The sequence below is a fragment of the Microtus pennsylvanicus genome, chromosome 1, assembly GCF_037038515.1.
Source record: "Microtus pennsylvanicus isolate mMicPen1 chromosome 1, mMicPen1.hap1, whole genome shotgun sequence".
In the NCBI taxonomy this organism is placed as follows: Eukaryota; Metazoa; Chordata; class Mammalia; order Rodentia; family Cricetidae; genus Microtus; species Microtus pennsylvanicus.
In genome coordinates, this window is record NC_134579.1 from 93,572,862 (window position 1) to 93,856,543 (window position 283,682).

Genomic DNA, 283,682 nt, shown 5'->3' on the forward strand with positions numbered 1-283,682 from the left:
ACCTGTGCGCGCTCCCCAAAAGTGCTCCCCAAAGAGGAAGCCAGAGCATCTGAGCTTTGGCGGCCCCTCCCCCCACCCCCATGGCAGAGGGAAGCAGACAGATCTTCCACAAGGGTGAAGAGCCCTCAGGCCTGCTTGCCAGTCTGTCTCAGAAGACACCAAAAGACAACAGCTTCACAAGCCCCGCCCTGTGTCCCCTCCCCAGCAGGTGAGGGGCAGGAAGGAGGGCTGGTTCCTGTGGCACCAGAATAGTTCCACAGTAGTGTGAGTACCCACTGGGACCCAGTGCTGATGGGCCTGGGGGCTTGAGGGCAGGAGTCTCCCCAGCCTGGCTCCATTGTTCTCGCTGTGTGACCTTCAGCAGCTTCCTCAGCATCTCTGAGCTGCACTTGGGTGCTCACATTGGAGCACAAAAGGTAGACTCACAAACTTGGTTCTTCCTCATGTAAGCAGAGACTGCTTGTTTGTTTCCTGGCCACTCAGACCCAAATAATCACACAAAGACTGTATTAATTACAACACAGCTTAGCCAACAGCTTAGGCATATTCCTGGCTAACTCTTACATCTTAAACGAACCCTGACTAGTACAGATACTAAGCACATAGTAGGTGCCTAGAACACAGTTAATTCGCAGTATGCAGTAGGTTCTGTGTGCTTGGCAAGCCCCCACCCCCAGAAGGACATGGTTTCCCCTCAGGGAGGCAGGTCAGTGGGGCAGAGGCGCCGTGCCTCTTCAACTGCCTGGGGTCAGGGAGGTCAGCGGCTAAGTGGCTCTGAAGATGAGCAGGGCTAATCCTTCTGAGATGGGCGTGTGGCTTAAGAAGATCGGAGTAAAAACACAGACCCACAAACTCCACCTCGGATTAGAGGTAAGAGTCTCCCGGAGGCGGGGCTGTGGAGACCTCAGAGCTGACCCGGCCCCCACCACAGGACACAGGATTGCTTCATCTCTGCTACCCAGATGGCCCAAACTCCTGTTCTATTGAACATGACAAGAAGGGGCTGGAAGACCAAGTGTGTCAGTGCACACCTGTGATTCCAACCCCCAAGAGATGGAGACAGGGGGATTAGGTCATCCTCAACTACTTAGTGAGGCTGGCCTGGTCGAAATGAGACCCTTTCTCAAAAATGAAACAAACAAAAAAAAAAAAAGCAACAAAACAAAACAAAAGAATAAGGCTCCAGAACCTGTGAGGTCACTTCAAGGACTTCCGGGAGAAATGGCCACGCAAGGCTCCTCAGGCACTGTGGAAAGCAGGCTGTACGGCCATGCGTCACCAGGGGAGATGGACCGATACAGCTTATCTCTTCCTTCGGAAGCCGTGCGCCCCCCCCCCCCCGCCCCATGAGTCTCTTTATCTGTCCCTTGGAAACATGAACCTATCTGATTCACTGACAAAGCTTGTTTTTTTCTTTGAAATAGGGGTATAATTACATATTCCCCTTTTCTTTCTTCCTCCCAGCCCTTCCTGCTGTGCACATCTCCCCTGCTCTCTCTCAAATTCCTGTCTTTAATTTCTTAAATTGTTGTGATATGGATGTGTGTGTGGGTGTGAGTTCACTACAAATAATGTTACTTGTATACTTGTATATGATTTCAGGGCTTATCACTTGGTATTGGATAACTAATTTGGGGGTTCTTCCCAGGGGAAGACTATTCTTCCAGATCCCGTGTATATAATTTTTGTTTTCAGTGCCGGGGAAGGAATCCAGGGCCTCATGTGCCCTAGACAAGAGCCCCTCACTGGGGGATTCTAGGCAGGGGCTCTACCACTGAGCCACACCCCAGCCCCTCACTGGGGGATTCTAGGCAGGGGCTCTACCACTGAGCCACACCCCAGCCCCTCACTGGGGGATTCTAGGCAGGGGCTCTACCACTGAGCCACACCCCAGCCCCTCACTGGGGGATTCTAGGCAGGGGCTCTACCACTGAGCCACACCTCAGCCCCCACTGGGAGATTCTAGGCAGGGGCTCTACCACTGAGCCACACCCCAGCCCCTCACTGGGGGATTCTAGGCAGGGTCTCTACCACTGAGCCACGCCCACTGTGTCTTACTGAGGAATCTTAGTAAGCACTTCACAAAGGCGCCTCCAGCCTTTAACCTTCTTACAAATTGTGATATAACACACGTACCATCCAGTCTCTGACCTTGACCATCAAGTGCCCGTCAGACAACAGTGTGTGCGGCACAGCTGTCACAACCACTCACTTCCAGATGTTTTCTATTTTCCAAACTGTAACCCTGTCCCTATTAAACACTGACTCTTCCTCTCTCCCCAGCCCCGGGACCCAACGGTCGATTTTCTACACACATGAATTGGAGGATTCCAGGGCTCTCGGATGAGTGGGATCGTTTGTTTTGTGTCTGTATTATTTCACGTAGCAATGTGTCCCAAAGACTCTATTACTTGACGAAATGTGTCAGAATTTTCAAGGTCATCCTCAGCTACTAATGAGGATATAGTCCATCCTGGATTATATGAGACCCTGTCTCAAAAAACAAACGGCAGCAAAACCAAAACAAAAAAGAGTTGTGTGAGTCGTGTGAAGTCACTTCAAGGCCTTCTGAGGAAGATGGCCACCCCACTGGCTCCTCAGCCCCTGGAAAGCAGGCTGGCTGTAGTGGCACACACCTTTAATCTCAGCACTCTGGAGGCAGAGGCAGGTGGATCTCCGTAAATGGGAGGCCAGCCTGCTCTACATACCCAGTTCCAGGCCAGCCAAAGCTACATAGTGAGATTTGTCTCAACCTCTCCCCCCAAAATAAGTGGGTGGGGGCTGGACAGACAGATCAGGGATTAAAAGCACCAACTGCTCTTCCAGAGGACCTGGGTGTGATTCCCAGGACAAGGCAGCTCACACCTGTGTGTAACTCCAGTTCCAGGGAATCCAATATCCTCTTCTGGTCTCTTCAGGCACCAGGCACTTGTGTGGTACATAAGCATGCATGCAGATAAAACATAAAGAAAAAGAAAGATCAAAATACCCCAAACTAAAAATAAAATATTTTTTCTTCTTTCCTTCCTTCCTTCCTTTCTTTATTTTTTTCGAGACAGGGTTTCTCTGTAGCTTTGGGCTTATCCTGGAACTAGCTCTTGTAGACCAGGCTGGCCTTGAACTCAAAGAGCTCTGTCTGCCTCTGCCTCCTGAATTCTGTTTTTTGTTTTTGGTTTTGTTTTTTTTTTTGGTTTTTTGAGACAGGGTTTCTCTGTGGTTTTGGAGGCTGTCCTGGAACTAGCTCTTGTAGACCAGGCTGGTCTGGAACTCATAGAGATCCGCCTGCCTCTGCCTCCCAAGTGCTGGGATTAAAGGCGTGCGCCACCACCGCCCGGCCTACCTCCTGAATTCTGGCATGCATCATCACCGCAGGTCAGAATTTTCTTCTTTTTAATAGCTGAAGAGCATTTTTTGCATCGTGTATATGTACACATTTTTGTTTGTTTTTATGTGTATGTATGTGTGCTTTTTGAGTTTATGTGTATGTATGTGTGCTTCTGTGAGTTTATGTTCCCTTATGTATCCCAGAAGTATGGAGCAGTGGGGACCTTATAGACAGTTGTAAGCTGCCCTGTTGGTACTAGGACCTGAACCTGTGTCCTCTGTAAGAGCAGCCAGTGCTCTTAACTACTGAGCTACCCTCTAGGCCCCTTGCTTTGTTTTTGAAACATGGTCTCATGTATTGCATACTGGCCGAGAGCTCACTCTGTAGCCAAGAATCACCTTCAACTCTGGACCCTCCTGCCTCCACCTCCCCAGTGCTGGATGAGAGGCCGACACCACTCCGACACACAGAACCTCAAGCCTTGCTCTTAAACTGTGTGCAAAGCTGCATGTTATGCTTGTCCCCCTACAGGGCCCCTGCAGGAACCTCCCAGGCCTGCAGAGCAGGTGCTGGCCCCATTCCTGGGAGACTGATGTTCTAGAAAAAAATTCAGCATCGGGTGTGGGGTGGAGCCTCTTGTGTGCACTGTGGGGGGTTATGCAGTTGAGTGCCAAGGAAGAGGCTGGAGCTGTAGGCTGAGGGGGCAGCCATGGTCTGGGAAGGTGGCATGGTCTGCAAATGCTTGCCTTACAAGCACGAAGACTTCAAAACAAAATGAAAGAAATTGCCAGTGGTGGTGGATGTCTGTGCATTTGAGGCCAGCCTGGTTTAAAGAGTGAGTTCCAGGACAGCCAAGGCTACACAAAAAGACCCCATCTTGAAAAACCAAAACCAAAACCAAACAAGCATGAAGTCTTGAGATTGATCCCTAGAACCCATGTAAAAGAGCTGCACACTGTGGCGTGTGCTTGCGGACCAGAGGCTCTCAGAGGATCCCTGGACAGCCTATTGGGTGAGCTTAAGGCCAGGGATTAAAGGCATGAGCCACAACTGCTGAGGGACCCAGTCCTAGAAGAGCGGCTGACACACAAACAGAAACACATGCATGCATCTACATCTACACACAAGATACACAGAGATAGGCGCAGACAGGTGGCTGGAGAGATGGTTCTTCCGGAGATCCAGAGTTCAATTCCCAGCAACCACATGAGGACTCACAGCCATCTATAATGGGATCTGATGACCTCTTCTGGAAAAGAGCACCGGATATATAAAATAAAAATGTATCTTAAAAGTTTTTGATTGGGGGCTGGAGAGATGGCTCAGCAGTTAAGGGCATTGCCTGCTCTTCCAAAGGTCCTGAGTTCAGTTCCCAGCAACCACATGGTGGCTGACAACCATCTGTAATGAGGTCTGGTGCCCTCTTCTGGCCTGAAGGCATACATGTAGACAATAATATTGTATATATAATAAATTTAAAAAAAAACTTAAAAAAAGTTTTTGATTGTTAAAAAAGATACACATACACACACACACACACACACACACACACACACAGAGAGAGAGAGAGAGAGAGAGAGAGAGAGAGAGAGAGAGAGAGAGAGAGAGAGAGAGAGAGAGAGTTGCAGCCAAAGCAGCTCTGGATAGTTTGTGCAGGGTTCCTGAATTCTTTGCTGGCATAGACACTGGAGACTTCCACATGATCCACAGAGCTGTAGGGCTCAGTGGTAGAAAACTTCTTTGCTTGGATAAAGCTGTGGGTTTTATCCCCAGCACCGCCCAAAAGAGAAAAATAACAACAAGCAAGTAACCAACCAAAGAGAGAAGCCGGTGGACAAAAAGAGAAAGAGAACAGAGGCGGAAAGCCCAGTTTGGGGGTGTGCATCTCTCGTTCGGCACTCGGTGGGAGGAGAGAAGCAACACCCGCAGGTTGTCCTGGCTTGTACATGTGTTCAGAGACACTTAAGGACACGCACGTACACTTGCACAGAAGTACATAAGTGTAATTTTTAAAAACAGGTGACGGGCATGGTAGCCCATCTTGAATCCCAGCACTTGGGAGGCAGGAGGAGGTTGAAGGTGGGTCTCTGTAAGTTCAAGGCCAGCCTGTTCTACAGAGTGAGTTCTAGAGTAGCCAGAGAGACTCTGCCTCAAAACAGCAACAGCAACAATAAAACCAGAAAGATGAGAAATGGTACCCAGCATGGCATTCAGCAGCTTGCCAGCCCCTGGATGCCTCTGGAGGAACATGGTCACTATTTATGTGACCCTATCTAGATGTGATCCAGCTTCCTCCCACTCTGGGCCTCTCTCGGGGAAGGGTGGGTACAGTAGTCTGTCGCCTGTGGAGAATTCAGTGGCAAGAGCACAGCCCATCCTGGATTCTCCTTCCCTTGTGGGGAGCTCTGGTCGGGACTTTGGGGGCTATCACCTTATCGTAAAGCATTTACCCATCATGCTGCTGGGTATATGGGTGCCGGCCCAGAACAGCATCACTGCTAGGCCATCCCTGGGGTGTGGCAGGCCAAAGAGAACGGGCTGGCCCTGCAGGCACTATCCAACTGTCAAAATCTCTTAAACTCCAGCTGTCAAGTGTCAGTGGGAGGCTGAGGCCCTGATGCAGCTGTTAAGACCAGGTGAGCCTAGGACAGGCAGAAAAGAGGCTGGGCTTTAGCCTCTGTATCCTTTCTCCGCCCAAGAGAGCCACAGGTTCATTACTAGCTAGCCTTATGTCAAAGGCAGTATCTCTGGGATGTTTCTTAGGTAAGGTCTCACTACGTAGTCAAGGTTGACCTTGAACTTCTAATCTTCCTGCCTCAACTTCCCAAGTGCAGGAATCATGGGGGTACGCCACTGTGAATGGTTTATGAGGTGCTGTGCACCTAATCCAGGACTTGTGCATGCTAGGTAAGCAATTGATCAATTAAGCCCTTCTGGAGTCTCTCTCTCTCTGTAATGGAGGGTCAAGGCACCAGGGGACAGACACAGGAATCGATCCCAGAAGAAGCCTGGTACTGTGACCCTTCACCCTTTCTATCACCCTTACCAATCACCTAGGCGACCCTTCTCCATCTCAGCTTTATGAAGTTGCTGGGAGCCTCTGCTGTGGTTGCCATGGAGATGGGGCAAGTGGCCAGCAGGTGTCACCAAAGCCTGCAGAATCTAGAGGAGCCACAAAGATGGTGGGGGGCACCGGGGTCCCTCTCCTCAGGCTTCTTCTAGCTGTGTGCTAAGAGGGATCAACCCAAGCTGCTAAAACTGCATGTCTTGGGGACAGCAACCTGCCATCAGGAACACAGCCCAGGACGGCAGAGAGAAACGTCCCTTCTGTAGCCATGGAGTGCTAACACCCACAGGGTTCAAGATAGCATGATTTGATGGAGCCAGTTTCCCTTGTGAAAGTGTGCCTAGGGATGGCCTGGAACAGGCGCAACACACAGACTGCTCTTGGCTTTTTTCTTTTTCTTTTTGTTTCTCTGTGTGGTTGTCCTGAAACTTACTCTGTAGACCAGACTGGCCTCGAACTCAAAGCTGCCTGCCTCTGCTTCCCAGGTGTTGGGATTAAAGATGTGTGTCACCACCACCTGCCTCAGGGGCTGCTCTTGTTTTTCAGGTCAGAAGCCACTTCACTGGGGTAGCCAGACACAGAGAGGCTTCATCTTGTAGCCACCACCCATCACACAGAGACAGACCCCTACCTTTATTCTGGGCCACACAGCCTCCTGACATGGCCCTGAACTCAGCTCTGTGTCTACGACACACATATTTTTGGTACTTAGTCACCATGGCCCTGAGGGAGGCCAGAAGGCCCAGCCCACACTGGGTTCTCTCTCTCTCTCTCTCTCTCTCTCTCTCTCTCTCTCTCTCTCTCTCTCTCTCTCTCTCCTTATTCATCTTCCTGAGAAGTCAGTGGGTTCCTGGCCTGGGGACTCAGTGCAAAGTCTTTCTCAGCCCCCCAGGAATGATTTCGCCCTACCCCCCAGTTGGCAGAGCACCTCCCTAGCATTCGCAAAGCCATGGGTTCCATCCCCAGCACTGCACACACGAGTGCGAGGCCACACTGCTCTTAAGTGAACTTTCAGCCGTGCCATAACCTCCTGTGCTATAGGAAGCAAAGCGAAGAGGCCACAGTAAGTGGTACGTGGATTACAAGGGCAGCTTTGACTCTGTCCCTGAACCTTCCAGGGGCAAGTACTTCTGCTACGGTCCCTGGGGCTCCATCTGGAGCAGGGAGGACTCTAAGCACAGAGCCTTGGAAAGAAGCCTGCCTCAGCCACAGAGAAGGTTAGACACTTTTATACTTGTCGTATAAATAGGCCTATGATCCTAGTACTTAGGAGGTTGAGGCAGGAGAATGAGAAGTTTGAGGCTATCCTAAGCTACAGGAGATCTTGTCTCAGAAAACCAAACCAAACCACTGTACCTCTTCTGGTTAAGAACTCAATACCTGGGGCTGGAGAGATGTCTCAGCGATTAAGAGCACTGGTTGTTCTTCCAGAGAACCTAGGTTCAGTTCCCAACGGCCACATAGCAGTTCACAACTGTCTGCAACTCCAGTTCCTGGGGACCCAACACCCCCACACAGATATCCATGCAAGCAAAACACCAATGCACATAAAATAAAAATAAGTCAGTCGGGCGGTGGTGGCACATGCCTTTAATCCCAGCACTTGGGAGGCAGAGACAGGTAAATCTCTGTGAGTTTGAGGCCAGCCTGGTCTACAGAGCGAGTTCTAGGACAGCCAGGGCTACACAGAGAAACAGTGTCTTGAAAAAGATAAAATAAAAACCCAGCAGCCTCCTTTTCTCTCTGTTGTCATCACACCAAGAGTGAGGGGCCCACAGTGAAGCTGAGGTCCAGGCAAGGCCCAGGAAAGCCAGGTGGCTCTCACCTCACCCCTGTGAGGCCGCAGTGTTGAGGTTTCCTGGTGTCTCTCCATTCAATTGGGGAGTGACTTGCAGATCAGGATAGGGGCAGAAAGAACATCCACACATCCATCCATGCATTTGCCCATCTGTCTACCCATCTATCCATTCCCCTGCCTATATATCTATCTATCATCAGTCCATCCATCCATCATCTGTCCATCCATCCATCATCTGTCCATCCATCCATCCATCCATTCACTCACCCATCCATCCACCAAACCACCCATCCATCTGTCCTCTTACCCACCTATCTCACTCCCCATCCGTCCATTTTCACGCTCCTGGAATTCATGTATCCTCTCTCTCCCCCATCTACTGATCCATCAGCCATCCCTCCATCACAGTGAAGGCTTCCTTCCAGCCAGGCCCTAGAAGGCAAAGAAGGGCACAGTCAGCTGAGTATGGTAGGTCATATCTGTCACTCCAGCAGCTGTGAGGCTGAGGCAGGAGAATTGCCACAAAGTTAAGGCCAGCCTGAACTATAAAGGGAGACTCTATCTCGGCAAGATGGATCAGTAAGTAAGAGGGACTTGTTGCCAAGCTTGACAGCCTGCGTTTCATACCCAGGATCCGCAGGGTGGAGGGAGGCTCAAATGTGCAAGAGCACGCATAAATGTACCATAATAATAAATAAAATATAATAAAAATTAACCTCCCCACGCTTGGCCGTGGTGGTGCACGCCTTTAATCCCAGCACTTGGGAGGCAGAGGCAGGTGGATCTCTGTGAGTTCGAGGCCAGCCTGGTCTATAAGAGCTAGTTCCAGGAGAGACTCCAAAGCTACAGAGAAACCCTGTCTCGAAAAAACAAAAAAACAACAAAAAAAAACCAACAAAACAAAACAAAAACCTCCCCCCCAGAATGAAAAAGCAGTGCCAGAAAAAAAAAAAACCACAAAAACCTCTCTCCCTCGTCTGCCCTGTGCATTCCCAGCCTGCACACCCTCTCCCGCACCCCTTTCTTCTCCCTCGCCTGCCCTGCACACTTCCAGCCTTCACACCCTCTCCCGCACCCCTTTCTTGGCTGAGGAAATGAAGTTAGGTCCAAACAAATACTGCATCCACCGAGGTCCCCAAAGGGGACGCGTTCTGAAGAGCTGCAGGCTGAAACTCAAGGTCAGGCCAGCTCTGAGAGCAGCCTGATGTCCCAGAAACAAGGAATGCTGTGGAGGAAGGGGCACTCCTGAGGGGCTTTGGGCATTGGTAATTGAGTGTCTCAAACTCACTCTGTAGACCAGGCTGGCCTCAAACTCACAGAGATCTGCCTGCCTCTGCCTCCTGAGTGCTGGGGTTAAAGCTGGGATTAAATGTGCACCACAAGCCTGACTTTTTCTTTGAGACAGGGTCGCACGTAGCCTAGGCTGGCCTCCAACTTACTAGCTGAGGATGACCTTGAATTTCTGATCTCCAGTCTCCACCTCCTGAGTGTTGCGGCTACAGGTGTGGAGGGGTCACCTTACCTGGTTCGTGTGGTGACTCCTCGTGTGCGCTCTACCAGCGGAGCCACATCCCTAGGCCTGGACAGATCACTTTTGGGGGCTCCTGGAAGACTCTTTTCCAAGCCTGGGTTTGTGGTTGTTTACTCTGCCTCTGTGTTGGCGTTGGGCCTCCCCCTAAGTACCGTGTTATGTTTATATCTCAAGGATGATCAGTCTTCATAGTATGGCTCCATCTGGAGACCCCTGGCCAAGGATGCTGACAAAGATTCTTGCAAACCAAGCGTTCCTGGGAAGTTCCAGGTGGACATGGTGTTCTCCAGGACACCATCTGTTTTCTGGCTATGTCCTCTTTCAGGGAGGAGAAAGTCTCTTTAAGACTCAGGAAGTGGGGCCTGGAGAGGTGGCTCAGCGGTTAAAAGCACTGGCTGCTCTTCTAGGTCCTGGTTCGATTCCCAACACCCACATGGCAGCCCACAACTGTCTGTAATTCCAGTTCCAAGGGATTTCACACCAATGCACATAAAATAAAGTTAAATAAATTATTGAAAGTAAAAAAAAGATTCAGGCAGTGGGGGCTGGGTGGGAAGATGGCTTTGCAATTAGAGGGCTCATTGCTCTTCCAGGGCACTGATCAGGCCCAGCACCTACCCCAGGGGGTTCACAACCATCTGTAACTCCAGCGTCAGGGATCCAATGCCCTCTTCTGGCTTCCCTGGGCATCTACAGTTTTAAGTGTACAAATTCCCTCCTCCACAAATGTACACACACATAAAAATGATAAAACTAAGTCTTAGGCCTGGTTTGGTAGCACACACCTTTAGTCCTAGCCCTCCTGAGTCAGAAGCAGAGGCAGGAGGATCTCTGTGAGTTACAGGCCAGCCAAGTGCTACATAGTGAGATCCCATCTTAAAAACAAGAAGAAGAGGGCTGGAGAGATGGCTCAGTGGTTAAGAGCTCTGCCTGCTCTTCCAAAGGTCCTGAGTTCAATTCCCAGCAACCACATGGTGGCTCACAACCATTTGTAATGAGGTCTGGTGCCCTCTTCTGGCCTGCAGACATACACACAGAATATTGTACACACAATAAATAAATAAATATATAAAAAAAAACAAGAAGAAGAAATCGTAGGCTGGAGATGGCTCACATCTTTAATCCCAGCACTCAGGAGGCAGAGGCACGCTGATCTTGAACTCTAAGATAAATAAATAAATAAATAGGATGAAGTGTGATAGTCTATTCCAGAAACCCAGCACTCAAGAGGCTGAAGCAGGAAGCGCGAGGAGGATCAGATTCTGTCTCCAGAAGAAAAGAAAGAAAAACAAATAAATCCACTGGGTAAGAGGAGGCAGGCCGGCTTTGCCTTCGGATAGCTAAGGCAACGCTGCTTAAAGCAAGCCTCAGGCCAGTCCTGCTTTGGCCCCAGGCTCTGTCCGAAATGCCAGGGTGGGGGTGGGGGTAGCTGAGCCAGGGTTTGGGGTCACAGGTGTTGGGAGGGGGTGCTCAGAAAGAAGCTGCTTGCCCACAGCCCCTCTCCCAGCTTCCTCCAGGACCCTCCAGTGGCTCCTCTTTCTGAGGGCTTAGACCAGCTCTAGCCGGTGGGAGTGGATCCTCCCAGTTGGGACTAAGGAAAAGGTAAAAGGTAAAAGGTAGTCTTATCTCAACCCACACCTCAGCTCCTGCCTCCCAAGGCTTAGGATCAAAGAAAGGCCTTTGAACAGCAGGGCCAAGGCTGACTGAGTTCTAACCCTCCTGAGTACTGTTCATTTGTTTGTTTGTTTGTTATGAGACCTCTTACCTTGATCAAAGTCTGAAATTCCAGAAATATGTTACATGGCTTTTTTTTTTTTTTTTGGTTTTTTAGACAGAATCTCACTGTGTAACTCCAGCTGGCCTAAAACTCCCTTTGTAGACCATGCTGCCTATAACTCACAGAGATCCGCCTGCCTCTGCCTGCTGCCCGCTGCCTTCCATCTCTACATTTAAAGTGCTTACCATGTAGCTCCTCTTCCCTGCCTAGGCCGTGGGTTTTCTTTTCTTTTTTTCTCCTTCTTCCTCCTCTTTCTCTTTCTCTCCTTCCTCCTTCATTTGGTTGTTCAAGACAGGGTTTCTCTATACTGTCCTGGCTATCCTGGAACTCACTCTGTAGATCAGTCTGGCCTTGAACTCCCGAGTGCTGAGTTGAAGGTGTGTGCCACCGCTGTAATGATTGTTGTGTGTCTTTAAGAGACAAGCCAAGCCCACTCCCTCAGCCACCCAGCCATGGATTTTCTTCCAGCCGTCCATACAAGATGTATGTTACTCTCCCCTTAGCCAATCAGTAACTACCTTAGTTCCGAAACTTGGGCTGGCATAGCAAAGAAGGACCCTGAACTTTCCCGTTCTCTACCTCTCCAGTGTTGGGGCCATGGACACTCACTTTATAGCAGAAAGACAGTGTCTTAGTGTAGGCAGATTTTTCTGTCCCAACAGCTGGCTCCTAAATCACAACATGGAGACTTCCTATTAATTATGGAAGCTTGGCTGATAGCTTAGGCTTGTTCCTTGCTAGTTTTTTTTCTCTTTTTTTCCTTTCTTTCTTTTTTTAATTAATTAATTAATTATTTATTATGTATACAATTTTCTGTCTGTGTGTATGCCTACAGACCAGAAGAGGGCACCAGGCCTCATTACAGATGGTTGTGAGCCACCATGTGGTTGCTGGGAATTGAACTCAGAACCTTTGGAAGAACAGGCAATGCTCTTAACCACTGAGCCATCTCTCCAGCCCTCTTTCTTTCCTCTTTCTTCCTTTCTTCCTTCCTTCCTTTCTTTCTTTCTTTCTTTCTTTCTTTCTTTCTTTCTTTCTTTCTTTCTTTCTTTCTTTTTGTGACAGAGTTTCTCTGTAGCTTTGGAGCCTATCCTGAAACTTACTTTGTAGACCAGGCTGGCCTTGAACTCACAGAGATCCGCCTATCTCTGCCTCCTGAGTGCTGGGATTAAAGTTGTGCGCTAGCTAGTTCTAACTAGTTCTTATAACTTAAATTAACCCATATATGTGTGTATGTGTGTGTATTTTTTTTAATGTGACTCGGTTACGTTTACTCTGTACTCCTCATCCTGCTTCCTCTCCATCTGGCTGGTGACTCCTCCTCATTTCAGAAGCTCTTCCTGTCCAAAAGTCCCACCTATACCTCCTGCCTAGCTATTGGCTTTTTATGAAACTAATCACAGTGACATATCTTTACAGTGTTAAGGAATATTCCACGATTTCTTAGTTAGGGTTTCTATTGATGTGAACAGACAACACGACCATGGCAACACTTATACAGGAAAACATTTAATTGGGGCAGGGTTACAGTTCAGAGGTTTAGTCCATTATCGTCATGGTGGGAAGCATGGAAGACATGGTGCTGGAGAAGGAGCTGAGAGATCTACATCTCGATCCACAGGCAACAGGAAGTGAACTGTGTCCCACACTGGGTGTAACTTGAGCATATGAGACCTCAAAGCCCACCTCCACAGTGACACACTTCCTCCAACAAGGCCACACCTCCTAATTGTGCCACTCCATATGGGCCAAGCATTCAAACACATGAGTCTATGGGGGCCATATATTCAAACCACCACAGAGTGTCGAGAATTTTGCGGTCATATTCTCAGAACTAAGGTACATCCCAGGATTAGGGGAAGCTAGGCTCCAGGAAAGCTCAGGCTTATGTGAAATCCCTTTGTTAGGCAGCAACCCACACACTCTTTTCCGGGGAGGACTGCAGAGGACACTCATGAGCCCAGGTCCACACAGGCATGGATGGAGCAATATGATCTTCCACACCACACACACACACACACACACACACACACAGAGGCATGGATGAAGCAATATGATCTTCCACACCACACACACACACACGCATGGATGAAGCAATATGATCTTCCACACCACACACACATACACACACACACACACACACACACAGAGGCATGGATGAAGCAATATGATCTTCCACACCACACACACACACACACAGGCATGGATGAAGCAATATGATCTTCCACACCCCACACACACACACACACACACACACACAGAACCCATTTTTCAGATGAGAAGACCGAGTGAAGAGTCCACAGGGTGCTTGACCAAGGTCTTGGGTAAGAGACTCAGGTGGGATTCTTACCATTTCTCCTTCCTTGGTTAACAATGATCCATTTGGGCCCCACGCCCTCCTGCCAGCGCTGACCCCTCAGGGGGCCCCACAGCTACAGCTGATCAGGGGTGCTGTGGGCTGCCATTTAGTACCCTGAGGAAGAGTGGCTGTTGACTGGAGAGAGGCGGCAGCATCTGTGAATAATTCCTTCACATTAACAAAAATGCAAATGAGATGGAAGTTTGAAGGAATACTGATCAAGCCAGCCAGCTGTGGAGGGGAAAGCATACATTATCCAAGCTAGGCTTCTATGGCAAGAGGCTGGGGACCCCTGGCTCAGCACGCAGGGCTGTGATGATGCCCTGAGCCACTGCTGTCTGTGATGGTGGACAGTTGGTTCTCCTACCTGGCTTCAATATGGCCACCTTCTCAGATCCCGCATCCGAATTGTGAGCCAGGCAGGCCCTGTCCCTTCAGCTAGCAATGCCCTTCTGAGTCTGCCTGACATGTCCATCCATATGTGAAGCCCCTACCACGAGCCCGTCACGTCTTCCATTAAATGAATGCTCACTGAAATCTGCTGAGCTTTTCCGTGGGAATGAGTGACAACAGCCACTGGCGGGGCTAGGTGATGTCTCCTCCAAATCCCTATGTTCACATCCTAAACCCCACAGGGAATCGTTCGTGAATTCCCATGCGTGGCTGTGGCAAAACACCTGATAACTTGCGGGAAAGGAGATTTGTTTGCGTTCTTGGGTTCAGAGGAATTCAATTCGGCACGGTGGATCCTTCAAGAACCAACAGGAGTTTGTTAGGCAGAGGAGACACAGGAACTGGAACGACAGGCCCCCGATGGCTCACAGGTTAAATATTAGGCCTGAGGCAAGATAGCTAGGCCCAGGGCCCTTGCACTCAGAGATAAAATGTTTGCTAGTCAGGAAGCTGCCTCACCAGACACCATGTCTGGTGTCCCCTCGAACTTGGGCTGGCCATGTGAGGCACGGGGACTCAGTTTCCCCGCGCCATGGAAAGGCACTATTTCCCTACTCCAGTCAGTCTCGCGAGAGGGCCGTGTTGATTGGAGACTGGAGTGCAGCAATTTCTTCCCAGTGAAAAACTTCTATCCCAGAGGGGAGGCTCCTTGGGACTCAGGAAGTAAGCGGCAAACTCCGTTCAGGGAGTCTGAAATTTACCAGATGCACAAGGCCCCTCCCTCCCCGAGGTTACACAAGAGGATGGGCCGCGGCAAAGGCAGAGTTTAGACTAGCAGAGACACCGGGCAGTTCGGGGGGGGGGGACTGGGGCAGTCTGTAGTAGAGAGCTCTTGCCTTCAGCGTCCCGGAGCTGCCACCTGCCTGGGACTGACTTTTAGTGATGCAGCTGCCTTCGAGTTCTCCGTGCTCCTGTAAGTGACCCCAGGACACTCACTGGGTTGCTAAGTTGGACTCTGATAGCACCGTTGCTTCGGTTCCCTGTCTGGGATTTCTAACTGGAGGGAATGGAGCACTTACCCCCACGTCACTCAGATTCTCTGTTATGGTTTGAGTCTGAAATGCGTCCCCAGCTGCCAGCCCCCACCCCCAGGCTCATGGGTTCAGACACTTGGTCCTCAGTTGTGGGCATTGGTTTTGGGAAATTGGCCTAGCTGGTGGCAGTTCACTGGGGGTGAGGGTGGGGGGTGGGGTTGGCAGTTACATTTGCCCCCATTCCAGTGGGCTCTCTATTTCTTAGCGAGTGCCATTTGCTTCCAGCATACACGGCCATGACTGCCCCACCCTCCTAACTACTGCGGACTGTACTTATCACTTAATTTAGCCAGGTATTTTGCCATAACCATGAGAAAAATAGCTAATATGGTCTCTCCTTCTGCATCCTGAGCTGGAGGTCCTTCTCTTATCTTTCCTTCTTACTCGCCCTTATATCTATTTTTAAGGTTTTATTTTTACACTTGGGAAGCAGAGGCAGGAGGATCTCTGTGAGTTCCAGGCCAGCAATGGCTGGCTATACAGTGAGAAGGAAAAAAAAATATTTTTGGTTTTTTGAGACAGGATTTCTCTTTGTATCCTTGGCTGTCCTGAAACTCGCTCTGTAGATCAGCTGACTTCGGACTCAGAGATCCACCTGCCTCTTCCTCCCAAGTGGAGGATTAAAGGCATGTTCTGCCACTACTCGGCTAGAAACATACTTTTATTATTTAAAACATTGTGTGTTCACGTGTGTATGTGCTTGTGGGTGCATGGGTGAAGTAACTGAGGAGAGGAGCTGGAGAGAGTGATGGTTGTAAGCCGAGATGCAGGTTCTTAGAATCAAATTCCGGTCCTCGAGAAGAGCACCGTGAACTTTGAACCTCCGAGACATCTCTGTTTCTCCTTCTTCCTTCTTGTCTGCTTTTTTCTCCTTTTCTTTTTGAGACAGGCTCTTTCTGTGTAGCCCTGGCTAGCCTGGAACTTGTTATGTAGACCAGATTGACTTAACTGGCAAAGATCTGCCTGCCTTTGTCCCGAGTGCTGGGATTCCTGAGCCACCAGGTAGTGACAAGCCTCTGCTTGCTTCTGTGTACTCTGGAGAGAAGCCCTTTGCTTTGGGGGCTGGCTCACCTCTATGGGCTGCCTGACCCCTCCTTGCTGTTTGCGCTTCCCCAGAGCCAGGCAGTCTTCCTGGTGGCTTCTACATGTGAAAGCCGCCGTGGAGGCCGAGCCTGACTGTCCCTTCTGCCTTGCTTTGGAAGTCACACCGTGTTGTTGGTTATGAGGCGTGCGAGGGATTTTTGAGGGCACATTGTCATTGACGAAAGGGACGTTGTGTGACTGTCATAGGAAAATAGCGGGTCACAACAGCTGCTTGGGAAGGCGGGCCTCATTGCCACGGGAAGACACTCAAAATTCTTGTTTATTCATATTTGTATTTGTATGTGTAAGTGTGAGTGTGTGTCTCTGCACCCACCACAGGCTGGCAGGAGTTGGCGGAGGTCAAAAAAGGGCATTGGAGCACCAGGGCCCCTGTGAAGGGTGGGAGAATAAAGACAAGAGGATGAGGAAGAGGAGAATAGAGAGAAAATGGGAAAGATGAAGAAGGAGGGAGTAGAAAGGACAGGAGGAGGGAGAATGGGGGAAAGGGGAGGAAACTGGTGGGTGGGGGGAGTCCCTGCATTCTGGGTTTGTGACCCAGACACATCCTGAGACAGATCTGGCCTCCTGGACATGACCACACGGTGACCCTCTTGCCTCAGAGGTCTTTGGGTCAATCCCTGCCTTAGGCAGACTTGCTGGCAATATGGCTTTGGGGAGCTCTCCACCCCTTCCTTGCTGTAAATCTGAAATTGACCATGTCCTAAACATATAGAGGACACACACACACACACACACACACACACACACACACACACACACACGTCTATGGGAGAGAAGGGGCTGCTGGGAAGGGAAACTGACCCAGACGGACAGCAGCCAGGGGGGTGTGGTCTAGATCCAGTCACCCTAAGGTGTGTGGGCTTGGTGATTGTTTGTAAGAGTCAGATTTTGTTTTGTTTTGTTTATCAAGACAGGGTTTCTCTGTGTAGCCTTGGCTTTCCTGGAACTCACTGGGAAGACCAGGCTGGCCTCAAACTCAGAAATCTCTCTGCCTGTGCCTCCCGTGTTCTGGGATTAAAGGCGTGTGCCATCATCACTTTGTTGTCTTTTGGCAGAACCTCAGGTGTGACAGACAAGTGCTCTGCCACTGAGCTACATATACTGACCCCCTTCCCACTTTTTATTTGGAGACCCGTCTCGTGTATCCCAGGCTGGACCCAAACTCACTAAGTAGCTTAGGCTGGCTTTGAACTCTTGATCCTCCTGCCCACACGTTTCAGGAGTTGGGAATATGGGCCTACACTGCACTATGCTCAACTTCTGTCACTCATTTAAAAAAATAATTTATTTTAAAATTTTATTTGTAATTATGTGTGTGCATGAGTTACTGCCAAGTGAGTCAGTGCTTACAGAGGCCAGAAGAGGGCGTCAGGTCCCTTGCAGTGAGCATTACAGGCAGTCATGGGCCACACCAGTGTGGTTGCTAGGAACTGGACTCTAAACCACTAAACTATCTCTCCAGCCTTTGTTTTAAAAAATATTTATTTATTTATTTATTAAGTATACAACATTCTGCTTCCATGTATGCCCGCACGCCAGAGGAGGGTGCCAGATCTCATTACAGATGGTTGTTAGCCACCATGTGGTTGCTGGGAATTGAACTCAGGACCTCTGGAAGAGCAGCCAGTGCTCTTAACCACTGAGCCACCTCTCTAGCCCCTCTCTCCAGCCTTTAAACGATTTTAAAATTACATTTATTTGCTTATCCCATGTGAGGTTGCTCATGCCTCAGCTGTGTGAAGAGCTCAGTGGACAATTTTCGGGAATGGGTTCTCTCTCTTTCTCCAACCACGTGGGTCCTGGAGAGTGAGCTCAAAGTCAGGCTTGGTGGCAGTCACCTTTGCACGCTGGGCCACCGTGCCAGCCCCTGGTGACTTTTATTTAAGACAGTGTAAATTAGGCATGGTGACACACAATTTGTAATCCTAGCATTGAGGAGGCAGAGGTAGGAGGATTGCCATTTTTACAGGTCAGCCTGGGCTACATGGTGAGACCCTGTTTCAGAAAGGAATGGTTGGGCAGGGTGGCTCAAACCTGTAATCTCTGCACTGGAGAGGGTGAGGCAGGAGGATAGAGAATGTGAAGTCAGCCAAGGATACTGCTTAGGGAAATCTTATATCAAAAACTGAGAAAGAGGAGTGGGCAAGATGGCTTAGGGGTTAGGAGCACTGGCTGCTCTTCCAGGGGCTCTGACACGCTCACACAGTCATATGTGCAGGCGAAACGCCAGTGCACATAAAATACAAAGAAAACTGTTAACCCCTGCCTCATCATAAGGTGAAAATCAAAGACTCACGCCCGAGGCTGTCCTCCGACCTCCACATTCACACGCACAGGAGAGCACACTTACACAGGAATCACACGCACAGGAAAGCAAACATATCTGGGGCTGGAGAGATGGCTCAATGGTTAGAGACACCGACTGCTCTTCCAGAGGACCCAGGTTTGGTTCTCAGCACCCATTAGTTACTCCAATTCTAGGGGCTCTGACACCCACCTCTGAACTCCATGGCATCAGTCATGCGTGTGGTACACAGGTGTATACAGCCAGGCAAATGTTCTTCCACATAAAATACAAGGAAAAAAATATGTTCTGTTTTTCGAGACAGGGTTTCTCTGTGTAACCCTGGGTATCCTGGAACTTTCTCTGTGGGCACTGACCTCAAACTGCCTCTTCCTCCTGAGTGCCCGCCATTGCCACCAAGCTAAGTTTAAATTAAATTTTTAAAAATAATTATGTCTGGCCGGGCGATGGTCGCGCACGCCTTTAATCCCAGCACTCAGGAGGCAGAGGCAGGTGGATCTCTGTGAGTTCGGGACCAGCCTGGTCTACAGAGCTAGTTCTAGGACAGGCTCCAAAGCCACAGAGAAACCCTGTCTCGAAAAACCAAAAATAATAATAATAATAATAATTATGTCTGAAATTCATTCATTTGGGTACAAATAAAAATTTTAAATCATCTACTCCCCAAAGCTAAATACCTATTTGTTGACTCATTGATTGACTGAGACACAGGGTCTCACTATATAAACCAGACTGGCCTCAAACTCATAGAGATCCAATTGCTTCTGCCTTCCAAGAGCTGGGATTGAAGATGTGTGCTACTATGCCTGACCCAATTTCCAGTATTTTCTTTTATGTTAGTTCAGAGCTTGTCATTCCCTCTCCGGAAATCCTCCTTTCTCTCTCCCCATTTGTTACTGAAGCAAGTGTTTTATTCTGCTTACTTTAACAGTATGTATACACCCAAGTCTCTCTGTGTGGATGTGGACAACTGCAGGCACTCCCTGAAGCAAGAAGATCCCCTGCAGCTGGAATTTCAAGGATTCATAAGCTGCCTGAGGTAGGTGCTAGGAACTGAACTCAGGTTCTCTGCAAGAGCTGTATGTGTTCTCCGGACAGCCCGACTGTCCTGGAACTCACTCGGTAGACCAGGCTAGCTGTGAACTCATAGAGATCCACCTGCCTCTACCTCCAGTGTGCTGGGATTAAAGGAGTGCACCACCACTCCCCAGCTTTTTCTGTTTCTGTTTTTGTTTTGAGACAGATGCTCACTATGTAGACCAGTCTAGACTGGCTTCAAACTCATGGTTCTCTTGCCTCTGTCTCTCAAATAGAAAGTTGCACTGTAGATCGGCTACTCTTTGTTATTCAGTAACAGTCGCACAGGACAGACTAAGACATCATGCAGGAGCAGGTGACCAAATGAACAAAATGTAGTTCATTTGCACAGCAGAGTATTACCTACACTTAAAGGACATTCTGAGAGACGCTTCAATACGGGTGAGCCTGGGAACATCACACTGAGTGAAGTGAGCCAGTCGGGGAAGAACATAGGGGAAGAACATAGGTGGCCATCGACATGGCTCGGTGGGTGAAGGTGCTTTCCGCAGGGATAACCCCAGGACTCACCCAGTAGGAGAGAACTGATTCCCCAAAGTTGTCCTCTGAGCTCTTATACACGTATATGTACACACACACACACACACACACACACACACACGGTCTCAACAAAATAAACCAAAACTAAACTAGAGCAGTAAGTGGGTGACGAGGTTGGAGAAGGGACTGGGGAGCTGTATGTGATGGGGACAGACGTTCAGCTGGGGAGGAGAAAAGGGTTCTGCGGCTGGATACTTGTCAAGGCTTTACGGTACTGCGTATGCAGTTAGCATGTAGGCCTGCAGAGATGACTCAGTGGGTAAGAGCGCTTGGAGCTTTTGCAAAGACCTGGGTTCAGTTCCCAGCACCCATGTCCCTCTGTAAGTCCAGCTCTGGGGGAACCAGTGCCCTCTTCTGGCCTGCTTGAGTACTGCATCATATGCACAGATACATACCCATACACACTGTGGGGTGCACAAAATTAAAACAAAAATAAAATATTTAAAAAATGGTTACAATGGCAGTCCAGTGACATGTCTCCACTGTAGCACCACGAGGTGGTGGCTTACCAGGAAGGATCTTAACCTGTGTCCATTTTGGAGAGGAGAGCTATAGCGTCTGCCTCACTTCCCTTCTTCCCAGCATTGTGTTCGGTCTACTCCACCTATCCAAATTCTGCCCTATCAGGCCAAGCAGTTTCTTTATTAATTAACCAATGAAAGCAACAGATAGACAGATGACCCTCCTCCATCACTCCACCTTTAGTATTTGCCAGGAAGCCTGACAGAGTTTGATACTAAGTGCCCACATGGTAGAAGGTGAGAACCGACTCCTGCAAGCTGTCCTCTGGCCTCCGTATTTGCACTGTGGAATGGGTGTGCTCTGTACACACACACACACACACACACACACACACACACACACACACTACGTAATTAAATGAACAAAAAATAAAACTAGTTAATCTGGGAGTAGTGGTACAAATCTTTAATCCCAGAATTTGAGAGGCAGAGGCAAGAATTCAAGACCAGCCTGGTCTATATAGTGAGACCCTGTCTCAACAACCCCCCCTTTCCAACAAAAACAAACCCAAACAAACAAGCAAACAATGTGGTTAAAACAGGCCCTAGTGTGAAGACCAGTTTGAATGCCCAGATGCACGTGTGGCAGCTACCAGTAATGCCAGCATTCCCAAGGCAGACGATTCCTGGGCAAGCCAGGGAGCTGAACTAGTCAGAATCACTCAGCTCCAGGCCCAGTGAGCGAGCCTGCCTTGATAGATCAAGTAGAGAGAGAGCAACAAAGACACTTGACGCCAACTTTGGGTCACCACACAAGTACACATCTTTGCATGCGTGTGCGCACACAGAGAAGGCTAAAATGGTAATTTTCTTTGTTTCCCGAGACAGTCTCCCCAGGCAGCTCAGGTTTGTCTTGACTTTGAGCCTCTTGTGTGCCCATGCCCTGGGAAGCTCCCATTCCCATATAAGGTCATTTTGAAGTATTGTTGCTCTAAAGGTGAAGTTAACTTTTCCCAGGTGGAACCCTGGCAATGGGTCAAAGTAACTATCCCAGGAGCCGGGGGGATGGCTCAGTGGGGTAAGAGGACTTGCTGAGCAAGCAAGAGGGCTTGACACTTGGACACTTGTAACCTTTGTTCTAGGGGCTGGGGGTGGGTGGGTGTGGACACCGGAGGATTGCTGGGGCTTCCAAGCAGCCAGTCTAGCTCTCTGTTCAGTAGGAGACCCTGTCTCAAGGGAAGAGGGTGGAGGGCAATAGAGCCAGTAGCTCCAGATACCCTGCACATACGCCCACCCCCATGCCCCACCGCTACACACAAGCACCGATTGAACCAAGGAATTTACTGGCCTGAAGTATTGGGGTTACTCAAAGGAGTGTGGGTGACCCTCAAACAGCCCGGTGGATTGTTACTACTCATGTAACCTTGGGAAGGGGTCTGTGACTGCTGTAAGAACTTTAATTTGGCTTTACTTGATGTGCCCGAGAGCCCATGACTTTCCTCTATGATAGGCTGTTTGCAATTTTGAGGAGATTGTTTCCACACACAGGAATTAGAGGTGGGGGTGTTCTTCAGTCTGTAACAGAGCCCCTGAAAAGAGGGCACTGTACCAGGGGAACAGAGTCTGGCAAGGGGTATCCTGAAGGAGAATCAAGGTTCCCAGCAAAAAATAATCAAGAAGGCAGATCTTTTTGGCCAGAGCAGTTCTCAAAGTTTCTTGGGAGATAACGTACCTCGGCTGCTGAACCTGGGCACGCACAGGTGTTGGTGGGGTGCCCCTGCCTCCTCTCTGGGGCGCAAACACAGAGGTGCCCTGCCCTGAAGCTCTGAAGGGTGGGCGCCTGTCAGGTTTAATCTTGGTGAGTTTGTTTTTGACTCTCGGTCGATGGGAAGGGATTGAAGTGGGAGTGGGCGCCGGCGCGGAGAGGAGAGAGCGGCTTTCAAAGCTGTAGCCATGGGAAATGTTTTTCTTTCCTGCTTGAAAGAAAATGCATGCCAACGAAAGATAAAAGGAAAAAGGCAGCGTGTGTGTGTGTGTGTGTGTGTATGCGTGCGCACGCGAGTGTAGAGAGAGATATGAGCATGGGGGGAGAGAGATACTGGCTCAGATTTGATCAGGGTCAACCCACCTCTCTCTTTCTCTCCTGTCCTTACTTAGACTGCCCCCACTTCCCTGGGTTTTAGGGCCCTGCTTGATGAGGTGCCTCTGCCTGGTAAGGACGCCAGACAGCAGCATGTAACCGACAGAGAGGCTGTGGGGTCTGGGAATGGGTGAGAAATCCTAAGGTCTAAAGGGAGAGGGAAGATGTGATTCTCCAGGTGTGTGGACTTCCAAATCTGTACTGGGGTCCGTGAATGTGCACAGGAGGAGCACCCACCTTTCTACCACACCCATCCCTACTCACCAGAGACTCTTCTTGATTTTTGTGGTTTAAAAAAAATGTATACTTAAAAAAACATTATCTATTGTGTATATACTGAGCATGTCTGCAAGTCTATTCTCTTTCTGCCACCTGGGTTCCTCCAGGGATTGCCCTCAGATTGTCAGCCCTGGGCAAGTGCCTTTATCTGCTAAGCCATTTTGCTGGCCTCCTTGATTGATTTTTGAGAGAGGGAGAGAGTCTTTATGTAGGTAGGCCTCTTTTAGTCAGGCAGTGGAGGATGACCTTGAACTCCTGTTCCCCTAACTTCCACTCTCGGATTCTGGCGTTATAACTAGGCACCGTTATAAGTAACTGGAAAAGAAAACGAAAACTAGAATTTTATTTATTTTCCTTCTTATGGAACGAGGTCTCACTACGGTGCCTTGGCTGGCCTGTGTAGATTCACGGAAAACCACCGGCTTCCGGCTTCAGAGGCCCCTGTGGCTGGCTTTGGGTGTAGCCTACAGGTAGACTTGTGGGAGTGATTGGTCACAGCGCTACAAGGGAAAAAAAAAGTCCTACTTTCGTAGGACCCCGAACTCCCAGCCCAAGCAACTTCCTAGCTGAGCGGGTGTGACCTCCGGCATCTCCTCCATGAATTCTTTTAAGACAAACTTAGACCACAGAGTTCTGAGTCTGCAGTGGCTTCCCTGGGCAACGTAGAAGCTGGGAGGGCTCAGCCACAGAGGGTGGGACAGCCCCAATTTGGAAGCGACCAGCCCAGATTTGGAGGCACCACGTGGGTTAGGGAGGCGGGAGGCCAGGAGCTGCCTCTGGGCGCCAGGCATGCTGTGGAATTTGCGCCACAGCTCCCTAGCATGCTCGGGCCTGCCAGCCAGCCCCGCAGAGGCCCAAACAAAGCTGGGAGCCAGGAGAAAGGGGGAGGGGAGGGAACTTCTGAGATCAGGCAGCCCCCTCCTGGGGCACCGAGTCCCCACCTAGGTGCTGCGCCCCTCCCCAAACACACGTGCTGCCAAGCCCTCCATTAGTCACCCCGGCACTCACACACATAAATCCGATTAGTCACACCCCGCACAGACTCGCTGCGGAACACACCCGGTCACACCCAGACAAAGACCCGAGGTCCCCAAAGAGGCCTAGTTTGTCCATCGCGGTTTGTTCCCCATTCCCCAGGGACTAGCATGGCGTTTTGCGGGAGAGAGCACCGCAGTCTGGGGTTCACAGGCGTTTTCGCAGCAGCCAACTCCCCCTTACGAGGCATAGCACCCCTTAAATAACCACAGTACCCCTTAAGCTCCTTCGAAGCTCCCCTTGGGGCATACATGCCACAATAAACACCCACCAGTATCCTTGGCCACCCCCTCTCCCGTCTCTCTGGGGGTGCGTGGGTTGACACTGGGCCCCCTCCCCCACGCCAGTCCTGGGACAGGTCTAGCAGGAAAACATTCCCCCCCCAAGGTCACCGCAGCTCTAAAGCGGGCAGCCGGGGAGCTGATTTATTTGCAGTAACGCTATCTCTCTGATTCCGGAGTGGGGGGGGGGGGGGAGAGAAAGAAAAAGAAAAACGCTTGCGGTGGAGTTTAACCTTGGATGAAACTGGCGACGCTTTTTTTTTTTCCGAAGCGCTTCGTTGGGGCCTTGCTTAGACTGCTTGGCCCGGAATGTGGATCTGCAGCCTCTGGAGCCTCTGGCTGCTAGGCTACCACCCGGTCAGTTCTCATATTTCTCTGCGTCCAGCCCAAATCCCTCGGCCCCCCTAAGAGTGCTTTTGAGATATCGTAGGGAACCCAAGAGTTCCGTGAGTGAGAGCAAGGTTTCCACGTCCCTGCACCCCGCATCTGACAACACTGATATGTAGGGGGGGTTAAATGCTCGCCCCCACTGTTGCTGTTCCCACCCTAGGCCCCATGCACTCAAGGAGACCAGCATAATGGTCTGCTGCCTGTCCCTTTGCAAAGAAAATTCTTGTGGCATTAGACGTTATTAACCAACCGCAAATGCATTCACCTTGGTAGTTCCTCCCTTAGGGGTAACCGTCACTGTATGGCCGCCACCACCAGATGACCAATGCCTGCTTTCCGGGTGGTTCAGTCTGGGTATCAAAGGCGGGTGGTGGATTTGGGAAAAACCAGACCCGAAGGAGATGCTTCGGGGTGTCCTTGGCAACGTGTCAAGGGAAGTCTAGGAGGTCCTGCCTCCAAATACCATGCCTGTAGCCACCTCGGTCGGTTCTTGGATGCTCCCCTCCCCCCCAAAATAAATCCTGTGTAAAGGCCTGGTATTAATATGGAGCCCAGAGCCCCCCCTTGACATAAATGACCACCCCACCCGCCCAGACTCATCGAACTTTCCTACATGAAGTGCCCGGGCCCAGACACCCCTACCCCAGATCGTGATCTGTGAGGCCCGACACTCGCGGTGCTGGCACCGAGTGGGTGAGGCAGCTCTTGGCGAATGGGGAAGCTCCTGGCTTGATTCCCTGCGTGGTCTCGGGGTCCCCAGGCCGTGACCAAGGAGAGAAGAGTGCCTGGCCCTGCCTCGGGGAGGAGGGCCAGCGCGCAGATTTATGACCCTACCCGGTCCCCGCGCACCAAAAGCGTCTTGAGCCAGACAGTGGAATGTAAGACCCGACCCGGGCCAGAGGAGGAGGCCAGGGTCGGAGGCGGGGCTGAGAGGAGCAGAAATCCGAAGTGGCCGGGTGCCACCGCCCCGGGGTTACCGGTTGCGCGCTGGGGTCTGGGTGGCGTGCGAGGCTCTGGCACCACGTCTTTGGTCTTGCTGGCGGGCCTGGGTTGCCCTTGGCTGGAAGAACCTCTTCAGGATACCCAGCTGCTGATGGGCCAGCCGCAGCGAGAGATTGCGAGCGTGGCTGGGCCCGGCGCGGCCTCTCCGGGTTTTAGCGGCGCCCGGGCCGGGAGCTCTTGGGTAGCCGGATTTAGGATCTACTGGAAACACCCGCCTTAGACTACTGTGGCATCTCCGCGGGAGGCACAACACAGATTTCTCTTGGGGTCCCCTTAAGTCTCCAGTGGAGTTACACTCCTTGGGAAGCGCTGGATCGGGGCAACGAATAGAAGGTGGTTTGGGGGTCCTCTCTGAGAAAGGGAAACTAGCTTTTTCTTTTTCCTTCTTCCCCTTATGGAGGAGGATGGGTGGAAACCTGTCCACATCGATAGCAACACCGGAATTGTGGAAGATGAGGGGTCAACCTTTCGTGGGGCAGAAGTGAGGGAAGCGCGGGGTTCCCTGGAGCTGGACAAAGGCGCACCGCAGGGGAGGCAGCCGCGCTCAAGGTTGGCCTGTCCTCTGGTTTTACAACAAAGAGCTTTCAGTTTGGTCCGTGGGGATTCGTTGAGAGCGTCCAGACCAAAATCTGGAAGAACACACTGAAATCCTCAGGAGTGGCCGGGGACAACCATGCCGGACCAGACAGGCCAGCCCGGGTCTGTTGTCCGGGAACTGTGCCCTGGGACTGTGTGGAGGTCCCCACCCCCAACTGATTTTCCATTCAGTCAAGTACAACACACACACACACACACACACACTGCGTCAACGCAGTTTTTCTGGCCACGGATCCTGCCGGGTAAACAAGCGGGAGAGATGGGGGGGATGGGGTGCGGAAGATGGCGCCTGGACCCGTGGTCCGTGCGGTTGTCACCAGCTCCGTTTTAGGACGCGTATACCAGGCTTTTGTAGTTGAGTGTGGCTCAGTCCGGCCTGGAGGTCATTTCCCCAGACCCGGAGGCTCTCTGGAGTGGTGCTGGCGGTGCAACCTCTGCTTTTCTGGAAGTCCCCACGCCCCAACATGGCTCCCGGCCGTTGTTAAATGTGGGGGGACACGGGCGCGTAGACCAGAGCTCTCCGCAGACTAGTACTTGGCTGCGTGGAGAGATGCGGGAGGGACTCAGCCTGTGTTCCCCTGCCCAGGGGCTGGGAATCCGGCGCCACCGGTTCCCCAGGTCCTACGCACCGGTGGCCCGAGGGCCGAGTGGCAGGTCGAGAGGGGACCCCGGGCGCCGCACATTCCAGAGGGGAGAGGGCCACGTTCCACACCAGCCAAGGCCCTAATGAAACTCTGGGTCGGTAAGCCATGCCGACAGGGCGCACACTTGAAAAATGCAAACGCCATCGGCAAATCGGAATAATTTTTTATTAGCAGCTAAATGATTTATGGCACAATACCCCGCCGTCACAATTACGGCGTCTTGGAGCATCCAGGGGTGAAAACATTAAACATTTATAAAAATAGGCCTTTGTTTTTTTCCAACCCCGCAAGCCTTCTGCTCAATCCCCCACCCCATCTCTCTCAAAATACGTATTTTTTCTTGAGCTGTATTAAAATAAGGAAAACATTCTGGATCCCGGGAGGGATGAGGGGGTTGGGGGAGATCAGGGCCTGCGTTCTGAATATCGGAGGGCGATGGGGGTGGGGGAACGCGTTGGGATTGAGGCGTGGGAGGGTTTAACTGGGAACCCACAAAGGCCTCTGGATAAAGCTCAAGGGCACTAGACGCCCCCCACCCCCTCAGCCCGTTCCTCTCTTGTTTCTACAGCCAGCGCAGTTTAACGGCATTTATTTTATTTCTTACCATCAACCTCCCCTCCCCTAAGGCACACAGACACAATACCTCCTTTCTCTAACCCCCCTTTCTCCGTCTTTGCTCCTGGCCGTCCCCGGGCTGCACCGGGCGCCTCCGGTCGCCCCTGGCTGCCACTGAGACCCGTACGCCCAGCTCCAAGCGTGCGGACACCGCCGCTAAGTTCCCCTTGGCTCGGGCTATTTTCGTTCTTTTCTCTCCTTCTCACTCCTCCCTCCTCCCCCCCACCGGGCTCCAGCTTCCCAAAGAGGGCAGCCTAGAAACCAGCGCAGGAAGCTCCAGGAAGGGCAACTTGAAACTGCCCTCAAGAGGCCGAATTTTTTTTCCCTTCAAATTTATCCTGGAATTAAATTAGACACCCCCAGTTCTCTCTCGAATCTTCCCCCTTCTTTTTTTTCTTTCTAAAAGTGGAGAAAAGAAAATAGAACGGATGAGCGCTAACTAGCTCATTAAAAAAAAACCCTCAGAAAAATTGCCTTAAAAATGGATTTTCTTAAAAAAAAAATAGCAGCGCGAAAACGCTGAGTCCGCAGAGCAGGGCGAAAGAGCGGGCTCCTTTTGTTTTAATTAAAATCCTATAACCACGGTTGCTCTCGAGGCAGGATCTGCAAGCTCTCTGCCTTCCCGAGCTTCTTTTCCAGGGTAGGTAATGCCTAGCTGGGCTCGGGCTCCTGGGGGCTTGCGGAGAGGGTGCGGGGACCCCGCCACCCCAACTTAGTTCCTTGGGCGAGGACCACATTCCCTGCGCCCCCAGCCAGGTAGATCTGCCGTACGCAGTTCCCGGCCACTCAGCCCCTAAAGTTTTTTTTTTTTTTTTTTGCTGAAGGAGCAAAATTAAAAGTACAAAGTCTGGGGGATTGGGCCCCCCCTCCCTCTCTGGCCGCCGTAGCCAGCCAAGCACTTTTGGGCTTGGCTTGCTTCCTCTGAGCTCAACAGATTTTTTTTCTCCCTTTCCCGGTCTCGCCCTCCCTGGAGGGGGCGCGGCGGATGGAAGGCGAGAGAGGCCCCCAGCCAAGAGGTTTTTAATATTACACCTTAATAGGTTTCAGAAGGCCCCGTGGAGAAATGCTAATAGGGCTGAAATGTCAGAACCGAGAGGGATTCAGCTCGCGCTCCGCCGATCTAATCCTTTTTTCTGCTCTGGTTTTTCTTGGGGGATGGAGTGGAGGAGGAAGGAGGGGCGCCCACGCCAAAAGGGGCTTTGGGGAGGGGCGCGCGCTGCGCACTCGGCCGCAGAGCCCCACAGCCCGGGTTTCTATAGGAACCCTTTTTATAAGATGCAACTCACCGCTGCCGGCCGCCGCGGCCTGTCCAAAATATTAAATAGTAAAGCCTTCTGCCACCGCGTTTCAGGGAGGGGACCCGCAGGCTGGGGAACAGGAAAAAAAAGGAAAAAAAAAAGGCCTTGTCGCCTGGCCACCCCACCCGACCGCGACTGCTGGGGGGGGGGGGGACAAGGAATGAATCGCTGCTTTATTTTAAAAGAAAAAGGAGAAAAAAAGCAGGCCTTGTTATTTCCGCGTCTGAACTGCGCGCTTTGGAGTGGCACCCTGGAGAGAGAGCACCGGGCGCGGGCGCAAAGAGCAGCCCGTCAGCTCCCGGCCTATCCCGGCTAGCTTGTCACCTCCTCCCGCTGGAGGAAGCTGACAGGAGGCCTTGCAGAGCCCGGGATTGCGGCGACAACCATCTTCCTCTATTTTGATCACTCAGCCCAGACGCAGGAGGAGGGGCTGGGATGGGGGGGGGGGAGAAAAGGGAGAAGAAGGAGAAGGGGGGGCTGCTGGAGCTGGTGAGGGGGAGGGCTGCCTAGAAACGGCTCGGAAAAATTCTCACCACCAGTTTTGATCATTCAGCCCCGCCGTGGGGAGCCTGGAAACTGCTGGAGCCCCGAGGTCCGTAATTGGTTTTATAGGAATGGCTGAGGGCCAAGGTGTTTACATGCGCGTGATGGGCGGCGCGCGGGGCCAATGCGCTGCGGCCGGGGGCTGGCCCGAAGGGGGGGCGGGCACCCGGGAACAATGCGTGTTTCTTCGCCTGCTAGGCTCCCCTCCCCCAACCCCCTCACCCCCCCCCCCCAGCTTTTTTTTTTTTTTTTTTTTTTTTTAGATCCAGCGAGAGGAACTTGAAAGGGGGGTTGTGTAATGTACCTTTTCCAATCCCGGGCTGTATATGGAGATTTGGGATTCTTTAAACCGGCGCTACCTGGATTTTATTAAAAAGCGGGGAGCTCGGCGGGAGGAAAGCTGGCTTTTCCGGGGGCTGCGGGAGCAGGGCCGCGGGAGGGCGGAGGAGTTGGCGCGCCGCGCGCCCGGCCCGGGGAGCGGTTTTCTACCAAAAAAAGGAAAGGCGGGCAAAAAGTGTGAGGCGGCTGCGGGTGGCGGAGGGGAGCGGCGGCCGAGGGATGGCGGGCAGTACGGGCGCCTAGCCGCGCCGGGAACCGCGGCGGTCGCCGGAGTCGCCGTCGGAGCCTGGAGCCCGGAGCCCCGCCGCGCCAGGTACGCTCCGGGTCCCGATGCTCCCCAAACTTGTGCAGCGCACCCCTCAGACCCGCTGGGCATGCGTTCCCCGAAACTGTTGGGGTCCCCAGAAGGGACGCAGAGGGCAGGGACCTGGGGGAGAGGGCGCGCCGCTGCGCCCTGGGCTCCCACCCGAGCTCCCAGCCTGCAGCGCCGCCGAGGGCGGCGGTTCCCTACTTCGTTCCCGGCAGGCGGCGGGCTAGCCGGGGGACGCCGAGACGGTTTCGATTATAGGCTGTTTTTAATTAAAAGCCGGAATTCAGCCATTTTAGCTGCATTTAAGAGGAGAAAAGTAGAGGAGGACGCAGAGGAGCTCCGCAGATGGCCACGCCAGCTTCTCGACCATCGTAAAGGCTGCTCCATAGGGCTTCACCCCGACTTCCTTAAAGTGGGGCGCCTGGGCAGTGCCGTTTTCAAAACGTTGCCTTTAAAGAATATTATCTTTAAGTACATGCGGGAAACTCCTCGCGTCTTTTGAGACACGTATTCCGGACTGTGGCGGCCGTAGATTTTTTCAAAAGTAAACGCGGACCTGGTAACCAGAGCCTGATGAGAGCAAGGGAGGGGGGTGTTTGTAACCAAAGCCACGTTAAAATAGGCGTCCTTAGCAAAGTTGGGGGAAGAGGACTTTGGGGTCTGGCGCAGGGCGGCCACCCGGGAGCCCGTGGCTTTGGCTTAGTCCTCCGCTACTAAAGCGCCCCGGGCCTCCCGGAATCAGGATCTGGAGCTGCCAGGGGCTGGCGGATGGTCTGCGAGGAAGGGATGGCCTCTCCGAGACCTCCTTCTGCCCCCCACGGGAAAACGACAGATCTTTTAAACAAACAGCTTAAACTGGAATTAGAGGGGCTTCTACGCGATGCTGGGGAGGCGCCCCTGTGCTGGCCCGCGCTCTTATGGTTTTTTCCTTTGTAGGTTATTTTGGGGGGTGTGTGGGTCGCAAAGCTAGAGTAGAAGCGAGATCCTAGGAGCCCCTTTCTTCCCTGATGACCCCCAAATCCACACCAGGCCACGTCCTCCCAGCCTTGTGATTCCTAGGCCCAGGCGTTGGAAAATGAAACCAAATCTTGTTTTGGAGGAGGCTTTTTCCAGTCCGCGGACAAGAATGCCACGTCCTGGGGACTCGGATTCTGCGACTCCCAGTGGCCCAACGGGGGCAGCAGGAGGGGGCGGTGATCTTCCTTTAAAAATAAGCCCGCTTTTGTATCTGACCTTGGTAAACAGCAACAAAAAGCCTCGAAATCAAACACTCTTTATTATTATTTTTGGCGGCTCACAAAACTCAGGGGAAAAAAAGGAGACGAGGTCCCCAAAAAGGTTAAATATTAAACTTTGAGGATCAGATAGTGGCATGGCGTTATGGACACATTTCGACCAACTCTAAAGAGTTTGCAGTTTTAAACCCCCGGAGCATGTGACGCCTGGAAAATAAAGCACTCTTCGGGTTTGGATTTAGCTGAACGGGCGCGGTCGGCTGAGTGGCCTTTCCCAGTTTCGGGAGGACTTAGCAGGCAAGAGTCCGGGTTGGGACGCAGCTCGCCAGGGCAGTTTTCCCGAGCCAGATCCCTGGGAACCCCGAGCTGGTAGAGGAAGGACCATAGGTTGTGGCTTTTCGCGGAGAGGGGGCGGCTACTCCTGATTTTATTTCTGACCATCAGCTTGGTTCGCTACTCTCCGACCCTGACGGGCGAGGCGACTTTCTGAAACTTGTTTTCTTTTTTTTCTCCCCCCCCCCTTTTTCCCCTTTCCTCCTCTTCTGTGTCTTCCGCGGCTCATCTTATTCCCTCGCCAAGACGCCGTGTGCGCCTCCTCGCGCATCTCCGCTCGGCCGCCCGGAGGGGACTCACCGCGGGCCGTTCGTGCGCCCCGGGCCGCTGGCCCGTGGTTGAGCGCAAGCCCCGCTGGCCGCCGCCATGCACGCCGCGGAGCGCCCGCCACCCGAGGACACTAGGACTACATCGAGGCCGAACTTTTAAGTCCAACTGAAGGAGGCCGGCTGGCCGGGTGGGGAGGCTGACCGCGGCACTCCCGCGGAGGATGGATGGCCGAGATTTCGGGCCCCAGCGGTCCGTCCACGGCCCCCCGCCGCCGCTGCTGTCCGGCCTGGCCATGGACAGCCACCGCGTGGGCGCGGCCACCGCCGGACGCTTGCCCTCCTCGGCCTTGCCAGGTCCCCTGCCGCCCGGGAAATACATGGCCGGTCTCAACCTGCACCCGCACCCGGGTAAGTGTTGCTCACTGCGCTGGCACCCACCCTCTGCCTTGAGGGGGATCCTGGGGAGGGGAGCCCTGGGCAGACCTCCGCGACTGGAGCTTAGAGTCTCTGTCCTGTTTCACCAGGGTGTGTTGGAGGCTCAGCTCCCAGCGCTGAGGTCGGTCCCGAGGCTCTGGGAAGACAGTCTCGGTTTCTGTCCCTGGTGTACTGATAGTCTCAGTCTTCCCGAGGCTCAAGTGTCTGCAGAGTCACAGCCGCCTTGGGGGAATCCCAGTCCAAGAGCTCTTGAGGAAGTGGAGTTTGCAAGATAAATAAATAATAAAAATTAAAAAATAAAAATAAACGTAGGCGACAAAACAACGTGTCAACTCCGCACCTCGGGAGACGCCCGGTCCCCGGTCCTTTTCTTGGCGACCTTCCTCCTCGTTGCATGGGTGGGTCTTGGGTTCGGTCCCCTCGTGGAGCCGCGTCCCGGGCAGTCCCACAACTCGAAGGATAGGGTGGGGGAAATAAAGAATGACCTCAGTTTTAGGAGCCTGATCTATGGTGAACTCTTAAGATCCTGGGGACCCTGGTTATTTGGAAGAAATGAGTGTACCAGGTCTGTGCAAACCAGCCGCCAGTCCGGCTGAGCACGGGCTGCACTGGGTACCCTGCGGTGGCGCACGGGAAGTTGTGGCTGAGAAGGCCCAGTCCCTCACCGGTTTCCTCGGGCTACTCGGGGAGGAGCAAAGGGCCAGGCAGGGCCGAGGCAAGCCTTAGCCACCGTGCGCTGGGAGAGAGGGAGCCTGGGATCAGCAGACCTGCCTGGTGGCGGCTCCGTGAGCGGATCCCTCCCCGGTCGCTCCTTGCTTCTGCGCCTGGCTTAAGAACCCACCAACTCTTCCTTTAAAAGCACTACCTTGTCGATTTCCCAGCGATCCCGCTCTTCTCGTCCTTGAAACAAGTCTTGGAACAGAAACCCTTGGGGCCCAGAGCCACCACTTAAGTTTCTCCCCCTGCCCGCCAGGGTGACCGAGGCTCGCCGATTTAGCCTCTGCCTTTGATTTTTCTCCTGGAACTTTTCTAGAATCGGAGTCCCGGACTCAGCGGGACAAAGGGCCTTTGTGAAGTGCCTGGCGGGGGAGGGGCGAGCGGAGATCCCTGTCGGCGGGGGCGCGGGGACCCTGGTCAACTCCCCCGGTGCGCGTGTGCCCCTTGAGAGCTGGAGGTGCGTCCGCACGGGGGGGGGGGGTTGGTGGTGACAAGACCAGATTCGTACAAGAATGGTGCCCTGTGACCTAAGTGGGGCATCAGAGACTATTCCCAAGGCACGATTTGGGGATGGCCTTGGGATACAAAGGCCATTTGGGCCAACTCCTCTTGAACCTCTGAGAGGGACCATTGGAGATTTCATGGATGTGTGAATTTGCGTGCTTTTTGGGGTCCCTGGGTTAGTTGTTCTGGCTGGAGGTGGTGGCAGGGGCTCCTCTTGTGGCCTGGGAATCTGACCTCAGGGTGTTCCTGGCTGGCTGAGTCTCAGCTTGTCGCCTGCTCCAGGACTGCCTGGGATCTGGCCCAGACCTGGCTGAGAGCAGCGCGCCGGCCACTCCTTGCCGCCGTTCTAAGTGCTCTGCCCTTTTTCAACCCTGGTAGCATAGCACAGTTACACTGCCTCCGATGCCTAACTCGCGATCTGGTGGATGGGGTGACAGACTAGAAAGTCCAGCTGGAAGACCCCTTGGAATCCTGTGTCGTGTCCTTCTCTGCTTGCAGCTGTGTGACTTACGCACAGGGTGGCTTGAGGGCGTGGAGGAAATGGAGGGAAAGCCACTGCAGTCCCCCTGAGGCCTCGCTTACCAGAGAGTGAAGAGTGGGGGCCCTCGAAGCTCTCTATGACTTCCCGCTGGCCCCATTTGTCCCCAGCTCCAGATGGGGCAGAGAGACCGGACCCCAGGTCAACGCCCAGAGCTGAAGCCATTCTTAATCCCATTAACTACGACATGGGACTGCACCCCATTCAACCCTAGGGCTGGTGGGGATAGAGGCGGAAGACACCCTCCCCCACTCCGCTTTCTTTGAGGGGTGCAGGTGCAAGATCTTTTCGCAGGGCACCACCCTGTGCTTTTTCTGGCTGCTAGCTCCTTGGATCTTACCAGCTTTCTCCAGCCATCTTTATTTGTTTACTTTTGTATAAAAAGCCAGAGAAGCTGAGCTGTTTGCCAGGGTCACACAGCCTGGGGGGAGAAGGGGGTGTTTGTTAGCATTGGTCTGGTCCCCTGGGGAATGTGTGTACGTGCCCATGGCTGCTAGGGTGCAGAAGCACCTATGAAGTCCACCAAGCAGGGGGAACTTGTCTGGTAACCTTGCGGGAGGAGGGCTGTTGAGTGAGGGTCCGCTGGAGGAAGAGTGGTCTGCTCTGGTACGGGTTTGGCTAAGGGCTCTCTAGTCCCTTTCTCGGGTGAAATAAAACAAAAAACAAAACCAAAAAACAAATGAGGTGCCAGCTATGGAGGCTCACACCCAAATCTCAGCACTCAACAGAGGCAAAGACAGAAGGAGCAGGAGTTGGGGCCAGCCTAGACACTGTATCTTAAACACACACACACACACACACACACACACACACACACACACACGTACGCACACATACGCACACGTCGGTTTGCATCGAAGGCTTCTTCCTTCGTTCTTTGCTCTAAGTCCTGCTGTTGAACTACAGTGTTCACAGCCTGTCAGTGAGATGGACCAGTGGGCTGGACTCTTATGTGCTGGATTTGGGATCCTTGAATCTTTCATGTTAGAATCCTGTTAGCAAGATCTCACACCTGGCTACTTATTTTCTCTGAACCCACACCCTGGACTGAATGAGGGGTGGGACTCAGGTCTGGACACAGGAGGCACTGCACTTTGACCTGGCCTTTCGACAATAGGCCATGGGCTCCCACTCTGGAACCCATCCCGTTAGCCTACTGGGCTTGATTTAGAAACATTAAGCAGTTAGGACTGACTGGGGAGACAAGGAATCCAGAAGATAAGGGTTCTTTCTTCCTTCCTTCCTTCCTTCCTTCCTTCCTTCCTTCCTTCCTTCCTTCCTTTCTCCTTGAACCCTTCTTTCTTTGGTCAGAGACAGCAATGGAGAAGGCTCTGAACCCAAGGGCCTCTTGGGTTCCCTGGTGTTTGGAGTGGTCACCTCCTATTCTTTTTGATTTTTTGTTTTTCTTTTTATATTTTAAGTGTGTGTGTGTGTGTGTGTGTGTGTGTGTGTGTGTGTGTGTGTACAAACCCCACTGCAGAGACAATTGGCTGGAGTTGATTCTCTCCTACCCTGTGGGGCCTAGGATGGACTCAGGTGTGGCCACGGGCCTCTTTACCCTGAGTCATCTTGTCGGCACCTTTGGTACTTCGGCAACCCAAGCCTTGATTTTCTTTCTTCCCCACTTGTTCATTTGCTTAGCAAATGATTTCCAAGCTCACCAGGACACTGAACTGGGGCCTGGAACTGAGGCAGGGAACCAAACAGACAGGAAGGTTTGCTCTTCCTTGAGGCTCACTTTCTAGTGTGGGAGCCAGGCAATAAACACACAGATCAGGGGAGGAAATCATTGTAAATGGGGACACAGGCCATGTAGGAAATAAAACGCCCTGGGTCTGGTCTGGCCCTTGGGGTGAAGGGCCGGGTCAGAGGGCTTGACCTCAGCCATCCCTAGAGTGAACTCCTTTGTGTGTCTGAAGAGCAGAAGGGTTGACAGAATGCAGGGGAGCCTGCTGAGAGCCCTGGGATCAGTCTGCCCAGTGAGAGGTAGACTGTGGGGCGGGGCAGATCTTACCCGCTCCCTGAAGACCAGCAATGAAGTCTTGGAATTTTAAACAGCCATTTTACAAAACTGGCCTGGACTCTTAAAAAAAAAAAAGTCAGTGGTATGCAAGGCGAAGGTGGGCAGAGAGCCTGGACTGCTTAAGACAACGGAAACACATCGCCATGGCTACAGGGAAGAAACGGCTCCAAAGATCATGGAGGCAGTTGGTGAACCTGGAATATGGGCTGTGCATAGCTGACGGTGATGGGTCCACACTGCGTTCCCGGACACCCGTCGCTGCCTGGCTAAGTGCCGTTTTTTACTCTTCAGGAATGAGGAAGCTGAAGTATTTAGGAGCAGGGGATGCCATGTCTGCCTCTGTCTGGCCAATAGCTTGGGCAGGTGGAAAAAAAAGAATATTTTGAATTTAGGTGTCCAGGCATGTTTGTGGGGGACAGCAGGCCATGTCAGATAACAAACAAAGATTGGAACCCACGAAGGTCACAGTAGTTATGGTAACTACGTCAAACTTCTCTGAACTTGAAATTCTTCCACAGTAAGCATGTTAAGGGCGAAGGGGAGGGCTTCTCAAAATGGCATAATGGATAAAAGGGTTGGATCCCTGGGATCCTTGTGGTTGAAAGAGAGAACGGATTCTGGGGAACTTGTCCTTGAAACTCCAGACAGACAGACAGACACACACACACTCATGGAGAAAGAGAGATCGAGACCGAGAACACTGAGTTTTGGTTAGAAGTGTTCATAGAGAATGGAAGAAAGTTTGGGGGACACGGTGGGGCGAGGCACTCCCCCTTCTCTATTTTTTTTTTTTAAACAAAGTCTTACTGTGTAGCCCTGGCTGGCCTGGACTTCACTGTGTAAACCTGGCTGGGATTAAAGGTGTGTGCCTCTGTGCCTGTCTTCTTTCTTTTCAGTTTCTCGAGACCGGGTTTCTCTGTGTAGCTCTAGCTGTCATGGTCTAACTCCAGGCCGTCCTCGAACTCACAAAGATCTGCCTGCCTCTGCCTCCAGAGTGCTGGGATTAGAGGTGTGTGCACCAACAACCTTTTTTTTTAAGACAGAGTTTTATGTAGCTGGGGCCGTTCTGGAGTTTACGATCCTCCTGTCTAAAACTCTGGAGTGCTGGGATTTAAGGAGTCTATATGGTAATTGCCTGGGGGTGGTGTTGCTATGCTTTTTTTTTTTTTTAAGTTGGAGTCTATTGAAGCCCACGTGGGCCCTCCAATTCACTACATAATTGAGAAAGACCTTGAAGTCAAGATTGTGCCTCTGCCTACAAAGGGTACCATGTGATTGGGTTGTGGATGGTTTTGACTCCTTTTGGTGGACCAGCTGTTGTCCAACCTGATTTTGCTTCCGCCTCATGGTGTAGCGTGCAGTCTAGATTTTAGGCCATCTCTACAAGTATTCCAGTGTCTACTAACCATACATGAAACCCTGGAGTCGTTTGTTCTCAAGATCTGCATTGGTGACATATACTTTTGGTTCTTGTTTTGTTTTTTTGGTTTTTGGGATTTTTTGTTTTTTTTGAAACAGGGTTTTTCTGTGTAGCAGTTCTGGCTGTCCTGGAACTCGCTTTGTAGACCAGGCTGGCCTCAGACTCACTGAGATCCACCTGCCTCTGCCTCCCGAGTGCTGGGGTTACAGGCATGCACCACCACTGCCCAGCATGGTATATACTTTGTAATCCTGGCCTTCCTTGGGTGGAGATAGGTTGAGGCATACTTGGGATTTGTGAGACCACTGTTTTAAAAACAAAAACAAAACAACAAAAATAGAACAAAACAGAACAAAAACAAAAGAAAAGCTAACATTTGGTGTTAAGTTTTCCCCAGGGTCCTTTAATCTGTTTGTTTTTGTATTGCTGGCAATGAAACCCAGTGCCATAGGCACACACTACTGAGTCAGACCCTCAGCCCAGGAAGGCCAGAGGTGCTTAGCATGCCTGTAGCGGAGAGAGGCCTGGCATCTACCTTTGATGGAAATGAAAGCCTTCATGTAGTGAGATCCTGTCTCAAGATAAAAGGAGGACTGTGGAGATGCTGCTCAGTGGTAGAGCCCCTGCCTAGAATCCCCCAGTGAGGGGCTGGGGTGTGGCTCAGTGGAACAACCCACCTAGAATCACCCAGTGAGGCTTTAAGGGTGTGGCTCAGAGGCTTGCGTACCCTTCCTAACAGTTTTGCACACTTCTTAGCAGGTAGCTGAGGTTCTGATCCTACAGTCTTTTGATAAGAAACTGCTTCATCTGGAGGCTGGCGTTTCTAGGGCTGAGGGTTTGTTTGTTTGTTTTTATGACAGCTAATTCCGTGTGTGTATTCACACAAGTGTGTGTTCAAAAGGACGAATTGCCTGAGTCAGTTCTCTCCTTTTACCTTTTGGGTCCAGACCACTGAACTTGGGTCCTCGGCTTTGGAGGCCAGTTGTCCTGTGAGCCCTCACACCAGCCTAGGCCTGAGATTGAAGGTTTTGTGCCCGCCATGGTCTCTGAGTCTCGATTTTCCCATCTGCACAGTGGACCAGATAATACCAAAAGCTTCCTTGCCTGGTCAAGTCCGATGGAGCAAGCTCAGCCCAGGAGCTTGACCCAGGCTCAGCCCTCTGCAGAAGTTACTGAGAAAGTGATTGCTGCAATTACGGCCATCATTAGCGGTGACTCACAGATTCCTCAGGCTCATCCACACCTCTCTCTGGGCTTTGGAATTCCCTTCTAACTATCTCCTGCTGGAGCACAGTCCTTAGCCACGTGGGGCCAACCTAGGTTTTTTTTATTATATTTTGGGTCTGGTGATAGACCCCAGGGCTTTGCAGCTACAACTGAGTAGGTTTCCTAGGCCCTCGCTGTTTACTTCATTCTTTTTTGTTTGTTTCTTCGAGACAGGGTTTCTCTGTAGTTTTGGAGCCTGTCCTGGAACTAGCTCTTGTAGACCAGGCTGGCCTCCAACTCACAGAGATCTGCTTGTCTCTGTGTCCCTAGTGATGGGGTGAAAGGCATGCACCACCACCTCCTGGCTCTTATTTAATACCCCCCCTTTTTTTTTGTATAATAGCAGACTAAAATACTTCTATTTTGTGTGGCTTGAGCTGGCTTTGAACTCCTGATCCTCCTCTTGCCTCCACGTCTTAAGTGCTAGGGTCACAAGTATGTGATGTCATACTCATATCCAGTCTTAAAATGCTTTCATATTAAGTTCTGGTTTATTTGACTTTTTTTTTAAAAAATTATTTATTTATATATTATGTATACAATATTCTGTTTGTATGCCTGAAGGTCAGAAGAGGGCGCCAGACCTCTTTACAGATGGTTGTGAGCCACTATGTGGTTGCTGGGAATTGAACTCAGGACCTTTGGAAGAGCAGGCAATGCTCTTAACCACTGAGCCATCTCTCCAGCCCCCTTATTTGACTTTTTAAAGGGTCTGCCTGGGTAGCCCAACTGGGCCTGGAATTCACTATTGCTCAGGTTTGTCCTAGAAATCACAGAGGTTTGTCTTGAAATTGGGATCTTTCTTATTCAGCATTGCCACGCCCAGTGGAATATGCCTTTAATCCCTGCATTTGGGAAACACAAGGGATCTCTGTGGAGTTGTAGGCTAGCCTGGACTACATAGTGAGAGAGTTCCAGGCCAGCTAGGGCTATATAATGAGATCCTGCCTCAAAAAATTAAAGACAACACCCACCAAGGCAGGGCTGAGCATAGAGCTCAGTTAAGGCTTACCTAGCATGCATGAAGCCCTGGGTTTATCAGTCACGTTAACTGCTTGTGGTGCTCGGGTAGTGTGCCTACCCGTGAGGGGGGGGAAATGGAGGACAGGATAGTTCAAGGTCATCTTCCTCCTTTGAGTGCGTGGCGAGGTGGGGGCCAACCCTGCCTCAAAGGAATAAACCAAACTGTGTAGCGGTGCTTAATTTTAATCCCAGCACTCGGAGGCAGAGGTAGGCGGATCTCTGAATTCAATTCGAGGCCAGCCTAGTAGACAGAGTGAGTTCCAAAACAGTATAGCTGGTACTACACAGAGAAACCCTGTCACAAAAAAAAAAAAACCAAAAAGAAAAAAAGGGGGGGAGTATTAAACAAACAAATAAATCAATAAATAAAAAGAGGAGGCTGAGATGGCCCGGCAGTGAAGAATGCTTGTTGCTCTCGCAGGGGATCCGAGTTCGATTCCTAGCGCCTACACAGCAGCTCAACCGCCTTTAACTCCAGTTCCACAGGATCTGATGCTGTCTTTTGACCTCTGTGGGCACCATATGAGTGTGGCACATCTATATACAAGGAAAACACCCACACGTGAAAAAAATGAAATAAAATGGAGTATGATCATAGGATATTCCGAGAGATGTGTTTGAGGGTTAAATGATCCAAGTAAAGCGTTAAGCGCTGTTCCTGATAGAATGCTGACCTAGTCAATGTTTATTGTTATGGTAATTATGGTTTAGCCCCCTTCCCTGATTCCACCCCAACCCCGATCTATATGGAATACAGTTTTTATTACTATGGCTTTATAAATTTTGGTCCTAGAGTCAGTGATGTCATAAAATTAACATTTTCCTGGAGTTACCTCTTTTTTGTAAGAACCCCTCTTTGCCTTCCAGTCTCTGGACACAGTTCCTATTTGCCATTATCTTCTGCCCAAGTAGCCATTGTCTTTTCTTGAAGGCTCCAGGGTTCCAGTCTTGGATTATTCCATCTCCCTTCTCCTGTTGCCCGTTTCCCTTGTTTTCAGGGTCTTCCTGTTTCCCCGTGCTCCTTCCTCGTTCTTCTGAGGCCAGGTGTGCCTGGAAAATGCCTTTATTCTACCCTGACATGTTAGCGGCTAGTGATTTTACTAAATTCCAGTGCCCCCCCCTTTTAAGGGGTGCTGGGTGGTCAAGCCGGTACAATGTTTCGTTATTATTTGTTTAGCTTGTGAACAACTCTAGGTACTTTTTAGCCATTGACTGTTTCATTCATGTACATAATGAATTTTAGTCATCTGACCCCCAGTACCTAATCTCATCCACTTGTGCATTTTTTGAAGCTCCTCTTCCCAAATCTTCCTCCTGGTTGCATGCTTTTTTTCCTTTTTTTTTTCTTCTTTTTTTTCTTTTGTGCATGACCAGTCAGTTTAATTAGTGTTTCTTTCTTGAACCTGGGTGGCAGCTTACTTATAGGAGCATCTTAACCACACCACTAAAGAAAACAACACACCACCCCCCAGTAACCATTAACTGCCCACAGACCCTCAGAGCCTCACACCACACCCACCCCCCACTCCCCCACCCCGCTTAAACGTGGGCCACTCACGTTGACTCTTGATCTCTACACGCCAGGTGCCCCTCCTTCTCTAAATACCTTGATATCTTTTAGCGCCTCCCAGTAGTGACCGACTTGGCTGTGGAGACCCCAGGGATGGCTTGGCCTCTTCCTAAGTGTGTGGGTTGGACATTTTGCCTAACTGGCCCACCGTTTTCTCTCTGCTGAAATGGCTGGTAATAGTCATTTTTCCTGACTGCGTGGAGGCTAAATGTGTTCAGGCGCAGAAGCACCTAGAGCGTCGCCTGGCTCAGAGAAAGCCCGAGCTGCGACTAGGGATTTTCTTCCCATCCAGCTGTCTGGAGATACCAAGCACAAGGGACTGCTGTGGCCTCCTTTTGTGTTTGCTGCACTCAGTGCCCGGCTGCCTGTCAGTCTTAGAGTTCAGTTCTCCCCGTCCTAAATTGTTTCTGAGTTTCTGTTTTTATTCATATTCGATCATTTCCTGCCCACTCTTCTCTCTCCGTGCTAGGACTGAGATATCTTGAGGCCCCTGCTCCGGTAAAAGCATTTTGTTTCTTTCCTTTTCTTTTTCTTTTCCTGGCTAGCCTGGAGCTCATGTTATAGACCAGGTTGGCCTCAAACTCACAGAGATCCATCTGGGTCTGCCTCCTGAGTGCTGGGATTGATTACAGGTGTGTGCCTCCGGTCCAGTTTTATCTTTTAATTTTTTTTTTGTATTATGATTCTGTTCTCTCTCTCTCTCTCTCTCTCTCTCTCTCTCTCTCTCTCTCTCTCTCTCTCTCTCTGTGGTTCAGAGGACGACTTTGGGGAGTAGCTTCCTCCCCCTCCTCCATTTGGTCCCTGGATGTAGCTGTCAGGTCTGGCTGCAATCGTTTTCACCCACTGAGCCATCCATTTTATCAGCCCATGCCTGCTCTCCTTTTTGTGTTAGGTTATTTCAAGACAGCACGTGGACCAGGCTGGCCTTGAACTCAGAGATCTCACTGCCTCTGCCTCCCGAGTGCTGGGATTAACCGCCACCTGGTTTTCTTTTCTATTTTTTGACTTTCCATTTCTCAGTCTTTTAAGGTGTCTTTAATGGGATTTTCTAACCCATTAAACATATACATATATAAGTGTATATATATATGTAAAATATATGTCATTCACGTGTAGAATATATGTGTGTATATATACATATACATACACAAACATACATGCAATATATATGTATTTCCCCTCTCAGGTAGCCCAGGCTGGCCTCAATTTGCTATGTGGATGAGGGCAGTCTTCAGCTTCTACTCTTCCTGCCTCCATCTCCAGAGAGCGCTGGGATTATAGGTGTATACTACCACAGCCAGTTCCGGGACTAGAACTTGGGTCTTCCTGGATGTTGGCAAGCACTCTACTCAGCCCTATTGTGGTTGCTGCTGTTATTTTTATTACAGCATCCCCTTCTCTCATGGCTGTTACTTCTCGTGACTTGGATGGTAGTGACTAGATTTTGGTGCGGTTTCTTTTTCTTGACTTTTCTCTGTATCCCTGTAGGGTCATTTGTTCTCTCTTGTCTTCTGGTTGGAGATGAGTACTTACCTGTCTCCCTGCATTTTAAGAAAAAAGGCGGTGGTAGCGCACGCCGTTAATCCCAGCACTCAGGAGGCAGAGGCGTGCTAAAATTCTGTTGAGTTCGAGGCCAGCCTGGTCTACAGGACAGCTGGCTAGGGCTGTTACACAGAGAGACCCTGTCTCGAAAAACAAAACAAACAAAAAAACAAAAATTAAGACAGAAAGGAAGGAGTACTGACCAATCCGATGCTTGGGAGGTAAAAGCAGGAGGGTCAGGAAAGACTTCAGTGTTAGCCTTAGGTCTGTATGGAGTTTGAGGGCAGCCTGGATTGTTTGGGAATGTGTCTGAAAATAAGGACAGGTAAGAGCCCTGAGTTCGGATCCCAACACCCACCCAAAAGCTGGATCAGGCTGTTCACGTCTTCCCGTAGTTGGGTAGTTGGAGTGCTTTGGGGCGTGGAGACAGGCAGATTGCTGGGGCTTGGTGGCCTCCAGCCTGACTCCAGGTTCAGTGAGGGAGCTGGAGGGTGAGAGGAAGCCACCCAACCCATGCTCTCTCTGTAAAAAGATATTCTTTTCCCCTGATTGTTGTTTGGAGGCAGCTGTTGCTGTGTGGCTGCCCTTGAGGTCTGCCCCTCTGCCTTGGCCTTCTTCCGCAAGTACCGGGGGCCAGGCATTTCTGGTGCCGGCTTTTGCTGCTTTTCTTTTTGGCCTTGTATGATTCACAAATGAGGAGAGTATTCTTGCTGCTTAGGCGCCTGGGTTTCCACGTGGGCTCTTCCTCTGCCTAAACCCAACCCTGGGCATTCCTGTCTTCTTAAAAGTTAATTTGCTAATTTAAACTAACCATTGTTATTTGCGATAAGGTCTCCCAGACACTTGGGTCGCACCTACAGGTGAGGCTGGCCTCGGGGGAGGGGGTGGAGAGGGCCGGGCTCACAGAAGTAGAACTCCTTTCTCCCCAGTGAATTCCAGCCTTTTATAGTTTCCTCTTTGTCAGCAAGGGCTTGTGGGAGACTTTAAATTCCTCCGTGGTGAAAACAGCTCCTCAGGTGTGGCAGACAGCCAAAGGCCTTTACCGGACTTTCCATATGCCCTGTGTTCTATCACCAGCACTACAATCAAACTAAATCAAACCAAACCCCGCCCAAATCAGCTGTGGTCTTGAGCCCCTCCCTGCCCCAAATTGGCAGGACCAGAAATATTCTAATTTGATTGTCTTGTCTGTTTGTTTGAGACAGGATCTCTATCAGCTCCTACTGGCCTCCATTCCTTGTAATCCTCCTGCCTCAGCTGTCTAAGTGCTGGGATCTGGGGCATGATCCCTTATATCTTACTAGTTTTTTGTTTTGTTTTGGTTCTCTGGATGGAGCCCAGGGCTTCACACACCCAAAATCAGCAGTCTGCCGCTGTGTTACAGCCTGGTTCAGTTTATTTGTTTATTTGTATGTGTTTATCCAGAGGCAGGGTGTTAAGTGGCCCAGGTTGACTTGGGCTTTTCCTGTATAGCTGTGTAGGATGGTTTTCTTGCTTCCTGGGGTGCTGGGGTTATGTGTGTCACAAAGCCTGGTTTATGGGTGCTGTAGATCAGGACTTAGTGCAGGCTAGAGTTATACCCACTAGCCTTTTGCGTGTGTGTTTGTGTGTGTGTGTGTGTGTGTGAGAGAGAGAGAGAGAGAGAGAGAGAGAGAGAGAGAGAGAGAGAGAGAGAGAGAGAGGAGAGAGAGAGAGAAACAGTGGGCGATTGAGAAGTGCATGCTTGTGTGTGCGTGGGTATGGGTGTATGTGTCTGCATATATGTTAGTGTGTGAAAGTGAGCCATTGAGAAGTGTGTGCATGTGTGTGGGAGGGTGTGGGTGTCCATACGTGTATATGTATAGACACATATATGAAAGTGGGCAAACAAGAAGTTGGTGTGTGAGCGCGCACGTGAAAGAGTGGGCAAGCAGGAAGTGCAGGTAGAAGTCAGTGGACACCTTGGGCCTGGGTATATTTGGTTGTCTCATCATGTGGGTCCCAGGGATCGAACTCAGATCATCAGGCTTGGCGGCAACCCCCTTACCTACTGAGACATCGTTGTGCTGAGGCTTCTGTTTGGTGTGACGCCTCACTTTGCCCAAGCAGTCCCTTGGAAGTCCAGCCATCCCTAACTCTGTCACTCCTGAGGCTGGAGTGGTCCTTAGGGGATGCATTCTTTCCACGAGGAAGTCCCTCTGTAATTACCTGCTTGCTGATTGTGACCAGTCTGAAGCCTTCAGGGCCCAGGCTGAGTGGACTATTTGCATGTCATTGGTTAAGCTGGTCTTGACCTCTCTCTGGGAGCCTTTGATACTCTTTTTATTTAAATCTTAGGCATCTACTTTTCAGGGCAACACATCCGGTGGTAGGTGAGACAAAGCCCGTGCACCCCGGGGAGAGTGCCCGATTTCTAGTTGTTGAGGGGCTTGGATTTGTTGGGGGGCGGCTGGAGGTTGCAGTTCTAGAGCTTGAGCGTAGGGGCAGGTAGGGTGGGGAGGCTGGGACGGGCTTTAATCTCTCTGGTCCCAGCCCCTAGTCCCTCCTCCTAGGGGTGGGGCTGACTTTTTAAGGCTAGCTTTTGCCTCAGCCCAGGGAGGCCAGAGGAGGTAGCAGCAGCCGCAGGTCCGCTGTGCCCCGAAAGCTCAGGGAATGCCTACACACCTGCCGCCCCAGCTCTTGCTGTCACCTGGTAAGTGTCAGAATGCCAGGGAGTGGAGAGTTCCAGTGTCTTTGCCTTCTTAACGCCCTTGATTATTTTACAGGGTATGGGAAGGCTCAGAGAGGTTGGATTGCCTGCCTGGGGTCACACAGCGGGCACATGAAGCATTCAGAAGCCGGGCTTTAGCTGTCGCTGGGATGCTGGGGGCGAGTGGGGGTAGGGGATGTTAAGAGGGATTTTTCTCACTAGAGTCATCTTTTTAAAAGAAGCATTGCTTTGGGGTTGGAGAGATGGCTTAGTGGTTAAGAGCAGCGACTGTTCTTCGGAGGAACAGGGTTCTATTCCCAGCACCCACATGGCCGCTCACAACTGTGTCACTCCAGTTCCAAGGGATCTGGCACCCTCACACAGGCAAACATGCAGGCAAAACAGCAACGAGTCTTGAGAAACATGACTTTTTATTTATTTGTCTGGCTGTGTGCCAGCGACATGTGCCAGGGTGCACACGTGGAGGTCAGAGGACCGTTTGCGGGCATCACCTCTCTCCTTCCGCAGTGTGGGTCCCAGGGATGGAACTCAGTCATCAGACTTGCCAGCAGGCCTTTTATCCACTGAGCCACCTCACCAGCTGGACCAGTTGGTGTGTGTGTGTGCGCGCGTGCGTGCATGTGTGTGTGTGTGTTACCTGCTATGGCTTGAGTATGGAGGATAGCTTTTGGGAGTTGGTTCTCTTCGTTGTTGGATCACCCATGGCTTGAACTCTGGTCACACGGCTTGCTCGGTGAGCACTTTTTTTTTTTTTAAGATTTATTTATTTATTATGCATACAACGTGCTGTTGGCATGTATGCCCACATGCCAGAAAGAGGGCACCAGATCTCATTACAGATGGTTGTGAGCCACCATGTGGTTGCTGGGAATTGAACTCGGGTCCTCTGGAATAGTAGCCACTGCTCTTAACCTCTGAGCCATCTCTCCGGACCTCGGTGAGAACTTTTACCCTCCGAATTATTTCACCCGTTCCGGACTCAACTTTTATTTATTTATTTGCCTTGCTTTTTTTTTTTTGTAAATTATATCCGTGACAGAGCTCATGGGAATTAGTCAAGGTATAAAATATCCTAGGCTTCTGAAAGCTCTGGTTAGTCATTGGCCTCTCGCGCCCCTTTCTACCCCTCCCTTTGTGCTCATTCCTGTTCCCATTGGCCCCCCACGGGAAACAGTGAGTCCACAGCTCTTACTCTGCCCCTCCCTCATCTCACCTCTAGCTGCACAGTTCAGTGCGCCTGCGCGCGTACTGCACAGCTGTCTTTGTCCCCCGACTTCTTCCTTTCGCCCTCCCCCAGCTCCTGGGACCTACCCTTCAGCTTCCTCTTTTAGTGACTCGGCGCCTCTGGGTTCCGTGTCACCAGGTCCCTTATGCAGTGTTTGCTCTTTTGCTTGAGCAGGTGTCACGCCCCCCCCTTTTAAAGGCAGAATAATACTCCACTGCACAGCCGTGCCACAGATTTGTTTACCCACTCGCCCACTGAAGAACTCTTGGGCTATTTCTGTCTGCGACTATTTGAGAACATTACTGCATTGCTTCTGGTGTACAGATAACTTCAAATTCCTCCCAGGACTCAGCATTACAGGCCTGAGCCTTCACACCTGGCTTACATTTTTTTTTTTTAAATTTCCCCTTTAAGACAGCGTCTCTAACCGAGGTTGGCCTTGAGCTGGCCAAGTAGCCAAAGATGACCCTGTGCGCTCCAAATCCTGTCCCCACCTTCCTCCAAGTGCTGGGATCAGAGGCAAGCACCACCTTGTCTACTTTTTTTTTGCTTTTGAGCCAGGGTCTAGCTGTGCAGCCTAGCTGCCTTATGATATTTGGGTTACAGGTGAGCGGAGCATCTATACACACAGCTTGAATACTGTGACTTTAGGTGCCCAAGCCTGCGGCCCAGTGGACGGGAAGGAATGGAGCCACCATGGCTGACTTCCCTGCTGCCTTTGGAAGCAGCGTGGGGCAGGGCCTGTAAGCAGGGAAGAGAGGCATGTGGACAGCCTGATTACCCCATAAGCTGGAGCTGTTTGGGAAAGGGGAGGGGAGGGGTGGGCCTTATTCTCTGTCTGTGTCATTATATGAATCCGGATTCCCAGCTGCTGTGCAGAGACCTTAGGTGCTGAGTCCCAGGTGTATTAGCCTTGGAAAGCCCTTTCTTCCTCTGATGAATGGCTTCCAGGGTGCCAGTGCATACCTGAGACCCAGAGACAAAGGTAGCACCGATATGAATATGGACTGTGGACTTCTTTCCTTTCTTCTTTTCCCTCCCTCCCTCCCTCCCCTCTTCGCTCCTTCCTTCCTTCCTTCCTTCCTTCCTTCCTTCCTTCCTTCCTTCCTTTCGTGGTTTTTCGAGACACAGATTTATCCGTGTCCTGGAATTTACTCTTGTAGACCATGCTAGTATCGAACTCAAGACATCCACCTGGCTCTGCCTCCCGAGTGCTGGGATCACGTTGGTTTTTCTTACATAGTCATACCCCTGATAAACTCTTGTTAAGAGTAGACACAGTAAGAAACAAGCAATGATGACCTACTGCACAGGAGAACAATCAGGGTTGGAATGGGGCTCCTTTGGGTAGGTGCTTGGCTAACATGCAGGAAGCTCTGGGCTTTCCCAGCAATGCTGCAATCAGGCATGGTGGTGCAGCCCTGAAATCCCAGCACTCAGGAGGTGGAGGCAGGGTGATCAGGAGTTCAGGGTCCTCTTCAGCTACCTAGCAAAATTAGGATCAGCCTGGGCTAAATGAGACCCTGTCTCAAAAATAAAAATGGGGCTGGAGAGTTGGCTCAGCAGACGAGAGCATTTCTGGCTTTTGCAGAGGACTAGAGTTTGATTCCGGCAGCCACAATGGATAATTCAGAACCACCTGTAGCTCTGAGGGTGCCTTCGCTTGTGTGCACACACCCGCATGCACATGTACGTGCATAGTTAAGACAGTGAGTATTTAAGAGGGCAAATATAATAAGCACACTCAGAAAAAAAAGATTTCATCTTTATTTACCGCGTGTGGTCGTCTGGGTGCAGAGGCCTGCCATCATGTCCTCGTGAAGGTCAGAGGCCAGCTTGGGGAAGTTGTCCTCCCCCACCACCATCTGGGTGCTGGGGATTGAACTCAGGTTGTGAGCTTGTTGGCAATTCTTTTACTTGCTGAGCCATCAGGCTGGCCCACGAGTACACTTTAATACAAGTAGTGTGACTGTGGTTTCTCCTAAAATATCTAATATCTCTCTCTCTGTGTCTCTGTCTCTCTCTCTCTTTCTGTCTTTCTTTCTTTCAAGATGGACTTACTTTATATCCCAAGCTGGCTTAAAAACTGAGGTCAGACTGCTGGCGTCACAGGTGAACCTTGCCGTGTAATCTTATGTTGCAGCCACCCCTCCCCCCTTTTCTGAGCTGGTTTCATGGAGCCCAGGCTGGCATAGAACTGTGCTAGCTATGGAATCACTGATGACCTAGAACTTGGGGTGCTCCTGCCTCCACCTTTGAAGGGCTGGGATTCCAGGTGTGGCCTCTTCACCCTCATCCTTCTTTGGGGAATGATGCGAGACATTTTATTTGACAAATTGAAGCATCTGGAATAATGTAGCACTAAGTTTGGACACTGGAGGGGGGAGCAGGCGGTGAATGAGTTAACGGCAGCAGGTAAGGCGACTTGGATGCATTTGAAAGATTGCTGCTTCGCTTACGGGTAGAATAGACGAGAAGGATGCAAGATTTCATCAGGCTGTTCCGAATGGCATGGGGTTTAAAACTTTCCCGTTTGTTTACTTCTGGGATTTCTTTTCATCTAACACTACTGGATTATGGTTAAATCATAAATAGGGTCAACTTCAGGCTTCTGGTGATTTTAGCCAGAGCGCAGGCAGGATGCTACTGGCTCTCCAAGAGGATTGTATCCCGGCCTTTACAGACAGTACCCCTTACATCTATGGAGGTCACGGGCGGTGTGATAAGGAACTACGGTGTGTGGAATTCCCCTTCAACCCGTCGGTCCAGGCAAGCCGCTGCGGCTTTACTTTCCTGGCTTTCTCCTTTGTAACCTAATGCGTGTGACTAACTCCTTCCGGGATGAGCATGGGTTACAGGAGCTAGTGAGGTATGCGCTTGGCACACGGCCTGGTGTGTAGGAAAACGACTTGGGAAAGTTGGGAGTTTTATGAATGCCATTAAATCTTTGTACAGGAAGCAGAGATACACAAGCAGGCACTCGGCCTGGCTGTGAGTAGGTGGCCCCTTGTTAACCCCGACTTCTGAAGATGTGTTTCTTTCTTGAAGTGCTGGGGATGGAACCCAGGACTTCATGTGTAGTATTCAGACACTCTACAAATTCACTATAGCCCATCTGTCTTTGATTTTTAAAAAATTTACCTGTGTGTGCACACACACACACAGGTTTTTCAAGACAAGGTTTCTCTGTGTAGCCTTGGCTGTGTCTGCGCAAGCTGGCTGTCATTCCTCAGGAAGTTGTTCATTTCCTTTGAAGCAGGGTCTCTCAACGGCCTGGGGTAGGCTAGGCTGCTTGACTGAGCCCTAGGGGTCTGCCTGTCTTTACTTCCTTAGCCTTGGGATGACACAGGTGTGTCATCACCTCTGACTGTGTGGGTGTGGCTTTTCAAGGGGGGGGGGTGTCTCTGTGTAGCCCTGGCTGTCCTGGAACTTTCTCTGTAGAACAGGCTGGCTTTAAATTCACAGAGATCCGTCTGCCTCTGCCTCCTGAGTGCAGGGATAAAGGCGTGCACCACCATTGTAGCAGAGAGTGCTTGGAATTTTGATACCACTTTGAATATTCTGATCTTGGAAGCTAAGCAGCTTTGGGCCTGATTAGTGCTTGGATGGGCTAAGAACTTGGATCTTTTGGTAGAAATGACATTCACATGCGTGAGGATCTGGACTGATATCCAGCACCCTTGTGAAACCACAGAAGAGGCATCACCTGTCTAGAATCCAGGTGCTGGGGAGTCTGAGATAGGAGGCTCCCTCAGGCTCACTGGCCAGCCAGTCTAACCAAGTCAGAGCCCTAAGTCCAGGGACAAACCTTGTCACAAAAAAATAAGATGCAGAGTGATTGAGGAGGACGTCTGAGGTCAGCTTCAGGATCTGCATGCACAGGTACACACATGAACACGTGGGTGTACACACACACACACACATGTACAATTCAAAGATAGCGTGTCAATAACTTACAGTCGCTCACTTCTCATCTGAGGAAGGATAAATTGTGTGTGGGTAGGGCAAGTGGACCCCCTCAGACCCTGACCTTGAAGGAGTCAATTAGCCAGTCATTTGTGACAACAGCTGGTACTACACGGCACCCCCGTGGCAGACAGCACTCAAATCCTGTCACAGACAGAAGCTTCTTGAATCTTTCCATGCATCAGCCTTGGAGGGAGAAGGTGGTGATGCATTATGTGTTTCACACAGCCCGGGGCGATTTAGAGATTGGCCGGAATGACAGCCCCGGGTTGGGAGTGGTGGCGCCTGACTGTGGACTGTGGTCCTGGCGCTCACTCGGGAAGGCTAAGGTAGGAGGACCCCCTGACCGCTGGAGGCTAGCGTGGCCTGCATAGTGAGGGCTAGAGCGGCTTGGGCTACGGTGAAATCTTGTTTCAGAAAAAAAAGAAAAAGCGGGCCATGGAGATGGCTCAGTGCGTAAGAGTGCTTACTGTGCAAGCCTGGGGACCTGAGTTCAAATCCCAGCCCCCACACTAGCAGCTGGGAAGACATGTGCATATGTTGAATGGACACAAATTTGTATACATGTGTGCACACACGCGCACACAGAGTGAGCCTAGGAGCTAGAACATGACTTCTGCTCATCCTCAGAGTCCCGCTTTGTCCCAGTTCTTCCCCGGGGAGACTGACTGTCCACAGCCAACTCCTTCAGTTTTTAGCCGGGAGAAACCTTCAGCTCAGAACATTGCTGAATTAAATCTAAATTAATTGAGATTTAATAAAACAAAACCATAGAGTTCTTCAGTCTCCATAGCTGCGTTTCAGATGCTCAGGCCTGACACGTGGTCAGTGGCTGCCACATCTCCAACAGCACAGCATCTGCTGGGCCCTGGTCCTCTCTATGTCGCTGCCATAATTTATCTACCTAGTCCTGTACCTCGTAGACCCTGCTGTGCTCTGGCTTTGTTGAGGATGTCAGGGAGGTGATGAGGCTGGTGGGCCTCGTGGAACTGTTCTGCAGGAGACATCTTAAGTACTGTGAGTGGAACCCAGTACCTTGATCATGCTAGGTGGGTGGGTGCTCTACCACTGACCTACACCCCTCACTGGGGGATTCTAGGCAGGGGCTCCACCACTGAGCCACACCCCAGCCCCTCACTGGGGGATTCTAGGCAGGGGCTCTACCACTGAGCCACACCCCAGTTTCTCACTGGGGGATTCTAGGTAGGTGCTCTACCACTGAGCCACACCCCAGCCCCTCACTGGGGGATTCTGGCAGGTGCTCTACCACTGAGCCACACCCCAGCCCCTCACTGGGGGATTCTGGCAGGTGCTCTACCACTGAGCCACACCCCAGCCCCTCACTGGGGGATTCCAGGCAGGGGCTCTACCACTGAGTCACACCCCAGCCCCTCACTGGGGGATTCTAGCCAGGGGCTCCACCACTGAGCCACACCCTAGCCCCTAATCCTGACCAGCCTTGACTTATTCTAGTCCACAGTGGTTTCGAACTTTCCATCCTCTTGCCTCTCCTGAGGCTCTAATGACTGTCCTGTGCCATCTCTCCTGACTTTGTGCCAACTTTAAGATTGCCGCTCCATGCAATGGCTTACCTGGTCACTGGAATCCCCCCAGATGCCCCTCCCCCCCAGCCTGGGAGGCAGTAGTTGGGGTACTTTGAAGCCCTGATGGTGACAGGAACCGTTGGTGGCATCCGGGCCCCAACGCTTCTCTGGGTGCTGCTTACTGGGTTTCACAAGCCCAGGCAGGGGCAGGCCCGGGCCCTGCGCTTCCGCACAGCCTGGGCAGGAAGAACTGGTGGCTGATGTAAGCCTTTGCGCAAACCCCTGGCTACTGGCTTCCGGACCTTTCTACCCGCCATCTGCCACATCAAGGAGGAAGCCTAGGGCTTGGCAGGGCCCCGAGACCCTACTTCTCTCTGGGCTCGGGCAACATGAATGTGCTGACCGGCCACGAGGGCCCTTGGCCCACAGGAGTTGGCGCTGGACTCTGGGCTGCAGGAGTTGGTGCTGGATGCTGGAGAGGGACTGGGCTGCAGTGACGGTGGCTGGACATAGACCATGGTAACAGGCATGTGGTCAGAGGGTGTATGCCATCTCTAGCTACTACTGTCCTTACTGGCGGGGGGTGGGGGGAATCAGTGAGGAAGCCTGGCCTTTCGCTTACTCACTTTGTCCGTGTTTACCCCAAAGGGGATGGGGTGTATTTAGAAATTCTCTCTCCTTTGAGAGGCAGTCATTGGGCTTTAGGGATATGGGGCTTGCATGGGAGGGCTGTTGGGGACATGGGTGGAGACTACAAGTTCCCTGTGGCTTAGACCGGGGCCCCTGGCGTCTGAGTCGTACATCCTGTCTGTGTCCAGTGTAATGTTACTTGCTGTGCTGTCTGCAAACAGTGCCCACCTCTCAGGGACTAGAGAAGGCCTTCGTGTGTTTATACAGAACCCTCTGCTGGGGACCGGCCAAGGATAGGAACCTGGGGCTTGGTAAGGGTGCTGGGCCTAGTTATATGTTCAGGGCTCACTGCCTGTCTCGCAGGGTATACTGGGGAGAGCTTGAAGTCGCCCACAAAACATCTGGCCTATTTACTATTACTGTTCCTGAAACTACCATTATATAATTCTTGTTAAATGCATGCCTCCCACCCAATTTTTGTTTTTTAAATAGTATTATTATTATTTTTTTTCTAGTGCTGAAGATTGAGCCTAGGTCCTCATGCATACTAGCACTAGCTAGTACATGACATCCCATCCCCAGACTGAGGATGGGTGCTTCAGACAGAGTCTCCTCCTGTAGGCAGACTACCTGGTCTTGAATTGTGAATTCAGATGACAGACGTAACTATCAGGACAGGCTCCATCATTTTAAGACCTTTTTTTTTTAAAAAATTTTTCGAGACAGGGTTTCTCCATAGCTTTTAGTTCCTGTCCTGGAACTAGCTCTTGTAGACCAGGTGGCCTCGAACTCACAGAGATCCGCCTGCCTTTGCCTCCTGAGTGCTGGGATTAAAGGCGTGCGCCACCACCGCCCAGCGAACTTTTCATTTTTTGAGGCGAGGACTGACTCTGACTGTGTAGCCTAGGTTAGCTTAGAATCTGCCATCCTTCTGCCTCAGCTCACAAGTGCTGGTGTTATAGGTGCATGCCACCATTCCTGATGTTCACTGTTTGCCTTGCTCCTTGCGATGGTCCTCTCAGGGTGGGCTGTGAGATGTCCTGCTGGGTGTGCAGGCAGTCGCTGCTCCTTGGCTATGCCAAGGCTTTTCCTCCTTGGCCTCAGTTAGTGGGCATGTGCAGTCCCTAGACACTCAGGCTCTTGCACATCCTGGATGACTGTGGGGTCCTTGGGGATGTTGGTGTCCTGTGCTGAGGTCAGAACATGAGCTCCTTCTCCAGTGGCCATCGTCTTCCTTATTCCGTGGGTCCCCTGGGTGGTCCTTGGGGCCCCCTACTCCCATTCTCAACTGGGCTCAGGCTTGCATCAGCAGCCAGAGTGGTAAAACTTCTCTGGGGGATGGAGGGGTGCTGAACCTGAGGGAAACCTAGCTATCTTCCTTGGTTGCTATAGTGGTTGGGCCCATAGGTTGTGGTCCAGGCTGACCAAGGGGTGCAATGCCTTTTGATTTCTGGCAGTGAAGGGTTCATGGAGTAGGGGACCTTGGGATGGCAGTCCAGGTGTCACAACCTGTTTTTCTGGCTGCCTGACAGGGACCCCCCCCCCCTTTTCTCTGCAGGCGAGGCCTTCTTGGGCAGCTTTGTGGCCAGCGGGATGGGGCCTTCGACCCCTTCTCAGGGAAGCCCGGTATCCCTGCCCTCTGACCTCTCCTTCCGCTCCCCCACCCCCAGCAACCTACCCATGGTGCAGCTGTGGGCTGCCCACGCCCATGAAGGTAAGGAGTGGGCCAGATGGGAGGGGCTGAGGGCTGCTGGGCCACTGTCTCAACCATGATGACAATTTTACGCCCCCAACACCATTCTCAACAACTTTCTTCCCATGGCCTCCCCGTTTCCCCTTTAGTGCTCTGTGCTCAGTCTTGTTACCACAGGGCCTTTGCACAGCCATTTATACCTCTGCTTGCAGCTCTCACCCCGCCCATTGGCTCCTCCTTCAGCCATTGGCTCCTCTCCCTGCTGTCCTGTAAAAGAGGACAAAAGGTTTACCTGTGCAATTATTCCCAGGTGGTGTGCGCTCTGAGGGCAGTAACTGTGTTTATTCAATGAGAATCCCCCCACACTTACCCCCATCTCACACCCCAACTATTGTGGGGAGCCATAGACCTGGGTACTCTGGGCTCCTTTTTGGGGGGCAGAGCTAGGGATTAAACCAATATAAGGCCCCATGCATGGGAGGTGTGTCTCCTCCACCTCTGGCTCTGGTAGATTTGGGGTATTGGTTGGTTGAGATTGGGGTCCTCTTATGTCTTATGGACCTTGAGGGCTCCCCTAGAGTCTGGGGTGCTGTAGTTGTGGGAGACCCCTGTTGTCTGCTTTAGGCTTCCTGGGCCATTCCCTACCTCCTGGGGTTGGAGGCATAATGGATGCCCAGCAGCCTGGGGTTGTGGGCTATAGCCGGAAGTGTCCCTGTTAGGTGTCACAGCATGGTCTTTCCTGTATGGAGGTCACTAAGGCCTCTTAGGACGGGCACCCGAATCCAGGAATGAGTCTATACACCATGCACGGGGAGGGCTGTGTCCCCTCTGCTGGGTGTTTGCTGTGGTCTGGGATGATGGTGGCTTGTGTGGGCTGGTGTTCTGAGCCCCTCCCACCGAGCTCTGCCCGGGTGAGTGGTGAGCAGGGGCCTGGACAAGCAAAGGGCGCCTCTCCTGTGTCACCTCATTCCTCGTTCCTCAGTCCTTCCCGGCATGCTGATAGCTACAGCAAACACACGCCACTGACGTGATCTGATCCTGGGGCTGCATTCTTGGGCCCCCTCCATCCTCTGCAGCAGCCTGGGAAGGGACTGCGGTGCCCATCTTGATGCATGAGAGTGGAGGGACCTGCTGCGTGCAGCTGAGCATTTGTTCATGTTTACCTGTAGTGCTGTGGACTGGCGTCTGTTCTGTTTTGCGTTTTGCGTTGTGGATTGCCTTGTCTTGTTCTGTTTTGTTTTCAAGACAAAGTCTTGCTTGCTACATAGCGCTGACAGGCCTAGAATTCACTAGAATGACCTTGAATCTGCAGCAATTCTCCTGCCTCTGCTTTTCAAGTACTGGGACTACCTGTGTGAAGCCATCACTCTGGACACCCCCATTTATTTGTTTGTTTGTTTTGAGACAAGAGGTCTTACTTACTGTGTTGCCCAGGCTGGCCTTGAACTTGCAGAGATTCACCTGCCTCTGCCTCCAGAGTACTAGGATCAGAGGTGTGCACCACCATCACGTCTGGCCTTATTTCTTACTTTGTGGCAGGTTCTCGCTAAGTTGCCCCAGACTAACCTTGAGTTTCCCTCAGTCTCTCAAGTAGCCAGGATTACTGGCCTGTATCTGCAGAGCACTGCCTGTTTGTGATTCTTTGGTGGGAGGGAGGCAGGTGCTGGAGAATCAAATTCAGGACTTTGTGAATGTCAGGCCAGCGTCCAGAGCACTGTCCCTATCCCCATCAGTGTTGTTTTGTTGTTGTTGTCTTTGCATTTTTTTCTTCCTCAAGACAAGGTCTCTCTGTACAGCCCTGGCTGCCCTGGCACTCTGCTGCCCCTACACTGCTTTGTAGACCAGGTTGGCCTTGAACTCACAGAGATCTGCCTGCTTCTGCTGGGATTAAAGGCGTATGTCACCACCCCCTGGCTACCTGGTGGTCTTCAATTTAATGTATTAGGTGATGTGGAGAAAAAACATTAGCCCAAAAGGCTGGGGACATGCCTTGCTTCTCTGTCCTCAGACAGACCACAGTTTAGGGTCAGGGACACTGCCTCTTGTGCTCTCCAGTCCCAGGCAGGCGGAAGAAAAGCTTTGCCTGGCTCCTCAGTGCCCACCTTTCTGGCTCCTCGTGCCTGCCCTACTTTCATTCTTTGCGGGCCCTTAGTTGTCCCTGTTCATCACCTGTAGCCACCACCCTTTTTGAAGTCACACCACTTTTGCCGTGGGCTTCACCGTGGGAGCCCTTTCAGGAGGCTTGAAGGGTCCTCCTTGCAAGAGTGGGCAGCCAGACCTGCCTGGCTTCTGCGTTCAGAGAAGTCAAGTAATCAAATGTGAGGCACACAGCAGAGGCGGGAGGCCCCTGAAATCCACTCATCCAGGGTCCACACTTGACTGAGGTTGTCTGGGTGTGGGGTCCAGGGCCTTCAGTTCAAAGCTGGGTTTAGCTGCAGTTTGATCTCTTAGATAGTGGTCCATTGTGAGTCTGTTTTTTGTTGTTGTTTTGTTTTGTTTTGCTTTGCTTTGCTTTTAATCTGTAAAATGAGATAAGAGTGTTGCTTTTGAGGTTTAAATGAGAATAATGGCTCTTCTTGTTTGGTTCCCTCCTGAGTTTGGTTCTGGGGTATTTGAACTTGTATCCAAGCCCTGGATTTCCTGGGCCTCAAGGAAGACTTGAGGTGGCAGGGCTTGGAGGGGGACAGTGGCCACTGTGGGAACTGGTGTTAACCGCTCAGCCTCTTGTACGAGGGGGCTGCTGGGTCACAGTGTTTTTTTTTCCCCAGGAAAAGAAAATACTAGAAGGAAGTTCCCTGTGGGGGAAGGGTGACGGACTAGTTTAGACCTCTCTGTCTTCTCTCCTTAGGCTTCTCCCACCTGCCCAGTGGATTGTACCCATCCTACCTCCACCTGAACCACCTGGAGCCCCCCAGCAGCGGGAGCCCCCTCCTCAGCCAGCTGGGTCAGTCCAGCATCTTCGATACCCAGAAAGGTCAGGAACAGAGCAGGGTGGGGCTGTTGCCTGGCAGGGAGGATCTGGCAGAGTGATTTCCTGGGGGTTCCTCTGGGAATCCTCTGTAGGATTCCAGGTATCTTTCATTGTCTCTTTCTTGGGGGGGGGGTGTCCCTAGATGGAACCCAGGGCCTTGCAGGTGCTTGGAAAAGATTCTACCGCTGAACTGCAACCCCTCCTCCAGTCCCCCAGTCTCTTCACCAGTATTTCCTTTTCTTTTATTGAGACAAGGTTTCTCTGTATAGCCCTGGCTGTCCTGGAACTCACCTTGTGGACCAGGCTGGCCTTGAACTCACTGAGATTCCCCTGTCTGGGCCTCCCAAGTGCTGGGAATAAAGGCATGTGCCACCATACCTGACCTTCACCTATATTTTCTTTTTCCTCCCTCCCCCTCCTTCCTTTCCCCCTCTCTTCTTCCCTCCCGCCAGCCCTCTGGGTGTAGATCAGAGGGCAACTCTTGGCAAGCTCTCCTTCTGCCACATTGGTGGGAGATGTTACATGCTAAGCCGTTTTACAGTCTTTCCTTCATTCCTTCCTTTCCCTCCCAGTCTTCTCTTCTCTCTCTCCACTCCCTGCCTCCTTTCTTTCTCTTTGCTCACAGCTGGTAGTCCATAGTGGCCTAGACTCTGCTACATAGCTGAGGATGCCCTTAAACTTAGCGGCCACCTGCTTTTACCAGGATTACAGGCGCAGACCTCAAGACGCCCTTTTGAGACACGGTCCCAAAGTCCCCTTGCCCGTCACTGTGTTACACAAAGCCCTTCAAGACAGGGCTTCTCTGTGTAACAGTCCTGGCTGTCCTGAAACTTTTTGTATTTGAGGGCTGGCCTTAAACTCACAGAGATCCACCTGCCTCTGCCTCCCAAGTGCTGGGATTAAGGCAAGTGCCACCACTGCCCCGTTTGCCCACAGCCTCCTGATAAGCTCTGGACAGTTCTGAAAGCAACCTTGGGCTCCTCTCCCTTTAGAAATGAGGAAACAGGCCCGGGAGGATGAGATGGCTAAAGCCAGGTTTCTGCTCATCTTCCAGGCATGCCTGGCCCTTCCCTCTGAAAGACCACGTCCCCTACACGTTGTCTCTCAGGGGTGCCATGCTCCCTTGGTTGAGGGGAAGGAATCTTGGGGCTTGGAGTGGGCGAGGATCCTGACTCACTGTGTCTGTTTTTCCCTAGATGGCTTCTACCTGTCTGCGCCTGGGACCTTACACTCTCACCCATCCTCCTCCAGAACTCCCGGTGGCCACTCCTCGGGTGGCCCAGCCAAAGGCGCCTCCCGGGAAGGTGCAGGGAAGGACCGCTCAGGCCGCGGTGGAGACCCCCCTCCGTTGTTCGGCAAGAAAGACCCTCGGGCACGGGAGGAGGTGACCGTGCCTCGTGGGGTGGTGGACTTGACCCAGGAGGCCCGAGCCGAGGGCCGCCAGGACCGTGGGCCCTCACGCCTGGCTGAGCGCCTGTCACCCTTTTTGGCAGAGGCCAAAGCCAAGGGCTCTTTGCAGCCGTCCGCCCTGAGCCTCTGCAATGGAGCGGTGGACGCGGGGCTGGTGGCCGAATTGAGCCGTGGAGGTGCCAAGGAGGTAGCCAGGCAGGAGGAGAATGCCCGGCTGCTGCGGCGGGCTGAAGCTCTGCTGCCCACGGCCAGACCCTGTGGGTCTCCACTGCCACCGCCACCGCCATTGCCCCCCAAGGGTCCCCCTGCACCCCCTTCCTCGACACCTGCTGGTGTCTATACCGTGTTCCGTGAACCAGGCCGTGAGCACCGTGTGGTGGCACCCACCTTTGTGCCTTCTGTGGAGGCCTTTGATGAGCGTGTGGGACCCATCCAGATAGCATCCCAGGCTCGCGATGCCAGGGCCAGAGAGCGCGAGCCAGGCCGTCCTGGGGTCCTGCAGGGTCCCCCTGGATCTCCACGACTGGAGCGACCAGAGGTCCTGCGGGAGAAGAGTTCTGTCATCCGCTCCCTCAAGCGTCCACCTCCATCCGAGGGACCTCCAGCCCGCTCCTCCCGGTCCTCCCCGGATGCCCGCACCTACCTGCCCCCCAAGGACCTACTCAAGCCTGAGGCTGATCCGAGACCTTGTGAGCGTGCACCCAGAGGCTCCAGCTCCTCTGCTGCCCACCAGGCTGCCAAGTTCTTTGGCCTGGAACCATCCCGACCCCCTGTGCCGGAACACAAGTGGAAACCCTTTGAGCTGGGCAACTTTGCCACCACGCAGATGGCTGTCCTGGCTGCCCAGCACCACCATGCCAGCCGAGTCGAAGAGGAAGCAGCCGTCGCCACAGCATCCAAAAAGGCCTACCTGGACCCTGGGGGTGCAATGCCCCGTGCCTCGGCCACTTGCGGCAGGCCTGGTGCTGACCTCCACCCGGCAGCCCACGGACCCGGAGAGGCCTCTGCCATGCAGAGCCTCATCAAATACAGTGGTAGTTTTGCTCGGGAGGCCGTGGCTGTGCGCCCTGGTGGCGGTGGGAAGAAGAGCCCTTTCGGAGGCCTGGGTACCATGAAACCTGAACCTACACCCACATCTGCGGGTCCCCCCAGAGCCCAGGCCCGACTTACACACCCTGGGGTTCCTACAGCTGGAGGGGGCCGGCAGCTGAAACGGGACCCCGAGAGACCTGAGAGCGCCAAGACCTTTGGGCGGGAGGGCTCCGCCCAGGGGGAGGCTGAAGTGAGACACCCGCCTGTGGGCATTGCCGTGGCTGTGGCACGACAGAAGGACAATGGGGGCAGTAGCCGCCTGGGGCCTGGGCTGGCAGACCAGGAGCGCTCACTGTCCCTGAACAATGTCAAAGGTAGGTGCTGGGTTCCGTTTCTGTTTTAGCAGTATTGGGGGGTGCTCTGCCACTGAGTTGTGTCCTGCCCCTTCTGTTATCTTTAGGGGGGCAGTCTGGTAGAGACTCTAGCTCACTTTGTTGTCAAGAGTGATCTTGAACTTTTGATCCGCTGGCCTCCACTCCCTGAGTCCTGGGCCATCGGCATGGGTACCGTGACACTGGTCACGCAGGGCTGTGATGGTCCACTCCCTGAGTGCTGGGCCATCGGCATGGGCATCATGACATTGGTTCATGCTGGGCTGTGATGGACCCCGGGGGCTCACTGCACGCTATGCGAGCGTTCTAGCAATTGATTCACTGCCCCAGCCCCCATTTCTCATTAAGTTACTCAGACTTGTGTTTGATCTGTAGCCTAGACGGGCTTTGGGTTTATAGTAGTTGGGATTGGGATTACTCTGTGGGTACAGGTGCCGTGCGCCAATGTGGAGGTCACAGGGACAACTTGGATGCTCTTTTTTACCTTCTGCTGTGAGACAGGCTCTCTCGTTTACCTGTATTGTGTATGTGTGTACATGCATGTTGTGAGACAGGCTCTCTCGTTTACCTATATCGTGTATGTGTGTACATGCATGTTGTGAGACAGGCTCTCTTGTTTACCTGTGTATTGTGTATGTGTGTACATGCATGTTGTGAGACAGGCTCTCTCGTTTACCTATATTGTGTATGTGTGTACATGCATGTTGTGAGACAGGCTCTCTCGTTTACCTGTATTGTGTATGTGTGTACATGCATGTTGTGAGACAGGCTCTCTCGTTTACCTATATTGTGTGTATGTGTGTACATGCATGTTGTGAGACAGGCTCTCTCGTTTACCTATATTGTGTATGTGTGTACATGCATGTTGAGTGCACCACAACGCACATATGGAGGCCAGAGGACAAGTTGTCAGAAATAGTTGGTCTTCCTTGTGGGTTCTGGTGCTGGAACTCGGGTCTTCAGGCTTGGCAGCAGGTGACTTTACCCACTGAGTCACCTCGCCGGCCCGAGACAGTTTCTCTTGTGGGGCTGCGGAATCAGGCTAGCTGGTCCCAGATCTGCCACAGCTTCTCTTCTCCATTTCCCATCTGGCGAGAGGGGCTCTAGGATCATAGCCCTGAGCTATCACACTCAGCTTTCCATGCTTCTGGGGGATCCAAACTCACGTCCTCACACTTGTACTGAGTCATCTCCCTAGTCCCTAAATCTTGGTTCTGTCTGCCTCACTGTCTCACCTGGTTTTCTGTCCCCCCCCTCCCTTTTTAATAAAAGAGAGACAGTGTAGCCCTGACTAGGCTGGCTTTGAACTCATGGAGGTTCATCTGTCACTGCCTGTGGAGTTCTGGCATTTAAGGCATGCCGCCGCACTCCTGGCTGGTGTCTTACTCTTTCCCCCCAGGTCCCCCTTCTTTACACCACCACCGCTCCCTCCCAGTATTGCTTGCCCATCGTGGCTGCCATTGAAACTGTGATTGCCTTCCCCATTATCCGTGTAGACGTGTAGAATGCGGGAGAGGAGAACGAAGAAAAAGACCATTATGTTTTCCCAGCACCTCAAACACTTTCCTGACTTTGCCTGAATTCATTTTCCCGTGCAATTTGTGTCCACCCGCAGAGTGGCTAGTGCGGCACAGTCCTGGTGCTGTGCGTTGTTCCCGCATCACAGTGAGGGTTGTTTCTCCTGAGGTGGCGGACTCTTTACAAGTAGCATTTTTTTTTTTACGGCCTTTAATATTCCGTGGAGAGCACGTGCCAGCAGGTACCATAGTTAGGTTTCCGGTCCCCGGTGGGCATTTTACGTTTTCGCCTGCTCTCTTTTGTCTCGAGAGTGCTGTGTGGAATATTTCTGCACGTAGTGCCTCTGTGCTGTTTTGAGTCCCTTTGTTCTGTCCTAGAGATTCCTAGGAATAGACTAACCTCAAGCCCCCCATTCTGAGTCCTCCAGTGGGGTAGAGCCGGGCGTTGCCTCGTTCAGTACCTCTGGTGTCCAGTCAGCGTGGGGCTTGTAGCATAGCTGGTGCTGGGCAATCAGGTCAATGAGTGAGTGTTTCTCAAGTCGAGTGGCTTCCCGACAGACCCCAGTGAGTCTTTTTAGTGAAGTAACGTGCATGTGTGTGTGTGTGTGTGTGTGTGTGTGTGTGTGTGTGTGTGTGAGAGAGAGAGAGAGAGAGAGATCGTGTGTGAGAGATCATGTGTGCGTGTGAGAGAGATTGTGTGTGTGAGTGAGCGAGATTGTGTGTGTGAGAGAGATCGTGTGTGTGTGTGAGAGAGATCGTGTGTGTGTGTGAGTGAGTGAGATTGTGTGTGTGAGAGAGATCGTGTGTGCGTGTGTGTGAGAGAGATCGTGTGTGTGTGTGAGTGAGACATGAGACAGATCTTGTGTGTGTGTGTGAGAGAGAGAGATCGCGTGTGTGTGTGTTAGTGAGAGATCGTGTGTGTGTGTGTGTGTGTGAGAGAGAGAGAGAGAGAGAGAGAGAGAGATATCGATCATGTGTGTGCTGGTGCCCACAGATGTGAGAAGGTGTCATCATACCGCTTATACCTGATGAGTCATCCTGCCAAACCCCTGATTGTGTGTGTGCGCGCATGTCCGTGCATGTGTGCGCGAATGTGTGTGAACATGTGCTTGATGGAGATCAGAGAATAACGTCCTCAAATTGATTCTTTCCTTCCAGCCTGGGTTCAGGGGATCAAATTCAGGTCACCAGGCCTGTGCAACAAGCAATTTTGTCCCCTGGATCGTCTCCCGTAGTTTTTTTTTTTTCTGCCACTTCTATTTTCTTATTTATTTATTTGTGTGAGTTTGTGTTTGGTTTCGTGTGAGTATGTGGGCGTGTGTGTGCAATGTTGCACATTTTAAGGTCAGAGTACAATCTTGGGTGTGACTGTGTACTTCCAGGTGGGCTCTGAGCTCTGACGGACTCTCTAGTCTCCCTTCTGTCTCGCTGTAGGAGCTCTGGCATAAGGTCATCCGTTTTGGGTGTCCGAACCTCTGTCCTTGCACTCGCACGGTGAGCACTGTATCTGTTGACCCATCTCTCTGCCCCTCCTTCTTTTTTGTCTTTGAGACAAGGTCTTGTTAATAGTCGAGGCCAAGGCCAAACTAGCATCCCACCTGTAACCCCCTGCCTCAGCCTCCCTCACAGGTGTATATGTAAGGCCAAACTAGCATCCCACCTGTAATCCTCCTGCCTCAGCCTCCCTCACAAACTAGCATACCACCTGTAACCCCCTGCCTCAGCCTCCCTCACAGGTGTTAGCCACCACACTGGGCTCATTTCATCTGTAGTGAGAGGTTGGATCTTTTTCTGGGATTTAGCATATTGGTTTGTATTTGAGTCCTCATGTATTCCGGAGAGCCGTCTTCAGTGTGTGTTTTGAACTCTGCACTCTGTCAGCTAAAGGCAGAGCCTGCTGCTGTCCTAAGGGCCTGTGGTTCAGGCCTCAAAGGTACACAAGTGAGGCCTTGGTAGGCCGAGTGAAGGCCGGGAAAAGTTCATGTCCAGCTGGTCCGCCCTGGTGTGACATCTCAAGGCCGGCATTGTCTCTTGTTCCTAGCTTCTTCTCTTGGACCACAGTCCAGGGCCACCCATGACAAGGGCCAGCTTCCAGTCTAGACGCCCAAAGCTGTCCTGAGACCTGGTGTACATATTGCCTGTCATCCCGTGGGTTCTTCCCCTGCCTTGCCTGCCTCCTGTTGCCTTCTGGGTTCCTTAGAATTCGTAAGTCGCTCGCTTTATGGCTTCTCCCTGGGCTAAGTTCAGCCCTACTTCCCAGACAGTCCAGCAAGGCCCAGGGTTCTGTGCTACTCATTTGTATGCCCCTGTGATTCAGGTTTCAGGGCCTCGGCGCTGGGGTCCTGGGCCTGGGTCTTTCTCCCACCACTATTTTTATTTTTAGAGATGGGGTTTCACTGTGTGGCTGTGATGAGGAACTCATTATATAGCCCAGGATGGCCTTGAACTCACAGAGACCCTCCTGCGCCACCACACTCAGCTGCAGGCAGTATCTTTCCATCACTCAGTGCTCAACTGGTCCTTGCTGTCTTCCTGTGTGTGCCTAGTGAGTCCCCGAATGTCCCTGTGTCTCTGGAGACCATCTGAACCTTTGGACTTGGAATCCGATGTGGTCCTTGTCTGCCGTCTGTGTACTCTTCTAGCATAGAGGTCTCAGTGGTGCTTAGGGGATGTCTGCTGACTTGACTGAATGGCCGTCTTGCTCCCTCTTGCTCTGGGCAGAGACACCTAGCCAAGGAAGGCGGTCCTCTGATAATGGGGGGGGGGGGCATTGCAGCAGCACCTGCTTATTTTGGGATAGGCGATAGCAGACAAGTCTTCTTCCCTTCTGTGACATGGTAGGGTACTCCTTGTGTGTAGGGTGGCTTATGACTTACTGTCCGAAAAACCTGTGACTACAAGGGTCTTATGTGTGTGTGTGTAGGAAGAGGATGTGGCTGGAATTTGGACTGGAGAAGTTGTCTCTGCTTTCTTTAACTGCTGGGAATGAAAACCACTGTCTCATGAATACTACCTACTTACTAACTCAGCCACACACCCCCATGGACTCTAGGCAGGTGCTCTACCACTGAGTCACACCCCAGCCCCTCACTGGGGGATTCTAAGCAGGTGCTCTACCACTGAGCCACATCCCAGCCCCTCACTGGGGGAGTCTAGGCAGGGGCTCCACCGCTGAGCCACACCCCAGTCCCTCACTGGGGGATTCTAGGCAGGTGTTCTGTTGAGATCTCCTTTTCTGTTCCCTCTCTTGCTTACCCCCTTTGACTCCTCTTGGCCTCCACCATTTCTTTGCAGGGTCCTGCTCCAGGGTGTTCACAGGTGCCTTTCCTTCTGCATAGCTCACTCTTCTCCCAGAAATCTGTTCTTCCTGGCATCTGCTGTTTGTAGACTGCATTTCCCTCTGTGGGATTATTTTGTAGAGAAGAAGTGGACAGCCGTGGGTGGCACTGTTGGAACCGAAGCAGTTGCAATGCATACATCCGGGTGCAGGTCATGGGACAGTGACCCAGCCACAGGTAGAACAGCCGCGCTGCGCTAGGTTCAGCGAGAGAGATGAGAAGTGAGGGACGTGCTGGCGGAGAGGAAGGGGGCAGGATGGCTTGTTCCTTCCTAGACGAGATGTCAATTGAAGTTGAGGTTACATTGAGTAATTCAGTGGAGGGAACAGAGTGTCCCTAAGATGGGGGAGGGCTGCATTTGATTGACATGCAGAGACAGAGACTGGCAGCATGCGGGGTGGGGGTGGGGGGTTGGGGGCGATGACGACACCTGGACCCCATGGTGTTGGCCCAGGGCAGGGGCTTGGCTCTGTGGGGTGACTGGACAGAGTGAACTGTGAACCGTAGGTAGCTACAGAGTCACATGGGTAGGGGTGGAGTACCTCAGAGCATGGGGTCAGGTGTGACGGTCATGTCACATTTCTTTGGGAGCCAGCCAGTTTGCAGAGAGTGGCCTGGAGCTCTGCCTAGTGGCCTTGGGCATAGAGGCTGCTGTGTTGGTGTCTAGTGGCAGGTGACACTTGGGACAGGAAGTAACCCAGGGCAATTCAGTCACTGTGTACAGAAGACTCGTGGCCCCGAGCCTAGGCTACACTCCAGGCACCTCCTCTTTCTGGGGCCCTAGCGGCAAACACCATACCACAGCTGGTCTCAGACACAGAGACCAGTGGCACGTGCCCTTCCCAGATGGCTGAGCCCTTGGGAGCGTGTGAACCTGGTTGACGTGGCGTCTCCCCTGGGACAAGGAAGCATGAGCTCAGGCTCTGATTTCCAGGCACAGCTGTGGAACTCTGGGTGGCTTCTCTGAGCTCTGTGATGCCTCAAACCTGCCGTTCCCTTCCTAGCTACAGTTTCTCCATGGTTCCTGGGCACAGCCGCTTCTAGTTCTGCCATTGGGCTGTGTGTGTGTGTGTGTGTGTGTGTGTGTGTGTGTGTGTGTCTGTCTGTCAGTCTTGTCAGTTGGCCAAAGGTGTCTTCCTCATTTGCATGCACCTTAAAAAAAAATAAGATTTCTCTTAAGGGCTAGGATTAAAGGTGTGAGCCAGCGTTGCCTGGCTGGTGCTCAGTTTTTAAATATGGGCTCTAGGGATTCGAACTCAGGTCTTCATTTTCGCAGCAACCGCCTCACCAGCCCAGCCATCTCCCCAGCACCTGGCTGGTCCTGTCACTCTTGCTGTTACTCTGCTCGGCGGGGGAGGGGCCGCTCTAGTTATTTCTCCAGCGGTCCTGGTCGCAGTGATGGGATACCCAACGTTTACTTAAAGGAAGGAAGGAGGCAGGCGTTGATTTTGGCTCGCAGTGTGAGCATGCAGTCCATTATGGTGGGGCAGGCGTGGTGGCGGGAGCATGAGGCATATGTTCACGTTGATCGCAGCCAGGAAGCAGAGAGAGCTGAGGGCTGGGGCTCAGCTCGCTTTACCTGTGGATGTATGCACACGTGTCTGCGTGCACGTGTGTGTTCAGGTGCATGTGCTGTGTGCTCATGTGGAGACCAGAAGAGGGTGTCCTCCATCCCTTTCCACTGTCTTTGAAGCAGGGTCTCTCTCTCTCTCTCTCTCTCTCTCTCTCTCTCTCTCTCCCTCTCCCTCTCCCTCTCCCCCTCCCTCCCTCCCTCCCTCCCTCCCTCCCTCCCTCCCTCCCTCTTTCCCCATCTTGGCTCACCTGACAGCCAGACAGCCTCAGTAATCCTCCAGTCTCTAGTCCCTTGGAGCTGTGGTTACAGGTGTGTGCGAGACACCTGGGTGGTTTCGAGACAGGGTTTCTCTGTAGCTTTGGAGCCTGTCTTGGAACTAGCTCTTGTAGACCAGGCTGGCCTTGAGCTCACAGAGATCTGCCTGCCTCTGCCTCCTCAGTGCTGGGATTAAAGGTGCACGCCACCACCGCCTAGAACACTTTTCTTAAAAAAAAATTTTTTTTTTACATTTATTTATCTATTTTGTGTGTATGAACACACATGTCAAGGTCAGAGGACTGCTTTCAGGAATCTGTTTTCTTCTTCAGCTGTGTAAGTCCCGAAGATGGAGCTCAGACTGTCAGGCTGGCCTGTGTTTCCCACTGAGCCGTCCCCTGGCCAGCCTGAGTCCGCAACCCAGAGCATTGTTCTTCTGACTTCTCGTGAAACCTCTTAGGAAGCCCCTCCCAGACATGCCCAGGCCTTTGCCTGCTGGACGATTCTCGATCCTGGCACATTGACCGTATTAACCATCACAGGAGGGCTCTGGTTCGTGCTAGTGAGAGAACTCCTTGGCCTCAGAGGCAAGGAGTACCCTGGCTGGGTCTCCCTCCCTGTCTGCAGGTGGCATTGCTCCAGCTTCCTGCTTCCCTTCCCTGCCCTTCTTTACCCGCCCATCCAGTCACTTTGTCCTGGTGACAGCAAAGAGCTTGGTGAATGTTTCTGTGGACCGTGGCTCTGGAGAAAAGGGTCCTTCGGGTGGCCAGGGGACACCTCCCTCCTCTGTCCCACCTCTGTCCTCTTACCACTGAAAATTGATCAGGCTGTTCTAGCGTTGGACTTGGGTATTCTAGGCAGCCCTGAGGTTCACTTGCTGGCTCTACTCCATCTGCCTCTAGGGACTGGCCTGTCCAGTGCTAAGCTGTTCGGCTGTCTGTAACGTGACTGGTCCTTGGATGTCTGAGCTCTCATAGCTGTACTCTGCCCAGCCGCTGTTCTGTGCTCTGGATGGCTGCATCCCCATCTTTCTGGGGAAACCAGAGGGTGTGTGGTCTCTTCAGGACCCTGAGGCTTTAGGGGTGCAGGAATGTAGCTGAGGTGTAGGAGCTGAGTTCTGCAGCTCAGGTGGACCCTTGGCCTATGGGGACGAGTTGCACATGGCCTACTCTATACTCTAGATCAGACCCCGTGTTGGGAGTCTGTGTCACCTGAGACATTGCTGGACTGGGCCAGGGATGGCTACTTGGATTGTGTCATCACGTGACCAGTTTTATTTGTTGATTTACCTAGACAGAGGCTCGTGTAGCCCAGATTGCCTTCAAGGATAGCCTTGAACTTAAAATCCTCTTCTTCTGTGTAAATCATACCTGATAGCCCCCCATGGGGCGGGGATAGAACCCAGGGCTGCTAGGCAGCAGTTTGCCGGCTGAGCCATATTCCAGCCTCTTCTCCTTGAAACCACTTGTTTATTGTGTGTGCGTGTGCATGTGTATACGTGCATATGAGTGTGTATACGTGTGTGTGTGTGTGTGTGTGTGTGTGGGCGTGTGTGGACGTGTGTGGGCATGGGCATGTCACCCCAGGTGTGTCAAGGTCAGAAGGCAGTATGTGGGAGCTGGTTCCCCTACTTTCACCATGTGGGTTCTGGGGATTGAACTCAGATCATCAAACTTGGCAACACACTCCTTTTACCTGTTGGCCACCCCATCTTTCTTCTTCTTCTTCTTCTTCTTCTTCTTCTTCTTCTTCTTCTTCTTCTTCTTCTTCTTCTTCTTCTTCTTCTTCTTCTTCCTCCTCCTCCTCCTCCTCCTCCTCCTCCTCCTCCTCCTCCTCCTCCTCCTCCTCTTCCATCATTGCTTTTTCAAGACAAGGTTTCATTTTAGGCTGGCCTTTAAACTCTCAGAGATCCGCCCACCTCTGTTTCCCTAGGGCTGGGATTAAAGACGTGCACCACCACTGCCCTTTAAATACATATATCTGGGTGGAGAGGTGGGTTAAGAGGGCTTTCTGTTGTGCAGGACTCAAATTCAGTTCCCAGCTTGCAACCATGTGAAACTCCAGACATCCTCATCTGATCTCCTGGAGCACCAGGCAGGCATGGACGTAGTACATGTACATACATACAGGCAAACACTTGTATGCATAAAATAAAAATGAAAAAGAGATTTGTTTTGTGTGTTCATATGTATGTATAGGCATGGACATACCAACATGCTGCTGTGCACACGTGGAAGTCGGAGGGGTCAGTCTGTAGAAGTCCGTTCTCTCTACTTTGTGGATTTAGGGGATTGAACTCTGGTCTTCAGGCTTGGCAGGAAGTAGTAACTTGATCCACTGAGCCTTCTTTCCACCTTTTTTAAGAAATAGGATCTTAGCCAGATGGTGGTGGTGCACGCCTTTAATCCCAGCACTCGGGAGGCGGGCAGATTTCTGAGTTAAGAGGCCAGGATGGTCTACAGAGCTAGTTCCAGGACAGGTTCCAAAGCTACAGAGAAACCCTGTCTCAAACAGTAAACAAACAAGCCAACAAAAAGAAATAGGATCTTACTCTGAAACTCCTGGAACTTGATATGTAACCCAGGCTGGCTTTGTACTCACATCAGTCCTCCTGCCTCAACCCAGTGTTGGGATCACAGGTGTGTGCTGCCATGCCCAGTTGTTTTATTTTATTTTATTTTTTTAATTTTCATGCCTTTGTATTTGGAGACAGGGCTTCTCTGTGTAGCCCTGGCTGTCCTGGAACTTGTTCTGCAGACCAGGCTGATCTACCTGTCTCTCTGCCTCTTGAGTCCTGGGATCAAAGGAGACTGCTACCATGCTGGGTTTGTTAGATTTTATTGTGTTTCAACTTGTATCTGCTGGTGTTATTCCCACCACAGCTGTCATATGAGTAACAAGCAGGCTCCTGGGGTGCGAGGGACAGGATGGGAAGTTCCTGGGCCAGAGACTCCTTAGTGGGGTCCCGGATCATAAGGATCTGTGTTGCTGGAAGGTTCTGTTGCATGTACAAGGGGAGGCAGCGGTGGGGAAAGATACAATGAGAATCTGGAGGCTGCTGGTGGGGGACTCACTGTTACCTTGGGCCCCCAGGGCATGGCCGCACTGATGATGACTGTGATCGAGCCAGACACCGGGAGGACCGGCTGCTAGGGACTCGGTTGGACCGGGACCAGGAGAAGTTGCTCCGGTGAGGGCTTGGGGGACCTGAGGGTGGGGTCAGGGTGATAAGAGACCTCTAAGTCTCACCATGGTCCTTGAGAGCCAGGCCACCATGGGCAGAGCCTTGGCTGTCCCCAGGCTCATCCTGTCTGCTCCTTGGGCTGTGTCCCCCCTCCCCCCATTCCTGGGCCACCAGCTATTCCCACACCTCTGTTCCCCTTTGCAGAGAAAGCAAGGAGCTGGCTGATCTGGCCCGACTACACCCCACCAGCTGTGCTCCTAACGGTCTGAACCCCAACCTCATGGTGACTGGGGGCCCGACGCTGGCAGGCTCAGGACGCTGGTCTGCTGACCCCGCAGCGCACTTGGCCGCGCACCCTTGGCTGCCTCGCTCGGGAAGCACATCCATGTGGCTTGCTGGACACCCTTACGGTGAGTGTCGCTTCATGGGGGTTTTTCTTCTCGGGGTTCTTTGGGATTCTCAGTGGAGATCAGGGACCGTGGGGCTGTTGTGGGTTTGGAACCTTCTGACATTGATGTGAACTTGGATTTCTTCCCCCAGGCCTCGGACCCCCCTCTCTACACCAGGGCATGGCCCCCGCCTTCCCACCCGGCTTAGGGGGCTCCTTGTCATCGGCTTACCAGTTCGTCAGGGATCCCCAGTCTGGCCAGCTAGTGGTTATCCCTAGCGATCACCTGCCTCATTTTGGTAAGTGACTCCTATGTCACAGCCAGGTGCTGCCCTCTCATGGGGCTGGGACCGCTCTGCATCTGGGGTGGGGACAAGGGGGCCCAAGAAAGCTGACCTCAGTCCTGTCCAGAGACAGATCCTGGCAACTCCGTGAGATTCAGTTAGGGTCTGTGGGGCCTGGGTGTCCCTGTCCCTTCTGGGGCCCACTCTGCAGACCATGGATTGGGGTCCCCATGGTGGCTTTGGTATCATCCTGCAGGTTGGCTTGCTCCAACCGTGACCTTCGAGGACTTTCTATCTACTTGGGGATTTGGTTGAGGGATGGGCATCTATCTGTACATGGGGAACAGTATTCCAGGCCAAGGAAGCAGCAGGAGCCACGGCTCTGGTGTTGCCTGGCTGTCTGCACTGGACCTCATCATCTCCCTCTAGAAATGGGATGAGAGCCCACACAGGACCTGGGACCGTAGGTGCAGCCCCCCCATTGTCTGTCTTCACAGCTGAGCTGATGGAGCGAGCGGCAGTGCCTCCTCTCTGGCCTGCCCTGTACCCGCCAGGCCGCAGCCCCTTGCATCACGCCCAGCAGCTGCAGCTCTTCTCCCAGCAGCACTTTCTGCGGCAGCAAGAGCTGCTGTACCTGCAACAACAGGCTGCCCAGGCCCTGGAGCTTCAGCGGAGTGCACAGCTGGTGGTGAGTCCTGGCTGGCCCCCGCGGTGAGAGAAGAGAGTGGCGGTCAGGGAGGGCTGCCTGGAGGAGGCAGCATCCGACTGAACAGAGGAACAAAGGGAAGGTTGGGCAGGAAAGCTAAGGTGTGGTGGATGGCACCTGCTAGGGACAGGACCCAGTGAGCAGTGGAAAAAAACATGACAGAGGTGAGCTGTGGATCGGAGGCGTTGCAACTGGATACCCAAGGGATCTTAGAGGGATCCCTCCTGCCTCTTTGTCTCCAGGCAGGAGCTGCTCTGGAGTAATCAGTTGGGTAGTCGCACTGAGATTTTTCAAGCTCTGTGTTCTCCAGCTAGGGACTTACCCTCTCTGGTCTTGAAGTTTCTGCTTCCGGGCAACGAGAGTCCTAGTAATGGCTAGTTACTTAGCTCTTAGGTAGCGGGCGGCTGCGGGAGTGTGTCTGGGGTACGGCCAGGCCCCTGTGAGTTCTGGCTGTTGGAGAGCTAGGTTTTCCTTTTGCTGTCAGTGCCTCAGTGCTGCTTGGCTAAGGCAGCTCAGTGCTGCACCCTGTGCGAGCCCAGCGCGGGGTGCTGGGGTCTGGGTGCTTGGGGCTCTCACGGCAGCTGTGAGGGGCCCAACTGGGCCAGAGTCCTGGTGTCAAGGGTTTTAGGCTGTGGACCCTCCTTGTAACAGCCAAGGCTCTGTGCCCTGCCCTCTAGCCCACTGGGTTCCATAGAATGCCCTGTTTATTATACGTGAGACACAGTGGAAGGTCTATGGTACTGCCTTGGGACAGGGAGGCCTGGGTGGCCTGGATCTTGTCTGATAGTCTCTGGAGCTGGAGTCTGCAGGGACAGGGCTGGTGATGACAGCTCCTGCCGTGTTGACCCTACCCCTTGTCGCATTCCCCAGCAGGAGCGATTGAAAGCCCAGGAGCATCGAACTGAGATGGAGGAGAAGGTGAACAAGAGGAGCCTGGAGACCACGGGCAAGACCGGCCTGAGTGCTGCTGGTCCAGGGCTGCTGCCTCGCAAGCCCAGTGCCGGCTCCACAGGCACCCACGGCAAGGCTGTGAGCCCACCCCCTTCTCCCCGAGCCTCCCCCGTGACCTCTTTGAAGGCCAAGGTTATCCAGAAGGTCGAGGATGTGTCTAAGCCACCGGCCTACACCTACCCTGCCACACCTAGCTCGCACCCCAGCAGCCCACCGCCCGCCTCCCCACCACCTACCCCTGGCCTCACCCGCAAGGAAGAGGCTCCCGAGAACGTGGTGGAGAAGAAAGACCTGGAGGTGGAGAAGGAGGCGCCTAGCCCCTTCCAGGCCCTTTTCACAGGTGGGTGCGAAAGCAGGACAGGGGCCGCCTGGCCGTGGACACCGAGTTTGAGTGTTCACTGGAGGCCTGGTTCAGTCCCTCATTCTTGTCTATTCACTGTGCATTCGTTCATTCACCGGCTCGTTTATTCATTCATTCGCTCATTCATGCACTTAATCTCTGGCTGAGCACTCTGTATATCCCACTGTCCAACTCTGGAATGAGAATGTAGCTGAGATTTCTTCTCGGTCCCTTGTTAGCGTAGAGGTGGGGGGACGGTGGGACGGGGGACACGGCCCTCATAGCCTCCATGCAGGAGGGATGCTCAGAGCACAGACTGCCCTTGTTAATCCTGCGTGCAGTCCCTGCTGAGACTCCCTGGGAACATGCAGAGGTTCCCATCTGGGCAACCTCTTTGACCCCACACACATGCGGTCCCAGTGTCCTGTGTCCATCAGTGCTGGCCGCAGGTGGCTCTGGGCTCTGAGGTATGTGTCCCCTTTTCTGGGGCAGTGCAGATCGTGAGCTTGTACCTGGGAGGATTTGGGTTTTGATTAGAATCCTGTCTTAGTACCGTGTTGGTTTGGGCAGGCGGTTGGCCCTCTCTAGAGCCCTTTGGTGTAAGGAGTAAGCGTAGTCCTAGCCTCGAGCATTCTCTCTGGTAAACTGTTGTGGTGTGGGGGGTTCCTGTTGGGCATTGCCCAGGCCTGAGGTCAGGCCTGATGCAGCCACAATCATCCCACTCCCTCCTCCCTACCTCTTAGGATAAAACTGTTACCGTGAAGGGTTTTGCTCTGTTGTGTTTCAACAGAGTGTCTCAATGTATAGCTGAGGATGTCTCTGAACTCACAGAGGTCTGTGGACTTCTGCCTCCCAAATTCTGAGATTAAAGGCTTGTGCCACCACACCTAGCTGCTATGAGATTTTTGAATGCATGCTTTATCGGGGTGGTACACAGTCCAGGCTGAGAGACAGATCTTCATAGACCTTGTGTAAACCTTTGATTCTGGTTCAGTCCCTATTCACCTTTACGACTGTAAGGCTGAGGACAAGATGGTGGCTGCCTTACATGTAGAAGGTTTGTGGGTTGTTTCAGGCTCAGCAGGGGCAGGTGTTCCCCACCGTGCAGGCGCAGTTGGTTCTAGGTTGTGTCTTCTGTCGCAGGTTGTGAGGCTAGGTCAAGAGTCCTAGGGAGCCCCTTCTCTGACTTCTTCTGTCCTTGGCAGATATCCCCCCCAGGTACCCGTTCCAAACCCTGCCACCACACTACGGGAGACCCTACCCTTTCCTGCTGCAGCCCACCGCGGCTGCTGACGCCGATGGCCTCGCCCCGGACGTGCCACTCCCGGCTGATGGGCCTGAGCGCCTGGCACTGTCTCCAGAAGACAAACCCATCTGCCTATCACCTTCCAAGATCCCAGAGCCACCCCGGGACAGCCCAGAGGAGCAGCCGCTGGTTGACCGTGAGGTGAAGGCTGAGGTTGAGGATGTCGAAGAGGGCCCCACGGAGCTGCCTCCCATCGAGTCACCGTTGGCTCTGCCTGTCCCAGAGACCATGGTGGCTGTGAGCCCTGCTGGTGGTTGCGGAGGTGGCCTGCTGGAGGCCCAGGCGTTGAGCACAGCGGGTCAGGGCTGTCGGGAGCCTTCTGAAGCCTCGGACTTTGCACAAGTGGCCGAACCACAGCTAGAACTGCCAGATAGGACGGAGCCCCGCATGGCTGCCCTGGAGCTGGGGACACAGTTGACACCTGAGCCACTGGTGGAGACTAAGGAGGAGCCAGTGGAGGTGCCCCTGGACGTGCCAATGGAAGGGCCCATGGCAGAGGCAGAACCTGAGGACAGCCTGCCCCAGGCGTCCCTGACTGAGCCTCAGCCTAGCCTGGAGCTCTCTGACTGTGACTTGCCCGTCCCAGAGGGCCAGTGTCTGAACCTAGAAGCCCAGGAGACTGCACCTGCCCCGGGCAGCACTTGCTATCTAGAGGAGAGCTGCTCTGAATCACTCCCACCAGGCCTGGAGGACCCGCTGGCTGGCATGAATGCGCTGGCAGCTGCAGCCGAGCTGCCTCAGGCCAGGCCTCTCCCCTCTCTGGGTGCTGGGGTCCCAGCTGGGGAGAAGGTGGACGCTGCCCCCAACCTAGGCCTGGAGCACAGCTTCCTGCAGGGTATCACCCTGCTGAGTGAGATAGCCGAGCTGGAGCTGGACCGCAGGGGCCAGGAGGGCACAGGTAAGCTCTGGGTTGAAGGTGTCTGGGATTCTTCTGAATATTGGTAAAAGCCAGTGATGGTGGTCTGTGCCTGTAATCTCAGCATTCCTGAACCTGAGGCGGGTCTCTCTCTGTGGTTCCAGGCTAGCCTGGGCTACGGAGTAGATTTTATAAGTTTAGGTTGTTTCTTTTCTTAAAAACTTCCAAGGCTCCCAGAGTATGTCTTACTCACATTCTGTTTGTTTTTGCTTTTGCTTTTAATTTTAAAACCAGGCTTGGTGGCACAGGCTATCATCCCAGTTACACGGGTGGCTGAGGCAGGAGAATTGTGAATTTAAGGCCAGCTTGGGCTAGATCGAATACAAGGCCAGCCTAGGCAATTAATTGAGACCCTGATCTCATGATAAAAAGCAAAAAGAGGGCTAAGGATTAGCTCAGTGGTAGAGCCCCTGCCTAGAATCCCCCAGTGAGGGGCTGGGGTGTGGCTCAGTGGTAGAGCCCCTGCCTAGAATCCCCCAGTGAGAAACTGGGGTGTGGCTCAGTGGTAGAGCCTCTGCCTAGAATCCCCCAGTGAGGGGCTGGGGTGTGGCTCAGTGGTAGAGCCCCTGCCTAGAATCCCCCAGTGAGGGGCTGGGGTGTGGCTCAGTGGTAGAGCCCCTGCCTAGAATCCCCCAGTGAGGGGCTGGGGTGTGGCTCAGTGGTAAAGCCCCTGCCTAGAATCCCCCAGTGAGGAGCTGGGGTGTGGCTCAGTGGTTGAGTCTCCAGTGTTAAAGTGAATGTGGGAGGAGTGAGAAAACATAGCTGTATGATGGACTTAAGCCTCCAGTTCTGTCTCCTTCCCCTGGTATTGTATGAATACGTGCAGGAGTTTTTTAGATGTTAGATTGGCTTGGAGAGAGGTTGGGTCAGGGTAGTGGGTGCATTGGTGGGTAAAGGCACCTACCACCAAGCCTTGATGGTCTTGAGCCCAGACCTACATAATAGAGATAATAGATTCCCAAAAGTCCTCTGAGCTCCACATGTGCTGCAGTATGGACGTGTGCATGGACACACATGCGCACACACAAGTAAATCAGTGCAATGAAATAAAGGGAATGTAGCGCGCTTGGTAGAGGGCTTGCTCAGCATGCATGACGTAGCGGACGTTCCATCCTCAGTACCTCTTAAACCAGGCATGTACTCCGGACACGAGAAGAGACGGAGGCAGGAGGATTCAGACTTTAAGGTCATCTTCAGCTACATACTGAATTTGAAGCTTGGCTACTGTGTTAGACCCTGTCTCTGTCCCTCTCCCCCCTCCCCCCAAAAAGGGGACAGATTTTATTTGCTCCTGGAACCAGAGTTTGAGCAACGATGAAGTAGCATTAGATACAGCTGAATCTGGGTACTGAAATCATCTTGAGATTTTTTTTTTCCCTGTGCATCCCCAGATTGGTTCTTCCCTTTTCTGCCTCTCTCTTCTTCCCTGTTCTACTTTTCTCTCCGCTGACCTCATTTTGCCGGGCTCCCTGCTCTCACTGGTGCCTCCAGTAATTCCTCCGTGCCTGTGGGCCTGCCCGGCTACCCAGAACCCTAGTAAGAACTCAGACTCCGCCCCATGGGCCCACTGGAGTTCATGCCTTTTGCAGTACGGGATCCGCAGCTGGGACCTGGGGAGCTGGCTCAAGGGTAAAGCATTTGTCACATAAGTGCCAGGATCTGAGTTCAAATCCCAGAACCCATAGAAACCCGGCCACAGAGGTATGCATTCCTGTTGCTACAACAAAATTGGAGGTAGAGGTTAGGGTTCTTGAGTTCATTGACCTGTGACGTTATACACACAAGAACAAAAAACCCTTTCTCAAACAAGGAAGGAGGCAAGGATTGACACTCCACTTGGTCTCTGAACCTCTCGTGTACTGTGGAAATGCATGGAGTGCACTCCCATGTGAATTCACTCACACACACACACCGGAAAAAACACATAATAAAAAAAAAATAGTTGTACGTGGCGATATACACACCTTTAATCCCGGCGCTCAAGTGGCAGAGTCCTACCTAGGCCAGCCTGGTCTACGTAGTGAGTTCCAGGTCAGCTAAAGTTGTATGTCTCACAACAAAACCAAAATAGAAAGGTTTGTAATTATATATAAATAAAAATTTGGGAAAAAATGAAATAAAAACCGAAACCACTGCTTTTCCCTGAGAGGGGAGAGAGTTTTGTGCCGAATGGGATGTTCGCAGCAGCAGGCCTGGCGGTTCAGGAGAGCACTGCTGCCATCTAGTGGGGAAATGCAGAGCGACTTCGCTGATCCAGCCAACATGACAGCCCACGTCCAGCCTGCTTTGGGAACCGGACTTTGAGACCTGGTTACTATATAAGTGCTGGGATCATTCACGCTCACTCTTTTGGCCTTCAGACGTGGGTGATTGTGTGATTTTTCTCAAGCATGCTTGAATGGTACATCAAAATTGGTTAGATTTAAGATCCAAGAGAAAATGTCAGTTTGACAAGGGATTCCGTGAGTAGGGTGCTTGCTGCTAAGTGAGGACCTGAGTTCAAGTCCCTAGAACCGAGGATGGAAAGAGAACCAGTTTCTGAAAGTGTCCTTTGACCTTCTCATACCTACTGTGTAGATGTAGAACATTCTCTTTTCCTCCATCTCTCTCTCTGTCTCTCTGTCTCTGTCTCTCTCTCTCTCTTTCACACACACACACAGTAAAATAAAACAAAATTAAAATAGCCAGGCATGGTGATGCAGATCTAATTCTAACACTTGGGAGGCTAAGGCAGGAGGATTGGAGTTTGAGACAGGCTAGCCGCAACCAGACATGGTCTCCTGTAGCTCAGGCTGCCCTCAAACTCCTTCTGTAACCAAGGAGGACCTTGAACTCCTGAACCCATCACTACTACTGCCTAGGTCCTGGGATTATTGTGCGGCAGTACGCCTATTTACGTCGTGCTGGGGATCTAGGAAGAACTGCATCGACCTCGTCAACACCCCCAGCCCTCCATTGTGTTTTAATATTTATACAGGAGGCTGGGTGTGTTAGGAATGTTAGAACATGACAACACAGTCCTGGAACTCCGGCACACTGTGTCACATCCTTGCCCAGAGGAGACTGTGTGTGTGTGTGGGGGGGGTCTTTACATCTTTCTGCTTGATTTGTGTTTAAATACATTCTTTTCTGTGCATTTCTGATGTACACACACACGTGTGTTAGCGTTGATGTGGACATGCCGCGGCATGTGTGTGGAGGTCTGAGAACAGCCTCTGGTGTCCGTGTCCCTTTATACCTGTTTGCGACAGGATGTGCTGGGCTAGCTGGTTCTCTGAGTTTCTGAGGATTTTCCTCTGTTAACTCCTGTCTCGCTGGAGCTATAGGTATGTCTTCCTGTGCTGGGCTGTACATGCATTCTGAGCGTTTGAGCTCAGTGCTTCACAGTTGCCCAGTAAGCCATTTCCCCGATCCAGTTTGTAGTTTCTGTCTCTGTCTCTGTCTCTCTCTCTCTGTCTCTCTCTCTTTCTCTCTCTCTCTCTCTCCTCTCTCTCTTGTTTGTTTTTTGAGTCAGGGTTTCACTGTGTACTCTTTCTTGGCTGGCCTGGAACTCACTATGAAGACCAGGTTGGCCCCAAACGTCTAGAGACCCACCTGCTCCTGCCTCCCAAATGCTGAGATTAAAGGTGTGCGCCCATCCCCGTCCTTTTAAAAATGTATATATACTATTTTTAAGTGTGTATGTGTGCACGTGAGTGCAGGCGCAGGGGGCTTGGGTCCTCTGGAGCTGGAGTTACAGGTGGCTGTGAGCTGTGGAGCATGGGTGGTGGGAACTGAACTCAGCCCCTGAGCAGGAGCAGCAGACCTCTTACCTGATCAGCTTTGCCGTTTTTGAGTATGCTTCCCCCCCCTTTTTTTTTGTTTTTTGTTTTTTTTTTTTTTGGAAGGCGGGAAGTCCTTTTGCCCAGGCAGTCAAATGCTGGGGTAACAGGTGTGAACCTGCTTCCCCGGACCTGTTTTCTGATGTGGGGAACAGCACATTCGCCAGTGAGAAAATTAAGTGGAAACGTGAGATGGGTACCAGTCATCCTGGGAAGGAGCCTCTGCCGGCCTGTGGTCACACCGCAGGGACAAAGCCGTTCCATGCCCCAGGTCCAAGCGTCCTCCTGTGTTTGACAGTGCCCTGCATCCCAGTACGGCTTCAGTTCAGTAGATCTCAGTGCTCCGTGGCCGTGTGGCCACAGTTGAACCAGAGCTGACTGCAGTTTCTGGGAGTTTGGTCTGGCTTCAGGATGGCTGGCCGGGTGGTCCAGGTCCCAGTACTGACTCACTTGTCCCTCTCCCTTCCCTAGGTGCAGAGCCAAACCTGGCTGTGCGACCCTCGCTGGAGAGCCTGCTGGCGGCCAGCAGCCACATGCTGAAGGAAGTGCTAGAGAGCCCCTTCTCGGACCCCCTCAAGAACTTGCGGCTTCCACGCGAATTGAGCTCCAACAAGAAATACAGCTGGATGCAAAAGAAGGAAGAAAGGGTGAGGCCTGACGACCTCCATTTCTCCTGCGGCCCGGGAGGCTGAGGCTGGTGGGCGGGAGTCCTGCTGGCCATCCTTCATCGTGTGGGCCATTTCCCCTCTCGTGGCCTCTGTATTCTTGCACTGTGTCAGGCATGTCCCTTGGGCTCACTGTGATGTGTTGGAATGGAAGCAGACTGGCAGTGAGGCCCATGCCCTTTGTTGCCTGTGTGGTTTTGGGTAGCTGCCATCCGCTGCAAGTCCATAACACACTTGTCCTCACTAAACCATGTCTTAGGGTGTAGTTGCTTAGGTGTGGCTACCACCTGGCCAAGTTGGCATGAGAGGGTCCTGAACATAGAGAAGAGGCGGGTCCCCAGGAAGTAGGGAATGGGGATGGAATCACCTGGCTTGACCATTTATGTCTGTAACCCCAGCAGTTGCTAGGCTGAGACAGGAGGATTGCTGAGAGGTCCAGGCCAGGCTACTTAGTGGGTTTGGGCCCAGCACCATGTAAAACTACTTGATAGTGCTTGCTTGTGACCTCAATACTCAGGAAGTAGAGGCAGGAAGATGAAAAGGCCAAGATTATGTGCTGAGTTTGAGGCCAGCCTCAACCCCATGAAACACTGTTTCTAAAATCCAACCAAAAATGGGCACAGCAGTGGGATTCAAGTCAGTCATCGACACGGGGTGGGACATCAGGAAACATCAGCGTCCTCATTTGTCTCCCTCCAGATGTTTGCTATGAAGTCATCCCTGGAAGACATGGATGCCCTGGAGCTGGACTTCCGGATGCGCCTGGCAGAGGTCCAGCGGCGGTACAAAGAGAAACAGCGTGAGCTGGTCAAGCTCCAGCGCCGCCGGGATTCAGGGTGAGTGTCTCCCCAGCTTGTACCCCATCCTGGACATCTGGTTGGTAGGTCGATTGTGGTAGCCGTCAGGTGTGTGCGTGGACCCAAGTGCCCCACTCCGCGCCCCGCCAACCCCAGGTTCCCAGCCGAGCCTGTGAATTCTTTTTAAGGGACAGGCACGAGGATGCCCATAGGAGCATGGCACGCAGAGGCCCTGGCAGGCCACGGAAACGGACCCACACCCCGAGCGCCCTGTCGCCCCCCTGCAAGAGAGGGAAGAGCCACAGCGGTAGCGGAAAGTAAGGCTGGCCCCTCGGTGGATCGGGGACTGACTGGTACCCAGCTCGGAGGGAGGAGCAGGGCCCCCCTCTAAGGCGCCCACCACTGAGCGCCAGGGGACCTGGTAGTGTCTGGTGCTCTGATCCCTAAACGGCAGCTCCCAGGGAGCCCGGAGCGCTGCCCAGTCTAGGAGGGTGAGCCAAGAGAACGAAAAGAAAGATCGTCAGTGGCTTACTTAACTCTAACCTAAACACTTGACCCCGCCTTCCTGCCCCACTCACTTCACCACCACCAGGGACTAACTCTTGCTTCTTTCCGTGACTCCTTCCGATGGAAGTATCACTTCAACTCCAGCCTTCTAGGACAGGTTGGATACATCCCTGTCTGCTGGGATCCTGCAGGATACCAGGGTTGCTTTCTGGGGACAAGGTCCTCTTGGGTGGCACTGCAGCCAGCTGAGTTTGGCTTGAATGCTGGTTTGGGTGAGGGCTCTTTCTCTCCAGGGCCAGGTTTCCCGTGTACCTGTAAATGGGCCACATGAGGTCCACTGAGGAAAGAGGTTGCGCAGTTTCCTGTATTGGTACACAAGGGCGCGGGTACTAGGTTGGCGAGGGCTTTGAGCGGCCACAGGCGAGGCGGTAGTGTGTGTGTGTGTTCATGGTCTTGTCATGAGAAAATGGCCCCCACCTTGCCACATCTTGCATTTAACCTTGGATGTTCCCAACTGGGGAAAGAACAGAGATGAACATATGTCTTTCACCAGCCACAGGAGAAGATAGAAGAGAGGCTATGGGGCCACCAGCGAGGCAGGCCTAGTGATCAGGAGTGTCGCCATTATGCTAAACTTTCTGCTGTGTCCCAGCCCCACCGCTCCTGTGACATTGGGCCCAGTGTCAGTTTTCTGAGCCTCCAGTCTCTCTTTCCTCAGATATTTAAAAAGCAGTCAAGTCACAAGGGCACTGGGGATAATAACAGTGAGACGGGAGGAGTAACGGTCTGGTCTAGCATGCGGGAGGGATAACGGTCTAGCATGCACAAAGCACTGGGTTCAGCCCCCATGCACAAGGTATGGTGGCCCATGCCTGTCACCCCAGTGTGAGAATCAGGCAGGTTCATGAATCAAGAGACATGTCTGTGTCCCTGCTCTCCAGAAAAGGAGGTGCCGTACAGGGGTTCCCTCCATCCCAGCCTTTGATAGAATCTCCCCTCCACCATGGTAGATTTCCGCAGTATTTTCTGACCTTTGCTGTTGGTACAATTTTGGTAAAGATATGCCTTACTGATTCTTGTGTGTGTGTGTGTGTGTGTGTCTGTCTGTCTGTCTGCCTATTGAAACTGCATAAGAGAGGCTGGTGGAGGATGCTGACATGGAGTTTTTTCCCCTTCTCTCTTTGTGCTTCCTTCCCTAACAATCATCTGTCTTCCCACACTGCTCGTTCTGGTGTCTGTCACTGTTTCTTTCTACATCTCGAGCCCAACCCTTTAGGGCCACCTGGGTGGACGACCCCCTCCCTGTGAGTATGGCCTGGCTGAGGTGCTGACCCCCATGGCGTGCTTGACTTTCAGGCTGAGCAGCAAGTCCCTCCTGACATCAGAGGACTACGATCTGGGAGCCGGGATAAGGAAGAGACACAAGGGATCCGAGGAGGACCAAGATGCTCTCATTGGCATGGCGAAAGCCCGGGGCAGGAACCAGAGCTGGGATGATCACGAATCTTCCTCTGACTTTATGAGTCAGGTTAGTAAACTCAGTCTTGCAGACTCACTGGGACACAATCCTCAACCTGGGGGGCTGGAGGTCATACTGGAGACAGTGAACCTTTTCTGTGGAGGTCTGTTGGTCCCAACTGCTGTAGAGAAACTGCTAAGAGCTAAATTCCTCACTGTGGGGAGAAAAGGAAGGCCCAGGAGACATCAGGGACCGGGCAAAGTAACAGGAGGCAGAGGTAGGGCCAAAAGCAAGGTCGGTTTGTGTGCACTGAGACGCTGCTTAATCAAGCGGGAGGATAGATCGCAAGTGCGTAACCAAATAGCGGTTACTCCGTTGTTTAGCAGTGTAATTGTTTAATGAACACCTTGGTGTTGTGCATGGGCTTGGTGCCATTGTGATTCAGTCTGAGTTCTCCAGGGGTAATTTCTCATTTCCCCAGCGCTTTGGGGCTGCGGAGATGGCTCAGTGGGTAAGGCCTCTGATGTCCCAGTATGATGAGTGGAGTTAGGATCCCTAGAACCTTTGCACGGCTGGGGTGGGCATGGTGGTTGATCTGTAACTCCCAACCTTGGGAGGATCCTGGGGCAAGCTGGCTGTTGAGACTAGCCAGAACAGCCGACTCTGGATTAAAATAAGTTAAAAAGCTATCAGGGCATGGTGGTGTGTACAGAGACAGGCATAGCAAGTTCAGGAGTCCAGCCTGGTCTACATAGCAAGTTTAGGCCAACCAGGGCTTTATAGTGAGACCCTGTCTCAGAAGAAAATCAAAATAAATAAAAGTTTACCCCTTTAATCCCAGCCCTTGGGAGGGAGAACCAGGCAGATCTCAGTGAGTTGGAGTCCAGCCTGGTCTTCAGAGCTAGTTCCAAGACAGTAAGGCTGCACAAGGAAACCCTGTCTTGAAAAAATGAGACCAGCAAAAACAACAACAAAAACCCCCAAAATAAAATTATAAAATTAAAGCGTGAAAAGATGGCCACTTTTTGTATGCCAGGATCTCTTTTCCTCTCATGTGAGAGATAATTTGTTAATTTTCTTAACAACCGACCTTCCAGACTCCCCCCTCCCCCGCCGCTTCCTGCCAGAGATACCTGCTGTCACGTACACAGCCAGCGCCCTGAAATGGCAGAGCACCGATGCCTTTGAAACTGCACATTTCGTTTCTACAGATGACTACCGTTGGCGATAGACGCGCAAGGAGACGTTCAGGCTGAGAAAGCTCTGATCAGTCTCCCTGGTCCAGCATCCAAGGCACACTCGAGCCGTTGTCTTGGCAGCTCTGACCCATTTAGTCGGGCGGGCTGGTGTAGACTGAGCAGCAGCCTCCGGCAGCTGCTGTGGGAGGCGGAGACGTAGAGCAGACCTGCCATGCTCTGGGCTCAGTTTCTCGTCTTGGCTCTCGTCGGCTCAGCTAGCTACCTTCTCCCGCCCATCTGTAGCCTTGCGTTCTCAAAGTTCTTCTATGTGGAAAGCCATTGCCAGCTAGGATTGTTACCATGGTAACAGCTTTTAATAAGTGATTACTAGGCCAGGCATCTTAATTTTTTTTTTTTTTTTTGGTTTTTCGAGACAGGGTTTCTCTGTAGCTTTGAAGCATGTTATGGAACTAGCTCTTGTAGACCAGGCTGGCTTCAAACTCAGAGATTCACCTGCCTCTGCCTCCTGAGTGCTGGGATTAAAGGCGTGCGCCACCACCGCCCAGCTAATTTTTTTTTTAATTTTATGTATGTGGGTGTTTTGCTTGCATGTATGTCTGTGCACAATACGCACATGCGTTCACTGTCCATGGAGACCGGAAGAGGGCGCTGGATCTCCTGGAACTAGAGTCACAGATGGTTGTGAGCTACCTTGTGTGTGCTGGGAATCAAACTTGGATCTTCTGGAAGAGCAACCAGGGTGCTTAACCAGAGAGATCTCTCTCCAACCCCAGGGATGGGCATTTTTAATGAGTGCTTTATTTATTTTTAGAAAGATTTCTGTTGTTTTGAAATGTATATCAGTGTGTGGGTGTGGGTATGTGTGCACATTAATGTAGATAGATGCCCACAGCATCCAGAAGACAGAGAGGTATCATAGCCCCTGGAGCTGGAGTTACAGGGGTTGTGTGTGAGGAACTGAACTTAGGTCCTTTGCAAGAATATTACAGGATCTTAGCCACTGAGCCTTCTCTCTAATTCCCCACTTTATTTATGTGTGTGTGCACACGCACATGCACTTGTGTGTGCGCGTGTGCACGCGGGGGTCATATGTGTCAGGTGTGTATGGAGGCAGGAGTCTATTTTCTCTAGGGAATTGAACTCAGGTCAAGAGTTGGCATCAGTACCTTTACCCGCTGAGCCGTCTCACTGGCCTGAATAAATGTTTTGTGTACCTTACCCTGGTTATCTTTCTAGTAGCCTCGTGATAGACACAGACGGCCCCATTTTAGATGCAAGGTCTGAGGACTAGCTCAGTGATTTGCCACGAGTCAAGAGGACACGGGACAGGAGTTAGCCCAGTCTCATAAGCATTGTGACCAGAGACTCGCTGTCCTGTTTGGCTGTATGTCTTACTCTGTGACCCAACCTTCCTTCCCCAGCTAAAGATTAAGAAGAAAAAGATGGCGAGCGACCAGGAGCAATTGGCAAGCAAGCTAGACAGAGCCCTCTCCCTCACAAAGCAAGACAAACTGAAGTCACCCTTCAAGTTTTCCGACAGTCCCGGGGGAAAACCGAAAGCTAGTGGGGGCTGTGGCAGGTTCTTGACGCCATATGACAGCCTGCTGGGCAAGGACAGGAAAGCGCTGGCCAAAGGCCTTGGCTTGTCTCTGAAACCCTCCAGAGAAGGTAAACACAAAAGGGCTGCCAAAGCCAGGAAGATGGAGGGGGGCTTCAAGGCCAGAGGCCAGCCCAAGTCTGTCCATTCTCCATTTGCCTCGGAAGTGAGCAGCCACTCCTACAGTAAGTATCACCAGCAGCGCCCTGCGGCCAGCGGTCAGCGCTGATCTTACCTGCTCCTTAACCTTTCTCGCCCTCCTCTGAGGGACTCGGGGGCTCCCAAAGCTTTACACTGTGCCTAAAGCCAGATGAGTGCCCCCCAAAGCAGAAATGCCAGTCAGTCAATGCCAGTGGTGTTGGATAGGCCGTTGTGATTGGTGGGTGTGAGTGGATGTCGGTGGCCAGCCTGCCACTGGCTCGCCTTGCATCATAGAGTTTGTAGCCACTCAGCCTAGAGTGGCCTGGAGAGTGACTTCGTTTCACTGCTCCATTGCCTGCAGGAAGCTCATCATGTGTTCTAGATGCAAGTGCGGCCATGGGTGGTGGCGTTAGTGGGTCATGGGAGGATTGGGAGAAGAGTGTGGGCCTAAGTGGGAAGAGACAAACTGGGGCGAACCAGGTTCTGTTTGAGCCTCTTGCCCCTGACAACCCACTGCCATGCCTGGACGTTGTTTTCACTGTGGCCTTGTCCATGGCAATAGCCACGTGTGACTAAGGAGCCAAGGAAATTGAGCAGCCTGTGGGACCGAGGGACGGACGGAGGTTTTGTTGCGTTTAAGTAGAGACTGGTCTTGTGGTTTGTCAGAGCAAGGCTGCTCTCCTTGGCGTCTTGTGGGCCTCGGCCCTCTGCCTGCCAAGGGAATGGTGCTCTCTCATTCAGTGTGGGTGAGTACCCGATGCCCAAGACAGGCAGGTACTAAAGATGCTGGTGCTTCACAAGGCAGGAGGGGCTTCCTTCCAGTCCTTTGTCACAGAGGTTTGCTCTGGCTGTCTTCAGGGCTTGCTTGTCTTCTGCCAGGTTCCCTGTGACTTTGCTAGACTTTGCTTCCTGGGATATGTGTGTGAGTTTGAGTGTTAACTGAAAAAAAATGACCTGTATATTTCTTCCCCCCATTTTTGCTGGTAGTGTTTGGAAATTGGCCTACAGTCTGATGCTTGCCAGACGGGATCACTAACTACCCCAGCCCTAATCCCCATCTCACTGTACCTCCACCCCTGTCTCCCTCTGCCCTTCCTCTCAGTGCGAGGTCTCTTTATGCAGCCTTTGCTGCTCTTTACCATGCGTGTGTCCCAAGCTGACTTAATTTTCAGTCCTTCCACTTCTACCACCCGAGGGCTGGGATTGCAGACGCGTGCCATCATGCCCAGCTTGCTTACTGAGTCTGTCTGTCTGTCTTTCTTCCTTCCTTTCTTCCTTCCTTTCTTCTTTCCCTCCCTCCCTCCTTCTTCCTCCTCCTCCTCCTCCTCCCTTCTTCTTCTTCTTCTTCTTCTTCTTCTTCTTCTTCTTCTTCTTCTTCTTCTTCTTCTTCTTCTTCTTCTCTCTCTCTCTCTCTCTCTCTCTCTCTCTCTCTCTCTCTCTCTCTCTCTCCAGGCAGTGGTGGTGCACGCCTTTAATCCCAACAGTTGGGAGGCAGAAGCAGGCAGATCTGAGATTGAGACCAGCCTGGTCTACAGAGCTAGTTTCAGGACAGCCAGGGTTATACAGAGACCCTGTCTCAAAAAAACAAAACAAAATTTTATTATGTGTGTGTGCTCATGGATACATGTGTATGTGGCCTTGGAGGTCAGAAATAACATTGGAGTCCCTAGATCGGGAGTTCCAGGCAGTTGTGAGCCAACTTGTGGGTGCGGGAATAGAACCTGGGTCCTTTGGAAGAGTAGTGAGTGCCCTTAACCACTGAGCCATCTCTCCAGCTCAGTGTTTTCTTTTCTGCTTCCTCCCTCCCTCCCTCTTTTTTTTGCGGGGGGAGACAGTGTCTCTCATATGTAGCTTTTGTGGGCCTAGAATTCACTGTGTAGACCAGGCTGGCCTTGAACTCACAGCGCTCTCTCTGCCTCTGCCTTCTGAGTGCTGGGATTAAGGCATAGACTTTAAACGCACAGCATTCACGAGCTTTGTCTGGAGTTCTGGCTTTGTCACGGTCTTCCTGGGGTGTGAGCGGCCTTGAGTCCCCGTGCAGGGAGGTGGACGCTGTGCCTGCCGCAGGGTTAAGTTGCTGAGCCATGTGAATCATGTGCATTTTTGTTTGTCTTTGACCCGTGGGTGCCCAGGACTGATGCTCCATTGGGCATGAGGCCTGCCCGCCCCCTCGGCCTTCTGCACCAGGAACATGTCCGGTGGTGTTAGCAGAAGTGCCCCTCACAGCCAAAGGGTGTGATCACTTAGGTCCCAGCTCACAAACAGGCACAAGGAGAGGAGACTGAGGAAGACTTGTGGTGGAAGTGGAAGAGAGTGGTGGCTTCTTGCTTTTCCAGTTGGGGTTGGAGGACGGGAATGTCACATGCATTCTTACGGGAGGCTCAGCATCTGTGGCTTTGGAAGGACCAAGTTAGAACATGAGCGGGGCTGATGGTGCAGCGGGTAGCGGTGTTTACCAACTGGTGGTCTGGTGGAGTTTGTCACCCCCCACCAGACTTAGTGGGCCACCCTAAAGTTGGGGTCCTGGTTGTGGTGAAAGTGGGTCTTATCAGTCCAGTGCCTTCAGGGGCAGACACCCGTGCCCCTGCGTGTTTTCTCTTGGACTTGAAGATGTTAGGTACTGCCAAGCTGGAGCTGCGTTTCCGTGTTCATCTTGTTCTGCGGAGGTTTTTAGCAGATCAAGGGATTACTGTCTTGGCTGTGGGGCCCTTTCTTCTTGTCTTGCTCAACAGCCCAGCAGCAGTGTAAAATAGCTCAAGATGTTGTGTGTTTGGGTTGAAGTTGGAAGGGACCAAAGAGCCTTCCCAACTCTGTCAACACAACCATGTGTTTAGACCAGAGACTTAGAGAAAGCCATCGGCGGAAGCCGGTCAGCTGGCCTTCTGATGGAAAAGAGGGATGGGGTGACGGAGAGATCATTTCATTGTCGTCAGTGCCCTCACCTATGGCCCATTTTAGTTTGCTGTTGCTGTAAAGTCGAACAAGGATCTGGGGAGAGATACATAGGATTGGTCCTTGTCAGCCACCGGGCTGTGTCCCATGTGTAGGGTGGACAGGAACTGCATGCCTCTGGCCAGTAGAAATTGTAAGGTCCTTCCTCAGGATTTTGCTCGCCTGTCATTGCCCCCAGCCCTCCTCCTACCTAATGGTTGGAGAAGTGGACGGTACCCAAGGTGGGTGATGGCAGCAGAGGAAAGGGCCCGGACTGCCCCTCAGTGGGCAATCCAGGCTGTTCACGACAGATCAGAGGAGAGCTGGGATGTCACACATGCCCAGGCCTGTGGGTAGTTGGCGCTTGGTCCTAGCAATTTCAGTTTTCTGGGCCACCGACAGGAATAAAAAGACAACCTGAGCTCCTCCTTGTGCCCACAACTTACCTGTTCTCAAAGAGATTTTTAAGGGCTAGGAAGATGCTCGGAGGCTGAAGCACTTGTTGCTCAAGCGAGAGAATCCAGCAGCCCCCAGCACCCACATAAAAGACAAGTGTGGTGGCGCACGCTTGTGATACCAGCGCTGGGCCACCCGGGGCTCTCCAGCCAGCCAGCCTGGTCTACCTGGCAAGTCCCAGGTCCCATTGAGAGACTCCTGTCTTGAAAAAAACAAGGTGGGGGCAGTGAGATGGGTAAAAGGCACTTGCTACCAAGCCTGGCTCCCTGAGTTCAATCCTTGGGACCCATAGGTAGGAGAGGACTGACTCTCATAAGCTGTCCTCAGACTGTCTCGTGTGTTCCTTGGCATGCTCATGTTCCCACACATAAACACATGCACATGAAAGAAATTAAACCGTAAGTTTTGTTTGTTGTTTGTTTTTGGTGGCAGGAGTTGAGGATCCAAGGTCAAGGTTGACCCCTGGTTCCCGTCCTCATGCATACACACACATATGTACTCCACACACATGCACACACAACACACACAGCACATACATCCACACAAAATAAATAAAACCTACTTTAACTACAGATACGGACTCAGACGAAGATGAAGACTTCTTGAAGAATGAGTGGTCTTCCCAAGGCCCCTCCAGCTCCAAACTGACCTCATCCCTCCTGTGTGGCATGGTGGCCAAGAACAGCAAGCCGGCCACTGGCCCCAAGCTGACCAAGAGGAGCCTGGCGGGCCCCCGGACTTTGAAACCCAAGGCGGCCAGCAGCAGGAAGCAGCCCTTCTGTTTGCTGCTCCGAGAGGCCCGCTCCTCCTTCAGCGACTCTTCCGAGGAGGATTCCTTTGATCAAGGTTACTAGCGCCAAACACAAAATAACCTTCCATGTTTTTAGAGCGAACGTGAGTGGGAGAGAGCGAGCAAGCGAGCGTGCGAGAGTGTGTGCAGCACAGCAGGGATGGCTGTAGCCGTCTAGGTTTTTGGCAGCGTAGTCTGCCCTATCCGCCTATATATTTTTGTGTTCGCTTTTTATTTTTACTTAAGCTTGTGATAACACCCCTGGCCAGCCCTTAGGGAGGAGCTCTTACACGGACTCGTTTTAAGTCTCCCGGAATTTCTCACCCTCCTCCCTCTGCACCCCACTGGCCCTTCCCCAAGGGTCTCCCCTCCCCCAATCCCAAAGCCTAACTTTGTCCTCTCAAGACCCCCAGGCCGGCCTGGGCTTTCTCTTGGCATGAGCCTGGCGGAGGCTTGCCCAGGGAGCATTTTGTAAAAACGGACTTCTCGTGTGGGCGTGTGACTTGCTGTTTGTACCGCGATTTTGGTAATACCAAGCTTTATTAAACATACCGAGTTCATTTTTAACTAAACTGTGTGCCTCGTTTCTCTTGCTATGTCCTTAACGAGACGTTAGGTTGCCGTTTCCCCTCCATCCCTTCCTCCCTCCCCTCCTCTCTTCTGCTCCTCCTCCCCACTCCAGAAGCCATAGACATGGGGGGACTGCTCTTCTGTTACTCCCTGGTATCTTTGGCATCCATTCCATTTTTCAGGTGTACAGTCAAGTGTTTCATCTATCTGTTTTTGTTTTTTTTGTTTTTTTTTTCTTTTAAAGCTGCTTGTCTGTGTTTTATTTTTTCTGGAAGCTTCTGCTACTACCCACCAGTGGTTAAAGAAAAAAAAACCAAGATCTTACCAGTACTTGTCTGCTAACACATATTTCTGTTTTGAAGGGCATGTGGGCAGTACAGGACCAAGGCCTTTTGGCCTTCTCATTGATTTTTGGGGTTTTGGGTTTTTTTGTTTTTGTTTTGTTTTTCTTGTTCAATTTTGAAAGCGTTGGCTCGGTTGCCACGTTGAGGGTCAGAGATGGTCTTCCTTGGGGTTGCTGAGCTGAGGTCTGACCTCAGCTCAGTCTGGGGGTCCACCACCAGAGAACATTCTGGCTCCCACTTTCCAACTTCAGAGTTGCAGCCTGCGGTTAGAAATCCGAGAGCCCTCAGGCCCTTCAATCAGAAAATGTCCCTGCGAGGGAAGAAAGCGAGACTGCCCATCACCCCCTGGCTAGGGTCTGCTTCAGGGTAAATTCCCTTGAGAGCTAGAGTTTGGAAATCCCCTGACGGGTAACAACACGCTACCTGTTCCCTGAGCACGGCCCCAGATGTGGGGAGGAAGGTCATAGGAGAGTCACCCCTGGGGCCAGGACCCTGCCCCTTTCTTCCAGTCTTCCCTCAGTTCCCGGTCAACCTCCTCTCCTCCCACACCTGCCTTCCCAATTGGCAGAGATGGATTTTGGGTTAACTGAATGATGGCACCAAAGGAGCCTGGTGCTCTTTGGGCCATTCCTGTCATATCTAAGCCAAGACAACCTGGGCTACAAAGACAGGTCACCTGTCTCCTGTCAGAGCCCCCCTCACCCTGGCCTTCTGCAGATGAGATTGGTTGGCCCCTTCTCCCCTACCCATGACTTGGGGTGGGTACCTCAGGGTCCCAGCCCCAAAGTTTTTGAGCTCCTCCTGCTCCACCACAGCCCACACAGAAGCAGGCATCCCCAGTCCTCCTAGACAGCATCAAGGGACCCGAGCCCAGGCAGGATTTGGAGGGGTGAGGGCTCCCCAGATTGCCCCTACCATGCAAGGCAAACCCAGCTGGTGAGGTCTGCCCAGAAAGGACTGTTTGGGTACTAGGGCCTCCCTGCCCCTTCGGTACTAAACACTTAATTGGCGTGGCTTTTCTCGTATGTCTGCTTTTCTCCTCCCAGCAGCTTGACCATCCCTCCAACCCTTGACCCCTACCCATGATGCTTTGAGTGTCTGTTTCGGTCTCTCGCATTTGCTCTCACGCTGCACTTGGACGCAAAGCGAAGGCTGGGAGTAGGGCAGACGGCGTAGCGGGTTACTGAGTTTGAGTCCGAGCCTGGCTCGTTGCTCCGTAGGTAGGCAAAAAACGTTTTCCTTTTCTCTTCTCTGTTTATCCCCCCTCCTCGGGGTCTGCCCCCACCGGGTCTGGCAGCAGCACATCGCTTTGGCCTTGATCAGGTTTTGGGAAGTCAAGAACCCAACCCCTTCCCCTCCTGAGCCAGGATAGTAAAAAAAAATTACATATATTGACGTTAAAGTTTTTGCTTTTCCTCCTTCGTTCCCTTGAGAATTTTTGTTGGGATTTCTCTCCCCCTCTGCCCTAGCAAGCTCTGTGGATCCAGTATAGACAGGTCCAGAAGTTCTTGACACCCTTTGTCCCTTCAAGGTCTCTCAGCTTTCCCTGTCCTCATAGATGCTGACCCAGTCAGACTAGACACTGCCTGAGTCTTGACAGGCACCCCACTTGTGAGGCCCACAGGAGACCTCAGGATAATCCAGTTTCCCTCTTGGGAAAAAAAAAAGCACCCATTCTGGGTCTCTGCCTTCTGGAATGTTCTACAGCATCAGAATGCTGAGACCAACCTGCTCCTGTCTTTCTGGGATCTGACTGTGGCTCCCAGAAACCCCAGAGCAGAGACTCAAACTCGCCTCCCCGATGGTGATGCCTACTGCCTGAGATTCCTGGGAAGAATGTTCTGGACTTCCAGTCTCCACAGCTGAGTAGCCAGGACAGAGGGGAAGTTTTTAGAAAAGGGGAAATTCCCAGTTCCCATCCCAGCCATCCCCATCCCTTGCCCACCCTACCCAAATTGGCCAACTCTCCAGGGAGGCCTGATGTGGGGGTTACCCAGGCGCTGCCGAAAAAGTCTGCCTACACTTTAGCCTGCTTTGCCGCTGGCCCACTGGGGCGGAGACAGAACCATGTGACGTCGCAATGTGATTGATCGCAAGTGCGCACTGCCTGCCTGCCCCTGCCTGCCCCGCTGGCATCCCCAGCCTGCTTCATCCATCACTCTGGGAACACCTCCCACCTCACACCCTCTTAACCAACTTCCCTCGCTTGCTCTCTCTCTTTCTCTGCTTCCCTCTATCCAGCCCCTATGCAGACCCTCCTTTAGCAATTCCCACCTCCCCTCCCAAGCAGGCTGGCCTGGCAGAAACTAGGATTCTCTGCCATAGACAAGGTTAGGTAGGCCTCTACCCTCTGGCAGTCCTGGTACCATCTGCAGCCACTAGTTCATCTAACAAAGCGGTGGTGTGGACCTTAGCAGGAAGAGCAGTGTTTGACGACTGTGTCCAACCCTCCCATCTAGGGTGTGTGTCTTGATATGTGGGCCCCAGCACACAAGCCCTTGAGGCATTCACACCTGTTGCCACCTGCTCCTTGGTGCCATTTCCCTTGGAAGGTCATAAGCCAGTCTGTACCTTAGGGAGTCCTCACTTTGGGGTGGAGAATGTGGTTGCCCGTCTGGAGTAGCTCTGATGGTTGCACTGTTTTCCGTCAGCCCCACTGCCAGCCTAGCGGGGGATGCCAGCCCTTGAGCCAGCAGGGCCAGTTGCTGGGTGAAGTTGTCCTGTTACCCAGCAGAGACGTGGGTAAGACCTGGACTGGACATCTTTAGCCTGCACTGCTGCCTGAGGGCCTGGCCTTGGGGGGGGGGGGCTCACCTCCCTATTTCCGCGTGGGCTGGTTTGCCTGCCCCCAAGCAATCAAAGTCCAGATCCTGACACTGTTTCTTTTTCTTTTTAAAACTGGCTCTCACTGTGTTGCCCAGGGTGGCCTTGAACTCACAATTCTGCCTCAGCCTCAGTGTTTGGACCACAGGCATGTGCCACCACACCAGGCCATGTCACACGGGATCCTGTGTGGACCCTCTTAACCAGGCTGGTGGGCTGGAGGGTCACCTCAGGCTCAGAGAGGCTCCCTAGCGTGGGGGTGCTAGATTCTAGCTTTGTTTAGGGACTAAGCTACGAGGGTCCCCTAGACTCCAGGAAGGAGAGAGAAAATTCTGGTTTCTGCCAACAGCCCTCCCCACCTCTCCCAACCTCTTCCTGTCCAAAAATGCTATAGGCCCCTTGTCTAGATTCCCCCAGCTGAGCCCAGCCCTCTCTCTGCTTCTCCCTTTCTCTACCTCTCTGTTCTTTCCTCTTTCCTTCCTCAGCCTCCATGTCTATGTCGGGGCGTGTGTGCGCGTGTGTGAACCATGACGAGCGCTGTCTCCTGTTTTTGTCTGTCTGTGTGTCTGTCCCCCGCCCACAGCACAGGTGCATGTTGGTGCTGCCCTCCCAGAAGCCCATCCCGACACCCAGAGCCTCCCCTCTCCCTTCTCCAGGCTGCCCAGGCTACTCCTGTGTGGCCCTGGGCCATGGGTGGGACTGTGGGCTGGTTCTGGACCCTCCCCCAGCGACCCTTGGTGAGGACAGAGACTGGAGCCAGGGTGGGCGGTGGGAGGAGGTGGGGGCAGCTCGCACCCAGGTCAGGACCTTGATTTGTTCCTTGTTTTCTGCACACCAGATGACAGCTCAGAAGAGGATGAGGATGAGGAGCTGGAGGAGGAGGAAGAAGACGAAGAGGAAACCCTTGGTAGCTATAGGCTGGGTGCCGGGGAACATGCCCTGTCGCCGGGCCTGGAGGAGAGTGGACTGGGCCTGCTGGCTCGCTTTGCGGCCAGCGCCCTCCCCAGCCCTATTGTGGGGCCACCCCTGTCTGTGGTGCAGCTGGAAGCCGAGCAGAAGGCCCGCAAGAAGGAGGAACGGCAGAGCTTAATGGGTGAGTGTCGCTGGCTGTGAGACGGGTTCTGTGGACCCATCACAAAGACAGAGAGACTGAGGCTCAGTGGGGGGGGGGCGGAGGGCCTTACCCGAACAGAATGGGGCTGCTACCCTCTCGGGCTTTCACCTTCTAGGAGGGGTTACCATGGTCAAAGGAACAGCTTTCTTCACCCCCGTGCTGTCCTTAAAGATGCTGGTATCTTGAGGGTCTCCAGGAGCTCAGGGGAGGCCACTCTAGGCTAGCAACCTCTAGGGAGAGAAAGTGACAGGGGTACAGGTCACTGGAGAAGTTCTGTGAGTCCAGCAAGCAAGGGTGGGGGTGGCCTTGATGGCCTCCTGAAGCTAGGAACTGGAGGAGTCAGGGTTGGCAGACTGCTTTAGTGGGTTGAGGGCATGACATGAATTGGGGCCGGAAGCTCAGTCTGACCCCACCTCACTTTTGTTACATCCCTGAGTCTAGTCCCTGTATCCCTGAAGTGTCCCCAGCATAGTTAAACCAGATAGGATGGTGCACATCCTAATCCCAGCACGTGGGAGGCAGGAGAATGGTCAGGAATTCAACATAGCAAGTTGGAGGCCAGCCTAGAGTATATGAGTCCCTGTCTCGAGTGGGGGCCGTGGAGTAGGCGTGAGTCCGTGTCCCTGTCTCGAGTGGGGACCGTGGAGTAGGCGTGAGTCCAAGTCCCTGTCTCGAGTGGGGACCGTGGAGTAGGCGTGAGTCCAAGTCCCTGTCTCGAGTGGGGGCCCTGGAGTAGGTGTGAGTCCCAGTCCCTGTCTCGAGTGGGGGCCCTGGAGTAGGTGTGAGTCCCAGTCCCTGTCTCGAGTGGGGGCCGTGGAGTAGGCGTGAGTCCAAGTCCCTGTCTCGAGTGGGGACCGTGGAGTAGGCGTGAGTCCCAGTCCCTGTCTCGAGTGGGGACCGTGGAGTAGGCGTGAGTCCAAGTCCCTGTCTCGAGTGGGGACCGTGGAGTAGGCGTGAGTCCAAGTCCCTGTCTCGAGTGGGGGCCGTGGAGTAGGCGTGAGTCCCAGTCCCTGTCTCGAGTGGGGACCGTGGAGTAGGCGTGAGTCCCAGTCCCTGTCTCGAGTGGGGACCGTGGAGTAGGCGTGAGTCCGTGTCCCTGTCTCGAGTGGGGACCGTGGAGTAGGCGTGAGGCCTTTCTGGAAGAGGCAAAGAAGCTCCCTGGGGGTTTTCCCAAGTCATCCCCAATTCTCCTGCCCACAGCACCTTTCTTCGCCCCTAAAACTCCCCACCTATTGCCCTGCCTTTCTGAGACTTTCACCTCTGCTGTACCTGTCTTGTTCTCCAAGTATTAGGGATTTCAGCATATACTTCAATCCATTCTCATTTGTTTCAGTAGATGATTGTTTATTCTTCAGCAGTTGTACACGCATCAAAACAGTGTATCTTGGTCACATCTACCACCACTCCATTAATTAAAGCATTTTTTAGAGTTTTACTTTTATCTACTTTGCTTGTATGTGTCTGGGTGCCTGCGTGGCACAGCAGACAGTCCTGAGGTCAGGTCCTGGGAATTGAACTCAGGTCGTCAGGCTTGGTGGCAGGCACCTTTTTCTGTTGAGTCATCTTCTTGGCCTCTAGTTGTTTGTTCAGGCTTCTTCAACCCCTCCTCCATTTTTCTGGCATGTGGTTTGCTCAGGTCTTGCCTCTGGGTATCAATCCTTCTGGAAATTGTACCAAAGTATCCTGAGCCTAAATCTTCCGTTTCTTCAGCTTGGGGCCTTCAGGCGTTTTAATAGATAATCTGTGGAGGTCACCTGGTGCTGACGTGACAGACAGCGGAGCTCACCTCTCCTCCCATTCCATTTGTGGTGTCCTACATCCAGCCTCAGAAGGAAACGTTCATGTTAGAGCAGCTATACGCAGGCCATTCTCTATCCAGCCAGCCGTGCACGGTGCTGAGCCACCAGCAAAGATAGCGCAAGATACTTTAGTCTTGTAGAGTCCCCTGTTGGGTCACATCATCACTGGAAAATAGTAACAAAGGTTTCCCTCAGGGCAGCTGACTCCTGAATGACTTCGGAGGCACAGGTTTCTCAATACTTACTCAGTTATACATCCAGGCTGTTACTAGACCGCTTCTTATCACGGACGCTAACGTGAATAAAGAATAAGACTCCTCTGAAGGAGCAGCGAGCACTCTTAACTTCTGGACCCTCTCTCCAGCCCCTGTTACATGTATATGGGTCTTTCACCCATGTGTATGTTGGTTCACACTTAGGGAAGAAGAAAGCATCAGCTTCCACGGAGATAGATGGAGTCACAGATTGTGAGCCAGCACGTGGGAGCTGAGAACCAAACCCAGGTCCTCTGGAAGAGCAGCCAGTGCTCTTAAGCACCCAGCCATCTCTCCAGCCACTGCCCCCTCCCCATACTTTTAATGCCATAGAGTCTGTAGTAATTTATCTTCTTTTAGTGCTGATACACCCCTTGATCAGCCTGCATAGAACTTACCTGTTGCACGAATTCCCCCCTTCTTCCGTTCTTTTTTACGTTTGTTTTGTGTATGTATGTGTATGGACCTGCCGTGGTGCTTGTGTGAAGCTCAGAAGACAGCTTTTGGGAACTGGTTCTCTCCACAGTGTGGATTCCAGGGGCTCGGGTTCAGCTCATCAGGCCTGAGGTCAGGTTTCCTTACTTGCTGATACATGGCACCAGCCCGGGTTCATTGATTTCTGTTCTTTGCTTCCTGCTTTTTCCTTTGGGCAGGTCAGTCATCTGCAGCCAGTTCCTGTTTTGCAGGGTAGACACTTGGGTGGTCGATTTGAGACCTTGCTCTTTTCCAGTAGAAACATTGTTCAAAGCTATAAAACCTCCCGGAAAACACAGATTCTCACACAGGCTGATGCTTCGGGGTTTCTCAGTAGTCAGGGATCATTCTAAATTTCTCTTGGGATTTCTACTCTGATCCAGTGATGACTCAGAAAGTCATCTCCAGACATTTGAGGGTCGCTGCTTGGCCTTCTTGTGGATCTCTGCTTGGATTCCATTCTAGTTGGAAAGCCCATTCTATCATTTCAACAGAAAGAAAATGAATCTGAAGCTCTGTGGTGCTCCCAGGAAGTAAGCACATACTACGTACTGATAGTCTGTTAACTGTTAGTCATGCGGTGGGATTCTGTGCAGTTCAGATGTGCTCTCTCCATCGTTCTGCTAGAGATTGGTGCTAACATCTGCAACTAGAATGTGCAGAATTTGCTTTTGCCTCTTTTAATTCTGTCAGGTTTTGCTTTACACATTTTTAGCACTGTTACTTAGTGCATACATAGTCTTGATTATTTTGTTACCTTCTTGATCATCATTGTTACCAAGTATTCCTTTCTCCCTCCAGGAAGATGTCTTGTTCTAAAATACACTCTTATTTGATATTACGTAGTCATTCTGGTGTTCTTTTTTTTTTGAAGGTTTATTTATGTATATGAGTGTTCTAGTTGCATGTATGCCTGCGTGCCACAATAGGGCACCAGATCTCATTATAGATGGTTGTGAGCCACCACGTGGTTGCTGGGAATTGAACTCAGGACTTCTGGAAGAGCAGCCACTGAACCAACTCTTAGCTGCTGAGCCATCTCTCCAGCCCCCTGGTGTTCTTTCTTTAATTTTTAAAAATGTATCATTGTGTAGGTGATGTATACACATGGCGTGTGTATCCCAGTGCATGTGATGGAATGGGAGAACCGAAGTTGTCTTCTGATCTTTGTCCTGTGTTGTGTGCACACCCGCCTCCCTTCCTCCATCCTTCCCTCCCTCCCTCCCTCCCTCCCTCCCTCCCTCCCTTCCTCCCTCCCTCCCTGCCTCACTCCCTCCCAACAAACAAATCCTCTCATTCTTTCTAAGCAGCTACTTCTTCCCATCCTGTGGATTCCCGTTTCTGACACTGCACAGCAATGAGGCCCTGTAATAAATACATAGCCTTGTGTGCTTGGCACCTTTCATTCACCACAGTGTTTTTGAAGTTTGTCTGCGTGGTAACAGTTGCTAGGACATCATCGATTTATAAGCCACATGGTTCATCTCTGTACCACATCCACTCCTTAGTTGATGCCTATTTGAGTGGTTTCCATTTTTAGGCTTTTATAGCTATTGCTGCTTTAAATGTCTGCATGCAGGTATTTTTTTTTCTCTCTTTGTTTTTTTGTTTTTGTAGGCGTGAGGAAATGTTTTAATTCTTCTATACTTGAATTGCTCAGTGATTTGGGAACTTTGTTTAGCCTTTTGAGGAACTAATAAACCTTTCTCTTTGTTTTTAAAGATTTTTTTTAACTATGTGTGTTTGTGTTTGCGTGTGTGTGTGTGTGTGTGTGTGTGAGAGAGAGAGAGAGAGAGAGAGAGAGAGAGAGAGAGAGAGAGAGAGAGAGAATGTGCACTTGAGTGCAGATGCACACAGAGGGCAGGAGCTGGTGGTTATGAGCCTCCCATATGGGTGCTGGGAACTGAACTTGCAATAGTAGTACATGCCTGTAACCTGAGTCATCTTTCCAGCTGTTTGTTTTAGTTATTATTATGTGCGTGTGTGTGTGTGTGTGTGTGTGTGTGTGTGTGTGTGTGTATGCACACCACTACATGCATGTGGAGGTCAGAGGACAACTTTATAGGTTCAGTTTTCTCCTACTTTTGCCTGTGTCCTGGGGATCAAGCTATGTTGGCTAAGCTTGTGCAACAAGGGCCTTAACCCGCCGAGCTATCTTACTGAGCTCGCTGAGCTGTCTTACTGACAAAAGACAATTTAAGAGGAAAAAAAGAGTTTATTTTAGCTCGCAATTATAGTTTACAGTCTTCAAAGCAGGATAGTCCAGGTGGCAGGGACATCACAGAGCTGAGCACATTTTCAGCCACAGTTAAGAGCAGGGAGAAAAACGAATACATGAGCTTTGTTGCTCAGCCTAGGGGATGACGCCACCCACAGTGGGCTGGATCTTCTTACCTCAGTTAATATAATAAAGACGATACCCATGGACATGCCCACAGGCCAACTTGATCCAGACAATCCCTCCTTAGGACTCTTCCCAGGTGACCAAAGCTGAGTTGACCTATAAGAACTTGTCTCGAGCAGGTCCCTATAGCTCTGGGGGTCAGTAAACCCTTATTTCCAGTTCTGCAGTTTCCAGTTGGCAGTTTCTTTGATGGTCTCATTTCTTTAGTGAAATTTCCATGCATTGAAAACTGATTTTGGGGCTGGGGATTTGCTCAGTTGGTAGACTGTTTAGCACGCACAAGTCTCTGAATGTCACCCACTCTTAAACTAGGCCTAATGGTGCACATTGCTCTAGAGAAGGAGGGAGATGGGTCAGAAGTTCAAGGTCATCCTAATACTAGGTTTGACTCAGAAGTAGGCTACTTGAGACAGAGGTGGAAAGGGAGGGATATGAATTGGGTTTTTTTTTTTTGCTCTTACTCTGTAGCCCAGGCTGGCCTGAAATTTGTGCTCTTCCTAACCCAGCCCTGGATGCTCAGGTTGCAGGCTTATGATGCCTGGCTGCCGTGGCGGCATCGGAGAGTTCGTTGGTCAGCCTGTGTTAGCTTTATCTTAGGGTCAGGTTCTTTGTGTCTTGTGGGTTTGTGTGTGAGCATTATGGAGGAGGAGTTGGTCAGAGAGAGAGCTTCTTTATTTTTTCTAAGTGAGTATTTCTTTCAGTAAATAGAAATTTAACAGGACTTACTTGGTCTTTCTAGTCTTTGTTCATGTTGTGTGTGTTTGTGTGTGTGAGTACATGCACACGCGTGTGTGCGTGTGGCATATGGAGGCTGGACGGTATCCTCCAGTTTCATTCCCCAGTTTTCTGAGGCAGCACCTCTCACTGCCTGGCACTCGCTCCCTAAGGAGGCTACCACACCTGGCTTTCTTACTTAGGCGCTGGGAATTGGACTCAAGTCCTTGGGCTCTCAAGACCGGACCCTCCCTGTGTCCTCCAGGGCAGTTTCTGCTGACCGGGCCGCTCTGAGTTTGTTCTGTGGGTAGTTGGCTGTAGGCTCGTTCTCAGGTGCTGCTAGGCGCAGTTTGGAATGGCCTCTCCTCTGCTAGTTCTTTAGTCTCTCTTTCCTGATGTCTGAGGTCAAGATTCATTTTGTTGGCATGCAATTATTCCACCACGCTTCCAGCTCACCCTGAATTCCTGAGTAGGGGGTGCAAGGCCGAGGTCTGACCCCTGTAGCTTTAGCTTTTCTCCCAAGAGCGCTTTCTCCAGTGTTTTCCACCAGGGACCGTGCACTGAGGATGACCTTGAACTCCTGCCTTTGCCTCCCAAGTGCTTGGGATTGTGGACTTGTGTCACCAGGCAGGTTTTATGCTGTGCTGGGGACAGCACCCAGGGCTTCGGGCTTGCTAGGCTAGCAACTCTTTTGTTGTTGTTTGTTTGTTTTTCTGTTGTTGAATACAGGGTTTCTCTGTGTAGCCCTGGTTGTCCTGGAACTCGCTCTTGTAGACCAGGCTGGCCTCGATCTCAGAGACCTGCCTGCCTCTACCTCCCAAGTACTGGGATTAAAGGCCATGCGCCACCATTGCCTAGCTATAGGCTAGAAACTCTTGACTGCTGTGCCACACTCCAGAGCCCCCAAAGCTCACAATGCCCCAGCTCTATGTCCTGAACGCTCGTCTTGTAGGGAAATGCACCCCTGCCTCCACCTCCCGCTGCTTCCCTGTGCATTTCATCAGGGAGAAGCTTATTAACAAGTTAATTAACAAGCTCTTTAAGCTTTGAAGGGACTTCTCAAGGGCCGCCTCCCACCCCATCCCTGCCACTGTGGCTGTCTTTGCGAGCTATGTGCCTCCCATGGAGGTCCCTGTAAGCAGACTGGGAGTTAGTAGGGCTCGGGGTGGGCCCTCAGCTCCTCTGCTGGAAGTTGCTGGTCTTCTAGGGGATTGTCAACCTGGGGATTGTCAACCCGGCAGGGTATCTGGTTTGTGGGATGATAGACATACCCTTTATTTTAGCCTTTGTTTCAAAGGGACGTGCCACCAACTGAGCCCCCGAATGCTGCTCCTAGGAGCTAGCTCTGTATTTGAGGTTTGGGGACAGGAGAAGACCCCAAGAGAACTCAGCTATTTTTAGGCCAGAGCTGGCTGAGATAGGCCACAGTGCGAATGGAGAAGCTAGAAGAATGGAGTCAGAGGGACTGTGAACAGAGAGGGAGCACCCTGGAGGATCGGGTGGGTCGCAGCGTAACTGTGTTTCCCAGTTCAAGGTCGTAATGCCCTGGGCTGAGGGAACGGTGTCTCAGAGAGCCAGGGCATAAGGAAGAGGGTCTCCATTGTGTAGGGAAATGTTGAGCCACCTGAAGATGGAGGACGGGACCGCTCAGGAGCCTACCAACAAAGAGTGGGCCTGACTGATTTAGGACCCCAAGAGCAGGAAGGGGCTCTGTCAGGAGGAGGAAGATGGGCCTCGAGCTTGGGACTTTCCCCACAGCCTCCTTGTGCAGCCCTTCATCAACCTGCCTGGTTTGGGGCTTTTCTGAGAGACAGTGTAGAGGCACCTGTGGGCCTAGGGCTTACATATCTTAGCAGTGCTCTTGGGGTTGTGGTTGGGAGCAGCAATGGGATAGGGGATAGGGGACTCGGGTGAGCCCTTGTCTTTCTCTGAGCCTCAGTTTACCTCCTGATAACAGGAGAGGATGCCACTGGTGGGGATGGACCTGTGGGGCCTAAATGAACGGGAAGACCCGTGGAGACCCTACCCACCAGCTCCCGCCTCCTCCTTTCCACGTCCAGGTACAGAGTTCGAGTACACAGACTCAGAGAGTGAAGTCAAGGTTCCCAAGCAGCCATCTGCTGGGCTGCTGAGGCCCAAGAAGGGAGTTGGGGAGCCAGGCCAGTCTATGGCTGCCCCTGTACCTGGTGCCCGGGCCTCCGGTCCCACCAGCCCAGACAAAAGCAAGCTGGCCTCAGAAAAGGGACGCAAAGCCCGGAAAATACGTGGCCCCAAGGAACCCGGCTTCGAGGCAGGGCCAGAGGCCAGTGATGATGACCTGTGGACTCGACGCCGGAGCGAGCGCATCTTCTTGCACGATGCCTCAGCTGCCGTCCAGGCGCCCAGCAACACGGCACCGACACCCAAGCCCAGCCGCTGTGGCAAGGGTGGTGCCCCAAGCCCACGCAAGGACACCGGCCGAGCCAAGGACAGGAAGGACCCCAGAAAGGTAAGGGGCTCAGCACAGGTCCCCTGGTCTACATCCTATGGCTTTGATGTCAGCAGACTGCCCTTGGAAGGGACAACCATGTTTGATGGTCAGGAAGAACCTTGTTTCCTCCTCTTGTTCACCCATCATCTAAGAGCACTATGTTAAAGATGTAAATTAATACTGGGAACCTGTGTTAACTGTAACAAAATAACTAACACAATCAATCTATAAAGAAGAGATTTCTGGGTTTGGTGACTCTTGTATATAACCCCAGCACTTGGATTATTTGGTTGGGGTGTGTGTGTGTGTGTGTGTGTGTGTGTGTGTGTGTGTGTGCGCGTGCGCGTGTGCGTGCGTGCGCCATGGCACATGTGTGGAGCCAAAGAACAACTTTCTGCAGTCTGTTCTCTCCTTTCACCCATTTGTGGGTTCTGACGATCAAAACCCTGGGCACCAGGCTTGCAGGAAAAGCCCGTTTGTCTACTGAGCCATCTCATCAGCTCTTGCTTAGATTTTTAGACAGGGTCTCTTCTAGCCCAGGCTGGCCTTGAACTTCTGGTCCTTCTGCCACTACCACATACATGTTGTAGTCTTGAGGTCTGAAGCACAGTTTCAGTGTGCTGGTCCCCTAAGCTGTTGCGTTTAACTCCAGGCCTTCAGCAGAGATTTACAATGTCAGCGTGTGGGTGCCACCTTCTGTGACGGTTTGCTGGACACCTAGGTTATTTCCAGTTCTTTATTTGGATGTCCCCGTTTGAACGGCATTGGTCAGTTCCCACTGCACCTGCAGGGCTGAGTACCTAGATCTCTATAATGAGATATCCAGGAGGAGGTCCTCCATTGCAGAGCCCTGGGAAGTTTCACACATCCACAGGTGGCTGGGCATCTGCTAAGCCGTGTGCCCTTCCAGGAATATGGCTGCTAGAACTCATTGGTAAGGTTTTATTGTTGTTCTTGTTGGGTTTGGATAGCATTTCAGTGAGTAATTAAATAAATCTGGTTCCTCCATGGCATTGGACAGCTCTCAGTAAAACAGAGCCTCTGTAAGATACCAGTGGTGCTCAGAGGGGACATGTCATGCAGGACTTTAGTGAATCTGTATTGAACAAAACTAAATGTAGAAAAAAAAACCTAAATGTAGAGTGTTTGCCTGTACCTCAGGTGGTATGTGTGTTATGCCACAGTTTTTAAGAAGGTTAAAGGCTGGAGGCACCTTTGTGAAGTGCTTCCTTAGGATTCCTCAGTAAGACACAGTGGGCGTGGCTCAGTGGCCGAGCCCCTGCCTAGAATCCCCCAGTGAGGGGCTGGGGTGTGGCTCAGTGGTAGAGCACCTACCTAGAATCCTCCAGTGAGGGGCTGGAGTTCTGACTCGGTGGTAGAGCCCCTGCCTAGAATCCCCCAGTGAGGGGCTGGGGTGTGGCTCAGTGGTAGAGCACCTGCCTAGAATCCCCAGTGAGACACTGGAGACATGGCTAAGACATGGTAAAGCCCTCTCCTAACATGCTGAAGGCTCTGAGTTTATGAATCATCCCCAGCAAAGAAAACAAAAAGTTCGTATGTGAATGTTTCTGTGTGGTTACCTGGTTGTGTGTGCTTTCTGGGAAGTTCTGTGAGGCCATACCGGCTGCCAGTAGGAGGATTGTTGCAGAAGCTCTCACATTTTAGCACTTTTTTTGTTTGTCTGTTGGTACAATAAATTATACGGTAATGATAAATTAATTGTGAGGCCTGGCAGGATGGCTCAGTGGGTAAAGGCAGTGGCTACCAAGCCTGAGCATTATACCTGAGTTCAACCCCTAGAACCTACGTTGTGGAAAGAGAGAAGTGATTCTGGCAGGTTGTCCTCTGCCCACCACATGCACACTTGGCACAGACATACACTCACATACACGCACACACATACAGTAAGTATAGAAAACGTAAGAAAGGAATAGTAGCGGGTGATGAGAACCGAGAACACTCGTATGGAGAGAGGAGTGTCTGCTCTGCCTCAGGTGTGGCATGATGAAGGTCCCATGGTTGTGGGAGGCACTCCTAGCAGGGACCCTGCAGGCATCAGGGCTGGCGGGGGAGAGGTCCGCACCACGTGAAGGATGAACTCAAGTCAGCACTGCTTGGGCAGGTCTGGGTCAGAACTCCCGGAGTCTGGCGTCTCTGTTTACTCTCCCACGTTTAAGCACGTCATTTCCATGTGACAGTTGTTACAGTAAAGCTTCCGGGATGGTGATGTCTAACCTCCCTTGCAAAGTAGCCAGGCACCTGTGACCTTTGCAGTGCAAAGGAGTCCGATTGACAGATAACACAGAGCTGGGATGAGAGTCTAGAGGAAGGATTTGCAATAAGCATAGGATGGATTCTCCTGATGGGGGATGCAGAGCGCCTGGGACCTCTTTCATAGGATGGCTCTCTTCACTGAGAGACAAAGCTCAGGGTCGGGGCCTAGGCTATTGGGGGTTCAGGAAGGCTGACTCCATAGCAGAGCAAAAGGTCACCAGGATGTTAGACAGCATCCACCCCAGCCTCCCGGGTGAAGACGGCAGACATTTTCTTTCTCTGAAGAAGAGAGGCCTGGACCTCCTAATGCATTTCAGGAGCTACGGCTCCCCCCCCCAGCAGCCCCCACCTCCTCACCTGAGCAGCCTGGCCCCTGCCCCCCTCACCTGAATAGCCTGGCCTCCCCCCTACCTCCTCACCTGAGCAGCCTGGCCTCCCCCCCCACCAGAGCAACCTGGCCTCCCCCCCACCTCCTCACCTGAGCAGCCTGGCCCCCCTCACCTGAGCAGCCTGGCCTCCGCCCCCCCCCCACACCTGAGCAGCCTGGCCTCCACCCCACCTCCTCACCTGAGCAGCCTGGCCTCCCCCCCCACCTCCTCACCTGAGCAGCCTGGCCCCCGTCCCCCCTCACCTGAGCAGCCTGACCTCCATGCCCTCTGACAAATTCTCCCTTTTGTTTTCCCCTCTAGAAGAAGAAAGGGAAAGAGGCTGGGTCAGCAGCCACGCTGCCACCAGCTCGGGTGCCCACCCTGCCCGACTCCAGGGCACCTCACACAGGGCCCCTGGCAACTGCTAGACGGAGCAAGGCCAAGGCCAAAGGGAAGGAGGCGAAGAAGGAGGTAAATTGAGGCTGGATCGGGGCTCAGTTCCAGGGTTGGGCCCGCAGTGTCCTCATCCATTGTTGTCGTTGTGTGTGTGTGTGTGTCCCCTCCCCCGTGCTGGGGGTGGTTGTGACAAGTCAGAATGTCCTCTGTGTGCTGGCTCAGTTCTCAATCAAGCCTCCTATTTTATTGGGAACCCAGGGGCACCCAAACTGCTAGCCTGAGACCTGGCCCTCGGCAGTGCTCCCCTCGGGGGGTCCTAAGGCTTTTCTCTGTTGACAGAGGGCCATAGCGTGCCTGCCTGTGCCATCACCATAGCCGAGCTTTCCCTCAGTTTCGCTGTACATGGCCAGAGCTCAGTTTCTCTTAAGGTAGAGGCCAAGGTGTCCACCGTGATAGCCTGAGGAGAGGGTACTGAGCACTGAGTACCAGGTACTGTGCTGAGTACACACGGCTTGGGCCACACTGCTCATATCCATTGCCTCCGCAAACTGACCCTGGCCCTGGCTTTCCGAGGAACGCTCCCAGAATGGCAGAATGACCCGTGGCTTGTGCAAACCTATCTGTGTGTGTGTTCTCCCCCAGAACCGAGGAAAAGGGGGTGCAGTGAGCAAACTGATGGAGTCCATGGCAGCAGAGGAGGACTTTGAACCAAACCAGGACTCAAGCTTCTCTGAGGATGAGCACTTGCCCCGAGGTGGGGCCACCGAGCGACCTTTGACCCCAGGTGAGTGTCCTGAGAGTCTGCAGTGGTGGTGGTGGGGTTACCTGGCAGTGTGGGGCGCTCAGCCCAGGCTGAAGCTCTGAGGCAGGGGGTGGGGGGGCTCAGCTCCAGCCAAGCCAGCCTGTGGTGTGGATAGTGAGGGGTGGGGTAGGCAGAGGAGACCCTTGCAGTGTCTGAGTGACACAGGTCTCCACAACTAAGGATGTATGTCTCACTGTAAACCTGGCTGTGCAGGAGACAGGGAGACAAGCCGGAAGCTGCTGGCAGCGAGCCTCAGCTACCTTTGGGACAACATGGTGGGGGGGGGGGCGGACGAGGGCAACAGAGGCAAGTTAGAGCATGATGGGGTTTAGGTGGGTGAGTGGACGGAATGTGGGGGGTGGGGTTTTGAGCAGATGTGTAAGGATTGATGCTGATGCTGGGGGGGTCTATGAGGTGGGTCCCAGGAGTATGAGCGGCCACACACTTGAGTGTGATGGCTACGGTTTGGAGGTGTTTCAAGGATGCCCTGAGGAGGGCACTTGGTCTGAGCTAGGAGGAGTGACGATGGATGTGAACTGTTGGGAGAGCTAGGCTATCCCTGTTGGGTATCGTGGTCATTCTGGTGATGGATCAGCCAGCCACATCCTCATAGCTGTGTCTAGGCGACAGCACTGACCCCAGCAGGCACACTGAGGGCGTGTGATGATGTGTGGTCCACGCTACAGCACTGTGCTGCTGGACAAGGACCAGAGTGGTACAGCCAGGGCCCATGTGGGTGACTGAGAACCAGGAGGTCTCCCCTGTCTCTGTGTAGAGCTAGCTGTCTCTTTTCTGCTGCCCAATGCTGGCATTCTCAAGCCCAGCTTAAAGGGTGTGTGATGTTCCTTCTGTCCGTGAGCATGGGTCTTGGGGCGTGGGATTTTCTTCCATTGTGAGACTCCAGAGCTGCCTGATTTTTATTTATTTATTTATTTGAACTCCACACAGGCTGAGCCACATCCTCAGCCCACTGGCTTTTGGGGGCCCCTTATTCTTGGATTCTAGGCAGGTTGACTATGGTGGAGCCACATTCCAGCCCCTCACTGGGGGATTCTAGGCAGGGGCTCTACCACTGAGTCACACCCCAGCCCCTCACTGGGGGATTCTAGGCAGGGGCTCTACCACTGAGTCACACCCCAGCCCCTCACTGGGGGATTCTAGGCAGGGGCTCTACCACTGAGCCACACCCCAGCCCCTCACTGGGGGATTCTAGGCAGGTGCTCTACCGCTGAGCTCTACCCTCAGCCTTCTTTCTAACTTTTCAAGGTGGAATTTCACTTAGTTGCCCCAGCTAGCCTGAGCTTACAGTGTAGCTCAGGCTGGCCGTGCATCTTCAGCCTTCCTGTCTCTTGTGCCATTGGGATGCCCCCAGTAGGGCTCTTTTTCATGTTTGCCACTGACAGGGGCCAGGTGCATAAGGGTGTATTGAGAAGAGAAAGGGAAGGGCTAAGACTCGAGGTGGACCATCTCTGTGGGGCCTCAGGTGGAGAAAAAGAACACCATTCTAGGAACATAGTGTTGAAGGAAGGAACCCTCAACATCTGTTAGGGTACTTCTCAGCCCGGAATCTCAAGAATATTGATCTATGAAATGAAAGGGTTTGCTGTTCCTGGCTTGGCATTTACCTGAGGCCTTCCTAGTTGTCTATAAAGTCTGGGAAGAGGGGCTGCCCATCCCTCACCCCGTGTGCACATGGAACCCAGTGTGGACAGTGGACAGCCATGTCCACACGTGTCCTACAGCTTTACCTGGACACCCCAGAGCCCTCGTTTCCTAGAAGGGGCCTGTGGAGTCATCCAGGAAGGCCTGGGGAAGTCTCCCCTAGACATGCGCTGATGCTCCCTGGCTTTGCCGCCCATCCCTCTGCAGCCCCCCGCTCCTGCATCATTGACAAGGACGAGCTGAAGGACGGCCTGCGCGTGCTGATCCCGATGGACGACAAGCTGCTGTACGCGGGCCACGTACAGACGGTGCATTCGCCGGACATGTGAGTGTCTTCTGTGGGGTATTCCGGCTCAGCTCCTATGCTCACATCTGGTTCTGCCGTGAGGCCACCTGGGCAGGCTGCTTTCTCCCCTCTCTGAGCTGGGAGAGCAGCAGTGTACGGGGTTCTGGGGAGTCACTGAGGCCAGTAGTTGGGAGTTGCATCAGAGTAGACCCCCAACTTCTGCTGGGGAGAGCTAGGCCTTTTGGGACCCAGCAGGAAGTGGGTAAGTGAGGTGTGTAGCTCTCCTTTGGAACTGGAGGTCTGATTGGGCATGACGTCCAGCCCCTGAATTATATCAACGAGAAAGTTGGGTACGGGAAGGGTGAGAACACAATCCATTTTTCATATAAGTTAATAAATACCCCCAGCCTATTCCTACAGACCAAATGGCCAAGCTGGTAGTGCTCTGCCTGGGGTAGCACAGCCTCTGGAAGGAAGTGGGTTCTCTGGCCACTGCCCCATTGTACTTTTGGCCCTGGCCTTGCAGATACCGCGTGGTGGTGGAAGGCGAGCGTGGGAACCGTCCCCACATCTACTGCCTGGAGCAGCTGCTGCAGGAGGCGGTGAGTGGGAGGGGGTGCGGTGGCTCCACGGCCCGGAGGGAGGGGGCTTTGCTTCTGGTCAACCTCTGACCCTCAGCCCTGTACTCTGCCAGATCATAGACGTGAGGCCGGCCTCTACACGCTTCTTGCCCCAGGGGACCAGGATCGCCGCCTACTGGAGCCAGCAATACCGCTGCCTCTATCCAGGCACGGTGGTCCGAGGTGAGACACCCAGCTCCTAATAAGTCATTATCAGTTCATCTGGTCGATGCAGCCAGCTTCCAGCTGACTTCATTGGAGAGGCAGTTGCTGGTTTGCATAACCGAACTCCAGGGAGGGCTTTCTGGTTATGGCTTGATCCGGGTCCTGTTCTGCTGAAGTAGGCAGGACTCAGGCTCTTGGAATCTGGCTACATACCAGCTTTCTTGGGAAGGTGTTACACCTTCATGAAGCCTGTCTCACCCTCCTGGTTTTCCTGGTCAGTGGGTGACTGGCTTGGCTCATAACATTTGTTGAGGCTTCTGCAGGGAGTCCATAGAGGTGGGCCCATTGTAATCCTGTTCTTGCCGCTAAGGAGTGAAGCTGGCTTTCCTTCTCCATGGACAGTGTATCACCAGGGATTTTCCATTGCTGGAAAACCTAGAGAAAATATCAGGGCGGAAGGACCTCTTGTTGACTTGCAGTCTAGGCGGGCTAGATTGACTCTGTTGATTCGGGTCTGTGTCAGGATAGAGTGGCACAATCACGTGACCAAGGCTGCTCACAGGCTACATGGGAAACAAGAGAGTGTGAGGAGACCAGTCGTCAGGTACAACCTTTAGAGAGCCTGTCTCCGGTGACCTTCTCCTCCGGTGAGGCTCTGCTGCTGAAGGTTCCCACCCTGTGTTAGCACCAGCATCTGGGTGTGAAGTATTCGGCATGTGGGAAAGCCGGGATGTTGTTAGCCCCACAGAGAGTGGATGGTGGGCAGATGGAAATACATAGGCTGAGGGCTGGGATGAGGACTTGGACTCAGAACGCTTGCTTCAACATCATGAAAATTAGAGTTCAGATCCCAGCCCCTGTGTAACAAGCTGCATTTCCTATACACATGTGGAGTGCCAGCTCTGTGAGGTGTGGAGACAGGAGGATCACCGAGCTCACAGAAAATGTGGGCCTGATTTCAGGGAGAGATTTTGCCTTAAAGGAATAGGTGGAAAGTGATAGAGAGAATAACTAATGCCCTCTGCTGACCTCTGATGCCCTCTGCTGACCTCTGCACGTGCATGCACACACACACTCTCTGTCGTTCACACAGTTCCCTGTATACAAACAAATTAATGAATACATATTCTAAAGCCAAAAGAATAAAACGGGTAAGGGACTGGAGAAATGGCCCAGTGGTTGAAGATGCTCGTTTCTCTTGCAAAAGACCCAAGTGGGGTTCCTAGCAACCCATATGGCAGCTCACAAATGTCTGTAACTCGAGTTTAGGGGAATCTGACGCCCCCTTCTGGCCTCCATGGCTACTGCATACACATGGTACACAAACACACGCAGGCACACACACATACACGTAAATAAAACTGAGTAACTCTTAATAAAGAAATAAATGGGCACACAAGAAGACAAAGGTGTGTCACACAGACAAGTGAAGCAGATGCTTACGTAGCTCTAGCCGTAGTCATTCCAAAACCAGGGTACCCGGGGATACTGGTGTTGGTTGGACCAGAAGGCCAATCACAGCACACCGCTTGGCTGCTTCGCATTTTACAAACCAGAAGACAGTATGCCATCAAACAGCAGGTGTTCAGGACAGTCTGGGCTACAGGTGCCCATCTGAAAGTCACTCATCAAACACCAGAAATCATGTCACTTATGGTAAACATTTATCAGGAGTGGCTTCTGAGATGTTCTGTCTTCAGTACCATGAAGGGCTGGGTTCTGCCAGGGCCCTTGGAGTTTTAGGCCCAAGTCTGGCCAGCATCCTAAGGCTCCCCTTGGTCTCATCTGCGTGACATTCTGTCTCATTCATGGTTCATCTTTTCATTTTAACAGATCTTTCGGTAGTAGTTTGCTTGTTTGGGGATGTGGCTTCACGTAGCCCAGGCTAGACTCAAACCCTCTATGTAGACAATGAAGACTTTGACCTTCTGATCTCTCCTGCGTCCAGCTCCCAAGTACTGGGTGTATATACCATCTCACCAAGGAGACGCAGTGCCAGGGATGGAACCAGAACTTGGTGTGTTTGTGGCAGGCACTGTGCCAGCTGAGCCCCAGCCTCTCGTAGTTCTTGGAGAAAGAGTTCGTAGATGATAGTTTATCTGGTCCTATGTGTTACCATCTCTGTAGTCTACTCTCAGTTAGAGACAGTTGAGCTGCGTATAAATTCCACACTGGAAATAATTTCCCCTTAATACTCTCCCCTTCCTTTCCCCTTTCTCTGTCTGTCTCTCTCCCTCCCTCTTCCCCTTTCTTCTTTTCTTTCTTTTTCGGTTTTTCAATACAGCGTTTCTCTGTGTATCTCTGATGCCCTGGAACTGGAACTTGATCTGTAGATCAGGCTGGCCTCGAACTCAGAGATCCACTTGTCTCTGCCTCCCGAGTTTCTCAGATTAAAGATGTGTGCCACCACACCTGGCTATGTGTGCTTTTTATATTGAGCTTCCAGTATTATTTGATGAGTTCAGCATGTTATAATTCCTAAATCTGGTGGCCGAGGAGATGGCTCACTGGATAAAGCAATTTCTCTGCGTGTGTGAGGAAGTAGAATTCAGATACCCAGCACCCACATAAATGCCAGGATAGCGGTCTCCCCATAATCCCTAACATGTGGGAGACAGACCTGGGATCCCCAGAGCCAGCCACTTCGCCAGATTAGCTGAATTAGTGAGATCTGGGTTCAGGTTCATTGAGAGAACTCACCTCAGTATGTGAAGTGGAGCGAGATGGAGGATGCCCGTTGTCAACTTCTGGCCTTTACATACATACACACGTGTGAACTTGCACCTACCCAAACACACACTTCATACACATGCAGTAAAAATAGTAATTCCTATATCATTATAGGAGGTTCGTTTTGCTGTTCTCTCTCTTTAGAACTGTTTAGTCTTCTCATCGTCTCTAGGTTTGCGATCTTGTGAGGATACCCACGTGTGCATGCAGTGCAGGCTTATACATGCCAAAGACATCCATGTGGAGGTCAGGGCACAGCTTGCAGGAGTCTGTTCTCTCCTACCACGCGGCTCCCGGGGATGCGACTCCTGTCTTCAGGCTTGGCAGCAAGCATGTTTACCCACCCAGCCTTCTTGCCAGGCTGGGCTTAGAACTTTTGATCCTCCTGCCTCAGGCTCTGGAGTGCTGGGGTTATGGGCATGTACCACTACTGCTGGCTTGACTTTTTCCGCTCCCTTGAGGGTTAATTTGCAAGCAAACCTTTGCTCTATCAGCATACGTGTTTTTGGAGACTCTCACAGAGGGTGATTTGTTCATTTGTTTGAGATTCCCTTGGCTCTTTCTCGCCTTCTGTGTACCCTCCTGGTCTGGGTTAGTTTTTTGTTTGTTTTGTTTTGGTTTGGGTTTTTCTTCTTCTTCTCATTAGAGATGGCCCTGGCATCTTTATTGATCCTTCATGAGGAGAGATTGAAGAGCCAGTCTGGAACTCTGCATGCTGTTGGGTGGGTGGAATCTTCTGCTCAGGGATTCCCCAATCCTAGCCTGTGTAGGTCCTTCCCCCTCAGCTGGCCAGTGCCACAAGGCCCATGTCTTTGGGGATGTGGGCTTAGCATTTGCATATCGCGAAGGGGCTGGTGACCGTGTATTCAGTGTGAGGATGTTCCCAGTACCCTTCAATCTAGGGCTGTGAGAGTCCATTCATGGGACTACTCCATTCTTGGCCTTGTTGGCCTCTACTCCTTCCAGCACAGTCAAGCCAAAGCCAAGCCATCCAGGCTAGGGGGCACAGGCCTGCCACCGCAGATACTTGGGAGGCTGAGGCAGGAGGATCCCAAGGTCGAGGTATCTTCCCCAGGCTACAGAGTGAACTCAGACACCAGACTGGGCAACTTAAGTGAGGTCCTGTCTCAACAAATAAAAGTAAAAAAAAAAAAAACAGGCTTTGTGGTTGAGTGATGACTTGCATGAGACCACAGTCAACTGTGACTACCCCTATGGAATCTTCTGGGATGTAGGTATATGCCCCACTTCCTGTCTTTGATATTCAGAGCTGATGTACTGGTAATGCTTTTACAAAATGGTTTTGGGAAGAGTCTTAGATATGAGCAAACCCAGGTATGGGTGCAGTCAGCTATCTCTTCCCCCAGCTGGCCTCTGTCCTTGACCTGTGTGGTTCTTAATGCCCACCCCTTCACAACTGTGTGTGTGTGTGTGTGTGTGTGTGTGTGTGTATATATATATATATATTCCATGGTCCGCTAAGGCGGTGCCTCTGAACTGGCCTGCAATCCCAGGAGCCTCCGTCCCTGACTGGCCTTTCCCTTCAGGGCTGCTGGACTTGGAAGATGACGGAGACCTGATCACTGTGGAGTTTGATGACGGAGACACAGGAAGGATTCCCCTCTCACACATCCGCCTCTTGCCACCTGACTACAAAATCCAGTGTGAGTGATGAACTTAGGCAGGGGGATGAGGGAGTGTCCCTAAAGTCCCGGCCCTTGCCTGGCTACTGTTGCCCAGGTTCGCTCCACATATCTTTGGGCTCAGTTTGGCATTTGGTTCTCTCTTTATTTACATTGCTGGGGATGAAACACAGGGTTTTGTATAAGCTAGGCAGGGGCTCTACCACTGAGTCACACCCCAGCCCCTCACTGGGGGATTCTAGGCAGGCGCTCTACCATTGAGCCACACCCCAGCCCCTCACTGGGGATCTGAAGTTCTGGATGCTGGTGGGTAGGCAGGAGTCCTCTGCTTGGGAATTTCCCCAGAGCTCTACCACTGAGCCACACCTCCAGGACTAGAGGATTCTAGGCCCTACTGCTGAACTCCCTAACATGGTTGGGTGCAGGTATCCCAGTGCATGTCAAAGAAACCTGATCAGTAATACCTGAGCCACTGTATGCTTTGTCCTGTAGGTGCTGAACCTTCCCCGGCACTCCTAGTGCCCAGTGCAAAACGGCGCAGCAGGAAGACCAGCAAAGACACTGGGGAAGGCAAAGAAGGGGCCACCACAGGGCCTCAGGAGGCCACAGGGGGAAAGGCCAGAGGGCGAGGACGGAAACCTGGCGCCAAAGCCAAAAGTGGTAAGTTGTCCCTGGCCTGGGAGGTACGGGGATGAGACCACTGTGGGAATCAGATTCTGGGGCTTGGGGCTTCCCGTGAATGACCAGTCTCTTGTCTTGTGAGAATTCCATGCCGCTGGGCAGTTTTACCTGGTTCGTATACTGATTAGAGAAGTTGGCTGGTGTTTGAAGGACCTGGTCCCTGCCCAGGGTTCCCTAAGGACTTTCTGACTAGGGTCCCTGCTCACCCAGCAGGAAGTCCTGCCTCTCTTCCATCATTCCCCACCTTTGACCTCTAGTTGTCTTCTCTATCAGACAGAGCTGCTGTGCTGGAGGAGGGGGCAGCTGCGGATGAGGTACCCAGTGCTCCCTTGGCCCTGGAGCCCATCAACACCCCAAGTTCCAAGAAGAGTCCCCCGGAACCAGTGGACAAGCGGGCCAGAGCCCCCAAAGCTCGCTCAGTCTCTGCACAACCCAGCCCCATGCCACCCACCTTCTCCAGCTGCTCAGCTCCCGAGCCCTTTGGGGAGCTACCAGCCCCTGCTGCAACCCCACTCATCAATATGCCTGTTACCATGCCTGCCACTCGCCCCAAACCCAAGAAGGCTCGGGCTGCTGAGGGGTCAGGCGCCAAAGGTCCCCGGAGGCCAGGGGAAGAGAATGAACTGCTTGTCAAACTGGACCATGAAGGGGTCATGTCCCCTAAAAGCAAGAAGGCCAAAGAGGCCCTGCTCCTGCGGGAAGATCCAGGGCCCGGGGGTTGGCCGGAGTCCACGGGGTTGCTCAGCCTGGGTAGCTACCCACCAGCTGTTGGCAACGGTGAACCCAAGGCCACCTGGCCCAAGGCTCTGGAGGGAGACCTCACTCAGGAGCCTGGGTCAGGGCTTCCATTAGAGGATCCTGGCAACTCCAATAGCCCGGACAAGACCCAGGCTGAACAAGATGGGGCTGAGGAGTCAGAGACCAGCAGCAGCAGCAGCAGTAGCAGCAGCAGCAGCAGCAGCAGTAGTAGTAGTAGCAGCAGCAGCAGCAGCAGCGGTTCCGAAACAGAAGGCGAAGAGGACACCGAGAAGAGCAGGGAAGATGGCCGGGGTGCAGGGGGTCGGACCTGCAGTGCCGCCAGCTCCAGGGCATCCTCTCCTGCCTCCTCGTCCTCTTCTTCCTCCTCTTCCTCTTCCTCCTCTTCCTCCTCTTCTTCCTCTTCCTCCTCCTCCTCCTCCTCCTCCTCCTCTTCCTCTTCTTCCTCCTCTTCTTCTTCCTCCTCTTCCTCCTCCTCCTCCTCTTCCACCACAGACGAGGATTCGTCCTGCAGCTCAGATGATGAAGCGGCCCCTGCACCTGCAGCTGGTCCCTCCACACAGCCAGCGCTTCCCACCAAGGTGTCCAAGCCACCTAGCAAGGCACGCTCCTCAGCTCACTCCCCGGGCAAGAAGGCAGCCCCCACCGCCCAGCCACCACCCCAGCCCCCGCCCCAGCCCCAGCAGACTCTGCAACCCAAGTCCCAGGCTGGGGCTGGGGCCAAGAGCCGACCCAAGAAGAGAGAAGGTGTGCACCTGCCCACCACCAAGGAGCTAGCCAAGCGGCAGCGTCTGCCATCTGTAGAGAACCGGCCGAAAATCGCTGCCTTCCTACCCGCCAGGCAGCTTTGGAAGTGGTTTGGCAAGCCCACCCAGGTAACTTCCTAGAAGGGAGCTGTAGATGGGGGTAGCCTTGAGTTACGTAAGAACACCCTGGGTTCCAAAATTCATTTAGCCCAGAATCCATGTCCTGTATTGTGTTCCTGCCCAGCCTGTTCCACAGCCTTCCCTTTGGGACTCCAGTGTGGACACTGCAGGGACCCACACAGGCCCTCCTGTGGTGCTCCAGCTGGAAAGGACGTTCCCAAGCTGTTTGGCAGCTAGCCTGCTTGTCATCGCTCCTGCCTCAGTGTCAACAGCTTATAAACCTCACGTTCAGAGAAGTGCAGGCTGGGTCTTAGCAACTTTGCCTGGCTTCAACCCTGTGTAGCCCCTGAACTATCCTGTGTGTGGTAGGCCAGGGGTCATGGGTCCCGCCTCTACTCTCACAGTCAGGGCTGGCCTTCCAGAAGCAGGTTCCAAGCACTCCCCATCCTCACCGTCTTATCATCCACCCACCTACGTGTACAAAAAGTACACATACATGTGTACACATGTGCCCACACCTACTTGTGCAGAGGCACCAAGTGCTCACACGGGTGTACATTCAGGCCCATAATGGTGCGTGTACGGGTGCTGTTATGTGCTGAATAGCAGAGTGCCAAACCCCACGCCACCCCCACCAACCACACACTGCACCCACTGGCGCGGCACCATGTCCGCTGTTGTGGAAATTGATCCCTGGCTAGGGGAAGTAAGCCACTAGGGGGTGGATCTGGAGTCTCTGTTGTTGCTGATTGTTTCCTGTCTTCCTGGTCAGCTGTGACGTGAACAGCTTACGTTCGCCACATCCTCTCCTTACCCTGTGTTCTGCTCGAGCACACAGGGTCAAACAGCCATGGACTAGATCCTCTGAGAACATGGGCCAGAAGTAACTCTTCTCTTTTTTTAAGTCTTTTTTTTCTTTCATTCTTTTAAAATCTGTCAGGTATTTGATCAGCAATGAGAAAAATAACTATCATAAATAGACCTTAGAGACAGGTGGTGGTAGCTCATGCCTTTAATCCTAGCATTCGGGGAGCAGAGGCAGGCAGATTTCTGTGAGTTCGAGGCCAGCCTATTCTACAGAGCTAGTTCCAGGACAGCCAGGACTACACAGAGAAACCCTGTCATGAAAAAAAAAACAGATAGATCATGGACACATGAACGCTGTGCATAGGAACACACAGGAATAAAGTCACGCGTGTCCACATGTACATACATGCAGTATATGTGGGGCAAGGTGGAGGTGTCGTTAGTAGCTGTACTAGATGCTTCCATGTGGGGTATGGTTAACAGCCCTCCTGATCAGCAGCCCACCCCGTACCTGTGGGTAGAAAGGACCCGAGCGCCAGTGTCGCTCAGCTTTCCCTCCCAGTAACAAAGTACCCTCTGTCTAGCCAAGGATGAACTTGAATTTCTGCCTCTGCCTTCTGAGTGCTGGGATTACAGGCATGTACAACCATGCCCGGGTTATGACATGCTGAGGATGGAACCCAGAGCTTCATGCATGCAGGGTGAACACTCTACTGACCGGGCGCCAGGACCAGTGCTAGGCACCGTTCACTCTGGTTCCTGGTGAAGTGCTGGGTGCCCTAGTGAAGAGGCGTATGTGGGGATAAACTTCTCACACCTTGACCAGGAAGCAAGGCGGAGGGAGAGTCCTAGGCCTTGAATTCTCTTGAGGACATACCTTAGTGACCTAGTAACCTTAATGACCTCAGTAACCTTGCTAGCCCCGCCTTGCTGTGCCTCTTAGTAGCTAGGCTCATGTGTGGGTTTCCCTACCCACAGACCCACCCTGGCTTTGCTCTTAGCGTCCAGGTGCCTAGATCAGGGTGCTCAGGGCTGTGTGAACTGTGTCCCCCTAGCAGGTTTAGGCGTTGGGAGTTAACAGTGACCTCCCTCAGGGTTTGAGGAGTCCCTGGCTTGTGTGGTGTTGGTTCCTAGGTTCAGTGAGGCTGGAGAGGTAGGGGTACAGTAATGTCAGATTGGGTCTGTTTGGGAAGGGGCACTTTCTTTGTCCCTCCCCTCTCCCATCCCTCCTGAGTTGTCAGTGGCAGATTGATGAATTCCAGGTTCAGCGAGATAATGTCTCAAAAAACAAAACAACGTGGAGCCACGGATGGCGGCGCACGCCTTTATCCCAGCACTCGGGAGGCAGAGGCAGGCGGATCTCCGTGGGTTCGAGACCAACCAGGGCTACATAGTGAGACCTTGTCTCAAAAAAAGAAAAGAAAGAAGAAAGAAAAAAGGAGGAAAAAGGTTCAGGGGCGGGAGAAACGGCCCAGGTGTCACTAGAGCAGTTGGTGTTCAGTCAGGAGGCCCAGAGTTGAAATCCCAGCACGTCCTCTGGCGGCTCCCAAACGCCTGTAACTTCACTTCCAGAGGATCTGAAACCTTCCTCTCACCTCTGTGGACATCTGCACGCACACACGTGCACATAAACAAAGCCAGCTTTTAAAAAAAAATAGATAAGATGGAGCAATAGAGAAAGACACCTGTGGCCGTCACACGTACACCTGCACGTACACCTGCATGCACACACGTAACTCCCTCTAAAGACGAGGAGGAGTAGGGGTGTAGTGGACAGCTTTTGTTGCTGTGAGAGAACACTTGAGATCATCCCGCTGTAAAGAAAGTTTGTGTGGCTCATTGTGTCCACCTGCTACCCGCTGGCTCCATTGCTTGGGTCTGCGCTACATCAGGGCATGTGGCTAACAAACCTGCTCACCTCTTGGCTGCCAGGAAACAGGAAAGAACCAGAGGCCTGATAGACCCTTTAAGGCTGTACCTCCTGTGACCTGCTTACTTCCCCTTAGGCGCCAGCTCTTAAAGGGTTCTGCTCCCTTAGTAGCACCACCAGCCGGTCATTAAGCCCTCAGTGTGTGAACTCGGGGTGAGGTTGGGACTTTCAGACTCAAGCTAAGGTGTCCCTTCCATGCAGACCCCCAGGATTGGTGGCAGGTGACTTAGGATGAGGGGATCCAGGCCTGCCCAGACAGGGCCTGGCTGGTGGGATGGCTGGGCACAGTGCTGGGCTCTGGTCCCTGACTAATCCGTCCATCCCACAGCGGCGAGGCATGAAGGGCAAGGCTCGCAAACTCTTCTACAAAGCCATCGTCCGAGGCAAGGAGATGATCCGCATCGGGGACTGCGCGGTCTTCCTCTCGGCCGGCCGCCCCAACCTGCCCTACATTGGCCGGATCCAGAGCATGTGGGAGTCTTGGGGCAATAACATGGTGGTCCGCGTCAAGTGGTTCTACCATCCGGAAGAGACCAGCCCGGGCAAACAGTTCCACGAGGGCCAGGTGAGCCTTTCCCTGCTGGTCTGTGAAGGCCGACCCGTGGAGTCTCATTTGTGTTGCTGTGCTAAAACACCCTGACAGAAAGCAGCTCAGGGGACGAAGCGTTTTCCTTTAGCTGGTGGCTTTATGCAACCATCCACCTATGTGGGAACAGCTGGTCCTATCACAGCCACAGCTGGGGCAGAGAGAATGGATGCCTTCATACCTAGTGCTCAGCTCGCTTCCTCTACTTCTGCAGTCCACGGTTCCCTGCAGGCTCTTCTCACCTCAACTAACAAAATCAAGATGGTCCCCAGCACATGTACCCACAACCCAACCCACCTAGACGTACCTTACTGAGACTCTTTCAGATAACACTAGATTGTGTCAAATTGACAGTTAAAAACTATTGCCGGGCGGTGGTGGCGCACACCTTTAATCCCAGCACTCTGGAAGCAGAGACAGGCAGATCTCTGTGAGTTCGAGGCCAGCCTGGTCTACAGAGTGAGTTCCAGGACTGACTCCTTAGCTACTGAGAAACCTTGTCTCAAAAAAGCCAATAAATAAATAAGTACATAGATACATACATACATACATACATACATACCATCACACAGTTTGAGGTTGGGCATCTGGGTGCTGAGAACAGTGGCCCCTACAGGTGGGGAGGTTGAGTTCAGGGGAGCTGGTGTAGTCTGCTGACCTGAAATCTCAGATGGTGGCAAAACAAAGCTCAGACTGCTGACCCCCATCCCCTCCTCTGTCCCCACAGCACTGGGACCAGAAGTCGGGGCACAGTCTCCCCGCAGCCCTGCGGGCCTCCAGCCAGAGAAAGGACTTCATGGAGGTAAGACGGCAGCAGTGGGCTGGTGCTGGGGTGCAGGCTCTGCCCCTTCAAGCCTCTCCCTCTGTGTCTGTGGCTCCGAGCTACTGGGGACCCCTTCTCTACCCCCCTACTCAGTGACTCTGCCTTTGGCTCGGTGCCTCCTAGTATCGTTTAGAGGCATATCTGTTCTTTCCTTCTGTTGCTTCTCTCATCTTTATTTCTTTTCTGTGTGTCTGTGAATGTAAATGTCCACATGGGGAGGCCCATGGTTGGCACTGGGAGTCTTCCCTGATCATCAAACCCAGATCTTACTGACCAGTTAGCTCCAGAGGTCTTGTCTCTGTCTTCCGAGGCTGAAATTACAGGTGGGCTACCACTCCCACCTGCTACGTATATGGACTCTGTGGGTTCTGAACTTGGGTCCTCATTACTTGCTTTGAGGATGAGGACCTTGACTCGAGTCAGCACAGACGGTCCTGTCCATTCTTATCTGTGGGCACCGTCTCCTCCTGCCGTCTCTTCATCTCTCTTGGTCTCTGTCTCTGTCATTGTCCCTTGGTCTCTCTCAATCTCTGCCTCTCTATCTTGTGGTCTCTATCTCTCCATCTTTTGCTCCGTCTCTTTTTATTTCCATTTTTCCATCTCTCTATAATGCTCTTCGGGTTTGCACCCTTAAAGCATCCCAGAGTCCCCCAGATCCAGGAGGGCTCCCTCCAGCCCCTAACACCTACACTGTGTCCCCACAGCGTGCCCTGTACCAGTCCTCCCATGTGGATGAGAATGACGTTCAGACAGTGTCCCACAAGTGCCTGGTGGTGGGCCTGGAGCAGTATGAACAGATGCTGAAGACCAAGAAATACCAGGACAGCGAGGGCCTGTACTACCTCGCGGGCACCTATGAGCCCACCACAGGCATGATCTTCTCCACGGACGGCGTGCCTGTGCTCTGCTGAGTGCCGCCTACCCAGCGGGGCCCACAGAGACCCCCCCTCCCCACCACTGCCATGGCGCGGGACCATGTGTGTTGTGTGCATGCCAGTGTGCTCGTGGGCGTGTGCATGTGGCCAGGTGGACGCCCCGGGCAAGTGCGAGTGTGTACATGTGTGTGCCCGTATGCATGCACGTGTGTGCACACATCTAGACCCTTTCTGGTCATCCCCTGGTGCCCTCGCGCTGAGACACCTCCTCCCCTTCTCTAGCTATCAGGGTCCGGCTCTGCTGTCCCGCCAGGGTCATCTCAGAGGGGATTTCCCTCCAGCACTTTGTATGCGCTTGGTGAGGCTGCCCTCCGAGCTCTGGGCCTGTGTAGACTTTCTGGTTCTGTGGATGGGGCGAGGGAGAGTTCCAAGGACCCAACCTGCTGCTTGGTATAGAGTTCAACCACACCCAGCACGGAGCCCATCGAAGGCCTTCTACCATGGGCCGGGGGGCCCCAACGCCAGCCAGCTTCACCAATCATACTGGGCATCTGGGCGCCTGCATGCCCGGCCTCCACCCTCTCAGGACATCCTGGACTTGGGGAACAAGGCAGGGGAGGGCAGCCCAGGAGCATCACCATACCTGGTGGGCCCCCCAGCCCAGACCCTTACACTACAGAAAACCCCAATGGTGCTGAAACCCGCGCCCACGCCCGGCATGGCCTGCCCGGCCCCCTCCACCAGGAGGATCCGAAAGGGTTACCTGTACAGTTTATTGTAGCCTGCCCCTGTATCATACACCTTTAAATGGAGTCAACTTTTTAATTATATATATAAAGATAAATATATATAAATATATATATATAAACTTTTTAAAACTGTGAAAAATAGCTATGAAATTATAAAAAAAAACACATTCTGACGTGCAGAATATTATTTTTTATTTCCTGTTAGATTGTGAGTGTCCAGCACCGGCTTCATGCCTCCCAACTCCCCTGCACCCTCACCCCTGCCATGTGTACTGTATGTGCCCCCAAATGGACGAGAGATGGAGACAGATGGAGGGGCCCCGAGCCCAGCCCCCAGCTCAGCCCGAAGCACTTAACCAGCCCCCTGTGCCTGCCAGACCCCAGTGGGGTCCCCGGAGGCTTTGAGCAGACAATCTTGAAGGAAGGAAAAGCCAGACTTCGGTTTTGTTTTGTTTTGTGGGGGGGTAATTACTGTTTCCTGATTTTTTTTAACGTTTCTTTTGGATTTTTGTTTGTTGGCAAATTCTGTGTGATCTTTTTCATAAAAAAAAAGAAAGAAAAGAAAAAAATTTAATTGGAAAAATACTATGGCTTGGAGTGGCTTATTTGGGAGCCTGGGATGGTGAGATGGGGTGGAGGATACAGGGTCCTTGACCTAGAGCAGGCGTCCAAAGACTAGAGCCACACGGCATTGCCTTTCAGTGACAGGGGCCCCACACGCCGTGGCAGAATTCAGGGTGCAGCCTTTAGCTGCTGAGCTAGGCACAGAGGTGAGCTTGGTCAAGTATTTTGGAAAGTTCTCGAAGCCAAAGTGGTCTCTTGTTTAGAATTCAAGAGCTAGAGGCTGGAGAGATGACCCAATCGTTACGAGAACTTGTCCTTGCAGGAGACCCAGGGTCAGTACCCAGCACCCACATGGAAGCTCAGAACCGTATGTAACTCAGTTCCAAGGATCTGACACCCTATTCTGACCAGACATTACTTGGTGCACAGACATGCATGCAGGCAAAAGCCTGAGTCCCATCCCGGAAAAACAACAGGCCTGATGATGACCTCAGGATCGCAGTGCTGGGGTCGGGGAGGGAGGATGGCCTGTGGGGTCAAGCCCACACCTGGATGGGTCAGGGTCACACACCTGTGTCTGGGCATGGTAACGGTTCTGGGGCCTGCGGAAGCTGAAGGACTGGACCCTGGCCAACTGTAAGTGTGAATCTGCATGAACAGCCGCAGCCCTCCTTCTGGGCTTTTCTACGTGAAAGCTGGGGAAGAGGACAGAGTGGGCGGGGTGGTGACAAGGGTTAAGGTTGAACTTGTTGCAGGGAAACTGAGCAGTGTGGTGGGCGAGAAGAATCAGACTCTCCTGCCATCTGGCGGCCTCCTGTGGTATCACCACCACCCTGGTCTAGAGTCATCAGGCTACCCAGCTAGGACCCCCCAAGGGTTGAACGTGTGGCCCTCCTCCGAGGCCCCATTTTCCAATCCCATTTCTTGGGGAACAGTAAAAGGATACTTCTGAGCCTGGGGCCATGGCCTACTGAGTCAGAGTGTTTGCTATACAGGCATGAGGACCAAGTTCAAATCCCCACAACTCCTTTCAGAAAAATCAGTACGGCCAGTCGGTGGTAGCAGGTGGATTCCAGGGGTTTGGGGCCAGCCCATCTAGCCTAAAACACGGAGAAGCAGGTGTGCTGAATGACCGTAGATGGTAAGGAAGACAGAGGGCATGCGGCAGTGGACACTGGATGTCTTCCTCTGATACACACACACACACACACACACACACACACACACACACACACACACACACACGGGGGTGGGGGAGATCAAGCTCCAGATCATCACCAGAGCTGGAGACTGCACCTGGAAGACTCCATTCCTTGAGCAACCCGTCTCCCGGCCCCAGATGGGTAACGCCAGCACCTAGCCACTCCCCTCATTGAGACTGAGCCGTTCTTCCTGTGTGCCAGATAAATCTGTTCCCCCATCCTCATGGGGCCAATGGTCATCACGGCCTGTGCAAGCCCCAGATGCTTAGCACTAGGCACAAGAGCAGGCTCCCAACCAGCTCTAAAAACACTTGGCTCAGGGCAGGTGGGGCTGCTTCACAGGCAAAGGCCTGCGCACTGTGGAGAAGACTTAATCCACCGGGACCCCATTTCAATCTCCCCACACTGCCCCAGTGGCTCAGTTCCCACCGCTCCCCCCACAGACACCTCACGAGGGACAGCAGTAGGCAGTCTCTACCATCTTTAATGGCCAGTGCGGTAGTCAGAGGACACACAGGTAGACGGGACACAGCAGGGGTTGGAACAGGGTGGTCACAGCTGGGGCCAGAGTGTGTGGAGAGGCAAGTATCCTGGCTCAGCAAAAGCTGCCTTCGGCTAGAAGCCCTGCCACCTGGCGACCCTACTCCCGAATTTGCTGTCACTTGCCAGGGTTTCTAGTGTCATGACTTGATTCTCAACTAACAGGGGCAGGGTGGCCTAGGTCAGGAGTGCATCCCGGCTGTCCCTGCATCATGGATAGGTTGAATGGAGCTGGGGAGGAAATGGAGAACTTCCCTGTTAAGCGTGACCTTTAGCCTGTGCACTAGGGGTGGGTGTGGGGGACGTCCTCCACCTCAGGTGGGAGCACCCAGGTCAGCGCTGTAGCTATGACTATGGGAGGCCTGTGTAGATCCAGGAATGAGGTTTCCAGATGTGCGTGTGTGTGCACGTGCGTGCGTATGTGCATCTGTGCGCATGAGTGTGTGTGTGTGTGTGTGTGTGTGTGTGTGTGTGTGTGTGTGTGCATGTGTCTAAGAAGGGGACAGAATGGAAATCCCTTCTGGATTTCTAATACTCATGAGAATGTGCCACCTACCCAATAAGTGAAAAACCACATTGACGACCATGGATCTTTGTAGCAGACCCTGCAGTGGGGTCGTAGGGAAGGGAGTCACTCAGACTTGTGGGCAGCCATTCTGGGTGGCTTTGAGTCTGAATGACCCCAACACGCTGACGTGACAGATGTCAGGCCTCTGGACATAGAGGGTGAAGAGCAGGTGTCTGAGCAAACACAGAACGTGGGGTAGGAAGCGCCCCGGGTGGTGAAGGCAAGTTCCAGTTGCAGTGGGCAACTGGAATGAAGTGGCAAGGTGGCATTAGTGGCTTAGGAGCGGCCAGGACCCCGCAGGCACTGAGGCAGGGGTGGGGAGGGTCCTCAGGCCTTGGGGTGGCTGGCCTGAGCAGCCCTCCCTGAGCAGTGGGCAGGGTCAGGTGGGCCTAGCTCAGGGGCCGACAGGGATGGAGTCGTTGGCGGTGGCTGTTTGGAAGCAGCTGCTGTGGGCATCACGGGTGAGGCTGTAGGTGCAGTAGGCCACAGCAGAGCCCAGGGTCAGCCCCGACATATAGGACACGGTCATGGTGTTTCCTGTGGGCGAGAGTAACCTGAGTGGGGGGCAAAGAATAGCCATGGGAGCTGAGGCCACGCTGTGCTAGCCAGTCGCTGTGGCCATGACGTCTCAGGTGTGCACTATGGTGACAACTGTCAGTGTCCAGGAGCCTGTGACGCCCTGGGTTAAACATTCCTCTCCTGGAAACCCGGTCTCCGTTTTGGGTCTTTTAGGAGTGATCTAACGGAGTGCCTCAGGCCTTGCCTACTTCTCTGCCCTTCTCTTTCCTTCCTCCCCTATTCTCCTCCCTTATTCCTCCTCCCCTCCTCCCCTTCCTCTCCCTTCCCCTCTACCTCTCTTTCTCTACCACTGAGCCACATCCCAGCCCCTCACTGAGGGATTCTAGACAGGGGCTCTACCACTGAGCCACACTCCAGCCCCTCACTGGGGGATTCTAGGCAGGTGCTCTACCACCGAGCCACACCCCAGCCCCTCACTGAGGGATTCTAGGCAGGTGCTCTACCACCGAGCCACACCCCAGCCCCTCACTGAGGGATTCTAGGCAGGTGCTCTACCACCGAGCCATGCCTCAGGGCCTTTGTACATAAGGTTCCCTCTGCTTGGATGTCATTCCTGGTGGCTTCCTGTACCTGTCTCCCTCACGTCTTCCTCCAAGATTCTGCTCAGAAGCTACCCCCTCAGTAAGTTCTTGCAAGATTGTTCTCTTTGCATCAGAGCTCCCAGTCCCTACATCTGCCCCCACTTCTCAAACTGACGTCACCGCTAGGGCTTAGCACCATGACACACACCACATCTGTTATCGCTATGTTTATTGACTGTCTCCATCTCAGGACTGTAACCCTGCAGATGTGAGCAGCATCCATCCCCACAGCCTAGGAGAGTGCCAGACAAACAGGCTCCCTGTGTCGCAGCAGAATTAGTGAATGAATGAATGCATGAATGAAATAAAGAAAATACTCACAGAGGTCCTTATACCTACAACTTCCTTAACCTTTGGGACCAAATATATTTTCTCACTCACCGGCTGTCCTTGGCTTCTCCAGGTCTCAGTTTCCTTGCTAGAAGGGCATCAGACTATCAAGAGGGAGCCCTGGGTGTCTCTGAGGTCAGTGAATCTTACCTGCCAGCTCCCGCTGCTTGGGGCTCACTTTCCCGGCTGCCAGGATCATGGGCACACTGCCAAAGTAGCCATTGCTGATGCCCATGAGCAGCGAGAAGACGCAGGGCCAGGCAGGGTGGCGGAGGGTGGGCATGCCACTGGGGTAGACACACAGGATGAACAGAGGGATGAAGACCACGCGGAGGCAAGAACAGGCAAGCAGATGGGTGCCCCGCCAGTCCACGGGTAAGGCTGCCAGGATCTGCAGAAAGCAGGGAGCGCGGGTCAGCCACCTGGCCAGGAGCCTGCCTCTCCCCCAGGACCTCAAACTGCATCCTGTCCCCGGCACCTGGGACTCCAGTGCACTCAGCAAGGCCCTCCAAATCACCTGAACCTCTTTTCCTCCAGGACTGGTGAAGGAGGACGAGAATATGCCAGCGAGTGCTCTACCGCTGAGCCACGCCCCCAGCGCCTCACCGCGGGGATTCTAGAGCACTTCTGAGGGGCTGGGGGCGTGGCTCCGTGGTAGACCGCTTGCCTGACAAGGGTAAGGCCCTGGGTTCCATCCTCCATAAGTCATAAAATACAGAAATGGCAAAACTGACGACAAAGACACATGGCTCATCTAAGCTGCAGGGTGGCTGGGGTCCCGCGCCAGCCCTGACCACCAATCCCGTCTACTTGTGTGACAGATGAACTGCCCAGCAGGCAGCTCATGCCCATGCCATCCTCAGAGGGATTCACTAGTGACCACGAGGCAGGGGCTACACCACACAGGACAGGGTCAGAGATGGTGACACGCCATGGCTTCCACCCTCCCCACCTGGAACTCACATGACCCTCAGCCTGGGGTTGCTTCCTTCCTGGGGTTCCCCAGAGCCACTCCGTGTCTCACCTTGCCCACGAAGTCCGACAAGTTGAACACGGCCATGACGAGGATGGGCAGCCACTCGCCCAGCACGCAGTGGCGGATCTCGGACTCCAGGCCAGGGAACAAGCACAGTGTAATGAAGTAGGTGACCGCAATGGACAGCATGTCGGCCCAGATGACCCGCGCCACAACATATCGGTGCAACAGCAGGGCTGGGGGAATCGAGGCGCATTAGAGGGCAATGATGTCTCTGCATTTGGAGGGGCAGCCACACATGCCACTGGGCCCCACGGTGCCTCACGCTTACCCCTGAAGGTGGGCCAGCTCCGTTTGACTCGCGGATGAGGCACATCAAAACGCATGTAGGCCCCACTGCTGCTATGGGTCACCTCATGGGCTGGGCTGTCCTTCGGGGACCTGCTGCTGGACAGGGATGGGGTTTGGTGCTCCTGGGTGGAAAGGAATGATGGGAGTCGTGAGCCAGGTACCCAGGGCAAATGGTGGAGCCACAGTCATTCAGTTAGCACCTACTGTGTGCACTACCTTATCGAGGGACAATGTTTACCTGTCCTGTGTCCCCTCACCCAGCCGGCACTTTGAGCCCTGAGGTGGGCGGGAACGGAGGTGGTATGCAGCATGCAACCACCAGAGGGCACTCTAGCTTATCAGAACTGTGGACTGGCTTAACCAGACCACAGATACTCAGGGAGTTGGTATTGAGGCCACCCTTGCAGCAGTGGTCTGTGCTGGGACGGAAGGGAGTTCATCCCAGGATTCCCTGCCTTCCATCTACCTGACTTCCTCGGACCCCACTTGCATGGCCCTGGAGTTCTCCCCCATTAGGTTCTGGGGATCTGCCACACACCCTGGGCTCTTCTCCCTGGCCACAGCTGAAAAACTGTCACCTCCCATTGTCCTAACAGGTGGACCACAGAAGCTGAAGAGAGCCTCAGGCCGCAGACGTGGAAGTCCACAGCTGAGGGAGGGCCACAGACGACCCGTGGTGCCATGAAAGGCTGAAAAGGCCACAGAATGGAATGAATGTTCCAGAGTACGGAAGCAAGCCTGCAGCCCGAGATCACGGGGCCACAAATGGGGTCACCGAGGAACTCTTCAGGCACCTGTGTGGGAGAAGGAGGCCACGCCAGGCCACGGCACTCACAAAGTGGATGTCTCCTGAGGCGACATCATGGTGCACCCGGTAGCCTGCCCGGATGGGGCGGCTGTCCCGAGGCCGTGTGGTGTAGTAGAGCACGAAGCGGCTGCGCCGCACCAGCAGGTGCAGCAGGAAGCAGAGCAGCTCCAGCCCCGCGGAGACCAGGAAGAAGATGATGGTGCTGGCTCGCTCATCCGGAAGCAGCAGTTTCGTGAGGATCCGGCTCAGAGAGATCATCACCCCTGCAGTACCTGGAGGGGAGGCAGTGGCCACTGAGTGTTCCAGACGCCTTCACTCATGCCACCCCCGCCAGTCTCTTGTCCCGTCCCTACCCCCATCCCATCCCATCGGCCACCAGTCTTTCCTCACTGTGCCTATCCACTCCATCCATCCATGCTCCAGTCCCAATCCACAGTACCCGATCCACCATCCTACACGGCCCCACCCGCTCACCCTGCCCAAGGCACCAACATCTCTCCAAGTACTCCCCTAACCATCGCAGCCCCTTACCCATCCCTGTCTCCCCACTCCCAGCCCAGCTGAATCTGATCTCACTAGCTGCACTTTGAGACTCACTGTGACTATCCAGCCAGCCTGCTTCAGCTCCCCTTCCCCCAGGACGGTTGCTGCTCCCACCAACCCCCTCCCAACCCTGTCATCTTACACCCCATGGGCAGTATCACTGAGTTCTGCTGGATGTCCTGCCCTGAGGTGAACACAAGGACCTGCTTTCCCAGGCTTGATGGAGTAAGGCCGCAGATAAGCCACGGAAACACACGTCAGTGGTGCAGGGTACATACTGTGGCAGATAAGCCACGAAAACACACGACAGTGGTGCAGGGTACATACCGTGGCAGATAAGCCACGAAAACACACATCAGTGGTACAGGGTGCATACCACGACAGATAAGCCACGGAAGCACACATCAGTGGTACAGGGTGCATACTGTGGCAGATAAGCCACGGAAGCACACATCAGTGGTACAGGGTGCATACTGTAGCAGATAAGCCACGGAAGCACACATCAGTGGTACAGGGTGTACACTATGGCAGAGGATGTGAGCAGAGGGGAAGGATCAGGGCAGCTTTCCCTGGGAGGGGCAGGTAAGTTAGGGGGTCTGCAGTACTGGAGAGCCAGGCACACAGACCAAGAGTGAGCACCCCAAGTGAGTAAGAGTCACTCATGAGGGGGCTGGAGAGATGGCTCAGAGGTTAAGAGCATTGCCTGCTCTTCCAAAGATCCTGAGTTCAATTCCCAGCAACCACATGGTGGCTCACAACCATCTGTAATGGGGTCTGGTGCCCTCTTCTGGCTTGCAGTCATACACACAGACAGAATATTGTATGCATAATAAATAAATAAATATTTTTTTTTAAAAAAAGAGTCGGGCTGGAGAGATGGCTCAGCGGTTAAGAGCATTGCCTGCTCTTCCAAAGGTCCTGAGTTCAATTCCCAGCAACCACATGGTGGCTCACAACCATCTGTAATGAGGTCTGGTGCCCTCTTCTGGCCTTCAGGCATACACGCAGAAAGAATATTGTATACATAATAAATAAATAAATAAGTTTTTAAAAAAAAAGAGTCACTCATGAGCATGTGAAATACTGAGGGGGCTCTCCTCCCCACAGCAGGGGCCAGCAGGAGTGTCAGGGTCATGAGCGTGTGTGAAATACCGAGGGGACCCCCTTCCTTCCCCAGAGCAAGGGCCAGCATGAGGAGGGTGTCAGGGTCATGAGCGTGTGTGAAATACCGAGGGGACCCCCTTCCCCAGAGCAGGGGCCAGCAGGAGGAGGGTGTCAGGGTCATGAGCGTGTGTGAAATACCGAGGGGACCCCCTTCCCCAGAGCAGGGGCCAGCAGGAGGAGGGTGTCAGGGTCATGAGCGTGTGTGAAATACCGAGGGGACCCCCTTCCCCAGAGCAAGGGCCAGCAGGAGGAGGGTGTCAGGGTCAAGGCAGGCAGCGCTGCTGCAGAGAGCAGGTGGAGTTTTGCTCAAGTTCAGCCACAGCCGCAGAGCAGTGTGGGCAGGACTAGTCACGTCCACCTTGAGCTGATGAAGGCGGGCAGGGCTCTGAGCAAGTTTTTCCTGAGGAACTCTTGGCTACTGCATTACGGTCCTGAGTCAGTACACCAACACCATTCTGATGGGCCAACCTCACAGATTCCATCACAAAAACTACTGGTTTGGGCTAGGAATGTGGCTCAGTTGGTAGGGGGCTTTTTAAAAATATACGACGCCTGGGTTTGCTCCCAACCCTGGGTAGTGAGTATGGTGGCACAAGCCTGGAATCCCAACACTTGACAGTTGGAAACAGGAGGATCAGAAGGTCAAGGTCATCCTCGGCCATGTAGTTTGAAGCCACCCTGGGCTACATGAGACCCTCTCTTAAAATAACAACAACAAAAAGAGTCTGCTGTCTTGCAAAACCATCTGTGTGCTGGCCACCTTCCAGAAGTCGGCTCTAGGTGGCGTGGTTTGATGCTTCAGGCAATGAATGGCAGAAGAAACCTACAGAAAGCTGCCAAAGAGGAGATGCGGAGAGCAGCCCCTGAGGATGATGGCTGGGTCCCGTTTCTGGCAGGATTGTGACTAACTACGGAACAGAAAATGGGACGGGACACACTCAGAGTCTGTCTGGAGGGCGTATCCAGAGGCCTTTTGAGGGCTGGGCACTGGGTGAATTTCAGGCTTGTGTATCAGAAAGGGGCATTTGGGATGTGGCTCGGCAGACAAAAGGGTTTAAGTAACAGAGTGATAAGCAAGGGTGGCTGCTGGCGGTGGATGGGGGCGGGGATCTGGGGAGGACTTGATCTTGAGTGTGTGCAGGCGCTCACGCAAACACACACACACACACATACACACACAGAGTTGCAAATTCCTAAAATTGAAACACTCCCTCCTAAAAAAAGGGGGGGAGGGAGGTTCAGAAGACTCAGGAACTACAGATCAGAAGTCTAGCTGAACCCCACCAGGTTCTCAGAGCCCCTCCTCAGGGTTATCCCAGCAGGAACAATCCCAGGGAGAGGAAAGTCTCCCACCAGCAGAGCTACCCACAAGCTGTGCAGGGAGCCCAGGGACACAGCTCTACCGAGTTCACACCGGGGCTGGGTCCTCTAGTGATGGAGCTGTCTTTGAGCCATCACACTCCTGGAAGTCAGCTCTAGTAAACTCACAGGTGCCACAAAGTGCCACAAAGCTAGACAGGGTAGAACCGTTTTTGTTTGGTTTGTTTTTTTTTGTATACCAATGGTGTCCTATCTGGAGTGAACAGACTTTTAATTACATCTCTCCGGGAAAAGCCACACAACGGCCACGCATGCTCACTGGAACTACGACTCTCATCCTCCAGAGGAACTCCACACGCCAGAACCCTGGCACACACAGGTGTGCCCACGTATCTCTCCCACCCAGTGGTCCATCCCTCGCCATGGACAGTCACCATTCCTGACCCACCTCGCTAACCAGGGCATGCCCGATAGGGTCCCCAGCCTGTGCCCCCTTGGAGGCCTCAGTACTCACTCTCTCCAGTCATCACCCCTTGTGTGTACCTCTTGGGCAGTAGTCCCGTGTAGCCATAGAAGCTAGATTGCTGCACTTAAGAGAGAGAGGAAGTGGTCAGATACCATTTGCCACTGGCTGACGCAGAGGCAGTGTGGCCCTCCTGTGCTGTGTTGGCACTGGAGGCCAGGTTAGCTCAGAGCGCCAGTGAGGTTTAACACAGCCATACGGCGCGTGGCCAGGAAAGGGTGTTGCTCTGAACTTGGTGCACACAGAGCAGCCCCTTCCCTCCCTCTGGGGTTCAAGGTCACTGACAAGTCCTGTCTGATAGGAGCAGAGATGACAGTGTCCCTTGCTCCATGAGGCAATGCAAACTCTCAGTCCTTTTCCCCAACAGCAGTGACGGTAGAGGTGATCGCTTGAGACGGGACTGTCAACCTAAATACCTGTGTGGCTGTATGGGACCCAGCTCCTGCCCCTTTTCTGATGGGGTTGGACCATGCAGCAAAAGCAAGGGCGAACTGAGCTTATGGATGTACCCTTGCAATGTCAACACTTGGGGGCTGGAGGCAGCAGGATTAGGAGTTCAAAGCCAACCTGGACTGCTTGAGACCCCGTCTCAATTAAAAAACAAACAAACAAAAACCAGAAGAGGGAGTGAGCTGGGGACGTAGCTTAGCTAGGACAGAGCTTGCTTAGCATCCATGATCCCCTGAGTCTTACGCCCTGCCCTGCATAGTCTGGGTATGGGGGTACATGCTCATAATCCTAGCATTAGGGAGGTGGCCATGGGAGGATCCGAAGTTCAAGAGAACCAGAGGATGGCATTCGAAGCCTGTGTCACATGAGAGCCACCTCGGTGCGCATGAGGGTGCATGTGTGCACTCTGGGTGTCCACAGACACATGGTCAGCATCTGGACTGACTCAGCCTTGTAGGGTGCATTACCTGTACAACAGGACCCCAGAGCTCTTGGGCTCAGCCCTCCTGGTGCACCCTGGCCCCACTCCCTACCTGTGCATCCAAAGGCTACGGTGCCCACGGCGGCCAGGTTGATGGCATAAGCCTGGTCGTGAGAGAAGAGCTGCAGCCACACATCGCATATGCTGATGAAGAGCAAGGGACCCAAGGCAAGGAGGTAGCCTGCAGAGAGCGGAGAAATTCGGAGGGGCGTGGTGAGCCTCACCCCATTTTCCAGAGAGCTGGGTCTCAGACACTGTGGCTAGAATATTAGGCAGGTAGAAGACTTCAGGAGAGTCTACGGGAAAATTCTGGGGGCTTCCTGGAGGAGTAGGCATTAGAGCTAAGCCTTGGAGCTAAAAACCACTGTGCAGAGGGATGGACAAAGGGGAGGGTTTATGTAGGGATCTGGGGCTGTAACTGGGCGGGTCACAAGAGCCTGTGGAGGTGCTTGCATTGTGCTGACCTTGACTTCCAATCACAGAGCCCACAGTGGTCCTAGAAAAACAACACGTTTCACAGACAAGGCTAGGAAGCTGGGTGGGCAGGTGTCGTAGGCTAGGCACTCTCAGGAGGAACGTGGAGCCTCTGGGAGGGGACAGCGCAGGGTGGCCTTGAATACCTGTGGTGATCCTAGTGTGCAGGTTCAGCCTCTCCACCACAACGTTGTTCAGAAGCACAGCCGCCAGCGCCACCAAGATATAGGTGAGGCTCATGTCGAACACAATGGAGGTCCCTGCACAGAAGAGCCAGGTGACTCAGAGGGACTTCCAACCTCTACACTCACCCCTGCAAGGGCTCTTCACTCTCCCCAGGGGGCTGACTGCTACCCTGAGGTCACTCAGCCATTGCCAGCGGAGCTGAGAGTCACCTACATGACAGTTGTCCCTTAGCCTGCGATGTTGATCCCTGGCTAATTCAGCCTCCACACGTAGGTCCAGAGCCCACCTTTACTCCCTGCAGAGGTTTAAATGTGAAATGTCCCCATGGACTCTCACACCGGAACACTTGGTCCCCAGCTAGTGATGCTGTTTGGGAAGGGTTGTGTAGGGAGTGAACCACCCAGGAGGGCCATGAGGTTTTGGGGGGGGGCACTTCCAGTTCACTCTATGCTTCCGGAGTGTGCCCAGCCAGCCTCTCAATCCCTCCACCGTGCTTTCCCTGCCTTCCCTCTCAGAGTGGACCACACTCAGAAAACCATGAATCAGAACAAGCCCCGTGCTCCCTTCAGCGGCTTTTGCCAGGCCTTTTACCATAGCAACAAGAAAAGTAACTACTCTGCTCCCCAGATTAGGCCATGCCACAGTTAGTCATCTACCCAGCACAGTACAAGTTCCCTACTGTGTCCCCGAAAACCACACCGGCCCATTCTCTCCATGCGGGGCCCCCACCGTGGGATTCCCAGAAGGCCCTGGACCAGGCAGAGGGTACTGAGCCACCTGTGAGGGCGGTGCGGACGGCAGAGGGACCCACCTGGGTACTTGTGGTGGAGATAGTCCACGTCGGTGATAAAGCTGTTGTATGGCAGCAGGAAGCCCACGCCAGCCAGCAGCATGGCAAAGTAGATGGCATGGTAGCGGTCATCTGGCACAGGTTCCTCTACAGCTGAGTGGGGAGACGCCACGAGAGACTAGTGAGCACACTCAGGCTGTGGCCATGGCAGCAGGGCTGGCGTCTACCACCACCACCACCACTGCCGACCACCATGGCCCCTGCCATCCACATCACTGTCTTCAAGGCCACATTAGCCACTGTCTTCACATTAGCCACAGTGATGCCTAATCTATTTATTTTTCGTTTGTTTGTTTATTTATTCATTTTTCAGTGTGTGTGTGTGTGCATGTGTATGCACGTGTCTTGCATGCGTGTGTGCGTGTATGCATGCGTGCGTTTATGTGCATGCATGCATGCATGTGTGTGTGTGCAGGCACACACATAGTGCAGGTGCCCATAGAAGCAAGAGAGTATCACATTTCCTAAAGTTACAAGCAGTTGCGAGCCACCTGGAGTTGGTGCTGGGAACTGAACTTGGGTCCTCTGGAAGAGCAGAAAGAACTCTCTTTTGGATTTTTGAGACAGGGTTTCTCCGTAGCTGATGGAGGAAGGTCATTGGTTAATTATAATAAAGAAACTGCTTGGCTCTCATAGGTTAAAACATAGGTGGGTGGAGTAAACAGAACAGAATGCTGGGAGGAAGAGGAAGTGAGCTCAGACTCGACAGCTCTGCTCTCTGGAGCAGATGCTATGCTCCCCTCTCCCAGGCACATGCGATGAAGCTCCGACCCAGGATGGACGTAGGCTAGAATCTCCCTGGTAAGCCACCTCGTGGGCTATACAGATTATTAGAAATGGGCTAGTCCAGGTGCGAGAGTTAGCCGAGAAGAGGCTAGATATAATGGGCCAAGCAGTGTTTAAAAGAATACAATTTGTGTGTTGTTATTTTGGGGCATAAGTTAGCCAGGTGGGGTTCCTGTCCTGGAACTAGCTCTTGTAGACCAGGCTGGCCTCGAACTCACAGAGATCCGCCTGCCTCTGCCTCCCGAGTGCTGGGATTAAAGGTGTGCGCCACCACCACCAGGCTTCAGAAAGAACTCTTAACCTCTGAGCCACCTCTCTAGCCTTTCAATGTTTTGTGTCTAGTGGCACATGTCTTTAATCCATGCACTCTGGAGGTAGAGGCAGGTGGATTGCAGATGTGCACTGTTGTGCCGGGTTTTATATGATTTCTGGGATTTGAACTCAGGTCTTCACACTTGCTCAGCAAGGGCTTTCCTCTGATTCCCCAGGCTCAGTGATAGCCAATTTCAATTGTCAAAGAGACAGGGCTCAGACTCACAATGGAAAAACAATCTCTGGCCGTGCCTGACAGAATGTCTAGACTGGGTTACATGAGGTGGTAGAACCCACTCTGAATGTGGGTAGCACCGATCCTGTGGGCTGGGGTCCTGGACTGAGTGGGAAGCGAAAGTGAGCTGAACGAAGCTCTGGTCTCCCTGCTCCCTGACTACAGACGCAGTGTGTCGAGCAGCTCATGACCCTGCTGCCATGCCTTCTCCACCATGACAACTGCATCTTCTATACTGTGAGCCACAACAAACTTTCCCCTCTCTTTAAATTCCACATCAGGTACTTTATCACAACAGGGAGACAAGTAACAACCCCAGCCACTCTGGCCACCATGGGTGCTGTCACTGTAACTGCTGTCCACCATCGTCACAGCCAATGCCCAGCCATCACAACCACCCTGGTCCCAGCCACGGGAAGAGCAAACCTGACCAGATAGTGGGGTGGCCTTCTGAAGACCTGTGATGGGGTCAGCCAGTGGCCATGCAGTGTGGGGCTGGCAGGAGTTAATGCTCTAGTGTTCAGGATGGGCATCTGTTTCCCCAGACAGGATGCTGGGATTCAGGAACCAGGGTGGACATGGCAGTGACACCCATCATTGTCCCTTTAACAACTACTGATAAAAACGCTCATTTCTGTCCCTGTTGATCTGGTAGGTTTCTTTCTTTCCTTTTCCTTTCTTCTTTCCCCAACCCTCAATAAGACCGCAGGCTGGCATCCAACTCACCAGGTAGCCAAGGATGACCTCGGACTTCTGATTCTCCTATCTCTACCTCCTGAGTGCTGGGATTACAGGCACACACCACCACACTTGATTTATCTGATACTAGGGATGGAATCCAGGGCCTCACACACACTAAGCAAGCACTCTGCCAACCGGGATGCGTACTACATACATGGATGGAATCATGACCTAGCTTTGACACCAAGACACCACGATTGTGTCACTTGAGGCACAAAGGCTTGTCACTCTTACCATGACTCAACAGCCAAGGATGGGGAATTGATTGATCCCCACCATCAAGGGATGGCAAGTCGATGCTGTCTATAGGAACAAGAAAGAACATGCCTGGCACCAGGTGTGGTGGCACACGCCTTTAATCCCAGCACTTGGGAGGAAGAAGCAGGCGGGTCTCTGTGAGTCTGAGGCCAACCTGGGCTACAAAGTGAGTTCTAGGACATCTAGAGTTGTTGCACAGAGAAACTATCTCAAACAAACAAATAAAAGAATATGCCTGGCATATGAGAGGACCTCTTGGCTTCTTGTGGCACTTCTGATTACAGCTAATGTGTTACAGCTAATGGGAGACCCCCAGAACCCAGTGCAAGCAAGGTCCCTAATGTCCCAAGCCTTCAGAAATAAAGGCTCAGCAGCTGCCAGGGCCAGAGTGGCAGGCAGGTGTCTGTCTCTGCTGCAGCAAAGGGAACCTAAATGGACCAGTGAAAGAGCACATCCTAAACATATGCCGTGGTCACGTGACCTCTGGAAGAGCAGTCAGGGCTCTTAAGCTCTGAGCCACCTCTCCAGCCCAGGTGGTTCTTCCTTTAAGATGAGTTGATGCTTCTCTGAGGGAGTGTGCTCTCACTCCTGGGAGTCTGAATGAGTGAGCCATCAATAAGTCTGGGTTTCCTGTGACTTGTTCCCATTTCCTGTCTCCTCATGTGACACCCCCTCAGGTTCCCACTACTGTGGTGCCTCTCCATGAGGCCCTCACAAGAACCAAATAGAAACTGGTGACAGGTTCTTGACTCTCCAGCCACTGAAGGCTTAAAAAGCCTCTATTCATTATAAAGTACCTGGCCTAAGGTATTTTGTTATATCAACAGAATGTGCACTTAGATAATGTCTTTGCCAGCCACACTTTAGTAAGCTGGTCTTTCTTTCTTTCTTTCTTCCTTCCTTCCTTCCTTCCTTCCTTCCTTCCTTCCTTCCTTTCTTTCCTTTTTTTCCCTTTGGTTTTCAAGACAATTTCTCTATGTAGCTTTGGAGCCTATCCTGGAACTCGCTCTTGTAGACCAGGTTGGTCTCAAACTAACAGAGACCCACCTGCCTCTGCCTCCAGGGTGTTGGGATTAAAGTTGTGTGCCAACACTGCCAGGCCCGGTTTCTTATAATAAATATCTATAATCTATACATGTGCACAGATCCATATCGTATCTATAACTATGCTTCCTCCTATCCATCATCCATCTATCCACACATCCTGCTATACATCCATCCATCCTTCATCCATCGATCCACCATCTAATCAGGCATGCATCCCCACATCCAGCAGCAAGCATATATTCATCCATCCGTCCATCCATGCATCCATTCATCCTCCATTCATGCATCCATCCATCTGTACATCCATCCATCCATCCTCCATTCATGCATGCATGCATGCATCCATCCATCTGTCCATACATCATCCATTCATCCATCCATCTGTCCTTACATCCTCCATTCATCCATCCATCCATCCATCTGTCCATACACACATACATCCTCCATTCATGCATGCATGCATCCATCCATCCATCTGTCCATACATCATCCATTCATCCATCCATCTGTCCATACATCCTCCATTCATCCATCCATCCATCTGTCCATACATCCTCCATTCACGCATCCATTCGATCCACTATCCATCCATTCATCCTCATCCAAACCACTCACTCATTCACACACCCTTTCCTCAGTGGTCCTTTTATTCATCCATCTAGTCATTATCTATCCACTCATCCATCTATCATTTACCTATTCACCTGTCTTTTCCGATGTCTATCATTTACTTATTTTTGGTTTCGAGACAGGGTTTCTCTGAGTACCAGCCCTAACTGTCCTGGAACTAGCTCTGTAGGCCAGGCTGGCCTCAAACTCACAGAGATCTGCCTGCTTCTGCCTCCCAAGGGCTGAGATTAAAGGTGTGCACCACCACCACCCAGATGTCTATTGTTCATTTGGTTTTATTAAGATGAAGTTTAATTATATAGACAGGCTGGTCCAGGATTGTAGCAATCCTATCTCAGCTTCCCAGATGCTAAGATTATAGTGTGAGCCACCATACCTGGCCTTCTGTCTGTCTGTCTGTCTGTCTATCTTCTATCATCCTTCTATCTCTCAATCATCTACCTGACTTCCCTCCCTCCCTCCCTCCCTCCCTCCCTTCCTCCCTATTGAGCATTTCCTGATTCTCTTTCTCTGACTGAACCCTAGTGGGTGACAGCCTCCAGCACCAAGGGCACCATAACTGCAGCCTTTACAGTTCAAATCAGCACCGATGCCTGAGCACTGCCCAGAGCGCCTATGCCCTGTCTGCCAGGGCCTTTCCCCCACCGTGTCTATTGTCACCCTGGGGGTGAGCACTGAATTTACTTCATTCCTCTCTGCACAGGAGCGGGTGTACTTCGTAACCCAACATGGGGCTCAGCCAGCAGAACTTCACCACACAGGGGCAAAGAGGCCAAGAATGCTTCCAAGCCAGGAGCAGAACTACTGCAAACAACTGCTCAAAATTCTACCTCCCAGGTGGCCCCCGAGTTCCCAGGATGGCGCTAAGGAACACTGACTTTCGCTGCACCGGGCACCGTCCCTCAAGCATGCACAAAGTCCCCAAGCAGGTGAGGGACGGTAGCAGGGCTGAACCTGAGCCCGTCCCACAGCAGACCTGCTCGGCCAGGCCAGCTGCACAGTAGATTGGGACAGTTCTTCAGTTTGGGGAGACAGGCTCAGGGATGTTTAGAGCTTTGTCCCAGATCACACGGTGGGACTGAGAAGCAGCTGTCTGAACTTCACATCCAAGCCTCATTCCCAGTGGCCAGAAACAGTTAACAAATGAAAAGGGACTCTACAGCCATGGCCTGTCACTATGGATGGCGAACAGCAGAGGTCACATGACAGTGCAGGGGGTGGGGCATGGGTGGTAACTGTTACCCTAGCCACCTAACTCATCCTGACTGAGTCTCTTAGTCTCCATGACAACCTGAGGCTCCTGCTGTCCCAAAGGTTGACTGGAGGCCATGCGGCCAGTCATGGCCCTGAGGCAGACAGTACCACTTACTTACCGGGGTCTGTGAAAGTGGGGACACCCCGGACTCTGACACTTGGATCCTGAGCCCCCTCTGCTGTTGTCTCTAGCTGGAAGTTGTCAAAGCTGAAGCTTGTCACCACACTCTGGCCAGATGTGGCTGCCACACAGGACTCCTTGAGGCGCTGGCTTCCGATGGAGCCCATGGCAGTTCAGGCTGTGAGGAAAGGAGGCGAGGCAGGAAAAGCGGTAAGGGAGGGGACACCATGTTCCCATACCTCATCATTAGGCCTCATACCTGGGGGCTGTCCATCCATTCACCCCACACCCACCTGTTTACTTGTTTGAATACATTCTGTCAGCTAGAGATGAAGTTCAGGTACGCACACATGCTATAGAAGAGCTCTACCACTGAGCCACACCCCAGCCCCTCACTGGGGGATTCTAGGCAGGGGCTCTACCACTGAGCCACACCCCAGTCCCTCACTGGGGGATTCTAGGCAGGGGCTCTACCAATGAGCCACACCCCAGCCCCTCACTGGGGGATTCTAGGCAGGGGCTCTACCACTGATCCACCCCAGCCCCTCACTGGGGGATTCTAGGCAGGTGCTCTACCACTGAGTCACACCCCAGCCCCTCACTGGGGGATTCTAGGCAGGGGCTCTACCACTGAGTCACACCCCAGGCTCTCACTGGGGGATTCTAGGCAGGGGCTCTACCACTGAACCACACCCCAGGCTCTCACTGGGGATTCTAGGCAGATCCTCTGTCACTAAGTTATATCTGCTTTGTTCTGAGACAGGGTTTTGCTCTGCAGCCCAGGATGGCCTACAACTTGTGATCCTCATGTTTCAGCCTCCCAGACCTGGGACTACAGGAATGCCCCACTACATCTGTCTTTATTTCTCCCATCCTTATAAAAATATATTTTAAAAACTGTCTTATTATTTTTAATCCTATGTGTATCTGTGTACATGAGGGCTGGCTCCTGAGGAACTCAAAGGGTTCAGATTCCCTTAGACCTGGAGTTATGAGCAACAGCAAGCCACGTGACTTGGGTGCTGGGAACCAAGCCTGGTTCCTCTGCCAGAACAGTCTGTGCTCCTGACTGCTGAGACATCTCTCCAGCCCAGTTTCTCCTTTGATGTTTCATCATAAAGGATACAAGCTCAGCAACGAGGTGATGTGACCTTGCCTGTTGCTATGGAAACCGGGTGGGAAGAGCAAAGGCTACAGCCCAGGAACCCAGTTTGGAGGTCTTTGTCCCAAGGGCAGTTAGGTGGCCTTCACGCAGGAGAAAACACTGGGCAAAGGAGACATACATATAAGGAGTGGAAAAATATATTGGCGTTGGAATGCCAGGACACAGTGAGCAATCAGAAACAACGGGTGCCATTAAGGAGACTGTTTGCCAGAGAGCTGAGACTCTCACTCATCCTTCCCCTCTGAGAGGAAGGTGCTGCTATGCATTTCTTAGCCAGTCAACGGGAGCGAGCGATGCAGGGTGAATAATGCCCACTCTACTCTCTTGGGCAGAAAGTAGTCCAGAATCCAACCCAGGTTTGTGTGATAATGTCTGGGGTACTGAACCACAGCTCCAGGTGCTCTACCACTGAGTCACACCCCAGCCCCTCACTGGGGGATTCTGGGAAGGTGCTCTCCCACTTAGCCAGAACTCCAGCCCCTCACTGAGAGGGTTTAGCAGGTGTTCTACCAGTAAGTCACACCCATTGTAGTTTTGCCTCAGTGTTTCTTGCTTCAGTTCAGATCTGCCTTATCTTTGGAGGAAAGGGAACCCATGGCTGGGAAGAGCCCCAATGCCCAGGTACCCCTGTGTGCATGGGTGTCTATCTTTTCTCCCTCTAACCTTTATCAGGTGAGTTTTAAAACACTGCTGAAGTGTGGTCTGAAGAGAAAACATACCCGCTCTTCCAAGAGCATGAGACGCACGGAGCGAGGGGCACACCGGGGCACTGGACCCAGACCATGGTCAGAGATAGCGCCTCACTGTCAGCAAGCACAAGTGAGAAAAGCCGCGGAAGAAGCCGAGGCCCCCACCCCTAAGAGACCCCACCTTTCAGAACTACATCAATTATTTCTGGACCTGTGCCACCAGCATGCCCTGTGCCATATCCACCTGTTTTCATTTCTTTGCCAGGTCATTTCTGCAGCTCTCCTGCCTCAGTCTACCCTTTTCCCAGAGCCCAAGGTGAGTTTTCCCCACCAGTTACCAAGTCTTCCTCCTGGATGTGACTTCTCTCCACTCTAGCTCTCAACAAAGTTGTGTTGGCGTCAGGGACCGAGACTCGCATCTCCTTGGGACCTCAGAGCCTGCCGCATACTTAAATCTCTGGGGCCCAAGGAGCTCTGCCCATATTGGTGGCTGATTCCGGAGTGATAGACAAGAGGCTGGGAACTTCTTCTGGGAGCTGGGAAGCCAGATGACCCTCCTCTCCAGGCAAAGGGCACCTCTCCTGCTACTTGGTCCTAGTAGCAACATCTGGACTTGGAAGAGACTTAGAAGGGCTTAGGACATAGCTGACCTGGGCTTGAACGACAGTGGTATTGGGTACAATCCTGGTCCCATCTGTCACTCGGCACACACCTGCCTGATCTCCAAAGGGGTGGGTTACGGAAGGCTTAGAATTACCGGATCAGACTCCAGCCCACCAAGGCCCCCCCCAGACAGGAGGTACTGGGCAAGGGGCCACTGTTGGAATGCCATTCAGTGTCCATGGATCCACCCACCCAGGATGGAACCTCAGTCCTAGAGGACACCTGAGATTCAAAACACCTGGCCCCTGCTTGGTAGGGGCTCCCATGATTCAGTCTCCCAGTCAAGTCGGACCAGCATAAAAGGATTCTGCCTGACTGAGGCCACACCATCCGGGAAGGCGGATGTGTTCGGCATCCTGCCAGGCTGCTTGCTCTGGCTCAGTCAGTGTGGCGGGCAGCTGCCACCCACACTGTCCCCATGGCTTTCATCTCTCTCCTCTCCCAGCCCCCCACATTTAGCATCCAGGGGCTTGGATCTTCCCTCCATCTATATTCGCTTTAATTAAAATTTAAGGGCATGCAGATAGACACGGGAAAGGAAGCTCCTGACTTGGGATCTCCTCTGTGCTTGTCACAAAAGCATCGGAGATGACACAGGTCATTTCTCTAGCCCTCAGACCATCCTTGGCACCAGTTCACCCACCTGGAGAGTGACAGAGTACTTCACAGAGAGTGAGTAGGTGGTTGGTGGGAAAAGCTTAGCTGCTCACACTTGGCGTTTTAATACTGATATAAGCTACCCCTGAGCACCGAGTGGGCCAAAGAAGGCTCCTAGCTCTCAGCAGTCTTGTAAAACTAGGCACACAGCGCCAGTCTGCAGAAGGGATGACCAAAAAGGAGAAATGCCAAACCCACAGCCAGACAGTTCTAACTGGTCCCTGACCTGGCTGACCACCAACCGTCCCCTCGCAGTTATTGTAGCGATTAAATAGGAAGCTGCTTGCCCCACACCTGAAGCCAGCAGAAGGGGCAGGGAACTAAATTTCACTTGGAAAGCCAACCTGCTCAACCTCATCGGGCCTTGAACTTCTGGCTCCAACCACAAGTCCTGCTTACTAAATGCCCTTGGATGCCCCTGTCCCGTGCCCACTCGTTGTTTAGCGAGACTCCCTGCGCATCCTAAGGCTCCACTCCCGGCTGCAGGATTGTGGGTTTTGAATCCCTCGAGGTAGCTCCTCTTTGAGAACCAGATGAGGACAGATGAATGTAACTTCAGTGCCACAGACCGATCAAGGCCTGGGATGCCCGCAGGGCTGAGGGGCAGCTTGGACCCACCTCCCTCCATGCTTTAGTTTTCTGCAAAGTCCCGATACTAGCAGACCCTGATGTTTCTTCAGCAGGCACCCCAGCAGAACCGAAGTTGGACTTGGGGTTCAAACGGCCCCCAGCAAAGGGGAGACCTCTACGGCAACTCGGAGGTCGTGACCCAGTGCCCAGGCCCCGCCTCTGCCATAACCTTTCCCATGAACTAGAAGTGGACTGGCTGTACTGAAAGGATAGATGGAAGGAAGTGGGTCCGGAAGCAACTTCAGGTGCAAGGACCCCTGGGGTGTGACCGAGAGAGGCTGCAGTGCCACGACCCGGCTCGGCCAAGGCCACCAGCGTTTGTCCCCTTCTAGAGCCTGCGTCCCGCGCTCGCTCCCAGCTGGGATGCAGGGGGTCTGGCACTGGGGGAAAGGACCCCTCTTCCCAGGACAAGGAGTGCGGCAGGGATCCCTCGCCTGGGAGAGCGGGAGGGGAGGCGGCGCGACTGGGGCCGCGCGCCGCAGACAAAGGCTCCGACAGGTCCCCGCCGGCGTCTCTCCGCCACCTCCGTGGCGACACTCACCTCGGCCGGCCTCAGGCTGGGATCCTCGGTGGCTGCCCGCCGCCCGCGCCCGGACCCTGCACGCTGCGCCCCGCTCCTCGAGGCTTGGGCCGGGCGCGGCGGGCGTCCTCCTGGTTGTCCCGGTCCGTGGGCCCGGGTCCGCGAGCGCGTGCTGGGGGGGGCGGCGCAGCAGCTGCAGCGAGCAAGCCCGGCCCGTGCCCCGCCCGTCCGCATGGCCCCGCCCACACAGCTCCGCCCACCATATGGCCCCGCCCAAGTCCCGCCTCCAGCAAATCTTTCTCCCACCCAGACGCTCCGCCCCATATCTCTGACCCCGCCCCATCACACTACTCCCACTCCACATGGCTCCACCCACGTCCCGCCTCCAGAGGAGCCTACCACCACCCAGATGCCCCTCCCTGTCTCCACGCCTGCGCTTCACCCACTGAATCTGGTCCTAACTCCCATTTTCGCTCCTATTCACTCCGCCCCTAACCCTACCCTTTCTTCCTATATTCCCCGCCCCATTTTCCTTTAATCATGCTCCACCCACTCTACATGGCTCCGCCCATAGCCCCGCCTCTCAACTGCCTCCACTTCTGCTCCCACTTCTCTCTGCTGTCTTCACTCTGGTTCCTGCGGTGCCCTTGGCCAGTCCCAACCCAGACCACTGATCCCGCCCCCTTCTTCTGCCTTCCCCCTCTGCGGGACTACTGAGCCCCACCTCTATTCTTTCCACACCCTTTCTTCTCTCCTCTCTCAGCCTGAGTCGACCATTCAACTTCATTTGCCTAGTCCCACCCCTTATTATTCCCACAGGCTCCACTCCCTCCTCTGGGCCCACTTTGTCATACCTACCTGATCCTGCCTTCAGGTTTTGTATATGACCTGTGTCCCTCCCGACCACCTGCTAGCCCCGCCCATCACTTCCCACAGCCCCGCCCCTCATGACCCTGCCCACAGCCTTCGCACGTGCCCTGCCCTCCCTTCCCCTTGCACGCCCCCCACCCCTTCCACCCCCCCATCCCCCCCACCCACCCCCCACCCTGCGCACACACACACAGCACATACCCATCCCTATCCTGCACCATGGCTCTCAGCGGAAGTGCTGCCCTCTACCCACTCACCTCCCCCACTTGGCTCCTCTACAACCCATATCTGACAGCCTAGCACACAGCGTGGGCTTGGTGTCCTTGCTGGCCTCTTCAGTCCTTTCAACCTTCCTGTCAGGCTGTCTTCTGGAGCTTAAGTTTACTATTTGTGACGCTGACCTGGGGCCTGCGCTGATTGCTGCAGAGGGATCTGTTGTGATCCCGGTCCCAGCCATGTGTCCCATGGGGGCCGATAAAAATGAGGCCAGGAAATTAGTGGGACCTGTCTGTGGGGATAAGGGGGCTTCAGGACCAAGGTACAGAGAGATGCCGTTCCTGGATGCTGGATGCCTCTCACTTAAATTTGGAAACCCGTTTGGTTCTGCTAGTGCCTGGGTTCTTTCTTATCATCTTGCCATCCTCCCTCAAAGAGTTCTGAGGAGTGCCCCCCACCCTTTTTTTTTTGGTAGCTTTTCCTTTTGGAGCCCAGGTTGGCCTGGAACTCAGGATCCCTGAGCCTCGGCGTCTTGAGTGCTGGGATGATAAGAGTGCATCACCACACCCGGCTCAACAGAGTGTCAGGTGTATATTCAGGAACAGTGTGTGTCCGCTGGCCTTCCTCTGCAGCTCTGCAAACCCCAGATGAAGATGGCCTATTGGAGGTTCTAGTGAATCACAATAATCTCGCTATGATCCCCAGCTTGCCACGGTCTAAAGCTTTGGTGGTATGGTCATAGCTCAACTATGGCACATGTCTCTTATCCCAGCACTTGGGAGGTGGTGACAGGAGGATTAGAAACCCAAGGGTCAGCCTGGGCTACACGAAACCCTACTCTACCCCCCAGTTAAAATAAAGCTTTGCAAGGGCCTCCTGGAGCCCAGGAAGCCACTTCTGTTGTCCTGGGTATGGGAGAGTTCCAAGCAGTGTTCCCTCCATGAAAAGAAACGGTAGGGATATTCAGGTATTGTGTTCCATCAAATTCCTGAGATGTGTCAAGACAGAGTGGTGGAGTGGGCTGCAGCACATGGGGAAGGAGACAAGCTGCTGTCCAGTGGCTAGCGAAGGCCACTCAGGGAAAACAGCATCTGAGTTGAGATACTTGAGTGATGGAAAGGACCCTAGGGGACTGTGTCGGCAAGGTCTGTAGCCAGGGTGCTTTAGGCAACAGTAGCAAGAACACAGTTGCAGAGTCTGGGAAAGCTAAGAGAGCAGTGAAGCCGGGTGTGGTGCAGTCTCAGCACGTGAAAGGCTGAAGCTGAGCCAAGCGCACCACGATACCAGGCCAGCCTGAGCTACAGAGATCTTGCCCTGATCCCTGAAGAACAGAGAGAGGGAGGGGAAATGAAGAAGGGAGAGTGAAAGAGAGTGAGAAAGGAAAAAGGAGGGGGAGGAGGGGTCAGGAACTGAAATCAGACAAGGCCAGGAGGCCATTGGAGCTTGCAGAGATATTTTATCAATGGAGGAGATGAGAACAGATTTCAGACTTTGACATCCTTATCTTCCTGAGAAGATGAAGCAGGAAGAACAAAAGTTAAGGTTAGCCTTGTTGTAGGGTGACCTGGAAGCCAGCCAGCCCGAGCAATTTAGAGAGAATCTGTCTTAAAATGAAAGGTAAGAAGAGAGCTGAGGGTGTGACTCAGTGGTGGAGCCCCTGCCTAGAATCCCCCAGTGAGGGGCTGGGGTGTGGCTCAGTGGTGGAGCCCCTGCCTAGAATCCTCCAATGAGGGGCTGGGGTGCGGCTCAGTGATAGGGACCCTGACTAGAATCCCCCAGTGAGGGGCTGGGGTGCGGCTCAGTGGTAGAGCTCCTACCTAGCATAAGGGGGCTGGGTACCATCCCCAGAAGTGCAAATTAAATAAGTAAATAAATAGTTCTCTTGCTGTTTCAAACATCAATTGAAATAATTCTTCTGGAAAGTACTTTGGCCTAAAAAGCATGCCTACCCTTTGGTTCAGAAAAGCTAACCCAAGGAATTAGTTCTAAATATAGAAAGGCTTTACATTCTAAGATGCTGGTGGCAATAGCGAGCCCTGCAGGTGGCCACGTAGTTGAAGGAGGTGCAGACGTCACATGCCTCCCAGCAGGAAACAATGTGAGTGTGAAATCAAACCCAAGGAAATCAGTAGACTCGTGTAAGCCCACAGAAAACTCTTAAGTCCCCAAGCTATGCACTTGGTTCGAAAGGATTTAGACTAATATGGGAAGCCAGCAGCGTGAGAGTGTTAAGTGACACAGAAAGAGGAAGTGGGGCAGGATCCAAAAGATAGCTTCCACTCTATGGATAAAAAACCAGAGAAGTCGGATAAGATGGCTTTCCGGGAAACGGTAAATGAGCAGAAACCTACCATCAGAAAAGAGGAGCCTGGGGCCTGGGGAGAGGATCCAGTCAGCAGAGGACATGCTGTGCACGCGTGAGGACCTGAGTTCAAGTCCCCAGAGCCCGCATATAAAGTGATGACATGTGCCTGAAATCCCAGTGCAGGGGAGGCAAAGACAAGAGACCTGGGGCTCATCTTCCAGCCTTTCTAGCCAAACCGGCTTGCTCCAGGGTCAGCGGGAGACTCTGTCTCCACAAATATGCTGGGGTCGACAAACAGGCTCAGCAACACACACACATACATACACACACACACACACACACACACACACACACACACACACACACCACAACAAGCAACTTACGTAGAACACAGTCTGGAGTTACACAGTGGGCATCAATGGCTTCATATAAAAATCCTATAAGAGCTTTTTAAAACAGTTTGTTTGGGGGCTGGAGAGATGGCTCAGCAGTTAGGAGCACTGGCTGCTCTTCCAGAGGTCCTGAATGACTCCAGTTCCAGGGCATTTGACTCTCACACCAATGAACATAGAATAATAATAATAATTTAAATAAATCTAAAAATAATTTATTTGTATTTTATTTACACTAGTATTTCCTGCATGTATGTCTGTGTGAGAATATCAGATCCCTTGGAACAGGAGTTATGGACTGTTGTGAGCTGCCACATAGGTGCTGGGAATCAAACATCCGTGCTCTTAACCACTGAGCCATCTCTCCAGCCACCCCCCCTATGAAAGTTTTAAAGGTGATGGAACCCAGTGTTATGTAAAAGCACAAGGAAAGAGAGACCCTTCAACCTGATGAAGATTACGCCAAGAAAACAACAGGCATTTCATCTTTAAATAGTAGCAAAAAATTCTAAACATAGCAACAAGAATTGAGGAAATTTTGGAAAACAGGAACAAGCTACATTGAAAGCGACAGGGTGGTCTCTCTAAAGAATTTTTTTTAAAATAAAATTATCCATGTGTTTTGTCTGCATACATGTAAGTACATGGGTGTCTACCTACTACTCAAGGAGGTCAGAAGAGGCCATTGGGTCCAGGTCCCCCGAAACTGGAATTACAGTTATGACTCGCTGTATGGGTGCTGGGGATTAATTTAGGGTCTTCTGCCAGAACAAGTGCTCTTAACTGCTGAGCTGTCTTCCCAGCCACAAGACTATTCTTTAGTTGCGTGTGTATGTGTGTGTGTGCGCGCACACACGTGCACTGAGAATAGAACTTGTGGCCTCACAAATGCTAGGCAAGTGCTCTCCCACTGAGCCACACTCCCAGTAATTCATCATTAACCTATGGGAACAGGGAAGTCATATGATTATTTGCTTTTTTTTTTTTTTTTTGGTTTTTCGAGACAGGGTTTCTCTGTGGTTTTGGAGCCTGTCCTGGAACTAGCTCTTGTAGACCAGGCTGGTCTCGAACTCACAGAGATCCGCCTGCCTCTGCCTCCCGAGTGCTGGGATTAAAGGCTTGCGCCACCACCGCCTGGCTTTATATGATTATTTGCATAGTTGCTAAAAAGAAAAGAAAAAAACTCTGATAAAATGTTATACGGCTGGTGATGTAATTAAGTTGGCTGGGTACTTGCTTAGCATATGTGAAGCCAGGGGTTTGATCCCCAGCACTTCATAAAAAGGGGCAGGATGGGGTGCACCTGCAGTTCTAACACTTGGGGGGTAGGAGCAGGAGGAACAGAGACTTAAAGTCATCCTTGGCTACTTAGTAACTGAGGCCAGCCTGAGCTACATGAGACCTTAGTCTTCTACTCAAAAAGGAAAAAAAAGTAAACGCACAGGTTCTATGCAAAACACAGCATAATTTAACAAGCCACCTTGGGTTCTGGTACCAGCAGGGTTTTATATAGACTCTCTTGCAGATACCGAGGGACAACTGTACATTTTATTCATAGTAGTAAGCTGGAGACAGGCCATGTGTTACAAACAGGAGATGGATAAAAGCCTGCAGCCCTCCCCCACGTGGCGCCCACTCACAATGGAACGTTAAGAATTCCTCGTGCCCTGCACCTGTGTGCGCCTCGGATGCGTTTCTGGAGCGAACAGACAGACACAAGGGAACACATCACGTGGCCCCATTTCTGTGAATTCCTAGAACAGACGAGAGGACTCTAAGGAAATCAGGTGCTAGCTACCCTCTGAGGGGGAGGTGGGGCTGGAGGGTGCGATGCGGGGAGGAGGAGGCGGTACTCTGTGTCCTGGGGACACAATGTGTCCTGCACATTGTGAGCATTTGTGCAGCAGAAGTGTTGGTCCTGCCTGGTGGCTGCGCCTGTCATCCTGGCACTCCAGAGGTGGAGGCAGGAGGATGAAAAGTTCAAGATCACCCTTGGTTGCATAGGACATTTGAGACCAGTCTGGGCTACCTGAAATTTGTCTAAACAAAACAAAAACAAACAGGGCTTGGAGAGATGACTCAGTAGATAGGAGCGCTTGCTGCCTGAGCGAGAAGATCTGAGTTTGGATCCCCAAGCCCCCATATAAACAGCCAGGCACTCCTGTAACCCAGCCCTGTGGAGGTGGTGACAGAGACAGGAGGATGACTGGGACCTTGCTGGCTGCCCACATAGCTTTTGGTTACGTGCAAGACTCTGTCTCAAGGGAGTAAGACAGAGATAGAGCAGAACACTGACGCCCTCCTATGGCACACAGGTGCACACACCTGCACTCACTTGTACATACAACACGCATACCTACGACACACACAAGTGTGATGGTGCACATCTATAACCCCAGCACTTAGGAGATGTAAGCAGGTTGTTCAGATGTTAAAAGCCGTGACCCATGGCCAGACCTTAGACTCAGCCTGGGTTCCACACACAGCATCTGGGTTCTCCATCCCTCCCTCCTTTCTTCTTTCCCTTCTTTCTTAATTTCTCCTTCCACCGTGTGGGTTCTAGGATTGAGCTCAGGGCACCAGGCTTGCCGGCAAGTGCATTTAACCACTTTCTTGGCTAATCATTTATTATGACAATTCTAAACAAAAATAAAAGCGAAGGGAGTTGCAATGGGTGTTCGATGGGTGTTCGCAGCCTGTTCCGTTTCTTTTCTCAGATATCAGCTGCCTTCCCATTCCACAGCCAGCCTCTGGCCCATCTTATGTTTAATAAATTTCAAGGGCTTATGTCTGTTATGCCTACACTTAAGGGGCCAAGACAGGAGGATTGCAAGTTCAAGGTTAGCCTTGGCTAAATGTTGAAACTGTCACAGAAAAAAAAAAACAAAAACGAGGAAGAAAGGAGAGAGAGAGGAGAGAGCATTCGCAGGTGTGAGGATGCTGTACCTGCAAGCTGTCTTTGACTTCGGCAAGTGTGCCCTCCCCACAACAAGAAAATGCAATTTTAAAAATTAAAGAGAGAAAGAGTCCGAGGGCACCCCCTACCGCCCCCAAAGCTCTTTCAGGTCTGTCCTTTGTCATGTGGTTTCTGTGGACATAAACCTAATTTATCCTCAACTTATTAGCTTAAAGCCATTAGGATCTTTCCCATCAACCCACAAGCAGGCAGAAGCCTGTGGAGGAGGCCTGCTCAGGAAGTGGGGAGAGAGAGGGGGAGGGAGGGCCATTGCGCTGGTCAGAGTGAGCCAGTGTGGGTGTGGCCTTCATATTGACACCTGCTCTTGTTCTCAGGGACATTGTGCCCAGGGAGCCCTTTCACAGACGACAAGAGGACAGCTGGTAAAAGGGGAAGCCAGGGCTCCACTTGGGGGATGGTGGGTGTTATAATCAGTCACAGTGACACATCCGTGTGACACACTAACCACACTTATCCTCACAGAGACCCAAGAACTTGGAATTTCTTCCCTCCCTTTTGGGGAACCAAGTCCAAGACATCAAAATCTGAGCTTGGGCAGAGCGTCCCCAGCAGATTGGCCTAGGGACCTGCATGAGCTGCTGTCTGGGACCTGCGAATCAACTCCCTCGTGGCTTGGCCTATACTCCAGCACCATGGACAGATCCCCGAGGCCTCCTGGGCAGAAACCAGAGCTTCATTGTGGCTCAGCAGTAAAATGCTGTCCTAGAATCCCCAAGGGAGCGGCTGGGCTCAATCATAGAGTGTTTGCTTAGTGTGTTAGAGGTTCAGTCCCCAACCCTGAAAAAGATAATAAAGACATAATGCTTGCGTGGTTTACATAATATCCAAGGTTCAGTGCTCAGTACTGGGGTTGGGGTGGAGGTATTAAAAATTAGTTTTTCCGGGGCTGGATCGACAGCAAAGTGGTGAGAAAAACACTGGCTACTCTTTCTAGAGGACCTGGACTCAACTCCCAGCATCCACATGGTAAGTAGCTCAACCAGCTGTAATTCAAATCCCAGGGCATCGTGAGCACCAGGTACATGCATGGTGCACAAACAAACACACAGTCAGAATACACGTGCACATAAAATAAAAAATAAATAAATAAATCCATTTTCCCATGAAATCCCCTCAGTCTTGATTTTTGAAGCACTTGTGTCATGGGCTATGAAGACTCCGCAATCCCACAGTGCTGGCTAAGCATGCATCAGGGCGTGTTAGCACACTCTTGCAATTTCAGCCACTGGGGAGGTGGAGGCAGGAGAATCAGGAATTTGAGGACAGTTTGGGCTATACAGTGAGTTCTGGGCTTGCCTTGTTTCAAAAAGATCAAGCAAATGAAAATGACAGGAAATAAAAATAAAACAAAGAAAAAGGAAGAAAAAGAACTTAAAATTAAAAAGGAAGGAAGGAAGCAACAGAGGCAGGAACTGTCCTGGGAGGGCAAGGATGTGCTGCCTGCCACACGTTGCCAGGCTCAGGGCAGGGAGGGGCGGGCAATGCATACTTTGCTGGGATCTGCATCTTGCCATTGCTAGCACAGAGGGCGGTCAGGTTCTTGGAGGACTCAAGTCACACAATGCAGCAGGGCAAATGTCCATCCCTTCCCAGCCCCCCAAACCTGTCCTTCCAAGTGCTCCCCAAACACCACTCCCGAGACTGCTAGGTCTGGCAATCAGATAGTGGTTCCCTTGCATCCGGCTCTTCCTGGGACTCCCAGGGCGGGCATCAAGGCTGCGGGTGCCGCTGGAGGCTGGCTCGGGATCCAGGAGCTGCCTGGCCCTGCTCCAAAGGCTTTCCAGCTGGAAATAACTCTTCATTATTGGCCACTGCGGGTGCGGATGTCAGGGTTTGGAGGGGATGGGGTAAAACACCTCAGGGGCACCTAGGCTTGTTGCCGCCACGGGGGTGCCGACTGCACCCCTTTCCGCTGGCTGTCTTCCTGTACTCCTGTGAACTCCGGCGCCTGCCATGGGCAGCTCCACCTCCCCCCAGCCTATCCCTTAAAGCCTCGCTTCCTGGTCCTATGATTTCCTCCCTTTTATCGTTCCTTTTTTCTTTCTTCTCCTCCCTCCCTTCCTCCCTCTTTCCTTCCTTCCTTGGTACATAGCCCAGACTGCTCTTGAATTTCTGATTCTCCTGCCTCCCCCTCAGTACTGGAATTCCAGGCATGCCCCACTGGGCCCAGCCTTGTAGTCTTTTATGCCTATGTTATCCACACAGATTTCCCCCTCCTGGAGAAGTCACCCACCCCCCCATAGAGCCTTCTCATTTTCACTTCCTTTGTGCTCCTTCATCTCTAAGTTCCAGCAGCGCTCCTCCTCCAGAAAGCCTCCTACGTCTTCCCTTTGCCCCTGGGATGAGGCCCAGAGAGGTGAAGACATTTACCCAAGGTCACACAGCAGAGGAAATAAGAAGAATGAGCAGAAAAAAGGCTTGAGGAAAGAGGGCGAAGTGAGATAACCCTGAAATGACCCCACCCCATGTGAAGGGAGGCAAGTGCACAGACTGCTGCAGGCTAAGCCACTTTCTAGAAGGCTCACAGTGTGTCCATTTCACAGGCAAGAAAACTGATGCCAGAGAGCTCCAACCAGACACCACGGGAGTGGCAGAGGCAAGACTGAGCCCAAGCCCGCCTAGGCTGCGCTGTTCTCTCCTAATTCATCACTCCCTTTCCGGGACTCCTAGCCCTGTTGGGGACCCCCGGGGAGGCGTCTTGCTTACCTGAGTCCTGCTGTGCCCCCTCCCTCCGAGGCTTCTCCTCGTGGCGGCAGGTCTCTGTGAGCCGCGCGCACTGCTTGGGAAAGCTCTTCTACTCTCTATTTACAAGAGCAGGCTTCTGAACGAATGAGCCAGGGAAAATGTTTGGCTTCCGTGGGTGGGAGCTGGGGCCATCTGTTCCCAGGCGCTGAGAAAACACCGTAACTACAGCCACAGTGCCCAGCAGAGCCTTGCAGAGCGGGGCCCTGGCAACCACGGGCGGTACATCCTAAGGCAGGGCTCTGCCCCTCTGTGGGCCTCAGTGTCTGGGTCTATAAAAAACAAAAAACCAGGGGACTCATGAGCTCTGAGACCCCAGGATACCGGCCCTGCTGCTTCCCTCTCGCTCCCTTCGCTCCCTTCTTACTTCCTCTTTGTACACCCACCCCCATGAAACCAAGTGCCCCAGGGTGGAGAAGGCCGCTGACGTGCGCAGCAGGGCTACCTAGGACCAGCTTTTTAGGCTTTTATGACTTAGTGCCCTCATTTGTCCCTGGGCTGAAAATAGAGAATCATTTTCCAATCCAAAAATTTATGATGTAGGAGGGTAAACGAGAGAGAGATAGTCCCTTCCATCAGGGGACACATCTGTCGAGGACAATGACTTTCCAGATGATGCTCTAAATGGTTCAACATCTCTGACAGCCAGGTGGAAGATTAGACTAGATAACTTGATATCCACATGGGTGGGGGGTATGTAGTTCAGTGGTAGAGCCCCTGCTTAGAATCCCCCAGTGAGGGGCTGGGGTGTGGCTCAGTGGTAGAGTACCTGCTTAGAATCCCCCAGTGAGGGGCTGGGGTGTGGCCCAGTGGTAGAGCACCTGCTTAGAATCCCCAGTGAGGGGCTGGGGTGTGGCTCAGTGGTAGAGCACCTGCTTAGAATCCCCAGTGAGGGGCTGGGGTGTGGCTCAGTGGTAGAGCTCCTGCCTAGAATCCCCAGTGAGGGGCTGGGGTGTGGCTCAGTGGTAGAGCACCTGCTTAGAATCCCCCAGTGAGGGGCTGGGGTGTGGCCCAGTGGTAGAGCCTCTGCCTAGAATCCCCCAGTGAGGGGCTGGGGTGTGGCTCAGTGGTAGAGCACCCACCTAGAATCAGCCAATGAACATCTGAGGTGGGGTCAGAGGAACCGGTAGAGGTTTTCTTTCTTTCTTTCTTTCTTTCTTTCTTTCTTTCTTTCTTTCTTTCTTTCTTTCTTTCTTTTTTCCTGCTATGGGCAAGACCAGGGGTTGATTCCTAGCACCACAGAGTAGGGAGGCAGAGAGACAGAGACAGAGACAGACAGACAGACAGACAGAATGACAGACGAGAAAGACAGGGAACTATCTGCCCTGCCCCTGGAGCCTTGAGCTCCTGAAAACTGTAGTACCAAGGGTGCGGTTCCTGAGGACACAGCCCTCCAAACCTCACTCTCCAGAGAGAGAAGGTGACAAGCACAGAAGGTGCTCTGCCCTCTCTTGTGACCTGGGACAAATGCTTTGGGCTCACCTGAGTCAGCTGTGTCACTGTAAGTCGGGATGAGAGTGGGAGCTATGCCACAGGAGTGATGGGGTCATAATAACTGACGTGCGACAATTATCGATCCAGAGCTAACACCACGCTGGGCCTGAGTCCTAGGTGGTCAGTAGCGTCCACAGATGTCCTGCGCACTGCGTGACTTGGTGCCAAACTGTGGTGTGGGGTGAGGGCACTTGTTTGGGAATGAGGCCTGTGCCCAGGGGGTAAGACCTGTGGAATGTGGGTGAGCCCTGTGTCCCGTGGGTGAGCCTGTGTCCCGTGGGTGAGCCTGTACCCGGTGGGTGAGCCTGTGTCCCGTGGGTGAGCCTGTGTCCCGTGGGTGAGCCTGTGTCCCATGGGTGAGCCTGTACCCGGTGGGTGAGCCTGTGTCCCGTGGGTGAGGCCTGTGTCCTGTGGGTGAGCCCTGTGCCCAGTGTAGCACTGGGTGAGTAAAACTTGGTAAGGCTGGATTCCGCCTCTTGAGGAACCTATGGTGGATGAGGACACCTTTCCTGGCCAATTCTATGTAGGAATGCTAGTTAGAGCTGTGACCACCATCTCTGGAGACCTGATTTCATTTTTTGGTAAAAATTTCAAGAGGACTGTTGAAATTCCAAGATAATGACAGATTAGTAACTAAATAAACTCATGAGAGTAACCCACGGCCTGACTCCTCACTGAGTGCTTTACCGCTGTCGGCATAGAAAAGGTTACTTCAGGGCGGAGGCACCGGGTCTGTTTCCAGCACCACAGTCAATGAAGTCACATGGTACGATTACCTTCGGGTCAGCTGTGGTGTGATATTACACCTCAGAAATTAACCAGTGCTTGGGTTGGCGAGAAGGCCCAGTGGGTAGGGGAGCTTGCTGCCAAGCCTGGCAAAATAAGTTCATTCCCTAGGACCCACATGAGAGACGAAAGACTTCTGCAAGTTGTACTCTGACTCCACATGTGTGCTGTAGCACACACAAGCACACACACCTGCACACACACATCTGCACACACACACCTGCACACACACACCTGTACATACACACCTGCACACACACACCTGCACACACACACCTGCACACACACACCTGCACACACACACCTGCACACACACACCTGCACACACACACCTGCACACACACACCTGCACACACACATACCTGCACATACACACACACACTGAACAGCCCACTGCTACCCCACACCACTGTAAACCTTCCCTACTGACCGACTGCTGCCATCATCCGTCATCCTTTGCGAGTGCCCCCCAGACACATCCCAGGTCCCTGTCCATTTGGCTGCTGCCTGGACAACTAGGCCCCTTGGCAGCTCCCTGCCCCTTCAGGACGGCAGGACAGCTCCCTTCCCAGCACCCCTCAGAACAAAGCCAAGCCAGAATCTCCAAACTTTCTCCTTTCCTTTTCTTTCCTTCCTTCCCTTCTTCCTTCCTTCCTTCCTTCCTTCCTTCCTTCCTTTCTTCCTTCTCTTCCTCCTCCTCCTTCTCTTCTTCCTCCTCCTCCTCCTTCTGTTTGTTTATTGAGACAGGATTTCTCTGTTTATCTCTGGCTATCCTGAAGACCAGGTTGGCCTTGAACTAACAGAGATCTGCCTGCCTCTGCCTCCCAGTGCTGGGATTCGGACTGGAAATTCAGCCAGCACACCCGGCCGAATCTCCAAATTCTTTTGTGGCTCCCATTTGCCCTCAGTACACCAAAGCTTCAAGTACCAGCAAGGCCCGCCACTGCCAACTTTGCTCTCTCTATCACCATCAGGACTACCATACAGACACACAGCACTGTTCCTGGGAGCCTGGCTTCCAGTGCCCTAATGTTTCAGCCTTCTTCAGGATGCTGAATCCCAAGCTAAGCAGCCCGAAGGCTCCTGCTTCTACTTTCCTGATACCAGACACATGGCCGCCGCTTATGTCCCTTAGGTTGAGAGTCAATAAGGGCATGTATTTCGGGGAACAAAATCAGAGCAGACTGGTAGGCGTGGAAAAGTGGGAGTGTTGGGTGGACCTGGGCTGACCAAGAGCTGTGGTTGGAGGCCAGGTCAGCCGTTCCCACTAGTCCTTCCAGGTTGTTAGGGAGAGGTGGACGGTCGCGTCCACTTCACAGTTTGCTGTATTACTATTGTTTAGAGACAGGGACTCAAGTAGCCTAGGCTAGCCTCCAACTTACTACATATGGAGATGACCTTGAACTCCTGATTCTCCTTTCTTTACTCTGCCTGTTGGGATTACATACACCACAGCAGTTTTATGTGGTGTTGGGGTTTGAGCGCAGAGCTTCGTGCATGCTAGGCAAGAACGCTAGCCTGCTGTTGCCTTTTAAGACTGGACTATGGAGTATGAGCCTTTCGTCTTTTGACACCCCCCCCCCCCGGTCTTGCTCAAGTAGGGCCGAGCTCCACCCTCTCTTCATTCTTGTTCTTGCTGTTTTGCTGGACCCTTTCCCTCAACTGGCAGGATAATTGGATGTTTGCAGTGGTAGAAATATGAGCCCTGAGCATGGCTGGCGGTAGAGACAGCCCCCAGACTGGGGAATCAGGGGGGGAGCATGGTTGGGTTGGCAGAAAGAGTTTATCTCGGCTGAATTCTCTAATCCTCTTCAAGGATTAAGAAAACTTGACGCGCTTCCCTTGATAATGTCCTTTAAAGATTTAATAGGCTTGAGACTTTCCAAGAGAAAACCCTGAATGAGGAATTTGAAGGACTTACTTAAGCTCCTGACTCCCTGTGTGACCTTGATCTGTGGTCCTACTGTAAAGTGCTCGATTGGTAGTGGACAGGTGGTCCAGGATGTGATGTGTTTAGAAAGCCTGGGGCAAATCATAGGCCAGCAGACAGGGGTTTGGGTTGGAGTGAACAGTAGAGAGCTTAACTAGAATCCCCCAGTGATGGGGCTGAGGTGTGGCTCAGTGGTAGAGCCCCTGCCTAGAATCCCCCAGGGAGGGGCTAGGGTGTGGCTCAGTGGTAGAGCCCCTGCCTAGAATCCCCCAGTGAGGGGGCTGATGTGTGGCTCAGTGGTAGAGCAGCTGCCTAGAATCCCCCAGTGAGGGGCTGGGGTGTGGCTCAGTGGTAGAGCACCTGCCTAGAGTCCCCCAGTGAGGGGCTGGGGCGTGGCTCAACAATGAATGTATTCATCCACTGGTGGGCCTAGGACTGAAAGAGCTGTTTGGCGATGGGGTCTGGGCATGAGGGGTGGGACACAGCCTTTGAAGGATAAATCTTCTTTCCCATCCAATGTTCCTTTTGGGGCATTCTCTGTCTCTCTGCCCCCTGTCTCTCTGTCTGTCTGCTTCCTGACTGCCATGAGGTAAGCAGGTCTCCTCCATCCTCCCTCTCTTTCATGCCGTCCTGTTTTTCCTCAGCCCAAAGCAAAGGAGCCTGCTAAGTGTCCTGGAAGCCAAAAAAATCCCTTCCCACTTGAAGTCGTTTCCTTGGGAATTTTGTCACAGTTGCCAACACAGGCAGAGGAGAGGCTGGACCTCAGAAGAGGCTGGAACCAGGGACAAGAGTCCCAGGGGACCTTCTCGGCCTCAGAGCACGCCCACCTTCTGGCTCAGCAGGAATCCTGTACCTCCCCATCAGGCTGGCTCTTCTCTTCCACAAGCTGGGAAGAGGAGGGCAGTGCGCTGGGGGCTGGGGAGCACTGAGTGTCTAGGTGGATTGGGGCTCCTGTACTTGGAGTGATGGAGGACTGTCCTGCAGCAGTCCTCAGTCCCTTTGCGCGTCAATCAACTGCTTCACTGGGGTCGCCTAGGATCATCTGAAAGCACCGATATTCACATTATGATTCCCAACAGCAGCAGGATCACAGACCTAAAAGAGCAAAGGAAATAACGTCAGGGCTGGGGGTCAGGGGGCCAGCACAGCATGAGGAGCTGTGGCAAAGAGTCGCAGCGTCAGGAAGGCTGAGAACCACTGCTCAAAAGTGTTCTCTTTAGAGGAAACAGAGTCTGAAGTTTGGGGAAACCAGAGTCCAGGGGTTTAGAGAGAAACGGAGACAAATCTATTCTCGTCCCTTTGATCCTTATCACTATTGTCAATTCCATGACAACAGGAGACAGCACTTTTATGCGGAGAGTAATTTTCGAAACAACGGTATTATTTTTTTCTATCTGCACAGTCCCGAGTGCTCCTTTTTTTAGGGTGTGGCAGGCACAGTGGGTCACTCTAGGGTTCTGATGCCTCCAGGTGGGTCACAGCTGTAGTCCTGGTCCCCTGCGGTAGTGGCTGGCCAGGCCACTTTGGCTTATGCTGCCTCCTGCCCAGTCCTCCCTCCTCTCCGTGGTCTTTCCTCTTGAAGGCCATTTGAGAGCACCTGAGAGCTTTACGGGAAAGCGGCGCCAGGACTCTCACTGTCACTCGAAAGGATCATCTTCAACTTGAGAGGCCACACACAGTGCCGCAGGCCCTTCATACACATGCTCGGTGTCACCTGCATACAGAAAAGCACACTCTGAGTTACACATAGGCACACTAACCTGTACAAATCACACACAGGTACAGGGACACACATACATGCAGTCACAATGACAGATATATACACATGTATATAGAGAAACATGTGTACACTGACACACCAATTCACACGCACAAGTTCACATACACATCAGTCACACACATGGGCAGGGATGCAGATTGACTCAAAGGTATATTTTCAATAAATGCACATCAACACAGCTTAAATCTCATACATACATTTTCACACATAATACATCACATGTAGAAACATGTAGGCATACAGTCTCGGTGTGGGAAGTCCTTCTGGATTTGTGTTACTTTTATTGGTTAATGAATAACAAAGCTACCTTGGCCTTTGATAATGCAGAATAGAGCTAGGTGGGGAAAACTAAACTGAATCCTGGGAGAAAGTAGGCGGAGTCAGTGAGAAGCCATGTAGCCTACCACAGGAGACAGACACCTCCAATAGAGCCCACCAAAACTTTTCGGGTGGGCCACGACCTCGTAGTGATGCACAGATTAATGCAGATGGGTTAGTTTAGGATGTAAGAGCTAGCTAGAAATACGCTTAAGCTATTGGCCAAATAGTATTGCGAATAATACAGTTTCTGTGTGGCTATTTTGGGTCTGAGCGACCGGAAACAAACAGCATAGCCTGCCACACATTTTTATACACACACACACACACAATCACAGAAGGAATATTTGTTGTTCACACAAAAGTAGTTTTTCCTCTCATACCTTATAGGCAAGGGTGTGTACAGGCCTGGGTTCTAGGGTTAGGGTTCAGGGGCATTGACCCCTTTCCCCCCAGAAGCTGTTTCTTAGCAAGCTACCTGCTGGCTTTCTGCCATCATGGGCCTTCTGTCTGCCTTGGCTTGTCACAGTCTCCTGACCTGTGGCCTCTAGGACCCAGGCTGTGTGAAAGCTCAGGCCCTATGAAGTGTGGGCTCCCTGCTGAGCCCTTCAGGGCTGCCACCATTCTGCTGAGCCTCTGATGGGAGAGATTTCTTTCCAGACATCTCATGTTTCATTACATCAGAGATTTGTAGCCTTTGTGTGTGGTTTTTCTGGCAAGTGGTTCCTTTTTAAAAAATGTTTATTTTTACTTCATGTACATTGGTATTTTGCCCACATTTGTGTCTTTGATGGTTGTCTGATGTTTTCTGTCCTGCCCGGTTCCCGCAGTCGTTAAGTCCCAAAGAAACCACACAGAGGTCTATATTAGCTATAAACTGATTAGCCTAGTAGCTCAGACTTCTTATTAACTTTTATAATTTATATTAACCCACTATTCTTATCTATGCTAGCCACGTGGCTTGGTACCTTATTCAGCAAGGCAGTCACATCTTGCTTCTTCTGTGGTGGGGTCCAACTGCAGAGGAATGGGTTTCCTTCTTCCCAGAATTCTCCTGTTCTCATTGACCCACCTCTACTTCCTGTCTGGTTGTCCCACCTATACTTCCTGCCTGGCTACTGGCCAATCAGCATTTATTTAAAATATAATTGACAGAATACAGACCATTGTCTCACACCATGTGATCCCTTGTGTGACTCCAGTTCCAGGAGCTCCTAGAACTGGAGTTACAGACAGTTATGAGCCACCATGTGGGTGCTGGAATTGAATCCATGTCCTCTGGAAGAGCAACCAGTGCCCTTAACCACTGAGCCAACTCTCCAGCCCCAGGAAAATCATCTTATCAGAGTCTCTCTCTCATTATTATTTTTATTTTTATTTTTTTTTGTTTTTTGTTTTTTGTTTTTCAAGACAGGGTTTCTTTGTGGCTTTGGAGCCTGTCCTGGAACTAGCTCTGTAGACCAGGCTGGTCTCGAACTCACAGAGATCCGCCTGCCTCTGCCTCCCGAGTGCTGGGATTAAAGGCGTGCGCCACCATCGCCCGGCTCATTATTATTTTTAAAAGATTTATTATTATTTGTGTGTGTGTGTGTGTGTGTGTGTGTGTGTGTGTGTGTGTGTTGCAGAGGCCAGAAGAGGGTATTGAATATTGGATGCCTTGGAGCTGGAATTATAAGTTGTTGTGAGGACTTTATATGGGTTCTGGGACTAGAGCTCAGGTCCTCAGAAAAAGCAACAAGCATTCTTAACAACTGAGCCATCTCTCTAGCCCCTCATCATCACTATTGTCATCATCGTCATCATCATTTCAAGACAGGGTCTTACTCTGTAGCCCAGGCTGGCCTCCTCCTAACTCAGTCTCCTAAGTGTTGCAATTACAAGTGTAAGCCATCACACCCAGCTCCTATTGGGTTCTCTAAGGGACTCCTGACCTAAAAAGAAGATTCCACAGTTTTGCCTCCCAGAAAGAGAAGGAATACTGATTGCACAAAAATAACTTCCCCTTTACAGCTTGAGGGGTGAGATGGTTCAGCCCAGGGACAGCTTGCTGAATAAACCTGGGTAGGCTAGCCACCTACGAAACGGGGAAAATTGTGTGTGTGCATGTGTGTGTGTGTGTGTGTGTGTGTGTGTGCAGATCAGAGGTCGACCTTCAGTATCATCCTCAGGAGCCATTTACCTTGATTTTATCGATAGTCTCTCCTAGGACCTGGGGCTTGCAAATTCAGCTCGACTGGCTGGCCAGCAAGCCCCATCACAGTCCAGTGTCCGTGCCCCAGTTCTGGGATTACAAGTGTATGCCGTGTGCTGTGAATCAAACTCATATCTTCATGCTTCTGTGACAAGGACATTAGAGACCAAGGCGTCTTCACAGCCGTGATGGTAATGATGATGATTTAACAATTTAATAAATGCATGCGATACATTCGGTCTTCTGTCCTACCCTTTCATCCTCCTCACGTTCCCAGTGAACCTTTTTTCCTTCCCACCTATCCTCCATCTTATTTTTATGTTTGTTTTTTTTTTGGTGATCCCCGAGTTTCATTGGGGTAGCCTATGTGAGCATGGGTGGGGTTATTTCCTAGAGCGTAGGCAACTTGTCAATGACTACACCACAGAGGAAAATGATCTCCCTTCCGGGCACCACTAACAGGGAAGAATAGCTGTCATGGGAGAGGCCTCAGGAACTCCTTCCCCACCCGTGCTGGGGCGTTGACTGGCTTTATCGTGTGTAAGTCTTGTGTCGGTAACCACAGCTGCTTGTGAGCTCATGAATGCAGCAGCCACCCAGAAGACATGCAGCCACGTGGTATCCAGAAGACACACAGCCACGTCATATCCAGAAGACACATGGCTATGTCATATCCAGATGTATGCGACCATGCCATATCCAGAAGACATGTGACCATGCCGTATCCAGAAGCTATGTCGTATCCAGAAAACGCATGGCCACATCGTGTCCAGATGACATGCGACCGAGTTTTGCAGCTCTCCTCCTGTTCTCTGGCTCTTATGCCCTTTTTTTCTCCCTGGGCTGCGATGCTCCTTGAGCCTTGTGGGGGTTGCTATGGATGCCCTGTTTAGGGCTAAGCTCTCAACAGTCTCTTATTCTCAGCACTTGGACGAGCTGTGGCTCTCTGAATTCACCTACATTGCTATACACAGTAGCGTCTCTGACCAAGGCTGAGAGTAGCACTTATCTATGGCTGTAAACATCCACTATTTAGAAGCCACTTTGACACCATGTCCCTTTAGTAAAACAGTACTTCCCTAGGGCATATGACCGCTCAAGCTGGAGTTCTTGACGGGGTTATACCAGACATGAATTTCCTCCTGTAGAGTAGGCCTCAGGTCCACTTGGAAAGGGGTTGGTTACCCCCATAACAGTTATGCCACTGTGGCACCGGTGGGCACATCTTTCCTGGCAGGTTGGTCTTGTAGTTCACAGGGGTCTCAGCTAGGTAAGACAAGATGGTTAGCACCCTCCAGCACTGTGAATGCCAGCAGGAAGGAAGCTTCTAGCTCAGTTCAAGAGTGATCTCTGTGTGTCTTACAACCGAGATGTGCCCCCTGGTATCTTTAAATGATCCCTGGCACATAAATATTCACTGACACACACTACTCTCCACAGTCCAGGGTGAACAGTTATGTTATTTGTGAACAATGACAAATTTGCCTCCTCATCTATAAAGTTGTTTTTTTTTAATTGTAGTAAAAGATAATACAACATAAAATTTGTCATTTTAACTGTGCGTGTGTGTGTGTGTGTGTGTGTGTGTGTGTGTGTGTGAGAGAGAGAGAGAGAGAGAGAGAGAGAGAGAGAGAGAGAGAGAGAGAGAGAGAGAAAGTAAATATATATAGTTTGGTGGTACCAAGCACATTCATGCTGTGGTGTGGTGCACACCATGGTGACAGAGCATGTCACCATTCCAGACAGAAACTCTGGGGACTAGTTCTTCTTTTCATTGCTGTAACAAAATACCCGACACAGCAGCTTAAGGAAAGAAGAATTCGCATTGGCTCACAGTCTTAGGGTGCATGGTCCATCAGGGCAGGTAAGGTGTGGCAGCAGGAGCATGGGGCAGGTGGTCACATGACATCCACAGTCAGGAAGCAGAGAGAGATGGACGCTGGTGCACAGCTCACCTTCTCCTTTTTAATTCATTCTAGGTGCCCTCTGTAGATGATGCCATCTACATCCAGGAGGGGATTCAAGGTGCATCTTCCCCATTCAGTTAGACATCTCTGGAAAGATCCAGAGGAGTTTGCTATACAAGCATGAGAACCTGAGTTCAGCACCTACAAATGCGGCTGCATGCAGCCTGAGTGTTGTGTATGGGGAGGGATATGGAGACAGGGAAATTGCTAGGGCCTGAGAGATGCCAGCTGTGTCCCGGGTTCAATAAAGAGACCCTACCTCAGGGAATAAGGCAGGAAGTAATAAAGCAGGACTCTCGGTGGGTGTCCTCCTTGGGCCCCTGAGAGTGACCACACCTCACACTCACGTGTGTGAGGGGAGGAGGGACGATGCTCGTGTTCAATGATGAGTTCAAGCATAAAGCTGAATGGCGACTGAAGAAGGCCAGAGGGCCATGCACGGAGTTCTGGGGACTTCTGGGTACATGTGCATCTCTTCCCTGGCCTCTTTCTTTCCCCCGTTTATTTTCAGCACCTCGGAGCATTTGGGTTGCTATTGAGAGGCTTCTCTCAGAGCTCTTTTGCAGCTGGCCCTCCCCCAGCTTATGCAAATCGCAAGCCCCCACACCGACTGCCACTGACAGAGATGGGGAATGCCACCGACCTCTTCAGGGTTTCACGGCCAACAGGAGAGGCGAAGGTGGGGCTGCCAGGCTGGGTGGAGCGTGCAGCTTCGCCTGTGGTGTCTCTGGCACATGGTCTTCATCTAGTCAGTCAGCACCTGCCCCTGTGCTGTGGGTTCACTCCTGAGACACAGGGGTTCCCAGAGCGCTTCTTTTGCTCTCTTGTTAAAGTCAGTGTTTATGTGGTGGTGGTGCATGCCTTTGAGCCCAGCACTTGGGAGGCAGAGGCAGGTCTCTGAGTTCAAGGCCAGACTGGTCTATAAAGCAAGTTTCAGTACAGCCAGGGCTACACAGAGAAACACTGTCTCAAATCCTGTTCCCCACCCCCAGGAAAAAATAACGAAGAGAGAGAAAAACAAAACATCAAATGGGACCAGACATCTGCCCATCTATTGATCTGGGACCAGACATTGCCACATCTGCCCATCTATTGATCGGCATCGGTGTCAGCTACTGTACGTATTGTTTCTCCCTAGTGGAGTTGACTTCTTCCTGTCAATTTCTGCTCCGACCTTGATCATCTTGGCTGTGAGCATGAAGTCATGGTGTCTCTCAGCCAATTCTGGACCAAGTTTATCAGAATTCTGGCAGCTTCTGCTTCTTCCATGCCTTAGAAACAGCCGCCATTTAACCACGGGTCTGACTAGGTTCCGCCATGTTGGAAGGAAGCTGGAGCAGCTGCATGGAGAGGGAGACATTTGTGTGCTGCAGAGCTATGCTGCCCAAATGGACCTTTTAAGAAATCATTGTGTAGCCAGGCAATGGCAGAGCACACGTTTAATCCCAGTACTGGGAAGGCAGGGGCAGGCGGATCTCTGTGGTTCAAGCCTGGTTTGGTCTACAGAGCAAGTTTTGAGATAGCCAGAGCTGCATAAAGAAACCCTGTCTTGGGCCAGGAGTGATGGCTTAGAGGTTAAGAGCACTGGCTGCTCTTTCAGAGGTCCTGAGTTCAATTCCCAGCACCCACATGGTGGCTCACAACCATCTGTAATGAGACCTGGTGCTCTCTTCTGGCCTGCAGACACACATGCAGACAGAACAGTGTATAATAATTAATAAATCTTTAAAAAAAATCCTGTCTCAAAACAAAACAAAACAAAAATAAAAAAGAAGGAAGAAATCATTGTGTGTGGTGTGGTGTGGTGTGGTGTGTGTGTGTGTGTGTGTGTGTGTAAGAGGCACATGGTGCCACAGTGAACTATGGCGGTCAGATGGCAGCACTGTGAACTGGTCCTCTTCTTCCATTTTTCTATGGGGATCAAGCTCCGGTTGACAGGCTTGAGCTTTACCCACGGAGCCATTTCACTGGCTCCCAAGATCATAATTATTTGTTTGACTTTGAGACAGGGACTCCTGTAGCCCAGGCTGGCCTTGAACTGGCTGTAACCCAGATCAGCCTTGAACTTTGGGTCCCCCTGTCTCCACATTCCATTTGATGGTTTACAGGTGTGTGCCACGATGTTGGGTCCCACATGCTGCCTTTAAATAAGGAACCACGGGTTTCCTGGCTGGGTGTGAGCCCTGGTTTTAGGGTCATGGCTAGTTGGGTTTAGATCTTGGTAGTGGGTCTGTGAGCAGAGTGGCCTTTGGGGTCTTGGGACGAGGTTGTATCTGATCAGGGAAGGTCCTTAGTAGGATGATTGGTGACCACCTAAGAAGACAGGATAACAGGGAAGCGGAGGTGGCTCAGCAGGTGAAGAGCTTGCCGTACGAGTGTGATGACCGTGTGAGTCCCCAGCACCTATATAAATACTGGGCGGGTGCAGCAATCTACCTGGAAACCCAGCAAACAGAAGGCAGAAACAGGATCCCTGGAATATTCTGGTACCCAGCGAGCTAAACTGGTGAGCTCTGGATCCAAGTGAGAGACCCTGCCTCAGTATGTAACGTGCAGAGTGATGGAAGAAGACGTCAGTTCGGGGCCTCCACATCCAGGCGCACCTGAACAACGGTGTGCATCCACACACGTGGGAATATGCAGCTACACCACATATCAGCCAAAAATAAAAAGACAGGACATGGATACACACGGATGCACAGGAGGTGCCCACGTGGATAAAACGTAGAGATTATTATTTTTTTTTTTTTTATTTTTTGGTTTTTCGAGACAGGGTTTCTCTGTGGCTTTGGAGGCTGTCCTGGAACTAGCTCTGTAGACCAGGCTGGTCTCGAACTCACAAAGATCCGCCTGCCTCTGCCTCCCGAGTGCTGGGATTAAAGGCGTGCGCCACCACCGCCCGGCACGTAGAGATTATTTTGAGGTAGTTGTTGGCCAAGGAATGGCTGGAGTCCCCAGAAGTGGGAAGGAGCAAGCAGGACAGAACACAGACCTCTGCACCTCTAGAACTCCTAGAAAGTGAGAGTAAAATAAAATAAAATAAAAAGTGAGAGTCAGCCTGGTCTACAAGAGCTAGTTCCAGGACAGGAACCAAAAAGCTACGGAGAAACCCTGTCTCGAAAAATCCAAAAAAAAAAAAAAAAAGTGAGAGTAAAGATCTGTTCAAATTTGATTCGTGGCTTCCTTCCTTCCTTCCTTTCCTGCCTTCCTTTTTCCTTCCTTTTTTATAATTTACTTATTTTTATCTGATGTGCATTGGTGTTTTACCTGCATGAATGTCTGTTGGAGGGGGTTGGATTCCCTGGAACTGGAGCTACAGACAGTTGTGAGCTGTCATGTGGGTGCTGGGAATTCAACCCGGGTCCTTTGGAAGAGCAGCCACTGTTCTTCACCGCTGAGCCATCTCTCCAGCTTTACCATGGCACTTTCTTATGGCAGCCCCAGGACACTGACTTACTGGTGACAGAGCCCCCATTTGTCACACTAGAGTAATGTGATAATTATTTCTTTTATTGCTGTGACAAAATACTCAACAAAAGCAACTCAAAGAAAGAAAGGCGTTATTTGGCTTACAGTTTGAGGATACACAGTCCATCATGGCTACAGGAGCAGGAGGCAACCTGATCACATGACATTCACAGTCAGGAAGCAGAAAGAGACATGCTGGTGCTCAACTCACTTTCTCCTTTTTTATTTAGTCAGGACCCCAGCCTAGGGAATGGTACTGCCCATATATAGGGTGTGTCTATCCACATCACCTTCAGGCAATGTCCTCACAGATATGCCCAGAGATGTATCTCCCTAGAAGTCAGTCAAATTGACAGATGAAGATGAACACCACAACCTAACACAGGTCCTGCATTCTTCAATACTAAAAAGTAGAATAAAACCTAGGGTTGGGGGCTGGAGAGATGGCTTAGAGGTTAAGAGCACTGGCTGCACTTCCAGAGGTCCCGAGTTCAATTCCCAGCAATACATGATGGCTCACAACCATCTAGAATGCGATCTGATGCCCTCTTCTAGTGTGTAAGCATGTATGCATACAATACACTATATATATATATATATATATTAGATAAAATAAAGCCTTTTAAAAAAATCTAGGGTTGGAGAGATGCCTCAGCTGGTAAAGTGCTTGATCAAAACATGAAGACCTGAGTTTAAAACCCAGCACCCACGTAGAAAAGCAGAATGGGGGTGTCTCATGCTTGTAATCCCAGCAGTCAGAGAGAAAGAGAGACAGACAGATAGATGCCTGGGGCTCACTGGAAAACCTAATCAGTGAGCTCCAGGTCCAATGAGAGACCATGTCTCAAAAAGACAAGATGGGAGGGTTGGGGAGGTGACACAGTAGGTAATGGTGCTTGCTCTACAGTCATGAGTTCCTGAATTTGAGCCTGCACACCATGTAAAAAGCTGGGCATTGCTGCGTGGGGGGAGGGGAGCAGAGATGAGCAGATTCTGAGAACTTGCTGACTGGCTAGCCTAGCCTTAATAATGAGCTTCTGGTTCAGCAAGAGATCCTATCTTGAGCCAATATGATGGCAGAAGGGATGGAAAAAGATATCTTGATGTCCTTCTCTGAGCTCTGCTCGTGTGCACTAGAGTGCGCCCACCCATACACTGGCATGCATGTAATGCACACACACGCGCTGAGAACCAAGTCGCCGTCCTCTGGAGAGCCTTATGCAAACTTCTCCTCCTTCAAACACGCAGGCACTCACTGTGCAGACCCCTGCCCCGTAGACCACCCCAGCCTACATAGGCAGGGAGCATTCTAGCACAGGGTGGAGCTGCCCAGGCAGGGAAACAAAGGGCAGCTTGGCCACCCAGCCTGGATACATATCTGCTGACGGGGAGAAGCGGGAGAGAAGGACTCAAGGGTGGGTTAAGACTCAGGCTGGCATCCAGACTGTTTATTTTTTATTATATTTTGGCCACTCAGGGCCAGGTCTAGGCCACAGGGCTGCAGCCTGCCTGCTGTGCCATCTGTGACAAGCTGTGGTCACAGCCAGTGCCTCCCAGGAGGGCCCTGTTAGGTGGTGCTTAAGCAAACGATAAATTAGAGAGGACAGTTTTCTATCGACCTGCCCTTGGCCTTGCAGGGAGGAAATTGTCTGATTCTGCTGCCTGCTGCGGGGAGGGAGGGAGGAAGGGCCAGGTCCTGGACCCAGAGGGTCATCTCCTAGGAGCCGTCGGCGGCATCCTGAGTACCTGTGAGGCCTCTGCGAAGCCTGCCAAGGTCATCATCACAGGGGTTGGCCTCTATGTCTCCACGTGATTTGATCAGGGTTCCAATCTGCGTGGTTGGAACTAAAGTCGTCTGGATTCCTTCCTCACGGGAGAGCTCTGACCTTGGAGCAGCATTCCCGGGACAGAGACGTCTTGGGATGGCCCCCAGACCCAAGCCACACGCTTTTCCTAAGGGATGTAAACAAATGTCTATTCACTCTGGATAGGACACCAACACAGACTAAGGAAATCATTCCACCCAAGGACAGCGTGTGAGCCAGTGAGTTTACTGGGGACCTCCCAGGAGCATAGGTGAGAGCTCCTACCCAGGAACCTGGGTGAAGGGCTCCCCACAGAGGCTTGGGTGAGGAGTCCCCACAGAGGTCTGGGTGAGGGGCTCCCCACAGGGGACTGGGTGAGGGGTTCCCCACAGAGGCCTGGTGAGGAGTCCCCACAGAAGCCTGGGTGAGGGGCTCCCCAGAGGCCTGGGTGAGGGGCTCCCTACAGGGGACTGGGTGAGGAGTCCCCACAAAGGTCAGGGTGAGGGGCTCCCCAGAGGCCTGGTTGAGGGGCCCCCCACAGAGGCCTGGGTGAGGGGTTCCCCACAGAGGCCTGGGTGAGGTGCTCCCACAAAGGCCTGGGTGAGGGGCCCCCCACAAGGTACTGGGTGAGGGGTTCCCCATAGAAGCCTGGGTGAGGTGTTTCCCATAGAAGCTTGAGTGAGGGGTTTCTTACGAGAACCTGCATACTGGGTCCTACACAGGAGTTGGGGTACTGGCTCTCTCCCGGGAGCCTGGGTGAACACATATTATGTACACACATGCACATGTTCACATTTACTGTAGACACACATGAGCATATGAACCACACAAACAGCCCACGCAGCACACGAGTCATACACCAAGCTCTCACGTGTATCCCCCAGGAGTCTGCTTGTGTTCTTTGATCCTTCTCAGGTTGGTTCTGCATGGCTTCCCACATCTCCATCCATGGCCTCAGGCATTCTAAGGGCATCTACACCCTACTGCTCAGCCCCCATCATTTCCAGGTCACAAACTTTTGGTTGGGGTTTTGGTGTCTTCTCTTTCTTTCTTTTTTTTTTTCCTTTCCTTTTCTTTATTTGAGACAGGGCCTCAAACTGACTTAAGTAGCCAAGGAACCTTGAGTTTTTGATCCCCCTCTACTTCCACTTCCGGAGTGCTGGGGTCTTAGGTGTGTGCCCCACACCTGACTTTAGGCCTTTTTGTCCAGTTTCTAGAAAGCAGATGGGGGGAGGGTGACTATAAAAATACTTTCAGCTGGGTGGTGGGGAGAAGCCCTGTCTCTGGGGAGTGGGGTTTTAAAAAAAGGCTTTCATTAATGATTCAGGGAGAATAGAAGCCGCTGTGGAGGCTCGTGTGGTTAGGAAATCAGTTTATGAATCTGCTTTTGACAGGAAAGTTAACCGGAAGACACATGCTGTGGTATTTATTAACTCATGGCGGCTCTACTGATGGCAGTTTTGGACAGAGTTTTTTAGCCCCACCCCTGCTTTTTTTTTCTTTTTTTTTTTTCTTTTCGAGACAGGGTTTCTCCATAGCTTTGGAGTCCTGGAACTAGCTCTTGTAGATGAGGCTGGCCTTGAACTCACAGAGATCTGCCTGCCTCTGCCTCCCAAGTGCTGGGATTAAAGGTGTGCGCCACCACCGCCCAGACATCCCATCCTTGTTGTTCAATAACCTCCAGTCCCTTTTTCTTTTTCCTCCCCTGACCCCAGATTTTGTGTTAGCCCAGGCTGGCCTTGAACTCACCACTTAGCTGAGGATGACCTTGACCTGATCCTCTTGCTCCCACCTCCCAAGAGCTGAAATTTGAACCCAGGACCTTATGCTACTAGACAAGCACTCTGCCACCTAAGCTAAATTCCCAGCTACAGTTCCCACTTTCAAGCAAACCAGTCCATTCACTGTGTTGAGCGGCCACCCCCTCTACCTGTCCTAAAACCCTTCCCTCACTTAGAAGAAAGCCTTGAATCCATTAGCATTTTTTGTCCCACCTGTCTACACTGCTGCCCACTGCCCTGGATGGCCTATGCTAAGGGTCTTGCTCTTCCAGAGCCACAGAATACACAAGCTTTGGTGGAGGCTTTGTCGCAATGTGCACCGCTCATCTGTTCTGTAGAATGCGCCAAGACTTCATTCTCCTTTTTTGAAGCTAAATTCTATTCCATCATGTAGATGAACCTTGTTTTCTGTTGATGCCCCGTGGCTGTTAAATGCTGTCGGAACACTTGTGCATCAGCCCAAGTTCAGTCCCGGTTCCTGTTCTCTCAGGAATACGCACAGGAACGGAATTGCCGGGTCTGATGTTCAGTGCACAGGGATCTCTACAGTGGCTGCACCGCGGGGTGGGCGTCATCACGAGGGTGGCAGGCTCTCTGCAGCCCCGCCAGCACTTACTGCTATCATACACTGTTGACTGTGGTCAGCACAGAGGCTGTGAAGAACTACCTACTAACCCTTTAAACCCCACCACCACCAAAAAAAAAAAATCTGGGTGTGGCCTGGAGAGATAGATGGCTTAGCAGATGGTTTGCCAAGCCACCCTGGTGGCCTGAGTTCCTATACAACGGCAGGAGACAATTGACTCTGTGGAGTTATCCTGACTTTTATGTGCGCTTGGTGGCATGAAGGTTCAAACACTTGTGAGCATGAATGCATAGATACAATATACACTCATAAACACACACACATATGTGTGCTAAAATAAACCCCTCCAAACACCTGGACACAGTGTATGTTCGATATTCCAGTGCTCAGGAGGTGGAGAAAGGTAGATTCTTGGGACTTGATGGTCAGCCTGTTTAGCCTAGTCAGCATGGCCTAGGGCCCAGAGACAGGTCCTGTACCAAATAAACAAACCCAAGGGTGCCCTCTGACCTCCATACACATACATACAGCCATGCACATGTAGCATCAACACTGTCTTAGGTTTATTATTGCTGTGATGAAAGACCATGACCAAAGCAAGATGGGGAGGAAAGGGTTTATTAGGCTTACACTTCCACACTGTAATCCATCACTGAAGGAAGTCAGGACAGAAGCTCACCCAAGGCAGGAGCCTGGCGGCAGGAGCTGATGCAGAGGCCATGGAGGAGTGTTGCTTACTGGCAGACTTCTTATGGCTTGCTCAGCACCCAGGACCACCTGCCCAGGGATGGCACTACCCACTAAGAAAATGCCTATTTTATAGGCTTGCCTATAGCCTAATTTTATAGAGGCATTTTCTTATCTGAAGGTCCCTCCTCCTAGGTGACTTTAGCTTGTGTCAAGTTGATAAAGAAACTTTGGAGCAAAGAGGCTGGGAATGGTGGCGCACAACTATAATCCCAGCACTCAGAGGGCAGTGAGAGGCAGGGGGATTGTCACAAGTTTGACGCCAGGCTGGTCTATATCAAATGTTCCAGGAAAGTCAGGGCTACGTGGTGAAAGCCTGTCTCAAGAAACCCACAGTGCAGTGTAGCCTTTAATCCCAGCACTGGTGAGGCAGAGTAGGAGGACCTCTGTGAGTTCAAAGCCAGCCTCGTCTACAGAGTGAGTTCCAGAACAGCCTGGACTACACGCAGAGAAATCACATCTTGAAAAAAACAAAACAAAATGAAAGAAAACAAATCCCCCCCCCCCCCCCCGCGCGCGCACATTGTAATTATTGATTAGCATGTAGACTCCAGTGTATCCCTATCTCCTCAGATACAGTGGGTTTCAGAGATGTGGGACTGTGTCAGTCTGTTTGGTGTCTTGGCACAAGTCTACTCAGCTGACAGAGACCGGGGAATCCAAAGTTCAAGGCCTAGTCTGGTATGGTGGCACACATCTTTAATTCCAGCACTCAGGAGGCAGAGGAGGCAGGATCTCTGTGTAAGTTCCAAGCCAGCCTGTCTGCAGAGCGAGTTCTAGTCAGGGTTACACAATGAGATCCTGTGTCAAAAACAAGAAAGAAAGAAAGAGAGAGAGAGGAGGGAGGAAGGGAGGGAGAAAGAAAGGGAAAAAGAGAGAAGAAAAAAGTTTAAGGCCTAAGCTACACGATGAGACCATTTCAGAAAAGACTTTTTAAGTTGGGTGGTGGTGGTGTATGCCTTTAATCCCAGCATTCAGGAGGCAGAGGCTAGCCTTGAACCAGCCTGGTCTACAAAGCAAGTTCCAGGGTTAAATAGAGGGACCTTGTCTTGGAAAACCAAAATTAAACCAAACCAAACAACAACAATATCAAAAAACCACCAACAACAAAAGTTTTTAAAGGTTGTTGGGCTCGGGGAGGTTTCTCAGTTGCTCAGCTGGTGTTTGTCTTGCAAGTGTGAGGACCTGGGTTTAGATCCCCAGATCCTAAGTAAAGGGGCACACAATGGATGCCTGCGCCTCTAGCGATGGGGGATGGGAGACAAGAGACAAGTGGGTGTCTGTAAGCTCTTAGGCCAGATAGCCTGGCCTGTGTGGGGAAGAGCCAGGCCAGTGAAACAAAAGGTGGGGAAAATGCCTAGGGACCAACCGAGTGGCTGCCCTCCGACCTCTGCGCCTAAGGACCCCCACGAGTGGCTGCCCTCTGACCTCTGCACCTAAGGACCCCCACGAGTGGCTGCCCTCTGACCTCTGCACCTAAGGACCCCCACGAGTGGCTGCCCTCTGACCTCTGCACCTAAGGACCCCCACGAGTGGCTGCCCTCTGACCTCTGCACCTAAGGACCCCCACGAGTGGCTGCCCTCTGACCTCTGTGCCTAAGGACCCCCACGAGTGGCTGCCCTCTGACCTCTGCGTCTAAGGACCCCCACAAGTGGCTGCCCTCCGACCTCTGCGCCTAAGGACCCCCACAAGTGGCTGCCCTCCGACCTCTGCACCTAAGGACCTACACGAGTGGCTGCCCTCCGACCTCTGCGCCTAAGGACCGACCGAGTGGCTGCCCTCCGACCTCTGCGCCTAAGGACCCCCACGAGTGGCTGCCCTCTGACCTCTGCGCCTAAGGACCCCCACGAGTGGCTGCCCTCTGACCTCTGCGCCTAAGGACCGACCGAGTGGCTGCCCTCCGACCTCTGCGCCTAAGGACCGACCGAGTGGCTGCCCTCCGACCTCTGTGCCTAAGGACCCCCACGAGTGGCTGCCCTCTGACCTCTGCGCCTAAGGACCTACACGAGTGGCTGCCCTCTGACCTCTGCACCTAAGGACCCCCACGAGTGGCTGCCCTCCGACCTCTGCACCTAAGGACCGACCGAGTGGCTGCCCTCCGACCTCTGCGCCTAAGGACCGACCGAGTGGCTGCCCTCCGACCTCTGCGCCTAAGGACCGACCGAGTGGCTGCCCTCTGCATCTAAGGACTGACACAAATGGTGCCCTCCGACCTCTATGTGTGCCGTGCCTGTGTGCACCCACAGAACGGGCATCAAGCAGCTCCAAGTTCAGACCCTAGGATTACACGACAAACAAGCAAGTCCACTCTTCCTTGCAAGTGGGACAGTATCACCTCCCATCCGTGGAACTCAGATCCCCAGAAGCTGAGCCCTGCTCTAAAGATGAAGGGAAGGGGTGGCCCCTTGAACTTGTCCAAGGCACAAGGCGAAGTGAAAACCAACAGAAGCAGTTGTTCCTAGAACTTAGAACACGGGCTTGTTCAAACAGATGGGCCTCACCCACGAGAAGTGGCATCCATCACGGTCCCCAGCCCTGCCCTGCTGAGGCCACTTCAGGCAAAAAGTGGCCACTTTGCTGGCCCCCAACTTTGCTGGCCACTGAGACACAGTTAATCTGCTGACGTAATTGAGGGCATAAATAATGCTACTGACAATAAGCGACCTGAAGGGAGGGGGGATGGACACGGCACAGGTCCCTTCCAGGAGCCATTTGTCAGCCTGGTCCTAGAGGTGTACAAATGACTCTGGGTCAGTGTGGGCGATGTCAACAGCCGAAGACAGCGCTGCAGCCACACGAAGGGGCAGGGTGAAGCCAGCAAGACGCTGGCTTCCTGTTGTTTTCACTATGGTCCCCATTCCAGAACAGCAGCCTCGGAGACCTGGCAGAGCCCCCTCCCACCACCACTCTGGCTTTTTCCCAGCCTCCTCCATTCTCTTGGGCAAGGGGCATCTGGGGTCCACTCAGCAACTGTCTTTCTCTCCTTGCTTAGGAAGGGCTCCTGCGATTCTACTTCTGTCACCAGTTGGGGACCAAATGTTGAGCCTGTTGGGACATTTCGTACCACAGTGTGGGGGAAAGCACAGCTACCTGTTTCCCTACCTCTCCCTGGAGGACAAAGTACCCCAGAAACACACCCTGGATAGCATCCAAGGTGAGTGTTGATGTAATGGAGACACATTTTCACCATGTCAGCAGCAGAAATAGTCTATGATGTATATGTGTTACCCCCCCACATATACATCATACACACCAAATTAGTATTAAAAACAAAAAACCAAAGGCAGAGCTGTCTTGTGCGATATTTGTCTTTGGGATTTCAGGCCAGCCCCCACTGAGGCTCCAGGGAGTCTGTTTAGCTTTAAGGATGCACCACCCTGGCCCTAATGAGCAATTCAGTAAGCCCCACAGACACAGGCGGTCGTGAGACTTGTGCCACCTAGTGGCTGTGAGAAGAGCAAGGCCAGTCCATTGTCCTTTGGGACCAGCCTGACTGGGGCACTAGAGTTCACAGGCTGTTTCCTGCAGTGCCTCTAGGGACTGTGGGTGACCTCTCGGCTTCAGGAATCAGCCACAATCAATGGGGAGGGCTACCTTCACAGAACCTCAAGGATGGGCTGTGATGAGCATACAGGTCCCCTAGCCTGGAATGTCTCTATTTCCAGATGTTAGCATTTTTTTAAAATATTTGTTTATTATGTATACAATATTCTGTGTGTCTGCCTGTAGGCCAGAAGGGCATCAGATCTCGTTTCAGACGGTTGTGAGCTGCCATGTTGTAGTAACAGGAGCGGCGGCGGGGCTGCGTCCCCAACACCCCAGCCGCCTGCCCGGCTGGCTTATGCCCTGAAATAATTACACAGACACTGTATTCTTTTAATCACTGCTTGGCCCTTAGCTCTAGCTCTTACTGGCTAATTCTGATATACCGATCAACCCATCTCTAATAATCTGTGAGCACCGGTCTTACCGGGAAGATTCTAGGTCGGAGCTTCATTGCGTGTGTCTGCCTGGGAGCAGGGCATGGCGTCTCTCTGAGGCGTCTGCTCCAGAGAGGAGAGCTGTCAAGTCTGACCTCACTTCCTCTTCCTCCCAGCGTTTTGTTCTGTTTACTCCTCCCACCTATCTCCTAACCAATGAGAGCCAAGCAGTTTCTTTTATTTTAACCAATGACCTTCCTCCATCACCATGTGGTTGCTGGAAATTGAACTCAGGATCTTTGGAGGAGCAGTCTGTGCTCTTAACTGCTAAGCCATCTCTCCAGCCCTTAGCATTTTTTTTTTATGACATAAGCATGTGCACATGCCTCGCCACTGTGTTGACGTCAGAGAACAATGCTCACGAGTGGGTTTTCTTTTCATGTGGGTCTGAACTTAGTTCATCAAGCACTTGCCCTTAATACTTAATGTTTTTATTTAATGTGTGTTTCGCCTGTATATCTGTGCACCGCTTGCATGCAGTGCCCAGGGAAGCCAAAAGAGGGCACTGAATCCTCTGGAACCAAAGTTATAGTGTGCTGCCATGTAGGGTGCTGGAAACTGAACCCCGGTCCTCGGCAAGATCAACAAATGTTCTAAAGCACCCCTCCACCTCACTTATCTTTTAAAAATCTGTGTATGTCCACGTGGCCACATGCCTGTGACTGCCACTCTACCATTCTTCCTGCAAAGGAGGACATGTGGATGAGCTCTGGGGCACAGGTGGGCTGCAAGGCCTTGCTGGAGCAGCCGCGAGTCCGTGCACGCAGGAAGTGAGTGTTCTAGTCCCAAGGCAACGGTGGCTGGAGAGCATCAATGGTACTGCAGGCTCTTCCTGGACAGCTACGGTGACCAGGGAAGTTTCTAGGGCCTTCTTTAGTACTGTTGTTTTGATGCAGCAAGAATTGAACCCAGGGTCTCATCCATGCTAAGTATGACCCTACCAGTGTTGGCATCTCAGGCATGTACCAAACCATCCAGCTCTGATATGCGGATTTGTCATCACTGTGGCTTGGATACGGAGACCCAGCCATACCATGTTAGAACCTCCAAGTTTTCCCTTAGGACATGTGAGAAATGGGTGTTTTCAAGTGTACCTCAGTACAGAATGAGAAAGAGGGTCAGGACAGTTCCCTTAGGCTTTAAAAAGGTTTATTTTTATTTTTTTCTTATAAGTTATTTTTATTTTTTTCTTATAAGTTTTCTTATAAGTTAAGGATGTCTTTGTCAGACATCAGAGAAGAGAGGATCATGTCTCTAAATCCAGAGCAGATGTCCCTTGTGCTTCTCAAAACCCACAGAATGCAAATGGTACCAGATGCCAAGGGGCAAGAACCGAAACAGAAAAATCCATGTGCTTGGCCATCAGTGCGCATTTCCAACAACTTCACCCACCCGGAGACTTCCCACACAGGCCACCACCGACCTGGGCCACCACGCGACAGGAACAAGTGATCTGGCCATTCCCGGCATGCAGAGGGCAGGCACTACAAAGACCAAGGGAGGGGACAGTAGGACCATGCATCTTGATGTCAACACCATGATGAAAAGTATGACCGAATCAGCTGGATGTGCTGGCTTGTGCCTGTAACCCCAGAACACGGGAGGCAGAGGCAGGGTGATCCTGAGTGAGCGCAGCCTGGGCAAAACTGTAAGAGCATCTCAAAGATGAAACAAAAAGAACCACGGAGTGGAGCTGAGCGAGGAATATATCTCTCATCTCAGCTGGGCTGTGACCAAAATATCTAGTCTTTCCCAAGCGGTCCACCTGCTGTCAAGTCTCGGCTCCAAGAGACTGTGAGAATGAAGTTACTAAGCCCGACTTGGCACCCGATGCAGCCTCGAAGCTCCAGGGCCCACAAGAGGGGCAGAATGGGGCAGCTTCAGGTGGAGGGGCGCTACCTGATTGGGCAGGGCATTTGTTGCAGGGGGATGGCAACCCTGGGCCTCTGCAATGCGTCGTTCGCTTGATGCCCAGTGCGTGCGTGTGTGGGGGTCTTCACACCACCAACCCCCAGGGAAGATAACTATACTTCCCCCCTTTATTCTAAGGAGCAGGACAGGCCAAGGCAGACGTCCACACACATCCTTAAACACAACACCGTGTTTCGTCTCCCACCTAGCTTTGTAGGCAGAGCAGAGCAGAACAAAAACCATGCACTTTACTCTGTGAGACATTTCAGTTTTAGTGTTTATTGGAGTCCATTGCTGGCCAGGCCCAGTGCTAGGGCTCCCCTCCCACACCTCACAACAGCCCTGTGAGGTAGGGTTCTTCTCGTACAGTCCAGTCCAAGGCCCCCGAGCTGCCCCTAGCTCTCATTTGTGTAGGGAGGACAAGGGGCTCCAACTTTTGCTTTGTTTTGGAAAATACAAAAGCTTTGGTCCCAATCCATACAAATCTTAAAAATTTGGGGGATTTTAAACTCTCATTCCCCAGTGTTTTTTTTTGTTTAAAGCCGTCATCCTTTGGTTTTTTTTTTTCTTTTTGGAGACAGGTTCTCATTCTGTAGGCCAGGCTTGCCCATACTGTATAGTTTAGGTTGGCTTCAAACTCACAGCATTTCTCCTGCCTCCTCTCCTGATTGTTGGGATTACAGGTGTGTACCACACCTGATTCCAAAATTTTCTCTTAACTTTGGAAAATTTAAAAATGGCCATTTGTGTGAGGCCTGGTGGTGAGCAATCACTTGGGTGTGTATTGTAGTTGACTCAGTCCCTCAATTGGCTCTGACAGGTGAGTCCTGACAGAGTGCCCACCTCGGAGAGCTGCTCTCGCCCCTGTCCACACCCCTCCTCAGGCCTGAGGGCCAAAAGGGAGAAATAAATCCCACGTTTCTGGAATACTAATTTCCAAGAAAAAAAATCTCAGCAGGTGGAGTTGGGCCCCAACCCACAGCGTTCAAGTCCAGAGTCAGCACGTAAGTCACACTTGATTCCAGACATCGCTCTTTGGTTCCAGGAAGCCCCAGCTCCAGCCCTGTGCGCTTGCTTCCCAGGCTCTTCTAGCCGGCACTCCCTGGTTGTGCTTGGTCCTGCAAAGACCTGTTTTATTGTCCTAGAGAAGCAACCCACTGTGGCAGGCCACAGGGCTGGGGTTCCACGCACAGCTTAAAGTTCAGCACCCCCAGTCCTAGCACTGCCAGCAGCCAGATCTAGTTGTGGACAGCCCTTGTGCCCCACCCATGTGATTAGCCACCCTGGGAACAGCAAGGGCAGGAGACACCAGCAGGTCTGTCTAGCCACTGCACTCTGCAGAAACACTACCAGACTTACCCAGGCTAAACTCAAGACCGCTACTACAGTTCCTCCTGTCTAGAAGCCTGACGAGGCTGGCAGAACCTGGTACTCCGACATCATCCTCTTCATTCCCTGCTTGCACCTAAAGCCACGTTCATGAAGAAGTAACAGCCCACACCTTCTTTAACTCATAACTTCGTAACTGCTACGGTCCGTTTAGAATGCAGATTCGAGACCTGAACTTTTCATTCCGTAGAGCTGAGAAAGGAGCTAGGCACAGTGGTACCTGTGATCCCAGCTCTCAGGAAGTTGAGGCGGGGGACCGCTCTAAATTTGAGGCCAGTGCTGGCTATATATTGAGTTCTAGGGCAGCCTTGGCTGTAATGTGAATCTGTACTTCCCCCAAAGCCACCAAAAAGTAAAAAGCAAACAGAAGCGAGGGCAGACCTGGAACCTGACATCACATTCCTGCACAGACCGAGAAAGAAAAGGCACATCACTGGGGTGGGGGACCGGGGGAGGACCCACTGTCTCCCTGGGGCCTCTCTACCTGTTGCTGCTAACTCTGGGGAGGGGAGACAGGGGAGCCCCTGGCAGACAGCACAGCTCCAGGCGCAGACTGATGCCTGGCGGCTGACGCAGCATCTTATACCCTTGTGCTTTTCTGGGCACGGGAGTAGCTACACTCTCCTTTAAAACAACAAACCAAGCCACAGTTAGCGGACGGGGACAGTAGGAGACAGAGCATTTAATGACACAAATGAGATTGCCTTCCTTGGCTCCAGGCTGCCCCGGCACATTGCCAGAAAAGGTGCAGAGCAGAAACTGCCTCTCCCTCAAGATCCCCATGGAGAACAAGACCCCACACAACAGTTCCCCATGGAGAAAGCTAGTTCCAGAATGATTCAATCTGGAAAGAGAATATAAACTGGAGGAAAATGGTCCAGGTGGGGCTGTCTCAGTGGGCGGCTGGGCCCTGCCCCTGCAGGATCACTGCACACAGAGCCGTCTTCATTCGGGCCCTGCCATGAGACCTGACCACTCTGCTTGCTATGGGGTGGCTCTCCTATGCTGGCTTGGCACATCACGCATGCAAAGCAAGGAGACGCCAGACTTCACCAGTTAATTTTGGCAAGAAAAAAAAAATTAAAAAAAAAAGAGTGAGAGAAAATAAAAAGCTAAAATTCATAAGCAGGATTAAAGTCACTGAAGTGAAAACAGTGTATTTTCTCGACAGTATGGATAAACTAGAACTACAATCTCTTCGCTTTAAAATCTCTGCCATCCTCTCCCTCAATTCAGGTCAAAGTTCATAGCAGCAATGCACAAGTCCTCTGCCAGGCCAGTGTCCTCTGCTCCTGGGCCAGAGTTCACAGGTCAGGATCAGTCAGTCCGGAGAATCATGGGAGGATGTTCGCTGTCTTCATCTAGGCGCAGGGCGCTGGCTTCATCCTCCAGGCAAGTGCCCCCCACGGCACCCAGGTCCTCTGTGTAGGCTGCAAAGAGATAAGTGTGCCATCCTCACAGAACCTGCCCAGTTACTGATGCTGTCTGTGCACCAATGACAGGCTGCGTCCTGGAGATGGCCTCAGTTATGGCTTTGGCCACACTAAGACCTTTCCAATCCAGTCAGAAAACTTAGGCCTCTAGAATCTCAGACAGAGCCAAATGACATCACCCACTTCCCAGCATGCACCACAGCACAACACAAGTCCTGCAGAGTAAACAGTGGTAACTTAATGAGTGACCAATGAGCCTTTAGAGGACTCTAGCTGGAGACAACACAGATCATGTGTTATGGCTGAAGGATGCTTCCAACATGGGAGATAGCACCTCTCTTGCTAGCAAACCCCTTGAGTTTAGGGATGGAGAGGGGCGTGCCTGAGCGAGCTCAGGTGTCAACACTAGTGGCCTCTGCCCATGATCCATAAAGGACATGCTAATTACAGAGGTGGAAGTTGGGTGGGCTCACACACAGACAGAGTCACTGGCCACGATGACTGCCTTTTCCCCCAAAATGAAGACTATAAGCTAACTTTCACAAGCCTTGGAAGGAAGCTCTGTCCCACAGCTCAGCAGGAAGAGGCAACTCCGGTGACAACACGGTACACAAGAATGTGGAAGCAGTTGCTCAGTTACCTTCTAAGTTGGTGTCCTGCCCTTTACCAAGCCTCGTTGGGGAGGAGGGCACATAGGCACCTTTGGCAGCTGCTGCGCCGTACGTCTGCGTTACTAAGGGGCAGTCGTGAGAGGCAGAGTCTACAATTTCACTGGTCGTCTCCATACTGCCATCGAGCCTACAGACAGCAAATGAACAGGGTCAGGCTCACTGTTCTAAGCCGAGTATGCTGGCTCCTCAAAAATCTCAGGTTGAAGCAGAAGGATTCCTCAAGTGTGAGGTCAGCCTTGTGTGCAGAGCAGGATTTGTCTCAAACAAGTTGTTCCCAGAGGGCAGATGGACACAGTATGCATAGCACATGCTGGGACCTGAGGAGCTAGTCAAGGAGGGAGTGCCACAGACGCCTGCTCCCACCGGACAGAACACATCCACCAACACCAAGAATCTGCCCCCTGGGATTTCCGCACAGTGACTTTAACACAGGAAGTCTGGTAAAGTCACACACATCTCAATCACCAACTGCAAATTTCCCACTTGCATCCTGAGGTGGGGTGGCAGGCTCCTGTGGGGCCACCTTACTGTAAACCCTGAGCCTCACCCTCAGCAAGGGCCTGGGGCCACCCAATCATCACACACAGACCATCAGTTTCAGGTGTCTTTCCTCCCTGGCCTTTGAACGGTCCTGTACCAGCAAGGGAAAGTAGAGGCTCTTAGCACCAGAAAAGTAAATTTCAATGGGGAGATGGTGCTGGTCAATGACACAGGCCAGCAGACTGGCCTTAGGGGGATGAAAGCACAGACCTACCGCAGTGCCCGCAGCTGCAGACTGCCATGCAGATCAGCCTCACCTGTGCTGACGCATCAGGGCACACTCGCCACCTTCCTGGGGGTCCAGGTTGTACATGTATAAATAGCCATCTGATGCTCCCACCAGCAACCGTGGGATCTTCTGAATTCTAAAGAAAAGCAGCCCATATTTTAGAAGGAAGACTTTTTTCCCTTTCACAAAAGGCGTCTCACTAAACCTACATCTCAGTCGGGCTAGGAAGAAACCCACCAGCGCACTGGATGAAGGCAGTACCTGGGCTCCTCAGAGTGAAGCTGGTAAGGCCAAGGGTGGCCTGGGTGTGAGCACACACTGAATCCCAAAGAGCAGGTGCTGGAGCAGGGTAGCTGTCAGTTTCTCTGGTCACTAAGAGAGGGTATTTTCTCTCTTTCCTGTGTATATACACGCACTCATCTATACACGCCCGTGGAAGCCAGACGAGGGTGTGAGATGTCTACTCTACCATACTGGGCTTTATCCCACTGAACTGGATGTAGGCAGCCAGCAAGTCCCAGTGACCCATTTGTCCCAGCCTGTAAGCTTTCAAATATGCGTGTGCTTATTCTAGCAAAGCACTAAACTGCAGCCTTTTAGCTATTCGAATCGGAAAACATGTCAATTTCCAGAGCCAGAGCTGTGCTATATCACTCATCTTACAGACGAGCGTCCCAACTCCTGGATGCTGCCATTCCACAGTGTCTACTTCCTATTGTCTGACTTAATGTTTCTCATCAACACAAATACCCTGCAAAATGCAAAATGAAGTTCTGTGGCGAGGATGCCAGAAGACACCAGGTCTCAGGCCTGGAGGTCTTCCCGCTCTAGGCAGTACTCGATGGAACCCAGGCCTGGACAGGTTGGACAGGGTCACACACACCTCTGCAACCTGGCAACAAGCACCGTGGCTCTGCTCCCTGGACCTGATGTGCAAGGGCAGAGGGTGGGGCCCAAGCTCAGTCTATACTCACGTGGTTAATGAGCAGATGTTTTTATGGCCACAGAATGGTAGGCGGACAGTGGCAAAGGCTCTGCCCTGGTTGAACATTTCTGTCACTTGTGAGGGCAGGTAGCTGGTAGATGCCATAAGCACCTTCCCGAAGTAGCCAGTCCAGGTGGTGGGCTCTTCTGGAGGTCTAGAAGGAAGCACCGTCACACAGGGGAGGCTGGAACCTCACTGAGAATGACAGCCCTACAGTCCTAGACCCACTGACCAACCCTCCACACTTCACAAAAGATCGGCTGTGCATAGCACAAGCACAGAGCATCCTGTTTTCCCCCTGCCAGGTTGCTATGACAGCATACCTCCAGGAGCATGCGCTGGAGCAGCAGCCCCCAAACCAGACTCATTCAAGTTCCCATCATATGTTTCTTTAGCATGTGCACTCGTGAAAGGAAGAGACAAGTCGCTACCACACACTTCTGTTGTAGGGACTTAAAGTTTAAGATGGAAGCACCCACCTCCTTGATGACCTGTGAGCAGGTCAGAGCTGTGACATTCACTCCAGGGGCTGGCTGATCCCAGATGCCCCAGTACAGAGGGTGTGGAGTGGGGACAAACAGCAACTCATGACAACCTTGAAACCCTGTTTCCTGGGATCATACCTTGGCACCCCAGCACAGAGGTCTCATGATGAAGCTGGGCTTGGTGATGCCGTGCCCACTCTATAGCCATACCACATCTGTACCCAGAAATGGTGCCACAGAGCAGAGTGGCTCTGTGCCATGCTTTCTAGAGAGTGTGCACAGTTTATTTTTTTTTCTGTTTTTTTTTTTTTTTTGGTTTTTCGAGACAGGGTTTCTCTGTAGCTTTGGTGCCCGTCCTGGAACTAGCTCTTGTAGACCAGGCTTGGCCTCGAACTCCCAGAGATCCGCCTGCCTCTGCCTCCCAAGTGCTGGGATTAAAGGCGTGCGCCACCACTGCCCAGCTGCACAGTTTATTTTTAAATTAATTCAAAATCTTATTGTGTGAGTGTGCAAATGCTCGAGTATGCTTGTGGAGCCAGAGGACAATGTCCATGAGTATATTTCTCTCTTCCCACCACCTGGTTCCCAGGGATGAGACTTGGGTTGTCAGGCTTGACACCTTTACCCACTGAGCCATCTTATCAACCCTTAAAATTAGAGCCCTGCTAGCACAGTGGCAGCATATCCCTGCAACAATGCGGAGACCCCGAGTTTGATTCCCAGTGTCTCCCACCCCCAACAAACCATGTTAGAAAAGCTTGCTTTTAGCTGAGCAGTGGTGGCACACACCATTAATCCCACACTCAGGAGGCAGAGGCAGGTAGATTGCTGAGTTCAAAGCTAGCCTGGTTCTACAGAGTGAGTTACAGAACAACCAGGGCTACATAGAGAAACCCACCTTGAAAAACCGAAGAAAGAAAAAGAGGGAAGAAAAAAAAATGTCTCTGTAACTCACTTTTCCCTTACGGCCTCAAGTTTGAAGATATGCACAGTTTCGGTGTTGCTGGATGCGGAGAGAAACATGCTGTCCATGCTGAAGGCCAGGGAGCAGATGCTCACACACCTGAGGAACAGGGAGGGTGAGATAGGGCTCAGCTGCGCCTGCCAACACAGAACACACTAGCAGCAGCTGGGGGTGAGGGAGCACAGCTGTGCCTTCTCAGGAACTTTAACTGTGGCCAACTGAGACAATCTTGTCAGAGGCACTCGGCCGTACAGAAGTCTTTCTGTTCTTGGCCACCTCCTCAGAAGACAGGGGGACTTTCTTGCGATAAAACCAGTAAGAACAATATTTTTGCTTTCTGAGATGAGTCTCACTGTGTAACCCTGGCTAGCCTGGAACTCAGTATGCAGATCAGTCTGCATACTTCAAGCTGGATGTGGTGGCTTACACCCTTAATCCCAGCACTTGGGAGGCAGAGGAAGGTGGATCTCTGAGTTTGAGACCTGCCTGGTCTACAGAGTGAGTTCCAGGACAGCCAGGGCTGTTGGGGATTGCAGACCACCAGACCTGAATTTCTTGTAAAACAACTTGTTTTCCTCTGCTCTGAGCACGAGACCCTGATGGCAGGGGAGTGGGTTCTGATGAGTCTGCAGCTGAAAGATCCAGAGAGCTGGGGCGTGGCCAGAGGCCTATATAAGTTTCCCCTGAGTACAATAAAGTGGACATTCTTGTATCAAGAATAACCTGTGTCCCCATGTCTGTCTGTACGCGTGTGTTTTTAAGTTTCTAGCCCAGTTCCCAGCTCGCGTACCATACCACAGTGCAGGTGCTACACAGAGAAACCCTGTCTTTTGGGGGGGGGGGCATTGCAATCATGCAATCATTCCCTCCCCTTTGTCCCTGGCATGTACTCGGATTAGACTACTTCCCTCTGCACTCCCACTTTTGAGGCAGGGCCTTACTATATAGTTCTAGTGTCCTTGAACTCAGTCTTCAGTCCTCCCAAGTGCTGGGATCCTTCAGTCTCTGCCTACCTGTTACTGGGACAGAAGATGCGAGCCACTACAGTCAGCTAAGAAAAATTCTTCAACAAACATCTTTAATTTATTTTTATTTCGATTCCAAATAGCCAAAACTGTGTGGCTGTGTGGAACCAGTTTTAGGTGTGGTGGTTTGAATAGGAATGGCCCTCAAAGATTCATGTGTTTGAATGCTTGACCCATAGGGACTGGTACAATTAGGGGGTGTCACCATGGAGGCAGGCTCTGAGGTATCACATGCTTAAGATATGCCTAGCGTGGCAGTTTCCTGCAGCCTGCAGATCAAGATGGAGAACTCTCAGCCCCTTCTCCAGCACCATGTCTGTTGGCACACTGCCATGTTTCCCACCATGACAATAATGGATTAAACTTCTGTGATGTGGAAGTGTCATATATCAATCTGTTGATTTCATTGGTTAAGCAATAAAGAAACTGCTTGGCCCTCATAGGTTAAAACATAGCTGGGAGGAGTAAACAGAACGGAAGGCTGGGAGAAAGAAGCTGAGTCAGAGAGTCGCCATGATTCTCCCACTCCAGGCAGACGCAGGTTAAGATCATTCCTGGTAAGCCAGCTCGTGGGCTACACAGATTATAAGAAATGGGCTAGTCCAGGTGTGAGAGTTAACCGAGAAAAGGCTAGATGTAATGGGCCAATCGGTGTTTAAAAGAATACAGTTTCCGTGTAATTATTTCGGGGCATAACCTAGAGCTAGCTATGTGGGCGGCCGGGTGACGGGGACGCAGCCCCGCCGCTCCTATTACTACACTTCTGAACTGTAAGCCAGCCTCACTTAAATGCTTTTCTTTGTAAGAGTCGCTGTGATCATGGGGTCTCTGCACAGCAACAGACACTGACTAGGACAGCGGATTAGGATGCAGCTGTAGTGGCTGACCGGGTAGGTCAGCCAGCAGTGCTGATGATGTTTTAGAGCATCCCCCCAGCAAGTACCTCCGAGGTCACTAACATTCCACAGCCTAAATACACACATTTCCTCTTAATCCTTCCAGTGTTTCCAATATCCCCATATTGATGGAGTGTATGCAGCAAGTGGCACATTCTGAGCTGTTGCCTGAGTGCTTGCCAATGGGTGAGGGATGCCAGGTCTACCCTAGGAGGACCAGGTCCCATGGCTAGACTCAGGTCCCACACAGATGGCATGTGGGGGACAATGAGGGTGCAGAGAGGCTCCTGGCAGACACTGGACACAGGAGAATCATCTAGGTGTGTATGAAGAAGACAAAGGCACAGTCCCGGAAGGACACTAGCATCTGGGCTGTGCCTCTTCTGAAGTGCTGCAGACAGAGCCATTACTGTACAGCCCAGGCTGGGGGAGACTGCTACATAGTCCTCCTCTGGTTCAGGCAGGCTCACAGATGTGAAGCCAAGCCGCTTTCACTGTGATGCTTTATCCTGCCCTTCCAAGACCAGTTCAGGAGGGCGCTGTGACTGAGCTGCTTGTCTTCAGAGACTGCAACCCACAGGGACGCTATGTAAGCATCCTGGAACCTGTGTACTCACCTCTTCACTCCTCTTCGGAACTCGAACAGCTTTTGTCCCTCTGGAATGGAAAATACCCTGATCACAGTCCCCTGGGTCAGAGAGAGGAAAAGGGGGGGAAGAAAACAGAATTTTTTTTTTTTTTAAATATTTATTTATTTATACAATGTTCTGTCTGTATGCCTGCAGGCCAGAAGAGGGCGCCAGACCTCATTCCAGATGGTTGTGAGCCACCATGTGGTTGCTGGGAATTGAACTCAGGACCTTTAGGAAGAGCAGGCAATGCTCTTAACCACTGAGCCATCTCTCCAGCCTGAAAACAGAATTTTAGCAGACCAAAAACATAACAAAAAAAACGCCCTTCCTGCTTTTTCACACAGCTCCACATGCGAACAAGCCGTACTGGCTATTTCCAGGAGCAGCTTGGCTTGGCGGAAGGGGGGTCTGGCCTCCTCTCTGAGCTCCAGGCCTGGGGTAGCACACCCTTGCTGTCACAGACCACATTACATCCTATCCTTGCTCACTGCTTAAAGTCAGTCTACCGATCCAGACACAAGCAGCCTTGAAGCCATTTGGAGTATACTAAAGCACCACGCCTCCACCCATATAGCCTTTATTGGAATACTTATGCTAATAATTAAACACACATACTTGGGATTTACATGACTTAAACACACCATTACCTCCAATATGCAAGAGACAACATCAATGTTTCAATACAGTGATGTTTAAAAATATTACAGCCATTGTAATTGTAAATGTTTTTTGTTGTTGTTTTGTATATGTGGATTTAAGACCGGGTTTCTCTGTTAATAGCCTTGGCTGTCCTGGAACTTGACTGGTAGACCAGGTGGCCTCAGAGATCTACCTGTTTGTGCCTCTGAGTGGGATTTGTGGCATTGCTGTTTTTGAGACAAGGTCCTACTATGTCTCTGGTTAGCTTGGGACTCATATGTAGGTCAGACTGGCTCTGAATCCAGAGACCTACCTGCTTCTTGAGTCACTACCACGTCCGATGCTTTCCTATTTTATGCCACAAACAAGCATTTGCTTTTTTTTTTAATTTGGTAATGTGTGTGTACTTTTGTGGGTGCATGCAGCATAGTGCTCATGAGCCAGATGACAGCCTGCAGGAGTCAGTTCTCTCCTATCATGCTTCAGAAATTGAACTCAGGTCCTATGTCAGCCTTCTCTACATATGTACATGCACCTGTGCATATATGAACATGTTCATAAACACCAACATACATACTTGTGGAAACATTTCACTGGCCCCTGCAGTATGTCAAACAGTGGCACACTGCTACAGTTTCAAGGTCCCCAGCCAGTGGCACTAATGTGTGGCGGTGGAAGCTTCAAGAGATAAGGCCGAGAGCAAGTTCATCTAATCTGTTAGCATGTCCTTAAAGGGAACATGGGGTGCCAGTTCCCCCTCTCTTCTCCTAGCTACCGTATGAGCAGCTTTTTTGGCCATGGGACAGGTTCAAAGTGACCGAGCTTACTCAACACTAACTAATCCATTTGTCTTCCATAGAGGTTGCTTCCCTTGGCCCATTCTCGCAGGGTGGAAGGCTAACATTGTGGATAATTTACACTGTGGTATGCATCACAGTGGGCTCTTTGTGTTTTTCTGTGCATTGGGCAATAGAAAAACCTGCTTGGAACTTGGACCACGTGACCAGAATGAGCAAGGTTTGTGGAGACTGTGGAACCAGGTTTCCCTCAGCCATACCTTCTCAGAAGCAGTGGCAAGCTTGGTCCCACTTGCGTCAAAAGCCAGGGCTGCTAAGGGACTGTCATGAGCCGGGATCATGTTTGCAGCTCTCTGTAAAAGGGAAACCAAGAAAACACGACTATTACACAAGAGCCTTGTCCCCAGGCTCCACTGGGTCATCAGGTGGGAACGGCTGTAAGAACACCATTCCTAGTATCAACCTGAGTAGCGGCAGCCCCATGTCAGGCAGGCTGTGGAAACACTGCTCAGACTGCAACGAGCACGCCTTGGAGCTCAGCACTGAGCGCTGGTGAGACACAGGCAGCTTAGCCAGATCCGCTCTGCCACCTAAGGAGAGCACCAGGGAAAGCCATGCTGCTGGGCCAAGGGTGCACTGCATGTCTTCCCAACAAAACACATCCATCAGAGCCTCACAAGGACCTCACCAAGTTAATGGTGTCGAAGACCTGCACCTCTCCGATGGTCGCACTCCCTGGGTATGCCAAGTAGCAATTGTCGTTGTTTATTGACAGTGCACACAAGCCTGTGGAAACACATGACAACTGAGTTTAGGATACTGTTTAGTGTCAGAGCGGAGTTCATAATTCTGAAAAAAACAAAACAAAACAATAAAAAGTAGCAGCTAAACCTTGTCTGCACACTCACAAGTTCTGCGTCCCAGGCCACACTGCCTGCCAGCGTCACTCAGAGATGAAATGACTTTGGTTAGGGATGACCAGCAGGCTGGGTTAATACAGATCCGACGACCACTGGGCTCACACATTCACAAGAGGGCCCCGCTGGGATGGAGGCTCAGTAGGACTGGACCAGGGGAAAGGCTGTTCAGTTCACACCTACCACATTTTATACTTGCCTCATGTGTGCGGACCAGAGAGGAAATTCCCACCTATGGCCATCTTTAGTACATTTGTTTATTGAGTGTGCATGCGTGTGTGCCAAGGTGTGTGAGTCAGAGCACAACTTAAAAGAGTTGTTCTCTCCTTCCACCACGTGTGTTCTAGAAGCGGCACTCAGGTGCTCAGACTTAGCAGTAAGTGCCCATTTACTTGCTGAGCCAACCCACTGGCCTGCAGTTATCTTTAAAAGGCCCCCCCAAAACAAGGACCTTCCTTTTTTTAAAAAATAAATTATAGGGGGCTAGAGATATGGCTCTGAGTTTAAGAGTACTGATCGCTTTTTCAGAGGATTCAGGTTCAATTCCTAGTACTCACAGGGCAGCTGTGACTCCAGCTGTGACTCCAGTTCCAGGGAACCCGATAACCTCACCAGACATACATGCAGGCAAAACACCAATACATATAAAATTAAAAAAAAATTCTACTTGTTTATTTTTGGTTTGTTTGTATGTGCGTGCGTGTGGCTGGTGATATGCATGCTACAGTGCAGGTGGAAGGTCAGAGGGCAAGCTGCAGGAGTTGGTTTTCTCCTCCCATTTCATGGATTCTAGGAATCAAACTGACGTGGTCAGGCCTGGCGACAAGTGCCTTTACCTGTCGAGCCATCTCACCAGCTCAGGATCTCCTGAGCAATGGCTTACCTGCAGGGTTTGGAGGTGTCTCTCGGATGGTATGAAGTACCTTCATGTCCCGGATGTTGTGTATATAGAGTGACTCCTCCAGACACACAATGAGCCTCTAGAAACAGTGAAAACAAAGACCACCAAGCATGAAGGAAGACTGGGGCATCATGTGCCAAGTTCCAACTGAGCTGACTCCTGGATCAAGATACTCTCCACTTCTAGGACACGATGTGGGCTGCGTACAGAGCTCAAGTGTGTGCCGATCAGGTTATAGGCCCATTCTCATCAGCTCCCATAACTACATATGACAAGAGTACTGCGGATTCTAACAAGGTGACTTAATTCAGTACTATGTGCTTGGGTGATGGGGGAGATCTGTAAAGGCAAACTGCTCAGAAATCTAGGGTGAGTGTTACAGACTATTCCTGTCCATGGTGTGCAAATGTATTATTGAGACTGCTATACTAAAGAACTGAACATTCAAGAGGAGGACTTCCAGGCAGACAGAACTCTGGGAGAAGAAAGGCGGAATCGCAAGACAGAGAGGAAACAGCATGTGCAGTACAGGGTAAAGGTAACTACATAAAGAATGTAGATTAAAAGATATGGGTTAATTTAAGTTATAAGAGCTAGTCAGAAACAAGCCTAAGCTATCGACTGAGCTTTCATAATTAATAAGAAATCTCTGTGTTTTGATTTGGGAGCTGGCTGGCAGTTGACAGGACAGATAAAAAACTCACAACAGGTGAGGGCTGAGGAGATAATAGCAGTTACTGTGTGAGTGTGAGGGACAGCCGTTCGGACCCCCTAGGGCCCACATAACGCCGGATGCGGCAGTGCCATTACGGCAAGATGGAAGGTGGAAATGGGAATTCCCTGGAAGATCATTAGCAGCCTGGTGTACACAGAGGCAAGCAAGACACCCTGCCTCAAATAAGGTAGAAGGCAAGTGTACAGACACACACACACACAAACCTAACAACATGGTGAGCCCAGTCAAGTACACAGGCCCATCATCTACCTACTGCAGAGACTGAGGCAGGAGCACGGCAAGTTTGAGGCCCCATTACAAAATAAGTAAAAAGGGGCTGGAGATGTAGCTTAGCAGTAAAAGTACTTGCCTCTCATGTGTGAGGTCCACCCTGAGTAGCACAAAAAACAAAAAAAAACAACAACAAAAACCTACAAACCCCCAAAACCTATGAATGAGGCATGGGTAAAATACAACTAAGAGCACGGGGATCATGAAAAGTATGAAACGTTACTGTGTGCACAGACTGATTATTTTGTTGTAAACTCTTAGCTCTTTTGTATGTGCATGTATGCATGTGTACTGTGTGTGCTAGTTCCTGAGGAGGCGGAAAAAGGGTGTGAGATCCCCCTGGAGCTAGAGTTACAGGTGGCTCTGAGCCACATGATGTGGGTGGTGGGACTGAACTCAGTCCTGATTTTAAAGAGAGGACACTGGAGCTTCTAGATGCTACTGCTGGGACTGATTTCTGTGAGGGACTTGGCACACACTTCACATCAGCTATATTGGAGAACGAATCTGCTATGCTTTAAACTTGAAAAGTATTATATCCCATAACTTCCCAGCTGAACTAACTGATGGATGGGGCCAACTCCCAGTTCAATCAGGTAACCAGGACGCACATGTCTGGTTAACTGCTTTAAAAACAATGCAGCCTCTGGAATCTGACTGCTGCTCCACACAGAAAACACTGGAGGCTCTTCTGCAGTGGCTACTGTATGCAAACTGTGGCCAAGACTCTCAGGAAACACACACAGCAAATGCTCCACACAAGGGGCTTGTTCTGTTGGTTTGGGGAAAAATATATATCACAGAAGGAAAAGATGGAAGATACTCTTTAAAAGTATCGTTTATAAAAGCAAAAGAAGGCACTGCATAAAAAGCTGATGCTATCCCTGGACCCGCATCCAGGGAGACAGTAACCGACAATAAGACTAGTGTCCTGAGGACAAATGGAGTGGGCTGGGGCAAAGCAGTGTCATGCTTAGGACTACTGGATCAAAGATGCTGAGAATGGAGCTAATGGTCTGCCTGAGCAAGTGTGTTCTGGAGTTGGAGGCAGAGGCAGATGGATCATTGTGAATTCAGGGCCAGTCTGGTCTACATAGCAAGTTACAGGACAGCCAGGGCTACATAGACACCCTGCCTCAAAAACCCAAAGAAAAGACATTCAGGAACCTAGAAATGATAATGATGAAGAGTCAAAAGCCCAACAGAGTGAGACATGGGAGGAACACACCTCCGCCCACTACAATGCTAGGGTTAGAGGTACCCATGGCCAGCCTGGGTTTTTATGCTGGGGATTCAGGCTCAGGTCATTGTACTTATGCAGCAAGACCTCTCTGAGACATTTTCCCAGCCCTACTCATATTGAGATAGGCTCTCATACTCCTGATCTTCCTGTCTCTATCTCTCAGAGTGCTCAGATTACAGGTGTACAGATTACACTTAAGCCGGTTTTACGCTGTGCTTGGGACGGTACCTAGGACTTGGGTTCTCTCCCAACTGAGCTGCTTACTAGTACGAGGTGCCACGCACCTGCCTGTTCAGCTTCACAGCCAGTATCGTGTTGGAGTAGCTGTAGTTGCATATTTCAGTTCCCTTCTTGAAGTGGCAAACTTTCAGTTTCCTGGGAGCTTTGAGGCTGACGATGGCTACCAAGCTGCTTGAAAACAATCTCTCCACGATGCACACATCTTCTGTGTCAGCTGGAATCAGAGAAGAAGAACACATACAGGGACAATACATCTCCCAGTCAACCACCCATCCACCCACAGACACAGGTGCATGTACTTCTAACAGGGACATGACACTGAATGCTGTAAGGGATACATGGGCTCCCATGTTCCCAAGACTCACAGGACAGCAGGGGGGATGGAAAGTCTCATCATCTAGAGCCATGGCTGCTGGCACTATAAATACAGCTCACACCCTATGTGCAAACTCAGATGCCAAAGCAGAATCATGAAAGCGTGTCTTTAAATACCCTCTGCTGCTGGCAGGACTTCAAAACACACTCATTACTTTTATTTGTTGGTTTATTTATATATTGTGGGTGTGCATGTCTGCTGTGACAAGTGTGGAGAGGTCAGAGGAAAATTTGTGGATGCCTGTTCTCCTGGGGTTCCAACCTAGGTTGTCAAGCTTGACAGCAAATGTCTTTATGCACTGAGGCATCTCACTGGCCCACCCTTACTCAAACAGGGCCAAGAAACATGACACTGCAAAGGGGGCGCAGGCTAACCACTGAACCACAGCTTGCAGACACAAGGGGAAAGAACCATGCTGTTGCTACATTCAGTGAGTTGAATTGATAAATGTAGCTCTGTTTGCAATTATTTAAGTTAAGGAGCATTTGTGTGTCTAGGTAAGCACATGGTTTCATCATGTCTGCCTGACCGGAAAGGCAATATGCATTAACACACTGGACGTAAGCTAGAACTGGACACACCCATTTTTTGCTAAAAGTGTGAGAACCAATGGAATATGAGTAAAATCAAAGCATGATCCTAAGCTCTTTACAGTTCAGTCATGGCACTTTTACCCATATGATACAAATCATATTTGCTTCTTTTCCAAAGCAGCAAGCTTTCATTTCAAGGATCAAAACACAGTGGCTGCCACCACTGCAGAACAAGCCAGAGGGATGGAACCAGGAGGTGCGTACTATGCTGCAGAAGACTCGCAGAGCGGCATCCTGCCCAGATGTGCCTGGCAACAAAGGGTACAGGTGACACTGCCGGCTCTTAGAGGAGGCAGAGATTTTATACACAACAAGCACCCAGAACACAGCCAACCAAGTTGGGCAGAGAGACCTGGGACCCAGAATGTCAGTATCTGTGGCACAAAGCAAGGATCCTCCTTCAAGAAACCCCATGGCATCTACCACGATAAACTTTCTAGGCAGGAAGAGCATCATGAGTGTGTAGCTCAGGGGATACCCGGAATGCACAAAGCCTGGGTAGATTTTCAGCAACACAAACTGGGCAAGGTGTATGTATACACCTGTAATCACATCACTTGGAACGTGGAAAAGTGATCGGTTCACAGCTGCCAGGTGTGGTAACACACACCTCTTGTCCTAGCACTCAAGATGCAGAGGCAGGTGGATCTCTTGTGACATATGTAAACATCCTGGTTTACATAGAGTTCTAGGCTAGCCAAAGTCACATAGTGAGACCCAATCTTAAAAAAGGCTAGAGCTGGAGAGGTGGCTCAGCAGTGAAGAGTTTCTGTATCAGGTCCCAGCACCCACATCTGACTCGCAACTGGCCTGGAACTCTACCTCCAGGGGATCTGATGCCCTCCTCTGACCTGAGGGCACCTGCACTCCTGTGCATACAAACACATCCTTAATTCAAGCACGAGAACCTCTCCCCAACGGCACCCATGAACAAAGCAGGGCATGGTGGTGTACTGGGGAGGCAGAGACATGAGGACCCGTGCAGCTCAATGGCTAGCTAGCCCAAAGAGTGTTAAAGTGTCAAGCTGGACTCTACATACCAGCCCTCCAACACACACACACACACACACACACACACACACACACACACACACACACACACACACAGATGTAGTGGCACTAGAAGCGAGAGGATCCCTGTAAATTTGAGGGCATACTGGTATACATAGTAAGTTCAATTGGCTCTTGCTGTCAGTGGTGATGAGGACTGGCTTCAATAGCCTCGAAGACGCAGAAAGGACCAGATTCGAGTTTTGGGAACTGTCACAGGAGCCCCTATGTGCTAACCCAAGCTGGCACTTCAGCAGACACAGGTCAAAGACCCAGGATCCTGCTACTTAATAATGCCAGGAGCAATAAAATCCAATAAGACTAAATTAAAACTGTGGGAAACTCCACCCCCTTCTCAGTGAAGAGGAGGGAGGATCCCAGCCAGGTCCAGAGGCCAGTAGGAGATCAGGTCATCTGGGGGACGGCCTGGTGTTCCCTGCTGTGAGCACCAAACTCTCTCTAGAGCAAGGGTCATTACTGGCTTTGAGGGCAGGGCAGAGGTGGAAGGTTTCCTAAGTGCAAGTGTAGCTTGCTAAAGCAGAGCCAGCAGCGGGCACAAGAAGGATCTGGGACATCACAGCCAGGAATTCAAACCCAGTCAACTGGAGGAAACCAGTGCTACAGAGGCAGACAAAACAACTTCTGTTCAGGCTGGGTGCGGGGCTCACACCTACAGTCGGCACCAGGAGGCCGAGGCAGAGGACTGTTGCAAGTCTGAAGCCAGTCATCATTACACAGTGAAACTCCGTTTAAAAGAGTAAAAAACAGATTCAAATGTAATGCCCATCAAAATTACAGCAAAATTCTTCAGACCCTGAAAGAACGGTACTCAACTTCATATGGAAAAGCAAAAAACCCAGGATAGCCAAAACAATCCTGTACAATAAAAGAACTTCTGGGGGCATCACAATCCTGGACTTCAAACTCTACTACAGAGCTACAGTACTGAAAACAGCCTGGTATTGGCATAAGAACAGACAGGAGGACCAATGGAACCGAATAGAAGACTCGGATATCAATCCACACATCTTCAAACACCTGATCTTTGATAAAGAAACAAAAAATATCAAATGGAAAAAAGAAAGCACATTTAACTAGTGGTGCTGGCATAACTGGATACCAACATGTAGAAGAATAAAAATAGACCCATATCTATTACCATGCACAAAACTCAAATCCAAATGGACCAAAGACCTCAACATAAAGACAGCCACACTGAACCTTATAGAAGAGAAAGTGGGAAATACACTTGAACGCATTTGCACAGGGAACCACTTCCTAAACCCCAGCAGGACAGACACTGAGAGAAACAATAAATGGGACCTCCTGAAACTGAAAAGCTTCTGTAAAGCAAAGGACACAGTCAACAAGACAAAATGACAGCCTACAGAATGGGAAAAGATCTTCACTGACCCCACATCAGATAGAGGTCTGATCTCCAAAATATACAAAGAACTCAAGAAATTGGACACTGAAAGATCACATAATCCAATAAAAAAAAATGAAGTACAGACCTAAACAGAGAACTCTCAACAGAGGAATCTAAAATGGCTGAAAGACACTTAAGGAAATGTTCAACATCCTTAGTCATCAAAGAAATGCAAATCAAAACAACTCTGAGATTCCATCTTACACCTGTAAGAATGGCCAAGATCAAAAACACTGATGACAACTTAAACTAGAGAGGTTTTGGGGAAAAGGGAACACTTCTGCATTGCTGGTGGGAATGCAAGCTGGTACAATCCCTGTGGATGTCAGTGTGGCGATTTCTCAGAAAATTAGGAAACAACCTTCCTCAAGACCCAGTAATACCACTTTGGGGTATATACCCAAAGGATGCTCAACTGTGCCACTAGGACATGTGCTCAACTATGTTCATAGCAGCTTTGTTGGTCATAGCCAGAACCTGGAAACAACCTAAATGCCCCTTGATCACAAGAATGGATAAGGAAAATGTGGTACATTTACACAATGGAGTACTACATAGCAGAAAAAAATAACGACATCTTGAATTTTGCTGGAAAATGGATAGAGTTAGAAAACATTTTGAGTGAAATAACCCAGACAAAGAAAGATAATTATCATATGTACTCACTCATAGGTAGTTTTTAAACATAAAGCAAAGAAAGCCAGCCTAAAAACCACAATCCCAGAGAACTTAACAATGAGGACTCTAAGAGAGACTTACATAGATATAATCTACATGGGAAGTACAAAGTAGAAAAAGACAAGATCTCCTGAGTAAATTGGGAGCATGGGGACCTTGGGGGAGGATTGTAGGTGGAAGGGGAGAGGCAGGGAGGGGAGCAGAGAAAAATGTAGAGCCCAATAAATATCAATAAAAAAAATACAAAAAAAGAAAAGAGTAAAATAGTCAGGCAGGATGGTGCATACATTTAATCCCAGCACTCAAGAGGCAGAGGCAGAGGCAGGCAGATCTCTGTGAATTAGAGGCCAGTCTGGTCTACAGAGTTTCAAGACAGGCAGGGCTACACAGACACAGAGAAAACTCTGGCTCGAAAAACCAAAAAGGAGCAACCAAACTCCCCCGTCCCTGAAACCAGAATTAGAAGCCAAGAGACGGGGAGGAGGGGGTGGGTTAAAGCACACCCTTATCCTAGCATAGGTACAGGCAGTGCAGAGGCAAGCGGATCTCTGAATTATAGGCCAGCCAGAGTGGGGGGGGAAAAGACATCTAGGAGGAGGAAGATTTCTCGGCTAGGCATGCAGGCACTTATCTTTAATCTCAGCACTTGGGAGGTATAGGCAGGTAGACCTCTGTGAATTCAAGCCCAGCCTGGTCTACAGAAGTCCGGGACAGCCAGCACTACAAAGAAACCCTGTTTCAACAACAACAAAAAGAAAAAAAAGAAAGAAAGATCTCAAACACCATTTTCAACAATGGAAATCACTGCACATCCCTGAGACAGAGTTCACCTGGATCCAAGTCTGTTAGATTGTGGATGTTTTCCCTGCAGAGGGACTAGCCATACCTTATATTTACTTAGTCCAATACCTTCTCTAAGATGCTGAACTAGTGGTTAGCCTCACAATAGGGTGGGACATAGGATCAACTTCCCAAATTATTGGCTTATATCATTAATTTGCTAAACAAACAAAACCAAAACAGAAACACCCCGTGTTGGGCTACCTTGGCTAAGGGTGGAGGGGGGGGGTCAGTGTTTATCTGTTGGCCCCACCTTTCTAACACCAGGAAGTTACCTACCAGCTTTATTCACCAGTGGCCAAGGCCAAGTTCCTCAGTCATCTGACTCCCTTATCTATTCTATGAGCGGGAACACCACCGCTAGCACACCAATGTGCACAACAGAGCTATTCACAACAGTAAAGAAATGCAAACAGCCCACGCCATGCATGAACGAGAGGATGCCTGCAGGACAAGTGGAGAGTATGCTACAAAGGAAGGCCCGATACATAGGGGAGCAGGGAAGAGCTGTAAAAACATTCCAAACGATCAGAGAACCAGCCACACTCAGTTGCATTATCTGCAAAGCCCAGACAGCAAATCTATAGATGCAGAAAGGAGATGAGTGGCTGAGCTGGGCTGGGCAGAGAGGGAATGGGGAGTGACTGCTAATGGACTTGAGCTTTAAGAGATGATAAAAACATTTGAATATTCCACGGTGGTAGGCTACTCAACTTAGGAAATGTACTAGGAGTTACCCAACTTTAAACTTTAAGCAGAAAGGTACAGAAACTATATCCCAAAGAGCTTGTTTTTGTTGTATTAAATCACACTAAAACCCACCTTAGGTAGCCTAGTGCAGCCTATGAACTTTGACTGGTACACTAAGACCTGAAGCAAGAGGTTACTGATAGAAGCGGTAGGGGACCTCTCATTACAAACCATGCCACCTAGGGAAAAACGGGCCATGGACACAAGACAGAACCCAAGTAGGCATTCCCTCCAGGTCTTTCCAGTTTTCCAACTCCAGGCAAAGGGCGTCAGTGTGTGTGGTGGAAGTCTTTCTAAAAATACTGAAGACTGTTAGGCAGTGGTGGTGTGTGCCTTCAATCCCAGAAAGAGGAGGATCTCTGAGTTCAAGGCTTCAGGCTTCAAAGCTACAGAGAAACCCTTTCTCTCTCTCCCCCCCCCTTCTCTCTCTCTCTCTCACACACACACACACACACCAAAAAACAAACAAACAAACAAAAACCAAAAAAAAAAAAACCAAAAAGGCAACTTTCTATCTATATCTTTTATCTGACTTCCATCAGGAAAAGGGGTGGACCCACAGCAAATGGCAGGGGAACCTGCCCCCCAGTCTCTGACTGATCAAGAAAAGCTGACTGTGTAGACATGTGCATGTGTATGAGTGTGGGCAGGCCAAACAAAAGATTGTTGAGAGATGTCTTTTTCTGCTGGCCTCCCACTGAACCTGGTGTTCTTAGGGTGGCAAGACTAGGTGGCCAGGATCCACCTGCCTGTCCTCCTTTCCCTAGCACCAGAGTAACAGGCACTGCCATACCTGCCTTTACACGGGTGCTGGGGATCTGAACATGCCTATGTAGCAGGTACTTTACCTGTTGGGCCCTCTCCCAGCCCATTGCTGTTTACTAAGCTTGGTGCTGACAGAACCAGCACACCAGCACACTTGGTATGGCCCTGTCCATTCGATTGAGGACAGCTCAACCTTGCTGAGAAGCAGTGGTTAGCAGGCTGGCCAAGGAGACCCACGGTGGCACACCAAAGCCAGAGTGCACCCAAGCGGATGCACAGAAAACTATGAATACAAAGCCGGACGATGGTGGCGCATGCCTTTAATCCCAGCACTTGGGAGGCAGAGGCAGGCGGATCTCTTTGAGTTTGAGACCAGCCTGGTCTACAGAGCTAGTTCCAGGACAGGCTCCAAAGCCACAGAGAAACCCTGTCTCGAAAAACCAAAACTTCAGTGAGCTCAAGTGGCAATGGCCCAGTTTCTAGGTGGCCTCAGGCACAATGCTGCCTACTTTCTTCCTTGAGGTTGGCTGTCTAGAAGCCTTGAAGTCTACCTGAAGAGAGGAATTATGTGGGCTAAGTGTTTTGCATCTGTGGCACAGTGGATAGCTGGCAATGATGGTGGCCCTCAATGGGAAGAACAGGACATTGAAGAACTGATGGGGCATATGTCCATACAGGCCTGTCTGTGCACGGGGCTCGCCCAGAGATGCCAGCCAAGAGCTGCTCCCCTAGCAGACCAAGGGAGAGAAGTGACTCCATTACTGTAAAATCTCATGGCCATCATTGGGAAAAGCATCCTTTCTCAGACCTGAGGACATAGACTATGGTCCATAAGGTATTCTGTCTAGGGAAGGCTCCCACAGCCACCAAGGTTCCAGACACCGCTGAGCTACAGATGGGCTCACTTCCTGGACTTTCAGAAGTGCACCTTTTGTGAGGGAGCTGTCCCCACTCACATGCTTCTGCCCCATGAGGCATCTGGAGAAGCTCACTTCTACACTCTGACATTTTACAAAGATCTTTTATGTATTTGACTTAATAGTGGACACTGCTATTATAGTGTTGTTGTTGCCTAGTACACAGAAGCCCTGGGTTCTACCCACACATCTGCATCAAAACCAGAGCAGTGATGCCTGACTTTAAATGCCAAGACTTGGGAGACAGACAGGAAGATCAGATGTTCAAGGTCAACCCAACAACACAGTGAGTTAGAGGCCAGCCTGGTTTACCCTCAGGGGTGAGGGGGAAAGAGACTGAGTTTGAAATAGTGGAACACAGGTATGGTAGCATACACCAGTAATCCTAGCACCCAGGAATCTAAAGCTGGAGGCTCAGGAATTCCAAGCCAGTCTGGGCTACCTAATAAGACCCTGTCTCAAATATGAAAATAAGTGAAAAGTCTGAAGTTACAACAGCACTGTCAGTAAAGATCCAACAATGCTGCTGGGCAAAGTTTTTACTTTTTGTTTGCTTTAAAGAAACAAGCAGTGGTTGGTCTTGTTCCCCTAGTTCCCAAGGACCCGCCTTGGCTCATTCTTTTGATAAACAGCAGGGGCTGATTGCAAAGATTTGATTTTATGATGGACCGCTAGGATTCACAAGTGTACAAGACCTCGAATTGGAGCCGTAAAGAAGTAAGATTCTTCCCTACTTGCAGAAGAGTACTAGATAACCTTGACACCCACTCAGAGGGAAACTGGTTTTCCCAGGAGTCATCTCTGTGAGAGAGGAGGGTGCAGCACTGCAGGGACAGAAGCCCCCATCAGTGTCTGGGTGGAAGAGTAACTAAATGGAGCTGGCCATATGGCTCAGCATGTAAAGGTGCTTGCTGCACCTGGAGACCAGAGTTCAAGCTTCACAGATCACACGAAGGTGGAAGGCCTGAACAGACACCAAGACACTCTTCTGACCTGCCACACACATGCTCGAGCACACAACCATAAAAAACACAAGCTAGAAAGCATGAACTGGAATGTTCTTTCCTGCTTCAGCATCTATTTTTAAGAATCAAAGTTCACCAAGGGGACACACAAGCAGGCACACTACCTTCCACACTTACGAGATATTATCAAGACATCACACTCTGTTCCCACCAAAAGCCAGTCAGGAAGTTGCGGCAGAGGCCGATGAGGACTAGGTACTGACAGTCGTCTCCCACACAGCCGCTGACGGTGACGCCACAATCGGACAGTGCAGGCAAGGCACTCTGCACTAGAGACTTGATCACAGCGTCAGCCATCGGTAAAGACCAAGGGATCCTTTCCCTGAGGAGGACGCCCGACATCAGTAATCACTGGGTGACATCTGCTTTAGTCACCATCTCTGAGGCAGAGGACACTGGGGGACCATGAGGAGGTGAACATGAGGGCAGATAAAGCAGCAGGACACAGGGAAGGAACCCTGGTGCCACTCTCTCCTAGAGGGTGATCACTTTTGAGACAGTAACAACCAAGGTGACACTGAAGCCAGACACACTGCATCCTGGAGTCAACGGCACCTTCAAGATGACACTGAGCAGGAACGGAGCCCTCTACTCTCCTAGTGGGCAGGACTCTGGAATTCTAAGAAGGAAGCTTCAGTGTCCCCCTCACCTTAGGCCAGGGCTAGGGCGCCACTAATTGTTCACTAGAGTTCCCAGCCTCATGCTTGTCACTTCTAGGCACCTGTCACTCCTCTTCAGCAACCAGAATAGTCTTAAAGTCTGAACGTCACTTCAAGGTAGAGAATAGGCAATTTAGGGCCAATCTTGACTTCATAGTAAGTTCGAGGCCACCCTGAACTACCTGAGACTGGTTTTTTTTTTTTTTTTTTTTTTTTTTTTTAGTTTTTTTTTTTTTTCGAGACAGGGTTTCTCTGTGGTTTTGGAGCCTGTCCTGGAACTAGCCCTTGTAGACCAGGCTGGTCTCGAACTCACAGAGATCCGCCTGCCTCTGCCTCCCAAGTGCTGGGATTAAAGGCGTGCGCCACCACCGCCCGGCTCTGAGACTGGTTTTAAACAAACGAGTCGGCAAAATTTGAGAGTAAGGGATAAAAATGATTGACACTGAGCTGTAATCTCAGGAGAGTTGAGGCTAGCCAATCTCAAAAAACAAAAGCAAAGCCGGGTTTAGTGGACACACCTTTAATCCAGGCACTAGGAGGCAGAGGCAGGAAGATCTGTGAGTTTGAGGCCAGTTTGATCAACAGAGTTCTTGGACAGTCAGTTCTAGGACACAGATTCTGTCTAAAAACAGACCAACCCTATGGCAAAACCAAAAAGGCATTCAACACCACAACCCAAAGGAAACATAAACTAAAAGCATGGCACAATACTGCATTATCAGAAGAGTTGAGCGAGGGGAAAGGCGTGCAGTGCAATCAAGCATGCGGAATTTCTCACATTGCTGGTGAATGAGGGCGAGACACCCGAGGGAGTGTGGCCATCTCTGGTCTGCTTTGTTGCTGCAGATGGAATCCAATTTGGGCTCAAATTCACTCTCTAGCTGAGCATGAGCTTGTACTCCTGATCACTCTGCCCCACTCAGGATCACAGGTACACCCACCCCACCTATATTAAATTAGTTAAAAAAAAAACCTACACATGCAGTTGCCAAAAAAAAACTGTACTCTGGGGCACTCACCTCCAAGAAATGAAAATTCACATCTGCACAGAAAGCCACCTATGGATGCGCACAGCTGCTTTACTTGTCATGGTCCAGATCTAGACTATCACTGTGTCTTTCCATGAGCTCACAGTTAAACTGTGAACTACTACTCAATCAACAACAACAAAAAAAGCATATTGTCACACTTGGGTTAACTTCTCAGGGTATTGTGCTAACCGGAAAGCCAATCACCAGGCTTTGGGGATGGCTCAGTGGGTAAAGCATCTGTCTCCAGTGTGAGGACCTCAGTTTGACTCCCCAGAATCTACGCAAAAGTATTGCTCTGCTGAGGACCTGGGTTAGATTACCAGCACTCACTGCACAGCTCAGAACCAGCAGTAACTTCAGTCCTGGGGATCAGATGCCCTGCCCTCATAAGCTTGCAGGCCAAACAAAAAGAAAAACTGTTACAAGGGCAACATCCAGCCCTCCCATCTTCAGCTGTGGTCACTGCTCCCACCCTCTTGCCTGTGGTGTCTGTGCAGCTAGCAGTCATGCCCCTGGATCTCCTAAAGGGACCCTAAATAAATTTGTTCTTCCTATTCAGTTGGATTTCAGGAAGCTCACTGTAGTGACCACAGAAACAACCTGATACAACTTTCAAACCTGACATGCCCAGCACTCAGGAAGACTCAAGAACTAGAAGATCAATGGCTGCCAGCGTCAGACAGTGGGCAGGAGGAAGCAAGAAGACAGGGTTATAAACATGAAGGGGTTTTGTTTTTTTATTAGTTAATTGTTATTTTGCCTTATTCTAGACAGGGTCTCACTCTGCACCTAGGCTGATAGAAAACAACCCTCCCAAACCTTGGGATTACAGACAGGCCACTGGGCCTGACTTCACCCTCAGGAGCTTCCCAGGGCAATGGATTTCAACCTGTGGGTCGAAACCATTTCACAGGGGTCATCACAAACCATAGGGAGACTCTGATATTTACATTATGATTCACAATAATAGCAAAATTATAACTATGAAGTAGCAATGAAAACAGCTGGGATCACCACAGGATGAGGGCGATACTAAAGGGCTACAGCATTAGGAAGGTTGAGAACCACACTGCTTTGGGGCAGGATGGTGGGAGATACAGGACTCTCCTCAGGGCTCAGACATCACAGAATTAAACACGTAAGCAGACACACGCCAAACTGGAGACATGTGAAAGACTGAGGAGTGATGCCCTAGCCACAGTCTCTGACAGAGGGGCTGCATCTTAGGAATTCAGGTTGCATGTCAATTTAAAGTGTTTCCCCTTAACAAGTGTGTGTGTGTGTGTGTGCGCGCGCGCGCGCGCGTAGGGAGGTGTTGTCCTGCAAGAAACTTAACAGGTAAAGGCGTTTGCTGCCAAGCCTTGGTCCCAATCCCTGGGACCTACATGGCATAGAGAACCAATGCCCGCAGGTTGTGCCCGACACTGTACCCCACTACACAACATTTGTTTGTTTTTCTTTTTTGAGACATGGTTTCACCATGCTATGTAGCCTTGGCTGACCTTAAACACAGGTATCTGACTGCCTCAGCCTCCTGAGTGCTGGGTTTAAAGGCATGAGCCACCACACATGGCCACAATTTTTTTAAGGCAGTAAAAAATATTTTTAAATGTTTATTGTGTATATCTGCCCTCAGAAAACAGAAAGAGCTGTTAGAGACCTTGGAACTGAGTTACAGGCAAACGTAAGCCTCCTGGTATAAGCACTGGGAACCAAAACCAGGCCCTTTGCAGGAACAGTAATTTTTTAAAAATTACTGAGCCAGCCAGGCGGTAGTGGTGCACGCCTTTAATCCCAGCACTCGGGAGGCAGAGGCAGGCGGATCTCTGTGAGTTCGAGGCCAGCCTGGTCTACAAGAGCTAGTTCCAGGACAGGAACCAAAAGCTACGGAGCAACCCTATCTCGGAAAAAAAAAAATTACTGAGCCACCTTTTCAGTGGGGCCTTCCTCCACCTTTTTAAATATACTTTTTTTCACAGTGGGTGAAAGTGCCTGCTGGCACACCTGAGTTTGACCTGGGACCCAAACAGTGGAAAGAGAAAGTAGACTCTTGTAAGTTGTCCCCTGATCTCCAGACTTGTGCGGTAATGCATGTGTGCATTTAAGGTCATACACACTAAATAAATAAAATATAATAAAAACCTGTCTTTAGTAGTGTATAGAGGCTGGGGACATAGCCAGTGGTAAAGCAGCAAGGAAGAGGATTTGCGTTCAGATCCCCAGACATTTTACTGATGTAAAAACCTGGGTGTTAGCTCATGCCTGTAATTACAGTATGCAGGTGGGGCAGAGACAGGAGGGTGCCTGGAACTCACTGATCAGTCAATCCAGCCCTGCTGACTGGCTCCAAGTTCAGTGACAGAGTCTGCCTCAAAAACAAACAAAAAATGCAAAGGATGAAAAAAAAAAAAACCACAAAACAAAAAAACAAAAAACAGTGTAGCCAGGCAGTAGTGGTACAAAACTTTAATCCCAGCACTCAGGAGGTGGATCTGAGTTCGAGGCCAGGATAGCACAGCTATCTTGAAAAACAAAGTATCTGAAAAAGACAACTTCTCACCTCTGACCTCCACACCCACACAAACAAAACACTCATACTTACAAATTATTATTTTTTAAAATGTACTTACTTTTATGTGTATGAGTGTTCTACCTGTACTTGCATGTCTGTGTACCACGTATGTGCCTAGTGTCTGCGAATGTCAGAAGAGGGCGTCAGATTCCCTGGACTTGCAGATGGCTGTGAACTACCTACCATGTGTGTTCCAGCAAGTGCTGGAGCACTAAGCTGTCTTCAGCCCCAGTGATGTGCTCTGCGGTCATCAACTTCCAATCCTGACCACACACAGCAGCCAGGCAGAACTTCTGTTTGTCAGAAGACTCAGCTTGGGGCCTTCCAATGACAACAAAAGAAAACCTATGGGGCGGAACAGCTCCTAGAACCCCTTTATGATAGTAACCTCAGGTAAAGGGTAGTAAGGAGGGTGTACGGTAAGATACCAGATCCTAAAAGCTGGGAAACCCTAAATGTACATTATATGCAAATATGCAGAGACCTAGGAGGACACCCAGAGGTCAGTCCTGAGGTGGGTAGGGTGGAAGAGGACTGGCCCAAGGCTATGTGGATTTGAACCGCCCAGTGCTGGGAGTAGAGGACTGCATTCCAATTCCAGTTCAACAAGTCTACTTTGTTTAACAAAGGGAAAATAAAGCAAGCACTTACTGCATTCATAGATCTGTTCCAGCTTATCCACAGAAGAAAGGGAGAAAAACTTATACCCGGACTTACTACCAACCGCGAGGGACCTGCAAAAAAGCCAAATCACAAGTAAGAGCTAAGGCATGGAGACAGCAGTCATGCATAAACCAGTACCTACCCTACCTCCAGTAAACCGGGTTTCTACCAGAAATCACCGTGTGTTCCGAGCTATCTCACAGGTCTGGATCAGATACGTGTTAGAGGATGCTACTGGCCAGAGGGTTGTCAAGCATAAGGCAGGGCCATGATGGTTAACAAGGTGCTGGGACCTGACACAATATGGTTATCATACACAGAACCCAAGCATGTCAGGTGACAGCTCGTGTTTGTGAGCAAGTATAAGCCGTGGTACACAGTGGAGTCAGAGTGGAGTCAGGGAATGACCTGAGGTGTTGGCCCTCCCCTCCCACCTTGTTAGAGACAGGGCTCTCATCACAGCTGCACACACCAGGCTAGCTGGCCTCCGATGGTCCAGGAATCCTTGGTTGCTCCCTACCCAACCTTAGGAAGACCGGACACACAGCTGGCTTGATGTGTGCTCTTCAGAGCTGAACTCCCCCTCATTTTAACAGCACGTGCTTTACCCTCTGAACTATCTATCTCCCCAGCCCAGTGGTCACACATCCCACATACACCTGTAGGAGGGTATCTGGCTATAGACTTTAAGTATATTTAGGTTTGTCTGTTACCCCTCAAAAAAAGCCTGGGGAAAGATGAAAAGTAGTAAAAAATAAATGAACAAAACTCAGAGCTCTAAGTTTAAGACCTAACCACAGAATAATCAGCTGTCAGCCAGTGACTGCAGACACACAACTGTTTTGGCGCTCGTGGGCCTTCAAGTTCAGTAAGTTGCACAGCATTCTCCACCCTTAAACCCAGGCTTGGTATCCATCCTCATTTTGGGACTGCCTCCAGCACCCACTGCACTGTGCCTGAGAGGTAGGGTGGGAATGACTCGCACTAAGGGAACTACTTAGACCCTGGGAGGGGAAGACTATTATCTTTGTTCTTTTCGATGGCTTATATTTGACAGGCCATGTTCACCAACTCCCAGCCTTGGCTAAAAGGCTTGGAGCACAGTGTCTTGGTGACACCAAATGAAGGGGGCTTCTGATCAGAAAATTCCATCTCTAGAATGCAACTGACCAAGGCAGCAAGAGCAAGCAGCACAGCCAGGCTTCACTGATGCAAAGGAGGATGGGGGAAAGGAGGGACTGAGGAGACACAGTTCAGACACTGGGGCTATTCCTGGTCTAAGTGCCTGGGCAGAGAGGAGGACTTTCACCCAATTTGTATTTGTACCCCAGGACAACACTTGGAGCTACTTTAACAACAAGCTCATCTACTGAACACTTGATGTTCCCAGCCCTCCCAGAGAAGTGGACACACTCCTAGAAGCTGGGGGTGGTAGGTAACATTTGCCTATAATTCCAGCATCTGGGAGGCAGAGGCTGAAAGATCAAAAAAGTTCAGGTCCTCCTTGGCTATAGACCAAAGGCAGCCTAGGCTGCATGAGGCCCTGCATCAAATCACCAAACTGGGGGGAGGGGGGAGGATGAGAAAGGCTCTATGAGCAGTGCTGAAATCTCAGTAGTATGAGCTTGTCTTATAACATAAAGGACCACAAACTTTCTCCATTAGGTGTTTGTCTTAATACTTCACTACACTAAGTTCTTTGAACCAAGTAATCAGGTCTAGGTATCTGTACACACTGTGAGCAGTAAAAGGTGGCCAAGGTGGTACACACTTTTAATCCCAGCACTCAGAGTCCAGCCTGAACTACACGGCAGATGCCAGACCAGCCATGTCTTAAATTTAGAAATAAATAAATAAATAAAAGAGAAACAAAACAGTTTTCCAGAAAGGTTAAAAATAAAATCTCAGCAGCTAAGAACGTCTGGAAAATTGGTGTTCAAGAAAATATCTTCCAGGGGGCTGGAGAGATGGCTCAGAGGTTAAGAGCATTGCCTGCTCTTCCAAAGGTCCTGAGTTCAATTCCCAGCAACCACATGGTGGCTCACAACCATCTGTAATGGGGCCTGGTGCCCTCTTCTGGTCTGCTAGCATACATACAAACAGAATATTGTATTCATAATAAATAAATAAATATTTGAAAAAAAAAAAGAAAATATCTTCCAGACAAACAAGAAAATTTTAATCTCTCTTACTTCAACTAATTCTGAATTTAAAATACAAACCACCCTGGTACTTGGGAGGAAGAAGCAGGAATATCAGCAGTTCAGAGCTAGCCTGGGCTTCGGTGAGTCCCTGCCTGACAGAAAAAATGAAAATACCCAAAATACCAAGGACAAAAAGAAAAAAACAAAAATCATTCTTAAATTATGTATTTTCCTGTATGTTTTAAAGATGTGTATTTATAGGAGTACATCTACGTGAATGCCTGCCACACGTGTGGGGCAGCTGCAGTGATGTTAACAGGCAGCTCTGAGCAGTGGTTGCTCAGGTCCTCTGGAAGAATAACAAGGGCTCCTAACTACTGAGCCACCTTTCCAGACCCCCAAAGAAAATGTTTGTGTTCTTAAGACAAAAGGACACATTCTTATCTCATTTGTTTGAAATGGAATCTAAGATATGGCTGGCCTGGGACTTTTAATCCTCCTGCCTCAGTCTTCCTATGTGCTGGGATAGACATGAACATGTCTGCTTTGGCAAATTCTTTTGGGTTCAGGGTTTTGTGTCTCCCCCATCAGATGGCCCGATCATGTGAAATACATACATACTTACACATATATATACATACATATATATGAATTCTATGTGAATGATATATGCCTGAATGTATGTATGTAAACTACATGTGTACAGGAACTCTGGGAGCCAGAAGAGGGTATTGGATCTCCTGGAACTGGAGTAACAAACAGGTGGTTGAGAGTCAGCATGTGGGTGCTAGGAACCAAAAATCTGGGTCCTCTGCAAGAGCACTAGGTGCTTTTAACTGCTTGAGCCATCTTTCCAGGCCCCTGACCATAATAATTCAAAGGAATTTTCTGGAGCTGTTAGCACGTGTGAGGCCTGGGTTCAATTGCCAGCATAACAAAATCAAAAGCCTACCCTAACAGACAGCTGTCAGTCTTCCTGCCGGGATTACCCCGTCAACACCACCCCTTTGCACTTCCTGTTCACTGGAAATCGCAGACACTTAGGGAGATCCTTGCCTATAAGTACTGGAAGTGGCTTGGGTTGGAGAAATGGCTCAGAGGTTAAGAGCACTGACTGTCTGACCAGAGGTCCTGAGTTTCCAGCACCCACATGGTAGCTTGTAATGAGATTTGGTGCCCTCTTCTGTTGTGCAGACAGAACACTGTATACATAATAAATAAATCTTTAGCAGGGCGGTGGTGGGGCACGCCTTTAACCCCAGCACTCTGGAGACAGAGGCAGGTGGATCTCTGTGAGTTCAAAGCCAGCCTGGTCTACAAAGCTAGTGCCAGGACAGGCTACAAAGCTACACAGAGAAACCCTGTCTCGAAGTGGTTATGTGGAGTCCAGAGAGGTTGGTTCTTAGTGGTGCTCCCCATGGGAAGTTTGTGTGTGTGTGTGTGTGTGTGTGTGTGTGTGTGTTTGGTTTATGGAGACAGGTTTTTCAGTGTAGTCCTAGCTGTACTGGAACTCACTTTGGACCAGCCTGGCCTTGAACTCACAGAGATCTGCAAAATCTTTTTGATGTTCTAGATAAACAAAACTGGTTAGACTATTAAATATCTGGGCTAGAATTTTGGTGCCTAAAGCCTTCTAACCGATGGTGGCCTTTCATTAAGAAGAAACAGAACGTAAAAACGTTACCAGGCTAAGAACATAATGACACTGGAACAGGCTCAGGTGCAGCAGAGTGCCTGCTGGGCCAACTGTGGGCCTTGGCTATCAAGTGTCTTACATGTCTCATTACAAACACCAACAATCTTTGGTAGGTTCTCTTAACAGAAAATGAGACATCAGAAGCCGGGTAGTGGTCGTGCACACCTGTAATCCCAGCACTCAGGAGGCAGAGGCAGGCAGATCTCTGAGTTTGAGCCCAGCCTGGTCTACACAAGCTAGTTCCAGGAGAGGCTCCAAAGCTACAGAGAAACACTGTCCCGAAAAAAAAATAAATAAAAATGTGACATTATAATCATGGAAGAGGCGTAACATGAGAGGTGAGATTTAGTGTTAGAAATAAATGTGCCTTTTAAAAAGTTAACACAGCCGGGCGGTGGTGGCGCACGCCTTTAATCCCAGCACTCGGGAGGCAGAGGCAGGCGGATCTCTGTGAGTTCGAGACCAGCTTGGACTACAGAGCTAGTTCCAGGACAGGCTCCAAAGCCACAGAGAAACCCTGTCTCGAAAAACCAAAAAAAAAAAAAAAAAAAAAAAAAAAATAAAAAGTTAACACAAGTCTAGGGATGTAGCTCAGTGGAAGAGCACTTGGCTGGCTATACAACAACCTGAGTTCAAGCCCTGGTTGTAAGCAATATTATGCTTATCAACAGAGAGGAATATAAACTGCAAGAAATGACAGACATTATACTTGAGAGAGGCAGGAGGACTGCCAGTTCAAGACCAACTGCGGCTGCATAAAGAGACTATCTCAAAAAATAGCCAGGGCGGGCGGTGGTGGTGCACGCCTTTAATCCCAGCACTCGGGAGGCAGAGGCAGGTGGATCTCTGTGAGTTCGAGACCAGCCTGGTCTACTAGAGCTAGTTCCAGGAGTGGCTCCAAAGCTACAGAGAAACCCTGTCCCGAAAAAAAAAAAAAACAAGCAAAAATAAATAAATAAAGCTGTAAAGGGTGCGGTGGTGCCCACCTCAAAACTCCCGCGGTGGGGAGGTAAGCAAAGGAGGAAGCTCTAAAGTTCAAGGCCACTCTGGCCTTGAGCTACAGAAGACCCAGCCCCACCAACAGAGCCTTGGCTAGAGATTGTTCAATGGTACTTTTTTCTTGCAAAGGACCTGATTCCCACCACCCACAACAGGCAACTCACATGCCTTAACTCCAGCATAAAGGATTTGTTTGACATGCCTTTGACCTCCTCAAGCATATACGTGCACTCCTTTCTCATCTTCCCCTTCCATGAGTCAAGCCTGTTGCAACATCTTTTTGCTGTTTTATGACGACATGATACCTCTATTACTGAATTTGAAGGCTTCCCCTTCACTGTGAGAGTGTGTAGCAGGTGCCCCTCAGCTTCCCAGTCAGTCCATAGGGGCCTTCCCCTGTCATTACCTTCCCCAGGAAAAGGTCACACTGATTATGTGGATGAGTGGGACAAGTCACCACTATAAACAGGAAGCAGAATGCCCCATGGCCACAGTGACCTGTCAGGTGCTATGCCTTACTTAGGACAATGACCAGGCCAAGTTCCTGGAGAACCCAGCCCATCCCCACCCCAGACCTGCACCAGAAAACCCCAAGGCCTTTCAGAGCATCCAAAGCAGATGTCTTTCCTTGGCCAGTTTTCTTAGGGTGCTAACAATGCTCCCAAAGAAGCCCCAGAACTGGGAACTAGGTTGCCCTTGAACACATCACACAGGTTCTGCGAATTGCTGCCCATCCACGCTCTGCAGCAATCTGCACTTCTCAACTGTCTGCTTCAAAAAGCAGGCAGAGGGGCAGGCAGTCAAGGCTAAGTGACCTTCGGAAACCATCTTTAGTTTACAGGCAAATGCACCGTCTTCCAGAATGGTACCTGGTGCCTGGAGGAAGCTTGGAGGAGAATGAATGCCTCTAGACCATGCCTAACATTGGGGTGGGGTGAAGGCTGTCCCTTTACTCTAGGCCTCTGGTAAAGGAGGCTTAGAATAGACACAGCCCCCTCTCTGACTTCCCAAAATCCATCGGAAAAACTTAGTCCTGATGGTCCCCCGGTGCTATTGACTGGAAGGGTTTTCCTCCCACCCAGACAGCACTGCTTAGTTACGAGGCTACAACAGGTCCCGATAGCTTTCGCGGTGCTGGCTTTGTGCTGTATTGCATACAAAACACAGTATTTAGCAATCTGAATATGTGTGTTTGTGAGGTTACACTTGAGTGTCGGTGTATATTTAATGAAGTACGGTCTCTCCCTGAACCCCAGAGTTTACTGACTGCTAATCTAACTAGTCAGGGATCTCCTCTCTCAACAAGAGTGTGGGGTTATAGATAGCTGCCTAGCTTTTCTGTGGGTACTGGGATCTCAACTCTAGTCCTCACAGTTGTGTGACAAGTGTTTTAGCCATTGAGTCATCTCTCCAGCGCCCTAGTGGCTTTAACTTGTACAGATCCACACTATACTTCTATACTCAGGGTCTTCAGAGGTAGAAAAGACACACTGTGGTAGAACAGAAAGAACACTAGGAGAGAACACGCAGCAGACAAGAGCCTATTCCTGCCCCATTCCACCATTAACCACTCCTAAGATCCAGAAAGGGCCAGACCTTTCTGAACTTCACCGTCTAGTCTGTGGTGGAACCAGGTGACCCACATCCTTCCAAATCTCTGGACATCTCCCTGATCTTGAGAATATCGAGAAAGTCCAATTGAGCACCTGTTGCTCCTTCATACAGGTGCCTGCCATTCAATTAACTTTTAATTGAAGAAAAACAAAAAACCTCAGTCTCTATCTTGCTAATGCTATTCTGTCAGCAGCAGCCAACTACTTAGTGTGATGCCAAGTGACCCATTCCTTCTCCTCTGACATCACTTCCTCTTACTCACTTCCCAAGATGGCTATTCTCCTTCCAGTCCCATAACTCATCCTTCCTTCCTCAGAAGCCTCATCTATTTACCACCTCCCAGGTATGCCAACGAGCCAGTCTTGAAGAACCACATTGGGACCTAAGGCAGATCAGTCTGGCAAAACAGGAGGTCGCATGAAGGTTCTCTTTTACTCCAGGAATAGCCCACCTTACCCCCACCTTCCACCCCCTTGGAGCACCCAGGCCCTCTAAGGACAAAGTCTCTCTAGTTCGAAGGTCTGGGTTTCTGCAGTTTGGTTGTCTGGAGGAGACAAAGTTACCTGTCAGAAAGAATGGCAGAGAAGTAAAAAGAAAAAGAGAAACCATGAGAGCGATAGAAGATGCAGAGAAATAGGGAGGTGAGCAATCAATGCCCAGGGCGGCCGAGAAACCCATTCCGGGTGACCGGCACAAACCGGCGTGCACAGTTCCTTCCCGACTCTGCAAAAGGCTAGGTCTGAGGACAGGTGGATGGGAACGCCTCGTGTTCCATCACCTCCCCCGGTCCAGGAGGCAGCAGCTCTCCGGCGGTCGCGCGGGCTCAGGCCCCCCATTAGACACCCCTCAACTCGATCCAAGCCCCGACCTCTGACCCGGCCCCGTGCCCAAGCCCGGCCTTACGTGTTATCCTGGTTGAAGTTGGCGAACAGCAGCTGGCCGGCGCCGGCCTCTCCGCTCTGGCTCGCCAGGTTCATGGCTGCGCGCGCGCGACGGGTTCGGACCCCCTTCGCGGGAGCGCGCGCGGCGCAACTCGGGCGGCCCGCGGGAGCGTGTTCCACTCAGGATCTGCGCCCGGTCCGGCTTGCGCCCTCGCTCGCCGCCACTCGCTGAGTGGGGACCAACCGCCGCCTCATCCCGTCCGCACTCTTGTTTATGCTCCAGAGCCGGGACGGGCTACGCGCTTGCGCGGCCCCGCCCACCCTCGCGACGCACGCAGGCGTACGGCGCAGACCCGCTGCGTAGGCCCCGCCTCTTCGCCGCAGGCTCCGGAGGGGGTTTCCGGTCACTAGCGCATGCTTGAAGAGGCGCCGGCGGGCGCGCCTGCGCGTGGCCCAGAGTGGGCTGGTCCTTGCGCTCTGCAAACGCGGGGTTACCTCGTTGGTCCTGGTGCGCTGATCATTGTTCTGGGGGCGCCTGTGCACATTGCCTTGGGCATAGAGCATCTCCGTTTTACAGATTTGAAAAGCGAGAACTGTAAATTATCAAATGTTAGATCTGAGACTGGAAACGATTTCTCCAAGGCGTGTGCCGTCAGGAGTCTACTTTAAATGTACTAATTCATGCAAACAGTTTACGGGAAGCATCTTCCCTCCCTCCTTCCCTCTTGCCCTTTCTCTCTCCTCTTTCCTTCGCGCCCTTCCCCCAAGAGGATGGGAACGCCCGTGTTGGCAAAGGTCCTGGAAAAGAGCGAAGCTTTTTTGTTCAGCATGAGTTTGGGTGAGAAGACAAGAAGGCAGAAAGAATGAACACGGCCCCGGCTTGGACTTTTGTTTATCTTGAGTCTACCTTGGTGGCACACGCCTTTAATCCCAGCACTCGGTAGGCATAGGCAGGCAGATCTCTGTGAGTTTGAGGCCAGCCTGGTCTACAGAGCTAGTTCCAGGACAGGCTCCAAAGCTACAGAGAAACCCTGTCTCTAAAGTAGAAACAAAAAGCATTCTTTTGTTTTGGCCTTTGGAGACCTTGGCTGGCCTGGAACTCAACCTTATAGACCAGGTTTACCTTCAACGTATAGAGATTCACCAGCCTCTGCCTCCTAAGTGCAGGAATTAAACGCACTACCTTGCCTGGCTGTTTGTTTTAGAAATTGAGAGTTTCCTATAGTACGTTCTGATCATAGTCAACCTTACTACCCAGATTGTAGATCTGGGTGGTGAGAGTCACCTAACTTGGTGTCTGCCTTCCTTTCTCTCTTTTTCTTCCTTCCTTTCTTTTTTGTTCTCTTTTTCTTTCCTTCCTTTTTTTTGGGGTGGGAGGGTGTTTCAAGACAGGGTTTCTCTGTAGCTTTGGAGCCTGTCCTGGAACTCATTCTGTAGACCATGCTGACCTCCAGCTCACAGAGATCCGCCTGAGTGCTGGGATCAAAGGCATGCGCCTCCACCGCCTGGCTTTCTTTTTTAAACCCATCAAGTTCATTTTGTGCTGCCTATATATTTGGCCTTCCACTGGAATGTGGTCACCCTATCAAGGACCATATCTTTTTTTTTAATTTATAAACTTTATTAGAAGCTTTGGTTTTCTGATCATCATTATCTTTGTGCTATTTTATGTCATATACTTTGGCTTTCGATGAATTGCTCTGTGTCTGTAAAGCTGAAAGCGTACATTAAGTCTCAGGCTACCCTAGAGTTAAGAGTCTTCATTATTCCTTCTTTGGTTGAGTTCCATTTTCTCTCTTTTAAAAATATTTTTTTCTTTTGTTTGTATGTGTATATGTCCATGTAAGTATATGTCACATATGTGTGTGGGTACCCCATGAAGGCAAGAAGGTATTAGGTCCCCTGGAACTGGGGTTACAGGCCTCTGTGAGCCTCCTGACAACAGTTCTGGGAAGAACAGCAAGTGCTCTTACCCACGAGCCATCTCTCTAGCCTGCAGGGTTCCTCTTCCTTATCTTGCCTTCATGGTGTTCATTTGTTCTTTAGATAGAAGGAACTAGCTAAGCATGTGCTGGAGATGAAATAGCTGAGCTCACAGGTGCCACCCCATGTCTGCTTTCCAAGGACCACATCCTTGAAGAAAACCAACTCCCCTGTTGCCAGCAGCTGTCAGTTGCCAATTGCTTTTCAGCTAGGGGTGGGGCTTCATGCCGATCTTTCCCGTGACCAGACTCTGACTTGATCTGTGTGTGTCATGTTTGTACATGGTGCTGCAACTGCTCCGAGTTCCCATGTGCTGGGTCCTGCTGTTTTCTTGTGGACGTCCTTCGTCCATCGCCCCTGGCTCCTTCAGTCTTTTTGACTTTTCTTCTACAATGGTCCCTGAGCCTTAGGAGGAGGGGTGTGGGATAAATGTCCCATTTAGGGCTGAGCATTCCAGCCCCCAGTCTCATTCTCTCCACGTCGGTCAGTGGTGTTAGTCAGCATCTTCAGCAGATAGTAACTTCTCTGAGGAGAGTTGAGATGCACTAGTCTATGGATTAACAGGAAGGCACTAGGCGATCGGTTGAATACCATGTTCATTTAGCAGAACGGTGGTGGTAGATCTTCCCCTAGGCCTTATGACTTGCCTGCCCGTGGGTTTGACCCTGATAATGGTTCTGGGTATGGGTTTTATTTTGTGGAGCAGCCCTTAAATCCAATCAGTATTATTGGCACAAGGAAATACTTTCTGAACAGGACCCCAGTAACCCAGGCATTAAGAACAACAATTAACCTCAGGAGACTAACAAAGTTCTTTATGGCAAAGGACATCGTTGTTTAACGGAAGAAGACTAAAATGGGGACAAATCTTTAGAAGCTATACATCTGTCAGAGGGTTACTATCTAGAATATGCAAAGAGCTGAAAAAAAACTAAACATCAAGAAAATAACCCATTAAAAATGGGACATGGAGTCGGGCAAGGTGATGTACACCTTTAATCCCAGCACTCAGGAAGCAGAGGTAGGCAGTTCTATGAGTTGGAGGTCAGCCTGGTCTACAGAGTAAATTCCAGGACAGCCAAGGCTACACAGAGGAACCCTGTCTTAAAAAAAAAAACAGCAACCCCTGGCCCTAATGGGGCATGGAACTAAACATAGAGTTCCTAAAAGAGGAAACAAAAACAGCTGGGAGACATTGTTTTAAAAGTTCAACATCCACTGGGCAGTGGTGGTGCTCACCTTTAATCCCAGTACTTGAGAGGCAGAGACAGGAGGATCTCTATGAGTTCAAACTACAGAGGGAGTTTCAGAACAGGCTCTAAAGCTACAAAGAGAAACCCTGTGTCAAAAAACCAAAATAAAGAGATAGTTCCAGAAGAAAAAAGAAAAAGGGAAAAAAAATTTCAACATCTTTAACCATCAGGGAAATACAAATTTAAAAAATTTGAGATTTCATCTTACTCCCAGTCAGAATGGCTAAGATTAAAAAACAAAAAACAGCCAGGCAGTGGTGGTGCACATCTTTAATCCCAGCACTCAGGAGGCAGAGACAGGTGCATCTCTGTGAGTTCAAGGCTAGCCTGGTCTACAGAGGGAGTTTCAGAACAGGCTCTAAAGCTACAACAAAGAAAAACCCTGTGTCGAAAAACCAAAATAAATAAACAACCAAACAACAAAAACGCTAGCATGGATGCAGGGAAAGGGGGATTCCTATTTGGGACTGGTGGGAATGCATTTGTACAACCTCTGTGGAAATCAGTGCGGATGCTCTCAAAGGGCTAGAAACAGATCAGCTACGTGATTCAGGAGGCAGAGGCAGGCAGATCTCTGTGAATTTGAGGCCAACCTGGTCTACAAGATCTAGTTCCAGGACAAGCACCAAAGCTACAAAGAGAAACCCTGTCTCGAAAAACCAAAACAAGGCCAGGCGGTGGTGGCACACGCCTTTAATCCCAGCACCCAGGAGGCAGAGGCAGGCGGATCTCTGTGAGTTTGAGGCCAGCCTGGTCTAGAAGAGCTAGTTCCAGGACAGGAACCAAAAAAAAAAAAAAAAAAAAAGCTACGGAGAAACCCTGTCTCAAAAAATCCAAAAAAAAAAAAAAAAAAAAAAAAAGAAAGAAAAAGAAAAACCAAAACGAAACAAAAGAAAGAAAAAAAAAGGAAAGAAAAATGATGAAATTCACAGGTAAAAATTAATGGAACTGGAAATATTTTTTTTGAGACAGGGTTTCTCTGTGTAACAACTCTGGCTGTCCTGAAACTGCCTGCTCCTGCCTCCCTGAGTGCTGGGACTAAAGGCGTGCGCCACCACCACCAGGCTGGAAATAAACATTCTAAGTCACCCAGACTCCAAAGACAAACATCACACATTTTTTTTCTCATTTATAGATGTTTTCTTTGATTCTTCTGACATGTGTGTTTCATTTGGAATACCCACGGAAATCAGGAAATTAGTAAGGGGCCGTGAGCGGGGACTTGGATAGGAGAGGAGATCAAGTGCAGTAGTATAAAGAGGTAAGGGGGATAATGGAGCAGGAAGGGTTAAATGGGGCAGGGAGGATTTCAGGGTAGAGGAGGGAACATGGGAGGGCTGAGTATTATAAAGATTTTAGAAAAAGCCGTCTGAGAACTCACAACTGTAGGAGCTCCCACACTGGACAGATACACACGGAGCTAAATGGTGTTACCCTCTAGCGGGGCAACAAAGACCCACTAGACTGCACAGACACACAGATAAAAAAAGTCCAGTGCGGGAATGAGCCACCGCTTTCAGAGTTGGGCAGTGAGGTCCAGAGGTCCCAACATGACAGGCTACTGCCAATGGTTGCCCTCCAGAACGTGATGGTAATAGTCCTCTTGGCTGAAGACACCATGTATTCTAGTCATAGACTATGAAGGAGTTAAGCTGTGGTACTGACCTGGAAGTTTCATCCCTACTGGCTATTGTGTGAAGTTCTTTGAACTCTTTTTAAGAGGAGTGGGGGGACCACCCAGATCCCAAATAAATCACACACTGAGGCTTCTTCTTAGTTAAGAATGCCCAGCCTTAGCTTTACTTATTTATGGCCAGCTTTTCTTTCTTTCTTTCTTTCTTTCTTTCTTTCTTTCTTTCTTTCTTTCTTTCTCTTTCTTTCCTTCCTTCCTTCCTTCCTTCCTTCCTTCCTTCCTTCCTTCCTTCTTTTTCCTTTTTGGTTTTTTTGAGACAGGGTTTCTCTGTAGCTTTGGAGCATGTCCTGGAACTAGCTCTTGTAGACCAGGCACAGACTATCAGAGATTGCCTTGCCTCTGTCTCCCGAGTGCCTCCCAAGTGCTGGAATTAAAGGCATGTGCCACCACCACCCAGCCTGGCTAGCTTTTCTTAATTTGTATTATTCTGACTACCTTTTGCCTCTGGGCTTTTATCTTTCTCTATTTCCGTATACCTTTCTTTCCTTCTTTCTCCGTGGTTTGCTGTGTAGCTGAGTGGCTGACCTCTCCCCCCTGATGTCCTCCTCTCCTTGTTCTCTTGCTCCTCATTCTCTCTCCTCCCAGAGTTCTCCTGCTATTTATCCTCTCTGCCTGCCAGCCCCACCTGTCCTTTCTCCTGCCTCACCATTTATCTCTTTATTAGGACCCTCAGGTGTTTTAGACAGGCACAGAAACACAGCTTCGCAGAGTTAAACAAATGCAGCCTATGCAAAAATCAGACCCCTGAAAATGCTCCCCAACAGGCTAGCTTTCATAGAGTTGGAAGGTCCTCTGCACAGTGCCCGAGCAGATAAACGGTCATCAGTCTTACCCTATGAGCCATGTGCACTGGCGCAGGAGCGCAGGAATGCCACGGAAGTAACCGAGATGGCCTCTCCAGTAAAAGGAATAAATTCCTCCATTAACTCAGCACCTGGAGATTATTTGAAGCATGCTTAACTGCTGTGCGGGGACTGACCTGACTGGTGTGGCTGGCCTCAAACTCAGACACCTGTCTGCTTCTGTCTCTGGAGTGTTGGGATTCAAGGCCTTTGCCGTCACACAGGGCTGCTGTCTGTTTTGTGAAAAGATTTCAGGACTGCCCGGTTGTCTCCACCGCACCGTGTAGATAAAACTGACCTGGAACTCCCCATTGTCTTGCCTCCACTGAACTGGGAATATAGGGGTGTACTACTGCACCCAGTTTTCTGAGTTTATGTGGTGCTGGGCATCAAACCCAGGACTTTGAGCAAGCTAGCAAGGGCAGGCGCTCCAGCTGAGCTCCCTCTCCAGGCCTCCAGACTTTTCCTTGATGATGCAATTGAAAAGTAAACTGTTTTGTTGCTTTTTAAGTTTCATGTTCGAAGTGGGTGGTGGGGGTGACAGACAGGCTTCATACATGTTAGGCAAGTGTTCCACCCACTAGACACCCCTTCTTTGTTGCTTTGTTTGTTTTTCGAAACTGAGTTTCTCAGTGTAACCCTGGCTGTCCAGGAACTCGCTCTGTAGATCAGGCTGGCCTTGAACTCACAGAGATCACCAGGCCTCTGTCACCCGAGTACAGGGATTAACCCAAGTTTTTAATGCCTATCTGCTCCTGTGATCTAGTGATGCTGGGCCAGGCAAGGGAGCCTTGCCAGGTCCACCCATGGGTTATCTCTGCTCCTGAGTGGGTGCGGCCTATTACAAGGGCATCGCTCTCTGGTCCTCTGCACTGCTGCTGACCCAGGAAGAACCTTCCTTGGCTTAATGTTCTCCACGCTTCAGTGCCTTCCACGGAAGTTAACGGAAGTTAACGGCTGGTTTCAGATAAAGTCAGTCCCTTGGGGCAAAACCATGGACTGCCTATCCTTAAAGCTGTCCCAGGGCAGAACCTAGGGACAAGCAGCTGGCTGGGGCTGAGATGGGCTTTTCTTTTTCTTTTTGTCTTTTCTAGACAGGGTTTCTTTGTGTAGCCCTGGAGGTCCTGGAACTCACTCTGTAGCCCAGGCTGGCCTCGAACTCACAGATCCACTGCTTCTGCTTCCCGAGTGCTGGGATTAAAGGCGTGCACCACCACGACCCAGCTTTTCTTGCATGCTTTACAACTGAGACGTCGGTGAGGCTGGGTGTGGCCACTGATCTTGGATTTGTTTTGTTTTGAATGTATCTATACTTTATTGCTTGACTTACGACGTCTGTGGGGGTCAGAAGACAGCTTTGGGGAGCCAGTTCTCTCCTGCCACTGTTCGTCAATGGGGGTATCAAGCTCAGATCCCCAGGCTTATAGGGCAAGCACTTTTATCCACTGAGCCCTATCTCTGGCCCTCCTGTTGTGGAATATTTGCTTAACTAAGTAAAGATACGTTGCATTTGCATTAATTAAATACAATTAACCTAGGTTCAGGATGGCGTGATTAGCAACTAGCTGACGGGAAGAAGCAGAGAGGAGCATAAGTGGGTTTGTTAGTTGGGGTAGTGTGGAAGGAGAGAGGCTTTCGGGAGGCCAGCTAAGAGAGAAAGCAAGTCGCTACTCTATCTCTCTGAACTCACAGGTTTTCACCCGAGACTTTGAATCTCGAGTTTTATTGGAACAGAAGAGACTTAGTTGAAGCCATTGTCTACGGGAACAGAATTCCCCTAGGCTAACTCCTTGGCAGCGAGGCTGTTAGTAGTTTAAACCCCAGCTACTCTGATGAAGGTAAAACAGTACCCTTTCCTCCCTTTCTCTTTTTGAGGCAGGGTCTCATACAACCCATGCTGGCTCTGAAATCCCCCTGTAGCTCATGATGATATTAAACTCCTTTTAAAAAATAGCATTTTATGTGTATGAGTGTTTTGCCTGCATATATGTATGCGCGCATGTGTGCAGTACCTGTGGAGGTCAGAAGAGGGCATTGGAAGAGCGGCCACGTGGGTGCTGGGAAGGAACATCCCCATCCTCTGCAAGAGCAACAAGGGCTCCTAACTTCTAAGTCAACTCTCAAGCTCTGTGACCTTGAACTCCTGATTCTATCTGTACCTCTAAAATGCTGGGGTTGCAGGCACAGGCATGTACACTGCGCCTCACCTTGATCTTGCTATTCCCAGTCAACTGACCTTGAAGTCTTCAGCCTCAGCCTCTGAAATTCTGGAATTAAAGATGAGTGCCACCTTGCTGTGCTTGGCCTTGAGTTTCTGACCTTCCTGCCTCCACCTCCTCTGTGCTGGGATTACAGGTGCGTGGCTCTCTGCCTGGTTTATTCCGCTCCGGGCAGTGAACTCGGGGCCTAGTGCATACCCGACCCGCCTTTAACAGAGAGCTACAACCTTATGTTTTTTTTTCTTTTTCTTTTTTTGGTTTTTCGAGACAGGGTTTCTCTGTGGTTTTGGAGCCTGTCCTGGAACTAGCTCTTGTAGACCAGGCTGGTCTTGAACTCACAGAGATCCGCCTGCCTCTGCCTCCCAAGTGCTGGGATTACAGGCGTGCGCCACCACCGCCCGGCAGAACCTTATGTTTCCCAGCAATATTTTTCTCACCTCTTGCCTGCTATTCTACTATACAGTACATGTCTATGTTTAAAATATCATTTCCCAGTGGATAAGTGTCTGTAATGCCCATTTTCCCACGGTTCAGACGTCACGCTTTCTCTCCACCAAGTCCCTAGGGAGCTAATTTGATCCTGTGGCTTTAAATACCATCTCAGTTCTTTATGACCCCAAAGTAGCAGGACATCATTATTCAGAAGGAAGCAGTAGCATGGGTGAGAGAGAGAGAGAGTCTTTTGGTCAAAAGTCACAGCCAGGAGACACGGCTTGCACCCCAGGACTAAGAACACAAGCTGCTCCATTCCAGTTCAGGCAGCGCACAGACACCTCTACCTCCAGCTCCATAGGGTCAGACGCCCTCTCCTGACCTCCCTGAGCAGCTGCACTCTGTGCACACAGCCGCACGTGCAGAAACACACTCCCCCTACCCTCCCTGCAGAGAGCCACATGAGTCAGCAGCCACCGAGATGCCTTGGGTTTCCACTTGTCTTCCTTCTGTCCATTCGAATCCCTCAAGCTGCAGAATGTTCCAGCCAACTGTTCACTTGACCAGAGTTCCACCTGGAGCTCTCCTACGTTGAAAAACCCAAACCTGACCTATCTCACCTGGTATAGGAGCTTGTCTCAGGAGCCTCGGGGCCTGAGTTTGGTTCCTTGAACCTGTGTTAAGGTGAAAGGAGAGAGCTGACTCTCCAGAGTTGTCCTCTGGCCTTCAAAGGTGTGCGGTGGCAATGCACACCCCTATCTCCTGCTCCCCCCCCCCACAGTCAGTGAGAACAGACTCCATCCAGCGTGCAAAAGCCCTGGGTTCCATCCCCACCATCGTATACACTGGGGCTGGCCATGCAGACCTGTTATTCCAGCACTAGGGAGGGGGAGGCAAGAGTCGTGAGTAGGGAGCTCAAAGCCAGCCGGGGCTATCTGAGAACCATCTTAATAAAAGAAAACCTAACTATTGCATGATATGATAATTAAGTTAATATAATACATTTTGGTGGATGTTCTAAGCCAGTGGCTCCCTAACACCGAAACCCTTTAACACAGTCCCTCATGTTGTGGTGACCCCCAACCATAAAATACTTGTTGCTACTTTATAACTGTAATTTTTAAAAGATTTATTTATTTATATTTTTGTGCTCTGGGGTTTTGCCTGTATGCATGTCTGTATGAGGGTATTGGATCCCCTGAACTTGGAATTACAGGCAGTTAAGAGCTGCCATGTGGGTTCTGGAAATAGAACCCATGTCCCCTGGAAGAGCAGCCATCTCTCCAGCCCCCCAAACTCAGTTTTTAAGTGGGTACTGTGGATCTGAACTCGGCTCCTCTGGCTTGCCCAGCAGGCACTTTATCTACTGAGCCATCTCTTCATTCCTTATAACTGCAATTTTGCTACTCTTTTGATTCATAATGTAAGTATCAGGCATGTGATCCCTGTGAAAGGGTCTCGCGACCCACAGGTTGAGAAACACTGCTCTGACTAAATTGTAGACCTTTTTCTATCCAGAAACATCATAGTGTTATTTTACTAGTGGCCACGAGAGGGCACCACGGTCTAGGAAATTGTTGCACTGTGGCTTCCCTCCTAAGCTAGGCTCAAGCTCCTCACTCTGCCCACCCGGGCAGAAGCTCCGAGGAGGGATGGGTGTTGGGTCTCACGGTGAGTTTCCAGAATTTTAAGTACCGAACATTTAATTAATTAATTATTTTTTTATTTAAATGCATATATATCTGTGTACCATGTATGTGCCTGGTGCTCTTGGAGGTCAGAAGAGAGTGTTGGATCCCATGGAACTGGAGATTTGGGTGTTTGACCTTCAAAACGTGGGTGCTGGGAAACAAACCCAGGTCCTCTCGAAGAGCAGCTAGGTAAGGCTGGAGGTAGATGCAGGAGGATTCCAAGTTTCATACCTGCTGGGGTTGCAAAGTGAATTCAAAGCCAGTCTGAGCAATGTGGTGAGACCCTGATTCAAAAGCCAAATAAATACTCCTTCTCCCTTTTTTAAATAAGAGAGGTAAGGGGAGGGAGGAGAAGAGAGGGGAACTACATGTATGCCTGGTTTAAGGTCTAATCCCAGAATTTGGGCAGCTCAGGCAGGAGGATTTCCAGTCCAGAGCTAGCCTAGGCTACGTAGCAACACCCTGTTTCAGAAAAAGAAAGATGGGCTGGGCCTGTAGCTTGTAGAAGGCTTGCCTAGCATTCCTGAAGCCAGGCAAAACTGGGTGATGGTGGGGCTGGAGAGATGGCTCAGAGGTTAAGAGCATTGCCTGCTCTTCCAAAGGTCCTGAGTTCAATTCCCAGCAACCACATGGATTCCCAGCAATCACAACCATCTGTAATGGGGTCTGGTGCCCTCTTCTGGCCTGCAGGCATACACACAGACAGAATACTGTATACATAATAAATAAGTATTTTTAAAAAACCTGGGTAATGGTGATGTACACACTTGCAACCCCAATATTTTAGAGGTGAAAATAGGAATATCAGGAGTTCAAGGTCATCCTCAGCCCCAGAGGGAATTAGAGGCCATCCTGGACTGCCTGAGACCCTCTCTCTCAAAACAAACAAACAAACAAACAAACAAACAAACAAACAACCAGGACTGGCTGAGGCAAAGGTACTTGCCACCAAGCCTGATGGCGAATACTGGCTCCAGGACCCACACCGTGGAAGAAGATAACAAGTGCCCACACACTCCTACTCCCCTGCCCCTGACAAATAACTAAACGTAATAAAAAGTTAAAACAGAACAACAACAAAAAATCCCACCTGGTTCCAGGCAGCAGCCGCCTAAAACTAAAAACCCAGATCCTAGCCCCTGCTACAAATGAGTCCACCCAAGTCCGATCCTGGAAAGTGCTTTTCCCATCTCAGCCCAGAGCCCCCAGACTCCAGGAAGCCCTAGGTTGACTCCAGGCGCAGGCCCATGTTGTTGGTCTTTGGTGCTGAGGGGGGATGGCGAGGGTGTAGAGGCTCAGTGCTGGCTTGACTGAGGCACAGAGGGAGGGGCAGCTTCAAGTTCCAAAGCTTTGTCAGCTTAGTGCTAGGCCTTGAAGAAGAAATGGAATTCTCTCAGGAAAGGACTGGGCAGTGGGAATTGCATGGGGGGGGGTGATAGGGAAGTCATTTGGTGTCATCTGGACTGTACCAACTAGACAGGGGGATGGCTGAAGGGGGGCGTGCAGGGACCAGCCCTAAGCTCTGGCTTTGCTGCAACCCTGTAGCAACGCAGGGCAGCATGAAAGGAATTAAGGGACCAGGTTAGCCCTCCCCTGCCTGAGACACTCTGCATGGGTGTCGGGCTTTATTATGTACTAATTTCTTCTGATTTGAAACATTCCCTCCCAGGAAGAAGGCAGACTCCTTAAGACACAGGAAGTAAACAATTCACAGATCTCAGGAAGTTCCTGAAGTTACAAGGCTTCACAGGACCCTAGACTAAGGTTACAGATGTAGCTATGGTGGGTTGGCTGGGAGAGGAAACTAAGCTGTCTGGAAGTTGTGCAGAGAGCTCTAGGGATGCAGCTTTTGTGAATCCTTGCCCACCATGCTGGGGTGGACTTTTCAGGCATTCAGATACCTTTGAGTAGTCCTGCTCTTCCAGGTCACTCCCCACCCACATTCTTGCCTGTAGCCCCAGGAAACGCCCTGTTCATGGAGTTGGATGTTGATAGAATCATTACTTTGTTCTGTCGTTGGCTTCCCACGTGGGGCAAATAGATATCTGTTCTTGCATCCCCCAGGAAAAGTTGAACACCAAGGCTCTGTCCACGGAAGCTTCTGGAGGGATCTCCTTTCACTCTCCTGTCCCCAGCACCCTCTCTTCAGACCTGATGTTTTGCAGAACCCCAAAGAAAGAAATGTTCAGCTCTGCTCGCTGGGAGAAGGAGCCTCAGAGCTCCCTGGGAGCAAGCCTCCCGCCTCCAGGGCAGCATGGCATGCCATGCTCTGGAGTGCCAGTGATGACAAGGGAGTGATGGACAGCTCCCTCCTACCCGGTGGGTCACGAGGACACCACTCTGTAGAAAGAGCATGTGAATCATGAATCTAAGCCAGGTTAGTGGCTACCCCTGGTGATCCCAGCACTTGGAGGTTAAGGCAGGAGGATCACCGTGCCAGGCTTTCTCTTTTAGGACACCAATCAGCTCTCAAATCATGACATGGAGACTTATTATTAGTTTTGAAAGCTCGGCCTGGCTTAGGCTCATTTTTGGCTAGCTCTTTTAACTTAAATTAACCCACTTCTCTTTATCTGCCTTTTGCCTCAGGTCTTATTTCCTTTCCTACTTCTGTGTATATTACTTTCACAGCTTCTCATGTCTGTCTGTGTGGCAGCTGCGTGGCTTCTGGCCCCAGGCGTCTCCCTCCTTCTCTCCTCCTCCTCCTCCTCCTCTTCCTCTTGTTCTTCTCATTCTTCTGGAGCCTGTATTTCTTCTCCTATTTATTTTCTCTGCCTGGCAAACCTCTCCTAGCCTTTCTCCTGCCTGGTTATTGGCTGTTCAGCTTTTTATTACACCAATCAGGTGTCTCAGGCAGGCAAATGAAACAGACGCTACTCATCTTTACATAATTAAACACACAGTCTTACATTGTTAAACAAATGCAGCGTAGACAAAGGTAAACACCTCTGCCTAGTTAAATTAATATTACACAACAGATATATACAGTGTGTTCAAGGTCAGTGTGGGCTACATGGGAGATCCTCTCCCCAAAAGAAAACAGTGGACCAGTGAGTAGACTCAGCAGGGTAAAGGAGCTTGCTGCTAAGCCCCACAACCACCTGAGTGTGATTTCAGGAATCCATCTGGTGGGGAGAGAGAGGAGGCTCTTGAACGTTGTCTTCTGGTCTCCACATCCATTCCATGGCACACATGCAAGTGTATTATAGCCACACAACAAATAAATAAACGTAAAAGAAAATTAAACAAAACAGAACACTCCAATACTGGCATGATTCCACTCCCAGGAAATCCTACAAGAGGCAAAGCTAGAGCTGGATGTGGTGTCCTTGATGAGTGGAGGCAGGGGGATCGCTGATGTTAGTTGGAGGGTGACTTGAAGGGATGTGTACAAGTTCTAGATCAGCCTTCACTCTGTGACACACTTTCAAACAGGCAAATTTTGTGTCCAGCATGGTTTGGCCCTAGAATCTGACTGGGGCAGTGAAGGAATGCAGAAGGAAGACAGGAAGACAGACAGACAGACAGACACACACACATGGAAAGCTGGCATGAGGTGGGCACCAAAACTGGAACAACCTGGAACCTCAAATGTGTACTATGTAGAGCCCAAGAGGAGGAGTGAGCTAGTATCGGTGGAAGTCTCAGCAGGAGAGTCGCAGGCTGCTCTCATCCTGCAAAGAAGCTGTAGCTGCTAGTTTTACACAATCAACATCAGTGCTCAGACCAGAGGAAGGTGTTGGCAGTTCCCATGGGTCTGAGGAATCTGTCCTTGTCAATAATACAAATTCACTTGGGATTTCATCCTCTCTTCACACATCCACTCACGACTTCATCCTCTCCTCACACATCCACTCAGGACTCCATCCTCTCCTCATCCACTCAGGACTCCATCCTCTCCTCATCCACTCAGGACTCCATCCTCTCCTCATCCACTCAGGACTCCATCCTCTCCTCACACATCCACTCAGGACTCCATCCTTTCCTCATCCACTCAGGACTCCACCCTCTCCTCATCCACTCAGGACTCCATCCTCTCCTCACACATCCACTCAGGACTCCATCCTCTCCTCATCCACTCAGGACTCCACCCTCTCCTCATCCACTCAGGACTCCATCCTCTCCTCATCCACTCAGGACTCCATCCTCTCCTCACACATCCACTCAGGACTCCATCCTCTCCTCATCCACTCAGGACTCCATCCTCTCCTCACACATCCACTCAGGACTCCATCCTCTCCTCACACATCCATTCAGGACTCCATCCTCTCCTCATCCACTCAGGACTCCATCCTCTCCTCACACATCCACTCAGGACTCCATCCTCTCCTCATCCACTCAGGACTCCATCCTCTCCTCATCCACTCAGGACTCCATCCTCTCCTCACATATCCACTCAGGACTCCATCCTCTCCTCATCCACTCAGGACTCCATCCTCTCCTCATCCACTCAGGACTCCATCCTCTCCTCACACATCCACTCAGGACTCCATCCTCTCCTCACACATCCATTCAGGACTCCATCCTCTCCTCATCCACTCAGGACTCCATCCTCTCCTCACACATCCACTCAGGACTCCATCCTCTCCTCATCCACTCAGGACTCCATCCTCTCCTCATCCACTCAGGACTCCATCCTCTCCTCATCCACTCAGGACTCCATCCTCTCCTCATCCACTCAGGACTCCATCCTCTCCTCACACATCCACTCAGGACTCCATCCTCTCCTCACACATCCACTCAGGACTCCATCCTCTCCTCATCCACTCAGGACTCCATCCTCTCCTCACACATCCACTCAGGACTCCATCCTCTCCTCACACATCCACTCAGGACTCCATCCTCTCCTCATCCACTCAGGACTCCATCCTCTCCTCATCCACTCAGGACTCCACCCTCTCCTCATCCACTCAGGACTCCATCCTCTCCTCATCCACTCAGGACTCCATCCTCTCCTCATCCACTCAGGACTCCATCCTCTCCTCACACTTTTTCTCACAGTTTCTTTGGCTTCCACAGTAATAACCAAAATTTCAGAATATTTTTAAGATTCATAGTAAAACATCAGCCATCTATTTCGCCTTTCTCAACCAGCTGCTTCCCGCTCTGAGTCTGTTTTCCTGTCATTCTCTAGTTGTCTCCCCACTTCCTCCTGTCTCCTTGACTGACTTTTCCCTCTGGCTACATCTCCTCCTCACTTGAACGCTCTACCTTCCTTCCAGGCTGTCTTCCCCCTCTGCCACTCAGTGTGCCAACTCCTACCCTGTCCTTCAGGTCTGTTTCTTACCTTGCTTTCTCTTTTCTTACCTGGCTAGCTTCCGCACAAGACTAGGCAGAGAAACCAACCTTCCTCCCTCCCTCCCTCCCTCCCTCCCTCCCTCTTTCTCATCTCTTACCACCCAGACCAGCACTGATCAAAAAGAAAAAAAAAAGCTCTTGATGGAACCCCAGCCAGGTTCCTGTGAGTCCTCTCCTCATCTTGGCTTCTGGAGCTCACTGGGACACCTAGCTCTTTGGCCGCATCCTGGGATGACCCATGCACTCTGAATGATCTCTCCCTGCCAGAGAGAGGTTAAGGCTGTGAAAGAATTGAGTTTGTTCCATCCCACAGGGATTGTAGCCACCAGCACTGATAAGCCTTTATAAAGCAAACCAATAGGGTTTCATGGGAACCAATGCCCCTCCTCCCTCAGTTTCCCTGCTGCTCCCACAGAGCCTCCTCCCAGCTCTTTCCCCACTGCTCACTTTTTTCTTTCCATTTCTTCTTTTAAAAGATTTTTTTTTTTAAGATTTGGTGTAGTCCACAAAGTAACCTTAAACTTACTGTAGCGCTGAGGCTGGCCTTGAACTTCTCATCCTGCCTCTGTTCCCCAAGTTCTGGGATCTCAGGAGTTCCGTATTCCTCATCTTTAGACTGTCCAGAGCGAGCTGGGCATCGTGGCACACACTTGTGATCCCGCCACTCTGGAAGCAGAGGGAAGAAGAGTTTAGGTACCAAGGTAGCCTGGGCTGTGTAGTAAGACCAGGTACATTGTAGAAAGACTGGGTCTCAGAAAACTAGGGCTGGAGGAGCAGGTCAGTGGTGGACAATTATTTTGGTTAAGGCCCTGATTCACTCTCAGCTCTGCAAAAATCAATCAATGAGAAAGGTAAGGGGCTAGGAAGATGCTTAGACCACAAAGTGCTTGGTGCATAAGCCTGAGGACCTGAGTTCTTGCATGTAAACAGAGAAAGCTGTGGTGGCCAACACTCCAGGAAGGCAGAGGCAGGAGGATACCTGGGACTTCATGGTCAGCCTGACTAGCTGAATTGCCAGACTCCACGACAGTGAGAATCCTGATTCAAAAACCGAGAAAGGGTGAGATGGTGCCGTGGGTAAGGCGCTTACCGTCAAGGCTAGTGATCTGAGTGTGAACCCTGGACCCTCACTGTGCAAAGAGGGAAGCAGCTCCCATGAGTTCTCTGACCTCCACACCTGGGCTCCGACTTGCTAGCCTCTCCCAAGAATACATAAACAAATAATAAAAACAAAACCACAGCGTTTGAATTCTAAGCATTGATTCTGACATTGATCTATGGCCCCTACAGGTGTGCACACACACATGCACATATATGCAATTGAATGTGCATGCATGCGCGTGCACATGCGCGTGCACACACATACACACACACATTCCTAGACTGCTCTGTGCAGCTCCAAATTGAGTTCTGTTCTCGCTGGACTTTGCCCAGTGCAGTAGTTGCCACTGATTAAAATCTGTCCTGACCACACCAGTTTTGTTTATCTTTGTTACTCCCTCCCCCTCCCCAGACCTGTCTGTGCCCCTCTGTGGTGACTCCTACCAGCTTTGACTCTCAGATCCACCTGTGACTCCCACAGGAAAGGAAGCATGCCCAGATGCAGGCCTTGCCCACTCAGAGAGTCTGAGGCAATGGAAGAGGAGTTGAGTCTGCAAGGGGTCAGCGGGAGTGAGACATATCTCTCCATTGCTGTCATCAGCTGCTGGGTTTGCCTTTTGATCAAATGACATCATTGTTTGCTGAAATGACACATGAACTAATGGCTATAGACAGGCAGACAAGTACTTGAGGGGTTCTTAGAACACCTGCCTAGAATCCCCCAGTGAGGGGCTGGGGGTGTAGCTTAGTGGTAGAGCACCTGCCTAGAATCCCCCAGTGAGGGGCTGGGGTGTGGCTCAGTGGTAGAGCCCCTGCCTAGAATCCCCCAGTGAGGGGCTGGGGTGTGGTTCAGTGGTAGAGCTCCTGCCTAGAATCCCCCAGTGAGGAGCTGGGGTGTGACCCAGTGGTAGAGTTCCTGCCTAGAATCCCCAGTGAGGGGCTGGGGTGTGGTTCAGTGGTAGAGCACCTGCCTAGAATCCTCAGTGAGGGGCTGGGATGTGGCTCAGTGGTAGAGCCCCTGCCTAGAATCCCCCAGTGAGGGGCTGGGGTGTGGTTCAGTGGTAGAGCTCCTGCCTAGAATCCCCAGTGAGGGGCTGGGCTGTGGCTCAATGGTAGAGTCCCTGCCTAGAATCCCCCAGTGAGGGGCTGGGGTGTGGCTCAGTGGTAGAGCATCTGCCTAGAATCCCCCAGTGAGGGGCTGGGGGGTGACCCAGTGGTATGCAGCATATTTGAAACCCTGCTTTCCATCTCCAGCACTGCTATAAATAAATAGATTAATTTTTTTTTTTGGCTTTTCGAGTCAGGGTTTCTTTGTGGTTTGGAAGCCTGTCCTGGAACTAGCTCTTGTAGACCAGGCTGTAGATTAAATATTTTTAAAAATAATAGAAAAGAAGCCGGGCGGTGGCGGCACACGCCTTTAATCCCAGCACTCGGGAGGCAGAGGCAGGCGGATCTCTGTGAGTTCGAGGCCAGCCTGGTCTACAAGAGCTAGTGCCAGGACAGGCTCCAAAGCTACAGAGAAACCCTGTCTCAAAAAAAAAAAACAATAATAGAAAAGGAGTCATATAAGGGGTCAATTTATTGGTTGAACCAAGGAACAACCAATTTGTTATTTTGTCTTTTTTTGTTTGTTTGTTTTGTTTTCCTTGAAGCTGAGGACAGAACCCAGGGCCTCGTGCTTGCTAGGCAAGCACTCTACCACTGAGCTAAATCCCCAATCTCGGAATAACCAATTTGTGAAAGCCTCAGCTGTAACATATATTGTTAGGCAAAGCCTGCTATTGGGCCGGGGCACAACTGTGTAGCACAGTCCTCACCGAGCATACAGGACACCTTGGGTTTCATGCACAAACCTTCCAACATTCCCTGTAAGGTGTAATCAGGAAGCCAGGCGTCATGAGGGTTGTGACACTGGAATCCCTTCCTTGGCCCTAAAGCCACCCGCACTGTCCACTGGACATCATTTCCTGCTAGCTGTTCTGGCTTAGGGAGGTGAAGCAGAGACGAATGGGTTTCCAGCACCTTGGCTTTCTAACCTTGCTCTGGAGGCCCTGTGTGTCCTTCGCATAGTCTCAGAAAGCCAGACTCTGCCATCCAGGGACTTCACGATACCCTCTGACTGGCTGCTTTTCTTCCTCATGGTGACTTTAAGTCACAATCCACGGGTTCTCAATGGGTAGGGCAGCCAGGAAGAGGTGTGTGACGGCCATCGATAACCTGATCCAGGATGAAAGAAAGGATGGGGACCAGGTACGGTGTCATCCACTTGTAATTCTGGCACTCAGTAGTGGCAAGACTGAAGTGGCAAGACAATTTGAAGTCAGTCCAGGCTACATAGGGAGACCCTGACTCAAAATCAAAATAGAAAGGCCACAGGGCAATTGCAAAGAGTTTGTTCATTGGCTCAGTAAGTAAACTTCAGTGTCTGTCTCTTACCTGGTTGTCTGTGTTTGTTTGGCAGTCTTGAGGGTGGAGCCCTCAGCCCCTCACTGGGGGATTCTAGGCAGAGTCTCTACCACTGAGACACACCCTAGACCCTCACTGGGGGATTCTAGGCAGGTGCTCTACCACTGAGCCACACCCCAGCCCCTCACTGGGGGATTCTAGGCAGGTGCTCTACCACTGAGCCACACCCCAGCCCCTCACTGGGGGATTCTAGGCAGGTATTGTTCTACTACTGAGCCACACCCCCAATTCCTCACTGGGGGATTCTAGGCAGGTGCTCTGCCCCTGAGCCACACCCCAGCCCCTCACTGGGGGAGTCTAGGCAGGGGCTCTACCATTGAGTCACACCCTAGCCCCTCACTGGGGATTCTAGGTAAGCTTTCTTTTCTTTTTTTTTAATATTTATTTATTTATTATGTATACAATATTCTGTCTGTGTGTATGACCGCAGGCCAGACCCTGTCACAGATGGTTGTGAGCCACCATGTGGTTGCTGGGAATTGAACTCAGGACCTTTGGAAGAGCAGGCAATGCTCTTAACCTCTGAGCCATCTTTCCAGCCCCCTCTAGGTAAGTTTTCTATCACTCAGCCATACCCCCAGACCCTCACTGGGGGATTCTAGGCAGGGGCTCTACCACTGAGCCACACCCCAGCCCCTCACTGGGCGATTCTAGGCAGGTGCTCTACCACTGAGCCACACCCCAGCCCCTCATTGGGCGATTCTAGGCAGAGCCTCTACCACTGAGCCAGAATTCCTTTTCCAGAGCTCCAGGCTCCCTGTGTCAGGAAGTGCTTGTGTAGCACGTGTAAGTCCTAGGTTCAATCTGCAACACTGCAAAAGTATGAAAAAGGAAAAGAAGGGCTGGGGGAGAGAAGAGACACCTGGGAGGGAGAGAGGAAGTAGAGTGATGTGGAACTCTGAGGATGTAGATTTGCTGGCCGAGAGTCCCTGTGATGTGTAGAGGGCATACCTGTGGTCCTCAGGTTTCTCTCCCTGCTGCTGACCACCCCACCAGTCACTGCCTCCCCCTCCTCCCTCAAACATAACCCAACCCCCACTCTGGAGCAAGAGTCAGGCCCTCTGTTGCCATAACAACCACATCCCAGCAGTAAAAATAGTAACTTATTTTTTATTCAACTTCTTTAGCTGATGGAGGGGAAAATATCCATTTCTAGACTTGCATTTTATTCCAGGGGTTTCCTACTGGGCTCCACAGAGCCCACTGCCAAGGCCTGCCTGAAGGTGGCAGAAGCATGGGTGGACAGACAGCCCAGGGCCAGGAGGAGGACACAACCTTCGTGAGCTCTGATTCCAGCCTCCTAGAAGCTGTGGCTGCCAGTGACCACTTGGGATCCAGCCTGGACTCTGTGGGGAGAAAGGTGATCAGGGAGGGTGAGGCCATGCTTAGCAGAAACCTTGTGAGTTGCCGCTGAGGGCTGGGAGACAGACGGGTGTTAATGCAACCGACCGAGACATGGGCCAGTGGTCAGCACAGGGCTGTGCAATGTGGGGCTTAACTCTCCCTGTGTCTGTTGGGGTTTATCTCTGGGAGGTCTGTAGAAATTACTAGTTTCTGGGAGCTGTGTTTGGCAGTGAACTCAGGGTGCAGAGAATGAGATTCAAATGCATATAGCCTGTCCCCGTGAGCTGGGTTCCTTAGGAATGTCCCTGGATTCCAGGATCCCCATTCATACAGTACTACTCTGGCCACATAATCCTGGCTCACTCCGATTGTGTGTGTGTGTGTGTGTGTGTGTGCGTGTGCGCCTGTGCTTGTCTACATGGAGGTCACAGGTCAATACTGCGTGTCCTTTAGTGCAATGGTTTTCAGCCTTCCTAATGCTGGAACCCCTCATGCTGTGTTGACCCCCAACCATACAATTATTCTCCTTACTACTTTATGCTTCGTATTTGCCACTTCATACCGTAATGTTGCCATTGTTATGAATTACAATGTAAAATCTGATATGCAGATGGTCTTAGGTGACCCCCATGAAAGGGTTGTTAAACCCCCAAACGAGTCATGACCCACACGTTGAGAACCCCTGCTCTATTGCTTTACATCTTTTCTCATTTATTTTTTCTTTTTAAAATTTATTTTATGCATACAAGCAGGTTGGCTGCATGTACGTATATGTACTGTGTGCACATCTGGTGTCTACAGAGACCAAAAGAGGGTTCCAGATCCCCTAGAATGGGAGTTAAGTGTGTTTGTAAACTACGATGTGGATGCTGAGAACCAACCTCAGCGCTCTGCAAGAACAGCGAGTGCTCTCCACCGCCGAGGCATCTCTAGCCCCTGCACCTTATTCTCTGAGACGAGGTTACTCATCAGATCTGGAGCTCACCAACTGGGCTAGGCTGGCTGACCAGAATGCTCCAGGGATCCTATTGTCTCTGTAACCCCAGATTATATGTGGGTGCTTGGGATCCACACTCAGGTCCTCATGGTCACATGGCAGGAACTTTACCCAATGAGTTGTCCTTTCAGCCCCTCTTTCTGGTTTTTTGTTTCTCCTCACTCCTCCTTCATGGTTGTTGTTGTCTTACTGTGCAGTTCTGGCTAAACTCTAATACAAGACCCTCTTGCTTCAGACTTCCCAATGCTGGAATTATAGGGTTTTTGTTTTTGTTTTTGTTTTTGTTTTGTTTTTGAGACAGGGTTTCTCTCTCTCTCTCTGTTCAACAACACCTAGCTGTCCTGGTACTAGCTCTTTTAGACAAGGCTAGTCTTGAACTTACAGAGATCTGCCTGCCTCTGCCTCTCAAGTGCTGGAATTAAAGGCCATAAATACATAGCCGAACGTGCCTTCCACTCATCTGTGCAAAGGCCTTCTAGCCATTCCTCTGCCTCATTTTTAAAATTTGTTTTTAAAGTTAACATAAAGAGGAATGAGTTTCATTGTGGCATTTTTATTAATTCTCTCTTTCTCTCTTTACTAGAAACTGAATTCAGGGTTTCACACATACTAGGTAGACCCTCTACAGATAAGCCATGCTTCCAGTCCCTCACTGGGAGATTCTAGGCAGGTGCTCTACCACTGAGCCACACCCCAGCCCCTCACTGGGGGATTCTAGGCAGGTGCTCTACCACTGAGCCACACCCCAGCCCCTCACTGGGGGATTCTAGGCAGGTGCTCTACCACTGAGCCACACCCAGCCCCTCACTGGGGGATTCTAGGCAGGTGCTGTACCACTGAGTTACACCCCAGTCTCTCATTGAGGATTCTAGGCAAGTGCTCTACTGGAGTAATATGCCCTGCTTTCTTTTGATTTCTTCTTCTTTGAGATAAGATCTTACTAAATTGTCCAGGCTAGCCTTGAACTTGAGCATCTCCTGCCTTTGTATCCCAAGTGACTATGTTAGACATCCTCTTGAACTTCTAAACTAACATCTGAGACTGGTCAACCTTATTTCCTAGGTGCCCCAGGGTCTCCCTTCCTTCTTTCTTTCTTTCTTTCCTTCCCTCCCTCCCTCCCTCCCTCCCTCCCTCCCTCCCTCCCTCCCTCCTTTTTTCCTTCCTTCCTTTGTTTTTGTTTTTCGAGACAGGGTTTCTCTGGAGCATTGGCGCCTGTCCTAGAACTAGCTCTTGTAGACCAGGTTGGCCTAGAACTCACAGAGATCTGCCTGCCTCTGCCTCCCGAGTGCTGGGATTAAAGGCGTGTGCCACCACCGCCCGGCTCCCAGGGTCTTTCTTTTGCCTCTTCTGTCAGCAATCTCATTCCTTCCCCTTACTGCCACGCCTGTCACGGCCTCCTCCCCACCATCTACCTGTAACCCTCTGATCTTGCCCAGCTAGGGCCATGTGTGTGCCCACTCTGGGCCCAGCAGAGGGTTTGGAAAGCAGAGGCGAATCAACCAGGCACTCTCTTGTCAGTTGATGTCTTGTTCTAGCTCCACTGATGCAGAGGGTGTGGGTGGCATTTTCTCAGTAATCAATAGGACACCAAGCAAACATTGTTCTAAGAAGAAGGAGGCCTGGCAGTGCGGGCACATCCTGGCCACTTGGGAGGCTGAAGGTAGAAGGATTGCATGTTCAAGGTCAGCCTGGGCTACGGAGTGCCAATGCCAACTTGAGCAATTTAACCAGACTGTCTCAAAACAAAAATAAACAAGGGATTGGGGATGTAGCTTAGCTGATCTCGCATGTGCTAAGCTCCATGCTACACTTTCTAGCTCTGGGTAAAAGTAAATTGATGAAAAGGATCAGGAAGCTGTGGAGTCCCAAGATGGGAAAGCCGCGGGATGGAGGAGAGGACTTCTTATCAACGTGGGGACCATCTGCTCACATCGCATCTATGGTCAGCCAAGAAGCAGAGAGATGCCAGCCTTAGAGGTGCACACCTTTATTCCCAGCTCTTGAGAAGCAGAGGCAGGGGATCTTCGTGAGTTTGAGGCTAGCCTGGTCTACAAAGTGAGTTCTAGGACAACCAGGAATGTTACATAGAAAAATCCTGTCTTGAAAAAAAAAAAGATGGGAAAGCCATGGGAGGATGAGAGGCCTTCCCAAACTTGGGGTCCATCTGGTCATAGTCGGTCAGGAAACAAAGCAATGCCAGGCAGTGGAGGTACACACCTTTCATTCCAGCATTTGGGAGGCAGAGGCAGTTGGATCTCTGAGTTCAAGGCTAGCCTGGTCTACATAGAGAAAAAAACAAACCAAAAACAACAAAAAGAAGCTGAGAGACAAGGATGCTGGCAGCAAGCTCACACTCTCTATCCCCCAGACCTGGGAAAGGTGCATCCCACACTTAGGATGGTCCTTCCCACCTCAGCTTCAGCTTGACCAATGTAACTTCTCACAGCCAAGCTCAGAGGTTGTGTCTTTGGTGAATCTAGATGCAGCTGAGTTGAAAATCTGTAGGGATCATAAACATCAAATACCATCTTTTCCTCCAGCAGCTCCCTCGGGGGTGTTCAAAATTTCCACAGACTGGATTCCCATGTCTTCCAAACAAGGTCCCATAAAGCAGAAAGCTGACTTTTGGGGCTGGGGAGCTGGCTCAACAGAGAGGATTGCCAGCCACCAAACCCTGAGTTTTGGCTCCAGTTGTACATGGTGTAAGGACAAACCAACTTCTGCAAGTTGTCCTCTGACCTCCACACACATGATAAATACAGAAAGGTAGGAGACTGGAGAGATGGCTCAGCGGTTAAGAGTGCTTGCTTCTGGTGCAGAGGATTGGAGTTCGATCCCCAGGACCCACTTCATTTGGGTCACAGCCTCCAGTAACTCCAGCTCCAGGACACCTACACTTCGGACTTCAGGCATCTGCACTGCACGTTTCCCTACACGGGCACACACACACACACGATTAAAATGAGTAAATGTTTTAAAATATTAAAATGGAGTATAATAATAATAAAAAGAAAGCTGGAGTCTGAAGATGTGAGGATGGACTTGGGGTGAAGAACCTGGACATGCTGGAGTGTCCCCATCTTGGGGTGTGGCGGGGAAGGGAGGGAGACAGGACAGGAAGATGATTCCTAGAGACAGAGTCCTGGGTGGTAAGGAGGATTCAGGATTGGCAGGCTTCTCAGAGGTGCACAGGGGTAAGAGTCAGCAACAAGTAGACTGAGGGTGGGTGGGTGCTACCTGGTCCGGTCCCAAAGCGTCCCCTGTGGCTGGCCTAGCTGACAACCGCCGGCAGAGGCGGTTCAATCTAGTCCAAGCTGTCTTCTGCTGGCTGGAAAAGAGATGGGGTGGAGGGGACACCGGGAGACGCTAACAGGAGAGAGGGGACCTCCCAGCCAAGCGATTGGCAGCGTGCTCCTGAGTCGTCCCCCACCCCACCCCGCTCCCCATATCCCGCCCCCGCCCCGCCCCCGCCACCATCTGCTCGGGATTTGCTATCCCGAGACTCCAGGCTAGGGGCTCCGGAGGCAGCCGATCCGGTCTGCTAAGGGCCCTGGTGCTGCCGGAGGATCCGACGCCCTTCCAACCTGCTGCGCCTCCTGTAGCGGCTGCCTGCGTTCCCGCGTTCCAGCCCCGGGTCGGGTGCTGATGGAACCGCGGTGATGTTCACTCTGGCCAGGCTGCTGGATTTCCAGAAAACCAAATACGCAAGGTGAGCAGCGGAGCTGGGGGCGGGGGTGGGATGGGGTAGACAAGGGTCAGGGCTCTGAGGCCCCTTTTTCCTGTCCCCACTGCTTGGGGAACTGAGCTTGATGCCCGGGGCTAGAACAACCTAGGAACCAGGCAGTATCGTCTTCATAATGGAGTGGAAATTGTTATCCCGCTTTTGCGCGCGGCGTCCCGGCTTCTCCGCGTTTCCTTTCTCCCTTAGGCGAGGCGCTTCATCGGTCCAGAGCAGTTTCCACATTTGCGACCCGGTGAACAACGAGAGTCCCCACCATTAGGGACCACGGGAGGTTAATAGGAGATGATCCTTCGAAAGCACTTTACGATGCCAGCAGGGCGGGGGAACTGCTCCATCCCTACGGGGCTCCGTGGGTAACATTTAAAAAGGGTTTTGCACGCACCTAGTGTCTACTCTCAAGGCAAGGCAGAGGAATAGATAGGTCCCCTTTTGAGGCGGAGAAACCGAGGGTCAGAATTCAGGAGGAGATGGTTATCCCAATCTCTGGGGTCCAAGATGAGCCCTGGTTTCTTTTTCTGTTTTGTTTTGTTTGGGACAAGTCTTACTATGGTAGCCCTGGCTGGCCTGGAGTCCTCTTTGTAGACCAGGCTGCCCTTTGACCTCACAGAGAGATCTGTCAGGCTCTGGAGTGCTGGTCATTCCTTATCGTTTTTTGTTTTGTTTTTTAAGACAGGGTTTCTCTGTGTTGCTTTGGAGCCAGTTCTAGAACTAACTCTTGTAGACCAGGCTGGCCTCGAACTCACAGAGATCTGATTGCTCCTGCCTCCTGAGTGCTGAGATTAAAGATGTGCGCCGCCACTGCCTGACTCCTTATCGTTTTTTTGAGACAGTCTTGCTACGTACACCAGACTGGCCTTGATCTAAATGTGTAGCCAGGCTCATCTTGAACTTAATTCTCCAGTCCCAGCATCCTGAATGCTGAAATTAGGGCTGGGAGTCCACACACCACAAAAGAGTATATATTAATGAATACTGTGTATACATGATTTCAGGATGTAGTCCATCTGAATACATTATTTGTGAGATATTTTGCACTCTTTGTAGAAATCTGAAGTCTTCAATATCTAGTGTGCATTCTGATTTGATTTGACTGCCTTGAAAGATTGTTATTATATCTATTATTTTTTTTATTATGTGTGGGCTCTGTGTGCCACAGCACACTTGTGGAGGTCAGGCAGCATCGTGGAATTGGTTCTCTCCTTCCAACTTTATGTGAGTTCCAGGGATTGAACTCAGGTCTCTATCTAGGCTTCTCCTTGAACTGCTGAGCTACCTTGTCATTCCCTTCATGCCCCCACCCCCATAACCCAGGCTTCCCTGAAACTCACTATGCGTCCGGGGTCAGCCTGGCACAAGTGGCAATCCCTCTGCCTCAGCCTCCTGACAGTTGCTATTACAAGTGTGTGCCAGCATGCCTGGTGGCCTCTGTGGTGGCTGGAGAGGTGGGCCTTTGAGAAGGGATTAGGTCTTAAGAGATAGAATTGTTTCACTTGAGTGAGTGCTCTCTCTCAGAGACTGGAGGAGCTCTCCCCAGAGCTGGTTGTTACAGTCCCCTGGGCTTGCCCCTTCTGCACTCACCTGCAGATTTACCACCCCTGAACTGAAGCTAGCAAATGGACTTGGATGTTCCAGTTTCCAGAGCCTCTCTACTCTCTGTATCCTAAGATGGCTTCTAGCTCACAGCTGAGGATGACCTCAGATGTCCCGCAGCGCCGAGTGCTGGGTGAGGTGTACACCTCCATCCAGTTTATGCAATGCTGGAGACGAAGATCAGTGCCTTGTGCACGGTGGACAAGCACCCTGAGCTGTTCCCCTAGCCCAAGAACCTCTAATCCTTTCAGCTAGCCGGTCTCAGGTATTCTGTTACGGCAACAGAAAACAGACCCAGGGGCTGGGAAGAGAGCTCAGTTGATGAGGTGCTTGCCCCTCAAGACGGAGGGCTTGTGTCTGAACCCCAACACTCGAGCTAGAAAACCAGATGTGGTGATGCCCTTGAAATCCCTGTGCCAGGGAGGTGGAGACAAGTGGTCCCCTGGAGCTTGCCAACGGTCCAGCATCTAATCAGGTAGGCTCTAGGTCCCAGAGAGAGACCCCTGACTCCAAAACAAGGTGGGAGGCTCTGGAAGAAGGACTGACCCTCTGGCCTCCACATGAACACGTGTGTGTATACTACCTTCCACGAATATACATCCATCCCTCCCCCCCAAAGGTCGGGAAGGCACAGTGGGTGTTTCTTAGTTCTACTAACGTTATCTTCTTCTTTTTTAAATTTTGGATATCTGGAGATGCTAGAAAAAGAAGTTTGGGTTCTTTTTATCTTATTATAATCTTTAAATTACATTTGTGTGTGTGTGGGGTGTGCCATGGCATTCACGTTGGGGGGTGTTTCAGAACAGTGTGAGGATGTTCTCTTCTTCCACCACGTGAGTTACAGAGATTAAACTGGGATTATCAGGCTTGGCAGCAGCGCCTTTACCCACTGGGCCATCTTGGTGGCACCTGCTTTGGAGTCCCAGCTATCTAATAGAGAAGACAGATGAAGCTTCATTTCTTTGGCGATTTTTCAGTTTTATGGTCTGTATGGAGATGATAAAACCTATCTTTCTTTTGATATACAATTTTTAATTTGTTACACAGCAGGATGTATCCCGAAACTTAGTTCTTGGGGTTTTTCGTTGTTTGTTTTGTTTTTGAGACAAGGTCTTTCTCTGTAGACTGGGCTGGCCTTGGGCTTTCGGAGATCTGCCTGCATCTGTCTCCCCCAATGCTGGGGTGAGGGTCTTGCATCACCGTGCTCTGAGGGCACACTTGTTCTCACTGTGACCAATAAGCCCTTCTCCCCAGACTGAGTCAGCTTTGGGTCCTCTCACACCGGGCACAGGGGCATCTTTGGAGATGTCTACAGAAGTCTGTATCATGTGGCCATGGCTAAGGCTCCTTCTGCAGCAATGTTGTCTCAGTTCAGTCAAGGCCACGGGAGGCTGCAGGTTTCTGTTTTGCCTGGTGGTCGTTAGATAACATGAACCAGCGATGGGCTGTGGCATCTTACTCACACTTTGAACTGGTTTGCCCTCTTTTTTAAGCTCCAAGCTTGCTGGGTTCCAGACTCACATGTGCATGCACGCATTTTTGTTAAGCAAAGGAAGGGCAATGCAGCTAGCCTTTGGGAATCCACCCGTAGCCAAACTTGCACCGAAGCAGGGCCTTGAGCAATCAGCCCCCTTTCTTCTGAGTTTGATCCACAGGACTCACATGATGGGAGAAGAGAATTGACTCTCTGACCTCCCCACAGGCATAGTGCTACATGTACCCCTCGGCCCCCACCTCACACAGATAACTGTAATAAAAAAAAAACCCAACTAACCAACAAGTCAGCTTGACCTGCTGCTTTCCTTGTTTGTAGTAATTTCTTGCAGATTCAGGAGGCTGAGGGAGGAGAATTGTTAGTTTAAGGTATCCTGGGATCAATTGTGAGTCCCTCTGTCAAAACGAAGCAGGAACAACACCAACAAAGAAAAACCAAACCAAAACACAAAAAGCCCAGCTTATTTCCAAGCCCATTTAATAGCTGTCTGAAAGCCCATATCATGGTCGAATGGTTCCTTTCATTCTCTCGCACATGTGGGTTTTGGAACATTCCACTCCTGAGATGGCACTTGGGACACATCTGTGCAACTGTGTTCCGGGGACGGTTCATCTGTGGCTTGTATTACCCATTGTCGTCTCTGGGCACGGGCAGGCAGGTCCTGTGGTTCCCAAGTTCCAGGTCATATAACAAGCTACCCAGTGTGCAGTGACCGGGTCAAATGGCTCCACAGCGGAGTTCTTGCAAGGGACTTGGATTTTCTCCTGAGGTCACACAGAGACAAAGATAGGATTCCAGTTTGTCCCACAGAGGGGTCCATGGAAGGCTTGGAGCTGGTGCTTAACTCCGTCCTCGCTGAGTTTTTCTGCCTGTCAGTGGGACTACTAGATGAGGTTGGTAGCGTCTTTGTGGCCCTGCTCAGGACTCCTAAGATGTGGGCAGGGTGGGGGCATGCCGATTACTGGGTGGAACACTTGCCTAGCACGCATGAAGCCTTAGGTTCCATCCGCAGCCCTGCATACACTGAATTTTATTGCTCATGCCTGCAATCCCAGCACTTGAGAGGTGGAGGCAGGTGAATCAGAAGTTCAATGCCATTGTTGGCTACTATATATTGAGTTTGAGGCCTGCGTGGATTACATCACACTCTATCTCAACAGACCAACCAACCAAACAAACAAACTGAAAAGACTCATATTCCAGTCAGAATTGTGGTGTTGTGAAAAGCTGTAAGTTCTAGAAGTAGTTTTCGGCTGGAAGATGATGGGTGTGATATCTGTGGTGTTTGAGATGAAGACAGGTGTTACCAGGTATTGGTTGTTATACTTTTTTTTGTGTGTGTTTTTATAGAACTGGTCACTGAATCTAGGGGCCTTGTACCTGCTGAGCAAGCATTCTATATATCTTCAGCCTCTTTTATTTTCGTTTCATTTTGTGGTGCTGGGGACATACCATAGCATTGTTTATGGCCAGAGGTGCTCTACCCCACGGCCACATGCTTACCTTTCTGGTGTGTGCATTCCTGGGGCTAGGGGAGGGGTGTCGGTGGACAGGTGCACGTGTGCACATCCCAAGTGTAAAGGTCAGGGGACAACCTCTGGTGTTGGTCCTCAGGTGAGACAGGGTCTGAGGTTTTGCCATGTAGACCAGGCTAGTGCGGTCCTCAAACTTCCGGGGATCCAGTGATCTCTGCATCTCATCTCATTGTCCGCACTCCTGACTTTTCATGTGGGGTCTTGGGATCTGAACTCAGGTCCTCACACTTGTAAGGCAAGCACTTTACCAACTGAGCCCTCCAGCTGTTTGTGACTTGAGTCTTGAGGCAGGGTCTGCCTAAGTTGGCCAGGCTGACCCGGAACTCAGTCTGTGACCCAGGTAGGTCTTAAACATTCAGCACTCCTGTCTCAGCCTCTAGAGCGGCTGGTGGGGTAGACCCGGGTCCCTGGGCTCTGCTAAAGTGGTGGTTGTTTATGCTGCTGTTGCTTGCATTTTTTTCTATTTTCAGAGCAGTTTGGATGTAGTTTGTAGAAAGTTACTCTGTCAAGGTCAGTGGGGCTGTCTGAGAAGTTCTTTCTTCTTGGCAGGCCTGTGGGGCTTCAGCTGGTTTCTGTGTGTGTGGAGAGTGGGAGACAGGAGGTGGAGGTCATTTGCTTGTTTTCCTGTGTTATGGCAGATGGCCCTGCACAGGGTTTCTTGGGATCCAGATGAGAGGCTCACTATCCATCACTTGTCGACTCATCCCCGCCCCCCCCCATCTGATCTTGCTAGTTGACCTGCTGCTGGGCACATTGTCTTCCTCTTTGTCGGTGTGGGTGTGTATTCTTGCTTGTGTGTACGTGTGAACACATGCACACATGTGGAGGCCAGAGGGTTTTGGATCCTTGCCTTTCTCCTTGTTTGAGGCTTGTTTGCCACTGATGAACACTAGCTGCTCCCAGGCTTCTGCAGGGTCCGCTGTCTTGGCCTCCCATCTTGCTATAGGATTGCTGGTATTCCAGGTGTGCCTTGCTGCACCCAGCTTTAGGTGGACTCTAGGGTCTGAACCCAGTTCCGCATGCTTACAAGGCAGGTGCTTTTCCCACTGAGCAATCTCCCCAGCCCTGGTATATTTTTGAAATCCCCATTTGGTTTGCTTAAGCTGCTGCTTCGGTTTTCTGCTTCCCCCGCACATCACACCCACGCCAACCAAAGACAATGGCAGTGCCAACCACAGGAAGAATAGTCGCCATAGCAGAGTACGTGCCCCATGAGACACAGGGGCTCTGAAACAGGCTTGGAGCTGCCCTTGCTACCGGTGCTTGGGTGGGAACTAGCGAGGCCCTCAGAACATGCAGTCTGCAGGTCACCTGCTTCATGAATTCACACTGCCTGGCATCTCCTGCTCTCTCTTGCCTTCATTCACTTCTTGGCATCTGTAGGTCACCCCTTCATTCACTCTTTTACTGGCCAGACATTGTAGGGTGCAGCAAGTATACAAATGGGGAACCGCATACTGTATTCCCTGTTATTTTATTTTTTGAGACAGCTGTAGCCCAGGCTGACCTGGATAGCTCCATCTGCTTGCTTCTGCCCCCTGAGTAGCTGGGATGACATCTCTCCACACCCATGCCCTGTTAATTAACTTTTGTTCTTGATGTCACTGTGCCAAAATTATTCTGCTATTTATATAAACAATTTTCTCTTATATTTGAATTGTTAACAGCCCCAGCCCTGAAACTCTGCTGTCAGATAAAGTAACATGAACCACCTGTGACTACTTTATCTTAACTAGAAACCATTGACTTAACTAGAATGTGGAAGGCTGCATCTCAGCTACCTTGGCCACAGTTTCAGGGCACAGGATGTCTGTGGCGGGTAGATTCTCGTCTGCATAGAAGAAATCTGGAACGTTCCAGTTTCTGCAGACACTTCTCTTGGAGAGCAAGAGCATTAAAATGTACATGAAACTTGTGATTTGTACCTGGAAGTCTGAGGCAGGAGGATTGCCCATTGGAGGTCAGCTTGGGCTGCACAGTGAGACTGAAAAGGGGAAGGTATGGGCCTCATGCATATTAGTCACGGGCTCTACCAATGAGCTCTATTTCCAAGGCAGTATTGAAAGTATTCAAATAAAGATAGGGTTTTTTTTCTTTGATAATATGATTGGATCTTGGGAAATGGAACAACTCTCCACAGAGTTCTGTGTCTTTTTAGTTGCTGGTGTGAAGAATGGGGAGTGGTTCTTTGATAACCTGTATTAGATCAGAGGTGATCTATGAGGACTATGGTGTTCGCAGACTCTGTGTGCCCTCACAGAGGGAAGTGATGGGCTGAGAGAACAAGAAGAGGAGGGTCCCCTTGCCCTGGAGTCTTGGAACATGAAACCTTCTCAGGCAGGAGCCTGGGGCACTTGTGGCACCCAGGGTATGAGTCTGTCACAGACGTCAGTCTGCCTTCTTTTCAGTGTGTGTGTGCAGGTGCAAGCATGCGATGAGAGATCAATGTTGTGTCCTCCATCATTCTCCATCTTCTTTTCAGTGTGTGTGTGTGTGTGTGTGTGTGTGTGTGTGCAGGTGCAAGCATGCGATGAGAGATCAATGTTGTGTCCTCCATCGTTCTCCATCTTCTTTTCAGTGTGTGTGTGTGTGTGTGTGTGTGTGTGTGTGTGCAGGTGCAAGCATGCGATGAGAGATCAATGTTGTGTCCTCCATCGTTCTCCATCTTCTTTTCAGTGTGTGTGTGTGTGTGTGTGTGTGTGTGTGTGTGTGCAGGTGCAAGCATGCGATGAGAGATCAATGTTGTGTCCTCCATCATTCTCCATCTTCTTTTCAGTGTGTGTGTGTGTGTGTGTGTGTGTGTGTGTGTGCAGGTGCAAGCATGTGATGAGAGATCAATGTTGTGTCCTCCATCATTCTCCATCTTCTTTTCAGTGTGTGTGTGTGTGTGTGTGTGTGTGTGTGCAGGTGCAAGCATGCGATAAGAGATCAATGTTGTGTCCTCCATCATTCTCCATCTTCTTTTCAGTGTGTGTGTGTGTGTGTGTGTGTGTGTGTGTGTGTGTGCAGGTGCAAGCATGTGATGAGAGATCAATGTTGTGTCCTCCATCATTCTCCATCTTCTTTTCAGTGTGTGTGTGTGTGTGTGTGTGTGTGTGTGTGTGTGTGTGCAGGTGCAAGCATGTGATGAGAGATCAATGTTGTGTCCTCCATCATTCTCCATCTTCTTTTCAGTGTGTGTGTGTGTGTGTGTGTGTGTGTGTGTGTGTGTGCAGGTGCAAGCATGCGATAAGAGATCAATGTTGTGTCCTCCATCATTCTCCATCTTCTTTTCAGTGTGTGTGTGTGTGTGTGTGTGTGTGTGTGTGTGTGTGTGCAGGTGCAAGCATGTGATGAGAGATCAATGTTGTGTCCTCCATCATTCTCCATCTTCTTTTCAGTGTGTGTGTGTGTGTGTGTGTGTGTGTGTGTGCAGGTGCAAGCATGTGATGAGAGATCAATGTTGTGTCCTCCATCATTCTCCATCTTCTTTTCAGTGTGTGTGTGTGTGTGTGTGTGTGTGTGTGTGTGTGTGCAGGTGCAAGCATGCGATGAGAGATCAATGTTGTGTCCTCCATCATTCTCCATCTTCTTTTCAGTGTGTGTGTGTGTGTGTGTGTGTGTGTGTGTGTGTGTGCAGGTGCAAGCATGTGATGAGAGATCAATGTTGTGTCCTCCATCATTCTCCATCTTCTTTTCAGTGTGTGTGTGTGTGTGTGTGTGTGTGTGTGTGTGTGTGTGCAGGTGAAAGCATGTGATGAGAGATCAATGTTGTGTCCTCCATCATTCTCCATCTTCTTTTCAGTGTGTGTGTGTGTGTGTGTGTGTGTGTGTGCAGGTGCAAGCATGCGATGAGAGATCAATGTTGTGTCCTCCATCATTCTCCATCTTCTTTTCAGTGTGTGTGTGTGTGTGTGTGTGTGTGTGTGTGCAGGTGCAAGCATGTGATGAGAGATCAATGTTGTGTCCTCCATCATTCTCCATCTTCTTTTCAGTGTGTGTGTGTGTGTGTGTGTGTGTGTGTGTGTGTGTGCAGGTGCAAGCATGTGATGAGAGATCAATGTTGTGTCCTCCATCATTCTCCATCTTCTTTTCAGTGTGTGTGTGTGTGTGTGTGTGTGTGTGTGCAGGTGCAAGCATGTGATGAGAGATCAATGTTGTGTCCTCCATCATTCTCCATCCTTTTTTTTTTTGACAAAGTTTCTCTGTCTAACAGCCCTGGCTGTCCTGTAATTTACTCTTGTAGACCAGGCTGACCTCAAACTCAAAGAGATCTGCCTGGCTCTGCCTCCCGAGTGCTGGGATTAAAGGTGTGTACCACCACCGCCTGACTCCACTCGACTTTTTAGGCAGGGTCTCTCACTATTTTTACTACACTGACTGACCCAGTGGACCCCAGGATCTGCCTGTTTCTTCCTCCTTGGCGTGTGGGAGTGCTTGTGTGTTGCGTGTAATGTGTGCGTGTATATTTGCATGTGCATGTTGGGGGTGGCATGAGTGTCATGGCACATGTGTGGTGGGAGGATGACTTCACATATTGACCCTCACCTTCCATGTTGTTTGGGGCAGGGTCTCTCGTTCTCTGCTGTATACTCTAGACTGCCCTACCCGAGAGCTTCCGGGGATCTCCCATCTCTGCCTCTCATCTCACCGTAGGAGCGCTGGGATTATAGATGTATGTATCACTGCATCCAGCTTTGAGTCAGTCTTTACGTGAGTGCTGGGGATCCGAATGCAACCCTCATGCTTGCACAGCAAGCGCTTGCCCCACTGAGCCACCTCCCAGCCCTCCTTGATTCATTTATAACAGCAACCCCCAAGCCTTAGCTTGGACCCCAAAGGTTAAAAACTGGGTCCCATAGACTGTGCCTATTTTGGTTGTTGATCTTAAGTAACTGGTCCCTAAATTACCGACACACTGGTACATGTGGCTACAGATTTGGGTCTCCCAGAAAAGGGGACCACTTGACTAATATTTAGTATGTTTATATTGTGTGTGTGTGTGTGTGTGTGTGTGTGTGTGTGTGCACATAAGTGCTGTGGCCTTCATGTGGAGATCAAAGGACAACTCTCAGGAATCCGTTCTTCCTCCTGCAGGATCCAGGGATCAAACTCAGGTTGTCAGGCTTGGCAGCTGGGATGGGTTCCTAAGTCAGGGAACACTGCCCCTGTGGAATCAAGGAAGCCCCTTTCTGTCCACTGTATCTCAGATCCATCCTCAGCCCAGACTGCCATGTTCTCAGGCTGAGGGTCTGACCTCTGTAGCCCTGGGATCTGAGGACAGATTCCGCCAGGCACCATGGGGCAAGAGGACAAGTGGGAGGTCAGGGCCCATGGGGATTCTGCAGTCTGGATGTTAATAATTACCAGCGATTGCTCCTTCAATTGGACGTCTGTAGCTAGTGTTGGTGCAAGAGAGGGAGGGGGGAGAGGTTGTGTCATGTTGTGAGTTGTCTGACCCACAGGGGGCAGCACTAAGAAGACGTCCACGGGAGGCTGGAGAGATGGCTCAGTGGTTAAGAGTGCACACTGCTCTTGCAGAGAACCTGAGCTCCATTCCCAGCACCCATGTAAGGCAGCCCATAATTCCAGCTGCAGGGGATCTGATGCCCTCTTCTGGGTTCTGGGGACACCTGTACTCATGTCCATTCGTCCCCAAATATATATATATATATATATAATTTGATAATGATGATGATGACATTCATGGTGCTAATAAGATGCCTCAGCAGGTAAAGGCTCTTACTGCCAAGCCTAATGACCCGGGTTCAATCTCTGGTATCCACGTGGTGGAATTCGATAGCTAACTCCTGCAAGTTGTCCTCTGACTTTTACATACATGCCAATGCACACATATAAATAAACAAATAAATAAGTAAATAGATGTAATAAAAAAATTTTAAAGCCAGGAGGTGGTGGTACATGCCTTTGATCCCAACACTGCTGAAGCAGAAGCAGGAGGATCTCTGAGTTTGAGGCCAGCCTGGTCCGTCCACAGAGTGAGTTCTGGAACAATCAGGGCTAAACAAAGAAACCCTGCCTCAAAAGCCCAAAAACAAACAAACAAACAAACAAACAAGCACATTCATGGGGTTGGGAAATGGTTCACTGGTACAGTGCTGGGTGTGTATGATAACCTGAGTTCAGATCCCCAGCCGTCATGTAAAAACCAGGTGTGACACATCTGTAACTCCCATACTGGGGTCGGGGCAGAGACAGAGACAGGAGGTTTCTGGGAGCTTGCTGGGCAGCCAGTCTTGCTGAAACAGAGAGCTGCGGGTCCAGTGAGAGACCTTGCCTCAAAAAATAAGATGGAGATTGATGGAGGGAGACACGTGATGCCTCTGCGCCACAGCACACATGCGTGAGCACCCATAAATGAACATGGACACGTGCACACACCACACATTTGGACAGCTTACAGTCCACCATTGAAGAACCCAAAGCAGAGACAGCCGCAGAGACAGTGCTTACTGGCTCACAGTCAGCTTCCCTACGCAGTCCATTCTTTCCTCGGCAAAGGAGTGGCTCCGCCCACACTGATCCTCTTCCATCAACTTGCATTAAGAAAATGCCTCAGAGACAAGGCCACCTTCCAATCTGACGGGAGCAGTTCCTCATCCCCTCTTCCCAAGTGTCTCTAGCTTCTGTCAAGTGGACAAAAACTAAGCCGAAAAGTTGGTAAAGTGCTCACCATGATAGCTTGAGGGACTGAGTTTAGTCTCTAGTGCCCGCATACAAATCTGGACATGGCAGCGTGTGTTTATAACCCGAGTTGATAAGGTGGAGGCAGGCGGATCCCTGGAGTTCCCTGGCTAGCCACGCTAGCCTACTCAGGTGGACCCCAGTCAGTGGGAGGTCCTGGCTCAAAAATCAAAATGGACAGCTTCTGAGAAGCAAGACCGAGGATTCACATCTGGCATACACACGTGTGTCTTCACACTCAAGTGCATCCACACACGGTAACTCACACACAGTAACACACACACACACACCATTCACCGTTTTCTTTGTGAACAATTAGGTTTACCAATTATAAATCTAAATTTTAAAATATTTCTTTATTTACTTGCTTATTTATTTAATTGAGACAAGGGTCTCATTATGTAGCTCTGACTGTTCTGGAACTTACCACGTAGACCAGGCTGTCCTCAAACTTAGGGAGATCCACTTGCCTCTGCTGCTGTGCTGAGAGCAAAGGTGCTCACCACCAAGCCCGGTTAAGATTTATTTTTAAAATTATGTGTGTGTGTGTCCAACATGAATGCAACATCTGCAGAAGCTGGAAGGCTGTTGGATCCCCTGGGACTGGAGTTACAGGCAGCCATGAGTCATTCAATCTGGGTGTTAGGAATGGAACTTGGGACCTCTGGAAGAGCACTAAGTACTCTTAACCACTGAGCCATCTCTCCAGCCCCCTTTTGTCATTGTTGAGATGGGGTCTTACACTGTAGCCCATGTTTGCCTAGAACTCAAAATATGTCCCAGGCTCTCCTTCACTCACAGCCATCCTCCTGCCTCTGTCTCCTGAGAGCTGGCACTTCAGGCATGAGTCAACTCTGTACCTCATGTGTTCATGACATGAGCAATTGCTGAGTGTGCCCGGCACAGTTGTAATCTCAGCAATCTCAGAAGTGGAGGCGGGAAAGTAGTGTGTGTCAGACCAGTCTGGGCTTGGGCCAGCCAATCCAAACCAACACAGAAAAAAACGATCACTTGTCCGTGCCTGTGACGGTCAGGCTCTGTCCTGGCTGCTGGGCTCCAGGGCCAAGACAATTTCCTGCCCTCCCACAGTTCGCATGAGCGCTTATGTTTGGCTAACAGAGCCGAGAAGGGGCGTGGGGTGGGTGCAGGGAGGGGTGGGTGCAGGGAGGGGTGGGTGCAGGGAGGGGTGGGTGCAGGGAGGGGTGGGTGCAGGGAGGGGTGGGTGCAGGGAGGGGTGGGTGCAGGGAGGGGTGGGTGTGGTAGAGCATGAACTGTGGTGTCTTATGGGCTACAGGGAGAGGTGAGGAAAGGTAGAGGTGGTATACAGCAGGTGCCAACTAGTGGCAGACCAGTTTAGAGGGCCACTGGACATGCTGGTGGAGCTGTCATTTCAACACTGGTCATAGTGTGCCCTCACCCCCTCCTTCCTGTCCTCTCTGTTTCCAAGATAGGGTCTCGTTATGTAACTCAAAATCACCTTGTAGCTCAAGCTGGCATTCAACTCACCGTGTAGCCCAGGCCGGCCTCAACTTCATGATCCTCCTGCTTCGGCTTCTGGAAGGCTGTGATGACCTACACCACCGTGCCTAGTCGTTCTCCCTTCTCCCTTTTCGGTGTGTGTGTGTATGTGTACACATATATGGAGGGCAGAGGTGTGTGGATGTGTGTGCATGGATATGTATATGTATGCAGTGTGTGTGTGTATGTTTACATGTATGTGTGGTGTGTGTGTGGGGGTGTATACATGTCTGTGGAGGCCAGAGGTGAACTTGTGATGTCATTCCTCACCTTTATTTTGTAACAGACTCTCACTGGCTCAGAACATGCCACACAGACCAGGCTGGCTGGCCAGCGAGCCCCAAGGGTCTGCCTGTTCTCACCTCTTTGACGCTGAGGACATAGGTGTACACCACCACCCTTGGCTTTTCTTTACATAGGTCCAGAGAACTGAACTCAGGGCCCTGTGTTTGAAAGGCAAGCACTTCGCCAATCCATCTCTCAGCCCTCTTTTTAAAAGCATTTTTAAGTTATGCATATGTTTGTGTGTGTTCATGTGTGGGTGCTGGTGCTTATGAAGGCCAGAGGTATCAGAAGCCCTGGAGCTGGAGTTACAGATGGTTGTGGACCACCCGATATGGGTGCTGAGACCCAAACACAATCTTAACCATTGAGCAAGCCAACCCCATTTTATTGATTGATTGATTGATTGATTGACTTATTGATTTTTGGGAGAGGTTTCTCTGTGTAGCCCTGGCTGTCCTGGAACTTGATTTGTAGACCAGGCTAGCCTCGAACTCACAGAGATCTGCCTGCCTCTGCCTCCCGAGTGCTGGGATTAAATGTGTGTCTCCACCACCCAGCCTTGTTTTTATCTTTTGAAGATGTGACTGTAACCCAAGTTGTCTTGAACTCACTTTTAAGCCAGGGTGGTCTTGACTTTTTGTTTTCTGAGACAGGTCACTGGCCTCATGTTTGGACAGGATGTCATGGTGGTTGGAGCATGTGGAGGAGAGCTGGTCACAGGAAGCAGAGAGAGATAGGAAGTGGCCAGGAATAATATCCTCTGAAGGACCCACTCCCAGTGACCTACTTTTCCCCAGATATATCCCACCTCCAAAACTGTCCATCATCTCTCAGAATAGCAGGCCATCTGGAGACAACACATTCAACACATAAGCTTGTGGGGACAAATCATATTCAATTCATAACGGAGTTCATATAATGCAATATTATCTTTAAATTGTCTCAGGCTGTTGGGGCAGCTATTCCAAAATGCCAAAGACTGAACAACTAATGAACATCTGTTTCTAGAATTTCTTCCCTGGGGAAATGGGAGTAGTGCCCACCCCTCCTTGTAAGGTCCCAGTGACAAGCCAAAGTCTGAGTCCATGGGTTCTCTCTGGAGAAATCTATGAGTTTATTGGGCTTGCTTACAGTACATGGCTAAGGTTGCTTACAGGAATGTGGGGTACCCCAAAGCGCCCACATCAGACAGTCTTTGCCAGCACGGATGGTGGCTTTTCCTTGCCTGTACAGATAGAGTCCCTTCAGTTAACCTCCCAGCAGGTGTACCCCAGGGCTCTGGGACACAGAAGCCACTTGTAAGTAGGAAAGAATGGCATCCGAATGATAACGAGGAGCAGCTGGAAGCTCAGGTGAGTGTCCGATGATCCGTGGATGAGGGGATGCCAATCATGGTGGACTGGTGCAGCGGGCACAGCTCATCTGATGAAGGTAGTGGCTGTTTGCTTGAGGACCAAGTTTTACCACAGAAATTGAGGTCATAGATGGTGTCGCACACTTGTAACATCAGCACTCAGGATGTGACCCGGAGTTTGTATCGTGAGGTGGATCAGGTGTTCAAGGTCATCCTTGGCTATGTAGATTCAAAACCAATTTGGGCTATGTTGGACCCTGTCTCAAACACCAAAGTGAAAATCAGCCACAATCCGAATCAATCGGAAATTGCCTCCAAGTGCCAGGAACTTTGAATGTGAGATCAGACTTCCAGCATGGTCTGTGTTTCCCAGATTTCCGATGTCCAAATAGTTCTTGTGCCCTCACATAGTGCCAAGGCTGGAGAGAACTGGTATCCTCTGAGGAGAGCATAAATTCCATCGATGAGGCTCGCACTCCTGACTTCATTGTCTCAGAACCCTTCCTCCTGATGCAATCTTATCCAGTCTGTACCGTATGAATTTGACAAGGGGGCGTGAGCATTCGGCTCACGATGCTGGGGCTCACCAGATTTTAGTTTGACTCAAAAGCCATCCTGCCGGCTGTCTCTTCCAGGAGGGTTGGTTGGACCCAGGGTCTTGTCTATGAGCAGGCGTTGATAGCCCAGTGGCCTCTGTTTGCTCAGAACTCTTCCTCAATGCCCCTCTCTGCAGGATATTTGGGGAACATTCAGTTGCTTTGTAAGAGGTCTCCTCATTTGGAATTTTGGAATTATGGGGTTGTTTCTCTGGATTCCAACAAGGCTGCTCTCTCTCTCTCTCTCTCTCTCTCTCTCTCTCTCTCTCTCTCTCTCTTCATGTGTTCATGTGTGCATGAGTGTGCACCAGCCTGAGGTCAGTGTTTTGTGTCTTCCTCAGTTGCTCTCTACTTTATTTTTGAGGCAGGGTCTCTCACTGAACTTGGAGCTCACTAATTGGGTTGGACTTACTGTCTCTAGGCCCCTTTCCCCCAACCGAGCTAGGGTTACAGATACACCCTGCCTCACTCAGTTTTTTCATGGATGTTAGGAGATTCAAACTCAGCTATTCATGCTTGTGTGACAAGCACTTACCATCTGAGCCATATTTCTAGTCCATCTTTTTCAGACAGAGATTCATGAGGCCCAGGTTTTTTTTTTCTGAAGCTGAGGACCGAACCCAGCTCTACCACTGAGCTAAATACCCAACCCAACCCCCCCCCAGGTTGGTTTTGAACTCTCAATGTAATTCAGGCTGATATCTCCTGCCTTCATTTCTGGAGTGCTGGGATTATAGGTATGTGCTATTATATCCAGCTATCTATCTATCTATCTATCTATCTATCTATCTATCTATCTATCTATCATCTGCCTGCCTGGTCTTCCGATCTTCTGAAGTCTGGGTTTACCAGTTGAGGCTGGCCTTAACTTGGAGCTACCAGCATGCCTGGGTTTATTCTTTGTTGTGTAGCCCAGGCTGGTCTCAAACACTATTTAGCTGAGAATGGCTGCTGATACTTGTGGTCTCCAGAGTGGTAAGATTACAGGCGGGCATCCTGACACCCAACTTCTTACTTTTAATGAATTCATATTTAATTAACTATGTGGCTGGTGGCTCCATAGCAGCGCAGATGTACCACCCGGGGCTTAATGATATTCACAATTGACATTTTTGAAAAGAGAAGTGGAGTGCATGATGCATTTCATGCACAGCTCAACAGGAGACAAGACATCGATGCTTCCAACTACGTTACATTGATCGTTGGAGATAATGGTCAGCTCTTTTTGAGTATCCTGTTGCCTAGCAACCTCACATCCACTGGTCCCTCTGGCCATTAGTTATCAAGATCAGAATCAATTCTGTCAGTCATTAAGGTGCTGCAGTTTTCTGATTACCCCTTCCAGTATTTTCTCTTAATAAAGAGGACCCTGCCTGCTTCCCCAGCTGTTACTTCCCTTATTTTTCATTGAGTATTTCAAAGTGGTTGGATCCAAGAAAAAGCCAAGACTGTATTTCGAAGAAAGATCTCAGAGGGAAACAAATCGATTTGAATGCATTTGGAGCATGGATATCCTTAGATGTAGGGATGCTACAGCTCTGTGAACCCCTGGGAGGGAGGGAGGGAGGGAGGGAGAGAGAGAGATAGAGATAGAGAGAGAGAGAGAGAGAGAGAGAGAGAGAGAGAGAGAGAGAGAGAGAGAGAACACAATTTGCTCCAGGATGTGTGAGTCTCCCAGGGAATCTATTTGTGGCTACCTTACTTGAGAGCCAATGCTTGGATTCTGTGGAGGGAGGGGGGTGAAATTGGACTGAAAACAAGCTGTTCCATGTATCAGAAAAAAAACTGTATTATTGTGTGTGTGTGTGTGTGTGTGTGTGTGTGTGTGTGTGTGTGTGTGTGTGTAGGGGTACAGCACATGCATGTACCGGTCAGAGGATAACTGTCCAGAGTTGGCTCTTAACTTCCATTAAAGAAGTTAGGTTTGGAGGAAGTTTTGTTACCCACTGAGCCATCTCACTGGCCTCTGTATTTTTGTTATTTGACACAGGGTCTCACTACATAGTTTAGGTTGGCCTCAAACTAGTGATCTTCCTGCATCAGCCTCTCGAGTGCTGCGATCACAGGCATGTGTCATTGCACGTGTGTTAACTAATCTTCCTCCCTCCCTTTCTCCCTCCCTCCCTCCCTCCTTTCCTCCTTCCCTCTCACCCTCCCTCCCTCCTTCCTTCCTTCTAGACAAGATCTCAGGTATCCCAACCAGTCTCAAACTAGCTATGCAACTGAGGATAACCTTGAACTCCTGATCCTCCTGCCTTTACCTCCATAGTGCTAGGGTTACAGGCATGCACCACCATGCCTGATTTTATGTAGTTGTGGTGGGCTCCAACCATGACCCTCAAGCGTGTTTGGCAAGCACGACCCACTTAGCCTTGTCACTGGCCTTTTGTGTACACATCTTGTAAACCTCTCATGTGCATCTCAGGCTGACACTATAGGTTGGAGCTGTGGTTTGCGAATCTGTGCTGTGGCGTGGTGTCAGAGTTTTCTTTTGCCGGACTGAACTCTGCAGGGAGCTGGACTTGGGGTCTTCAGAGCAGAGCACAAAGGCCAACTGGGATGGACCCCTCTTTGGAAAGGTGGGTGAGGCTGCTGGTGTGCACAGGCTAGGGAGCAGGACTAGCTCAGGACCTAAGCCTTCCCCTAAGCGAAACTCCCCTGGGTGTACCATTAAATCAGCAGAGCTATGTTGGTGGTAGGGCACACTGCTTGCTGACTGCTAGTGTGTGGGGGGAGAGTGAACGTACTGTTCTGTGTGTACCTATGTGTTCCTGTCTATAGAATGGTAGCACCAGATTATCCTCCCAATGGAGGAGCTGCCTGTGACATGTTCCTGAAGGCTCAGTAGTGGGATTCCCATGCCTAGTACTGGAGCTTGAACTCAGGGTCTTCCACAGGCTAGACAAGTACCCACTGCTGAGCCATACCCCAGCCCCTCACTGGGGGATTCTAGGCAGCTGCTCTACCACAGAGCCACACCCCAGCCCCTCACTGGGGGATTCTAGGCAGGTGCTCTACCACTGAGCCACCCCCCAGCCCCTCACTAGAGAATTCTAGGCAGGTGCTCTACCACTGAGCCACACCCCAGCCCCTCACTGGGGGATTCTAGGCAGGTGCTCTACCACTAAGCCACACCCCAGCCCCTCACTGGGGGATTCTAGGCAGGGGCTCTACCACTGAGCCACACCCCAGCCCCTCACTGGGGGATTCTAGACAGGTGCTCTACCACTGAGCCACACCCCAGCCCCTCACTAGAGAATTCTAGGCAGGTGCTCTACCACTGAGCCACACCCCAGCCCCTCACTGGGGGATTCTAGGCAGGGGCTCTACCACTGAGCCACACCCAGCCCCTCACTGGGGGATTCTAGACAGGTGCTCTACCACTGAGCCACACCCCAGCCCCTCACTAGAGAATTCTAGGCAGGTGCTCTACCACTGAGCCACACCCTAGCCCCTCACTGGGGGATTCTAGGCAGGGGCTCTACCACTGAGCCACACCCAGCCCCTCACTGGGGGACTCTAGGCAGGTGATGTACCCTGAGCCACACCCCAGCCCCTCACTAGAGGATTTTAGGCAGGTGCTCTACCACTGAGCTGTGCCTCCTGCCCTTTTTAGTTTTTATTTTTGGACAGGGTCTCATTATGTTCTCCAAGCTGATCTTGAACTCTCTCTGCAGCTCAGGCAGGCCTGGAACTTGCTATCCTTCTGCCTCAGCCTCCTAAGTAGTCGGGAGTGACAGGCCTGCAGCCCTAGGCCTGGCTTGCCTGGCCATTTTGATGCCATGAGGAGTCTCAGGTGGCACAAGCCCAAGGTCTGTTTCCCAGAGACCGAGCCAGGGCACTGTGAGCCTTGTGGGAGGAGCCCTGAATATATATGAATGGACACAAAGAAACTGCCTGGGGCTCTAAAGGGCTCTAAAGAGAGGGAGCACTGCCTCCCAGGGCCCCACTTGTTCCTGGCTGTCCTTGGCCTCTGTGGGACCGACAGACAGAACTCCCTTTGTCCAGGAGTCTGGGCAAACCTCTTTAGTCTCTTGTCCAAGGGACTCAGGGTCGCCACTGGCAGGCACCAGCCCAGCGGGGGAGGGGCAATGATTGGAGCAACTTTCTCCTTCTCTCTGGGGACCTCTACACCCTAGTGACAGGCTAGAGAGAGAGAGCCTACGGAAGCCAAGCCGGAAGCCAAGGCAGGGTCTCCCAGTCCCCCTCAGCCTCCTCTCTCTATCAGTTCTGACCCCATTCGGCTTAGTCAGGCTCCCATTTTTGTCTGCGGACGCCAATCTTCCACTGTTAAAATTAATGGGAACTCACCGGGTAATACGCAGGCCACTCCGCCTCGCCCACTGCAGACCGTATTTCTATGTCCAGCCCTGATTCCTTCCAGATGTGGCCTGGCAGGTCCCCGTGTAGAGTTCCCATCTTTTACTCCCCTGCTCCTGTGGATGGGCATCCAGGGGGTTTCTGACAGTGATTTTAGCCAGTGCTGAGCCCACCCAGCAGAAAAGAAAACAAACTGGGCCTTTGTTTTTTAAAGTTATTTATATCCCCTTCGTGGTGTGTGTGTGTGTGTGTGTGTGTGTGTGTGTGTGTGTGTGTGTGTGTGTAAAACACTGCCACTGGAAGTGAGACATTTTCTTTCAGAGCAATGGAGCTCATACAGATAACAAAATGGAGGTCAAAGGACAACTTTTGGGGGCCAGTTCTCCTCTTCTACTATGTGGGTCCTGGGGAATTGAATTCAGGTCATCAGGCTTGGCTTCAAGCTCCGTTATCTTTCTGACTTTTAGCCACCCCATCCCCTCCCAACATGCATATATTTTTTTTCTATCTGGTCTTGAGCACTGATTTAAAACCTGTATTTTAGTAATTAAAATGTGTCTGGCTCATTAGATTTTTTTCTTTTTCTCTTTTTTTTTCTTGGTTTTTCGAGACAGGGTTTCTCTGAGTAACAGCTCTGGCTGTCCTGGAACTCTCTATATAGACCAGGCTGGCCTTGAACTCACAGAGATCCTCTTGCCTCTTCTTTCTAAGTGCTGGGATTAGAACCATGCACCATCACTGCCCAGCTAGCTTCTATTTTTAAATCTCATTAAAGTGCCATGGGTGTGGCTCTGAGGTAGTTAGCGTGAGGTTCTACCCGAAGTACCACCATCAATTACTATCAATTAACCAATGAATCAATCAATCAATACGGCTGGGGCGTGGCTCAGTTGGTAGAGTGTTTGCTTAACATGTCAAAAGCCCTGGAATCCATGTCTAGCGTTGTGTTAGCCCGGTGTGGGTAGCACGTGCCCAGCACCCCATCTTGGGCAGCAGATGCGAGGATTGCTGTGATTTCAAGGCCAGCCTGGGCTATCTCGAAAAGCTAGTGTATCTCTCGTCCTCTTTTCCCAGTGTAGCTGGCAGTGAGGTCTGGCTGGCTTTCCCTCATAGTTCCTGCTTTTCCAGGTCAGCAAAGTGGCCTTGCCACTTAAAGACTGTGTGACTACCAGGCATGGTGGAGTACATCTGTCATCCTAGCACTGGGGAGGTAGAAGCGGGAAGCCTGAGCATCCATGACTAGCCTGGGCTATGTAGTGCTATCCTATTTAAAAGCAAAACATCTAGGTTGTGGTTCCACTTGTCCTTACCTTGATGAATCGACTTCTCAGATGTGTCTGTAAAGACGTTGCCTCCACGGCTGGGACTAGGGAGTTTGTCATCTTGTCACGTGCTAGCTGTGCAAGCACGAGGTCCTGAGTTCCAGCACCTGAAACCAGGTTCAGAGTGTGTGTGCTACAATTCCAGTGTTGGGGAGGCGGAGAATTCTGGGGCTCCCTAGTCAGCCAGCCTAGACTACTGGAAGAGTTTCATGATAATGAGAGACTCTGGGGGCCTGGGAGATGGCCATAGGACAGAGGGGTTGATGTGGTAGCACGAGAATCTGAGGTCAGAGAGCCTCAATCCAGGTAGGGCTGGACACACTAGTGTGTATCTGTGATCTTGGTGTTTCTGTGACAATATGGGAGGCCCAGAGAATCCCTGGAAGCCTCCAGTCCAGCTACCATGGCTAACACCGTCTCAAACAATGAAGAGAACCTGCCTCAAGCAATGTGGAAGGCGAGAACCAGTGATGGAGGCTATCTATACATGCACGCGTGCACGCACGCGCGCGCGCACACACATACACACACACACACACACACACACACGAATGTAATGATTTTTTTTTAAAAAAAGCAGTTGAGGCATACTGTTTGCTCGGTCTTAAAGATACGATCTGCTTGGTGATGGAGAGATGGAGTCCTGGATAGTTTGGGAAGTCTCTGTGCACAGAAGAATTAAAAATTGTCCAGTCAGTAAAGGCCATTCCCATAGGTTTCTCAGATGTACTGTTTTGCAACAATCCTTGCCCTGCTCTAGTATATTGCTCTGACTTTGCCTACACCTTGACACTTCACCTTTAAATATGCCAACCTAGAGCCGGGCGGTGGTGGCACACGCCTTTAATCTCAGCACTTGGGAGGCAGAGGCAGGCGGATCTCTGTGAGTTTGAGACCAGCCTGGTCTACAAGAGCTAGTTCCAGGACAGGCTTTAAAACCACAGAGAAACCCTGTCTCAAAAAACCAAAAAAAAAAATGCCAACCTACCTTCTCCCATATGCCCAAAACACTCTTTTTACTCCCCAAACCAAACTTTTGTTCAGTCCTGGGACCTAATACCTAGTTACTCACCATGTCCCTCCTCCCTTCAAATAATTCTTAAGATCAAGCTGTCATTGCGGATCTGGCTACTGTGATACAAATGTGTATTTGTGTATTCCATTTTCTATGTGGCCTTTTGAGTTGGTTTCTTTCATTTAGCGTAGCTTTTTGGGGGAGAGCTGGAGATCAAACTCAGGACCTTGTGCATGCCAGGAAGTACTCAGTGGAGTGTGCCTGCTGTCCTAGCATAGAGTTTTTAGGTTCCCCCGAGCTATAGACTATGACAATCCATAGTTCCCTTTCTTTTTATTTTATTTATTGTATTTGTATGTGGGGGTACACACCTGCCATGGAACCTGTGTAGCAGTTAGAGGACCCCTTGTCGGAGTTGGTTCTCTGCATCTACCATGTGGGACCCAGGAATCAGCTCAAATCATCAGGTTTGGTAGCAAATGTTTGTTTGCCTTTTGGCAGCAGCCTGCCTCTGCTGCGGAAGCTGCTAGTCATCCCTGCGGCAGCAGCCTGCCTCTGCTGCCAAAGCAGCTACGTCACCCGCGCAGCAGCAGCCCGCCTCTGCTGCCGAAGCAGCCCGCCTCTGCTGCCGAAGCAGCCCGCCTCTGCTGCCGAAGCAGCTATGTCATCACCGCGGCAGCAGCCTGCCTCTGCTGCGGAAGCAGCTACGTCACCCGCGCGGCAGCAGCCCGCCTCTGCTGCCGAAGCAGCTACGTCATCCCTGCGGCAGCAGCCTGCCTCTGCTGCGGAAGCAGCTACGTCACCCGCGCGGCAGCAGCCCGTCTCTGCTGCCGAAGCAGCTACGTCACCCGCGCGGCAGCAGCCCGCCTCTGCTGCCGAAGCAGCTACGTCATCACCTGTTGCCAGGTGTCTTCCCACATGAGCTATGCAACATGTGCACCGTTGCCAGGCACAGCTCCCTCTCTCTTTCTTGCCTCTCTTCTTCCTCTTGTCTTTTCCCTGTTTTCTCTGTTTTTCTGTCTGCCTGCCTGCCTGCCTCCCTCCCTCGTGTCCCCATTCCAACACGGCTTTAACTCTTTCATTCTTCTCCTTCTCCTCCCCCAACAAACCTCTTTCACTAATTCTGTTGCTGGTCATATGTTTGCTTAGTGGCATAATTGGGCAGGGCCTTCCGAGAGGTACCCATCTTGGCTTTCTTTCTTTTTTTTTCTTTTCTTTTTAATATTTATTTATTTATTATGTATACAATATTCTGTCTGTGTGTATGCCTGTAGGCCAGAAAAGGGCACCAGACCTCATTATAGATGGTTGTGAGTCACCATGTGGTTGCTGGGAATTGAACTTAGGACCTTTGGAAGAGCACCCGGTGTTCTTAACCACTGAGCCATCTCTCCAGCCCTTTTTTTGGTTTTTTTGAGACAGGGTTTCTCTGTGACTTTGGAGCTTGTCCTGGAACTAGCTCTGTAGACCAGGCTGGCCTCGAACTCACAAAGATCTGCCTGCCTCTGCCTCCTGAGGGCTGGGATTAAAGGCGTGCACCACCACTGCCTGTTTTTTTTTAACCCTTACAGCGAGTGTCTTTACTCGCTGAGCCACCTCCCTGGCCCCTCTCATGTATACACTCGCCTGTGTGCATGCAGTGGACTGTACTTGTGACCATGAGCTGACATAGGGTGACTGCAGGTGTCTTCCTCAGGGCCTCCATCTCACTTTTCTGATTGTCTCACATTGAACCAGGAGCTCACCGAGTCTGCTAGACTGGCTGGCCAGGAAGGGCCTTCAGCTTTCTGTACTCAGCTGCCAGTGTCTGGCCTTGGATTCTGGCTCAGTTTGGGAGTCTGCCAAGGGGCTGCAGCCACACGGCCATCGGGGCTTCAAGGCTGCCCACAGAATGGGAAGTCTGTTCTCCAGAGATGGGAGAGAAGGGCTCAGCCTCCGCCTGTACTTTATCACGGGCCTGCTAAGAGTGCTGGAAATTTCTAGCTATCTTTCTTGGTTTGTTAGTTTCAAACAAGGTCTTTGTTATGTAGCCCAGGTTGGCCTTGAACTCCTAAGTCTGCTGCCTCTGCCTGCCCAGTGCTGGGACTAGCGCACTCAGCTTCCTGCGGTCTTGGGGTTGCTGCTTTGATGGTCAGTTTGGTTCTGAAGCAGCTATTTCTGATATAGTTTGTCTGTTAACATCAGAACTCTGGGGCTGGGGTGGAGAGTGACTTGGGAGGTCAAGTGTCTGCTGCACAAATACAAGGACCTGCATTCAGATCCCCAACACTGCTGGGCATGGCAGTGTACGTTTTTAACCCCAGTCTTGGGGAGGCCAAGACTGGTGGATCCCTAGAGCTCACTGGTAACACCGAAGCCAAATCCGTGAGCTTCAGGTTCAGTGAGAGACCCTGAGAACTCAGAGGAGAAGGTGAAGAGATTGAGGAAAACACCCAGTATCAATCTCTGGCGTCTACGGGCACTCAGTACACATGTGTACTCTCTCTCTCTCTCTCTCTCTCTCTCTCTCTCTCTCTCTCTCTCTCTCTTCACACACACACACACACACACGCACGCACGCACGCACGCACGCACGCACGCGCGCGCACACCACTGAAAAGGAAGGGGGCTGGGGAGTGTCTTGTGCAGGAGCACTTGCCTGGTGTTCTGGCTTCTTTTCCTGTTATTGTGACTAAGCATCCCGACAAGGACAGCAGGGAGGAAGGATTTATTCCAGCTCAAGTTCAGGGCCCTCCTCATCATGGCAGGCAGGTCAAGGCAGCAGGGCTTGAGGCAGCTGGTCAGCTGTACCCACGATCAGGAGAATGGGGAGAGACAATGTTTGCTGCTGCTTACTTAGCCCCACCCCACTTTCGAGACAGGTTCTCACTGTATCTAACTGAGCTGAAATTCTCTGTGTAGCCTAGGCTGGCCCCCAACTCCCAGGGAAGTGCCTGTCTCTGCCTACAGGAGGGTTGGGAGTAAAGGCATAGCCTCTTTCTCCATTTATCCAGTCTAGAATCCCATCCAGGGATTGGGTACCACCCACATTGGGCGGGTCTTCCCTCCCCTCCCCAGTTAATAAAGTCAAGATGATGCCCACAAGTATTGCTGGAGGCCCGACTCTCGGGTGATTCTAGATTCCATCAGTTCGTCAGCTACCACTAATCATGGCACCTAGCACGCACAAAGCCTTGGGGTCCTGGTCCAGTACTGAAAAAATAAAAGGAATTACACAGAAATAAAAAGGAACGGGGCTGCGGAAATGGCTCAGTTGGCAGATCCGGTGACAACTGTGGACTGGCATCCAGTTCTCAGCACCCATATTCAAACTGGGAGTGAGATCAACTTCTCCATACATGTGCGGGAATGCACACAAAGCGAATAAACAAAGCACCCCCTAACAAAGCCACCGCAGCATGCTGAGCCAATGGAACAACCTGGCAGTGAAAGGAGCTTGTCGAGCGTGGCTGCCTGAGTTTGAGCCCTGGCACCCACAAGATGGAAGAGGAGAACCAACTCTGTTGTTCGCTGACCTTCACACAGGCATCTTGATTCCAAGTCTCTCTCTCTCTCTCTAAAAATAAGGAAAGAGTATATAACAACACAGGTGAATCTCAATGGCGTTATAATAAAGGTTAAAACCTGGCTTAAAGGCTGTGCATAGGGTAAAAGAGAAAAAACAGTTGAGGAATGACCAAAATGATCTTTAACAAGGATGGTATTTTTCACTGTTGGGGATAGAAACCAGGGCTTGGTACATACTAGGCATGTAGTCTCCTGCTAAACCACACCTCCAGAACCTCACTCGGAGAGGGGGGATGAGGGTGGGGGGTGGGTTTCCAGGCAGGTGCTCTATTGCTGACCCCACTTGCACCCCCTCACTGGGGGTTTCAAGCAGGGGCTCTATTGCTGACCCCACCCGCACCCCTCACTGGGGGTTCCAGGCAAGTGCAGTACCACGGAGCTGCATCCTCAGCCCTAAGGTTTTCTTCAACACAGTGCATTTTTCTTTGGCAGGCACAATGCCTCTCTGGCTCATTTGCATAGACTACTTGCTATTCCAAGCACAGCTCCCTTCCACCTAAGAACGCGCTTTGTACTGACTCAGCCATTGCTTTTCTGAAACCGGGTCTCACGTAGCTCAGGTTAGCCACAAATTCACTGTATAGCTCAGGCTGCCCTTAACGTCCTGATCCTGACCTGGGGTTACAGGCATGCGTTGTTATATGCAGCTGCATTATTTTCGTGTGATGGTGACTCCACGATCAAAGCAATCTTTTCAAACCCCCAAAACCATGTTACAAAATAGGGAGACATTTTTATGAATACAAATGAAAACCCAAAAAGTGAATTTGTTGCCCTTTAAAATGCCCGTCTAGGGTTTTTTGAAGAAAAACACCGGGACACAAGGAGTTAAGAGAAAAGTCCATGGGTCTGTGGGGTGGTGGGAATGGCGTCCTGGACTTTCGCCAAGCCATGCTCCCCCCACCTTCAAGCCTTTCTTTTTCCCCCTTCATCACCCTCCATTCAGTAGCTGCAGCCTGCAGGAGAGACAAGGGGAGTTTTGTAGAAGACAGAAATAAATAAATAATGGCCTGCCCTAGGTCGCCACGGCAACCGTGACATCACCCTGGACCCACATGGCCGGCACCATGGGTGGCTTGCCTGGAGTTAAAGGCAGAGGAGAGGATAGGGTGGCTCCTGGTGACAGGTGCAGGACCTCTTCCCCGCAGAGGGTGATAAGCTTGCCCACCTGTGGGTCTCTCTATCAGCTGTCTACCCACCTTCAGACCAGCTGGTGGCAGCATCAATTGTCACTGCTTCTTGGGGGTTTTGACAGAGCTAATGAATGCACCTTCTGCACCAGGGGCCGGCGTCCTCTGTCTGCAAGAATGGAGTAGCTGACACTCAGGACTTGGGTACACAGTTATTCTTGCACAGTTCTTGGAGCGCTGACTTCCAGGATTGAGGTGTGGGCAGGCTTGTTCTTTCTAGTTCTAAGGTCTCCTCTTCTAGGTTCTGGGACCTTTTGATGACTTGGAGACGTGTTATTCCCATCTCGGCCTCTGTGACAGGAGGCCATCGCTTCCCTGCAGCTGTCTTATATGACATCCTTTTCTATATTGTTTTTGGCCCTCTGAAAAATTTTATTGGTGGTATTAGGGCTTGAACTTAGGGTCTTGCATATGCTGAGCCATGCTCCTACCCCTTGTACCCCTCTCTGGGGGATGCTAGGCAGATGCTCTACCACTGAGACACACCCCAGCCCCTCACTAAGGGATTCTAGACAGGTGCTCTACCACTGAGCCACACCCCAGTCCCTCACTGGGGAATTCTAGGCAAGGGCTCTACCACTGACCACGCCCCAGCCCCTCCCTGGATGATTCTAGGCAGGTGGTCTACTACTGAGCCACACTCCAGTCCCTCACTGGGGGATTTTAGGCAGGGGCTCTACCACTGAGTCACACCCCTCCCTGGGGGATTCTAGATAGCAGCTCTACCACTGAACCACATTTCCAATCCTGTTTGTGCTTTTAGTCAGGACCCCACTAAGTTGCCCAGAGCTAACCTCAGCCTCACTTTATGTCACCAGCAGCTCTCAAACTTGTGACCCTCCTATCTCAGCTTCCTAAGTAGCTTGGATTATAATAGGCCTGCACCATCAGCATTGGATGCATGTCTGGTTTTCTTTTTTTCTTCTTAATTTAAATTAATTTTTTACGTGTATGAGTGTTTTGTCTGCATGTGTATGTCTCAGATCCCCTGGATCTGGAATTATACACAGCTGTGAGCTGTCACATGGGTACTAGGAATTGAACTCGAGTCCTTTGGAAGAACAGCCAGTGCTCTTCACCGCTGAGCTAACTCTCCAGCCCCCGCCTGTCTGGCTTGCAATCTGCCCCTGCCAAGGCACCCAGATCCTCGCATGGGAAACACTGGGAGTCGGTTGTTACGGCCCAGAAGCCCTGGGACTTTCAGCCTGGCATCTTAGCTTTCTCACCTGTCTGCTGAGCTCAGCGCTGCCCTGTCCATGTGACAGTGGGATTGCGTGAGCAGGACTGTGTAGTCGGGGTGGATGCTATGGAAGAACGGTGGTCAGAGCAGCGGGTCACAGGAGCCAACATGGTGTCTGGAGTCATCGAGGTGTTGTCATAAATCAGACACAGGAGCACCAGAACCGGCAGCCTCCCTCAGCCTTCATCCCTGACTTGCCACAGCAGCATTCCAGAAGCTAGAATACAGAAGGCAGCCAATGAATGCTCTGTGGACTATAGTAGCAGAGTCCAGGCTCACAGAAAGTCCCCCATTGAAAGCTCCAGCGTATTTACCAGCATGGATCCAGTATACAAAAATGCTCAAAAAATGGTCCCTGACATGGAGACAGCGTAGAGAGGGCACTCCACAAATCTCCATCTACTGTATCGGGAGAGTGCCGGCATACAGAAGATACAAAATCAATGTTCCAGGGACCTCACCTTGATCTAGCAGGTACTCGGGACACCTCAAAGACTCATGATGCTCAGAGGTCTTTGTTCTGAGCTCTCCATTTGGGGGGAATGCATAGTTGTCATTGAGGTCGTGTGTGTGTGTGAACATGCATGGGGACTCCAAAGGAGGATCCTGGGTAGTTTTCTCTATCGGTCTCTACTTTGTTACCTCGAGACAGGGTGTATATAACGGTGTATGTAACGGCAGGGAGATGTCAGGATCTGTCTGTATGTCTCCCCCTCTGCCCCAGTGCTGGCGTTATAGGAGTTACAACCACACCCAGCCTTTTTACATGAGTGCTTGGGATTCAAACTCAGCAAACACATTTCCGCCCTGAGCATTTCCTCAGCCTGTGTAACTGGGATCTTGGGGGAGTGATCTTGATGTCTTTGGGTGGCATCTGCCTCCCCCTGGTGGACGATGCTGGGCAAAGCTCCAGGGAAACTTGAGAACCCGTGTGCAGAGAACACTGCATAGCTTGCTGCTTCTGTTTTTTGGGCGGAGAGCCAGGCGTGCACAGGTGTTTCTTCCTGGCCCCACTGACTCTCAGGTGTCAACCAGGCTAACTGAAGTGCCCCCCACTCTCACATCACGGTAGAGCCAGACTCAGAAGCCGGCTGGGCTGGGACCAAGTTTTTTGCCACCTGGTAATGTCACTTCTCTGCTCCAAACTGTGCTGTGTGAGACTAAGGGGAGGCAAAGACATTTTGAAGATTTCACACACCAATACACAAGAAATGTTTGTTATTTTAAAAGGTTTATTTATTTATGAGACTGGGTCTCAATATGTAGCCCCACCTGACCTGGGACACCCTGTGTAGACCAGGCTGGCCCTGAAGTCACAGAGATTTACCTCCTTTTACTCTTAAGAGCTGGGATTAAAGGCATGCAGCACACAAATGTTTATTAGTGTGTGTGTGTGTAGTGTGTGTACCGCAGATATCCAAAGAGGCCAAAGAGGCTAAGAGGGCATCAGATCTCCTGGAACTGGAGTTCCAGGGGTTGTAGACTACATGATGTGGGGTTCTGGGATCTGAATTTGGGTCCTCTGTGAGAGCAGTATGAGCTCTTAACCCCTAACCCATCTATAGCTCCAGGAGATCTTATTCTTAAGGGAAATTTAAGTCTGAGAATATGGCTCAGTTGGTAGAGTGCTTCCACGGTTTGTGTGACGCTCTGCATTCCATCCCTAGTGCCGCAAGAGCCTGGTGCCGTGGTGCACATCTGTAATCCCATCACTCAGAATCCTCCTGCCTCTACCCTCCCCCCTCCCCGCATGTGGGACTTATACATGTGCACCGATTGCATCAGTTTATGAGGTGCTGGGGGTGGTACTAAGAGCTTTGCACATGCTAGGAAAGTACTCAACCAACTGAGTTGTATCCCCATCCCCAGTAAAGAAACATCACATTTAGGATCAGACATGAAACACTTGGCAGTAGAAGATGTTTATTACCTAGGGCTGAGGAGATGGCTCACTAGGTAAAGCATCTGCTGCACAAGCATGAGGACCTGAGATCAAATCCTGGAACTTATATAAAAGGCAGGTTCATGCAATGACAGAACTTGCAGTGGGAAGTTGGCATATGGCTGAGATAGGCAGACTCTGAGGCTCACCGGCCAGCCAGCTCTGAAATGGTGAGCTCTGAGTCCAGTGAGTGACCCTGTCTGAAAAAAATGGGGAGGGGTACAATTGAGGCAGACACTTGATGTTGGTTACTGGCCTGTGTGTACCAATACAAAAGTAAGCACCACACAAACACATACATGTAATCAAAAACTGTGAATACTCAGAAAAGGAGACAGAAGGAAGGAGAGAGAAGGAGGAAAGTTGCATGGGTGAGAATCTGGAGTCTGGCTTCCTCATCCAGTCTTTCTGAAACTCTTTCTGCCTCTCATTGCAGGTTTATGAATGACCGAGTCCCAGCGCACAAGAGGTACCAGCCCACAGAGTATGAACATGCAGCCAACTGTGCCACCCACGCTGTGAGTTGACTTATGGGGCACTGACATGGGGACCCTTCAGGGTAGGGGTGAAGAAGGCACTCTTCTCAATCTATTGTGTATATTATCTGTGTATATACGTAGGTGAGTGCAGGTGCTCACAGAGGCCAGCAGAGGGCGTCAGATCCCCTAGGGCTGGAGTTCGGCAAGTGTGAGCTGCTTAGTGTGGGTGCTGGGGCTGAACTCGGGTTCTCTAAAAGAGCTCTGAAAGCTGGACGTAATCGTTCAGCACTTTAGTCTCAGCGCTCTGAGGCAGAGGCAGGAGGATCTCTGTGAGTTCAAGGCCAGCCTCTGCATAGCAAGCTCCAGGACAGCCATGATGCAGGTGTGGAGAGCCGAGGACAATTTCAGGTGCCAGTTCCCACCTCCCACTTTGTTTGAGACAGTCTCTGTTGGACAGGTGTAGACCAGGCTAGCTGACCCGTGGGTTTCTGGGAATTCTGTCATCTGACTGTAGAAATGCTGGGATTGTGTAGAAATGCCAGGAATACAGACGTGTGGTACCATGTGACCCAAACCACAGGAACCCGGGTTTAGAGCAGCGAGGTGTTGAGGAGGAGGACCAGGAATGAGAAGATAAAGAGGATAGAATACTGAGATCATCTCTCTCTCTCTCTCTCTCTCTCTCTCTCTCTCTCTCTCTCTCTCTCTCTCTCTCTCTCTGTCTTCTTCCAAGGCAGAGTTTCTCTGTGTAACAAGTCTGGTTTAGATCAGATTGTCCTCAAACTCAGAGATCCCCTGCCTCTGCCTCTCGAGGTCTGGGATTAAAGATGTGCGCCCCCACCATATCTTACATAGTATTTGCAGAAGGAAATGGGACAGAGTCAATAGAGACCTATCACAGAACGGGGCAAAGTCAGCAGGGAGCTGATCAAGCAATATTGCACAAATGAGACACAAAGTATCTCAAGTAGTCCCAGACTGAGCACACAGTGGCCTTGGGATGATAAGAACAGCCCTTTCCGTGGGGGAAGAGTTAGATTCCCAGGATCTGAAATTGCAGCTCCCCCAAGACACGGCCCCCAGGCCATTACTGACTCTGCCAAGTATGTTCATGGTTTTAGACCGGGAACTATGTCTCCGTACATCAGTGCCTCAGGGAAGTCTGGCTTTGGCCTGGCTCCCAACAACCGCATCTGGCTTTATTTGGGTTCTCAGGATCAGAACTCCAGTCCTCACACTTGATGGAAAGGGCCTTACCATTGAGTCCCTCACCCCGTCCATGATGCACAAGTTTTAATTTGTAATCTTAATTTTATGTCTATGGGTGTTTTGCCCGATGTATGTCTGTTCCCGGTGTGCATGCGTGGTGTCCACAGAGGCCAGACAATGAGCTCAGACCCCCTAGAGCTGGAGTTACAGACAGCTGTGAACCACTATGTGGGTGCTGGGAATTGAACCTGGGTCCTCTGGAAAAACAGCCAGTGCTCTTAAGTACTAAGTTGTCTCTTCAGCCTCCAATAGATACAGTTTTTATGTCTTATGAATCAGTTAACATTTTTGAAAAATTAAAATGGACCCCGTTTCACTTCTTTAGTGGTGCTGTTAGCCCACGGGCTTGGTGGGCACCATCTTGGTATTGGGTAGCATGATCTGGAGAAAAGGAGGGAGTCAGTGCAGAGATCTTAAGGCTTGGTACTCCCTTGGCATTGTTCAAAAGTCTGAGCCTGGCCAGCGAAGAGGGCTCAGTTAAATGCTTTCTACACAAGCACAGGGACCTGAGTTCAGTTCCCAAGGCCTTCGTGGGTGGAAGAGAACTGCCTATCTCTGATCTCCAATAGTGCACTAGTCTTGCACGTACTCATACATGCGTGCACACACACACACACACACACACACACACACACTAAAATGTTTCAAACAAACAAGCAGAGTAAACAGTGCCTCAGGAAGGATGCCTGAGGTTGACCTTTGACCTTTACACACATGTGCAGGGAAGTGTAACTCAGCGCCGCATTAAGTCACGTAAAAAGCCTGCTATGCCCCACATCACACGCTTCCCCCCTCCCACGCACAAAAGGGCTGGGCCTTGGATGTGGGGAAATGGCTCAGCAGCTGAGAACATTCGCTGCTCTCGCAGAGGATCTGAGTCTGTTTCGCAGCACCCATTTCATGGGTGCCTCTTAAAATCATCTGGAGGTCCAGCTCCTGGGGATTCAGTGCCCTCTTCTGGCATCTACTGACTCCAGCACTCATGTGAATAACCCCCACCTCCACCCCATACAAATACCCAAACTTAAAATTTAAATGCCTCTTTAGGAAATATATCTATTTTTTAAAAAGCCTGGCCCTGTTCTGTCTTCTCTCCCTCTAGTTCTGGATCATTCCCAGCATCCTCGGCAGCTCCAACCTCTACTTCCTGTCGGATGATGACTGGGAGACCATATCTGCTTGGATCTATGGCCTTGGCCTCTGCGGCCTCTTTGTGGTATCCACCATTTTTCACACCGTCTCCTGGAAGAAGAGCCATCTCAGGTACCCCCGTCCAACCCTCGGAAGGGCACATGGACATACACTGTAAACACGCATAGTTAGAGGCGAGCGAATATTCACATTAATGGGTGTCGGGAGGTACCCCCCACATGCCCCACAATGGCAGGCAGCCCGGACAGCTGTTGCTCTGGTCCCTCACAGCTGGAGAGACTGAGGCTGGAGGGGGGTGTCTACAGGGTGGGGTGGGAATCTCAACTCCGCCTCTCAGTCTCTCCCACTGGGGAAGGTAAGGCTGTCCCCACGTGTAACACCTGATTCTGTGTTACTCTTGGTACAGTTTGTGCGTCACTGTACCGTAGGCAAGCCTGGCCAGGGCCTGGATATTGAAAGAACACACACACACACACACACACACACACACACACACACACACACACACACGAGACCTGGGTCATTCGAAAGGAGAATAGCCGAAAGCCGTTTATTCAACCTTGGGGAAATCCTTGCACACCTAGCTGCTGCACAAGGAATTTCCCCCCAGGTAGGTGGGAAATTACCACACCCAAGATGGAGTAAACAATGCCCTAAAGGTAATCACCAGGCAGGGCGGAGGGAGCACAGGAACAAACATAATGTTTTAGCTGGCTGACCAGAAACTGTCCTCAAGATGAACCCCAGGAGCAGTACACCCATGGGCCCTACACCCACACAGTGAGGTGGGTGCTCCCATGCTTCCCTGCCACACAGGGGCTATGACCTGCCTCCTTCTCTATCTGCCCTAGGATGGTAGAACACTGCCTGCACATGATCGACAGGATGGTCATTTACTTCTTCATCGCGGCCTCCTACGCTCCTTGGTGAGTGCCAGCACCCACCCCCACCCCACCCTGCTGGCTTCCTTTTTCTTGCTTGAATTTCTGCCTCCATTCTGGTAGGTAATTGGTGACCACACAGACAGAGGAGTAGGTGGGAAAGAAAACGTACTCGTCCTTTTTCTTGTGCCAAGAAATACCCACTTATTGCCAGCTTTTCGTGTATCCTTCAAGGGTTGCTGTAGGCAAAAAAGAGCAAGTGTGTACATCTGTGTATGCAAATGCTTATGTATACATTAGCATGTATTAGCATATATTTACAGATATAAATAGATGTCAATGACTGTATAGATCTATAGACATACTTGCACATATATGCAGATATATATGTGTTTTTGGTTGCTTTTTAATCATTTTTTTTTCATGATGGGGGAGAGAAAGAGAGGTAGAGAGAAATGGTCTCAGGTTACCTAGGCTAGCCTTGAACTCCCTATATAGCTGAAGCTGGCCTTGGATTCCTGATCTTTCTGCATCTGTTGGACTCGAGCGTCTAAACACCAAGGAGGAGTCGCCCCCAGAGACCATCTCACACACCACAGCTGATGCAAAAGCATGAGGATTTTATTAATTCTGTCATGACAGGGTCCCCCAGCATTCGGGAAGCTGAGAGACCTCGAATAGCTGGTACAGTCTACTTTAAAGGGGTCACAGAAGCAAGGGGGGTTGTTCTTTGACTATTCTGATTGGCTTATTCGAAAGGGCTCTTACCAAAAATTGACTGGAGAGCTGTTTGTTGCCAGATCAAATGAGGTAAGAGGTCATTTTGACCCCGTTTCCCAGGGGACCGAACCAAAACATACGTATATGGGTAATTGTTCAGGAACTGAGTATGTGTGAGTGTAGCTGTTAGGTCCTTGGTTCTCAGGGGAGGAGGGGAAACACTATGGCACAGAGGCTGAGAGGATTCAGAATTGTCAAAAATGGCTTCAGGATTGTCTTAAAATCTTACACATCTACTTTTACAATGCTGAGATCACAAGTGTGTAACACGGTGCCTGGCTTTTATGTGTGTATTGAAAGTATTACTTATTGCTAGGTGTGGTGGCACACACCTTTAGTCCCAGCACTTGGGAGGCAGAGGCAGGTGGGTCTCTGTGAGTTTGAAGTCAGCAGGGTTCATAGTGAGACCCTGTTTTTTTTTTTTAAAAAAATACTCATTTTAAGATATGTTTATCTTTTTTTTTTCCCCTGTGATGCTGGGAATCAAATCAGTTCTCTGTCACAGAGAAACCCTGCCTCTCTATGTTTCATACCTGTATTGTACATTATAAAGTGTTTATTTAGACAAGTGTGTGGCATGTACTTGCTACGCCAGACTTTCGGAGGCCGAGGCAGAGTTTGAAGTCAGCCCTGGCTGTATAGTGAGCCCCAGTCTCGAAAACAAAATAAAACCCAAAGCATCTATTTATAGTTTTGCCTTCGGCCTGTTTCCCTTTCGTGTGCACACACGAGCGTGTGTGTGTGTGGTGTGCATGTGTCTGTGAGTGTTTCATGTGTGGATTCAGGCATCATCCCCGCCTTCATTCTTCACCTTGCTAGGAGGCGAGATCAGGAGCTTGGATGACCACACTTCTTCCACACAGAAAACAGAGAGCTACTGTGATGTGGGTGGAGCTTAGACTTTCTTTCACACGTGCTAAGTAAACATCTGTCTCCCACACCTCTGCTGAGATGGCGTCCTGCTACGTAGTGCTGGCAGGTCAGGAACGTCTGTAAACAAACACTCGACTACAGTCTCCTTGAGCTGGGGCTTCAGGACTAAGGATCTGGTGCCCTCTTCTGGCCTCCACTGGCATCTGCACTCATGTGCACCCCTCCACACTACCCCATATTAATTTAAACAATTTTTAAGAGTTTTCTCCTCTAAGGAATTCATCCCAGAGAGGAGTTGAAGGATCTGCACCACCAGCATCTTACTGGCTTTTCTAAGCCTCTTGGGAAGGGGCTCAGGTCTCTCTGCATCTATGTGGAATTCATCTTGGGTGCAGACACTTTGATCTTGTTGCCTTGCCCCTACTTCAGACTGTGATAAGGGAGAAAGCATTTATTCCAGCTGGTGACTCAGGAGTACAGCTCTGCATGGCAGGAATTGGGGAAAACTGGTGGAACTCATACTGGAAGGGTCTCCCAACATCGGTGACCATAATTAAGGTCACCACGCACAGCCATCCCCAGAGGCCCTTCTAGGTGATTCTGAGAACTCAAGTTGACAGTTAGCACTAAATCACCTCACTCACTATTCTTTTTAAAAATGTACCTTTATTTCATGTGCATTGGTGTTTTGCTTGTGTGACACACCTCACATGTCTGTTAGTGTGTTGGATCCTGGGAACTGAAGTCACAGACAGCTGTGAGCCACCATGTAGGTGCTGGGAACTGAACTCAGATCCTCTGGAAGAGTAGACAGTGCTCATAACTCCGGCCCTACTATTCCTATTGTTTTTATAAAGATTTATTAGTTTTTTATTTTGAATTTTATAAACTTTATTATGAAAACTTGCAAAAATAAACTCACATGCCAAAACTGGCCATATCCTAAGTCTGCACATCTTGATGACGGTTAGAGTAGCCATCTTGCAATGGAGGCTGTGGTGCTTCCCTTTGGAGTTTGCACTTTCATTATCAAATATATTCTGATGCACGTGTCCGCACCCAAAACAAAAAGCCCACGACCGAGTCAGAACCAGAAAAGCTATAGGCTCTCTCCTCTTTTCTAACCTGTCACCTGCACTCAGCACCTTCTCACTCCCTCCCCCCTCCCCCGTCTTCAGCCCTGTTCTCTTTTCAACACGCTATGCTAGACCCACGTGTCCATCCATTTACAGACATACACATATGATTGTACAGGTGTTTACTTATTTTAAATGTGTGCACATACTCATGGATACTTGTGGAGGCCAGAAGAAAGTGCCAGGTCCCTTGGAACTGGAGTTACAGGTAGCTAATGTGGGTGCTGGGAACTGAGCCTGGGTTCCCTGCAAGAGCAACAAATCTCAGTGTCTCTGTCCCCCCTCCCCCTGACCTCTGAAGATGGGTCTCCCTATGTAGCCCTGGATGGCTTGGAACTCACAATGCAGACCAGGCTGGATCCCATTTGTGTCTGCCTCCCCAGTGTTGGGACTAAAAGTACATGCCACCCATGCCTGGCCCAGCAAATAGTCGTAACTCTCCAAACTCCAGCTTGCTGTTCTTGACTGACCTCACCCCCCACCCCCGACGTAGCTTCTGGGGATTCCCCATGTTTGTTTCATCTATCCTCCTATTTTTAAAATGACCATGAATAGGGCCTTTAAGATGACTTAGCCAGGAGCAGGGGCACAAGTCTTTAATTTCAGCTCCCAGGAGGCAGAGGCTGGTGGATCTCTGAGTTTGACGCTAGCCGGGTCTACTGAGAGAGTTTCAGGACAGCCAGGACTACACAGAAAGACCTTGTCTCAAACAAGCAAGCAAGCAAGCAAACAAACAAAAACTAAAACCCAAAATAGAGGACTTAGCAGATTGAAAGAAAAGGTGCCTGCACACAGCCCTGACTTCTGTAGACAAACCTGAGTTCTCGCCTGGGAAGCCACATAGTAGAAGAGAACCCACCCTCAACCCTCTGACCTCCACACATACACTATGGCCAATGGGCACACATGCGCGTGCGCACACACCGTGTGCACACACACACACACAAAGTAAATGTTAAAAAATTAAAAACCTACAGATGTACTCAAAATACACAAAATCACAAGAGTTGGGCATGGTGGTATGTATTAGGGTTCTTTAGAGAAACAGAACCAGTAGAAGTTATGTATATTATAAAAGGGGTGTACTCGTGTGTGTGTGTGGTGTGAACATGTGTACATACACTCATGTGAAGGACAGAAGTCATGTGAAGGTTAGGCATCTTTCTTGTTTGAACTCAACTTTACTTTTTGAGACTGAGCCACAGGGACCCTCCTGTCCCCACCTCCCTGTCTCTGGGGATTATGTGTCCTCGTGCTTGAGTGACTAGCATTTTGCTGGCTTAGTCTTCGCAGCTGTGAGGTTTGCTTTGGTCTGGGTCTTTTGTCACGTGTTTAACTCAGACTGGCCTGGAACCGGTGACTCTCCTTCCTCAGTCTCCTGACTGCTGGGATGACAGGCATGTGCCACGGTTCCAATTTTGACAATTCAGTTTGCACAACATTCTGTCCCTCCGAGTGAGAGTCCTTGTCCTACCTGGGCAGCCATTGGGGACTGGGCGGCTCTGGGATCAGCTTCCTGTAATAGGCTGGCCCATGGAGTGCTTGGCCTTGGTGGCCCCATCACGCTCTGCCCTTGGCTTTTTTTCTCCCAGGCTGAACCTCCGGGAGCTGGGCCCCTGGGCTTCCCACATGCGCTGGCTGGTCTGGATTATGGCCTCTGTTGGTACTATCTATGTCTTCTTCTTCCATGAACGGTAAGTCAGGGCTAGGGGATCTCAGTTTGAGGAGGTGCCCCTTAATTTTTCAGTACCACCTGCTCAGCAGCCTCAAGCAGGTGAAGCCCCAAGATGACCCCCAAAATGTGAGGACATGGCCTTGCCTGCATCCTAACTTGAGGAGCATGCTTGTATACCAGGCCCCATCCCCCAGAGGGACAGATCTAAAGCTGTGTGTGTGTGTGTGTGTGTGTGTGTGTGCATGTAGGGGCCAGAGTTTAATGCTGGCCACTGAACCCTAGATCCTCCTGTTTCTCTCCACACCCAGAAATGAGGTTACAGATATGTGTGATCATGCCTGGCTTTTATGTTGGTGTGGGGCTCCGAACTCAGGTCCTCATGCTTGTACAGAAAGCCGTTTATCAATGAAGTCATCTCCTCAGGCCTTGAGTGCTCCCCCCCGCCACCCGCTCTGCAAATATCATAGTAGGTGTTAGGAAGAGGGCTCTATTGGTGAAGTTCCTGTTGTTCAAGCATGAAGTACGGAATTCGATCCCCAGAACACATTTCAGTAGCTGGGCACAGTGATGTGCCCATCATTCCACTGCTGAAGAGGCAGAGACAGGAGGATCCCTGGGACTTGCTGCTCAGCCAGTGCTGGGTCCTGCCTGACATATTCGTCCACGCTTTGGGGGAAGAGTGTGGGTTGAGAAAGAGACAAGAGACAGCAGATAGAGTCCGAGGGCATCCAGTGGATACTGTGGTCGGCCTCATGATTATTTCTCATAGCCCTTATTTACCCTGATCCGTAAAGGAGGCAGAAGGCAAAAGACTTCTTCACCAAGATACAAAGAACAAACAAAGTAATTACCTTTTGTTTTTGTTTTTTTCGAGACAGGGTTTCCCTGTGAACAGCTCTAGATGTCCTGGAACTAGCTCTTGTAGTCCAGGCTGGTCTCAAACTCACAGAGATTCTCTGCCTCCAGAGTGCTGGGATTAAAGGTGTGCGCTGCCGCCACCACCACCTGGCTAGTAATTACCATCTTAATACTCAAAACGTCAAGTAACCACACTCTAGGTCAAACATCCTGTAGTAGCCACACCTTAGGTCAAACCTTCCGTCACACAACCTTGAAGGAGCTAGAACAGGTCTGAGCTCTCTGACCTTTAGTCAAGGTGGAGCAGAGCCACTTCTGTGGGCTCCCATAAGCCAGCTTACTCTACTTGGCAAGGTCCACATCAGTGAGAGACCCTTTCTTAAGGTGGACAGCACCTCAGGAATGACCCTTGAGGCTACTCTCTGACTTCCATACATATGTGCTCATGCTTCACACATATCTGCCCACACATGAGCACACACATCAAAAAATTTTCAGTCATGTGTGTCTGTGTGCATGTGTGTATGCATGTGTGTAGTTGCCCAGGGAGGCCAGAAGAGGGCATCAGATCCCCTAGAGCTGGAGTTGTAGGTGGTTGTGAGCTGCCCATTGTGGGTGCTGGGATTTGAACTATATGTGCTCTTAACTGCTGAGCCATCCATCAGCACACTATCCTATCCAGATTTGTTCTTAGGACATCATAGGTTACTTGACCCTCTCAGTGAACTAGATCACCAGTCAGTCACCTGCCTTCCCTACACTGTATTATCAGATAATGGGGAAAGGCTTTAAGAGGTCATGTACCCTGAAACCTTTTCTTCTGCTATGACACTGGACTGACAATCATTAAGTGGGGGAGGAGAGAGAAACCAGGGAGGCAAAAGAAAATAACGAAGTCCTGCACAGAGCCCACGGAGCTCTAGGAGATAAACAATCCAGAATGGCATAGGGTTCGGTTCATCTAGCAATCAGCACAACTGAGAATGACTGTTTGGGTCCTGTGGGGGAAGATGCTGGGATTAATTAGTAATGTCTGCCGTAGGCCACATATTGACAGTACCATGTGCTTGCTATGTTTAAATTTGCAACCCATGTTCTACCTACAGTGTATACTGTAGAAGCTCAGGAATAGGCTCTGAGAAGAAAAGGGGCATGTCATATGATTTGTCCAAGGTCACATGACTTCCATTACCTGCTGATGTTGCTGGGCAGAATATGAGCTGTGGAGTTCCACACAGAGAAAAATCTCCTCTTCTCGCTGTGCTGGTCTTCAACATCAGAAAGCGGGGTGCCCTGTCCCTCCTTGGAAGCTTGTCCTGAGATCACATGATCTGTCTCCCCAGGTACAAGCTTGTGGAGCTGCTCTGCTATGTGGTGATGGGCTTTTTCCCCGCCCTGGTGATCCTCTCCATGGTAAGTCCCACTTGCCCAGCGGGAGGACTCCGATCACATGTGTGAGCTGGACCTGCCTCTCGAGACTGTCAATCAAGCCCCCACCTCTGGCAGCAGGGGAAACAGGCTGAGTAGGTCTGTGTGCTTGCCTGATGGGACAGAGAACATGGAGAGCTCCCTTGGGAGCTGCAGCATCCCTTCTGCCTAATTCCGAGGTTAGGTCTCCATATACCACGAAGGTGACTAGACAGCTCAGGCAAGTCACTGACCATGGTGCCCAGGACACGGTGCCTGCTAAGAAACACTGGATGTCTAGACTGCTGTGTGGTTAATATTCAGCAGCAATACTCTTGAGGACTGGGGAAAACGTTATTGTGTGTGTGTGTGTGTGTGTGTGTGTGTGTGTATGTGGTGTGTGAGTGTGTGTGTGTGTATGTGTGTGTGTGTGTGAGTGTATGTGTGTGTGTGTGATACCTTAGAGGTAATCATAATACCACTTAAAATGCTTTAGATTAATTTTTTGTTGCTATGACCCAAAGCAACTTAGAGGGCCGGATGGAGAGATGGTTCAGTGGTTAAGAGCACTTGTTGCTCTTGCAGAGGACTTGAGTTTGATTCCTAGCACTTACATCAGGTGGTTTACAAGCACTTTTAACTCCAGGTGATCTGCCGCCCTCTTCTGGCCTCCATGGGCACTGCACACAAATGGTGCATATACTCCCCTCCCATATACATATATATAAAACTAAAAATGAAATGATTTTTAAATTGCAGTTTATAAAAGGAAGAGTTAATTTGGATCACAATTCCAGGTTACAGCCCATCATTGAGAAGAAGGCAAGGCAGGAACTTGAAGCAACTCGTGACATCCACAATCAAGAGCAGAGAGAAATTAATGCGTGGCTAGTGTTCAGTTTACTGCCTCTACTGTCATATGGTCTAGGACTCAAATCCAGAGAATGGCGCTGCCCATTCTTAGGCTGAAGCTTCACACATCAGTTAGGACAATCAAGACAACCTCCCACGGACATACCCACCAAACAACCTGATCTAGACGTTTCCTTGCGACTCTCCTCTCAGGTAATTCTAGATTGTCGAGTTGGCAGTTAAAATTAAGCACCACACAGAGTTTTAATCTCTAAGAGATGTTTTCATTTTTTGAGAGAGGGTCTCCGATAGCCCAGGCTAGTATCAAACTCATTTATGTAGAGCAGGGTTGCAGGCAGGTGCCACTTGCCCAATCTCCAAGAGACTTTGTTTTGTGGCTGTTCAAGTTGTAGAAAGACAAGGATAGTGGAACCCGACTGACCTAAAGATGGGTAGGTCCTGTGTGTCAGTACAGATGAAGGGCGTTTGTGTGGCTTCCAGCATCACCTTTGGCAGCTCACAAACACCTGTAATTCCAGCTCAGGGGATCTAGTGCCCTCTGCTGGCCTCCTTGGGTGCCCACGTACACGTGACACACACACACACACAAATAAATAAACAACTTTTTTAATAAAAAATAATCTTAAAGCCGGGCGGTGGTGGCACACGCCTTTAATCCTAGCACTTGGGAGGCAGAGGCAGGCGGATCTCTGTGAGTTTGAGACCAGCCTGGTCTACAGAGCTAGTTCCAGGACAGGCTCCAAAGCCACAGAGAAACCCTGTCTCGAAAAAACAAAAACAACAACAACAAAAAAATAATCTTAAAATAAAAAGCCTGACATGGTGCATGTACTTGTAATCCCAGCACTGGGAAGAATCACTGAGCTTGTTGGCCAGCCGGTGTAGCCTTACTGATGAGCTCCCCGCTAGTCAGAGACCCTGTCTCATAAAACAAGGTGGATGGTTGGGCACTGGTGGTACATGTCTTTACTTGAGAGGCAGAGGCAGGCGGATCTCCGAGTTTGAGACTAGCCTGGTCTACAGAGTGAGTTCCAGGACAGCTAGGGCTACACAGAGAAGCCTGTCCCCCAAAAACAACCAAAACAAAACAAAACAAAGCAAACCAAAACCCAAGGTGAATGAATGGTGTCTTGAGGAGAAATGCCTGAGGCGGATTTCCGTCCTCAATATGCGTGCACACATACTACACACACACACACAGAGAGAGAGAGAGAGAGAGACAGAGAGAGAGAGAGAGAGAGACAGAGAGAGAGAGAAAGAGACAGAGAGAGAGAGAGACAGAGAGACAGAGACAGAGAGGAAGGGAGGGAGGTGGGGAGGTGGGGAGAGGGAGAGGGAGAGAGAGCACACCCCCCCACACACACAGAGAATCCCCTTTCTCCTCTATTGCTAAAACTCCTCCCCCTGAGAAGATGTACACAACGTCTACCCCTCCTTGGGTCCACCAGCATCTGCTCTAGCTTACTGCAGGGCAGTGTGTGAAGGGTTATGGGCAGGAGCATGGATGACTTGGAAGCAGCCACACTGGAAGGTTTGCATCACCATGCTTGATGACTCCCTGTGGCTATGGAGATGGAGTCCCCTCCCATAGCCCCCACCCATATCTTCCAGTCCTTCTCAGGAGCCCCAAGGCCATGTGCAATTATGGATGAATTGGGAGGGATGGCTAGATACTCAGGTGAGGCTACCATGACCCTCCCTGCCCCCTCTTTCCAAGAGGGGGTATCAGCATCCAACAAGCCCAACTGTGATGATCTTGGCAAGCAGGCCCAGCTAAAACTCCTGGAGATGGCAGCAATTTGGCTTGGAGGACAGCTCTGGGCAACATCATCCAGGTCATGGCATCCCCTTCTGCTGTCTGTCTCTGTGGACTTGGCTACTTTGGGACAGTTACGTTTTGTGGTAGCTGTCCTTTTGTGCCTGGCTTATTTCACTTAGCATTGTGTCCTTGGAGCTCCTCCACATGGTGGCTTGTGTCACAATGGTCCTCTTGTCTTTAAGGCAATGTAACAAGTAATGTTCCATGGTATGGGTATACTAACCAACTCTGTGTGTGTGCGTGAGTGTGTGTATGTATGCATGCATGTGTGCGTACGTGCGTGTGTGTATACTAACCAACTCTGTGTGTGTGCTTGTATGCGTGAGTGTGTGAGTGTATGCATGTGCGTGTGTATATATTGTCTGTGTGTGTGCGTGCGTGTGTGCATGCATGTGCACATGTGTGTATACTGACTGTGTGTGTGTGTGGGTATGTGCGCGTGCATGTGTGCGTGTGTGCATGTGTGTGTGTGTGTGTGCAGCGATGGGGACTGAACCCAGGGCATTGCACATTCTAGGCCAGTACTTTACTACTCAGCCGCATTTCCAGCCCTCTTTCCCCCTTCCCCGGGGTCTCAGTATTTAGCTTTTATGTTCTCCTTGAACTTGCTATGCCGCCCTATAAAAGCAACCTTTTTGAGATTTTGGGTTTGCACTGTAGAGGCAGAACCTTGGATCTCTAACCCTGCTACGTTTGCCTTCTTCCAAGTGCTAGGCCTCTGAGGTTTGAGTTCTCTATCATCAGTTGCAGATTTTGCAAGTTAATATGGAAATTTGATGCCACAATATTGAGACTTCCTAGGGGACTCGGGGCTTGTTCGCCACTTGTATGTCTTTCCATGTGGGTAGCAGGGAATGATGAAGTCTCCCTCTGACTTGTGTCTAATCCTTTTCTTCCAACAGCCCAACACCGAGGGCATCTGGGAGCTGATGACAGGAGGGGTCTTCTACTGCTTGGGCATGGTCTTCTTCAAGAGTGACGGGAGGATTCCCTTTGCTCATGCCATCTGGCACCTCTTTGTGGCATTTGGTGCTGGTACTCACTACTATGCCATCTGGAGGTACCTCTACCTGCCCAGCACACTGCAGACCAAGGTGTCCAAATGAGGTGACCCAAATTCCATGGGTCATTTAGATTTTGGAATCAAAGCACCATGGAAAGTGAACTGTGAACTCTAACCTAGAGCATAGTGCCAAGCTCTGCCTGCCTTTTCCTGGATGGAATTTTTTAAGGGTCTAAGGTCTCTTTCAGTGACAGCTGTACCACCTTTTGAGTCTCCAGCAAGGAAGAAAACATTTAGTCATCTCCATGGAGAAGAAATTAATTCAGTACTGTGTTGCTACTTTAGACAAATGATTTTTTAAAATATAACCAATATTAACATCTTCAGAAAAGGGCAAAATAGGGAATGACCCTCCAAGAGGTAATTTTTAAGGTCCTGAGCACCTTCCTTTCTGCTGCAGGGGAAAGTCACCTAGCATTAGATGACAGATGGGGAATATCCCTGACCATTGCAGGCATCATCAATCAATTGCAGCATTTACATAGTGATAGAATTCAATATAGTGCCCCAAGCAGACATTACTAATTGATTCTGTGCTCATGATGGAACCTCTTGGCTGGCCTGGTGTGTTAAGAAACAAGATCACAGCAGAGTCATTAGAAGTCACTATATGGAGGAACATGTTTATCTCTGGACACCATTACCTTCTCCCCCCCCCCCCCGTCCACCTTCAAGGAAGTTCTTTGTGTGGGATGTTTGGAGGCAGTGTGGGGAAACCAAGGCATC

The 283,682-nt window shown here is 51.0% G+C and overlaps 4 protein-coding genes across 14 annotated transcripts in view; 2 read left to right on the forward strand and 2 right to left on the reverse strand.

Annotated features, from left to right (window-relative positions):
- Window positions 1–29,953: 29,953 nt before the first annotated feature.
- Window positions 29,954–122,443, forward strand: Tnrc18 (trinucleotide repeat containing 18). 8 transcript variants are annotated; one of them, XM_075974063.1, is made up of 30 exons: window positions 29,954–30,328; window positions 32,140–32,570; window positions 54,813–54,968; window positions 57,796–57,921; window positions 59,115–60,734; window positions 70,529–70,625; window positions 70,824–71,029; window positions 71,160–71,306; window positions 71,789–71,979; window positions 72,868–73,288; window positions 74,494–75,492; window positions 79,803–79,978; window positions 80,696–80,832; window positions 80,982–81,110; window positions 82,657–82,828; window positions 85,380–85,740; window positions 89,657–89,929; window positions 94,449–94,703; window positions 102,430–102,857; window positions 105,803–105,952; window positions 106,520–106,661; window positions 108,549–108,666; window positions 109,154–109,229; window positions 109,322–109,430; window positions 113,690–113,806; window positions 114,278–114,445; window positions 114,740–116,097; window positions 119,154–119,390; window positions 120,139–120,213; window positions 120,939–122,443. In XM_075974063.1, the coding sequence occupies exons 2-30, from the start codon at window positions 32,384–32,386 to the stop codon at window positions 121,143–121,145; spliced, it is 8,838 nt and encodes a 2,945-aa protein (XP_075830178.1). In that variant the 5' UTR covers window positions 29,954–30,328; window positions 32,140–32,383; the 3' UTR covers window positions 121,146–122,443. The 8 variants fall into 8 exon arrangements, with proteins under 8 accessions (XP_075830178.1, XP_075830197.1, XP_075830206.1 ...); XM_075974082.1 differs by having other exon boundaries at window positions 72,871–73,288; XM_075974073.1 differs by lacking the exon at window positions 29,954–30,328 and adding an exon at window positions 31,612–31,857.
- A 1,647-nt stretch (window positions 122,444–124,090) lies between these two features.
- Window positions 124,091–153,682, reverse strand: Slc29a4 (solute carrier family 29 member 4). Of its 2 annotated transcripts, none has more exons than XM_075974145.1 (11): window positions 153,523–153,682; window positions 139,731–139,910; window positions 134,310–134,441; window positions 133,459–133,572; window positions 132,891–133,019; window positions 131,899–131,973; window positions 128,385–128,629; window positions 127,530–127,671; window positions 127,247–127,434; window positions 126,373–126,613; window positions 124,091–125,269 (listed from the first exon to the last, which is right to left on the reverse strand). In XM_075974145.1, exons 2-11 carry the CDS (start codon window positions 139,897–139,899, stop codon window positions 125,127–125,129), a joined length of 1,578 nt encoding a protein of 525 aa, XP_075830260.1. In that variant the 5' UTR covers window positions 139,900–139,910; window positions 153,523–153,682; the 3' UTR covers window positions 124,091–125,126. The 2 variants fall into 2 exon arrangements, with proteins under 2 accessions (XP_075830260.1, XP_075830252.1); XM_075974137.1 differs by lacking the exon at window positions 153,523–153,682 and adding an exon at window positions 144,078–144,227.
- Window positions 153,683–178,562: 24,880 nt separating this feature from the next.
- Window positions 178,563–214,276, reverse strand: Wipi2 (WD repeat domain, phosphoinositide interacting 2). Of its 2 annotated transcripts, none has more exons than XM_075974156.1 (12): window positions 214,000–214,276; window positions 206,632–206,714; window positions 193,340–193,509; window positions 190,789–190,885; window positions 189,677–189,774; window positions 189,249–189,341; window positions 187,538–187,608; window positions 184,991–185,098; window positions 183,540–183,704; window positions 182,594–182,701; window positions 181,766–181,923; window positions 178,563–181,122 (listed from the first exon to the last, which is right to left on the reverse strand). In XM_075974156.1, exons 1-12 carry the CDS (start codon window positions 214,071–214,073, stop codon window positions 181,010–181,012), a joined length of 1,338 nt encoding a protein of 445 aa, XP_075830271.1. In that variant the 5' UTR covers window positions 214,074–214,276; the 3' UTR covers window positions 178,563–181,009. The 2 variants fall into 2 exon arrangements, with proteins under 2 accessions (XP_075830271.1, XP_075830280.1); XM_075974165.1 differs by having other exon boundaries at window positions 181,064–181,202; window positions 214,000–214,224.
- A 24,360-nt stretch (window positions 214,277–238,636) lies between these two features.
- Window positions 238,637–283,682, forward strand: part of Mmd2 (monocyte to macrophage differentiation associated 2) — a 45,681-nt gene continuing 635 nt past the window's right edge. Inside the window, exons 1-7 of one of the 2 annotated variants that reach the window (XM_075974179.1) lie at window positions 238,637–239,005; window positions 269,128–269,209; window positions 271,542–271,702; window positions 272,443–272,517; window positions 276,854–276,955; window positions 279,138–279,207; window positions 282,796–283,682. The exon at window positions 282,796–283,682 is cut by the window's right edge and continues 635 nt beyond it. In XM_075974179.1, the coding sequence (XP_075830294.1) occupies window positions 238,956–239,005; window positions 269,128–269,209; window positions 271,542–271,702; window positions 272,443–272,517; window positions 276,854–276,955; window positions 279,138–279,207; window positions 282,796–282,999 (744 nt within the window). In that variant the 5' untranslated portion in view covers window positions 238,637–238,955 and the 3' untranslated portion in view covers window positions 283,000–283,682. The remainder of the gene's footprint in view (window positions 239,006–269,127; window positions 269,210–271,541; window positions 271,703–272,442; window positions 272,518–276,853; window positions 276,956–279,137; window positions 279,208–282,795) is intronic. The other variant, XM_075974186.1, reaches the window with a different exon arrangement.

Excerpts from the sequence above, each read along its gene's own strand:
- Tnrc18 (XM_075974063.1), top strand. The coding sequence starts at position 32,384 with ATGGATGGCCGAGATTTCGGGCCCCAGCGGTCCGTCCACGGCCCCCCG. Across the intron at positions 79,979-80,695 it reads TGCAAAAGAAGGAAGAAAGG|ATGTTTGCTATGAAGTCATC; the intron begins GTGAGGCCTGAC and ends GTCTCCCTCCAG. Across the intron at positions 113,807-114,277 it reads ACCTGACTACAAAATCCAGT|GTGCTGAACCTTCCCCGGCA; the intron begins GTGAGTGATGAA and ends TTTGTCCTGTAG.
- Wipi2 (XM_075974156.1), bottom strand. The coding sequence starts at position 214,073 with ATGAACCTGGCGAGCCAGAGCGGAGAGGCCGGCGCCGGCCAGCTGCTG. Across the intron at positions 193,510-206,631 it reads GGAACAGATCTATGAATGCA|CTGACACAGAAGATGTGTGC; the intron begins GTAAGTGCTTGC and ends CTCTGATTCCAG. Across the intron at positions 189,775-190,788 it reads GACACCTCCAAACCCTGCAG|GCTTGTGTGCACTGTCAATA; the intron begins GTAAGCCATTGC and ends GTGTTTCCACAG.
- Slc29a4 (XM_075974145.1), bottom strand. The coding sequence starts at position 139,899 with ATGGGCTCCATCGGAAGCCAGCGCCTCAAGGAGTCCTGTGTGGCAGCC. Across the intron at positions 133,573-134,309 it reads TCTCCACCACAAGTACCCAG|GGACCTCCATTGTGTTCGAC; the intron begins GTGGGTCCCTCT and ends TCTTCTGTGCAG. Across the intron at positions 128,630-131,898 it reads AGGGGTGATGACTGGAGAGA|GTACTGCAGGGGTGATGATC; the intron begins GTGAGTACTGAG and ends CCTCCCCTCCAG.